At 43.8% G+C, this 288,358-nt stretch overlaps 6 protein-coding genes, 2 non-coding genes and 1 pseudogene across 12 annotated transcripts; 3 read left to right on the forward strand and 6 right to left on the reverse strand.

Moving 5' to 3' along the window:
- The first annotated feature begins 10,998 nt into the window (after positions 1-10,998).
- Positions 10,999-35,395, forward strand: ALAS2 (5'-aminolevulinate synthase 2). The gene is made up of 11 exons (XM_062183534.1): positions 10,999-11,021; positions 15,945-16,140; positions 16,773-16,895; positions 17,633-17,743; positions 20,008-20,230; positions 20,783-20,967; positions 25,826-26,005; positions 28,569-28,733; positions 29,299-29,567; positions 32,034-32,196; positions 35,151-35,395. Exons 2-11 carry the CDS (start codon positions 15,960-15,962, stop codon positions 35,312-35,314), a joined length of 1,764 nt encoding a protein of 587 aa, XP_062039518.1. The 5' UTR covers positions 10,999-11,021; positions 15,945-15,959; the 3' UTR covers positions 35,315-35,395.
- Positions 35,396-36,376: 981 nt separating this feature from the next.
- APEX2 (apurinic/apyrimidinic endodeoxyribonuclease 2) lies at positions 36,377-44,323 on the reverse strand. 2 transcript variants are annotated; one of them, XM_062183866.1, is made up of 6 exons: positions 44,091-44,323; positions 43,317-43,400; positions 42,194-42,374; positions 41,550-41,696; positions 40,804-40,873; positions 36,377-37,675 (listed from the first exon to the last, which is right to left on the reverse strand). In XM_062183866.1, exons 1-6 carry the CDS (start codon positions 44,245-44,247, stop codon positions 36,758-36,760), a joined length of 1,557 nt encoding a protein of 518 aa, XP_062039850.1. In that variant the 5' UTR covers positions 44,248-44,323; the 3' UTR covers positions 36,377-36,757. The 2 variants fall into 2 exon arrangements, with proteins under 2 accessions (XP_062039850.1, XP_062039851.1); XM_062183867.1 differs by lacking the exons at positions 42,194-42,374; positions 43,317-43,400 and having other exon boundaries at positions 44,091-44,178.
- An 8,466-nt stretch (positions 44,324-52,789) lies between these two features.
- On the forward strand, positions 52,790-115,962 carry PFKFB1 (6-phosphofructo-2-kinase/fructose-2,6-biphosphatase 1). 2 transcript variants are annotated; one of them, XM_062183892.1, is made up of 14 exons: positions 52,790-53,153; positions 78,490-78,615; positions 85,060-85,153; positions 85,993-86,059; positions 87,622-87,696; positions 88,162-88,218; positions 91,036-91,157; positions 92,852-93,059; positions 96,017-96,163; positions 101,167-101,271; positions 111,975-112,104; positions 114,201-114,263; positions 115,268-115,332; positions 115,672-115,962. In XM_062183892.1, exons 1-14 carry the CDS (start codon positions 53,057-53,059, stop codon positions 115,729-115,731), a joined length of 1,416 nt encoding a protein of 471 aa, XP_062039876.1. In that variant the 5' UTR covers positions 52,790-53,056; the 3' UTR covers positions 115,732-115,962. The 2 variants fall into 2 exon arrangements, with proteins under 2 accessions (XP_062039876.1, XP_062039877.1); XM_062183893.1 differs by lacking the exon at positions 111,975-112,104.
- Positions 115,963-117,344: 1,382 nt separating this feature from the next.
- Positions 117,345-128,338, reverse strand: TRO (trophinin). The gene is made up of 16 exons (XM_062183449.1): positions 128,303-128,338; positions 126,914-126,987; positions 125,454-126,635; positions 124,678-124,782; positions 124,499-124,562; positions 124,155-124,234; positions 123,567-123,658; positions 122,482-122,561; positions 122,347-122,389; positions 121,888-121,950; positions 121,210-121,324; positions 120,028-120,430; positions 119,313-119,937; positions 118,423-119,195; positions 117,672-118,362; positions 117,345-117,498 (listed from the first exon to the last, which is right to left on the reverse strand). The coding sequence occupies exons 2-15, from the start codon at positions 126,956-126,958 to the stop codon at positions 117,683-117,685; spliced, it is 4,350 nt and encodes a 1,449-aa protein (XP_062039433.1). The 5' UTR covers positions 126,959-126,987; positions 128,303-128,338; the 3' UTR covers positions 117,345-117,498; positions 117,672-117,682.
- LOC133753924 (small nucleolar RNA SNORA11) lies at positions 121,559-121,687 on the reverse strand. The gene has a single exon (XR_009865154.1). It is a non-coding gene; the product is annotated as a small nucleolar RNA SNORA11 (small nucleolar RNA).
- Positions 128,339-173,896: 45,558 nt separating the features above from the next.
- Positions 173,897-175,040, reverse strand: LOC133752788 (ribosome-recycling factor, mitochondrial-like; annotated as a pseudogene).
- A 44,363-nt stretch (positions 175,041-219,403) lies between these two features.
- Positions 219,404-227,670, reverse strand: MAGED2 (MAGE family member D2). Of its 3 annotated transcripts, none has more exons than XM_062183700.1 (13): positions 227,587-227,670; positions 226,018-226,091; positions 225,130-225,621; positions 224,222-224,530; positions 224,060-224,123; positions 223,712-223,791; positions 223,129-223,223; positions 222,365-222,444; positions 222,230-222,272; positions 221,850-221,912; positions 220,610-220,724; positions 219,756-220,216; positions 219,477-219,561 (listed from the first exon to the last, which is right to left on the reverse strand). In XM_062183700.1, the coding sequence occupies exons 2-12, from the start codon at positions 226,060-226,062 to the stop codon at positions 219,764-219,766; spliced, it is 1,839 nt and encodes a 612-aa protein (XP_062039684.1). In that variant the 5' UTR covers positions 226,063-226,091; positions 227,587-227,670; the 3' UTR covers positions 219,477-219,561; positions 219,756-219,763. The 3 variants fall into 3 exon arrangements, with proteins under 3 accessions (XP_062039685.1, XP_062039684.1, XP_062039683.1); XM_062183699.1 differs by lacking the exon at positions 227,587-227,670 and adding an exon at positions 226,970-227,056; XM_062183701.1 differs by lacking the exons at positions 219,756-220,216; positions 227,587-227,670 and having other exon boundaries at positions 219,404-219,561; positions 226,018-226,314.
- LOC133753923 (small nucleolar RNA SNORA11) lies at positions 220,900-221,028 on the reverse strand. The gene has a single exon (XR_009865153.1). It is a non-coding gene; the product is annotated as a small nucleolar RNA SNORA11 (small nucleolar RNA).
- An 8,378-nt stretch (positions 227,671-236,048) lies between the features above and the next one.
- Positions 236,049-266,458, forward strand: ITIH6 (inter-alpha-trypsin inhibitor heavy chain family member 6). The gene is made up of 13 exons (XM_062184304.1): positions 236,049-236,179; positions 237,162-237,316; positions 242,881-242,991; positions 243,832-244,079; positions 246,107-246,276; positions 251,194-251,310; positions 257,163-257,334; positions 258,208-260,238; positions 261,995-262,087; positions 263,770-263,805; positions 263,990-264,103; positions 264,969-265,346; positions 266,247-266,458. The coding sequence occupies exons 1-13, from the start codon at positions 236,078-236,080 to the stop codon at positions 266,456-266,458; spliced, it is 3,939 nt and encodes a 1,312-aa protein (XP_062040288.1). The 5' UTR covers positions 236,049-236,077.
- The last annotated feature ends 21,900 nt before the right edge of the window (positions 266,459-288,358 follow it).

Here is a 288,358-nt window from a genome sequence, read left to right on the forward strand (position 1 = left end):
GAAATATTAAGGAGGAATCAAAATGAAATGAAACAACTAGTAGAACATGAAACTGTGATAGTGAAAAAAAACCACAATGAAATGAAGAACTCAATAGATCAAATGACAAACACATTAGAGAGCCTTAAAAACAGAATGGGCAAAGCAGAAGAGAGAATATCAGACTTAGAAGACAGAGAACAGGAAAGGAAACAGGCAAACCAAAGAAAAGAAGAAGAAATTAGAAATCTAAAAAAGATTGTCGGGAATCTACAGGATACTATTAAAAAACCGAACATTCGGGTTCTAGGAGTTCCTGAAGGCATGGAGAGGGAGAAAGTATTAGAAGGCATTTTCAGTGAGATACTAGCAGAAAATTTCCCAGGTTTGGAGAAGGACAGAGGCATCTTAGTACAGGAAGCTTATAGAACCCCTAATAAACATGACCAAAAGAGATCCTCACCACGACATGTCGTAATCAAACTCACCACAGTGAAACATAAAGAAAAGATTCTAAAAGGTGCAAGAGAGAAACGTCAGATTACTCTCAGAGGATCTCCAATTAGACTCACAGCAGACTTCTCATCAGAAACCCTACAAGCTAGAAGGGAATGGCGAGATATAGCCCAGGTACTAAGAGAGAAAAACTGCCAGCCCAGAATATTATATCCTGCAAAGCTCTCATTTGTGAATGAAGGTGAAATTAAGACTTTTCATAGCAAACAGAAACTGAAAGAATTTGTTGCCACTCATCCTGCCCTGCAAAAGATGCTTAAAGATGTGTTACACACAGAAACACAGAAACATGGTCACCAATATGAAAGAAGGTAAAGGAAGGAAACCTCACAGCAAAAGATCACAGGAAGCTCAATTTCTCTTTGACATAGAATTAAACTCTGATGCTCTGTTAAAGCAATGTGTTAAAGTAATCTAAAAACAAAAAGCAATTCAAAGCAATTGGCAATCTACAAAAAGAGTTAAAGATTTTAAAAGCTATTATTAAAATTGCTATATTGGTCTATTATGCTATGTTATATGTGTGTACATATTGTATGTCCACATAGGAAATTTTATTAAGAGTTTTATTTTAAATGGCTTATAGATAAGATTGTCCATAAATTTAAGCTGCTAAAATCAATCAAAGATACATTTTAATTTGTGGGACCTGAATCTGTGTATCATATGTTTTAAACTTGTTGGTAGAAAGAAACTAAAAACATTTTATATGGTTGTGCTTAAGTTTACTGGTTAAACAACTACACCATGTTAGATATTTAAGAGGTGTTTCCAAATACATGATTCTTAAAATTTATAGAAGGCATTGGACCTTCTGGTAAATGTTTTCTTAAGTTGTTATCTAATGGTTGAAACGGTTTGCTAAGTATTCATGTGATATTGCTATTGTCAGCAAGTGATCTAGGACTTGCTCCCTCATTTCTCTATTCTAAGCCCAACTTGTTCTTTCATTTCTCTATTCTCTTCAAGGTAGGAAACTAATTCTATTATGAAGGAATCTGTAGGACGCACAATTTAATCTTTAGACCTTATAAAAGAGATGGCTAACATTTTTCTGCAATAGCATAGCCAAAATAAGAACTTAAATAATAATCTCATAGCTAGATTCACTTCGCCATCAGCGAAGTATACAGTAAGTAGAAAAAACCTCCCTTTCAGACAAAAGGGAAAGAAAGTTTTAAAGTGAGAATATAATTTTCCTCATGGGCATTGTCTGCCTCAACATAAACTACTACAGAACATACCTGTGACTATAGACTTGTAGTTCAGGCCACCGAAGATTAGAGATGGGACTTGGGCACTCCCTTGACTTGCATCCTCTGGTCTGCTTTAACACAAACCAGGAGGAAAAGAAAGCTAGGCATCAGAAGCAATGGATGGCAGGACTATTAATGGCTGATCTGTACAGTGATCCGCCCTCAAGGAGACCCAACAGGCCAGTCCACTGCAGTGGCTTTCAATGTGGTAAGCCTGGGCTTCAGCAGAAGTCAGCTTGTGAAGAGCCCTGGCAGCTCTGCCAAGAGTTGGATCACTGGAAATGGACCTGCCCTGGAGTCGAAGGATGCCCAGGTCAGAGCCACAGATCTTATTGGCTCTAAGCTGAAAAGCCCTTCACTCAGCCCAACTTCCAAAGTGACCACTGTAGCTGAGGGTATGGTCAAGTAGGGTCAGCAACATTGCAGGCAGAACTGCCCCCTGCCTTTACCTGGCCAGCTCTCCTCCCAGGCCAGCCAAGTAATGAAAGTCAACAGAGTGCCTTCCCCTAGGAGGTTCACACCTCCCTTAGGATATACCCCATGTGATGAGATAGATAGGTCTGGGCCTCTTAACTTACAAGGCCTAAAGCCCACCAGATTATTATCAAGCCCCTTCTGTCAGGTTCTATTTGCCTCTCAATCAGAAAACTTAATTGTAGCTTAGACAGCACCTTTCTTAGCTCCTCTAATAATGACTCTGTCCTTTGTTCTAGGCCCTGTCTAGCACACTTGGGCCTCATTCCTTTGTAATCATAACCTCTACTCTACCACCAATGGCTCTACTCCCAACCTGTGTGTACTGATGGTCCTCTTCCCCACTTAATGCTGTATAATTGTTCAAACCTGGTAAATGCCACTCTTAGGATCATTGGTTACTATCCTCACTCTGTCTTTTATGACCTTGTCTAAATATGATCAGAGTTGGCAAACTTGGAAGGCTTCCATAGCCTTGGCAACTCATGACGACAGCCTAGGGTGGTTACTGGTGCCATAAACTAGAGTGTCAATTTGTTGGGTCAACAACAAGAGCCACTGTGCACTTGCTCCTCATGTGGGATCTCTGTCCTTAATGTACTGTACATTTTAATTTAATGCTATAACTATTACTCAAACAGTATGTTTCACTTTGTGTTTCTATGTGGGTGCAAACTGTTGAAATCTTTATACTAAACTGATCTTCTGTATATAAAGAGAATTGAAAATGAATCTTGATGTGAATGGAAGGGGAGAGGGAGCGGGAGAGGGGAGGGTTTTGGGTAGGAGGGAAGTTATGGGAGGGGGAAGCCATTGTAATCCATAAGCTGTACACTGGAAATTTATATTCATTAAATAAAAGTTTAAAAAAATAAATAAAATAAAAGCAAAAAAAAGCAAGAAAAATAGGGAATAACAATCTTTTGGCTTAGTAAATGGAAAAACAATTGTTAACTATTTGAAAGAAAAATATCTCATATAAGATACCAAAATAACTATCTAGTGTACTCAGAGATTTAAAATATAAGGACATAGCTAAAAGAAAACATAACAAAATATATCTAACCAGGTAAGAATTCATTAAAAAGGAAACAAACCACAATGAAAATTATTGACCAATTTGATTTTGTAAGCAGAGATGAAGATGTGAAGCAACCAAAATCCTCATACAGTGCTGATGGGAGTGTAAATTAAATAGAGTGTATATTGAAAAGCTGCTTGGCAGTACTTACCAAAGTCGAGAATATATATATCAGATATAACTCAACGGTTCATCTCCCAGGTATGCACGCAACAAGTATGCACACATATGTTCATCAAGAGATGTGCACATGAATATTAAAGTGGCATAAATAGCTCTCAACTGGAAATTTCTCAAGTGTTTAGTAACAATAGAACAGATAAATAAAGAGGTATATTTACACACTGGAAAACTGTGAAATAAGTAGAATGAACATAATATTTAAGGATGGAATTTCCTTCATATGACAAAAGCCAGGAACAGATTCTTAGAAACATGTTATTGATATATTGAAGATGACACTAAAATTGTCTTTCAGTTTTGAGTCCATATTTAAACTTTAATCATATAGCAAAATTATCTATTTAGTATTAGAAATAGCTAGTTGACAGCTGATACTTTCCAAACTCAAGCTTTTATGTACAACACAGATTCAGTTTCTATATGTGAACTTACTGAGTATTTTTGTGTTGTTCCAAAAAAAGGCAATTTTTAATCAGTGACAAAACAATTTGAACTAATCTTTCAAGGTGGATATTTTAAACTTTAAAGCTGGAATCAAGCCAGCGCCGCTGCTCAATAGGCTAATCCTCCGCCTTGCGGCACCGGCACACCAAGTTCTAGTTCCGGTCGGGGCACCGATCCTGTCCCAGTTGCCCCTCTTCCAGGCCAGCTCTCTGCTGTGGCCAGGGAGTGCAGTGGAGGATGGCCCAAGTGCTTGGGCCCTGCACCCCATGGGAGACCAGGAGAAGCACCTGGCTCCTGCCATTGGATCAGCGCGGTGCGCCAGCCGCAGTGCACCTACCGTGGCGGCCATTGGAGGGTGAACCAACGGCAAAAAGGAAGACCTTTCTCTCTGTCTCTCTCTCTACTGTCCACTCTGCCTGTCAAAAAATAAATAAATAAATAAAGCTGGAATCAGCAGAAACCTTAGGAAAACCATATGGGAAGCCATGCTTTAAAAAAAATTGGGAGGCTGGTGCTGTGGTGCAGTGGGTTAAGCCACCTTCTGTAGTGCCAGCATCCCATATGGATGCTGGGGAGACCTAGAAAAAGCTCCTGGTTACTGGCTACTGGCTTCAGTTTGGCCTAGCCACAGACATTATGGCTATTTGGTGAGTGGACCAGTGGATGGACAATCTCCCTGTCTATCCTCTATCTCTGTAACTCTTTCAAAAATTTTTTTTAATTTTTATTTCCACTTTATTTGAAAGGCAGAGAGAAACACACATGAGAAAAAGAGAGAGAGAGAGAGTGATTGTCTATCCTCAGTTTCACTCCTCAAATGTCCACAACACCTGCTGCTTCCCAGGGTGCATATTAGCAGGAAGGTGGATTGGAAGTGGAGTAGCCAGAACTCAACTCAAGCACTCTGATAACAGATGTGAGTGTCTCAGGTGGGGTCCTAACTACTGCACCAAATGCCCACCCCAAATACAGACTTTAAAAAACTTGGGGCCAGTGTTGTGGTGCAGCAGGTTAAGCCACCAGCCATGTTGGCATCCATATGAACTCCCACTTCCTGCTAATTTGCCTAGGAAAGCAGCAGGGGGCCCTTGCCACTCTCGTGGGAGATCCGGATGAAGTTCCAGGCTCCAGGCTTTACCTTGGCCCATTTGGGGAGTGTATTAGTAGGTGAAGATTCATATTCATTCTCTCTCTCTTTCTCTCCCCTCTCTCTCCCTCCCTCCCTCTCTGTAATTCTTTCAAATAAATAAATAGATCATTTAAAAAAAATTTAAAAACTATTGAGGCAGGCATTTGGCCTAAGAGTTAAGACCCTTGTGAGACTCCTAGCCTCCAGCTTGTAGCATTTAAGACCTCGTCCCCAACTCCTGACTCCAGTTTCCTGAGTCAGCACTGAGGCAGTAATGATGGCTCAAGTATTTGAGTTCCGGCCACCCACATGGGAGACCTGCGATGAGTTCTCAGCTCCTGGCTTCAGCCTGGCCCAGACCTAGCTGCATGTGGAGGAGTGAACTAGCACTTGGAAGCCCTCTCTTTCTCTGTGAATCTTTGCTTCTGAAATAAAATTTTAAAAATTTAATAAAATAAAATAAATTGTAGCATTCTGTTGGAACTAGAATTAGAATACTTATTACTCATTCACAAACCACTGTTATGTATACATTCTTGTTGTTACTTTTGATAATAAGTTTACTTATTTTAGGCAAGCTTATATTGTGAGAACACATTTAGTAGTTGACACATTTGTTAATCCTATTCTTGTCCTTCAAATATCTTTCAAGTCTGTGAGGTTTGTTATTGAAAACTAAAAAAAAATTTTTTTAAATGCATTATTTTTACAAGATAAATTTATTGGAATGTGAAAAAGAAGTCAGGATAGAGGCAGGGTAATTAAAAATGGATATTGGAGAGATATGGGGATGATGGTCATGTTATATTATTTTATTTACATGCTGCTTCCACAAGTATGCTGATGTTGTGAAAATATATTGACCTATATACTTCTGACTTATGCACTTCTCTCTATATATGCTGTACCTAATAAAAAGCATTTTTAAAGAATATAAGCATATGAAAAATGCAAATGAGGACTTCAAATATATTGGCTACATTTTTGAAATACAAAAGACAAAAATAAAATTTTAAATGGCTACTAATAATCAATAAGTTTAAAAACATTTCAAAAGAAAAATGTGTAGATAGTATAAATCAGCAGTAAATTAATAAAGGAAGTAATTCAAATGATCAGTAAATTTGCAAAAATATTCAATTTACCCATTAACACAAAAACCTGAAAACAAAAACAAAGCATTACTTTTCCGGTAAATCGAGAAAAAGTTAAAAGTAACACAATTTTAATTATCAAGACTCTTTGTAACTATTTTTAAGTGATAATAAATTTTTCAGTTGGGTCCTAGAAAATATAAAGCTTAGTAAAAGAGAAAAACATAGTAAGGTATCATCTTCCCCAGTTAGAATAGCTATCATCAAAAAGTCAAAAAATAACAAATGCTGGTGAAGCTGCAGGGGAAAAAAATGGGACACTAATACAATGTTGGTGGGAATGCAGGTTAAGACAGCCATTATGGAAAATAGTATGGAGTTTCCTCAAAATATTAAAAATAAATCTACCATATGTCCACCTATCCCACTTCTGGAAAATATCCAAAGGAAATGAAATAAGCATATGACAGAGATACCTGCACTCTCATGTTTATTGTAGTCCAATTCACAACAGCAAAGATGTGGAGTCAACCTAGATGCCTATCAGTGGATGACTGAATAAAGAAAATGTAGTTTCGGAATTTTCTAGGTATGATGCTCCAAATGCATTTAGATTCAACATTACATATTTGGAATTCATATATTGAAAATGTTAAAATAGTTATTTTATGATTGGGAAATTTGTTGCAGTAGTTTAAGTATGAATTGATGGAATAGTGACATAATAATGAAGATGGTCAGAAGTGAATGGAATTGAGATATATTTTTAAAGTAATATCTGCAATATTTGTCAAAATAGCCAAAAGATGGAACAATCCAAGTATCTATTGAAGGATAAATGGATTTTTAAAATGTGGTATATACAGGCCGGCGCAGTGGCTCAATAGGCTAATCCTCCGCCTTGCGGCACCGGCACACCAGATTCTAGTCCCGGTCAGGGCACCGATCCTGTCCCGGTTGCCCCTCTTCCAGGCCAGCTCTCTGCTGTGGCCAGGGAGTGCAGTGGAGGATGGCCCAAGTGTTTGGGCTCTGCACCCCATGGGAGACCAGGAGAAGCACCTGGCTCCTGCCATTGGATCAGCGCGGTGCGCCGGCCACAGCGCACCTACCGTGGCGGCCATTGGAGGGTGAACCAACGGCAAAAAGGAAGACCTTTCTCTCTATCTCTCTCTCTCACTGTCCACTCTGCCTGTCAAAAAAAAATGTGGTACATACATACAACAGAACATTGTGGTACATACATACAACAGAACTTTCCTAAAGGAAAGGAATTCTGACACATGCAACAACATGGATGAACCTTAGAAACATGGTAAGTGAAATAAGCCAGCCACAAAAGGACGAACCACTGTGTGGTTCCACTTATATTAGTGTGGTACCTGGAGTAGTCTTATTTATAAAAATATAAAGTAGAGTACATGTCAAGGGTTGGGAGAAGGAGAGATGGAATCAATTGTTTAATAGGTACAGAGTTTCCATTTGGGAATATGAAAAAGTTCTGGAGATGGATGGTTATGATATTTTCACAACAATGTGATTGCACTTAATGCTCTTCAACTGTACATTCTAAAATGGCAAGCATGGTAAATTTTCTGTTACATATATTTTAACACAGCAAAAAATAAACAACAAAACCCAAGGTTTGTTGTGTTCTTCCCTCAAATATGAACTTGAAATCTGAACTTCAATAGTGTTTTAGCTAGCATTTAACTGCTTTTAATTTCTTCATTGAGAAATAGTATTCAGCATTACTAACCAATCAAGTTCACAGGACCTCTGGTGGAACTTAGTCTCCCATACAGTGTTGTACTCAAAGCTTTAGCTTTATTAGGCATCCAATTCTTGTTGGATTGTAAACACTATAATTATTGCCTTAATTTTATAATTTCTAATTTTGTTCAATAATAGATAATTTAGAAGGTCTTAAATTGGTCATTTCAATTAATCCTTTCCTCCTAGTCAGCTCTTCTTCTTGTGCTCATTATCTTAGTAAGTGGTACTGTTACCTACTCAGTCATCCAAGCAGGTGTATACAATTATAACATAATATGATAACTACTAAGATAGAAGTAAAGTGTAGGGTATACATACACAATGGAATATTACTCAGCCATACAAAGGATGAAATCCTGATATTTACAACAGAATGGATGGAACTAGAGATCATTATTCTAAGTGAACTAAGAAACAGAAAGAGAAATATACCTCAAAGACCCAGTCACTTTCCTCCATGAAAGCACTTCACATTCTTCTCTAGGTCAGGTAGGAGGTCTGCCAGCCTTAGTGGGTTTTGTAATCACAGTGCCTTTCCCGAGTATAGGCAGAACTGGGTGGGAGGATCAGAGAAAATGTAAATGAATTTAGCAATCATTTCTGGCATCTGCTGAGATTCCAGATCTCTATCCTCATTCCAGCTCAAAGTCTGATGGGGGACAAAGACATAAAACAAGGTACTGACAGTATAGTGTGATAAATTCTGGGAGGGAAGATGTGAGAGCTCAGAAAAGGGGACCAGATCCAGTATGGGAGTTAGGGAGGGCTTCCCAGAGGCGATGCCATCAGAGCTCAATTTCCAATGTGACAAATGGTGAGCTAGCTAAAGAATGGATATCGGGGTTACTGCAGCTTTATTTAAAATGCCTTCCAGAAGAGTGCAAGACAATCTTCAATTTTTAAAGATCGTATGTATACCATGATATATTCCTATTCTCCAATTCTATCCAGCTGTATCTCCAGCCACTTAGTACAGTACCTGGCACACTGTGAAACTTGATACATATTTGTAAAATTAATGAATGAATCCAGACAGAGTAATAAATATCACAGAAAAAGAGCTGATATCCATATTATTCAAAGGCTTTCTGCAACTCAAAAAGAAAATTATAAATACCAATTAACAATAGCTATACCTCATTCTCACAACCCTCCTATGGGGTACATTCTATAATTGTCCCATTTTACAGATGAAGAATCTGAAGCTTAGTAAACACCACAGCTACTAAGATAACTTGGATGAGTCTGACTCCAGAGCATATTCTTCTAGCCTTTTACTGCCAACCCACCCAAAAAATGAGCAAAAAGTGGATCAAATGATTCAGAGGAGAAATAGAAAAATGATCAAGAAACATATGAAAACATATTAAATCCCATTAATAATAAATGAATAGCAAATCAAAGGAACACTTTTTGTGCCTTTAAGATTAACAAAGATTCTAAAAATTGATAATAACAAATGGTAATGGCATGTTTGGGAGAAAACGGACACCAACAGCACTGCTGCAGATATACAACATATGTACAGGGCAAACTGTTAGCATCAAAACTTTAAATGTGTATATGCCTTTTGACCTACGAATTTTTTTAGGATGTCACCCTATAAAAGATACTGTCACATATGCCCAAAGTTATTTATTGCAACATTATTTATAATAGAGCAGGAAAGTCCCTGGGAATAACCTAAATTTCCAACAATAAGGTAATGTTTAAATAAATTATACTGCATTCAGATTTAGTAATATTATAACTGCACTACACAGAATGAATTAATATGGGAAGTCTTCTGTGGAATACTGGCATGTGGCTGAACAGAAAAAAAGGAAATTGTAGATCAATATGTAGCTTATAATGTCCTTTTTTTAAAGATTTATTTCATTTATTTGAAAGACAGAGTTATTAGAGAGAGGTAAAGACTGAGAGAGAGGGGTCTTACATCCTCTGGTTTACTCCACAGATGGCCGCAAAAGCACCTCCAAATGGCCACAAAGGCTGGAGCCGAGCTGATCCAAAGCCAGGGGCCAGGAGCTTCTTCCAGGTCTCTCTCACATGGGTGCAGGGGCCCAAGGACTTGGGCCATCCTCCGCTGCTTTCCCAGGCACATTAGCAGGGAATTGGATAGGAAGTAGAGTAGCCAGGATTCGAACTGCTGTCCATAAGGGATGCCAGAGCTGCTGGCCCAGTCTTTAACCTGCTGTACCACAGCTCCAGCCCCCAATATGTCCTTTTTGTAAATGCAATATTAATGATGATACTCTTTCTCCACAGATAAAATATAGTCTTGCTGCCTTAGAATTGAGGAGTGAAGCAGCAGAAGACAGTTAATAAAAGAGACAGGAAAAAGGTAATAGAAGACAGAGAACTTCAAACTTTAACTGCATATCCTGAAAGGGAAAGAAGTGGGTAAGTTTTGGCACCAGACTACATTAAGTTTATAGTCGGGTGCTATATTTTCTAGATAGATAATTATCAGTAAGTTGCTCCACCTTTCTGAGCCTCAATTTCTTCATGGGGATAACAGTGTCTATCTCTTAAGGTCTTTAGGAGGCTAAATTAATCCATGTAAAACACACAGAAAAGGCTCTTGTGCAGAGTAAGCACTGAGTTGAGTGTTTCCTACTAGTAATGCTATTGAATTGTTACAACAGCCTGGGATGTAAGTTCTGGGGAAGCAAACACTGTATTTTAGGGTCTGACTCCAGAGCCCTTCTCACTTGTGCTACAGTAGCTTCTGGGTTTTATTGCCCTCCTATTATGGTTGAGGAAATTTAGGGTCAGAGAGGTAGTTTTGCTCAAGGTCCCCTTGGTCTGTATGGAGGGTCCGATTCCGAAGCTCTGTTGAGCCCAGTTTACCACTCCAGAGGGAAAAGAGAAAGAAAATAGAGGGAAAAGCCATAGCTGAGGAAGGGGGAGGTGAAAGGGGACTCCTTTATGTTTTATCTCCAGCAGAGTCCTGAGATACCTTAGGGGCCAATGCAAGGTCTGGGCAACAGAAGGCAGGGTGGGTGGAGCTGAGGCAGGGAAGAGATAAATGCCAGATCCTAACCCACAACACCCACCCGTGTTCGTTCGTCCTCAGTGCAGGGCAACAGGTAAGAGCTCCTTTCAGCCTGGTGCCCTCTATCTGGTCTGTCTGCCCTGTTCAGGGATCCCTCACACTGAATCTCTGGTCTGACCAGATCTTTCCCTTTATTTCTTAACACTGGCCTCTTTGTCATTTTGGTGTTTGCTCCCCACCCCACCATCTCTCCCTGCCATTTCTTGTTTTCCAGCATTTTCTCTTTTCCCCTTTTCTGTCTTTTGTTAAGTTTTCAAAACCACTCACTTCATCACTAACACTCTCGCTTGCTCTATTTTTCCTTCTTCTGAGTTCTCTATCTTTGCTCCTAAATTTTTCTTTCTCTACGCCCCCTCTCTCCCTCCCTCCCTCCATCCCTCCCTCTCTCCCTCCTCTTTTCTCTTTCCTCAGTTCTGTGTCTCTAGTATTTCTTTCTCTCTCTCTTCTGCTTCTCAATTGAGAAAAGTGTCTTAATATGTCTTCCTGCAATTCTCCATCCCTCCTCCCTTTGACTCCTCTTTGTCCAGCTAGCAGCAGAGCTTAAAGGGTCAGAACCTAGGGACCAGAAAAGGAAGGGAAAACTAGGGAATGTAGCTAGGAAGGGAAAACTGAGGGGATGTAGGAGGCATGGGAATGAAGAATTGAGTCATGAAAGACTTGGGGAAGTCGAGAGATGAATAATTGACAAAAATAAGGGGGGAGGTGGAAGAGGAATGTTGTGTCATTATGCAAAAAAGGCAACAGATTTGTATTCTCACCCTAAGTTGCTGCAAAAACTTCAGCTTTTCATCCTCTGAAAAAGAGGGTTTGGTCTATGATTCCCACAACTTTTCTCATTTTTATTTTGTGGTCTTCCAAATTTTTCTGTTTCTCAGAACGCCTGATTCCAGGTATTTAAAAAAAAATCTGTATGTCTTTTTTTTGCATAACTTGGTCTTTCTTACCATCTGCCAAAAGATGGTAGGTTGAGGGTGCTAAGAAGGAAGTAAGACATGATGCTTATGACTCCTGAAGAGAAGTGACCATTTCCCCTCCAGACCTAATTGATTCATGCAAAGCAGGGCACAAAAGGGAGACAGAGGAGCAAGGAATGCTGTATCGAATAGTTTTTGGTTTTCTGCTGGGGTAGAGTTGAAGTTGGCTCTGGTACGGCAGATTAGTTGCTGACATAAGGAAGCATTTTAAAGGTGCAGGGCACTTCCTAAGACCTAAAATTTCACCATCATTTCTTTGGCTGAAAGCATTGTTTTAAACGGACCCCTGGCAAGGATTACCACACAGTGGGTAAATAAGTTGCTAAATGGGGGATGAATGAATGAATGGATGGATGTTCAATAGTACCTGACCTGTTCCTTTGGTAAAGGCATTGGTCACAAAAGGCAAATGTCCTGGAAATTGACCTAAGTTAATGAAGCACAAGGGATAAATATCTGGATCAGGTCTTTAATCAAGAAAATGTGCAGTAACATTTGAATCATGGATGCACAGTACTTAAATTAATGGTTTCTGGAACAAGACTGCCTAGGTTCAAACCCTTCTTTTTCTGATTCTTAGCTCTTTGACATGGATAAGTTACGTAATATTGGGGGTCCTCGATTTTCTCATAACAAGGTTGTCATGAGGATTAAATAAGTTGAAGAATGTGAAGCATTTACAACAGAGCCTGTCACAGTGAGGGATCTGTGAGTATTTGATTATCAGAACTGGATGGGATCTATGGAATTATCTAATCCCCTGTCTGCAGAGAAACTAAGACCCAGAGAGGGCAAGTACTATAAGTTAACACACCAAGTTGTAATAGGATTGAGACAGGAATCAGGTCTTCAGCTTTCTAGAACTGGCCTAGATGTGACTGACCTTGGCTGTACTTTATAGAAAGTGGAGAAAATAAAAACACTGGCTGATACTTGTTCAGTATTTATCCTGGGATAGGTACTCTTCTAAAAACACTTTCTATGGATTATATGACTGAATCCTCACACATCCCTGTAAAGTAGATAGTCCTTGTTATTATCTACAATTTACATAAATAAGATATAGGGCAGGGAAGTGACTTTTCTAAGGTCCCAAAGTTAGCGAGTGGTGGAGCAAGGCCTGATTCAAACCTAAGTAGTCTGGTTCCAGACTTTATGTTCTTAATACTCTAATTACCTAAAATGCTTCCTTGATTCAATTTTACTCACTCCAGTCTCATAGCAAGTAGTAGGATAGAATGAAATAGATTCCAAGGTACTTTGACTCAAGGTCATAATGAGGGCTATGCTAAGTGAGGCAGGACAAATTCCAGGAAAGGAATATCAGAACAAGAGAAATTGGAACTGCAGCTTGAAAGAACTTGAGAATACAACAAATTCCAAGAAGCAGTCTATATTCCCCAGGATCCTGAGCATATTATCATCACCAAAAGTCTCTTAGAGGTGGTGAGCATATTAAACTCTTATTATTTTTATATATGAAAGATGGGGCTTAATCTGCCACCATCCCAAGGCAGGATTGGACTTTGCCTCTAATCTTGGGATATTCCTCAATGTCGTTGTCATGTCAGTCTTGCTGTTGGGTGGAAGGAATGTACAGGATAATGGAAAATGGCCATCTGCCTTGCCTGTCTGTTCCTGGGTATCCAGCTGTTTTACCACCAATAGCCAGGGCCAGAGCCAGCCCCAGCCAGATGCTCAGACATGATTCCAGGAAGGGGCTCTTCTTCTCTCCCACACCCTAGTCTCAGCTTAGGGAGTGGTCAGACCCCAAAGATGATAAACTCTGGGAGCTTTATCTGTGGTTTGCAGGCTCATCTCCCAGCACTTCAGCCTTCACAGGCAGGCAGGGGTGGGAAACTCATAATTCTAGATATGAGGTAGGCACTGGATCCAATCCATTACCTATCATGTAAAGTAGGCATAATTACTTTTTATTTGACAACTGATGAAAGCCAAGACTCAGAGAGGGGAAGTAACTTCTTCAAGATCATCCAGTTAGGGGGTTGGAATTTAAATAAGAAAACCTAACATTTACATTTATTGAAAACTTACTCTGTGCCAGGCACTATCCTAAAGGCTTAACATGGGTTATTTCATGTATCCTTCCAACAACCTTTCTACCTCTGCCAATTTCAAGACCAACATGCCCCCAGTTTACATACCTACCCAGGCTGCTATGAAAAGCTGTGAGAGTTGGGGAGGGGGGTGGGAATGCTCTGGTATAGAACATGGGAAGGAGACTGCTTTGCGAGGCAGGGGAGAGGACTTACCCTATGAGATTAAGGAAAGAAGGAGGTTGCCATATGAGGACAAGGTCACAAGCTCCTCCTGCTCACCTGTCTCTCCCAACATAAGGCTCTATACACTGAGGGTGCTGTTAGCATCTACTCAGTAGCTTTCTTAGCTGTGCCAGGGTCTTAGTCTTCCCATGTGTTCCCATTATTCTATCCTTTATCTTGTTTCACCCTTTGATTCTGGCTCTCCAACTTGCCCTTTTTATTTAAATCTGTTTTTCTCTCTTGATTTCTCCAGTTGTCTTTCTCTTGGAAACTCTCAGCCCCCTCTCCTCCCAACCCTCATCCTTCCCTGTAGCCACCTCTCAGTCTCTATCCTTTGACCTTCTCATTTATTCTACTCCCTCTGCCCTTCTGTCTCTCTCTCCCTAACTTCTCTGCTTAGCCCACCCTAAGGCAGCATTTCTCCTTCATTTTTGTGTCTGACTGACTCTGTCCCTGCAGGATTCTTCTCTCCTGCTCTTGTTTTTATGACTCTTTGTATGAGCCTCCAGGCTCTTGGATCTTTCCTCATGTCCCTTTTGTGTCCTTCTGTCCCTGCTTCTCCTGCTGCACTGGCTAGTCTCCCATCCCTTTCCTCTTAAATAAGCCTCTTTCCCCATCCTTCTATATTTCTCATCATCCTCTTGTTCTTGGTTTGTGTCATTCCTCCTCTTCACATCTGTTTGCATCTCTATCCTGTGTCCTTTCCTTCTGTTTTGACCTCTTTCTCTCCTTCAATTTCTGTTTTTCTGACTCTACCACCACCACTACCACAACCATACCTTTGTTCCCTACACTTTCCTCCTTTTATTTTTTTGAAATTTTATTTCCTTCTGACTACTCTTGCACTACTCTCCTTTTTGTTCCTCCATCAGAGAACCTGTTCATTCATTTATTCACTCCCAAATTCAACAGGTATTTCTTGAGCACCTATATGCAATTTGGTTTCTCTTTTCTTAATCTCCTCTCTGTCCAGTTCCTCTCCTTTTCCTCTTTCAGAGACCCACAGAATATGTTTTCGTGTCTTGTCTTCCAGCTCCATTGGGCCCTGCTTTCACCTCCTCCTTTATCTGTGCTTATCCAAAAGCCAGAAGCAAATCCACAGGCAGAAAAATACCGTCTGGGGACAGAGAGTCTACAAGGCCTAAGACTTACCCTTTTTTCCTGTTCCCTGGACTTCCTGAAGCTGGTCCCTGTGGTCTCAAGCTCCTTCTCCATCTCTGGCTAAGTTTGATTAGGAAACACCCTGGATAAGCCTCAGGAGTTCTGGCCAATGGCATCTGTTTGCACTAGCAGGCTGAATCTTCACTTGGCCGAAGTCAATATTCTTAGACTCTTGGCTTCACGGGTTGGTGGGTTGTCAACTCTCATTCTGCCTTACACAAACTTTGGTGATCCTCACCATCACAGAAGGAGTGGGTAGCAGAGTCTGAGTCAGAACCCAGGCTTTCTGACCTCCAGTTCAAACTCTTTCCTTCACCAGTTTGCCTCATGGTCAGTTTCCTATTTCTTTCTCTCTGATACCCTAATGCTACATTTTAATATTGGGAAAGAAGTTCTTTCTTTGAAAGAATAGTAAAGGTATCTCTAAGGGCAGCAAGCTTTGGATGGGGAGCTAGAGACAAAGGGTCAAACACAAGAATGATCCTTTGCTTTTGGTCAGGCCATCATAATCCAATCTCATCTCCTCCATGTCTTCTGCAGGACTTCGGGCTCAAGATGGTGGCAGCAGCTATGTTGCTACGATGTTGCCCGGTGCTTGCCCGGAGTCCCATAGGCCTCCTGCATAAGGTGACTAAAGCTCATCAGTTCCTGTTTGGTATTGGACGCTGCCCCATCCTGGCTGCCCAAGGACCAGCATGCTCTCAAGTCCACCTTAAAGCAACCAAAGCTGGAGAAAGTAAGAAGAGGCCACTGTTACAAAGGGAAGAATATTTGGGCCCTCAAGACAAGGTTTCAAATCATACTGGCTATCAATGCGTAACAATTTGGAGGGTTCATGTGAAAAGTATCAAGGCAGAATAAAGTGGTCTAAATATTTACCCAGCATCTGTCTTCTCCCAGAATTTCTAGAAAGAGTTTCAATCCCATACCCCTCATATACTATACATTAGCCATGCTGAAACTACTTAAAAATGCCCGAATCAACCCTATAGTTTCAAGATTCTGTGCCTTTGCTCCTGCCAGACTATTCTCTCTAATACTCTATGCCAGAGTAACTCATATTTCTCATTCAACACAGAACTTGAACATCATCTCCTCTGTGATGCCCAAAAACTCCAGCTTGTCCCATTCTGATTCTGGGTCATGTCCCCTGCCTCTTCTAGACTTCTGTAGCCCCTGTCCTCTCTTACATCCCAACACTTTACACAACATGTCTTCAGTGTGTGCCATTCCCACCAGCTCAGGAGAACCCTCTAGCACAGAGACTAGACTCTATCTCTGTGTCTCCATTGTAAGTCTCAGTAATCATTGTTAAACTAAACTTGTGACTAGAAATGTATCCACAACTAATCTCTTATCTTTGCATAGACTCTTCATCTTGGGCCAAAGGCCACTGTCCCTTCATGTTGTCAGAACTCCAGGATGGGAAGAGCAAGATTGTGCAGAAAGCAGCCCCAGAAGTCCAGGAGGATGTGAAGGCTTTCAAGACAGGTTGGAGTCAAGTTCTACCTTATCCAATTTCTACTCCTAATGCATGAATCCACCTCATCATAGTCCTAAACTAGGTTAATCCAAGGACAGCCAGTGTGCATCCCATAATGGGAAGTCCAATTTTTTCCAGGTAGCATAGTAGGCAACACCTTAGACTGTGCACTGTATTATACCCTTCCAAACACACATACATAACTTTCGAACCCTCTAGAGTTTTGCCTCCTCTTTCCCAGATAGCTAAATGGATCCCAACAGGCTGAGCTTCCATATTTAAGCAATTTTATAACAATCTAAACTTGCATAAAAGAGCAAAGGTTAAGGGTAGATATAGCCCTTAGAACGGCAGAGAACCCTGAGTAAACTCAACTTAATCCCACTTGAGAGATGGGATATCATTAAGGACAAAAATTTCAACACTGAAATTTAACAATGTTCAGAAAAGAATAATAAGGTGCACTTCCCTGTATCTACCTCCCAAGTGCTAGACTCAGGATGGATGCCCATTACCTTACCTAAGGAAAAATCATAGTTGGGAGAAGTATGAAGTCACATTTCCTGACACTATAGGTCTTGCCAATTGGGGAGATGAGTAGGACCTCTTCTTTTCTCTGCAATAGGCTTTTCTACTTTATAAATCTGAATTTTCATACGTTGCATTGAGTTTAAACAGGACAATATATGTTTCTTTTTTTTTTCCCTGTCTCCTTATGGCCAATGAATTATACACTCCCTCTCAGACCTGCCCCATTCCTTGGCCTCAACCAGCCTGAGGAAGCCATTCTCCAGTCCCCAGGAGCCAGAGCAGATTTCAGGGAAGGTCACACACTTGATTCAAAACAATATGCCTGGTGAGTTTGCTATGGTTACAATAAAGGGGTTGGAATAGGGAAGGAGTGCTGAAAGGCATCTGGCACAGTAGAGGAAATGGTATGGAAGAGCTTTGGGTTTGAAGGGAATCTGAATTGAAGTTTTAATGCTGCACTTGCAGGATCTGTGTGCTTTGGCAAGTAAGTCATTTTTCTTCAGTGGGTTTTTAATACCTACCTCAAGAGGGTATCATGAGAAAATAAAATTATGTTTATGGAACTGTTTCAAGCTTGTTATGAGATGTCAACAAATATTAGGCTTATTCCCATTATTTCTTCTCCATGCTTCCCTCAAAAACTCACCCTTCAGAGAGCCTTTTCTCATTTCTTATATGTGTTCATATTCATTTGTCATAATAAAATCTGCTTTATTTTGTAAATATAAAACAAATACAAATTATTGTAAAATAGTTTTCAACAAGTACAGGAAAGCATAGAATAAAATTTAAAGCACTCAGAGTTCCACTATACAACATTAACTTTTTGTTCTTTTTGTTATATTTTCCCCCAAATATTTTACTATGGCTAAAATATACACAACCCCCCTCTGCTCTCATCATCACACATACGTGATCTTATTCTACTCAGAGTATGTTATGATATTTTGTTCACTTAATAATACATTGTGAACATCTTTCCATGTCTTAAACTTAAAGCTGCACAATGATTATTAGTGGTTGAACTATTTTCTATGGTAAGGATGCAACATCGGTAAGTTTATCAAGTATGTATAATTTACATTGTTGTCCTCAATTTTTGTATTATTTTAATTTAGATCATACATTGGTTTTATAAACACATAAACATAAACAATGAAAACACACAGTATTATCTTTCTTAGTTTTTTTAACCTTGAAATCTAACCATAATATACTACTCTGCAATCCTCTTTTTTCCTCACTGAACAATATTCCTTGGAGATCTCTCTCTCTCTCTCTCTGTCTCTCTCTCTCTCTCTCTGTCTCCCCCTCTCCCTTTCTCTATGTGTGTGTGTGTGTGTGTCTCACTTTTCAATACTTGCTTCCTAATATTTTTATTACAGATGTATTATCAAACTTTTAAGTCTATCAATATGATATGTGATTAAATATCTTTCTACATTTACTGAAATTCTTTGCCCATTTTTCTACGGGGCTGGAAATTTTCCTGATGTTTTCAGAAGGTTTTATTTTTTTTAAAGAAATAAGTTCTGGATATCAATATTTTTCTGTTAAATATGCTGCAAATAAATCTCTAGGTATGTCAGGACGTGCATTTTTAAAATTCTTGGTGCATAATTACAAACACCCCTACAGCAAGGATGTTACCAATTACTACCCCACTCCCCAAAATCCACATAAGTTGCTGTGCGTAACAATGATGTCTCATGTATAGAGCTCTAGAGCTTAATAAGCCCTTTGGAATATATTATTTCAATTTATCCTGAAAATAGAATTGACACATTTTGTAGTTATAGTAGGCTAAAGGAGTGAGCTCTGAGTCTCTTACTTGCTAGATATTTACCTGATGCATGACCTTGGTCAAGTTATCTGCTCTCTTTATGCCTCAGTTATCTCATTTGCAAAATGAGGATACTAATAGAACTTTCCGTATAGAGTTGTTGTGAAAAATAAATAAAAATAATATTGATAAAGTTCCTGAGAGAGACTCTTGCATGTATTAGAAACTCATTAAATGTTACCTATAATAATATAATTAAACATTAGCTCCTGTTATTATTACTCCTACTGCCAAGACTAAAATAGTAAAAATACAATTACTATGAGCCAGATGTTAGCTCAGGTACATTATGTGCTGTTTGTTATCAGATGCTCACAACTGTGCAAGGAAGGTATTAAGCCCCTTTCAACAGATGAAGACACTAAAACTAAGAGAGGACTCACTACTTGCTCAAAGTCACACAACTAACACAACTAGACCCAGAAATTAGAGCTATCAACATTGCTTCCACTGAAACTGAAAGTAGTAACTCTAGTCAGAATGCTTCCATACTAACCTGGGGAAGAGAGAGATGGCCATGCCAAGTATAGGAAGCCTGAGTGAATGTGTGAATGAATATTGAGCGAATGACTGAGTGAGTGATCGTTGAATGAAGTAGTACAGAGTTAACAGTAAATCAATGACAGAGTAAATAAATGAATACATGGAAAGAACATTATAGAACTCAAAACTTAACAGCATGGATACAATACAGATTAGTCAGAAAGAGATTTGAAATGAATTCTTTTCATCCTCATCTCCTACAGGAAACCAAGCCTTTGGTTATGACCAGTTTTTCAGGGACAAGATCATGGAAAAGAAACAGGACCACACCTATCGTGTGTTCAAGACTGTGAACCGCTGGGCTGATGCATACCCCTTTGCCCAACACTTCTCTGAGGTGTCTGTGGCCTCAAAGGATGTGTCTGTCTGGTGCAGTAATGACTACCTGGGCATGAGCCGACATCCTCGAGTCTTGCAGGCCACACAGTGAGTAATAGAGTCTGGGCCATGAGCTATGTGGGCACATCCAGAAAGGATCTGAAGCCACAGATGAAAGGAAAAGGCAGAGCTTTGGAATCCTGAGTTCCATTGTCACCCCTTCTGTCCAAGATCCTGCAGCTTATCTAATCCTCAGATATGAAATGAGACAGTTAACAAATGTTTTCTAAAGCCTTGCGTGTCCAGTGCTATGAAGGAGAAGGATGGGAAACCTAGCAGGTCCTACTCTGTGTGAGTTCTTAATCTAGCTGGAGAATTGGTATTGCTGAAGATGGTGTATAACTTCCTTTATGCCTTCCAAACTGCTCAAGTTCCACCCAGTTCTTCTTCCATTCTTGAATGCTTCCAGCCCTAAAAGGAAGGTTCATGTGTCCCTGTCCTTCCCATTCTTCCCTCTACTTTGTCACATAGGACACAATTGATAGAGGATCATTAGATCACATTGACCTTTACCAAGGAAGGGAAAAATACCTTGTTCCTCAGATACTAACAAGATTTTTTTTCTGCTTTTTCTCCTCTCTGTCTTTTTTTCCTGGCCAGGGACACCCTGAACCGTCATGGAGCTGGAGCTGGTGGCACCCGTAACATCTCAGGCACCAGTAAATTCCATGTGGAACTTGAGCAGGAGCTGGCTGAGCTGCACCAGAAGGATTCAGCACTGCTTTTCTCCTCCTGCTTTGTGGCCAATGATTCCACTCTTTTCACCTTGGCTAAGATCCTGCCAGGTAAGCCTGAGGCCTGATCTTTGTTCAGGGCTATATCTTGCAACAAAGCATCTAGTCTCATTGTCACCTTTGCTCCTCCCCTCTAATCTGAGTTTTTTGCTCCCATTGCTCTTCTTTCTTTCCCACTTTGCATATCCTCAACACTGGATAATTATATCCCTCTGCTTTCTGCCTTTGTGAGCCTAAGCTGAGGACCACTACTGGGCACCATAATATCACCCAACTTCAAAGAATGGTAACATAAATTCATCACCTCCCAAACTCGACTCAGCCCTTAACAGTTATTAAAAAGTCCTTTTATGTCTTCACGGAAGCTTTTTCGAAACTTCCCTCTTCTAAAATATCTGACAACCTCCTCCTTCACTCTTCGCAAATAACCTCATATTCTATTAAAGAAAGCAAAGCCACAAGAAAGGAACTTTATTCCCACCAATCCAATGAACTTATTTGATTATTCACTGGCATTTTCACATTCCCTCCTTCTACAATTGAAGGCATATCTTTCCTCCCTAAAGCCAACTCATTCATCTGCATATTGGATCCCACCTTCCCACTGTCCCATTCTCGAGCTAATAATGTCCTCACTGCAGGACATTATTATGTCATCCTTTCATCACAGTCCCAACCCCTAATGATAACTTCCCACTTTTCCTAGTCAATTTTGGACTCATGCAATTGCTCTGATAAAAGACAGCAAAGATTCACATTCCCCAGCTTCTTTTTTTTTTTCAGCTCCTTGTGTCTTTTTTTTTAATTAAACTTTTATTTAATGAATATAAATTTCCAAAGCACAGCCCATGGGTTACAATGGCTTCCCCCTTCCCAAAACTTCCCTCCCACCCACAACCCTCCCCACCTCCCGCTCCCTCTCCCCTTCCAATCACATCATGATTCATTTTCAATTCTCTTTATATACAGAAGATCAGTTTAGTATATATTAGGTAACGATTTCAACAGTTTGCCCCCGTATAGCAACACAAAGTGAAAAAAAAATACTGTTGGAGTACTAGTTATAGCATTAAATAAGAGTGTACAGCACATTAAAGACAGAGATCCTACATAATATTTTTTAATTAATTAATTTTCTATTCCATTTCCAATTTAACACCAGGGTTTTTTTTTTTTTTTTCATTTCCAATTCTCTTTATATACAGAAGATCGATTCCGCACATAATTAGTAAAGATCTCATCAGTTTGCACCCACACAGAAACACAAAATGCAAAAATACTGTTTCAGTACCAGTCATAGCATTACTGCATATTAGACAACACATTAAGGACAGACCCCACATGGGATGTAAGTACACAGTGACTTCTGTTGCTGACTTAACAATTTGACACTCCTGTTCATGGCGTCAGTAATCTCCCTAGGCTCTAGTCATGAGTTGTCAGGGCTATGGAAGCCTTTAGAGTTTGCTGACTTTGATCTTATTCCGATAGGGTCATAGTCAAAGTGGAAGTTCTCTCCTCCCTTCAGAGAAAGGGGCCTCCTTCTTCGATGGCCCTGTTCTTTCCCCTGGGATCTCACTTGCAGAGATCTTTCATTTAGGTCTTCTTTTTTTTTCTTTTCCATGGTATCTTGGCTTTCCATGCCTACAATACTCTCATGGGCTCTTCAGCCAGATCCGAATGCCTTAAGGGCTGATTCTGAGGCCAGAGTGTTGTTTAGGACGTCTGCCATTCTATGAGTCTGCTGTGTATCCCACTTCCCATGTTGGATCTTTCTCTCCCTTTTTGATTCTATCAGTTAGTATTAGCAGACACTTGTCTTGTTTGTGTGATCCCTTTGACTCTTAGACCTATCAGAGCCATCGGTTGTGAACTGAAATTGATCACTTGGACTAGTGAGATGGCATTGGTACATGCCACCTTGATGGGATTGTATTGGAATCCCCTGGCACATTTCTAACTCCATCATTTGGGGCAAGTCCGATTGAGCATGTCCCAAATTGTACATCTCCTCCCTCTCTTTTTCCACTCTTAAATTTAACAGGGATCACTTTTCAGTTAAAATTTAAACACCCAAGAATAACCGTGTGCCAATTACAGAGTTCAACCACTAGTACTAGAACAACAACAAGAACAAATACTAAAAAGGATAAAGTATTACACTGTACATCTAGAGTCAGGACAAGAGCTGATCAGGTCATTGTTTCTTATAGTGTCCATTTCACTTCAACAGGTTTCCCCTTTGGTGCTCAGTTGTCGCCAATCAGGGAAAACAAATGATATTTGTCTCTTTGGGACTGGCTTAATTCACTCAGCATGATGTTTTCCAGATTCCTCCATCTTGTTGCAAATGACTGGGTTTCATTGTTTCTTACTGCTGTATAGTATTCTATGGAGTACATGTCCCATAATTTCTTTATCCAGTCTACTGTTGATGGGCATTTGGGTTGGTTCCAGGTCTTAGCTATTGTGAATTGAGCTGCAATAAACATTAATGTGCAGATGGCTTTTTTATTAGCCAAATTAATTTCCTTTGGGTAAATTCCAAGGAGTGGGATGGCTGGGTTGTATGGTAGGGTTATGTTCAGGTTTCTGAGGAATCTCCAGACTGACTTCCATAGTGGCTTAACCAGTTTGCATTCCCACCAACAGTGGGTTAGTGTCCCTTTTCCCCCACATCCTCTCCACATTCCCCAGCTTCTACTGGGCCCTCTGTGCTTTCTGGCAATCTTGTTTCCTGGGTCAGCTCTCCAAGCCGCTGGGAAGTTTTGCCAAACTCCCATTCTCCTCAGCCTTCCTATACCTCCTCACTATCCCCCTCAACAGAAGACTTCACCTCATTCTGAAAATAGAAGATCCCAGACATCAATGTCCTCAACTCCTAGCTGCAAAGTACCTACAAACTCACAAGAACCCCCTCCTGTCCCCATTCCTTCTCTCCTGTTATAATGGAAGAGGTGCCCTTTTTCCACTGATGCTCAATGTCCCATTCCCCTCTTCCTCCTTAAGAACCTGATCTACCAGCTCTCTCCTTATCTTCAGCTTCTCCAAATCTTTAAATATGTTTTAATCTCTTGAATCTTAAAAAACACTTTTTCCAACCCCGTCACCTTTTATCTACTGCCCTATTTTTCTCTTCCTTATAACAAAGTGCTTGAGAGACATCGTCACATTTGTTACCTTATTCCTCACTTCCTGACTCTTCAGCGCATGAAAAATATCACCACTACTTCTTAGAAAACTTTTCCAAGGTCACCCAAAATCCTCAAGTAAACCCAACATCTTTGGCATGTTTTTATTCAGTCAATTCCCCCTCAGCCATTAAAATCTAATTTCTTTCCATCTCTGCTGATACCATCTTAGCCTAGACCAACATCATTTTCTTGATTTCACCTTTGCCTTCCTAGAATCTATTGTCCTCAGCAGTCAGAAGTATGTTTTTAAAAGGTAAAATCTGGCCAGCGCTGCAGCTCAATAAGCTAATCCTCCATCTTGTGGCGCCGGCACACCAGGGTCTAGTCCTGGTCAGGGTGCCAGATTCTGTCCCGGTTGCCCCTCTTCCAATCCAGCTCTCTGCTGTGGCCTGGGAGTGCAGTGGAGGATGGCCCAAGTGCTCGGGCCCTGTACCCCATGGGAGACCAGGAGAAGCACCTGGCTCCTGCCATCAGATCAGCGCAGTGCGCCGGCCACAGCGCGCCGGCTGCAGCGGCCATTAGAGGGTGAACCAACGGTAAAGCAAGACCTTTCTCTCTGTCTCTCTCTCTCTCTCACTGTCCACTCTGCCTGTCAAAAAATAAAAATAAAAATAAAATGTAAAATCTAACTTTGTCACTTCCCTGGTCAAAACCTTTTAATGCACCCGCATTGCCCACAGTACTAAATGCAAATTCCTTATCATGGCTTCTACAGCTCTCATAAACCTGGCTTCTGTATATCTCTCCAGCCTTATCTTTTGATAGCACTCTTCTCACTCATTCATGCAATAATGTATTCATTCATACACTGATTCACTCACACAAATCAAGTCACTTGTTTATTCAACCATGCATTCAAAAAATGCTTACTTTCCATCTACTGTGTACTTAGCCTTATTCTAGGTGCCAGAGACAGAGAGTCTAAAAAAGAATGTTTCTTCCTTCAGGAAGCCATGGCTCATTTTCTCAAGTAGATGCTATTCCTTACTCTCATGAAAGCCATAGTTCCTTGATGTCAGTGAAGTGTTGGGGGCCAGAAATCAACTGCATCCACCAATATACCACCTCCACCTGTCCTTCCAGCATTGCCTAGTAGAAAACCCTGCATTTCTCAGTTTCTAGAGAAAGGCCTTCTCTTCTCTGGACCTTAACTTTCTCACCTGAACAGCAAAGGGATTGGATCCCATGTTTACTAACTGCTCTTCCAGTTCTGACATGCCTCAATCCTAGGATTCCAAAACTGAATTCCCGGTAAGTATCCATATCTGTAACTATCAGCAGATGTATGCACCTGAAAGAGGTAGAATTTAATCTAGATCAAGAAGAATCTAGCATCAGTACAAATCAACAAGCACATCCTAGGAAAGATCCCTTTCCAAGTCTTGATCTTATGTGTCAGGGAGAAGGAACAAGGGCCCTATCCTCAAGAAATTCTAAAACATTCCTAGGAAATTAAATTTTCCCTCATTTCAAGATAGTCAAGAGACAATATCGGGATTAGAAATGACTGGAAGGTATAGAGGTCAGAATTTTATGGCTGAGGAATTTTTCCAAAGGAGGAAGAGTTGTCACAAAGGCTTCTACAAGAAAAAGGAGCACAGCAGAGTCTTAAAGGGAAGACAGGGCTGTCCCTTTTCCCCTTTCAGGTCATACTTGAAGGTTGAAGTGGGATCACTGAGACAGAAGTTTAAGGGATTATGCATCTGATTCTTCAGGTTGCGAGATTTATTCAGATGCAGGCAACCATGCTTCCATGATCCAAGGTATCCGCAACAGTGGAGCAGCCAAGTTTGTCTTCAGGCACAATGACCCTGACCATTTGAAGAAACTTCTAGAGAAATCCAATCCTAAGACACCTAAAATTGTGGCCTTTGAGACTGTTCACTCCATGGATGGTATGTATATGTGTGAGTGTATGCTTATTAATATTTGTCTCATAAAAACCATGCTGATAATGTAACAGCTAAAATTCATGGAGTACCTCTTATGTTCCATGCATAATTATTAGAATTTTAAACAGATTAATCTTCTTAATCTTCAATGAGTTAGGTGCCATGATTTTTTTTATGAGGAAACTAAGACATGAACAACTGGAATAACTTGCCCAAGTCCATACAGCTAGTAAATGCCAAGGGATAGAAGCAGCTATTACGCTTACCATATAGGCAAAGAAATTAAAGTTTACACAGAATCCAATTTGTCTTAGGTAGCTCAGCAAAGTGAGTGTTTGCACCATATGGCATATAACTCCAATTCCTTGCACTATACTCTGTCCAATAGAAATGATGTGCAAATCAATCACACTAGTATCTGGTTTCTACAAAGGAAAATTTCACAAAACATTGTCTAGGAGTTTTTCAAGGTCCAGTATGAAGCACTGGAACCAAAACAGGTTTTCAAGTCAGACCTTAATTCGAATCCAACCTTTGACATTTACTGCCTAGATGATCTTGGGTAACTGTTTAGTTCTCTCAGCTTCAATTTTCTCAAGGTAAAATATCAACTTGTAAGAACCAGACATGATGGAAACCATTCCATTTATTATGCTTCAGTAAAAATAAGTGAGTTTTCCTTTCCTATATCTTTTCTCCCAACTGAAATAATCCCAAAGCTTTCTGTTGCTGGCCCTATTGAGTAGAAGTCATGTGTTTTAGGCACTCCCTTCTCTGGATTTATTTAAGTGAAGAGCTGCTCATTTTATTTCAACTTTTCACTTTTGAAACTGAAAAAAAAAAGAGTTCATAGTCTTCCCTGTGTTAGCTAAAGTAAGTGCCATCGGAATCATACACAGGGCTATGACACCAGACTATCCAACTTCAGATCTCATCATGACAATGTACTAATTTGGTTAAGTTTCTTAATTTCTCTGTGTCTCAGTTGCCTTATTTGTAAAATGGAGGTAATAATTATAGAATAGCTGTAAAAGCTAGATGAGTTAATATATATACAGAACTTACTATCATGCCTACTTCTGTATTTGTACAACTAGTGATAAAGTAAAACCATCCCTTTCATATAGTTCTAAAACTTAGACTATTCAAATTAATTATTCTTCAATTGCAAACCACACTGGGGACATTCTACCTCCTTACATTTGGGAATAAATAATTCCTTATTTTTTAATAGAAATTCTACCTAAACTGTCAATACTAGAGGGTTGACTTCCTCCCATGGAAATGACGCTTGAACCATCTGTCTATTTTGACTCAGAACCGATTACCTGTATGTGGCTCCCCTCATGTTGTCCTATCAATTACTCACATTCTTTGTAATTGTCCTATCAATTACTCACAATCCTGTCCTGGTGCCCCTGATTCCACCTAAAGATATTTCATCAGCATTCCAACTCCCTGCACCTCAGCAGTTTCCAGGGAGCATAGAGTGATGAGGAATGGCTCAATGCCTGTGTTCTTGTATGCAGAGTGCTCACACGATCTATATATGAGATTCACAGCTATTTGATGATCTTATAAATGACTGTCAGTATGGACAAAGTATGGAAAATATGTTTGGAAAATGGAGGCATACATAGAAATTAGTTCTAATTTGCCTTCATTTGATATATTGAGACTGAGTCTGTAAGAGGGAGCCTTCAGGGAACTACATTGATACAGACAAGAGAAAAATACACTCCTCTAGAGACACAGAAAATATAGAGGCACAAGGAAATTCAGAAAGAGACACAATGGTACAGAGAAAGGCATTCAGGAGCAGAGAGATAATCATAGAGGCCAACACAAAAGGGTATAATGAGAGAGAAGGGGGAAGGGAAGGGAAAGGGAAGGAACAGGAAGAGAGAGGAGAGAAGTGGGGGAGGAAACTGAAAGACAGAGAAAGAAAAAGAAGAGAGAAAGGGGGGGAAGAAGGGGAAAGGAGAGGAAAAAAGCTAAAGACAGAAAAAATAGAGACATAGAAAAATATGGAAATGGCACAAAAAAAGAGAGTGACAGAAAACCAGAAAGACAGAAGGGGAGGCAGTGAAAATAAAGATATTGCTAGAACCTGGCCAAGGGAGTAAGGTCTACAATCAGGACTGAAATAGCTGGCACAAAAGGTGACTTTTTTCAATTTATTTAAACAAAGACATTATACAGGGTAGTGCCAACTCTATATGGAAATGCACAGACTTGCAAGGAAAAAATCAATATAAATGAGGCAGAGAGAGACCAGAAAAATAGCAAAAGAGGATAAACTTAGTCAGAATGAAGTAAAAATAGAAAGAGAACCAAGACTTGATCTCAGGCTGGGGAAAACACACACACGCAGTTTGGGCTGAAGTGGGTTCCGGCAGTTGATGTACACAAAAAGGTTTCTAATAGTAGCAAGTGAGGGGGCACATCCTCCTCCTCTCTACAACACCTTTGTCCAGTCCAAATCAGGCATGCATGGGAAATTCCGCCCAGGAGATGGATCTGGGGAAGGGCTATAACCTCCGACTTGTCCCCTGGCTTTGTTCAGGTGCCATCTGTCCTCTGGAGGAGTTGTGTGACGTGGCCCATCAGCACGGTGCCCTGACCTTTGTGGACGAAGTCCATGCTGTAGGACTGTATGGGTCCCGGGGCGCTGGCATTGGGGAGCGTGATGGAATTATGCACAAGATTGACATAATCTCTGGAACTCTTGGTGAGTGAATGCCTTGGACAACTCTTAGATACAATCCAGAGAGGAGGCCCCTGCAAGAACCTTTTGTTTCTCTTCCCCAAAGCTGCAGGAGCTGTTTGGGTAGAATTCACAGCCCCAAGTGACTCTTCTAGATTCCTTCCCTCTACTTCCTTCCCACTGCAGAGTTGCTGAGAAAGTCTGAGAGGGTGTTTTGAAAAGATCCCTGAGGCTGGGCCAAATAGCCAGGTTAGACCTAAGTAAGTGGAGACATAGTTCCAAACTCTTCCCCAATCCTAACTCCAAGCTTCATCTTAGTGCCACTCCTGGCCCTAACCAGCTAAAAGTCCCCGCCTAGCTCCTGCCTATCAAGTCACTGCACATGGCAGGACTCAAAAGTCCTATCACAAAGCAGCAGAATTATCAGCCCTGCCTGCTTCGTCATGGACAAGAGAGATGAAAAGAGGGCTGGGAAGGGAGACCAGAGTTCCAGCTTCTGGTGCAATTCCTTGTGTTACCTGGGGGCATGAACCTGTTCTTCTAAGGACTAATTATGGGTTCTGAACATATTGTTCTTTTCTGTCTCTAGGCAAGGCCTTTGGCTGTGTGGGTGGTTACATCGCCAGCACCCGTGACTTGGTGGACACAGTGCGTTCCTATGCTGCAGGCTTCATCTTCACCACCTCACTGCCCCCCATGGTGCTCTCCGGGGCACTGGAATCTGTGCGGCTGCTCAAGGGAGAGGAGGGCCAAGCCCTAAGACGAGCCCACCAGCGTAACGTCAAGCACATGCGCCAGCTACTAATGGATAGGGGCCTTCCTGTCATCCCCTGCCCCAGCCATATCATTCCCATCCGGGTGAGAGCCCCGCCTTGTCCACTGCACTCCCCACCTATCTCTTCTTGAAGCCTTCCCATGTCCAGCAAACTGATTGCTCCTGTCAACTCTTGGTTTTCCTATTAACCAGCTATTCTGGATTAACCAATCTTTTTTTTCTTTTTGTACAACCTATTACTTTGTGTTTATTACACTGTGCCCAGACCCTCTCTACACTGAGTAGGTATAGCCTATATTTCAGTTTTTTTTAAACTGTGGCTCACGATTATTAGTGGGCCATAAAATCAGTTTAGCAAGTTATGACTAGCATTAAAAAAAATAGGGCTCAGCATGTAGCCTAGCAGTTAAGATGCCCATATCCTATATCAGAATGCCTGGGTTCAATCACTGACTCAGGCTTCTTATTCCAGCTCCATGCTAATGCAGATCTTGGGAGGCAGTGGGGACCACTGAAGTAATCAGGTTTCTGAATTGCATTCCTAGGATTGCATTCCTAGCTCCTGACTTTGGCCCTACCCAGCCTCAGCCATTATGGACATTTGAGGAATGACTAGTGGATGGGAGATCTCTCTCTAATGCATTTTTAAAAAATAGAATAGAAAATGTTGGAGATTATCACAGATTGTAAGGGTATCATTTTGTGAGAAATTTTCAGTTTTACATCTATGTATATGTTGATATACATGTATATGTACAGTGATGGTATAAAATGCATTTCTTACTGAGAATTGAAGTAAAAAAGATAAAATTAAAAGCCACAAGCCTAGATGTTATTTTGGATCACCAACTATGTTTAACTATGTTTGGGTATTTACTGGCTTTAAAAATGAACTGCTCATGCTTTCATGAATAACATTTATTTGTGCTAATTAGTAAACAGGGTGTGGGAAAGACACTTTTGGTGACAATTTTATAGATGAGAAAGAAATATTGTCATCCCTCAGTATCCAAGGGATACCATGCTACAAGGATGATCAAGTCCCATACAAAAAATGCCATAGTATTTGTATATAATCTACACAATTCTCCCATGTACTTTAGATCATCTCTAGATTATTTATAATACCTAATACAATGTCAATGTTATGTAAATAGTTGCCTAATTATATTATTTAGGGAATATTCAGTACAGAGGCATTTTTAAAAATATTTTTGATCTGCAGTTGGTTGAATCCAGGGATGTAGAACCAGAGGACATGGATGGCTGACTATTTTGACTGATCCTCAGGCCAGCCCAATACCCCACCCCCTTTTTTAAAAAAAGATTTATTTATTTTACTTGAAAGTCAGAGTTACACAGAGAGAGAAGGCGAAGCAGAGAAAGAGTGAGAGAGGTCTTCCATCCACTGGTTCACTTCCCAGTTGGCCGCAATGGCCAGAGCTGTGCCAATCTGAAGCCAAGAGCCAGGAGCTTCTTCTGAGTCTCCCACATGGGTGCAGGAGCCCAAGGACTTGGACCATCTTCTACTGTTTTCCCAGGCCACAGCAGAGAACTGAATCGGAATTTAGAGCAGCCAAGACTCGAACCGGCGCCCATATGGGATGCAGGCAATGCAGGCAGCAGCTTTACCCACTACACCACCATACCGGGCCCCCAACATCCCCTTGAAAGACTGAATTTTAGGGCTGGCACTGTGGAGTAGTAGGTTAAGCCTCTACCTGCAGTGCCAGCATCCCATATGGGCACCTGTCTGAGTCCTGGCTGTTCCACTTCCAAACCAGCTCCCTATTAATGCACCTGGGAAAGAAGGGGAAGATGGCCCATATGCTTGGGCCCCAGACTGAATTTTAAAATACCCGTTATCTGAATCAAGCCAATGATGCACACAGAAGTAACTTGGGGAATTTGTCTTTTCACTTAGAACTACCCTCACATTAACCTACTAGCTAAGTAAAACTGGTGTGCTTGTTCTGAAATCAGCATCAAGATAAGGCTGCTGGCGCCACCTCCACCTCACTCCCTTCAAACCTAATTGTTAGCTCTGAGTTCCTCTGATAGAAATTCTGGAAATGCCACTAAGGGCCTTTTGAATGATATGTCCCCAAATTCAGTATTATTCCTCAATCTGGTTCCCTTTACCCACTTTTTTTTTTTGACAGGCAGAGTTAGACAGTGAGAGAGAGAGACAGAGAGAAAGGTCTTCCTTCTGTTGGTTCACCCCCCAAATGGCTGCTACAGCCGGTGCAATGCGCCGATCCAAAGCCGGGAGCCAGGTGCTTCCTCCTGGTCTCCCATGCGGGTGCAGGGCCCAAGCACTTGGGCCATCCTCCACTGCCTTCCCGGGCCATAGAAGAGAGCTGGAGTGGAAGAGGAGCAACCAGGACAGAATCCAGTGCCCTAACCGGGACTAGAACCCAGGGTACCGGCGCCACAGATGGAGGATTAGCCTAGTGAGCTGCAGTGCTGGCCCCCTTTACCAACTTAATGGAACTAGGGATCACAGGATGAGGGTGACAGGTTACTAACAGCCTTTCTCTTGAGCCCAGGTGGGTGATGCAGCACTCAACAGCAAGATCTGTGACCTCCTGCTCTCCAAGCATGGTATCTATGTGCAGGCCATCAACTACCCAACTGTCCCCCGGGGTGAGGAACTGCTGCGCCTGGCACCCTCCCCGCACCACAGCCCTCAGATGATGGAAGACTTTGTTGGTAAGTCCACAATATGGGTGCCTACAGTACTTCCCCAGCCCTCATCCAGTTGCTGAGAAAATTGAGAGGAAAGATGACACTCAATTAAAAAAATATATTTCTGGAACCCTACTGCATGCCAATCTGTATATTAGGGTCACAAATGAATGAGAAACAGATTCCTAAATTTATAAGAGCTCCATATAGTTGGGGAGACCATGGCAGGCACAAACAATAACAGGAAGCAGTTATCAAAACTAAACAAAGACAGCGCACTGGGGAGTTGTGGGAGCAGAGAGGAGGGGCCTGGCCCAGTCTACAGGATTCAAGATAGGCTTCCTACTTGACATGTTACCTGAGCTGAGTCTTGCAAGGTAAGCAGTATTGAGCCACAAAAAGAGGGTGTGGAAGAGGTATTCTTAGTAGAGTACACAGCATTATGAAAAGCAAGGAGTGGAGTTAAGAAGCAGCTTGAGGTATATTCAGGACAATAATCAGGTATTACTGGAATGCAGGATAGTCAGTATATAGTGGGGAGAGAAGTGTTAATCCATGAAGTCTGTAAAGACAATGAAAGACAGGGACTGGATTGAGAGGCTTGCGGAGCTGAGTAGTTCAAGTTTTACCCTGAAAGCTATCAATTTAGCCTTTCACCTAAAGTTTACTGAATTCTTGGGTGCAGTTTTCAGCCCAGGGCCAGGCATAGAGAAGCTTCTCATTACAGGCCCACAGATGAAAGACATATAGGCAGGCAATATTTAGCAGAGGGTACTGGTTCAGTGTGATACATTGTAGTGTTATAGTTACAGAGTGCTCATTTACAGCTAGAAAGGCTAAGAAGGCTGAAATTGGAGAGACACTGTGGGTGAGGAAGCCCTTGTACATGGATATGGTCAGTAACCTCCTTCCAGAATAAGGGAATGCCATGAGGAATGACCTATGGACAGGCGAGAAGGCCATGTTTACAACAGGGCCTCTCTCACCCCTTCCTTTGGCTCACTCCCCTTCAACTTCTCAACTTAACTCAGGCAGCCTTTCACTCATTATTTCAATAAATATTTATCAAGTACATGCTGTGTGCTAGACACTATTATAGGTGCTGGGGACCCAAGAGTAAACAAACAGTACACAAAATTGTTACCCACTGGAGCTTACATTCTAATGGAAATAGTCAAAAAGTTTTTTAAAAAATAAGCAAAGTAAATAATACATGAGTTTTTCATTGCTATAATGAAATACCTGAAACCAATTAATTTTAAAAATGAAAGAGATGTATTTGGCTCACAGTTCTAGATGCTGAAAATCCAAATGGCAAAGAGCAGCCTCTGGTCAGGGCTCCCTTTGACTGCATGACCTCATTGCAAATTGTAATGGTGGATTACAATGGGAGGAAATTATCACATCTCAAAACAGAAAATCAAAGAGGGCAAGAGAGAAAGAGAGAGAGAGACTGATTGATTCAAGGGTCAAGTTCAAGCTTAATAACTCATTCTTGTGAGCATTCACTTCAGGAAACCAGTATTTCTTTCCAAGGGGAGCATGCCTAATGACCTAAGCTCTCCCACTAGGCTCCACTCATAAGGGCTCCATCAGCTCCCACGTTGCCACATTGAAGCCCAAGCTCCCAACACATGAACATTAGCAGACACATCAAAAACTCAACCAAATAATAGCAAGTCACATATTACTTCTAAGCACAATGGAAAAAAATATAAAGCAGGATAAGGGGGACAGTAAGCACTGGAGGCAGGGGTTATGTTGGAAGAAGGTTATAGTATTACAGTGGCAAGGGTAGAGATCCATTGAGGTCACACTTAAGCAAAGATCTGAAGGAGGTAAAGGAGTTAGCTGGGCAGATATCTAAGTGAAGGGCATCCCAAGTAGTGGGAACAACCTAAGGCAGGGAAGACTCTGAATTCCTTTTATATTCGAGGAACAGCAAGATGAGTATGCATGGAGTGGTGTAAACAACTGAAAGAAAAATTGAGCAGAGAGAGGCAATGTGGGGCCAGATTATAGAAAGAACCTAAGTCATTGGAGATTGTGGCTTTTAGTGAAAGCCTTTGGAAGGATCTGAACAGAAGACTGACATATCTGACTCAGGTTTTAACAGAATTGTTCGCACTTCTATGTTGAGAACACAATGAAGGGAACAAAGGGAGCAAGAAGGGAAGCAGGCAAACACAACAAGGGGCTGCTGAAATATTTCAGCTCAGATTTGATCACAGCCATTGAGATGATAAGTGGCCCAATTTTGAAGGTAGAGCAAATGGTATTTGCTGATATATGGGGTAAGGAAGAGAGCAATACAGATGGCTCTAGCAGTTTTGGACTGAACTGGAATTGCCATCAACTGATATGGGGAGAGCTGAAAGTAAAGCAGGTTTAGAGGGTAGAGACATGAGTAGCTCAGTTGTGCTTGTGTTAAGCTAGAGCTACAGGAGGGCCACTTACAGACAAGTCAGGAAATCAAGCAAAAGGTCTGGGACAGAGATGAGAATTTCAGAATCATCAGTATATGATAGTGTTTAAAGCCATGAGACTAGATGAGATCACCAAGAGCATAAGCATAGAAAAGGCACTTTCTGCAGTGGGTCCTCTGAGTTCCCCTCCTCAAGTTCCCTTGTCATAGCACTGATGACACAGTATGATGACTATCTGTGTCATCTTCCTCACCAGGCTAGGAGTTTCCAAGGTGACAGGTTCACTTCATCCACAGTATCACCTGTACTGAGAGAGTGTGAGGTGCCAGGCAGGCCAGTATAGCTTCAAATTGTGTCAAGGAATCCTTCCCAGTCTTTTACACAGACCAGTACCCACAAATGGTAGCACTCAGAGCACACACTGGAGCAAAGAAATACTACTTTCAGTTTTGAGGTAACTCAAAAGGTTGAAGGATCAGTATCTTGGTACATCTGGGGATTTAGAAGACCTAATCAGTTTTTTCCCCTCCCTTTTCTTCCCACAACCTGCAGAGAAGCTACTGGTAGCCTGGAAGGAGGTGGGGCTGCCCCTTCAGGATGTGTCTGTGGCTGCCTGCAATTTCTGTCACCGTCCTGTGCACTTCGAGCTCATGAGTGAGTGGGAACGCTCCTACTTTGGGAACATGGGGCCACAATACGTCACCACTTACGCCTGAGAAGCCAGCTGCCTCATATTCTTCCTCCACCTGTAATTCACTTAAAGCTGGGCCTCCTCCTGTCCTCTGCTTTGCTGTGTGCCTCTAGCTGACTTGAGTCTGAAAATAAAGAGCAAACTGCAGCATCTGTAGCCTTTTCCTGGACAGGGGACAGACAACTACACCACATCTGACTCCCTCAAATAGTAGACTGTAACTCACTTTTTGGCCTGACCACCCCCACTTTACTGACAGAGAAGGGGAAGGGAATGACCATTGATTATACAATGAATTGCCCAAACAGCCAATACACTTGGCAGATTTACCTGAAATGGCTTTTTCCCATTGGTCCCAACAAAAATCCAGAGATTGACGCTACCTGGACACTTAGGTCCAAGGTAGGCCCTGAAGCCTGGAGACAGTCAGCCCTAAGCAAACTGCCTGGAGGGAAGGAGTGGCTCCCCAAAACTGAGGAGGTAATTTCCAGAAGGGGAACAAATATCTTCCTCATCTGTTGGCCTTCTTCCCACCCACAACATCTTATAGAATAGCTATTACCAGCCCAGTTTCCAAGATAAGACAAGAAGCGTGGCTCTAGCAAGCAACATGTTCAAAGCAATGTTCCCAAACTTTCCAGGTCACAGCACATGGGCAAAATTGACATGACGCACTTGGAAGAATTAATATTACTTGCCAAGGAGGCAATCTTCTGAGACGAGTGTGACTCCAGGCCTTGACTATCAACTCAGAGGGCTGAGAGACCCATTCCTTTCCACCTTATAACCTATTTGTGTCAGCTAAGGGACACCCTCACTGGGAACCTCTGGCTTGAGGCTACACAGCCCATTACACTTCTGCCACATTATGCCCACATCCCTTACTGATCCAACCTCAGTAGTACATGAAGCCCATACAATCCAAATCCAGTAGGGCCCTTTATGATGAACACCACTTGTCCCTCCTCCCCTCTCCCTAGGAGTTATATCATGAGGCTGCAGGCAGTTGGAAAACCAAGTATTGAGATAGCTTCTCTGACTCAATGTTATGGAGCACATTCAAAATGTCCACTCAATGCAGTGCACTGAAACAAAGACACAGACTTTATTTATTTAAATATATACAAATACATTTCCCAGCAAGGACAGGAGTTTCAAATCACAACTTTCTGGGGCAGCTGGCTCCTGTGTCCTTCTAATAGGATGGTGGGAAGTGGGGAGGGGGATTGGGTAACAGCATTAGGGCACAAGAAGCTCGCCAACAAGACAGAGTTAGGCAGGAGGAAGACGAAGAGAAAAACACTGGAGGAAGATGAGAGGGAGGAAGAAGAGAAAGATAAGGAGGCAGAGGAGAGGAAAGGAAGAAAGGGGGCCTTGGAGGAAGAGATATACCAGACACTCAGCAGAGCAGCTAACTTCAGATCCTATGAGGGGTGATGACATCACACATTCTTATGCTTCAGTTGGCTCAGCTGGGCCTGCTCCAGAGGAAAAAGTTACAGCGGGAAGAGGGGTCAGTGGGAGGACCCCGGGGCCTGGCACACATGTAGAAGCGGCGGCCCAGGTTAGGTCCTGGCTTCTTCACAGTACGCATGACACATGGCTCCCTGTGGCCCCCGCAGAGGGGCATGGGTGAGGGTCCCCCCAGCACAGACTTCCAGAACAAAGTCTGTACCTCCTTGTCATCTTTGACCTCTGAAGCCTTGGCCTGTCCCTCTACCACTTTGGTCATCACCTCCTGTTCTGGAGTCTTTGGCATCACAAGGATGTCCTTCAGCGGCAGGCGAGGCACCTCCAAGGCAGGAGAGGTTTGGGGATGGCTCGAGGAAGGCTGGAAGTAGCTCATCAGGTTCTTCTGGCCTCTGCTGGAACCAACCTGACTTGGCCGAGGCCTGGCTGAGCGGACACGGGCTTTGTTTTGGTGTGTCTGTACCCGAGTTTGACTGCTGAGCTGCAATGCTGACTCATCCAACACAGGACCTTGTTCACGGGGAACCAGGAAGCGAACAATCTTGAGTTGAGTGCCTGCAAATTCAGGAAGGAAGCGGGTGCACAGAGGCGGGCACTGTTTTGCAGGTACAGAGGACACATTCAACACTGCACCCACAGGGCAGTGGTCAGAGCCCATCACCTCAGGCAAGAGGAAGGAGCTCTGGAAATTGTCTATGACCAAGGTCCTATCCCCCAACACGTAGTCAAGCCGTGAACCATAGTTGAGATGACGGGCGCCGGTGACCAGTGACCAGCAGGTGAAAGCCCTTTCCTGCTTTGGCTGGAAGCAGCGGAAGCTATCAATAAAGGGCCCTGTGTGGGACCCTGCCTGACACCCCGGGTTACTGAGCAAGCCGTCCATCCATTTGCGACCTGGGTCCTCTTCAAAGCATTCCTGGGGGAAGAGACAGGCAGTAGATGCCTAAAACTGGAAGAAACCTAGACCGATTGTTTCATGTTACAAGCAAGAACAGCCTCTGGGACGGGTCTGTTAAAGAAGGGTACAATATACCTGCTATGGTCTGAATATGGTTTGTCCCCTCTGAAAGCCATTTTTAATCCTTGCTGGTAAACATTAAGAAGGTGGAAACTGGCCAGCGCCGTGGGTCAACAGGCTAATCCTCCGCCTGCGGCACTGGCACACCAAGTTCTAGTCCTGGTCAGGGCGCCAGATTCTGTCCCGGTTGCCCCTCTTCCAGTCCAACTCTCTGCTGTGGCCCGGGAGTGCAGTGGAGGATGGCCCAAGTCCTTGGGCCCTGCACCCGCAAGGGAGACCAGGAAAAGCACCTGGCTCCTGGCTTCAGATCAGCGTGGTGCACCAGTCGCAGCGCGCCAGCCACAGCGGCCATTGGGGGTTGAACCAACGGGAAAAAGGAAGACCTTTCTCTCTGTCTCTCTCTCTCACTGTCCACTCTGCCTGTCAAAAAAAAGGTGGAAACTGAATCCAACTATGGTGTTTACAGGAGGGACTTCTGAGGAGTAATCAGGATTAAATGAGGGCATCAAGGTAAAAACCCCAGGATTGAATCCTAGTGGTTTTAAAAGACACCAGATGATACACACACACACACACACAAGTTCACTCCCCTTCACTTACCATGGGGTGTCCTGTGTCACTTAGGGACCCTGCCAACAAAAGGACCATCACCAGATGCAGGCCCTCAACCTTGGATTTCTGGAACCAGGGGCCAAAATAAATCTTTTTTCTTTACAACTGACCCAATCTGTGATATTGTGTTACTACCAATAGAAAATGGGGCTAAGTCAGTACTCAAAAAACTTAAGGGGAAACCAGAATTGGGACTATAATATCAGCAGGAGGTGACTGACATAGTCCACGTAAGCAAGAGGTGACTGCAGCCTGGACCAGACTGGAGCCAGAGAAGCCAGAAAAATGAAATTAGGAGATGAGTTAGAACTAGAACCAATAGTACTCACTGACTAACTGAATGCAGGAAGCACGTTAAAGAAGGATAATATAAGAACCATTCCCAAGCATCTAGTTAGAGTAACAAAGGGGATGATGGTGCCAGCCAGAGATGAAAAGACTAGAAGAGCAGGTGTGCTGGGAAGTGAACATGTTCTGCTAGTCTGGAAATAGTATGTTTATTCTCTAAACTGCTATTATTACTTCTCTTTTCCTAGAAGGAAGAACAGAAGGAGGTGGAGTGTAGAGATCTAAGACAGCTTTGAACTAAGTAGAAAAAGCATAAAGGTACACAATGCTATCACAGAAACTCAAAAGAAACAGAGTGAGTGGGTGCCTGATGAGGAATGAGGCAGAGACCTATGGTTCACACTTTACAGTGTTTATCTCCACCATGACTGGATCACCATCACCATTTTTAAAAATATGCATTTATTTATTTGAAGGCAGAGTTACAGAGAAGAGAGGGAGACACACAGAGAGACCCTCCATCTGCTGGTACACTCCCCAAATGGCCACATCGGCTGGGGCTGGGTCAGGCTGAAGCCAGGAGCTTCCTCTGGGTCTCCTACATGGGAGTAGGGGCCCAAGGACTTGGATCATTTTCCATTGCTTTTCCAGGCACATTAGCAAAAAGCTGGTTCTGAAGTAGAGCAGTCGGGAGTGAACCAGCACCCATATGGGATGCCGGTGTCACAGGCAGCAGCTTAGCCTGCTGTACCACATGGCCAGCCCCACTATTTTTTCATTCTCTCATTTCTACTCATTGTCCCAGCTGGCAGCCATATCTATTTTATGTTATCCTTCAACGAACTAATCAAGGGGTCTTTCCACAGCCCCTTAACTGAGCCAAGCTCAGGGCTGAGTTGAATTGTGCCAGAAGTTACTGATATCCCCATCACAAGGCAAGCCAAGATGAGAAGTGACATATAGATTCTGGGGCAGCAGTTCTCATGGTTGGCTGCACAATAAAGTTACCCTGGGGGCTTTCAAAATATACTATTACTCCGGTCCCATCCCCCAAGAGAATTTGATTTCATTGGTTTGGAGTGTTACCTCCACTCCCATATTCACTGCTGCACTACAAGTAGCCAAGATAGGGAAATCAATCTACATGTGCACCGACAGATGAACAAATTAAAGAAAATGGGGTGTATCTCTACAAAATGGAGTATTAGTCAGCCACAAAAAAGAATGAAACCCTGTTATTTGCAGCAACATGGATTGAACAAGAGGACATTATGTTAAGTGAAATAAACCAAGCATAGAAAAACAAATTCCACACGTTATCACTCATATGTGGAAGCTAAAAAGTTGGTATCATAAAAGCAGAGAATAGAATCACCATTATCAGAGGTGGGCTGGGGGACACAGAAGGGCTGGTTTAACAGGAACAAAAATATAGTCAGATAGGAGGATTAGGTTCTAACATTCTATAGCACTGTAGGGTGACCACAGTTAACAATAATTTGTTGTGTATTCCAAAATAGCTAGAAGAGAAAATTTTAAATGCTCTCAACACAAAGACATGATGTTTAAGATGGACTTGAAAATTACCCTAATATGGGTCATAAATCATATATATTAAATCATATATTATTAATCATAAATTATAAACATGTATCAAAATATTACAACAAGGGGCAGGTATTTGGTACATCAGTCAAGACACTGGCATCTTATATTAGAGTGTCTGAGTTTTAGTCCCCGTTACACTCCAGCCTCCAGCTTCCTGCTAAGGCACACCCTAGGAGGCAGCAGGTGATGGCTCAAGTGGTTGGGTTCCTACCACTCACATAAGAGAACCTATTGAGTTCCTGGCTCCTGGCTTCTTCCTGGCTCAGAATTGGCTGTTTCAGGCATTTGGGGTGTGAACTTCCAACAGAAATATCTCTTTTTCTCTCAAATAAATGAAAAGCCATAATGGTTTTTGTAATTACAACTTACCACCATAAATATGTATAATTATGTGTCAGTTTAAACAAAAGAATAGCATTTAACACTAAGTTACTCCTGGGCCAAAAATCCAGCATTAGTTGGTTGAGTGAATAGAACCATAGTCAGCAGTGGGGCCAGAGCTCTCGAAGGAGACTTACTATGTTGATGGCATCACAGTGGTCAATGGGGCGGTGGGCTGTATTCAGGTCACCCAGAATGATAACATGGCTGAAAAAAAGTAGGATTGTCAAATGGATATTTAAGAAAGGGAAGCAGCAGTACTGGCCAACATAACTTTTTCTCAGGCCCATTAGCTCAGAGAGGCCACCTCCCACATTGTTGCTTTCTAACCAAAAGCCTATCCCATCAAACTTATCATAGCTGGCTGCCTTTCACACATGACCAACCTAACCTTGACATCCAAAGATGACACTGATCTCTCTTTGGCATGACTGCCTCACTTGTCCTTCAAAGCTAAGGTTAGATACTACTTCCTCCAGGAAGCACCCCTTGATAACTCCAACTCACCATCATTTTCCTATCCTTTCCTAGAATAAGAATTTCATTTGCTCCTTGCACTGTACCATCCTCATCTCATTTCACCCTTAAAACTACCCTGTGAGGTAGTGATGCATGCACTCATTTGACAAAAGTGAAACTAGAAGCAGCTCTAGCCTTGGGACTCCCAATAAGTGAAAGCAGGAGCTAGAACAGGTGTTCAAGAGTGTAAGACCCGTGTTTGTGTCACTTTATGTTGTTCTCACAGCTCTTAAGAGTAGGTCCTATTCAAGTGGATCTGCAACTAGGCTGTGAAGAAACTCAAAAACAAGATTCTATATGACTTCCAATGGAGTTTGACATAGGGCTGGGCAGACAAGAGAAGTTCGAGGAAACCTGGTGGTACCTGCCAGCAGCCAGGAGGGCTTCTGCTCGGATCTGCAGCAGGCGATAGAAGCGCATCTTAAAGGTCAGCCGTTCAGGCTTCCCAGGGTCCGCGTGGGGGCAGTACACGTTGATAATGGTCAAGGTCTTCTCATTTCCTTCCCGAGTACTGCAGACACGAGAAAGCCCCCAAAAGGAATCAGTTTCAAGACTCTTCTCCCCTCCCCATACCATGTGGTTTCCACTTCGTGGTGAGATGGAAGAGACAGAAGGAGATCTAGAGAGACAAATAAGCAGGCATGCATTGGACTTGGGGACTGACTACAGGTAAGGCAGAGATGGGGCATCTAGGATAACCAGATAAACCAGGTGATGATGCTACCATTCACAGATAGAATAGCCAGAAAGAGAGCACCTTGGGGCAAGAGTTCAGCACTAAGTTTAGAGGTGCATAAGACAGCTATAGAGATGAGAATTAAAGGCATAGAGGAGAACATGATTTGCCAGCATAAAACAGTGAGCAACCCAATCAGAATGAGAGTCCAGGAAAAGCAAGTATGGGAATTTTTGCGCAATTAATGCTCGTTTGTAAGGCAAGCCTTAGAGTCTCCACGTTCACAGGACAGAACTAGCAGTGTTCAGTGACAGGGGGATATGGGCCATTACCAGATCTTGTGTTGTGTGAGGAGAGCCCGGCCTTCACTATCCAGAGCCCGGAGCTCCTCTTGGGTGAACTCATCCATGTTTCCATAGCAACCCACGTCCCCATTCTGAGTGGCAAGTAGGCCACTCAGGCCTTCTTCAGCAGCCACGGGGGTAGCGCTGTCCTTACAGAAGGTGGCTACACCTGGAGACAGATAAGTTACTCTGAGCAGGTCTGGCAGCCAACAAGCCTGTTCCACTTCAATTATCCCCACTTAAGTCACCTGAGTCATCTTCATAAATTGTAGCTGCATATTTTTATGTATTGACAACTCTGCCAACTCAAAGGTCATGATGGCTCCCTAGAATCTGGAGCAAATCTACTCAGACCTCCCTACTCAAACCCTGAAGTCTCAATTCCCTCATCTGAAAGAACACAGAGGGGCCAGTGTGTGGTGCAGTGGGCAGACACCTGTAATGCTGGCATCACACCTGGGCCCCGGTTCATGTCCCAGCTGTTCCACTTCCAATGCAGCTCCCTGCTAATGTGACTGGGAAAGCAGTGGAGGATGGTCCAAGTCTTTGGGTCCCTGCACCCATGTGGGAGACCTGGAAAAAGCTCCTGGCTCCTGGCTTCAGATCGGCGCAGCTCTCGCCATTGCAGCCATTTGGGGAGTGAAGTAACGAAAGGAAGACCTTCTCTCTGTCTCTCTCTCTCACTGTCTGTAACTCTACCTCTCAAATAAAACAAAATAAAAAATATTTTTAAAAAGTTAAAAAAATTAAAAGACCACAGAATAATAACAACATGTAATATTCTAGTGGTTTTAGATTGATACATAAGAGCTTAAAAATTACCAGCTATTATTATCACATGCATTAATTCACTTATTCCATGTAACATGCTAGGAGGGAGGTATTATTTAATCCCAGGCAGTCTGGTTCCAGAGCTCACATAATTAACCCCCACATTCAGCGGTCCAATAGAATAATTTCATATATAAGAATTGTACTTCATATATTTTTAGCCCATAGCTCTATGGATTAAAAGCTTAAATTTCTTATTACCTTTTCATCAAATATTGGAAATTATTTCTCTCTACCTGCCTCCATCACGAATTTGAAGTTCCCAGAAAGCCCCATTTACCAGAATAGCCACTACGGTTTCTGCAGAAGCTGAAATAGGAGTTGTAGCCCTCGACAATAGCCAGGGGCTCTGTCAGCACATCCCCTGGAAAAAAATAAGATTAAGTCACAAGTAAAACTACTACCAAGGATGCACAAATGCTAGGAATCACAGTTGTAAATTAATTCCTTGCACAGACCCAGAGTTTAGAGTGAGAATAAAGTCTCTATGGTTAGAGGAGGAGCTAGGAAAGTAGGAAAAATCAGAAGGAATTGATATCTGAAATCGAAGGCAGAGGAGGGACAGACACTATGGAGTGGGAAGTAGAAAAACTAGTGGAAAGCAGGTCAAATCAGAGCTAAGCTTGGAAGTCTAGGTGACGGGAGAGGCTGGGGGTGGGAAATGGGAATATGGAAGAGGGAACTGGGAAGCTGAGCTGGGGGTGGGAAGTGAGAGGGAATTAGGGGATCTAAATTGAGAATGGAGGAATAGGGAAGGAATTGGGCGGTTTGAGAGCATGGCTGGAAATGGAGGGGGGGATCCGAACGGATATGGGGATTTCGAGAGGGAGATAAATGAAGTTCTGCTGAGGGCAGGAGACAGAGTGGGAATTAGAATTAGTGGGTTGGGAAATCGGAGTTTGGGGGTGGGGCGGAAAGGGATCGGGATCCTGAGCTGGGTCTAAGAGTAGCCTCTAAGGACAGGGAAACGGGAAAATTAAACAAGATATAGCTGCGAGGGAAAGTTAGCGGGACAGTAAAGTATGGTAGGGATTCTGGATTCTTGAGTGCTTACTCGTTACTTTTGTCTCCTGGAGACAGACGATATCGGCAGCCAGCTCACCCAAAATGCGTCCCATGGCCAGAGCGGCACAGTTGCCGGGTTCCTGGCATACCCCCCCTTGTATGGGGCTCCGGATCCCATTGATATTCCAGCTCACCACGCGCAACATATTAGAAAACCGGAAGGCCGGCCACTCGGCGCCTAGGCGCGGGCAACTTGGCGCTCGGAAACTAGACGTGCCCCGCCTCCTGTGCGTGTCTGCGTAGGTGTTCTCGTACGTGACGCGGTAGCGGGCAAACGCACGCAGGGTGGAGCTTCGAGCCCCTCCGTTCTTATTGGCGGGAGGAGGGACTGGGTGGAAACTGCAGGGGGCGCATCAGATACCTAGGAGAAATGAATTGTCAAAGGAAAATCTCTGGTTGGTTTCCTGCTCCTCTGGCCGCACAACTGGCCCAGACACCTGAGTCTGAATGGGTTTCTCTTCTGGTCAAAAGCCCCCCTGCTGTTTCCGGTTACTTACAAACGGGATTTCGCCAGTTTTTAAGCGGTTGAACGGTGTAGCATCTGAAGCCCCGCCCCCAGTGCAACAGGTCGGCAGGCTGCGGCGCTTGTGCCCCAGGGTTAGTGTATGCTAAGTGATCGATTGGAGTGAGACAAACCGAACTTCTTGGTTGGAGATGAGAACTGCTCTACTGGGCTGAAACTTAGGAGGAGAGCCTCAAGCTTTATTGGGGGAAGGGGCAGGAAGAGGCTGTCTCAAACGTGCCCCATAGCCATTATTTGTCTTGGACCTTATATAACATCCTGAAGGATGTTACTGGACACGTACGTGCTCTCAGCTCCATTTCTCAGAAGAGTAAAGTCGAGGCTGAGAGAATTTAAGCTCCAAAACAACATTGTCTCCCGATGCAGTTGGCTGTTCTGTATACATCATCTCATCTCATTCTCAGAAGAACACAGTAAGGAGCTAAATAAGAGAGGAGGAGTGAACTCGACTCAGTCTCACAGAAGTAGTAGAACCAAGATTCAAACCCTATATTAGTCAGTTAAAGGAAATTATTTCTTAGGTTTTCAGTGTCCACACACCTCACTACTTATGTCCCCCCCACAGTGGGTCCCTACAGCACTCTATGGTCCACTCTCCCACAGCACTTACCCCAATGCACATGTACATTTATGTCTATTTCTGTTAACAGTAGACTGCCAGCAACTTGAGAGCAATGACCATGTCTGATTCGTCTTCATAGGGGCAGGAGGCCCCTAATACTGGAAACAGTATTATATATTAGAGGCAATAAATATTCAACGGATGAATGTGCAAAAGGAAATAGCATATGAGCATCAGCAGGTCCACACCTTTTATGAGAGTACAAAAAATAAAAAATAATAGACATATCTAATGTCGACAGAAACACATAAGGTGGCATCCTTGGATTTCTTTTTTTTTTTTTTTTATTTGACAGGTAGAGTTATAGACAGTGAGAGAGAGAGACAGAGAGAAAGGTCTTCCTTCTGTTGGTTCACTCCCCAAATGGCCGCCACGGCTAGAGCTGTGCCAATCCGAAGCCAGGAGCCAGGTGCTTCTTCCTGCTCTCCCATGAGGGTGCAGGGTCCCAAGGACTTGGGCCATCCTCCACTGCCCTCCCGGGGCCACAGCAGAGAGCTGGACTGGAAGAGGAACAACCGGGACTAGAACCGGATCCCATATTGGATGCCGGCTCAGCAGGATTTCTTACCCGGAATTGCAACATAATTATTTTTCCCTACAGAATTCCACAGTCTTAGAACCCTCTTCCTCCATGACTTCAAAAAAAGAAAAAAGAAAAAACTGGTTGAGCTGCTTTTCCTCCTCCAGGACTTAAAAGTTATCTGCCAGTCGTTGTCATTGGAAAATAACTCTGTAATTAAAATTTTTTAAATCGTGCCTTGAGCTTTTTCATGCTTTTGAGGTTGTTGAGTAAGAAACAAGTCCCAAGAATGGGATAACTGGGACAAAGGAAAGGAACATGTTTGTTGCTCTTGCTTCATATTGCCTGATTGCTTTCCAGTAAGGGATTATGCCCATTTACAGTGAAAAGCAACCTGAAACTCAGCCCCAAGGAAATGCAGACCTTGCCTGTCTCCAGAGCTGCTTCTAATTTCCCCATTCTGCCGTGGCTTGTTAATATTAGTTCTGACCTTTGGCGTAACGTGAACACATGGTTGGACTGAAGAGAAAAGGCTCCAGTGGCTCAGGAACTTCTTTGGCAACTACAACTGCTGATATTTCAACAGAGCACACACACACACATACACACCCTTAACAAGGGTGCTTCCTCAGCCTTCCCAGGAACCAAAACGGAACGCCTCCAGGCTCCCTCTTTGATGCCACCCACTGGACCTGCTTTGGGGGTCAATAAATGCAAGACAACCAAGTGTTGGATTATTAGCGATGGAAGAAAAAACCTTAAGGAGAACAGGTAGGTGGGAAAGAAGAAAAAGTAGACAGGAATTTCAGAAATCCAAATCCGTTCTTTAGGTTCTCTTGGAAGCTTTCTTTGCATATGTGATCAGTTGAAGTGTGAATTAAAGGGTAAGGGGAGTTGGGAAAGGATGATCTCCACAACTACATCTAATCTATCTATCCATGTGATTTTTTCTATTCATTCTGATTTGCCTTTATAGGACACTGGCCCAAAGGGCAATTCTCTAGTACCTTTGAAAATCTCTCTAACTTGATCTATTTCAATTTCAAATGAAATGTGTACTAGAGATTAATCTCTTACCTCCACACTGGTGTATAAGGTAGAGTTAATTTGCGGTGACACACTGAACAAGATCTGTAGCTTCTCTGGGCATCAGTAGCTCCCTTAGTAAAATGAAAAACAAGGTTCCTAACTGTATTTCTTCAGAGCACTGTCTGAAGATAAATAAAGAGCAATGGGAGGACAAGTACCAAAGCCTTTTGGAGACATTTCCAGATCTCCATGCTCAGTCTGAGATTAGTGATCCTCCATTTTCTATAGCATCCGCTGGTAATACCACTCACAACCATCTGACTGTTCTTCCTGAATGACTACGATCTGTGGAGAGTTACTCCTAGGACTAGAATGCAATAAGGTTTAGGGCCCTGGGTGTGGGACTGAAAGTAGTTGGGGGATGGTGGGCCAGAGCGGTGGTTGGGAAGTAAGTGTACCCTATGTTACTACCACAATAACCAATATGCAGATACTTGGCCTTAAGCATATGGCTAGTCCGCCTAGAGGCTCCTAAAACAACTCCCTCCCATCCCCACACACAAATGCTTCACCCCTATATACTCTGAGAATTACCATTACAGAGACCTCATTTGTGATTTTATTAATCATCACTGTCTTGGTGGTGAGATTCACCCCATATCCCATACTTTAAGAGGGCATATTAGGATCTGAGGGCCTCAGGAAGTCACACAGTTTACTTTTCCTCCCTAGAGGTAGCCTCATTTTAGAATTTTCACCACAGTTATTGGTCTCGAGTGAAAATCTTATACTGAATGAGCCTTTTTACAGCAGTTCATTGGACCTTTTTCTAAGGAGACTTCATTCCCTTGTTTATTCTGTTCTGTCACATTTATGGTTGAGAAACCTTTCTAGAGGCTACCTTCTACCTCAGACCAAATTAGTTTCCCCATGCAATTCCCTCTATACCTCTCTGTTATAACATGTACCTCGTTGGACTGGGATTACTTGTGATCATGTTCATTTCATCCAAGGCAGAGATTTAGACTATGCATGCTTGTTGAGCAAGTATCCCCTCTGTACCCAGCTTGAGATGTACACTGGAAACACTGATCACCAGTCACTGAGATCAAGTCCACATGCTCAAGGATCTCACAGTCTAGCTGGGTAGCAGTTAGGAATATAGTTTTGGATACTTACTCAAATAGTTGGGAGCATATGTGCTATATCAGAAACAAAGACAAAGCCCATCCCAAACATACAGAGACAACTTCCTGGATAAGGGGAACATTGAACCAGGTCTTCAGGAGTGTGTCAGATTTCATTGAGAATAGGAAGGAAGAGAAGGCATTCCAGACTGAGCAAAGGCACAGCGACAGTATGTCTCAGGACCCAGTGAGTTAGCCAGTTCAGTTTAAGCATGGTATCTGAGAGGAGACATGACTAGATAGGTAGGCTGGGGGCTTGACTGAGATGTGCCCTCAATGCCAGACTGGGATATTTCCATGAAGTTTGTTTTGTTCTCCTTCTCCTTCTGTGATCAAAATTGGTAACACTGGTGAGGAATGTCATAGCTAGTTCCAGGCAGTTTTAAGTTGGGTTTTCAAGCCTGGAGTCCAGGTTTACTCTCACAGACCTTGTTAAAACCCCTCTAACTACCTGTCTCAGATTTCCTACTGCTAAAATTATCTTTATGCTTCTTGGCAGGGTCATGAGGACAAAATTGTAAACATAGAAGAGGCATTCATGTGACTGGCTAGATTACCTTAGACAAGCCACCCCCACACAAGACCTCAGTTTCTCTGTGAGGTCAGAGAGGATGTTTGTAAGCAGATAAGAGTACAGGATATGTTGTTGCTTTGTGAGCAATGGAAAACATACATGAAAAAAGTTATCGAGATTATTATCATTAACAGTTATACTAGTTAGGAGACTTAGGATTAAAAGGGTTGTATCTTCTACAGTCTAGTTCTGAGATTTTAGAGGTTTTGAAGTAATCTGGAAGAGAGGACCACACTCTTTTTTTAAAAAAAATTATCTTTAGTTGGCACATGATAATTGCACATATTTATAGGGGTACATGTGTGAGTACAATGTGTGATGACCAGTTCCATTGCTTCAAACATTTATCATTTCTTTGTGTTGGAAACATGCTGAATACTCTCTACAGGCTACTTGAAAATATGCAATCAGTTATTGTCAATCATAGTTAACCTACTGTGCTATAGAACCTTAGAAGTTTCTCCTATTTCAATTGCACCCCTGTCCCCATTAACCATCCTCTCTTACCCACAACCCTTCCCAGGCTTGGGAACCCATACTTTGCATCTATGAGATCAACTTTTTAAGCTTCTATATATAAGAACATGAGGTATTTTTCTTTCTGTGCCTGATTTAGTTCATTTAACATAATGTACAAGACCACATTCTTAAATTAGTCTAGCTTGATCAACCAACCAAAGAAAATTCCTGTACTGGGAGATATCAGGTTCCCAATGTTCTACTCCTGCTTTGACCACTGATTTGCTGTGTGACCTTAGGAAAATATTTCTCCTCTCTAGACTTCAGTTGTCTTACCTTAAAGCCTGAAATAAAATTATCTCCAAGGGATGTCTCAACTTAAACGTAAGTCCTTTCACAAAACCAGAAAAAGCAAAAATGAATTCATATGAGTGAGATGGTGAAGTATTTGGAATCATAGCAGCTCTTTATATTATAAATGTAAACTCTGCCATAATACTTGTTTCCATTACTGATAAAAGTTGCAAATTAGTCAAATAGTCAATTAAGCATTTATTTCACAAGGGGAGTTGTTACTTAATCCCATTTAGCATTTCCCAAGTTGTTTTACATGTATGAACACATTGAAATTTTTTTTTAAAAAAATGCAGAGTTACAGAGATGGGGCAGTGGAGGCAGGGGAGGGATTAATCTTCCATCCACTGGTTCACTCTCTAAATGGCTGCAATAGCCAGGTCTGGGCCAGGCCAAAGCCAGGAGCCAGGAACTCCATCTTTGTCTTCCATGTGGATGACTGGGGCTCAAATTCTTGGGCCATCTTCCACTACCTTCCCAGGTGCATTAGTAGGGAGCTGGATCAGAAGCAGAGTAGCTGGGATTTGAACTGGCACTCATATGAAATGCCTGTGTTGGAGGAGGTAGCTTAACCTGCTGAGCCACAACACCGGCCCAAACACAGTGAACTTTTTAATTTTAATTTGTAATTTGTTTTTAACAGATTCAGTATGATTTGTAGATAAAATTCTAAGAACATAATGACATTCCCTTCCTCCTTCCCTCCCCCTCGCTCCCTCCCACCCTTCTTCCCTCTCTCTTTCTTTTTTTAAGGTTTTGAGATAACATTTTAAATTTACATTATAGTAAACAGGCTTAGAAGTTTAACAAGGAAAAAGACCCTAGTTTAGTGGAAATATAAATAACGGCTATAAACAATAATTGGATGGAAAAATGACAATTTCACCCATATGCAGTAAATTTCAAAGTAATCACAGATCATTAACACCACAGTAGTACAACATTCTTAATCATTGGTGTGACAAAGCTATAAAAGCTTTACAAAACTTTATTTGCAGCCTAAAGCTGTACCTATGAAATTTGTATTCATTAAATAAAAGCTTTCTTAAAAAAAGCTATATTTGCAGCAATACTAATATACACATGCCAGACATTTTTCTTTTTTTCCTTCTTTTTGTTGTTTGCTTTTTAAGTTTTAAATCCCACAATAAGGGAGAACATGTGGTATTTGTCTTTCTGGGTCCAGCTTATTTCACTGAACAAGATGTCCTACAGTTGTGTCCATTTTGCTGCAAATAGTAGAATTTCATTCTTTTTTATCGCTGAATAATATTCCATTGTGTATATATACAACATTTTCTTTATCCAGTCATCTGATGATGGACACCTTGGTTGATTCCAAATTTTGGCTATTGTGAACATTGCTGATATGAACATGGTGGTGCAAGTACATCTTTGATACACTGTATTCAAGTTTTTGGGGTGTATGTCTGGTAGTGGGATTGCTGAGTCATATGGCAAGTCTATTTCTAGTTTTTAAAGAAATTTCTACACAGTTTTCCACAGTGACTGCACTAATTTACATTCCCATCAACAGTGTCAAAATATCCCTCTTTGTCCACATCCTCGCTAGCATTTGTTACTCTCTGGGATTTTAGCCATTCTGACGGGGTGAAGTGATGTCTAACTGTGTTTTTTTTTTTTTAAGATTTATTCATTTACTTGAAAGACAGAGTTACAGAGAGGCAGAGGCAGAGAAAGAGAGAGGTCTTCCATCCACTGGTTCTCTCCCCAAATGTCCACAACGGCTGCAGCTGGGCCTATCCCAAGCCAGGAGCAAGGAGCTTATTCTGATTCTCCCACGTGGGTGCAGAGGCCTGAGGACTTGGGCCATCTTTTACTGCTTTCCCAGGCCATAACAGAGAGTTGAATTAGAAGTGGAACAGTTGGGACTGGAATCCATGCCCATAGGGGATGCCAGCACTGCAGGAGGTGGCTTTACCTGCTACTGCCACAGTGCTGTTCCTTCTTATTGTGGTTTTGATTTGCATTTCCCTGATGGTTAGTAACAACACATTGAATTTTAAGCAATCCTAATCTCTCTCACGTTCCAAATTAAAAAAAAAAAAACCCTGAGACACTGAACTTTTCATTAAACCCATAGCCCACAAAGGACAGAGGTGGGATTCTACTCAGGTACTACGGCTCCAGAGCCCATTGCTCTTAACCACTGTGATTGCCTGCTTCAGTAGATTTATTTAGATATGTGGGCTTGGAATGTGTTGGAAGTCTGACATGATTTCTACACAGAAACTGGAGGGAATCTAACCTTTGTGTAGACTAGGGCTCTGAGAATATATTTTAGGGAACTTTTTTAAAGGAAAAGTGGAGCTGAGAACGTTTGAGGGCAGAGATTGGAAATTTCTATCCCTGAGAGATTACTCTTGTGTAGCCCAGCTCAGTGGAAGAAAGTTGAGCTTTCTCGTAGCCAATCACTGGAGGTTCATCAAGGGGTGGGGAGGTTGCAAAAGAATGAAGTAACAGCACACTTGGACATCTTCCAGGCAACAAGCTCTGCAGTTACATGAGTTCTACAGATAAATGCCTCAAAATTACTGGGAGTGGGAGAGGTAGAGGAGCACTGATGGATGAAGAGGAGGCTTCTGGGTAGGATGTCTCTGGCCAATAAACTTGTCCTCCTTTGAAGCTATTACTCCTTGCTCCCCACACCCTGCTATAGCCTCCAACCTCTTAAGGCTCCATCCCCAGACTTTGCATGAGGAACTTTAGGCAGGTTTTGGATCACATCACAGTGCCTTTCTCCCTGGGGCATATGATGGCAGCTGGCTGCCATGTGGGCAATATTTACCATCTCTCCCCCCAAGCAATGGCTGTACTCACCCCTCTCCCCAAGGTGTCAGATTTACTCTGATTTATTTAGCCTTGGCTGGAGATAGTGCAGGATCAGATAGTTCCCATCTCTCCAAGAGTGCCCTAAGCAGCAGATTTTAGGAGGGAGAGGACATGAAGGAGGGAAGGCAGCAGGATCCAGGGGAGAGCAACATTGCAATGTTATTTTGGGTGGGGGTAGCCATGAGGTAGTGAACTGTCTGTTTCCAGTTTGGGCCTTTAATTGCTAGCTCAAAACTTTGCATTTTTCAGTAGAGACTCTGTTTTTGTACTTGAGAATTTTGTACTTCGGGTGTGGATCTATTTCTGAGTTGAAGCTTGACTTTCTACTTGGCCCTTTTTTTTTAAATTTCAAAGCTGTGATAGCTGCTGAGACTTACCTCCAACACCTTTGCCTCTCCACCCCACGCAGGATGTGAGCACATGATCTTTGGTCTTCTATTTGCATATTCTACTAGTCCTGTCTTCATTGGAGGGAAGCGACTGGCCAGATCTGGGCTGTCTTGCTGGCTCCCTTCCTTGCTGGGCTCCAACTTATCTCCTATGTACACAGCCCTTGCAGTTCGGAGGCCTCTGCTGACCTCTGTTCAACCTCTCACTCTCTGCATCCAAGCCCCCACTGATACAGACAGGAGCAGAGACAGGCTAGGACTAGAGGAAAGAGGAGAGGGGGCTGGAGATAGGCTGTGAGAGGACTCAGAAGCCTAGTACGCCACCCCCTGTCCCAGTCCTGTACACCTGTTGCTGTGGCCACAACAACCGAAGGGGCAGCTAATAAGTTAGGAAGTGAGGCCAGGTATCTTGTGGGCAGTGGTGTCATTAGCTGCAACGCCTAAGATGTCTCAAGAGATGGGAGAACTCACTCAAACCAGGTTGCAGAAGATCTGGATTCCACACAGCAGCAGCAGCAGCGGGCTGCAACGGAGAAGGGGCTGTAAGTGGGGTTTGCTTCTGTGGGCTTCAATGTGGTGGCGGTGGTAGAATGGGTGTAGACAAGCCAAGGACTTCCCAATCTCCCATCAAGTCCTACCCCAACCTAGAGGTTGGAACACAGGAGCAGGTGGATGAAATCTCTGTGGGGATAACAGGAGGCTAATATCAGAATAGATGAGAAAAAATGAAGTGAAAGACAGATGGAAAGAAAGGGATGAAGACAAAGAGTGGGGGGTAGGTAAAGACCATCTTAGACACAGAGATCTTTGACTAGGAACTTTTCCTTTTGAATTTAGAGTTCTGGAAAACCTCTGGTTTGGAATTTAAGGTTTTCAGTTTAGGACTGTTCAGTGTTAGGCTAGAATGTTTCCTTTTGGTGATTTCTGTGTGAAGTCTGTGGAAATTGGTGTTGTCTGATTGTGCCGGGGTGAAATAAGGTGATGGGTTCTGGCACTGTGTCTCAGAGAACAGGTGCAGGGTACACAACAGCCTCATTTCACTGGTCAGTGGTCAGTATTGCTCTTCTACTTTCTCAAACCTCCTCTAATAATTCTTTACCTGCCTGGGCTGGGAAAGGCTGGGTGTCCTGGCTTCTGTACCACTTTTGTGGCACATAGGGACCCACTTATTATTCTGGAGATTTGAGAGAGAAGACAGTCTGTCAGGGCCATCTTGCCGGTGTAGTGTTCAGTTTGAAAATGTAAGAAAGAGCAGGGGCAAAGGAGAAACAAAAAAAAACACCTCTAAATGTTTAAAAAAAAAAAACCTGGAGAATACCATTTCCCATAGATAACGGGTCAGTTGTGGAACAAGGTGCTTCCAGCTCAAGGATTATGGCCTGCAGAGCCAGAAGGTGGGTGGAGATAAGAGCACTATGGACTGGGACCCAGACATCGAAAGGACCAGCTGGCCAAGCTTCCATGCTGCTCAGGCTACAGGAGGTCCAGGTTCAGGGCTTTTGAGGGGGAGCAGTAATTGCCTAGAGGATCCAGGAAGATGTAAGTTGTTAAACATTGTGTGTGGGATGTAGAATATGGCTTGAGGAAAAAGAAGAAAGAGCACAGGAACCAGCCTCCTGTATTCCTTCCTTCATCAGAAATTTCACTCGCAACTGGAGTTCTAGAAGCCTGGATGAAATTGAGCTACATCCCACCCCACCCATCAAGCCACTCTTTATTCTTTCCAGGGAGCTGTTGGGCTTACCTGACAAGCAGGCAAGGCGATCTCTGCAACCGTGGATCCTCCAGAATCAGATCCCTCACATTCCTGGGAACTATTTCAAGTTGGAGAGATAATATGCATAAAACTACCTAGTATTGTGTCTGTCACATAGAACGTGCAAAATAATTATGTGCTCATTTCATTCTGAGCCTCATTTTGCTGTGCTGTGCTGTGCTGTAAAGCGGGATTAATACCTACCTCCCAGTGTTGTTGAGCTGATTCACTGATTCAGAGGTTCTGGATCTAGACTGCCTAGGTTTCTGTCACAACTCTGCCACCTTCTGCCTCTGTGACCTTAAGACAAATCTCCCTGTGCTTCCCTTTCCTCACATGTAAAACGAGTAATAGTGTTACTGTGAACAGTAGGTGAGCAGAAACAGAGTGTCCAGCATATAGTACACACTCAATAATACCTAAATGTTTAGGTATTATTATTTAAACACAAAGGTGAATGTGTGATCCTCTTAATCATCATATCTACAGCATCAAGCACTGAGCCTGGCACATACACATGCTTAGTAAATGGTCACCCTGTGTGATGTCACTGTACCACTCACCATAACCAGGAATGGAACTCTGTATACACAAAAGTCATTCATTAGTGCTTGACTGAATTTCATCAAACCACAGATTAAAAACAAAACAAAACAATAATAAAAAAAAAACCCAGTGGTCACCAAGTCTTGCCCTGGAAAATATCTACCTCACCTCCTCCATGCTGGAGAGGCAAGGCTATTGACCCCAAGAAGATCTATGTTGCCTTTTGCTTGCAGCATCCTATTTAGAAGACACACAATCACTTAATCTTGTTTGAGAATTAAATGGATTAATGTATGTCAAGTACTTGAATATCCATATATATTCTTTTCTCATCCAACATTATGTTCAAGCACGACACTTATTGTGACAGGCAGTTGTGGCTTGTCTATTATTACTTGTTGTGAATATCCCACAGTTTATCCATCTTACTGTTGGTAAGCATTTAGGGTCACTTCTAGTTTTTGGTTACAAACAATAGTTTAATGGTCATTCTTTTACTTTCTTGAGGAATAAGTTCCTCCATCTTGTCCTTCTTGGACTGTCTTCACTGTGTTTGGCCCATCACTCTCCCCATAAATTTTGGAATAAGCTTTTCAAGGTAGACACACACACCAGATAAAACTTTTGGGATTTTGTTTAGAATTATGTTTGGTCTGTAAATCCATTTGAGGATAGTTAATAGCTTGGTGGTATTGACTTTTCCATAAACATAATATGTCTTTATATGCATTTAGACTTTTTTCATGCTATTTGAGTGTTGTTTTGTAATTATAAAGGGCTTGCACATCATTGGAAATTGGTTTTTGCTTACTTTCCTGTTGTTATAATGAACAGTAAGATTGTAGAAAATTACATTTTGTAATAGTTTGTTGCTAATGTGTACAAATGTTTTTGTACAATGAATTTATAACTAGTAAACCTACTAAACTTTCATAATAGTTTTTGATAAATTATATGTAAATGGAAGCTTTCATTTTTCCTTTCCAGTCCTTATGGTTTTCTTCTATTGTGTTACTGCACTGCTAAGATCTCCCATAGCTATCTCTCTTTCTGTCTCTCTGTTTCTCTTATACACACACATATGCACACACACAGTATGTGCAATACAATGCTGAATAGAAGTGTTAATATTGTGCATTTTTATGTTGATCCTGATTTTAAAAGCAATGCTTTGAAAGTTTAGCTATTGAGTAACTTCATGGCAGTCTTTTGGCAGATGTCATTACACAGGTTAAGGAAATTCCTGTTTATTCTGAGTTTGTCAAGATACTTTTTAAGATGAGTGACTGTTGAGTTTAATTATGTTTTCTGTGTTCACTGAAATGATATGCTTTTTTAAAAAAGTGATTTATTTATTTGAAAGGCAGAGTTACAGAGAGGGAGAGAGAGGGGGAGAGGGAGAGGGAGAGAGAGAGAGATCTTTCATCTGCTGGTTTATTCCTCAAATAGCCACAATGGTCGGAGCTGCGCTGATCCTAAGCCAGGATCCAGGAGTTTCTTCCAGGTCTCCCACACGGGTGCAGGGACCCAAGCACTTGGACCATCTTCTACTGCTTTTCCAGGCCATAGCAAAGAGCTGGATCAAAAGTGGAACAGCTGGGACTCGAACCGGCACCCATATGGGATGCCGGCACTGCACCCGTGGCTTTACCCTCTAGGCAATGGCACAGGCCCCAATATGCAGACTTTTTTATTTTAGCATGTTAATGTGGCACATCAGATTAGAGATTTTCTTCTGTTTAACTAATCTGGTAGTTCTTGGATAAATAAAACCTTCTAGATTGAATTCATTCATTCTTGTGTTTTGTTTAGGATTTTTAACATTTTGTTCAGGAATAAGATTGATCCGTCATTTTCCTAACCTCATGTTGTCCCTGTTGGAGTTTGGTATGGAGGTTATACTAACCATAAAATGAGCTGAGAACTATTTCCTTTCAGTGTGTTCTCTGGCAGAAGTTGTTCAAGGAACTATCTGTTCCTCAAATATTTGGCAGAACTTTCAGGTAAAACCATCTGGGCATGGTGTCTTCTTTAAAATTGTAACTGATACAGTTTCTTTAATAGTTACAGAGTCATTCCATTTTTCTATTTCTGCTTAAGTCAGCTTTGTTAAGTTATGGCTTTCTAGACATTATTCTACTTCACATCATTTTTCAAATTTATTTGTATGAAGTACTATTCCATGTCTTTTTAATCTCCGTTACATTTGCAACTATATCCTCTGTTTTGTTCAAATATTGTTTATTTGTTCCTTCCCTTTTTTCTTCTTCATTATTCTTACCAGAAATGTGTCACTTTTAAATTCTTCTAAGGGAATCAACTTTGATACTTTCTATTATATCTTTATTTTGTTTAATTATTTTTCTTTTCATTAATCAGTTTCTTGCACTTTCTTTGGATTTATTTTGTTCTGTTTTAACTTTTACAGTTGGATAATCAGCTCATTAATTTTTATACTTATTTTCTTTTTTTATTATTTTTAAATTTTTATTTATTTATTTTTTGACAGGCAGAGTGGACAGTGTGAGAGAGAGACAGAGAGAAAGGTCTTCCTTTCCCATTGGTTCACCCCTCAATGGCTGCTGTGGCTGGCGCACCGCGCTGATCCGAAGCCAGGAGCCAGGTGCTTCTCCTGGTCTCCCTTGCGGGTGCAGGGCCCTACACTTGGGCCATCCTCCACTGCACTCCCGGACCACAGCAGAGAGCTGGACTAGAAGAGAAGCAACCAGGACAGAATCCGGTGCCCCGACAGGGACTAGAACCCAGTGTGCTGGCGCCGCAGGCGGAGGATTAGCCTATTGAGCCGCTGCGCCGGCCTATACTTTCTTACTTTCTAATATAAGCATCAATACGATAATTGATCTACCAAATACAACTGACATTCTACAGGTTCATATTGAATAGCTATACAAAGTTTTTAAACACTTCCAGACAACCTGATAAATAGGTACTACCCCAGGCTGTCTCAGTCTTTCCAACACTTACTCATTTGTCCTGACAAACGCAGTTCCTTTCCCAGGACTGGTGTGATCTACTGATAATCAGCAGCTAAAGGGTTAATGCACAGCAAAAGATTTCCAGTACTTGGCACCATCCCTAAGTCAGACTTCTGTTTTGACAGATCAGTAACCTTACTATTTCCAGCTTAAATCCATTCTGGTTAAGGAACAAATTTTGCATTATTTCAGTTCTTTTAAATCTGTGGAGACCTGCTTTATCAACCAACATATGGTCAGTTTTGGTAAATATCCCATGAGCAATTGAAAAGAATGTGCATTCTACACTTGTGTTTAGTGCAGTATTGTTGTGGGGTGAAAAGTGCCCAAACAAACAAACCTGACTTAACTGTGGTTAAGTATTTTAGCCCACGTTCTTTGCCTCTGCATGAGATGAGAATTATAAGCAGAGACATACGTAAAATGCAAGAATGAAAGCATGATTTGTCTAAAGAAGTAGAGGAACAGGGCCGGCACTGTGGTATAGAGGGTAAAGCTGCTGCCTGTAGTGTCAGCATCCCATATGGGCGCTGGTTCGAGTTCTAGGTGATCCATTTTCAATCCAGCTCCCTGCTATGGCCTGGTAAAGGAGTGGAAGATGGCCCAAGTCCTTGGGCCCCTGCACCCACGTGGGAGACCCGGAGGAAGCTCCTGGCTCCTGGCTTTGGATAGGCCCAGCTCCAGCCGTTGCGGCCATTTGGGGAGTGAACCAGAGGATGGAAGACCTCTCCCTCTCACTTTTCCTGCCTCTGCCTCTCTGTAACTCTGCGTTTCAAATAAATAAATAAATCATAAAAAAAGAAGTAGAGAGACAGTACACATTCAGATGTGAATACAGTCAGCTCCATCGAAGAGATGTGCACCATGAGGAAAGAAATGCCCATGAGTATAAGAATGGGCCCTTGAGGAGAGAAAATTTGTCCATCCTCAGTTCAGTGTTCACGTTTATTGGGTAGGGGGTACTGCCCAAATGTAATATGCAAATAGAATGAAATTTGAGCTGAGTTCAGTGTGCCTGATGGCCTATGTGAAGGTTTCCACAGTGTTTCCACATGGAGCCAGTGTACACCTGTTCCTCATGACATCTTCTTCATGATGGAGAAGGCTTAGATGCATCATGGGAAAGTGGGTGTGCTGAATTGACAAGCAAGAAATGGAGTTACAGGGGCAGAGATACAAAATTATTGGAAATCACCCAGCTCCTTTGTTCACTGACTCCCTTCCTAACTCATATCAGTATATGGTATAAGTCTTATTTGTTTGTTTAAGATTTATTTATTTGAAAAGCAGAATTATGGGGAGGGAGGTGGGGTGAGGGAGGGAGGGAGAGATTGATATTCCCTCTGCTGATTCACTCCCCAAATGGCTACAGTGGCCAGGGTTGGACCAGGCTGAAGCCAGGAGCCAGGAACTCTATCTGGGTCTCCCATGTGGGTGGCAGGACTTGAGCCATTATCTGTTGCTTTCCCAGGCACATTAGCATGAAGCTGGATAGGAAGTGAAGCAGTCAGGACTCAAACATTCATTCTGATATAGAATGCCAGCATTGAAGATGGCAGCTTAACCCATTGCACCATGATGTAAGCCCCAAGTCATATTTGTTAATCTGGCTCAAGTGTTCTATATTCTTATTATGCTTTGGTTGCCTGTTGATATGGAAAACTTGTTAGTGTCTTCTTCTGATGGTGTCAATTTTGAAATTTTGTAGATAAAAATTTAAAATCCCTTTATGTCTCTAATGAATTAAGTATTTTATCAATGTTTATTTTTAAAGATTTATTTTATTTATTTGAAAGAGAGTTACAGAGAGAGGTAGAGAGACAGAGAGAGAGAGGTCTTCCACCCGCTGGTTCACTCCCTAGATGGCTGCAATGGCCAGAGCTGTGCCAATCTGAAGCCAGGAGCCAGGAGCTTCCTCCGGGTCTCCCACGTGGGTGCAGGGGCCCAAGGACTTGGACCATCTTGTACTGCTTTCCCAGGCCACAGCAGAGAGCTGGATCGGAAGAGGAGCAGCTGGGACTAGAACCGGCGCCCATGTGGGATGCGGCACTTCTGGCCAGGGCTTTAACCTGCTGTACCACAGCACCAGCCCCAATATTTTATCAATGTATAAGCAAATTATATCTGGTAATTATCTGGTAATCTGGTATCTCTGGCATATTTTCCCTAACCAATTTTTTTACTATTAATATCTAAATTTGCTTTATTTACCTTCATGCTTCCTGATATATGAGGGATCTTCATAAAGTTCATGGAAATGTGTATTAGGAGAAAACTATAAGGGTGGACATTTGGCCCAGTGGTTAAGATGTTACTTGGGATGCCTGCATCCCATATCAAAGTGCTTGGGTTCGAGTCCCAACTCTGTTCCTGATTTTAGCTTCCTAATAATGTGCACCCTGGAAGGCAGTGGGTGATGGCTCAAATAGTTAGGTCCCTGACACTGACATTGGAGACCTGGATTGAGTTCCCAGCTCCTGGATCTGGATGTTGTGGGCATTTGGGAAGTGAACTAGCAGATGGGAGATCTCTCCCTCTCTCTGTCTCTGTCTCCTGCTTTGTTTCTCTGCATTTCAAATAAATACAATAATTTTGTAAACTTTTGTATGGATTTCAATTTTTTTAAAGTTTTTTGTTTGTTTGTTTGATTTGTTTATTTTGTTTGTTTATTTGATAGGTAGAATTACAGACAGTGAGAGGGAGAGACAGAGAAAGGTCTCCATCTGTTGGTTCACTCCCCAAATGGCCACAACGGCTGGGGCTGCACCGATCTGAAGCCAGGAGCCAGGTGCTTCTTCCTGATCTCCCATGTGGGTGCAGGGGCCCAAGGACTTGGACCATCTTCTACTGCTTTTCCAGGCCACAGCAGAGAGCTAAATCAAAAGTGGAACAGCCAGGACTCAAACCAGCACCCATATGGGATGCAGGGGCCAAAGGCGGAGGATTAACCTACTGCGCCACAGCGTCGGCCCCGTATGGATTTCAAATTTTTTGCAACAAAATAAATTTATGCTGTCATTCCATTTTCCATGAACTTTTTGAAATATTCCCATATAGTTTCTTAGACTTCAAAAAATGTTTTTGAGAGAGATAGAGTTCACATGTGATAAAATTTGCCACTTTAAAGTAAATAAGGCAGTTATTTTGAGCATATCCACATGTTTTGGAACCATCACACTAATTCTAGGACATTTCAGTATGCCAGGAAGAAACTTCACACTCTTTAAAGTAAATTCTGATTCTCAGCCTCTGGCAACTGCTGATCCGCTCTCAGTCTCAATGAATTATTTTTTGTTCTAAACCTTTCGTATCAATGAAATTGTTCAACAGGGGGCCTTTGTATCTGCTTTCTTTTACTGGGTATAATTACTACAAGGTTAATTCATGTTGCAGTATGATTGGTACTTCATTCCTTTTTAAAAAATATTTATTTATTTATTTATTTGAAAGACAAAGAGTTAGAGAAAGAGAGGGGGGAGAGAGAGAGAGAGAGAGAGAGAGAGAGAGAGAGAGAGAGAGTCATATGTCTGCTGTCTGCTGGTTCACTCCCCAAAAGACTGCAGTGGCCAGAGCTGGGCAGATCTGAAGCCAGGAACCAAGAGCTTCTTCCAGGTCTCCCATGTGGGTGGAGGGGCCCAAGGACTTGGGCCATCTTCTACTGCTTTCCCAGGCCACAGCAGAGAGCTGGATCGGAAGTGGAGCAGCCGGAACTAGAACCGGTGCCCATATGGGATGCCGGCACTGCAGGCGGCCATTTTACCCACTACACCACAGTGCCGGCTCCCACTCATTGAATTTCTGTCTTTGTATATTGTACAGTGTGCCTATGTCTTGTGGCTGTGACCATTTCTCCCTTCTCTGGCTAAAGCATCCCTAGTCTGTTTCCTTAAAGCCCTTTCTCCTGTTGACTGTGGCTTCTGCCCTGCCCCACTTAGTTGAGACATGAAAGTTGGTGTAGGCTGGTGTGGGACAGATTTCTCTTCTTCTGGCTGTTGTAAAATTTCAAAATTGCACAGCACCTTCTTCTCAACCTCAGACCTTTGTTAGAGTGAAGAGCCTAGGAGGGGTTCCCAATTTTATTCTTGTCGTTCAGTTAATGATATCCCAAGGGAGCTTTTTTGTATTCTCTCTGTAAAAATTTTATAGGAGGGCCAGCATTGTGGTGTAGCAGGTAAAGCCACTGCCTACAGTGCCAGCATCCTATATGGGTACCAGTTTGAGTCCCAGATGCTCCACTTCTGATCCAGCTCCCTGCTAATGTCCTGGGAAAAGCAGCAGAAGATGGCCCACATGTTTGGGCCCCTGCCACCCAAGAGAGAGATCTAGAAGAAACTCCTGACTCCTGGCTTTGGCCTGGCTGAGCACTGGCCATTGCAGCTATCTGAAGAATGAACCAGTGGATGAAACATTCTCTTTCTCTCTCTCTCTCTCTCTCTCTCTCTCTCTCTCTCTCTCTCTCTCTCTCTCTCTTTCTGTGTGTGTGTATGTGTGTGTGTGTCTGTAACTCTGACTTTCAAAAATAAATAAATAGATCTTTAAAAAGTCTTATAGGGTCCCTGAAAAAAAGTCCTGTGAGAGTGTGGAGACTCCTAACACTGCAACCTCTGGGAGCTTCTCACTCATGTTAATCTACACTCAGCTTCTAGCAGTTTGTCAAAATTGCTGTTTATTCCTACTGGCTTCTAATATATATCACCTTTTGCTCCAGATAAGCAGATCTCAGATGCTATCTCTGAAAGTGCCTGTTTCTTCAGATTTCAGGGTGGAAATTTCCTCCATACTCTTAGTTTTCTAATGGATCCAAGAAAAATCACTGATTTTCAGTTTGACCAAATTTTTATTGTTGTAAAGGTGAAACCAACAACTTCAAAGCTCTTAGAAGTCAAACTGAAAACCCCTTGGTTTTTCTCTTCTTTTTTAAAGATTTATTTTATTTGTAAGGCAGAGTTTGGGAGAGAGAGAGAGAGAGAGAGAGAGAGAGAGAGAGAGAGAGAGAGAGAGAGAGATATCTTCCATCTGCTGGTTCACTCCCCCAAATGACTGTAATAACAGGGGCTTGGCAGCAGGTGGAAGCCAGGAACCTAGAACTCCATCCAGGTCTTCCACATGGGTGGCAGAGCTCCAAGCATTTGGTCCATCTTCCTTTGTTTCCCGAGACACATTAGCAGAAGGTGAATAGAAGTATAGGAACCAGGACTCATATAGGATGCTGGCATTGCAGGAGTCAGCTTAGCCTGTTATGCCACAAGGCCACCACCCCACCCCTGCAACCGCTTGCTGTTTTATAAGTCCACAAATTAGACATGTTTGTGTTTTTTTTAAAGTCTGTGTTGATTTAGCTTTACCCACATGTTTTATGTTTTATTTGATCACCATTCCTTCTTGATTCCTAGCCCTTCCATCTGGGACTGTTTTTCTTCTGCTTTAAGTACATCCCATAGAGCCCCTCTTATTGAGAATCTGTTGTTAATAAATTCCCTCTGAGTCATTTGCCTGAAAATATGTTTACTGCATACATGTTCTTGATGATAGCTTTTTTCAGAGTGCATAATTCTGAGTTAATAGTTATTTTCTCACAGCACTTTAATGATATTATTCCACCATCTGTGATTTTCATTATTGCTGTTCAAAAGTCAACTGCAAATCTAATTGTTTCTCTTGTAAGCAATCTCTTTTCTCCACGATTGATTTTAAGATCTGTTTGAATGTAGTGTTTTGGAATTTTATTATTTCCCTAAATGGTGCTTCTCTTCTTCCTCTTCTTCCTTTTCTTCTTTCTTTCCTACTCCACTTTCCTAACCTAAGGACTGGTTTTTTTCATCCACTGTAAAAAATTCTCTTACATATAATTTATTCAGATACTGCCTCTCTCACATTCTATCTTCTCTTTCTGGAAATGCAATTAGATCTGTAATAGACCTTATCATTAAGCTCTATTTCATATTTATTTATCTTCCTATTCCTATATAACATTCTATATAATTTTTCAAGATTCTTAGTTTCCTAATTATCTATTCATCTCTATTTAATTTGCTATTCAACTCATACATTGAAACTTTTGCTTCAATGCTTTCATTTTTAATTTCTAGAATTTTTATTTGATTCTTTAAAAAACTCATGTGATTTTGTTTTGATAGTCTCATGTTTCTCTGGCATAATTTTGATAGTTTTTCCCATCTCTCTGAACATATTGTTACAGGGTGTACAAGGTCTCCAACTGGATTTATTAAAAGTTCTTGTGTCAGCATTAGAGATATATTTAAAGCAGAGACATGGATAAAGTGCATGAATGGGAAGAGGATTTTTTTTAAATATTCTCATTTTCCAGATTCCTTTTTTAAAGATTCATTTTAAAATGTATTTCTTTGAAAGGCAAAGTTACACAGAGAGAGAGAGAGAGAGAGAGAGAGAGAGAGACTCTTCCATCCACTGATTCACTCACCAAATGGAAGTGCAGGGCTACTGGTAGAGGCCTCTTAGCTCTTTGTCCCTCACTAACTCCACTTAGCCCCATCACTATCACTCATGCTTATTTTGCACTAGGTAACAGAAAATTTCAGTTGTATTTTTTTTTCAATTCAGCTTCTTCAATTTGTTGTTCCTATTGATTTTTAGTAAACATCTCTCTCTCTCTCTCTCTTTCTCTCTATCTCTCTCTGTATGTATGTATGTGTGTGTGTGTGTGGGAGGGTGTCTGGATGTATATGGGTTGGCTTATGTTTTTTTTCCTTACACAGCTAATGTACATTTCAGCTCTAAACTTGCATGCATGCAAATCTAATTAGGAAATCTCAGAAGCCTCTATTTTGTCTTTTGTTTCCCTCCACCAAGCCAAAGTTGAGAGAGTCTTTCTCAGTCAAGGGCTTCTTCTTCAACCACTGATTATATCAAGTTTGTTGGGTCCTTACTTTAGGCAGGATCTGAGATCAACCTTCTACTTTGAGTGCATAGAGTTTTGTTTATTGTCCTGTGTGCATGCTGTCTCTAAAAATCCAAATTTTAAACCAGAATATCATCAGTCTTTTGATAGTGACCTACAGAAAAAACATTCACTTTGACATTCAATAAGCACAAACATATATGCGCATGTATGTTTAACCAAAAAATGCTTTTTTTGTCATCCACTATATTTTTCATTTATTGTTATATAGCAAATTACCCAAAAATGTAATGGCTTAACACATCAAACATCTATTATCTCACAGGTTCTATGAGATCAGTGAATATCTACCTCAGGATCTATAACTAAGCTACAAATCAAGGTATTTACTGGGGCTGCAGTCATTTCATGACTCTCTTGGTTGAGGAGGATGTACTTCCAAAGTCATTCACATTGTTGTTAGCAAGATTCAGTTCCTTGAAGCACGAGGTTTTTTGCTCAGTTTTTTCCTTGCCAAATACCATCTTCAGCTCCTTCTACATGGATCTTTCCACAGAGACGCTTACAACATAACAGCTGGCTTCCAGCAGAGAAAACTAGTGAGATAGCAGGAGAGGACTAACAATATGGAGGTCAGAGTCTTTGCACTAAAATCTCAAAAGCAGTATCCCATTACCTTTGCCCTATTCTGTGAATTAAAAGCAATTCACCTCCCTTCAGAGGAAGGTACCTCCTTCTTTGATGGCCCCATTCTTTCCACTGGGATTTCACTCGCAGAGACCTTTCATTTAGGTCTTTTTTTGAATGGAATGGGAGAGGGAGTGGGAGATGGGAGGGGTGCGAGTGGGAGAGAAATTAAGGGGGGGAAGCCATTGTATTCCATAAACTGTACTTTGGAAATTTATATTTACTAAATTAAAAAAAAAGGATTTAAAAGAAAAAAAAGTGATTCACTAGATTCAGCCCACATCCAATGAGACCACACAATGTGTATCTACACAATAACAAGAGCTAGAGATCAATAGGGATGATATTAAAACCTGCCTAATGTACCCAGTAAATTGTTTCCATGACTACTAAAGAATCATGATCCATAGTTTGTAAAACATTGCTCCAGGCTACCAGCATAACCATGGATTTTAATGTATGTTTATTGCTTTGATCTATACTTCTTGCCCCTCATTTCTGGCCTCTGAGGATTTTCATTATTTTCACACCAGCTCAACCATGTTTAATTGGTTTTGATTTCAGTATTTTTAGATATTTTGTACTGGGAAGGGTTCAAAATATCACCAGAAATAGAAATTTCTAATATATGCTTTTTACCACATACAATTTGCATAAGATACTATACTATTGGTATTAAGTAGAACGAAAGTAGAACAAAAAAAAACACTAAAAGGAATAAAATAGTAAGTTGTTCCTCGACAGTCAGGACAAGGGCTGATCAAATCACTGTTTCTCATAGTGTCCATTTCACTTCAACAGGTTTCCTTTTTGGTGCTCGGTTAGTTGTCACCAATCAGGGAGAACATATGATATTTGTCCTTTGGGACTGGCTTATTTCACTCAGCATGATGTTTTCCAGATTCCTCCATTTTGTTGCAAATGACCAGATTTCATTTTTTACTGCTGTATAGTATTCTATAGAGTACATAATTTCTTTTTTTTTTTTTTGCCAGGCAGAGTTAGACAGTGATAGAGAGAGACAGAGAGAGACTTATAGTCAGTGAGAGAGAGAGAGACAGAGAGAAAGGTCTTTCTTCCATCGGTTCACCCCCCCAAATGGCCGCTACAGCCGGCGTGCTGCCGATCCAAAGCCAGGAGCCAGGTGCTTCTTCCTGGTCTCCCATGCAGGTGCAGGGCCCAAGCACTTGGGCCATCCTCCACTGCCTTCCCAGGCCACAGCAGAGAGCTGGACTGGAAGAGGAGCAACCGGGACAGAATCCGGTGCCCTGACCAGGACTAGAACCCAGGGTGCTGGTGCCGCAGGCAGAGGATTAGCCTAGTGACCCATGGCACCAGCCATCCCATGATTTCTGTTGATGGGCATTTAGGTTGATTCCATGTCTTAGCTATTGTTAATTGAGCTGCAATAAACATTGAGATGCAGACAGCTCTTTTATTTGCCAATTTAATTTCCTTTGGGTAAATTCCAAAGGAGTGGGATGGCTGGGTTGTATGGTAGGGTTATATTCAGGTTTCTGAGCAATCTCCAGACTGACTTCCCTAGTGGCTTTACCAGTTTGCATTCCCACCAACAGTGGGTTAGTGTCCCTTTTCCCCCACTTCCTCGCCAGCATCTGTTGTTGGTAGATTTCTGTATGTAAGCTATTCTCTCCGGGGTGAGGTGAAACCTCATTGTCGTTTTTATTTGCATTTCCCTGATGGCTAGTGATCCTGAACATTTTTTCATGTGTCTGTTGGCCATTTGGATTTCCTCTTTTGAAAAATGTCTATTTAGGTCCTTGGCCCATCTGTTAAGTGGGTTGTTTTGTTGTTGTGGAGTTTCTTGATCTCTTTGTAGATTCTGGTTATTAATCCTTTATCGGCTGCATAATTTGCAAATATTTTTCCAATTCTGTCGGTTGCCTCTTCACTTTCCTGACTGTTTCTTTTGCAGTACAGAAACTTTTCAATTTGATGTAATCCCAATAGTTAATTTTGGCTTTGACTGCCTGTGCCTCTGCTGTCTTTCCAAGAAGTCTTTGCCTGTGCCTATATCTTGCAGGGTTTCTCCAATGTTCTCTAATAATTTGGTGGTGTTGAGTTGTAGATTTAGATCTTTAATCCATGTTGAGTGGATTTTTGTGTAAGGAGTAAGGTAGGGAAGACACATACTTCTGCATGTGGAGATCCAGTTTTCCCAGTACCATTTATTGAGTAGACTGTCCTTGCTCCAAGAATTGGTTTTGTTCTACTTAATACCATTGGTTGAACTCTTTAATTAACACACAACTATTCTTAGTCTTTTAAATTTAACTGAAAAGTGACCCCTGTTAAATATAAAAGTGGGAATAAGAGAGGGAGGAGATGTACAGTTCGGCACATGCTCACTCGGACTTACCCCTAATAGTAGAGCTAGAAAGGGGATTCCAATTCAATCCCATCAAGGTGGCATGTACCAATGCCATCCTACTTGTTAAAGTGATCAGTTTAAGTACATAATTGATCAAAAAGATAGGATTAAGTGTCAAATGGATTACATAAGACCAGTGTTTGCTAATAATATTTGATAGAATTAAAAAGGAGGGAACGATCCAACATGGGCAGTGGGATACACAGTAGACTCATAGAATGGCAGATGCCCCAAACAGCACTCTGGCCTCAGAATCAGCCCTTAAGGCATTCGGATCCGGCTAAAAAGCCCATGAGAGTCTCACAGGCATGGAAAGCCAAGACACTCTGGCAAAAAAAAAAAATGACCTAAATGAAAGATCTCTGTGAGTGAGATCCCAGTGGAAAGAACAGGCCATCAAAGAAGGAAGTACCTTTCTCTGAAGGGAGGAGAGAACTTCCACTTCGACTATAGCCTTGTCTAAATAAGATTGGAATTGGTGAACTCAAGAGGCTTCTATTGCCTTAGCATCATGACAAGAGCCTCGGGTGATTACTGAGGTCATAAATTAGAGTGTCAATTGTTAAATCAACAACAGAAGTCACAGTGCACTTACTCCCCATGTTGGACCTCTGCCCTTAATGTGTTGTACTATGAGAATTAATGGTAAAACTACTACTCAAACAGTACTCTATACTTTGTGTGTCTTTGTGGGTGCAGTCTGTTGAAATCTTTACTTAGTATATAATAAGTTGATCTTCTGTATATAAAGATAATTGAAAATGAATCATGATGAAGAATGGGATGGGCGAGGGAGTGAGAGATGGGATGGTTGTGGATGGGAGGGAGGTTATGGGGGGGAAAGCTGCTATAATTCAATAGTTGTACTTTGGAAATTTATATTTATTAAATAAAAGTTGGAAAGAAAAAGATACTATACTATTTAAAATTACCTAGAAGTATGCAAAAGAGCTTGGGAAAAATGGTAACTGGTTGTCATATGAACCTTTTCTAAAATCAAGATTTGGTGGTTAGAAGAATAAGATTTACCCACTTTAAGGTACTAGATAAAACGGAGAAAAATCTCAGAAAAGTAATGGCTGCCTAAGCCAGTCATGAGAGTAAACTTTTATTTGTTAACTTTTTATCCTGAAATAATTTTGATTTTACAGAAATAGTAAAAAGAAGTCTTGTGTAACCTTCACCCATCTTTCACTAATATTAGCACTTTATATAAACATAGTAGATTTGTCAAAACTAAGAAATTAATATCACCACATGACTATCGACGAAACTGGAGAATTTATCCAGATTTCTTCAGTTTTCCATTAATGTCCCTTTTATTCCAAGATCAAATCTAGCATTCCACCTTGGATTTAATTGCACATTTCCTTAGAATTCTCCAGTCTATGGTAGTTTTTCAGTCTTTTTTTTTATGTACTTGAAAATTTGGTTCAAGTGTATTTTGGAGTGGTCTTCAACTGGGGATTTTTTTTTTGGTATTTTCTCGTGTTTATACCAACGTTCTTCATGGGTTTTAGGGGGAACATGGTTTACTACTGATGATGTTACCCTTGAACGCTTTATTAAGTATTATTATTAAGTAAGATCTGTCTGGTTATCATTTTTCTTTTCCAAACTCTATTCTTTGAAAATTAATCAATTAAGTCCAGTCCACACTCAGGTGAAGGGGAATTAAATGCCACATCCTGGAGGGAGAACTATTAAATATTTTTGGAAAATATTGAAGCCACCATAATAATTTGGGTAAAGTTCTTAGAATCTATGCAAATATTCAAATTCTCCATCACAAATTTTAGCATTCATCAGTGGATTGCGCCTGCAACAATTACAGTGGTATTCTAATGGTGTTTGTCTGTTTCCCCCTTCCTTCTAATGTATATTATTCGGAATATCTCTGTAAAGAAGATTTTGCCCTTCTCCACTGTTTGTTTATTCAATTATTTATGTATAACAGTATGGGCTCATAAATATTTATCTTAATCTTTGAATGATAATTCCATAGTGTATTTATTTATTTTGTCGGTTAGCTTATTCCATCTTTTGCTGTTAGAAGCTCTCTTAAGTTGGCTTCTGTGTCTTATTCTAAAAACAGACCTTGGTCTTCAGAGCAGTTTTAGGTTTGTAGTAAAATTGAGCAGAAGATACCAAGATTTCTCATATACCACCTGCCCCCACACATATGTAGTCTCTCCCATTACCTATATCCTCCACCAAAGTGGTATTTTGTGCAATTGATGAACCTACTTTGACGCATCAGTTATCATTTAGTGTCCATAGTTTACACTAGTACACATTTACACTGGTACACATTCTATGGGTTTGAACAAATTTATCATACAGAATAGTTTTACTTTTCTAAAACTTCTCTGTGCTCTACCTATCTATATTACCCTCCTTCTTCCTTACTTTTTCACACAAGATCCCTCAGCCATTTCTCTAAGGATTTATGGTTCCTTTAATTGAAAAATGGTAATTAGAAGCCATGATCCAGGTGCCAGATGTGCTTGTTACTTCTAGAACATCACTGCTTCTCACTCTCAGAAGACAAAAATAATGTTTGTGTGCATTCTAACACATGTATATTTCTGTATGTATTTATTTATATTGAAAAACACAGTACTGAATTAGTACTGATATTTCTGACCCTACACCAGAATTACAGGGCATCATTCTAGATATTCTCTCATTACCTACAATTTGCTTATTAATGTGTTCAACCTTACTATACAGATAATTTCAGAATTGTTAACTCATACTCCTGTGAGAAAAAAATTATAAATTAGAATACAGCCCTACACAGTTATTTTTCTGTCATTTATCTGACAGTATCATTTATCTGACAATATCCAGTCAAAACACTGTTTTCCATAGTTATTTATTTCTAACTATCTCTACCCTGTTTTGTGAAGTTATGCTACACACTTATAACATAATTAGATCCATTCATTGCAAACTACATTCAATACCATGTTAGAGTTATTTTAGAATATTTTAGTTGATTTTTAAAAACTTGAGCACAATGAAATTTATTTCTGTTGGTTTTACAAATACTCATCTAAAAAGCCAGGCAGATATTTATTTCCTCAGTATCACACAGAATAACATGACTCCAAAAATTCTTTTGTATAGCCCTTTTATAGTTAAGCTGTCTGACCTCCCTCAGCCCCCAGCAATTACTAATCTTTTTTCTATTAGAATAATTTTGCCTTTCCATGATGTCATGTAAATGGAATTATATGTCAGCTTTTGGATCTGGCTTCTTTCTTTTTAGCATTTCAGATTCATCCTAGTTGTATGAATCAATTATTCGCTTAATTGCCGAATGGTATTCTGCTTTATGCTTGTACCACAGTTTGTTCATTCATCAGTTGAAGAACATTTTGGTTGTTTCTAGTTTTTAATGATTTTTGATAAGACGCTATAAAGACTCATATATATATATATATATATATATATATATATATATATAGTGTGTGTGTGTGTGTGTGTTTGGGTATGTGTGAAGTTAATTTTTCAATTCACTTGCTAAGAATGGAAGTGAGTTGCTATATCTAGGAGGGAAAATACTGGGTCACATGTCCAGTACATGTCAAATTTTAAATGTAACTGCCAAATGATTTTCCCAAATGTCTAAACCATTTTGCATCCCAACTGACAATGAATAAGTGTTTCTTTCATTTGGCATCCTTGTCAGCATTTGTTATTATCATAGATATATACATACTTAATTTTAAATCATTTTAATAGTTATGTCTTAAAGTGTATCTCATTGCACTTTTAACTTGCGTTTCCCATGATTGATGATGTTTGTCATCTGTGTATTTTGGTTGGTGAAATATTTGTTTATATCCTTTGCCAGTTGTTAAAATTAGGATTTGTCTTTTTTTTTTAAGAAGGTGGGATTTTTAAAAAAAACATTTTATTTATTTATTTGAGAGGGAGAGTTACAGAGAGAGGGAGAGACAAAGGTCTGCCATCCACTGGTTCACTCCCCAAATGGCCACAACAGCTGGAACTGAGCTGATCCTAGGTCAGGAACCAGGAGCTTCTTCCAGGTCTCCCATGCGAGTGCAGGGGCCCAAGCACTTGAACCATCTTCTACTGCTTGCCCAGGCCATAAGCAGAGAACTGGGTCAGAAGAGGAGCATCTGGGAAATGAACCGGCGCCAGAGGTGGAGGCTTAGCCCACTACTCCACAGCACCAACCCCTAGAATTTGTCTTTTTTGGTGAAGTTTTAAGAGTTAAATTCTGGTTATACCAGATATGTAATTTGCAAATATCTTCTCCCAAATGGTGGCTTTTCTTTTTATTCTTTAACAGTGTCATTTACAGATAAAGGTTTTCACATAGGAGTAAAAATTTAAATTTCTATAGATTAAAATTTATTACAGATAAAAAATTTAAAGTCCAACATAACCAATTTTTTTTCATTTATGGGTAGTACTTATTACCAAACCCAATATTATACAGATTTTCTCCTATATTCTCTTTTATAAATCTTATCGTTCTAGGTTTTATATTTAGGCCTGTGATCCATTTCAAGTTTTTGCATAAGGTTTAAGATATGTGTTGCAGTTCATTTTTTGCGTATGGACTTCCAATTATTCTAGCCTCATTTGTTGAAAAGCCTCTATTTCCTCCATTGAATTGTCTTTGCAACTTTATTCAAAATAAGTTGCCTGTATTTAAGTGGGATTATTTCGGGTTCTTTATTCTATTCCCTTGATCTATGAAGATGCCTCCCAAAGTTTATGGGAAATGGAATTAACAGATAAGTACCAAAATTTTTTGAATTCGCAGCTGGCATTGTGGTATAGCAGATTAAAATGCCACCTTCCAGCTTCTTGCTTCTCTGCATTCCATCCAGCCTCTGCTAAAGTTCCTGGGAAAGCAGCTGAAGATGGCCCAAGTACTTGGCCCCTGCTACCCACATGGGAGACTGAATGTATTTCCGGGCATTTGGCTTCTGCCTGGCCCAGTCCCGGCCTAGCCTTGGTTGTTGTAGCCATTCTGGGAGAGAACTGGCGATGGAAGGTCTCCCTCTCTTTCTTTCTATCCTTCCCTCTCCTTCGTCCTCTCTTTCTCTCTCTGTCACTCTGCCTTTCAAATAAAATACATCTTTAAAAATTTAAAAAAAAATTTTGAAGTCTGCACCTAGGTTTTTCATAATACACATTTTCTGTGAACTGTTGAATACTCCTCCTATATGGCTTTTTGCCAATAGCATACTATCTTTATAGTAAGTCTCAAAATCAGGCAATTTCCTCAAACATTGTTTTTATTTACAAATCATTTTAGCCATTCCAGTTCCTCTTCCCAAATAAATTTTAGAATTAGCTTTTCTATATCTAAAAATATCCTTATGGGATTTTTGATTGGTATTATGTTAAATACATGGATCACTTTGTAGAGAATGGACATCTTTACTACATTGAGTCTTCTAATCCATGACTACTATTTATCTTTCTACTTATTTAGTTCTTTGGTTTCTTTCAACAGCGTTTTGTTGTTTATGACATACACAATCTATGCATATTTTGTTAGTGTTCCACCTACACCTAAATATTTTCTCTTATTAGAACTATGGTAAACATGATTCTAAAATCTTTTTGTGTTTAATTGCTCATTGATTATATGGAAAAATGACTTTTATGTACTGACGTTGTATCCTCTTAACTTGATAAACTCACGTATGAGTTTTAGGAGTTTTTTATGGATTTCCTGGGATTTTTTCTACAAAAATCATGTTTTATTTCTTCCTTTATAATATGTATGCATTTTATTTTCTTTTTTTTTTGTCTTTTAGTGTTGACTAGGGGTCATCATTTGCTGCCCCACAATCATCTGCTGCCCTCCCACAAGATGCATTAGTAGGGGGCTAGAACAGATGTGTGGAGTAACTGGGTTTCAAACCAGCACTCCAATATGGCATGTCACTTCCTAAGTGGAGGCCTAACCCCCTACATTGCAATGCCTGCCCATTTTCACTGTAATGCTGGCCTCATGGAATATGTTGCTAAGTGTTTTCCTGTCTTCTAGTTTTCTGAAGAGATTGTATAGAATTGGTGCTTTTTTTTCTTTTAATGTATGCTAAAATTTCCCAGTGAAACAAATCTGGACCTGAGGATTTAGGCTGATTTTTTTTTTTTATTGAAAATTCAATTGTTATAGAAGAATTCATATTATCTATTTCATTTTGGGTGAGTTTTGGCATTTTGTGCTTTCTGAGAAACTTTACTGTTAAATTATGTGCTTGGAGTTGTTAATTGTATACTTTTATTATAATTTCAATATTTATGATTTTTATCTCATTCTAGATTCTTAAAATTTCAGTTACTGTATTTTCTGTTCAAAATATCCATTTGATTGTACTTGTTTGATGGTTTTTCTATTTTTAATAGCTGTTCCAAGATCATTTGTTATTACTCATTCAATTTTTAAATAGATAATTCTAAAGTATCATATCATCATTCATGTTTGTTGATTGTCTCTTTCCATGTCAGCTAAGATTTTCATGCTAGCTGATTTTAGCTTGTATCCTAGACATTGTGAGTATTGTTTTGAGATTCTCAATCCTTCTTATATTCTATGGAGAACGTTGATGTTTTTGCTTTATCTTCTGTGTATTGTGGTTTGATTTTCAAAGCTTTTGCAGTAGTACTATTAGGTCTGTCCTGTGTGTGCACCACCTAGTGGTCAATTTGGGATTTGGGTGGAGATCTACTTGCTGGTCGAGTTCCCAAATCTTTGATATAATAATTAGGATCAAAACATAAATTAGAGATGCAGTTAACTTTTCATTATTCTTCCCTCCCCATTATCTTTTTAGTAATTTCCAACTCCTTGGGCTCTTGTTTTCTGTACTGTGTTGAAAAACTACCTACTGTCATGGTTGTACAAATTCCAGAAACAGTTGTGTCTTCCTGACACTGTGGCTCCACCTACAGGAAGGGCTCCCATTCTGGGCCACTTGTCCTTCTGTGCCTTTGCTGTTGCTATGTCCACTGTGGAACTAAAGATGAAGTTCAAACAACAACAACAAAGAGTTCCCTCACTTTGAACCTTAGTTCTCTTTGCCATTCCTGAAGCCCAAACTCCAAGGCCTCTCTCCTGCATCTCATTGTGTCACTAAAACAATGCTCACTTCTGAGTTTCATGCCATATTGAATTCAGGCTCAGGATACTGAAGGGGAAAAATAATTTCGAACTTGCAGCTGTTTAGGTGGTACTTAAAATTGATATTCTTCCCTGATTCACCTATAAGAATTTACTTTTGCGCTTTCATATAGGAATCCATGCATTCTATGAAGGTTTTATATTTCAGTTAGAGTTAAAAGAAGGCCTCAGAATCAGACTCATTTATATGTGTTTTGTAGATACTATACTGTCAAGTCTTGCTTTCTTATCCAGTTTAACAATCTGTCTTTAATTGGTGTATTTAGGCAATTCAGATTTAAAGTTATTATTGACATTGCTGGTAAAATCTTGCCAACTATCTCTAGTCATTGCATTTGTTTTCCCCCTGTTTTTCTGTCTTTTCTTACTTTATTTTTTATGATCCTTTTACACTTATCATTTATATGTCTTTTTTCCCCTACTTTTTAAATGGTTCCCCTAGAGAAGGCTTGGGGAATCTTTTTTTCTGCCAAAGGCCATTTGGATATTTATAGCATTATTCACAGGCCATAATAAAAATCAACTTAAAAATGAGCCTGCTATAGATTTACTGAATTTTGAGTCCCATCTGAGGATGCCTTGGCAAGGCCAAATCAAATGATTTTGCCAGCCTTATGCAGCCTGAGGACTGGACATTACCCACCCCTGCTCTAGAGTTTACAACATACGTTTTTAGAAAATTTGAGTTCCCCTTCATATAACATTATACTGCTTCATGTGTAGTGTAAGTACCTTATAACATGTTCTTCCCAATTTCTTCCCCCTGTTCCTCATCTCATTGTTGTGTTTCATTTCATTCTTCTGTATGCTATAATCACACAATACATCATTACTATTATTACTCTAAACTTAGTTTTTTTTTAACTTTTATTTAATAAATATAAATTTCCAAAGTACAGCTTTTGAATTACAGTGGCTTTTTCCACCCCATAACTTCCCTCCCACCCGCAACCCTCCCATCTCCCACTCACTCTCCCATTCCATTCACATCAAGATTCATTTTCAATTAACTTTATATACAGATCAATTTAGTATATGTTAAGTAAAGATTTCAACAGTTTGCACCCACACAGAAACACAAAGTGTAAAGTACTGTTTGAGTACTAGTTATAGCATTAATTCACATAGTACAACATATTAAGGACAGAGATCCTACTTGGGGAGTAAGTGCACAGTGACTCCTGTTGTTGACTTAACAATTGACATTCTTGTTTATGGCGTCAGTAATCACCTTAGGCTCTTGTCATGAGTTGCCAAGGCTATGGAAGCCTTTTGAGTTCACTGACTCTGATCTTATTTAGACAAGGTCATAGTCAAAGTGGAAGTTCTCTCCTTCCTTCAGAGAAAGGTACCTCCTTCTTTGATGGCCCATCTAAACTTAGTTTATAGTTAGGTCATTTAAGAATATTAAAAATAAAATTATGTTTGCTTTCATTTATTCCCTTGTCAGAACTCTCCCTTTAATTTTGTAGACAGTTTTCTAACATATGTCATATTCCTCTTGCCTAAATAATTATCTTTGATATTTCTTATAAAGCAAGCCTAGTGATTATGAATTTCCTCAGCTTTTGTCTATAAAAGTATTTTGCCTTCATTTTTGAAGGATATTTTTGTAGGATTTATAATTCTAAATTGACTTTTTTTCTTTCAATACCTCAAAGTTTTCATTCTACTGTCTTTTTGCTTATGTGATTATGACAAGAAGTCAAGTGTAATTCTTCTTTTTGTTACTCTGTGGGTAAGGTGTTCTCCATTAAAGCTCCTCCTTCCTGGCTTCCTTTAAGTTTTTATTTTTGTCCCTATTTTCTGTGGTTTTTTTTTTTGTTGTTGTTGTTGTTTGGATTGGTTTGGTTTGGTTGATTGTTTTTGGTATTTACATGTTTGGTGTTCTCTGAGCTTCCTAGATCTACAGTTTGGTGTCAGTCACTAATTTTGAAAAATTTCAGCCATTATGAATGTGTTTTCAAAATTTTTTCTATTTCTTCTCTTTCTTCTCTTTGTTGTATTCTTAGAACACATACAATACACTGTTTGGTATTATCCTACAGTTCTTGAATATTTTGTTCTGTTTTCTCTTTTGCCTTCTTTTCTCTATGCTCTTCAGTTTGTATAATTCCTATGGACCTGTCTTCAAATTCAGTGATTCCTCCTTGCTGTGTCAAGTCCACTGATGAGCACATCAAAGATATTCTTCAGGTCTGTTACTGTGTTTTTTTCTCCCTTGTACTTGCATTTCCTTTTTATACTTTCCACCCCCTACTGAAATTACCTATCCAACTACCTTTTCCAACAGAGCCTTTAACATATTAACTATAGCTGTTTTAAATTACCTGTCTGGTAATTCCAACATCTGTGTCATAGCTGAGTCTAGTCATTGTGATCATTTAGTCTCTTTATACTGTTTTTTTCCTTACCTTCATTCTTCCCTTTGTGCTGCTCCCACAATCTTTTGCATGTCCTACACCTAAACCCACTATTATTTTTACTGATGTTTCTTAATTTTGGTAGTGGGAATAAGGGACTAGAAACATTTTGTTCTATTCTTGCTAGGTTTTAGTCTTAGAATTATCCTGAGTGTTGGAATTGTGACCCTAATGAGTACTCCTGTCCCTCCTCCAAATGTAATTGCCAGCCCAACACGTTTTCCTGCCCCACTTGGGTTAAAATCGTTCCCCCCCTATTTTTTCTCCCCCAGTTGTAGTGAGTTTGCACTCATCCCCCTCAGTTTCTGTTGACCTTTCTGCTGCAGATTAAGGCTTTTATTCTCTTTTGGGGGGATAACGGTAGATTGATGTAGACTTACCAATCAATGATGTCGGTAGTTTTGCTCTGCCAGCTGCAGTGAGTTTCCACAGTGCTCTCATGCTGCAGTTTTTATTGTCTTTCTTCCAGAGAATTTAACACTTTTGTTCCATAGAGAATAAAGAGAAAATGGTCTTGGCAAATTTTGATAATGGCTACCATTCTGTTCCCTTCCCCAAGTCAAAACTGTAAGATACCTTTCTTAGGAGTTTTCTCAATCTTTCCTGTCAGCACCTGGTGAAATTCCTGGAGGAAGATTCCACAAAAGTGTATTGAGATGCCTATGCATCAGTTCCCATGGGCTTCTCACACTAGCCCACAACCAGCTTTTAGCAATTCATTAATAATTTTTAGCTAAATCTTCTTATGAGTTTATATGTTGTGCAGTGGTATCTGCACCAGATAGGCAAATGGGCAGGTCCTGTTGCTCCCTGTAGATGCCTATTTCTACAGATTTGGGGTTAGCAGTTTGCAGCTTTAGCTATTTAATGAGGTCAAGAGATGATTTGCAGTTTTCCAGCACTCTTTTTTCTTGTTGTGATAGTGGGAAAGATGCTCTTTCCGGCTCTACATCTCAGAACTGATACCAGAAGATCATGTGAGTTGGAAAATAAGCTTTTGAGACTGTTTCTCTTCCAGCATCCGTACCCCAGTTTACCAATTCTCCCACAATGGTGATCATGGTGGGTTTACCAGCTCGAGGGAAGACATACATCTCCACAAAGCTCACACGATATCTCAACTGGATAGGAACACCAACTAAAGGTATGTCTCTGAAACCCTTTATTGTATAACCCTCCGTAGGCTTAGAACCAATGAAGGTAGCAGGTCAAACCCTCAGTACCAGAAATGCTTCATCACAATTACTACTACTACACACTACTACGATACTACTAACACTACTACTACATTTTTATAAGCTTTACAATTTCTTGAGCACATATTCTTTGTTCAACTCCATGCTGAGTGCTAGGCATAGAAAAACTATTAAGATTAAATATCTGTTCTCAAGGAGTTCTAGGGCCTCAAAATAACCCTATGAGTAGCATACTATTTTATTACCATTACTATTATTAGCATAGCAATATTAGTGTTTTATTAGCATTAGCATTCCTTCACCACTTCATAACTGAGGAAACTAAGACCCAAGAAGTTAAGTGCCTTGTCTATAAGCACATGACTGTAAGTAACAAAACTAGGGTATGAACCAGGTCTCTTTGACTCCAAGCCTGATACTTAGTGTCAGGTCTCTTATACATGATTCTACTGATGGGGTGTGGATGGGGGAGTGGACGGCCCTGTATTGTCCTTTTATCTATCTTGTTCTCCATTCTCTTCCCCATCCCAACATCCAATCTGTCCCCTTCCTTCCATCCATTCCTTCCTCTCTTGTTCCAACTCTCTCATCTTTCTCTCATTTCTTCATTCCCTTCATTTACTTTGTCTTTATCTAATTCACCAGTGAGGAGTTTCCCATGTGTCAAAACCCATGTTAAGCATTAAAGATAACAAAATGGATGAGACTCAAGCCTTGCCTTGAAGAGTTTTTCAGCCTGAGGAAGCATAAGAATACTTCATGTCCCCTAGAGAAGATTGTTGAGGAGGCTCACAGAAAGGATCACTAATAGGAAGACAACAGGTTCAAGCGAGGAGCAGCAAGATGGCGGAATAGGAAGGGAGCACATTGATAGTTCAGCAAGACACACAGGTTAATAAAAGTGGAGATACTGCAGGGTCAAGGAAGAGTAGGGGAAGAAACAGCAGAGGAAACTCTTCCGGAACTAGTGATTCACAGTGGACCTGCGTGGAGAGCGTGGGAGCCCAAGTTCGGGACACCAACGGCAGACTCAACACACCAGCGCTGGAACGCGAGGTGAGCCGAACCTCAATAGCCCGAGACACCAGCGGGCAAGCGGAAAGAGGAGACTAGAGGGAACGAGGCTTGAAACTCCATGGGGAAAAATTCACCAGGCTAACTAGAAGAGAGAGAGGAAAAAAAAAAAGTGACCGATACGGACACGAGTTTCTCTCTCTCCGCTCACCCCTCAAAGGCGAGCAAGACAAAGAGCAGGTGCCATTTTGGACATACGTCATAAGCAGGGCGACCTCAGGTCTGCACCGGCCCTGAGCCTAGCAGAAAAACCTGACTCTGGGGGGAGGGGTGAAATAACAGGAGATTAGCATCTAACTTGGCAACCCAGTGGGAGACTGCAGGAGAATTGGAGCCCACACCCAGGGCAGCAGAGATTCCCTGTGTGGTCCTTGGGAAAGAGCTTCAGATCTCTGGCTCCTGTGGGTATATCACTCGCCTGCTAACTACTTCCAATTACGTTCAGCTGTGTGGAATTAATTCCCTTTTGAATAAAAAAAAAAGAGAGATTTACCACGCCTAACCTGGGAGTGTCATCTTTGACACACCCTCAACCCTGAGGAACCAAACACAGCTCTCAGGCCACACTCATCTCAAGCCTCTAAGGCTCCACCGAAAGCAGACAGTCAACTTAATATAGAGCCATAGTGTAACAAGAAAAAACACCACAGTGAAGAAACCAAATATCTCCAACATGCCATACAACAAACGCAAAAACCGAGGTAACAAGAACAAGGAAGACACTATGACGCCCCCAAATGAAAAAGACACCCCAATTCAAGATTATGAAGACGATGAGATCGAAGAAATGCAAGAAGTGGATCTCAAAAAATTGATAAGAACATTCAGAAGTTCTCAAAAACAAATTCTTGAACTACAGAAATCCTTCATGGACAAGATAGAAAATCTCTCTCGTGAAAATTAAATATTAAGGAGGAATCAAAATGAAATGAAACAACTAGTAGAACATGAAACTATGATAGTGACAAGAAATCATAATGAAAGGAAGAATTCAATAGATCAAATGACAAACACATTAGAGAGCCTTAAAAACAGAATGGGTGAAGCAGAAGAGAGAATATCGGATTAGAAGACAGAGAACAGGAAAGGAAACAGGCAAACCAAAGAAAAGAAGAAGAAATTAGAAATCTAAAAAATATTGTCGGGAATCTACAGGATACTATTAAAAAACCTAATGTTCGGGTTCTAGGAGTTCCTGAAGGCATAGAGAGGAAGACAGGATTAGAAGGCATTTTCAGTGAGATACTAGCAGAAAATTTCCCAGGTTTGGAGAAGGACAGAGGCATCTTAGTACAGGAAGCTTATAGAACCCCTAATAAACATGACCAAAAGAGATCCTCACCACGACACATTGTAATCAAACACACCACAGTGAAACATAAAGAAAAGATTCTAAAAGGTGCAAGAGAGAAACGTCAGATTACTCTCAGAGGATCTCCAATTAGACTCACAGCAGACTTCTCATCAGAAACCCTACAAGCTAGAAGGGAATGGCGAGATATAGCCCAGGTACTAAGAGAGAAAAACTGCCAGCCCAGAATATTATATCCTGCAAAGCTCTCATTTGTGAATGAAGGTAAAATTAAGACTTTTCATAGCAAACAGAAACTGAAAGAATTTGTTGCCACTCATCCTGCCCTGCAAAACATGCTTAAAGATGTGTTACACACAGAAACACAGAAACATGGTCACCAATATGAAAGAAGGTAAAGGAAGGAAACCTCACAGCAAAAGATCACAGGAAGCTCAATTTCTCTTTGACATAGAATTAAACTCTGATGCTCTGTTAAAGCAATGTGTTAAAGTAATCTAAAAACAAAAATCAATTCAAAGCAATTGGCAATCTACAAAAAGAGTTAAAGATTTTAAAAGCTATTATTAAAATTGCTATATTGGTCTATTATGCTATGTTATATGTGTGTACATATTGTATGTCCACATAGGAAATTTTATTAAGAGTTTTATTTTAAATGGCTTATAGATAAGATTGTCCATAAATTTAAGCTGCGAAAATCAATCAAAGATACATTTCAATTTGTGTGACCTGAATCTGTGTATCATGTTTTAAACTTGTTGGTAGAAAGAAACTAAAAACATTTTAGATGGTTGTGCTTAAGTTTACTGGTTAAACAACTACTCCATGTTAGATATTTAAGAGGTGTTTCAAAATACATGATTCTTAAAATTTATAGAAGGCATTGGACCTTCTGGTAAATGTTTTCTTAAGTTGTTATCTAATGGTTGAAATGGTTTGCTAAGTATTCATGTGATATTGCTATTGTCAGCAAGCGATCTAGGACTTGCTCCCTCATTTCTCTATTCTAAGCCCAACTTGTTCTTTCATTTCTCTATTCTCTTCAAGGTAGGAAACTAATTCTATTATGAAGGAATCTGTAGGACGTACAATTTAATCTTTAGACCTTATAAAAGAGATGGCTAACATTTTTCTGTAATAGCATAGCCAAAATAAGAACTTAAATAATAATCTCATAGCTAGATTCACTTCGCCATCAGAGAAGTATACAGTAAGTAGAAAAAACCTCCCTTTCAGACCAAAGGGAAAGAAAGTTTTAAAGTGAGAATATAATTTTCCTCATGGGCATTGTCTACCTTAGAAAAACTACTATAGAACATGCCTGTGACTATAGACTTGTAGTTCAGGCCACCAAAGATTAGAGATGGGACATGGGCACTCCCTTGACTTGCATCCTCTGGTCTGCTTTAACACAAACCAGGAGGAAAAGAAAGCTAGGCATCAGAAGCAATGGGTGGCAGGCCTATTAATGGCTGATCTGTACAGTGATCTGCCCTCAAGGAGACCCAACAGGCCAGTCCACTGCAGTGGCTTTCAATGTAGTAAGCCTGGGCTTCAGCAGAAGTCAGCTTGTGAAGAGCCCTGGCAGCTCTGCCAAGAGTTGGATCACTGGAAATGGACCTGGCCTGGAGTCGAAGGATGCCCAGGTCAGAGCCACAGATCTTATTGGCTCTAAGCTGAAAAGCCCTTCACTCAGCCCAACTTCCAAAGTGACCACTGCAGCTGAGGGTATGGTCAAGTAGGGTTAGCAACATTGCAGGCAGAACTGTAAATTTCTTGTTAGAGATGCCCCCTGCCTTTACCTGGCCAGCTCTCCTCCCAGACCAGCCAAGTAATGAAAGTCAACAGAGTGTCTTCCCCTAGGAGGTTCACACCTCCCTTAGGATATACCCCATGTGAAGAGATAGATAGGTCTGGGCCTCTTAACTTACAAGGCCTAAAGCCCACCAGATTATTATCAAGCCCCTTCTATCAGGTTCTATTTGCCTCTCAATCAGAAAAATTACTTGTAGCTTAGACAGCACCTTTCTTAGCTCCTCTAATAATGACTCTGTCCTTTGTTCTAGACCCTGTCTAGCACACTTGGGCCTCATTCCTTTGTAATCATAACCTCTACTCTACCACCAATGGCTCTACTCCCAACCTGTGTGTACTGATGGTCCTCTTCCCCACTTAATGCTGTATAATTGTTCAAACCTGGTAAATGCCACTCTTAGGATCATTGGTTACTATCCTCACTCTGTCTTTTATGACCTTGTCTAAATATGATCAGAGTCAGCAAACTTGGAAGGCTTCCATAGCCTTGGCAACTCATGACGACAGCCTAGGGTGGTTACTGGCGCCATAAACTAGAGTGTCAATTTGTTGGGTCAACAACAGGAGCCACTGTGCACTTGCTCCTCATGTGGGATCTCTGTCCTTAATGTGCTGTACATTGTGATTTAATGCTATAACTAGTACTCAAACAGTATGTTTCACTTTGTGTTTCTATGTGGGTGCAAACTGTTGAAATCTTTATACTAAATTGATCTTCTGTATATAAAGAGAATTGAAAATGAATCTTGATGTGAATGGAAGGGGAGAGGGAGCGGGAGAGGGGAGGGTTGTGGGTGGGAGGGAAGTTATGGGAGGGGGAAGCCATTGTAATCCATAAGCTGTACACTGGAAATTTATATTCATTAAATAAAGTTAAAAAAATAGGAAGACAACAAAAGCTTCTCAGATAAGGTATAGTGATCTGGGTTCTATGGGTAGAGCAGGACGTTGGCAGAAAAGAAGTAAAAGAGCATCTCTTACAGGTGACTGCAAACTCTGAGGAGCTTCTGCTGTGAGTAGGGCCTCTGCCCTGGTCCCCTTGCTTCCTGTGTGCCTACATGCCACTCAATTCCCACAGAAGTCTCCAAACTCATATTTCAAAGCACAAAACTAATCATTCCTACAACCTTCAAGATTCACAATGACCTTCAGGTTTAAATCTAGGCTCTATAGCCTGTTGTTCAGTGCTCTCCACAGTTGGTTCCTTCCAGCCTCTCAAGCTTCAGACACCATTACCCAAGCATGTTCTAATTTATGCCAATGTCATACCTTTGTTTAAACTATTTCTCCACCTAGAATACCTTTGTGTCCTACCCTAACCCCATACCTTCCTGTAAGAATGCTTACCCTAAAAAAAAGCTGCTTCAAATTCTGCTTCCTTCAAGAAACCTCATGTCACCCCATGTAAAATTGGTCTTTTCTTGCCCTCATTCTTTTGCATGACTCCATATTGTCTTTGTCAGAGCAGTTTAATTGGCTGGGAACTCTGTTTACTGGTTTACTCAGTGCCCCATCTGCTGAATTGTAAACTTTCTGATGGTCCCATCATAAAGATCTGGTTAATCTCTGAAACCTCAAACTCATTTCCTGCCTGAATAAGTAGGCATCAAAAGTATTTTTGGATGAATGAATGAAATATTACCTCTTTGGGCGCTTATTCACTTTTTCCTCTTTTCCTTCCCACAACTGCAAGTGGGAAAGCATGACCTGGAGATTGGGATTTAGATTCTTCATGATACAAAAAAATAACATAACATGGCCTCACAGTCAGGGGGTCTAGTCTATATCTGTCACCACTTCTCTAACTGTTTGACTCTTAGTGACAGATTTTGCTACATGAATATCTTTCTTCATCTTTCCAAATTAATTGGGAATTTAAAGAGTTTGGACTTGATGATAAAGTAGAATAGTGGAGCCAAGAAGACTTGTGTTGGAATCTAGAACCCACATAGTAATGGTGAAAGTTATTTACTATCTCTGAATTTGTTTCCTCAGTTATAAAATGAGAAGGATAATGCCTACCTTGCAGAGTTGTGAAAATATATGAGCTGACAAACATAGTTTAAAGTTTTATAAGCATGTTTTATAGGTACATATTATACTTTCAATATCTAAGGTCCTTCCCAACAAGAAACTATTTTGGCCCTGGTATCTTCCCAATTTCTTCACTGGGGCTCCCTGCTTTCAGTGTTTAATTTAGGCCAATATCGAAGAGAAGCAGTGAGCTACAAGAACTATGAATTCTTTCTACCAGACAACATGGAAGCCTTACTTATCAGGAAGTAAGTACCAAATATTTTAGGGATCTGTGTTTACCCCCTGCAGTAGAGGGAGGCCTTTGGTCAGATATTGGGGGAGTGGGGCATAGTAACATAGACCAGGGAGTAGGCCCCCTAGACTCAAATGATAGTTGGGACAGCCTTTCCACCATCCTGCCCATAGCCTGATTCTGGTCATAACCATTCATGCTCAAGAGCCTTGAACAGTCTACTATTTCTGGTAGGAGATTATAGAAACTTCTCCGTCTAGTTATTGGCCCCACTTATCTCTCCAGTCTCATCGGTTCAATATCAGGGTCTATCTTCCTTACAAAACTCTGAACACTTCCAGAACTGAGCCTATGTCTCATTTATTGATCCATGCTTTCATCATAGAACCCAATAAAGAAGACTTTACTGAAAGCATAAATCTGGGGGAGCCTCCAAAATGTTCATGGAGAATGGACTTAAAAGATAATGTCTTTTCCAATGTCATGCCTTTGCAGTGTTACCCAAGCCAGAAAGGCTTTTTACTTAAGCTCTGTCTGGGTTCATAGGTCAGTTAGTCATTTTAAGCCCCATTAGCCCAAATGTTAGAACCCTTAATATTTTCTTCAGTCATTACTCACTTTTCCTGGGTATGTTACTGTATACCAGGCCCTAATCTATACACATAGAGCGACTTCAAATGTGTGATCCCTCTGCTTGGCATGATGTCTAGAACATCAAACACCCTATGTAGATGTTTAATAAATGAATAATTTAGTGTAAGATATAGGAAGGATGGTACAGAAAAATAGTGCAGAAAGAGGAAGAGGACCTCAATCTGGGATTGTTTCTGTTTTTTTCTTGGTGTTTTTCAGGCAGTGTGCCCTGGCAGCCCTCAAGGATGTCCATAACTATCTCAGCCATGAGGAAGGTCATGTTGCGGTAAAGAAATTTTCATTTTTCCCCTTCTTATCTGCTAGGATGGAGAATAGCTAATACATATTGAGCACTCACTATGTGCTATACATTTTTCTTATTACTTTGCATATATTGATAATTTAATTTCGTGTTCTCTTTGTGAGAAGGGTATTGTAATACTCCATTTTAGAACCCAGAAGAATGACTCACAAAGAGATTAAATAACTTCACAAGGCCATAGGTGGAATCCAAGTTCTGTAATCCCCACTCTTTTTATTTATTTTTTAACGTTTTATTTATTTATTTGAAAGGCAGAGTTACAGAGAGGCAGAGGCAGAGAGAGAGAGAGAGAGAGAGAGGTCTTCCATCCACTGGTTCACTCCCCAAATGGCTGTAGCTGCACAGATCTAAAGCCAGGAGTCAAGAGCTTCTTCTGTATTTCCCACACTGGTGTAGAAGCCCAAGGATTTGGGCCATCTTGTACTGCTTTTCCAGGCCATAGCAGAGAGCTGGATTGGAAGTGGAGCAGCCTGGACTCGAACCGGTACCCATAGGGGATGCCTGCACTGCAGGCAGTGGCTTTACCCTGTATGCCACCGAACCATTCTTAACCACTACACTCTGCCATCTACCCCCAAAATTCAGCAGGATTAAATATTAGAATTTAAGACTGCTGTACAAAGATTTTTAAGTTCCAGTGATTTACCTAAACATGGTGCCAATTTACTCTCACAAGCCCTTGGTGTAGGGTTTTCAAGTTCCAAGAAGGGAAGAGATCCTGAAATATGCAAATAAACCCATTAAAATGCTACGCATAGGGAGTTATTTCTTGTTCTTGAGAACGTCTAGATAGGAAGATGATAGGGAGGAAGAAGCCTCACCTAGGACCAGTTCTAGCTCTGTTCTGTCAGTAACTCCCAGTGACTATGATCAAGACAAGTGCTGAGCAGGCGCCGTGGCTCAATAGGCTAATCCTCCGCTTGCGGCGCCAGCACACCAGGTTCTAGTCCCGGTTGGGGCGCCAGATTCTGTCCCGGTTGCTCCTCTTCCAGTCCAGCTCTCTGCTGTGGCCTGGGAAGGCAGTGGAGGATGTCCCAAGTGCTTGGGCCCTGCACTTGCCTGGGAGACCAGGAGAAGCACCTGACTTCTGGCTTCAGATCAGTGCGGTGCGCCGGCCATAGCGCACTGGCCGCAGCGGCCATTGCGGGGGTGAACCAACGGAAAAGGAAGACCTTTCTCTCTGTCTCTCTCTCTCTCTCACTGTCCACTCTGCCTGTCAAAAAAAAAAAAAAAGACAAGTGTTGGGCTTCATTCAGTTACTTCACCTATAAAATGATCCTCATGAAAGCCTACACTTGTCCTTTTGCCTGAATGTACTCACAAGGTCTGGTACATTTCTAAGCAGACAGTAAAGGTTCAATGGGTGCTTGTAAAATTGGCATAAGCTGATTTCTTGCTGTATTTTAAGACTCTGTTCAAGTTCTACTTCCTGCATGAAACCATCCAGTTAGCACAGGGATAGACAAAAAGTAGGTGTTCTATCAGCACCGGATTCAGATTAAGCCAATGTCGTTACATGCCTCTAGGTGTTTGATGCTACCAATACTACCAGAGAACGGCGGACATTGATTCTGCAATTTGCTAAAGAACATGGTTACAAGGTACAGTAACACTCCCACTCTTATCTAGAGCATAGGGAGCACAAACCACCACAAATCCCAAAAAAAGGCAAACCAAGAGTCTCACAGCAGCTAAATCAAACAACACTGGCACCACATTTTAATGTGGTCGTCTGGATTTCCAGGATACTGTCAAAACTTGCAAAGCAGAACTAGAAAGGTTTGGTGCCACATTAAGCCATGGAATATGAGGAAGAAGTGGAGAACAAAAAGCATATATAAGTATAAGAACTGCAGTGAAAACACAAAGCAACAATCTGGGGCCATTCAAGTTTAAGCCAGTCTGCCTCAAAAAACTCAGAAGCCTGAAATCACCACTGTGTGAGAACATTATGTTGTCAGAGATGGCCCTGGGGATGACTTAGCCACTGAGAAGGAGCCAAACTATACTTGAATCCTACTAAACATAATTCCTTCCTAGAAATCTCTCTTCTGATTCTCTTGTAGGTATTTTTCATTGAATCTATTTGTAATGACCCTGGCGTAATTGCTGAAAATATCAAGGTAAGGAGCAGTTAACTTTTCTCCTTATTCTGCCATAGGTCTGGCTCATGCCTAAAAAGACCTCTAGGAGATTAAAGAAGGTATTCTTCCCTGAGCTTCTCCTTCCACTTCGTATGGAGGCATTCCCTGGCCATCCTGGCCCACAATGATCCTATGGAGTTCAGTGAAGCCAACATACATGAGGGCACTTCAAAAAGTTCACAGAAATTGAATTAAAAGATAAGTTTATTTTGGTGCAAAAAAAGTTTTTTTAAGATTTATTTATTTGAAAGACAGAGTTACAGAGAGGCAGAGGCACAGAGAAAGGGGGTCTTCCATCTGCTGGTTTACTCCCCAAATGGCCACAATGCACAATGGCCTAGCTGGAGCTGGGCTGATCCAAAGCCAGGAGCCAGGCAGGAGCTTCTTCCAGGTCTCCTACATGGGTTCAGGGGCCCAAGGACTTGGGCCATCTTCTGCTTTCCCAGGCCATAGCAGAGAGCTGGATCAGAAGTGGAGCAGCCAGGACTCAAATCAGCACCCATATGGGATGCCAGCACTGCAGACAGCAGCTTTACCCACTATGCCACAACACCAGCCCCACAAAAATTTTTGAAATCCATGCAGTTTGTTTTCTTAATACACATTTTCTATGACCTTTGTAAAGACCCCTTGTATGGAACCCTTAGTATGCACCAGGTACTAAGCCCATTAATTTTTCACAACAAATATATATGCTAGGGATCATCTCCATGTTGGAGAGAGGAAACTGAAGTTTCCAGAATAGAAATCAGCTGTCAGATATTCACACAGCCAGCAACAGATGAAAGTGAGACTGGACATCCATCTTGGCTGTCTGCCTCAATAGCCTGTGTTCTTTTTTCTTCCCCACAATTAAAACCAGAACCATCAGTGCTCTGAGATTCTAGGCATATGGTCTAGAACTAGATCATTCACCACATGTGATTGTTTGCTACTTCATCAAATTACTGGATCTCAGGGTCAGAAGAGACCTTAAAAGTCATCTCTTTCTTTTTTAAAAAACGATCTATTTTATTTGTTTGAAAGACAGAGTTACAGAGAGAGGTAGAGACAGAGAGGTCTTCCATTCGCTGGTTCACTCCCCAGATGGCCACAATGGCCAGAGCTGAGCCGATCCGAAGCCAGGAGCCAGGAGCTTCTTCTGGGTCTCCCACATGGGTATAGGGGCCCAAGGATTTGGGCCATCTTCTACTGCCTTCCCAGGCCATAGCAGAGAGCTGGATCGGAAGAGGAGCAGTCGGGACTAGAACCAGTGCCCATATGGGATGCCGGTGCTTCAAGGCCAGGGCTTTAACCTGCTGTGCTACAGTGCTGGCCCCCAAAAGTCATCTCTTTCAACCCTACATCAGATACTTAAAATGTCACCTAGATGTTTGTCTCAATTCTCTTCATACCTACAATGACAAAAGGCCATTGCTTCAACAAATGCAGCCTACTCAAGCTGAAATCTGCCTTCCTGTAATTCCACTAAGTGATCCTATTTTTACCTCTTAGAATGTACAGCATGTGAAATTCCTCTTCCTTATTCATCAATCCATCTATGCATCTATTCATTGATCCAAGAGAAATTGACTATATACCTGGAATGGGTCATTTGGAACATTGAAGACATAGGAATGGAAAGAGGATAATTCTTCCCTTGAACTCAGTCTAGTGAGGGAGACTGACAAGTATGTAGACAGTTCTCTGATATCAGTGCTGAGATGAGGGAATAGAGGAAACTATGGGAGAACAGGGGTGAAGACATAACCTTGCATTGGGGGAGTATGCCAAGGAAGTTTCCCAGAGTAATAACTGAACTGCATCTTGAAGAATGCATAAAAATTTAACAGCTGAAAAATGAGAATAAAAGAATAGAGTACACTAAGCATGGTATCTCCATGGAACTATAGGTAACTTAGATTGACTAAAGAAAAGTGTATGGAGGAATAGGGAAGGAGTGAGAGATGAGTATGAAGAGGTAATTTGGGACCCAGTCATGACAAGCTATAACCCACTTGCTAAAATCATTCACATTTTGACCTGAAAGATATGAGAAAATTGTAAAGGGCTTTAAGAAGGGGAATGCCATGGGTATATGTTTGTGTTATAAATATCCTCTGGCTTCCAATATGGCAAATAAATAAAAAGCAACAAGACTTTAGACAGAGTAATCAGTTACAAAGGTATTGTGAGCATAGGCAAGAGAATGGATATTTATAAAGAAAAGTAGAGCTGATTTGGTTTCTGCTAAGAGTTGATGGATGATAAAAGAAGATATCTGGGCTGACTCTCAGATTCTATTTAGGCTCATATGATTGGGTGAATGGTAATGACACTCCCCGAGCTAGATAACGTTGGTGGATAAGGTGAATATTGGGAGATTAGGCAACACAACCTCTTCAGAAATCCAGCGAAAATATGCCATAGTCTCCTGGCAAATACTCAATACATGTAAACCATTACCTGTGACCAAGATTTCTAGTTCCTCTTTTTCATTCATTTCTCACATTGCAATTTCTGGTTCTTTTATAAGTGTTCTTCTTAAGCAAAGTGTGGTCTGGGGCTAAATTTGATATAACAGGCTTTTGTTGGCCACGTAACGATTAGGAATAAGGAGTCACACAGTCTATCTTCTCCTGAATTGTCTAATTTTATAAACTTGGACAAGATTCTTTCCCCAAGTCTCAATTTCCTCACGGTTATAATGTGGGATGTTGAAGGCAGTGGTCTCTAAGAGGCCCTCCTAAGGACATTGTCAGAAACTCCATCTCCCAGTGTCTCCTTTGTTACCTCTGTCTTTCTCTCTGCTTCTAGCAAGTGAAACTCGGCAGCCCTGATTACATAGACTGTGACCGGGAAAAGGTTCTAGAAGACTTTCTAAAGAGAATCGAGTGCTATGAAGTCAACTACCAACCCTTGGATGAGGAACTGGACAGGTATAAGCCAAGAACCCCACAGTCAAGAGCTGGATTATTAGCCCAGTTTTATACCATGTAGAACCTAGGGAAATACCCTCTCTTACTGGATCTCAACGTCACTATCTATAATATCAGGCAGCTGGACATGATCTGTTTTCAAGGACCCCCCCCCCAACTCTAAACTTTCTATAAGACAGTAATTCTGTAATTGTGTAAGGTGTTCATCATATGACTGAAAGAGTAGTTTCTTGAGCAATATGGATAGATGTGACCCCTAATCTCTGGGAGAAAAAATACCTCCCTCCTGTGGGTGTTGCTGTTACTATTGCAAAAAGTATTCTTAGGTAACATTTCAATTTTTGCCTTCTTTGTTTTGTTGAATCTCCACAACATACCTGTAAAGGCAGCTGAGTTATGTCTTGTGGTCATAAATTTTCAAGAAAGAGAAATTGAGTCTCAGGGAGCTAAAACTACTTTCTCAAGCTCCATCCAGAAGTAAGGGGGGTATAGGTAGGATTCTAAGTATACATTCTGTTTCCTAGTCATGTGTCTTCTCCCAACACTCATAGACCTCTACAGTTAATAAGTATTGACTCCTTTGAGCTATGGTATAATGTAGAAAGTATAAATGGATTAAGAGAAGCAGTTTATATCCCCACGTAGCTTCCGTAGGCCATTGACATATGGAAAAAAATCCATGAAAAACAGGAAATTTTCTTTCATAATACCAGCTAAAGATAGGACACATGTTAGCTGGAAGTACAGAGCACATGTCAGGTTCAGATGTAAAGTGTTCCCAGAACCCTATTCTCTTTAAAATTGGTTGCAGATACTCATTCCCTTTGGGAGAAAAATGTGAAGTGTAAGGAGGCCTCAAACGATTGCAACCACACTCAGAAATTTAAATATCATCCTTCCAGCTTTACCCAACTCAAGTACCAAGAGCTGAGCATTGTTATTGCTCCACTCCTTAGGTGAGGAAACTGAGATTCAGCTATAGCAAAGGCACACCTTAGAGTCGGTGACTGTTTATAATGTTCAAGTGTTTCAAGTATATATTCCTGGTTTGTCTAAGAGATCTAAAAGGGTAGACATTGGGTCCCTGCTGCACATACAATGCCTGGAACAGAGGAGGGTTCTACCGGTTGTGAACCCCCTTTCTGAGTGAGGAAGTAGACATGCACACTCAGTCACAGGTGCACATGGATACAATTTGGTATTTACCTATAGGGTTATAGATAACAATATATCATTTGAGATGTTCAAAGAACAGCAGAAGAGGAGAGAAGAGCTTGGCTCAGGATCAGAAATGTGGAAGAGTGGACAAGGAAGAAGCTGTCAATGACATGTTTGGGACAGCCAGGGATACAAAGGATCACTGTTTGTCTTGGAGTATGATGAAGTGTGAATCACAGGGAAGAGAACCCCAGGTGCCTATAGGGTGATAGTGACAGCGAAAACACAGTGTGGCTCAAGTAGAGGCTGAGGAAGGAGACAGGTAGAGATGAGAGAGAATAATGAGCTCCTAGGGGTGGCCAGGAATCAAGTCTCTAGACAGGTACCCAGAGCACGGCAAGGCAGGGTATCTCCTTAAGTGAAAGCTGCATTGTGGAGGGGGATTGAAAATAGCATGTGTGGTGGGGATTTCTCTTGGGACCAACATCCCACCATCAGCCCTGAGCTGCCCTTGCTCCTGCTTGGATCTGGCCCAGCCACCTGTCCTACATCAAGATCTTCGACGTGGGCACACGCTACATGGTGAACCGAGTGCAGGACCACATCCAGAGCCGCACAGTCTACTACCTCATGAATATCCACGTCACACCCCGCTCCATCTACCTGTGCCGGCATGGCGAGAGCGAGCTCAACCTCAGGGGCCGCATCGGAGGAGACTCTGGCCTCTCAGCTCGGGGCAAGCAGGTAGGGAGAGCCCCGTGCACCCCCACGCGTTGGCTGAGCTGGCCCAGGTGTGGTTGGGGCAGAGCTGGACAAGCAGGGTGGTGCTGCCTGGGTCCTGAGGAGGGGCCCACACTAGAGCTGGGCCAGGAGCAGGTTCTGCCCACTCCCGCCTTCCTCCCCATCAGCCGCTCAGTGTGAACGCATCCTTGGTGGCTCCCAGGCGCCAGCGGCTTCTGCGGGTCTCCTAGCTGGAGCCTGGCCCTCCAGGCCCGCCCCAGGCTGGCTGCTCCATCACAGGACCCCGCTTCACCCCTGCCTGACAGCTCCCCTCATCTCCCTCACCACACTGTGCCTTTGCTTGTGCCCCGCCTTGCTGCCCACAGTCCCCTCTGGTCGCTGGTCACCCTCGCTGGCAGGCAGCTGCCTGGAGGGCCCGACGCTGAATCCCTTCTCTGTGGCTTGGGCTGCTGCCACCCTCCCCACCGCAGGGGTCACGCGGTCAGCAGCTGACCCCCTTCTGGCTGCGTCTCGCCTGCCCTCCCAGCTCCATGCCAGGCCCAGCTCCTGCTCCGTGGTTGGTCCAGGAAGCCCTCACAGTCAGGTGGACGAGCCCGGTCTCCATCTCTCCTGGGCTGGGCCATGTGCCCTGCACATTCTGGGAGGGGCTCACACAGGGCTCTGTCCCCTTCTGCCCCCATCTGGCCCTGGCCTTGTGGGCATAGGTGCTGTTCTTGCTGGAAGGATCATGTAGGGGTGGGGCCAGGGGGAGAGGAGGTGTGGGGGCAGCTATGTTGTCATGTATGGGACCCCTCTGCACAGCCACGGTCGTGCCTTCTGCTCCCGACGTGTGGCCTTGTTTGATGTCCACAACCGCTCTGTGGGGTGGGCAATACCCACACCCAGATATGGAGGACGGAGCTGAGGTCCAGAGAGGGGCAGAGAGTGACCGCAGGTCACACAGCCTGGGCCAGACAGAGCCAGGACTGAAAGCCAGGCTTTCCTGCCTTGCACCTCAGTACCTCCGCTGGAGAGGCAGGAGGGGTCCCAGACAAGGTGCTGTCACTTACAGCCCAGTCCTCATGGCTCCCTCCTTGTCACTCCCAGGCTGGCAGTCTGTGTACGCTGGCCTTTGGCTCATCTGTGGCTCCTCAGGGCAGAGTGAGAGGCCATGCAGGTGCGACCCTGCCCCATGGCACCACCTGCAGCTTGGGCGCTCTTGCTGAGGGGTGGCCATGGCCCTCTCATGCTGCTTAGAGCCCAGATGGACAGTGGCCAGCTCCACATGTGCTTCCTGCTCACTAGCGTGTGCATGCACCTGCACACACCTGGCCTAACCTTCCGTGTGCTGGGCACAGTACTCCATGCCCAGCTGGCAGTGCCCTCAGTGGTCACCCCCATCACCACAGCCCTCACTGTGCAGCACCCACTGTGCACCCGGGAGCAGTCTGGGTGCTGCTGACTCCCCAGGTAAAGTGACAAACACAGAGACCACAGGTGAGCGCGAGCTGCTCGCGTCTCTCAGGCAAGCTGTGAGGCCTGGGAGGGCAGGGACTCGGCCCTCAGCTCACAGGGACCATGTGAGGGGGTGGGGGCCTCACCCACGTCTCCTACCTCCCAGTCAAGTGCCCCTTCCGTCGGAGCGCACGGCCGCTGACTCAGGTCCATGATGAGATGCGTGCAGGAGAGGCGTGTGGCTGTGGCGCTCAACGAGCGCCTGGGTGTGTGCGTCTGTGCCGGTGTTCCCAGCACACTCCGTCTGGGATGGCTGACACACCTGTGCACAGCACGGCAGGTCGCCTGCTCCCTTGGGCTGCCACAGTGCTTGAGGGCCTCTCCATGCTGCCTTTGTTTTCTGCACGGGACTGGCCGTGTCTTGAGAACTGGGACTCCCGGCACCCAGCATGGGACAACATGCACTCAGTACATTGTGAATTCTCTTCAAAGCTGAGTACTAGCAACCTTGTTCCAATATTGAGAATTTATAATGTCAAAAAAACATGTCTCCAAAATCCCCTATCTCTCACTTCCAGGCCACACGCTGAGTACTCCAAACTTTGGTGTTCTTTGCTCTTATAGCTCAGAGTCTATTTCTAGTGACTCCATGGGCCTACCCCAGAGTCTATCCACTGTGGGCAGGTTGTGTCATAGGAGTGTTTACCCTCAGCCAAATAGTCACTGTTTGTGGAGCCCGGGAATCATTGGATGTAGGATGCTGATAGAATTTGGTCCTTGGCTGATTACCCACAAACACACACATCTAGAAATACAGGATGGAGCTAGAAATGGAAAGCAATGAGGTGTCTCTGAACTATTTTTCCTAAGCCTCACAAATGTTTGTGGTGAGCCTGTTAGCTTGAATGAATAACCAAGAGGGGGATTCAGTGAGCAAGCATCAGTGAACACATAAGCACATATATACATACACATGGGCACACATAAACACACATACTCTATATCTGCTTGACCTCTAATCACATGGGGAGAAAGTATGACTTTTGTTTGACAGGCAGAGTGGACAGTGAGAGAGAGAGACAGAGAGAAAGGTCTTCCTTTTTTTCTGTTGGTTCACCCCCCTCCCAATGGCCGCTGCAGCCAGTGTGCTGTGGCCGGCACATCGCGCTGATCCGATGGCAGGAGCCAGGTGCTTCTCCTGGTCTCCCATGCGGGTGCAGGGCCCAAGCACTTGGGACATCCTGCACTGCACTCCCGGGTCTCAATAGAGAGCTGGACTGGAAGAGGAGCAACCGGGACAGAATCTGGCGCCCCGACAGGGACTAGAACCCGGTGTGCTGGAGCTGCAGGCGGAGGATTAGCCTATTGAACCACGACACCAGCTGGAATGTATGACTTTTTATGAATTTGGAATATTTAAACATCCCTCCACCATTTATGGCAGATCTGAACTTTTTCTCATAGTTACACACTCCTCTCTCACCTCTCTTTTCCTCTCCTTTCTCCTTTGTACCTCCTCACCCTAGTATGCCTATGCCCTGGCCAACTTCATTCAGTCCCAGGGCATCAGCTCCCTGAAGGTGTGGACCAGCCATATGAAGAGGACAATCCAGACTGCTGAGGCTCTTGGTGTCCCCTATGAGCAGTGGAAGGCCTTGAATGAGATTGATGCGGTGAGATAAAGGGGCAGATCTGGTGGGTGGGAAGGCTGAAGCCCCCATGGTTCCCTTATGGGAAACCCAATTAAGTTTACAAACATTTTTTTTTACAGCCAGCCATGTGCCAGACACTATTTGTGTCTTTGAGATCCAGTGAAGGCCAGAACAGACAAGCTCTGTCTTCCTGGAGCTCAAAGGCAGACAATAAGTAGGACATTATATCTCAGTATGACAAAGGATTATGAGAGAAGTAAAAAGGGAGAATATAGAATCAGAATTTGAGGGTGATCCTGACTAGACTTGGTGGTGGGGGATTTATAAGGAAACTTGCTAGAGGAAGCTGGAGGTGAGATAAAAAGCATGCAGAATGGGGTAGGGCAGGAGCTGGGGAAATAATTTTAGTTCAGGGACAGGAAACATATCATGGGAAGGCCCAGAGGTGAGAAGAGAGCCTGGCATATTTAAGGAACTGAGTTTGAGAAAGAGTGGCAGAGAGGCTGGGAAAGTAGTGAGGGCTAGAGAGAAGGGACACGAGGCTGGAAAGGAGGCAAGATTGCAGTGCCTTATAGTCCGAGAGAATTGGATGCCTCCCTAAACACAACGGGAAGCCATTTTCATGGTCCAAGTTAAGGAGGATTAGTCTGAATGTAATTCTCATTTTTAATGTCTCCCTGTCTTGTGTGGAGAATAAGTGGGAAGAGGTCGAGAATGAGCACGTAAACCAGTTAGAAAATGGCTGCAGTATTTTGGCAAGATGTGACAGCCTGTGAACCAGAGTAATAACATTGGAACTAGAATTTTAAAAAGGACTTGGGGAATGTTTCAAAGGTGTAATCAACAGAGTTTGATGATGCCCTGGATATAAGAGGCGAGGAAGAGGGCAGGTGTGAAGAATCTAAACCTAGTGCCATGGCAGTCTCTCTTAGAGTCAGGTTTTTTCCATGAGCTCTTTGATAAAGAATTTGTTTCTTCTCCATTTTCTTACCTGCACTACATACAGGTAACTAGCAGCCCACAGGTTATGGTTGTTAGACCCCAACATAAAAATTTCACTACATGTATTGATAACTTGCAGATGGGTAGTATTAACTTGCTTGCCTGCCTGATATGCACCTATAAATGTATGTGTATGTGCAAGGAGACTTGAAAATGTGCAAAAATGTAATCTAAAGGTAAAGTATAAATATAAACTTTACTTCTCAACGTACACTCCATCAAGTTCATCTAAGAAACAATATCTGCCCTTTGGTCTATCCCTAAAAAACTGAAGGTCTTGGAAATTTAACCATGTCAATACAGTCTTTTTTTTACATTATTAACTGAAGAAAATGGTAAACTTTAAATATTTTTTTAAGATTAGGAAACATGAAGAAGTCATAAGCAACTAAATCAAGACTGTGGGGTAGATACCTAATGATTTCCCTTTGAAACTCCTCCAAAATTACCTTTTTGGTAAGAAGAATAAAGAGGAGCGTTGTTGTAGTGCAGCTTTCACAGGTGTTATTCTGATAGTGCTTCCATTAACCTTCTCAAAATTCTCTCTTAATAAGCACATGTGATTGGTTTTTTATATTATAGAAAGAATCAAAATGCCTCAACTATCCCAAAACACCCTTGCTGTTGTTCAGAACACTTTTACTTTAACTTGGTAGTCATTGCTTTGATTGTGCTTAGTCTTCAGGATCCTACTGATGAAGCCCCATTTCATCTCTTATTACAATTTTTTGAAGAAGTGTTTTAGGACCTCGAGCCTAATTGTTTAAAATTTCCATTGCAATCAGTTTTGACACCTGTCTAGCAGAAAGCTTGCTCCTGCTTTAACTTTGCAGTCAGAATTGTGTAAGCTAAGCCAATTGAGATATCTGTAAGTAGTTGTTGCTCCTGCTATTAATTGTCAATCCTCTTCAATTAGGGCATGGGCGTGATTAATTTTTCCTTGCAAATTGACATGAATGGTCTGCTACTCAGGCTTCATCTTCAACATCATCTCATCCCTTCTTAAAATGATTTATCCATTTCTAAACTATTGACTTTAAAAAAAGAAAACTGCTGATTTATTTGGGACATTGTCCCCATCAGCTTTTTGTAAAACATCAATTCTTTTTTTTTTTTTAAGATTTCTTTATTTACTTGAAAGTCAGAGTTACACAGAGAGAGAAGGAGATGCAGAAAGAGAGGGGTCATCCATCCGCTGGTTCACCCCCAAATGGCTGCAATGGCTGGAGCTGTGCTGATCCGAAGCCAGGAGCCTCTTCCAGGTCTCCCACATGGGTGCAGGGGCCTAAGGACTTGGACCATCTTCTACTGCTTTCCTAGGCCATAGCAGAGAGCTGGATCAGAAGTGAAGCAGCCAGGACTCGAACCGGCACCCATTATGGGATGCTGGCACTGTAGGCGGCAGCTTTACCCACTACGTCACAGTGCCGGCCCCAGCATCAATTCTTTCATCATTCTTCCACCCAAGCTTCACCATGAATTTGATGTTTGCTGTTGCTTCAATTTTAGCAGAATTGATGTTAGTCCCATAGGAGCTGTTTTCAAACTTAGGCCTATTCCTCTTAGTTCCTTAAACTAGATTCTGTTAAGATGTAACAAGTTAGTATGAGTTTACTTTAGTGCAAAAAATTTTGAAATCCATTCATACTTTTTCATCATATGCATTTTCATGAATGTTTTGAAGGCCTCTTGTACATTCATACCTATGTACATAAATACAGATGTAGAGATGTGCATATTTTAAAAAGGGCTTTGCAGCGTTGTTCTACACATTTTTTTTCTACACATTTGCTATAAGATGCATGCAAGCAAATATCTAAACTCTATAAAAAGAATTCAGTTGCTGCTTATTTCTGGCCACATGTGGTGTAAACATTCAGTGAACACCTACTTGTTTCACATTCTAGGGTGATGCCAGAGACAGAGGAGATTAATAGGACTCATTCTTGGCTTCACTGACTTTTTGGCTAAATAGAGTACACAGGGAAATACATAGAGGAATACAAAGCAGTTTGTGTGATACAGGCTCTGTTAGGCAAGACTGTGGGTGCACAGAAGTCAGAACAGGGTATCTGACGCTGTCAGGATCTGCCTGGGAAAAGTGATGACTAGCAGAAGTCTGAGTGCTGAGCAGCAGTGAACCCAGTAGAGAGGATCCAGAATGCTATTCCAAAGCAGAGAAGCCAGCATAAGCCAAAAGTATATGTGTGTGTGTGTGTATGTGTGTGTGAGAATGCTAAGATTGCTGCAGTGGAGTTGGAGTGAGAGGGAAAAGGAATAGATTAGAGAAAGACATAGGAAGTAGAATCTCAAGAATTGGCTATTGGGGGTGAGAAAGAAGGATGAATAAAGAATGATGCCTAAGTTTCTTACTTATTTTCTATGATTAGTAATAGTGGTACTTAATTCCATTGTTTGAGCCTTTCAAAGATGACTTGTACATCTTTTACATACATTCTCTATAATATTCAAAACACTTCTAGGAGGTAGTCATAATTCTTCTTATTTTACAGCTGAAGAAAACAAAATTCAAAGAGGTTAGGCAATTTTCTTAAAGTCAATGAGGAGTCAGTGGCTATTTTCCACAGGCAACAGGTTCCCAGCATGTCTCAGAATAGGAGGCTTAAGCCAATCTGGAAGGACTTTCGGTACCCAGTATGGTGCACCCTCTTCCATAGGCAGCATCAGTTGGAGAATTTTGACAATTTTGACACTTCAGAGTTGTTTGTGGTTTGGATTTGTGGTTCAGTTCCTCACCTCTGAGAGAAGCCTTGCAGATGGGCCCAAAAGTCAACAACCAGAGGCCACTGTCTTTCCTACCAGAAGGTTTAATTGGAATCCCATGTACACAGAAAGAATTCTTAGAAACCAAACATCACTTCCTCCATGCCACCAGCATTTAGCTCACCTCTGGAGGTTTCTCAGTAGATTTGCAAGCTTTAATAAGCTCGTGAAGAACTCATTGTCTGAGTCCTCAATTCCTTTATTGGGGTGGGAAGTGTATCTCACCAAACCTTACTGTGAAATCATTCAAATATACTAAATTTGCTCTCTGAGGTGTCTGGATATCTGTTTATTTGTCAGAGATCCCAAAGTAGAGGTCAGGGAAAAAGGGGTAAGAAATATTTTGCAAAATATGAACACTTCTTCATTTATGTACACACATGTACTCTTGTACATTCTGTCACAAGCATTCACCACAAGCATGTTTAGCCCACATACATGCACTTCACAGACACATAGGACCTCTCCTATCAATCACACCTTCACCATACATGAAGAAATGTACACATGCACAGATATGCACACATACATAAATATGTATACACTCATGGGCACACACATGCAGTATATATATACACACACACACACTCAAACATAACCACAAATTCACACAGACTGCAGACAGAAGTACACACATACTCACACATACACATCAGAGACATGAGGGATATATACATTCATGGATATGGATATACATGCCACAGACACACTGAGATATGTGATATGGAGAGATATACCACAGAGGTACTCTCAGGAGCATGTTCTCAGATGCTCAAATACCCTGTGCATGCTTGCACACACATACAGTCACACACACAACATATTCTGACACAAATACATGCACAAACAAGGCATAGTCTTAAACGTGCTACAAGTACACATCATAAGCATGTCGCATACACACTTGCATGATAGTCAGAAATCCTTAAACTCACATATTTATTATACAAATACATACTTATATGTATAACATATACCTACAGATTTATTGGGGAAATCATAAAATAACACCAGACACTCAGCCTGAACACTCATATTCACATACATTCACTCTCACGCCCATATAGCCACATACCTCATGGCTCATGCACACATACGTACTAACAGGCACAGCCCCAGAGTTGTGTTCAGAGAGACCCAGGGGGCCACATGATACTGTTGAACAAATTTTGACCTCAGAAGTATGGCAAAGCCTATTTCACCACATGAATACTTCCATCTGAAAATACTTTTTCCAGGGTGTCTGTGAAGAGATGACCTATGAGGAAATCCAGGAACACTACCCTGAAGAATTTGCACTACGAGACCAGGATAAATACCGTTATCGTTATCCCAAAGGAGAGGTAAGATTTGGAAGAGTGGCCTAACTTCTAGGACTCCTCTCCAGTATTTCCCTTTCATCTTCCAGGATTCCACAATTTCCTAGACAGCTTTAAAACAGAGAAAAGCTTATTTTGTAGCAGCTACCATCCCACAAAGCACATCAGATTCTTGGCTTTAGACAACAGATTCTTCTTCTTATTTATTTATTTATTTATTTTTGTTATTTATTTGAAAAGCAGAGAAACAGAGAGAGGCAGAGAGAAACAAAAGTAGATCCACTATCCACTAGTTCACTCACCAAATGCCTGAAGTAACCAGGCCTGACCCAGGCCAAAGCCAGAAACTCCATCCAACTCTCCCTTGTGGGTGGCCCAAAGGTGCACATTAGCAGGAGGCTAGAATTTGGAGTAAAGCTGGTACTGAAACCCAGGCATGCCAATATGGGTTGCAGGTGTCCCAAGAGATGTCTTAACTGCTGTGCCAAATGTCCACCCCAGGTTATTCTCTTTAAAAACTACATATTCATCTGCTTATTCTCTCCCTGCTTTCAGGAGGGCCTATTTTAGTCTAGATCTTGTCTTTAGTATCCCCTCACCGGAGACACTTGAAGTGGTTCAACATATTATCTGTGTTTTGTTACCAAGTTGCCTAAAGCTGCAGCCTGTCTAGGCAATTAGCATCATCCCAAGGGAGAATGGCTGGTAGTTTAATCAACTTCGTTGACACCACAAGAACCAGACCATTAGTTCCCTATCTCCATATGACATGAATGTTCTTTGCTTTCAATGCAATCATCACTTTAGATAGATCTATATTTTAGAACATTTTTTAGTCATACTCCATTTGTGATACAAATTCCTGGGAACATTACCAGAAAAGCAGGACATCTGAGTAGATACCTGTTCTGTTTGATTACAAAGTACTTTCACAGTTTTATCCCCATCCTCAGATATGATATTATAAAGTCAGTCTTAATATTATAAAATCAGTCTTAATTTTCCCTTATATACTTTGAAGCTCTGTTATTAGAGGTATACAAATTTAAAGCAATTATATTTTCTCATTGAATGGCACTTTTTTATTACATAGAAGGGAAGTGTCTTTTGTTCTTATAATGCTTTTAGCTGAGAAGTATATTTTACCTAATATAGTTTTACAATATTTCTTCTCATTTTCTTTTTTTAAAGATTTATTTATGTTTTATTTGAAAGGCAAACTTACAGAGAGGCAGAGGCAAAGGCAGAGAGAGAGAGAGAGAGAGAGAGAGAACACGAGAGAGAGACAGAGATCTTCCATCCATCCACTGGTTCACTCCCCAAATGGCTGAAAAGGCCAGAGCTGGGCCCATCCAAAGCCAGAAGCCAAGAGCTTCTTCAGGTCCCTCATGTGGGTGCAAGGGCCCAAGGACTTGGGCCATCTTCCACTGCTTTCCCAGGCCATAGCAGAGATCAGAAGAGCAGCTGAGGCTTGAACCGGCACCCATATGGGATGCTGGCACTGCAGGCGGCTGCTTTACCCACTATGCTAGAGCGCCGGGCCCTTTTTTCTTATTTTCTTAGTTCAACTTTATTCATTTGCTTTCTTTTCAATTTTTATTTTATTAAATAAAAAGAACAGATTTCATAGATATAGTCTAAGATGATAACCATATTTTCCTTCCTTCCTCGCTCAATCCCTTTCCTTCCTTCCTTTCTTTTTTCCCTTTGATTTTTGCAATAACATACTTTATTTGCTTTATAATCATGGTCTCAGTGCACCACTAACCATAGCGTTCAATGAGTAAAAAGTCAAAAGACCACTGTACTATAGGAATATAGACAAGAGCTATAAACAATAATCAAATCATTTACTTTGAACTTCTCTGTGTATTTTTTTTATTTTGTGTCTTTTATAAACAGTTTATAGTTGGGTTTTGTTGTTCTTAGTCCATGAAAACATGTCATTTGAATGGTGAGTTTTACTTTTATAGCAATTGCTGATTTTTAAAGTTTATTTCTATTATCTTGTCCTGAGGTCTCCATGCTTAGTTTACTTTTTCTCCTTTCCTGCCTTATTTAGGATTGATAACATTTTGAAATTCATATTTAAGTTATATAATCTGTTAATGTTCTTTTAGAGGTTATCCTTAATGCTTTTTAAAGATTTATTTATGTATTTTAAAGTCAGTACAGAGATAGAGAATGAGAGAGAGAGAGAGAGATCTTGTATCCACTGCTTCACTCCCCAGATGGCCAGGACTGGGGCAGGCTGAAGCCAGAAGCCAGGAGCTTCATCCAAGTCTTCTACATGTGTGTCATGGGTCCAAACACCTGGGCCATCCTCTTCAGCTTTCCCAGGTCACCAGCCAGGAACTAGATCAGAAGTGGAGCAGCTGGGACACAAACCAGTGCCCATATAGGATGCCAGCACTGCAGGTGGTAGCTTTACCGACTATCTCACAATGCAGGCTCCATACTCATAATATTTTGAAAAACAATTTAATCATAATCAATTGTATTCTTTTTTAAAAGATTTATTTATTTATTTGAAAGAGCTACAGAGAGGCAGAGAGAGAGAGAGAGAGAGAGAGAGAGAGAGAGAGGTCTTCCATCTGCTGGTTCACTCCCCAGATGGTCACAATGGCCAGAGATGAGCCTCCCCTGGGTCTCCCATGTGGATGCAGGAGCCCAAAAACTTGGGCCATCCTCCCCTGCTCTCCCAGGCCACAGCAGAGAGCTGGATCAGAAGTGGAGCAGCCAGGACTTGAACCGGCGCCCATTTGGGATACCAGCACTGCAGACGGTGGCTCTACCCACTATGCCACAGCACAGGCCCCATTAATTGTATTCTTATTAGATATCCTACTAAGGGAGAAAGATACAAAATTGTGTTTAAAAAAACCACTGGAAGTATTTTTGTTGTTGTTGTACAACTAATTGGAACTCTTAACATTTTCATGTGTATGCTTAACAAAATCTAAAATCACTATCTCCACCTTCCCCTTAAGTAATAGAAGAACTTTAAAATTCTGGTCTCTTGGCTGGCACTGCGGCTCAATAGGCTAATCCTCCGCCTGTGGCACCAGCACACCGGGTTCTAGTCCTCGTCGGGGTGCTGGATTCTGTCCCAGTTGCTCCTCTTCCAGTCCAGCTCTCTGCTGTGGCCCAGGAGTGCAGTGGAGGATGGTCCAAGTGCTTGGGCCCTGCACCCGCATGGGAGACCAGGAGTAAGGACCTGGCTCCTGGCTTTGGATTAGCGTGGTGCGCAGGCCGCAGCGCGCCAGCCACAGCAGCCATTGGGGGGTGAACCAACGGAAAAGGAAGACCTTTCTCTCTGTCTCTCTCCCTCACTGTCCACTCTGCCTGTCCAAAAAAAAAAAAAAAAAAATTCTTGTCTCTGTTTTTCCTAATTTGCATGTTAATTGTTTTGTATTATAATTTAATACTAACCCCCAAATGAATTACCATTATTATTATTATTGTTACATAAGTCAATGCTTATTTATATTTAACCATTTGTTTACCAAGTCCTTTGATCATTCTTGATCTTTGAATCTCAAGTCTTTTTCCTGGGTTCATTTTCCACCTTCCTTTAGAAGATTCTTGTTTGTTTATGTTTCAGTTTGAAAGGCAGAATGAGAGAGCAAGACACACACACACAGACACACACACAAATCTTCCATCCAACTGGTTCACTCCTCAAATGGCCACAATGCCGGGACTGGGCTAGATAGAAGCCCAGGAACCCAGAATTCCGTCTGGGTCTCCCACATAGGTAGCAGGAGCCTAAATACTTGGACCATCTTTCACTGCCTTAGGAACATTAGCTGGATTGGAAGCAGAGCAGCCAGGACTCCAACATGGGATACCAATGATGTAGCAGCCAAGAGCTGCACCACAATACCAGCCCCTAGAAGATTCTTTAGTGAGAATTTGTTGATAGTAAACTCGCCATTGTTTTGGCATAGAAATAACCTTGGGGTGGGAGTAGGTCCTCAATCCTAGATCATATTTTGGCTGAGTATAAAATTCTAATTGACTTGTTTATTTTAAGCACTTTTAAGATATTATGTTTACTGTCTTCTAGCTTCTATTGTGGCTAAGAAATTTACTCTTGTTCTAATTGTTGTTTCTTTTCTCTCCAGCTATTTTTAGTCATCTTTGTTCCCTTTATGTTTCACTCTCATATGTCTAGATATTAGTTTCTTTTTATTTATCTTGCTTGGAATTGGCTGGAGATTAGGATTCTTTATCAATTTTGAAAAACTCTTAGATTTTTTTTAAAGTGATATTTATCCTTTTGGGTCTAGCTTTTTTTTAGATTTATTTATTTATTTGAAAGTCAGAGTACACAGATAAAGGAGAAGCAGAGAGAGAGAGAGAGAGAGAAGTCTTCCATCTGATGGTTCACTCCCCAATTGGCCGCAATGGCTGGAGCTATGCCAATCCGAAGCCAGGAGCCAGGAGCGTCTTCCTGGTCTCCCACGTGGGCGCAGGGGCCCAAGGACTTGGGCCATCTTCTACTGCTTTCCCAGGCCATAGCAGAGAGCTGGATCAGAAGAGATACAGCCAAGACTAGAATCAGCGCCCATATGGGATTCCGGTGCTTCAGGCCAGGGCGTTAACCCATTGCGCCACAGCACCGGCCCCTCAGATATTTTATTTTTAAAAATTCTCCTCTTATATTCTCTCCATAATCTCCTTCTGAAAATATAATTAGATGTGTTTTAATCTTGCCACCTCCTTCATGTCTTCTTTTACTTCTTTATTTTTCTATTTTTATCTCCTTGCTGTGTTCTAAGTAATTTCTTCAGCTTTATCTTCCAAATTTCTATTATTCCTTAAATCACGTCTAATATATGTTTACCCCATGCATTGAATTATCCACCTTTGTTTAGTTACATATTTATGTAAGGAGATCACACACATGCATGTGATATAAAACACAAAACTTGCTAAAGCAATACAGGAAAAAGTAATTCTTTTCATCCCTGTTATTCAATTCTCCAATTCTCTTCTATACAAGTATCTATTCATATTATGCTATCATAAGTCTTTTCAGAAATAGCTGATAACTCTATGACTGTGAACAAGTTACTTTACTACTCTTTTGTTTTTCCTAAGCTATAAAATAAATTAAGATTACTATATCTCAAGATATGTAGATTTCACCTCACTTTTATTTTTATCCAAAGAATAGTATGTTCTAATCATTATACTATAACTTGATTTTTCAAAATATTTCTTAATAGCTTATTCCTTATCAGTTATATTTAAAATTGTCTCTGTCCTTTTAAAGACTTCTGAGTATTCCATCATATGGATATAAGACAGTACTTCAAAAAGTTCATGAAAAAATGGAATTAAAAGATAAGTTCATTTTGGTACAGAAAATTTTGAAATCCATGCATAGTCTTTTTTTTAATAATACACATTTCCACAAGCTTTTTGAAGACTCCACATATACATGGATTTCAAAATTTGTTGTACCAAAGTTTATCTTTACAGGCAACATTGTCACTTTTCAATACAAGAATATAATCTTTATTCATTAAATAAGGGCAATCTGTATTTCCCCTTCTTTAACATTGCTTTATTATTGCAAGCTTGGAGCTTCTTTCTTCTCTTAGTTCATAAAATAGTACTAAGTTACTTTTACCTGTAGTCTCCCACTATGCTGAGTTATACTAGGAACTTATTCCTTTGATCTAACTCTCATTTAGTACCCATTATCCAAATTCCCTCTATCTCCCACTACCACTCCCAGCCTCTAGTAATCACTACTCTGTGTTCAGTCTGAGGCTTTTTTACCTCCCAAATATGAGAAAGTACATGCAATGTTTGTCTTTCTGTGTTTTGCTTATTTCACTTAACATTATATCCTCCAGTTCCATCCATTTTGCTGCAAATGACAGGATTTCAGTATTTTTATGGCCTAATAATATTCTATTGTGTATATACATACCACTTTTCTGTATCTATTCATCTGATGATCAACACTTTAGCTGATTGCATATCCTGGCTGTTGTGAATAGTGCTGCAATAGACATGAAGGAGCAGGTATCTCTTTCATTCAATGATTTCATGTATTTTGGGTATATACCCAATAATGGGATTGTTAGATTATTTGGTAGTTCTATTTCTAGATTTTTTAAGAAATCTACATACTGTTTTCCATTGTGGCTATACCAATTTCCATTTCCATCGACAGTGTATAATAGTTTCCCTTTGGGTATGGCATTGTGGTGCAGCAGGTTAAGTCCCCACCTGTGGTGCCAGCATCCCATTTTAGAGCACTAGTTCTATTCCTGGCTGCTCCACTTGCAATCTATCTCCCTGCTAATGTACCTGGGAAAGCAATAGAGAATGGCCCAAGTATGTGGGCCCCTACCACTTGCATGGGAGACTGGATGGAGTTTCAGGCTCCCAGCTTCAACCTGGTCCAGCCCCAGCTGTAATGGCCATTTGGAGAGTAAACCTGAAGATGTAAGATCTCTTTCTCTGTATTTTCCTCTGTTTCTCTGTTGCTCTTTCAAATAAATAAATAAATTGTTTTTAAAAAAGAATTTCCCTTTCTCCACACCCTTTCCAGCATTTGTTACTCTCTCTTTTGTATAATAGCCATGTGACAGCGGTAATGTGATATCTCATAGTTTTGATTTGGTGGCTAGTGATGTCGAGCATTTTTTTCATACATTTTTTGGTCATTGTATTTCTTCTTTTGAGATTTGTCTATTTAAGTTCTTTGCCTATTTCTTAACCAGATTGGTTGTTTTTGTTGAGCTTGTTGTTTCTGATATATTCTAGATATTAATCTTTTGTCAGATTATATATATTGCAAATCTTTTCTCTCATTCTATTGGATGTTTCTTCAGCCTGTTGATTGTTCCCTTTGCTTGGCTGAAGCTTCTGAGTTTGATAAAATCCCATTTGTCTAGTTGCACTTTTGTTGCCTACACTTTTGGGATCTTATCTAAAAAATCATTACCTACATCAATGTCTTGGAGTGTTTCCCCTGTGTTTTCTTCCAGCAATTTCATAGTTTCATGTATTATCTTTAGATCTTTGGTCCATCTTGAGTTGGTTGTTCTACATGGTGAAAAGTATGGATCTAATTTCATTCATCTATATATGTATACCCAGTTTTGCCATCACTATTAATGAAAAAGACTATCCTTTCCCCAGTGTATGTCCTTGGCACCTTTGACAAATATGTTGGCTATATGTGCATGGATTAATTTTTGAATTCTCTATTCTGTTCCATTGATCTATGTGTTTTTGTGCCAATACCCTGTTACTTTTTAGCTGTGTAATATGTTTTCAAATTGGGTATTATAATGCGTCCAGCTTTGATTCTTGGTAAGCACAGAAGTATATCCAATGCCAACAGTGTCTATGAGCACCACAGTTGTCTAGTCTGCAGCAGTTCATGGAGGTAATATTATGGCTTAGAAGTGGGCATGAGCTTCCAAAAATTTGTATCTTCATGCTTTAGGGAGTTGGTTATCAATACTTTGGAGTTTGTGATAACAGTAGCCACATTACCGATGCTATGAGACAGAGTGGGTAATCCCTTGTCCCACTAGGAAAGCCTTGTGGCACCAATAACTGTTGCCCTAGAACTGTGTGATGCATATGGGTCCTTTATTAGGTCCTGCTGCATGGGTATGGGTGATACTGGAGCTTAAAATATCAAAAGCCCCAGTCCCAAAACTGGACAATGTGAAAGGGACCTTGCTCAGGTCCCATGGAATGAATACAGATTATACCGTGGATTGTGCATTGGCAGATGTAGGCCTAGAGTAGTGGAATGCAAGAAGTTTTTCCACTACAGTAGGTCCTGCCAGGTGGATTCAGATGACTCTGAGAATATGGTACTAATAGTTACAGTCCTGGAGCTGCAGGATAGGAAGGATACCTTGCCCAGGTCCCACAGGAAAAGTATATATTATGCTGGGGATTGTCCCCTGGCAGCTGTGAATTTGAAGCAGTGGAATGGAGATGGGCCTTCTCCAGGTCCCACAGGGCAAGTGCAGGTGTTTCTGGCATTTGTAGAGCCCACAATCACGGTGCCAGAGTTGTAGGATGCAGTGAAAACTTTACCCCAGTCCACATTTTACACACAGGTTATGCTAGAGATTGCACCCTGGTGGGTACAAGTGTATAACAGTAGAATGCAGGTATTGCCCCCCCCCAGGTCCCACAAGGTACACTCAGATAGCTTGTGGAATATAACTCCAATAATCCCTGTCCTAGAGCTGCTAGACTCAGAGGATACCTTACCCAGACCATATGAGGTGAACACAGTTTATGCTGGGGATTAAGCACTAGTGGGTACAAACCTGGATTGACAGGATGCAGATAGGGCTTTCCCCTAGCCCCACAGGGTGAACACTAGTATCCCTGGGACATTTAGAATCAGCATAGTCCCAGTGCTGCTGGACTTGGAAGGTAACTTACCCAGATCCCACAGGATTGTGGTAGGTTATACTGCAGACTGTGCACGAGCAAGTGCAAGCTTGGAGCAGAGGAATATAGATAGGGCTTCCTGAGGCTCCATGAGGGTGCATAGGTGTCCTTGGGACTTACAGAATCATTAGTCACAGTTCCAGAGCTTAAGGATGTGGTGGAGGTCCTTACCCAAGTCTTATGGAAGTGTATGTTATAGCTTAAGGATGTGGTAGGGTCCTTCTCATGGAAATGCATGTTATGCCAAGGGTTGTGGATTGGCAGCAGCCAGCCTGAAGCAAAGAAATGAAGATAGGCCCCTCCAGGTCCCACCAGTGAGTGTGAGCATAGCACCAATACCCATAGTCCCATAGCTGCAAGGACACAGAAATGACTACCCTGAGAACCCGCAGGGCACACAGGGGTGATGCTAGGGCTTGTTTTGTGGTCACCCAACACCCTGTATTGAGAGCTGCAAAAGGGGCTTTGCTCAGATCTTGTTCTCTGGGCTTGTGTATTGGCTACTACTGGTGCCGAGACCCAAGAAGCAAAGGGGGAACATCCCTAGATCTCAGAGTAATCATGGCTCTGGGGCTTGTGACCAGCAGTTCTGCAGCTTCAGGATGCAGAGAGACCTGCTCTTTGTCCTGTGAAGTGCCCCGGCTCTGCCTCTGGGGGTTTCTGGTAGTGACTGGGCTGCTTGCTGACCCTAATATAGAACAGTGTTTATGAGCAGCTGTACTGCAGATGCTCAGGTTTGGGAGCTTTGGATGGGAGGCAGTGTGGGTTCCTTTTTAGGAACAAAGCAGTTGCTTGGATGCCAATCAGCTTTCTAAAGTCGATTTAAAGCCTATGAGAACTGTGGAATTCTCCTGTAGTTGGACCTGCCCGTCTATAGCTACCGTGGGGATTGTAGGCCTGTCCAGTTACTATTTCCCAGCAAGGAGCTGTGGTGTGCTTTATTCTTCTCTCTGCTGGGTTTCTGAGTCTCTGTGCTGTTTAGAGTTCCCATGACTTCTTTACTAAAGCTTTCCCTCAGCCAATCTCTGGGAAACTCAGCCCTTCCTTTATTGTTGTGGTTCTCTATGGTGGAGGCTAGTGTAGGTGTGTCTCTATTCAGCCATCTTGGATCACACTTAAATTTATCTCCGGGTTATCAATTTAATGATTATATTTTTCTGAAATTCTGTTTAGCTTTTTCTTCAAATCTACATTACATAATTGATAGTGCCTAGTTTCTTCCTAACATTTTTATCCTTTTATTTCTTCAAAGATTTCAAACATACTTACTATATATTGTATATCCTTTATCTTGAGTTTTTAGGGTTTTCTACTTGATACTTCTCCTTATTCTCTCTCATGGTAACTTATTTCCTTATGTGTTATGTGAGTTGGAGTTGGGCAAGAATTTATCTCTTGGGAACCTCTACAACAAGAATTGAGAACTTCTATTTGCTTCTCCAAGGCATTCCTTGGAGCTAATGACTTGGGACTACTTTTTATTAAACCCCCAGGATGACATTTTTCAAACCACATGGGTAATGTAATTCTGAATCACTAACCCACCTGAGAGAAGGTTTGTGGTTATAAATTCTTATAGGAGGCTTTTCCTAATATTTCTATCAAGAGCCACAGAGAGACAGAAACATTCTCTTGTTCCTTCCCTTTGCCTGTAGAGGGACATTTTCTAGTTTGCACTTATATTGAGGGTGTAAATATTTGTCCTTGGAGCATCTCAGATTTATCTGAGAGTCTGTACCAACACCCTACTCTTTTTGCACATCTAAGGCATTGTTTCCTGTATCTACAAGGTTTTTAAAACTCAAACCAACGGCAAAAGGAAGACCTTTCTCTCTGTCTCTCTCTCTCACTGTCCACTCTGCCTGTAAAAAATAAAAAATAAAAAAAAAATAAAAAAAAACTCAAACCTCTTTGTTACTGATTGGGAAATATCCTCCAGTGAAGCCGGGCTTCTATGCCCACTTATCACTCACTCTTTTTTTCAAGGATTTCTTTGTTTTGGAGTCCTATATTCAATACAGTGAAGAAGACATTTTGTAGTAGGGAGTTGTTTTGTTGTTATTGTTACTTATTCTACAGTACTGATTGCTCTCCAGTTAACAGATGAGAGACTGAAATCCTAGGAAAAGAAGAGAGTTGCCTGAGTTCATACTACTGGGTCAACAATTGAACTGACCCCAGAACCAAGTTTCCCTGATTCCTAGTCTGTATTTCTTCCTCTCAGAGAAAATGTCCCTTATCTCCCTTTTTTTTCCAAATTTTTCCCTCACCTTTAGTCCTATGAGGATCTGGTTCAGCGTCTGGAGCCAGTTATAATGGAGCTAGAGCGGCAAGAGAACGTACTGGTGATCTGCCACCAGGCTGTCATGCGGTGCCTCTTGGCCTACTTCTTGGATAAAAGTTCAGGTACCACATTCTCTCGGTTCTTAGTATGGGGATCTGGATATGATTTGAGACTCTAACATTGGCAATTGGGGGTTTTATATATCAGTGGTTAAACTTTAGTAAATAAACTTTATCTAGAACAAATATGCCTGGGTCCAGATTCTTCCTCTAACACATACTATCTTTGGTAAATTACCTTAACTTCTCTGGCCTCAATTTCTGCATCTGTAACATGGGGAAGATGATGATGAAGTTTAGTTAAATAATAAATACAAAGAGCTTAGAACAAATAGTTCATGACACAGTTATGAGCTATTTATATAAGTGTTAGCTGCTATTGTTAGTATTAGTATTATTCTGAGCTCATGTTTTGAATGTTTTCAAAGCTAGCATTAAGTCTGCTTCCACCTGAAAAAGCTGAGCTAGTATTTCTCTGAAACATGCTGTATCAGGAAGTGGCAGTGCCTTTTGTGGCTTCATGATCTTGGCCATACATTTCTGTCTTTACTGTAGGAATGGTTTCCACAAGATAGTGATATTTTCATTTTTTTCCCAAATAGTAATTTATTTTTTTAAAGATCTAGACATTGTATTTACAACATCTCTACACCCTGACTACATACACTGTTCTGGAAACAAGGACAGGTGGTCTGGGAAGAGACTGTTGTATCACTTGTAAGTGTGAGAGTACATTTCTCATGTGGGTATGAAGTGTTAGCATTTCCATGACATTTTGAGGATGTTTGAAGACCCTGCAAAATTATATTTGCTGCCTTCAATGCTCTGTAGTCTTGTATCTTTTCTCCTATGTTAGTTTCAAAATAAAGAGTATTTGACATATGGAGTCTTCCAGAATCAGAACCCAGGGAACTTGAGAACTTGTCATTGGACAAGCCATTTCCTCTGCCTGGGCCTCAGTTTCCTCATTGGAAATGGGTGGCGGAATGTGTGATGGGGTTCCTTGTGCTGATAGATTTCTGATCTGTTCATATCTGTATTGTTTTCAGGGCAATTTTTTGAGACCCTGAGGCAGGCATTACAAACTACCTTGTCCATATGAGGAAATGGAGACTCAGAGAGGTGAAGTGACTTGCCCAAGATCATGGAGTTCAGAGTGTCAGGGATAGGAGTTCATCCCAGGTGCATGCCAGAGGCCCTCTCCTGTCAGATATTCATATACTGAGTGGGGGACACAGGCAGCTCCCACTTTTTTCTGCTTCCTACCTGCTTTCCACATAGGCCATGCCATCTGGCAGCCAGACAGGGCATGGCTAGGCAGATGTTCTTACCCCTCATTGCTCAAGCAAGTAATGAAATGAGGCCCAAAGATGTGATGTGACTGGAAATGCAAACCCACAGATCCTCAGAGCTAGGGTACCCTCAGATTACATCTAATCCAATCCTGGCCTGTGAGATGGGGACACTGAGGATTAGGGAAAGAAGGGACTGGACCAAGGTCTCCAGCTGAGGCAGTGGTGCGGTTGGATCACAGACCCCAGGCATATTGCTTCCCTTCTCTGAGTCTGTTCCTCACATGGACAAGGGAGATTGTGTGCCAAGAGCCCTCGCCCAGGGTCGAGGACAATGAGGACCAAGTGGGGGAGGAGCAGGATGGAGGCCCAACCTGGTGTCCCAGGAGGCTGGGCTGGGGGACAGGCTGGAAAGCTCAGGATGATCCTCAGGGGCGGGGAAGCAGCCTGCGGTGCTGTTCAGGGTCAGTGAAGGGAGGTGGGGCCCTGAGCCTGCATTCTGACCAGGGAGCCTCCTGGGGTCTGGTCCCCATGCAGCCACTTCCTGCTGTGTGACTTCAGGGCGGGGGGGGTCTCCACCCTGGACGCAGCTGCAGTCTCCTGATCCGTGGGACAGGCAGCCCAGGGCCCGCCTCCCTCCCCACCCCCAATCTGCACCCTTCCTCAGAGTCCCTTTGCTCCTGCTCTCCCCTCCCCACTCCAGCAGCTCTCAGCTCTCCCACCTGCAGACTGTAGGGGATAGGCCCCTTGTACAATCCAGCTTGGGAAGGGAAAGTGGCAGGGGGAGCACTCAACAACCCTGGAGCCTGGGGAGGGTGTGCCTGCCCCACACCCTGTCTCTGATGGCTGCTTCCTCTTCATTTCCAGATGAGCTTCCCTATCTCAAGTGCCCTCTGCACACGGTGCTCAAACTCACACCTGTGGCTTATGGTGAGTGTCCCCCGCCCTCATCCCAGAAAAGGCATTTAGAGGCAATAAGCATATCCCTAGAGCCTATCATTTTCCCAGGAGAGTTCTGGGGGAGTTTACCTGGGTATGTGGTGGATGTCCTGGTACAGGTGGGACTCATGGTCCTAAGTAACAGGAAAGTACTCTGATGGCTTCTAAGTCTGAAGCATAGTTCCAACTTTCTCTGTCCCTGCAAGAGCACTAAGCATAGAACTCCAACCCATTGAAGGAGGGATTCCCAAAGGGGACCAGAGGCAAATTGTATGCTGGGGCCATATTGAAGAAAAAGCTGATAGACCAACCAGAGCAATTTATCTCCCAATCCCTCTTGACATAAGTGAGAAGTGAAGGGACAGAATCAGATCTGTTATGGGGTGTGAATGGAGCAGAATGGCATACAGAAGCCTGAAGTAAAGTGACTTCCCCGGGGTTGGAGCTAAATGGGCCTTGGACCTCTTCTGGAAGCCCCAAGCCCTAGCGATGCACCTTCCTACTTCAGGTTCCCTCATATTCCCTTGTAACCTTCCACACTTCTGGAGTTCTGGTAACACACCATCCTCTAAATAACCTGCCTTGGATTGATCACCCAAGGCAATGACCCCAGGGCTCTCCCACCTCTTCAGCACCAACATGGCTTGGATGATCCACAGAGCTCCATAATATCATAGGTTAGATTGCTGGCTCCTAGTCCGTGTGAGTCGGGGGAAGCCACACAGATCATATTCTCTCATCTGTATCCCCACCTACAGATGAGCAACTGAAGTTCAAAGAATTCTGAGACAGAGGCAGAGCTGGGAGGGGGCCCCCACCCCATTAGTGCCTCTTAGGCCTGGCGTCTGTCCCACATACCACACAGCTCATCTTAACTCCCTTCCCTGCAGGGCAGTCACAATCTGACAGTATGGGGCTGAGGGGTGGGGGATGCCTCAGGGAAGACCTGTGCTTACCTTGGGAGCTTACCGACAGATGGGTTGTTCTTTTCTGAGGCTGCAAAGTGGAGTCCATCTACCTGAATGTAGAGGCTGTGAACACACACCGGGAGAAGCCTGAGGTAGGTGAGGGATTCCATCCCAAGCTGGCTATGGACACAGCACATGGTGCAAATATCCATTTTCCAAAGAAAGGTCACCCCAGCTCCTCAGAGCCAGAGTGTTTCCCACTATCAGATGGAACAACCAGCACCCAGAAATGCAGCAACCACAGTCCAGACCTGAGACACCATATCGATGTAGTACTAGGGCGACCACTGCCAAAATGGCTTAAGACTGAGACTCCCCTCAGGCCTGCCTCAGATGGGAACCTGGCTGTGAAGACAAGGAGGGTAGGGCTGGTGGACTGGGGTGCCAAACTGTTGACTCCTTCCTATTAATTCTGCTTTCTCTCTTCTCAGAATGTGGATGTCACCCGGGAACCTCAGGAAGCCCTGGACACTGTCCCTGCCCACTACTGAGCCCTTTCCAGGAGACCAAAACGCCTCTGCCCTTTCAACTTCTATCCTTGCTCTTCTTCTCCAGCACGAGAAGACTCTGCCTTGGCCTCACTAAGAGAGCTCTGCTTCCAGTGAAGAAGTCCTCGGGAGCTCCAAAATAGGTCTCAATTCCTGGCCACACTCACGGAGCTGTCTAGCTCTGGATGGAGCTCTTCCTTTCTTAATTCCTATTCTGTAATCAATAAAGACTTCTCTTACTGCCTACAGAAAGAAATGAAGCAGTCATGGCTCCCTTGTTTTCAAGAACCTTATCTTGATCTTTATCTAATTCCTTTGCTCAGTCTATGAGGATGTCCTCAAGTAGCACCTGCAAAAATGAGCTCCCTGTGAATATCTGTGGGCCTTGTTCCTTGGTGGAAAGGGTAGCTGAGGAAATGCCACCTTCATCCTGAAGTTTAGAGCATCTGGCACTTGTGGTAAGTTCTCCTTTCTTCAACATTTGCTGCCATTCTGAGTGATTTCATGGTCCATGTGAATGACCCAACAAATATCTTGGCCTCCCAATCCCCTAATCCCCTTAACTCCAACCATCTCCCACTCAGCCACCAACTTCATGGACCTTGGTATAATCTCCCTGGTCTGACTTCTTGAATACATGCATCCCATTATCTGACCACTGCCCATTTACTAGGCATGCATGTGGCATCTGAATGAACAATATTTATTCTTGTACTGCATCAAGAGTATATCCTTCGATTATTCTATTGTCTCCCAATCTATCAGTCCTTTCCCTCTAGAGTATTCTTCCATCTCTAACCAACTTGGATCCCATAGTCCATCTCCTCAGCCACCCTACATGCATCTAAAATGGCCCAGGAATCAGAAACCCAGCTGGTAAAGAGAGATTAATATACTCATTGCCTTTATTCTCTGTCCTTCCATCACAACCACCCAGCAAGGCCCAAACCCTGTATAATCTATATCCCTTTTTTGGATCTATTACAGGACTGCTGATTGCTGCTTAAGGCATGTTTGTTTTCATCTGCTTTGACAGATACCATTCATTCCTGTTCAAAGACACAGCCTCCCTCTATTTTCTGGAACCCTATCCCATCCCACCTTCTTACAGATGGGCTACAATAAATTCCCAACTCTTCCAATATGTATCTTTTGTCCCTGTCTATGGCTCTGGCCCCAGTCTATACAAAATGCTCAATTTTTTTCCTGTACCAAAAAGACTTTCCCTTGTTCCTGTGTCCAATTCCAGTTACCCCCATCCCTCTGTTCTTATGTAAATGATTCAAAATGATCTCTACTTACCATTCAAAACCCTCTTCCTTTGCATCTGTTCCAGCAGTTCCCCTTCCATATTTTTGCTCTAATCATTATGCACTGGCCTTACATGCTTTCCCCAAGCCTCTCTACCACTGAAGAAATGTTTGCCTTCTAGCTGCAGCCCCATGCTTCTTCGAGGGCTATGCTGATCTTTTTAGCTCTTCTGTAAACCCAAAGAGTTACTCACAACCATGTAAGTACAATTAAACAACAGAATGAACTCAAATTAATTTTGCAAATTTAATGTCACTCTGATACCAAAATATGACAGCACACAGAAAGCGAACAATAAAGCGGGAACAGCAAATAGGTTTTTCATAGTGTGTCACCCTCAGCTGATTGGTAATAGCTGTTTAGACTGCTGTGTGAACAAAGATTCCAAAGCTATTACTTAGCTCCATGGAAAGGACTGCTGTAGTTCATGAGCGGTTTCTGTAAACATCGGGAATAAACCTAAAAACAAAACACCAAACAAACACATTTTTAGCATCTCATATACTGTTTACTTACACTTCCTTCACTGCCCCATATTCCCACTCTGTTTTTCCAACTCAAAGTTTCTTACAACATCTTTCAGCCCTTATACCCATCCCTGTGGGCCCTAGCCATGGAAATATTGCAATTACCTGAAATCTCACTAGCCATAGGAGAAGCCACAGGCACCAAGGCTGGTGGCTCCACCACCAAAGCCAGCATCGGTGCTTGGTCCACCGCCGAATCCAGGACCAGTGCTTGGTCCGCTGCCGAAGCCAGCACTATTCGGTCCACTGCCAAAACCAGCTCCGGTGCTCAGTCCGCTGAAGCCAGCTCTGGTGCTCGGTCCACCGCCAAAACCACTGGTGCCTTGTCCACTGCAGAAGCCAGCACCAGTGCCTGGTCCACCGCTGAAGCCAATAATAGAACTGGGTCCACTACTGAAGCCGGCACTCGTGCTGGGTTCGCCAGTAAAGCCAGTGCTGGTGTTGGAACCACTGCCAAAGCCAATGATGGTACTCAGTCCTCTGTCGAAGCTGGCATTAGGCCCACCGCCAAAGCCATCGCTGGTGCTGAGGCCACCACTAAAGCCAGCACTGGTGCCAAGTGTGCTGCCAAAACCAGCATTGGTGCCTAGTCCACCACCAAAGCCATCGCTGGTGACCAGTCCGCCACCAAAGCCAGCACTGGTGCCTAGTCCGCCACTGAAGCCAGCGCTGGTGCCTAGTCCGCCACCGAAGCCAGCACTGGTGCCTAGTCCGCCACCGAAGCCAGTGCTGGTGCCTAGTCCGCCACTGAAGCCAGAGCTGGTGCTTAGTCCACCACTGAAGCCAGCAGCAGTGCCTAGGCTACCATCGAAGCCAGTACTGGTGCCTAAGCCACCACTAAAGCCAGCACTGGTACCCAGGCTGCCACCAAAGCCAGCACTGGTGCTCAGTCCACCAAATCCAGCACTGGTGCTTAGCCCACTGCCAAAGCTGAAACCAGCACTGTTGCTGGGTCCATCACTAAAACTGGCACTGGTAACACCACTAAAGCAGGCACTGGTGCTAGGAGGGCCACCAAAGCATAGATTGGTATTAGATGCGCTGCCAAAGCAGAGGCTGGTGCTGGGAGCACCAAAACAGAGGCTAGTGCTATGAGCACCGCCAAAGCTGATGCTGGTGCTGGGAGCACCGCCAAAGCCAATACTGTTGCTGGGACTACCACCAAAGTCAGTAGTGGTACTAAGTGCCCCACTGAATCCAGCACTGGTGCTGAATGCACTGCCAAAGCCGGGATTGGTGCTGGGTGTACCACTGAAGCTAGCACTGGTACTGATGGCACTGCCAAAACCGGCACTGGTATTGAGTGCACCACCAAAGCCGGCACTGGTACTTACGGCACCACCAAAACCAGCACTCGTGTTGAGTGCATTGCCAAAGCCAGCACTGTTGAGTGTACCACCAAAGCCGGCACTGGTACTTACGGCACCAACAAAACCAGCACTGTTGTTGAGTGCACTGCCAAAGCCAGCATTGGTGTTGAGTGTGCCACCAAAGCTGGCACTGGTGCTGACAGCACCACCAAAACTGGCACTCGTGTTGAGTGCACCATCAAAGCCAGTAGTGCTGTTGAGTACTCCACCAAAACTGGTATTTGGGTTGAGTGCACTGCCAAAGCTTGCACTGGTGCTGACGGTACCACCAAAACTGGCACTTGTGTTGAGTGCACCATCACAGCTGGCACTGCTGTTGAGTGCACCGCCAAAGCTTGCACTGCTGAGTGCACCACCAAAGCTCACATTGGTGCCAGGAGAGCCACCAAAGCAGACACTTGTGCTTAATGTACCGCCAAAGTCAGCACTGGTGCTGGAACAGCCACCAAAGGAGACACTGGTGCTGAGTGTACCACCAAAACCAGTGCTAGCGGTAGGAGAGCCACCAAAGCAGATACTAGTACTGAGTGTGCCACCAAAGCTGGCACCAGAACTGGGAGAACCACCAAAGCACACACTGGTGCTGAGTGTACCTCCAAAACCAGTGCTGGTGGTAAGTGCCTCACTGAAGACCGTGCTCGTGGCAGGCACACTGCTGAAGCTGGTGCTGGTGGTAAGTGCACCACCAAAGCCAGTGGTGGTACTGAGTGTGCTTCCAAAGCCAGAACTGGCTCCGCTATTGAAGCTGGCACTGGTACAAGGTGTACCACCAAAACTAATGCTGGCTCCACCACTGAAACTAGTACTAGTGCTGGGTGCACCACCAAAGCTAATGCTGGCTGTGCTGCTAAAACTAGTGCTAGTGCTGGGTGCCCCACCAAAGCTAATACTGGCTCCGCCACTGAAACTAGTGACAGTACTGGGTACACCACCAAAGCTAATGCTGGCTGCACTGCTGAAACTGGCACTGGTGCTGGGTGCACCACCAAAGCTAATACTGGCTCCACCAGTGAAAGTACTGCTAGTGCTGGGTATGCTACCAAAGCTAAAGCTGGCTGCACCGCTGAAGCTGGCACTGGTGCAGGGTGCACCACCGAAGGTAATGCCAGCTCCGCCACTGAAACCACCATTGGGACTGGGTGCACCACTGAAGCTAACACCAGCACCATCACTGAAACTAGACCTGGTGCTAGCTCCTCTGCTGAAGTCGATGTTGGTGTTGGCATCTGTATTTTCTTGGGATCTGGCCTCAATTTCAAATGAAAATCTGCTCCAGGCCTGAGCATCATCGCCTAACTCTTCCCTGGTTAGGCAGTCAATATCCATGTCATCCCAATTCCAGGGCCCAGCCACAGCTTCCTCTCCAATCCCCATTTGCGCTCTTGCCTCAGCCCTGGCCTCAGCCTCAGCCACAGCCACCGCTGCAGCTTGGACTTCCATCTCTACCGCCTCCCGATACTGAGCAGCCCAGTCCTTGGGATCTTTCTTCTGTACCTGAAATGGGAATGATAATAATTTTAAGAAAAATATCCCTTGTTTGTATAATACCAGTAGCAAAGAAATTTAATGAGTTTTTATTTATTGAGACTCTATCATGGATCAGTCCTGAGATCTAATTTCTGCTCTGGTAACTTAGGTGTTATAAGATCTTGGACAGGTTACTTAACCTCAGTGAGCCTAAGTGTCTTCATCTATAATGTGGGAAATGATGCATTGAATATTTGTGCCTCCCCAAAATTCATCTGTTGAATCCTCAACCTCTAGTGTGATTGTAATTGTAGGTAAGTCCTTTATGGAAGTAACGGCAATTAGATGAGGTTACAAGGGTGGCACCCTGATCCAACAGAAATTAATATCCTTATAAAAAATAAACTAGGGAGCTTGCATTGTCTCTCTAACATGTGAGCACATAGTGAGTGAGAAGGTAGCCATCTGCAAGCGAGGAAAAGAGCCTAGGTCAGAAACCTACCCTGCCTGATCTTGATCTGGGATTCTCAGCCACCAAAACTGTGAGAAAATAAATTTGTTTTTAATCCACCTGGTCTATGGTATTTGTTATGACAGCCTGAGCTGACTAATACAAGGTATGAAGAACAAATCAGACTATGTAAAGTGTATATAATCTAGCAGCATTCTGGGACACAAATGAGGTTTCATATGTTTATATATGAACCATAGGTTGTCCTATACCTGCTTATTCCTGCACATGGTATGTCCCAGCCAATGGCATCCCATTCCCTTAATATGCCAAGCTCAGGCAGCTCTCCTATTACCTTGCATGCAAACTTGAGGACTTTCATCTTGCTGGTCTCATGGTAGGACCGCAAACCCCAGAAGAACTCATACTCAGGTGGTCTGCTGTTGGGGACTCTCTTGTACTCCAGGTACCTTTGAAAAAGGAAATGAAACTTTGCTTCTAAGCAAAACAAAACAAAACCCTAATTTTCTGAACACTAGGCCCCGGAGCAATCTCCTCCAAGCAAATACTGAACAGCCCCTGGAGAAGAACTTCTAAGATCTTCTAACCCAGAATCACCCACACAGTTTATGATCTTGGCCTCCATACTTAACCATTTCCCATTGGCCCTGTGCAAATGTCACTTGAGATGCTGCAAGAAAGGCATGTATAGGGTATTGAGTCACAGGAAGGCCCAAGTATTCTGCCACCTGTGAGGAATAAACCCAGATTTCTGTTGGGTGTGTTGTAAACAGAGGAGCCATTCTTCAGGCCTCCTGCTCTGAGCACACCCCATCCCAAGGGTCTTGTGTTTGGTCTGGTCCAGTCCAGGAAACGTCCACTATAGAAATTTTAGATAGGGCAAAATTCTAGGACACAGGATGTCCATCTCTCTAAAGCTAGTATAAGAAGAGCACTGACTGAACACTTTCTGAACCAGACCAGTATCCCCAGAACACTTCAGGGCCAGACAAAGGCCTCAAACACCACTTACTTCTGCTTCACAAACTCGTCTGTGATGAGCTTCCTCACTTCCCCAAAAAGCGAATGCCTCACCCTGACAATGGGAAAAATAATCTATGAACACAGATCAGAACTGCCCAGATGAGGGCAGAGGCATTTCCCAGCATGGAACAGGCCTCTCTAGAACATGGGACAGTCTTAGTGAAGCAAAGAAAGTAGTGAGCATATGTCCACTAGAAGCAAGCAGCAGAGGCCAGATGGTTCTTTGTCAGGGGTTCCCTGAAGGTCTTATATCTCAGCTTATAACAGAAGAAAGAGGGGAGGAAGGGAGCAGAGAGTTCAGAATCATTTTCCCATCCACCGAGGTCAGAACTCTGGCCCAGCACCCTCCGCCCGCGCCACCAGACCACCAGGCGGTTGCAATCCTGGGACCGTCCTCTCTTGCCAAAGGACAACACGGACAGCAAGCGCTGAGAGAGCCCAATCATACCCAGGGCGCAGCCCCAACTTGCGCAGCACCTCCCAGATGACAGCTGCAGGGGGAGGCAAGAGGAGACAGGGCCGAAAATGAACACACGGAATTCAGACCCCGGCCACCCATTCAGCTGCGTGCCCCGCCACTCACCCTCACTGGCCTTGTTGCCATTCATAAAAATGACACTCAGAATCACCATAAGAAGACCCAGCTTAGGTGTATCCTTGGTCCTAAGGGAACAGGGCACAGAGAAGATTTATGTCCAGTAACCATCTTCAAAAGACACACCAGCCAGCTGACTAGGCTCACTCTCCCAGATTCCTCAGATAGGGGAAGATTCTGCCCAATCTGCTTCAAGGAATTCAGCTTCGTAAACTTTGGGTCTCCTATTCAGTAAAGTGGGGAAATCACATCATTCCTCCCCAGATTGCCAAGAAGATGGACGAATGTACCTTTCAGCCTTGCACAACATATGCACGCAGACTGAGCCCTCTTTTTCTCTTTCAGATCTGTTTCTAGGCAGAGCCCCACTGATGACACAACCCATAACTTAGGGAAAGTTCCCTGCTCCCTGCAGGGTTTAGTTTCCCTATCTATGCAGTAAGGAGGCAAGGTCAGGGCAGGATCTCTTTCATATGTGTCTATGGTGATTTTGTCATCTGACTTTACATCAAAGCCATGATTCCATTCTTGGTCATTCCTTGAATGGACTAGTTATCGTCTAGAAATGAGTCTAGCCTTCATATTTAGACTAGGTACTCTTTGAAGGCAGGGCCAACATTTTTTCCCCTTACAGCTCACCATACAAGGGAGTAAGCATCACACAGAGATGTATAAAGAAGCACATCCAACCTTTTCTTGCCTTTCCAGCATCATGATCTACCCACATCAGGAAGCCCTCCCTTAAGAGCAATTCTACCAAGGCCAGACCAAGTACTCAGCAGGAAGACACAAAAAGTAACAGGCTGCTTTCTTGGAAGCTTCTGGAGAGAAAGCAAACCTGAAAGTGAAAATGCTCTATCCCGGGCTCCTACATCATCCTTCAGTCAATCACAACCAAGCACCACTACCACAAGTAGAACTCCAACTATGTGCAGGAGCTGCAACAGTGGCTTATTCCACCCTATATTTCCCAACTCTCTTAAGAGGATGTGGGGAGAAGAGGACAGGGAAGGGATGGTACCACCACCAAAATTAAAAGTCTCCCTTTCCATCCCAACCCTGTCCCAACTTACGTTCCCAATATGCCTGCAGATGATTCCTGAGTGCTGATGAGAATATACAAGCTACTTTGCTTATCAATTTCCTTCAGATTGACTCGAAACATCTGCCAAGTAAAAGAACAGCTTGTGAAATCACAAATTTCAGCTTCTTTGGCATCCCACAACTCCCTGTGTACCTAAGGGTTGTGTATGTGAAATCAGTAAAATAATGCAAGTGAAGCACATAGCCAAGTGCTCCAAACACATTAAATACACAACAAGCATACTAACAATATCAACATCATCTTTGTCACTAATGGGAATATAGGGAGATAAGAGGTAAGCATCTGAAATACAACAGGATGCGCCCAGCAGCAGACTGAAGCCAGGAGTAAGTTGGGTAGCTTAGGTCTCAGCTGTGCTTTCAGAACTTTCTGTGTGATCTGTAGCTCATCCATGCCCCCTCCCTAAACCACCGCACAGTCTTGGGGCTGCACCATCTGCACAGTCATGGGGCTGGATTAGCAGGTATCTGCCTGGTCCCCCCTAGATGGTACACACGCACTTTTGTTTGAGTCAAAGCTTCTGCACTGTGCCCATCCCCCAGGGCTACCCCTTCACCTTCTCCAGAGCGTAGCTTGCCCGTTCAATGATCTCTGGGAAATATTCATCATATTCTTGGATGACATCCTTCAGCATGTCTGCAGGAAGGGAGAGGTGGCTGCAGCTGGGCTGAGCAGGGACCACAGACCAGTAGCCCTTTTTGCCAGCCCTCAGGGGTCAGTGCAGACAAAGCCCTGAACTGCATTCATGGGAAATGGCAGCTATGATGGAGTGTGAGGAGGGCAAGGGTAGAGATATGAAAGAACAAGAAGACCATAAAAGTAAACAGTTACACCCTCCACAGGCTATAGGGTATCAAGAGAGTGGAGTGAGCTCTGGAAGGAGGGTTGGTGGGACACTACCTGAGCGCTTTATGGGGATCTTCGTCTGGTCTTTAACCAATAGGTATTTCACCAACTTATTTGCCTGGAAGAAGAGGAATAGATGCAGAGATTTCAATGTTTCCAGAAAACTTGGAAGCATGGTAAAGCAGAGGACTGATAAGGAAGAAAAAAGAAATTGGGCAGCATTGCATTCTTACCCTTTCTTGCAAGATGGCCACATCTCTGGGAGGTGAAGGCCTCCGGCCCCATGGGATCCGCCTGTAATTACTGCTACTTCTCTCATCTCCATTTGGATGCTTGAACTTCATCATCAGAAAGAAGGAAGGTCTCAAATCACCAGGTGCAAGAGATGGCTTTGTCTCCTCACTCTGCCTCCTGCAGAAAGTCCCCCTAGCCCCACCCCTATAGTGAGGACTGACCCTGCCATTGGCCACCCTGAGTCCTGGGCTTGTCTTTCACTGTCTTCCAGGCAGGAGTGTCATCCCTCCTGCAGGCCAGGAGCAACCCAAGGGCAGGGCCTGGGGCTCCTCCTCTTCCATTAGCCAACACTGGATTCCACTTCACTTCAAGTCACTTCACTTCTTTGGGACTCAGTTTGCTTATCTGTAAAACTGGGACCTTTGATCCCCAGTTAGTAAGAGTTACCTTGAAGACATAAAGATATTACCTGTGTAAATGTACCCAGTACAAAACCTGGCACAAGGTAACTACTATGTAAATACAAGATAAATTATATACAAATTTCAGCTATGTGTATAGATGGATACCTTTCCTCCCCAGCAATCTCTGAACTGCCAGTGAGCAGACACTATATTCTTCTCAGCATCTCCCACAGCTTACCTGAACACAGGGACTGATTTAAAGTAAAAAAAAAAAGGCTCAGTAAACATTTAAATAGAAGAAGTGAACAAACTAGAAGGATAAGAACAGAAAAGCAGCACAAGGTTAAGGATAGTGATATCAGAGATCTCACCTTTCGATTCCTCTTGCCTCGGGTCCTGGCTGTGGGCTCCAGACTCAACTGAGCCAGGTAGTCATCTGCCAGGGCCTGGACAGCAGCAGCAATCTGAGTCTCAAGGGCACTCATGCTGGTCTGAGAGGTGGCTGTCTTGGCTTGGGTCCCTTGGTCAGCAATCGGAGTTTGGCTTTCAAGTGCCCGACCCTTAGCAGCTGCCTTCCGAGTCCTAGACCCTCTCTTGACTCGAAGGGTGGCTGCTAAGGTTTGGTTTGTGACCATATGAGTAGTAGGCTGGACCTCAGAGATCTCACCAGCAGAATTTAAGCCCTTATTGGCAGCCTTCTTGCTTTTGGCTTTTTTGGGCCGGATAGCTGCGACTGAGGTCTCAGTCTGCCTGGTTGCTGCCTCAGTGATATGTGGAGCCTCCACATGCTCAAGTTCAGTATTTGTGGCCTTTGAAGTTGTCTTCTTAGCTTTGGGGGCTTTCTTGGCTCGGATGGAGGTTGCTGTGGCATGGATATTAGTTGTCTCACTGATAATCTGGCCTTGGGTGGTAGCAGTATGGGTGGCAGTTAGAGCCTGTGAGATCTCAGTGGCACTAGTCATGGCCTTGTTGGCAGCCTTTTTAGCTTTGGATGCTTTCTTAGGCTTGGTAGAAGCTATCAAGTTCAGGGAATTGGCTGACTCACTGGCTACTGGAGCCTGGATACTTTGTGAGACAACTGGTAGACTTAGGGCCTGTATGGGTGACTTGAGCTGTGTGGTCACAGTCTCACTGCCAACTGAAGACTGAGAACTTTGGGCTGCCTTGACAGTAACTCTATTTGTCTTGTTGGCTTTCTTAGGTTGAGCACTGACTAAAGGACCCTGAATATTGGCTGCTTCAGTGGTAGCTGAAGCCTGGCTGATCTGGGTGATGATTGGCAGGTTTAAAGCCTGCAAAGTTATTTTTGGTTTGTGGGTGGCAATCTCACTGGCAGATGGGACTGGAGGTGTGACCTTAGTAACAACTTTAATAGGGGTCTTCTTGGTCTTGCTTTTCTTAGGTCGGTTGGCAACTGGTGAGTCCATAGCCAGGGGGTCCTTGGTTGCCGCCAACAAAGTATGCATCAGTAAGACACTGTCCTCTTCTGTGGTCTCAGTCTGTACATCTGGAGGAAAGGGAAGCCCCAGGCTCCCAGGGGGAGGCAGAGGGCCCTACACACTTAGGATTACAATCCTCTGGGCCATCTGCCCTCCCTCCTGCCCACTATTTCCCACAAAGGCTTCCCCTTCCTCTGAGCAGTGAATGACTGAAAGGGGTGGGGAAAGGGGAGGGGGGGAGGGGACAGAGTCAGGCAGGTTTCCTCTCCTCCCCCTTCACCGTGCAGAATGGAGAGGTGAGACAGATTAGGCAGGGAATTATGCAAATACAGAGTGGTAGGGGGCTCAAAAGCACTCAGTGAACTCAGGACAAAGCAAATGAGATGCCTCACCTGGAATGGGGACATTCTATAACCATACTCATTTCTCCTATCCATCTTTTCGGGAGACCGAATAACAGCTGAGCCTGAGTTAGGAGAGAAAGAGGGAGAGGGAGACTCATCAGATGTGCTACTCTCTCCTAAAGGGTGAAGGAATCTCATCTACCCTTGCACCCCAAACCTTTCAATTCTCGAGTTCTCATACCTAGAAACCCAGACCATCTGTTTCGAAGCCCTACTTCCTTTTGCCTCCAAGATGGCAAGTCCATTTGAGGATCCCGCCTCTTTACCTTACACACACCCCCTACTGCAAACTGATAGTGCGCATGCGCAACGACGAGAGGCCCCCCAGCTCGGGCCCACCACTTTCCGAAAGAACCCGTTCGTCAAGATACTCAGCACGCATGCGCCTTGGGGAACCGGACAGTCTAACCAGCTCCTTCCCACATACGCCCCCGCTCTCAGAGCCACGGAACATCTCGGCCCTGACCTCTGACCCACTCTTTATAACTGCATCACATCTCGTTCCATCCCTTCCCCCAACACCGGCCCCCTCCCTACGCTCTGCAGTACTGCTTCGCACCGCCCCTTCCCCAACACCGCCCACCTCTCCTCTGCAGTACAGCCACGCACCGCCTCTTCCCGATACGCCCCCCTCCCTCCGCTCTGCAGTACTACTCCGAACCTCCTCTTCCCTTAATAAGCCCCCTCCCTCTGCTCTGCAGTACGTCTCTGTACCGCCCCTTCCCTAACACCGCTTCCCCGCCTTCCACGTCTGCAAGCGCCCGGCCCCGCCCTTTCTGCAACATGGATACCCCACCCCCAAATCCAACGACATTAACCTGTGTATTCCTTGTTCTCGAACCCTACCAAGTGCCGTCTCTTCCCTTTGCAAACCACAATCAACCGGGTCCTAGCACCTCTTCTCCTTCCTGAGCCTGGCCCTTTTAGCTGCTCCACAAGGATATTGTCCCCTCCTTTCTCTGGGTCCCGATCTTCTTTCTGCAGCGCAAACCAGGTCCTGCCCCCTTTCTCCAGCATGGACGAAGTCCTACCACCTCCTATCTCGCTCCCGAACTGGGACCCCTCCCTTCTTGCTACCGCCTGAACATTTTCTCGATCCTTCCTTTCTGCGGTCCCAACTGGGTCTGCGTCCCTTCTTTCTACACCCGAAACGAGTTCACATCTCTCCTTTCCATGTCCGTAAGTGATTATGCTCCCTCCGCTCTTCCATGCCAGCCAGGTTCAGACACCTCCATAAATAACCACTTCGATGTGGTTAGGTCCCAGGTTCCCAGTAGGTTTTCTCTAAACCTTAAGGGCGTATAGAGTTAAGCACGTCGAAGCCGCAGCCTGGAGGCCCCCACGGGGTCTTCACTAACGCCGGCCACCTCAGCTCACCTCGTTCTCCTGAGTCCAGAAGGCGTCCGTTCTCTCCAAGCCTCTCCGGAGGTCTGAGCCTGTCCCCCCCTCCCACCCCCGGCCGGAAGTGGTCCTGCCTCTTTCCGCCTCCAGAGGGGGTCTCTGTCCCTGCCGGTCTGCGCCCCCCCCCCCAACTTTCCATTTTGCTATACATAGCTCCTTCTCTTCTGTTTACTACCCCCTATTTAGCAATCATTTCCTCCTGTTTTCCATTTGATTTTTCTATTCCCCATTCTATATCCCCGTCAGTATTTGATTCTCCAGGTCCCTCTAGGAGGAATGTATTTATATGAGTTTCCACACCAATACTCCCTACAGCCCCTTCTTTCTCAGTGCTACTTACATACAGTATTGTTATACTACGTGTCTAAGTCTCTCTCCCAGGACGGGTAGGGGACTAGCTCATATTCACTGCTGTCTCAAATATGACCAAAGTAAAGCATTTACAGGCTGTAAACACCAAAAGGTAAGGTACACTGACATCATATGTATTCAGAATAAAAACGTAAGAAAGTCTATGAAAGGTTTTTGTTTATTCTATAATGACTATCTTGATTTTTTTAAAAAATCAACTTATTTGAAAAATATTGGCTCCGTGTTTATCCTTTATTGGTGCACTAAGCAGGTACTGGTCTCTGTCTTGTGATATACTGCACTGCTCCCCAGTGCAGAAAACAACTTGCAGCCTTTATTTATTCGTTCAATCATCCTCCCCCAAAGCAGAGGTAGCTTTACTTGTGTCAGATAACATATACCGTAAGAAAACAACCTAAGGGCAAAGTTAGAAGGAAATAAATTATAAAGACCAAAGTAGAAATAAATGAAATAGAGACTGATAAAACAATACAAAAGAACAGTGAAACTGAGAGTTGAGTTTTTAAAAAATAAACTACCAAATCCTTAGCTAGAGCAACTAAGAAAAATGAAAGAATATTTAAAATCAGAAATGAAAGAGAAAACATTGATATCAGAGAAACATAAAGGATCATAAGAGACTGCTAAAAATAATTCTAAGCAAAGAAAGTGGGAACCTAAAAATTGATAAATTTCTAAACATGTACAATAACCAAGGTTAAATCATGAAGAAATAGAAACTCTAAGAAATCAATAATGAGGAAGGTGATTGAATCAATAAAGAAGTTCTCCATCAAAGAAAACCCCAGTTAAATGGTAGAGTAGGAAAATTGGGATCATGTTAGTCAGACACCGAATTTCAGTTAGATATGAAGAAATAGGTTTATTTATTTATTTATTTATTTTGTCCCCACCTGGTAACTGAATGCCAATCTAATCGTCAAGTTTTTTTTTTTCCCCCCTTTGAAATTGTACTTAAAGCTGACTGCCACAAATCCCCTTTGGGTTTTCTTCTCTTGGAGACCCCCTCCACACCGCTCTGGCTGGAGGTCCTTGATTCTAATAAGTACTTTTAAATCTCAAAAAAAAAAAAAGATTTGAAGAAATACAAATTTTATGGCTGTTTGTATTTCCATGAGTACATATTTACTGGCTTTCATTCTGGCCAGTTCAGACAGCTTTATTTCTTCCTCATAGAATCTTTGTTGAGGACCCCTAGTAGTAACCAACACATTCTTATACTCTATACTTTTCTAACAGTGTGCTCTGCTGTAATCTTAGTAAGCATAGGTGCTGCATCCCTATATACAGGAAGTTCAGTTAAAGTAACCTCTCTGTTTTTGTTACAGGGATTGACAGCTGTGAGGGGTCCTGGTCATATCAATCTTGATGCGATTAATTTTCATGGTTATCTTTTTATTAGACAAGTAACACTTTTATATATTTATGGTGTATAATATATATAATAAAATATATATATAGAATGTATATCTCTATAGTAAAATGACTATAGATACATATATGTAGTAGAATGACTAAATAAAGCTACTGTATGCATTACATACCTATCATTTATTTTATGATGAGAGTACTTAGCATCTACTATCATAGTTATTTTCAAGTATACAACATATTGCTATAAAGTATAGTCACCACAAAGATGATAGATATCTTGTACCCATTCTTCATATACCATGGTCTCATCACAAAGTAAATGATAAGCGCATAAAGTAATGCATGCACAAAGTAGCTCTATTTAGTGATTTTACTATACACACATGTACACATGTTATCAAGATTGATATGACCAAGAATGAAAGCCAATAAATATGTAATTATGGAAATACAAATTGAAATAAAAAGATCTATTATTTTTACCTGTTAAAATGGTAAAAACTAAAAAGCTTTAAAATATAATTTCTTTTAAGAAGATTGATAATGCATAGTGTTGAAGAAAGTATCAGCATATAGATATACATTCATGGAGCAATATGTTTGTACAACTATATTTCCTAGTAGAATAAGATAAATATAATAAACAATCCCAAATCTCATTATTAGATAGCACTCCAGAGAAACACATCTCTATGAATCCATTAAAATGAATGGTTTTTATAATATTATTTGTAGAACAAAATGTAAAAGCTACACAAAAATTAAAAGAAATGGACAATGTGTGTCATATTCATTCAGTGAGACACTATACAATGGTTAAAAAAATATGTGTCAAACCAGATGTTTACTGCCTGAGATATGATACCATTTATATGAGTTTTGGAAACATGCAAAGCTGCCATACATCATTTATGGATACATACACATATTATAATGGTATAATAATATAGAGAAGGAGGAAAGATGAAATGGGATTTGGAAGGGGGTATACAGGTATCTTTAACACTAAAATATTCCATTTATTTATTTATTTATTTATTTATTTATTTATTTGAAAAGCAGAATTACACAGAGAAAGAAATCTTCCAACCACTGGTTCACTTCCAAATGGCCTCAATGGCCCGGGCTGGGCCAGACCGAAGCCAGAAGCTAGGAGCTTCATCTGGGTCTCTCACGTGGGTGCAGGGGCCCAAGGACTTGGGCCATCTTCCGCTGATTTCCCAGGCACATTAGCAGGGAGCTGGATTGGAAGTAGAACAGCCAGGTCTCAAACTGGTGCCCATATGTCATGCCAGCATTGCAGGTAGCAGCTTAACTCATTATGCCACAACACTGGCCCCCATACCTGTTCTTAAACAAACCTGGAAACAAAGCTTATAAAATATTATGATTTCATAGATATGGATAATTTGTTCACATGTATTTTATAATATATACTTTAATGAATCTTAAATATTTCACAATAAAACTTAATTATATGAAAAAACATAAAAGATGACCTGAGTACACACGGAGATGCATATTACATTTATGAGTAGGATGATTTAACTATAAAAATGTCAATATCTCTGAAATTTATACATAAATTTATACCATCCCAGCTAAAACCCCAGGAAAGATTTTCTGACAGCACAATCAGACAAACTAAGACTAAGGTATTGTAGAAGGATAATGAAACATAGGTAAGATAATTTTGTAAAAGAAAACTGGTGGACAGTCCCTACCAGATATAAAAATAGGACAAATATACAAATACATATTGCTTTCCTTAACGTATACTAAAACATAGTAGCAAACCAATAATATAGTGAAAACAGAATAGATAATCCAGGAACAATTTCATGCCATATTGATATTAAACATGGTAGAGATAAATCATTGAAAGACTCATAGAATATGTGGGAAAGAGTGCTGGGAATATTGATATATATATATGTATATTTGTATAATACATATTTTGCATATATATGTTTTATATATAAAAAATATTTTAGCTCACCTCTCATGTATAAATTGTTTAACTTTTGAACTTTTGTGTGAGAAAATAAAAAGTAGAATGCTAGTAGAGAGTATTATTAATCAAGCAGGACTAAGCTCAAACTCATGCAGATGTTGACACCCCAAAGTTTTATGTTAACAGTTAATGAATTAATGCTAATGATTGCTGGATAAGAATGGAGAGTTGATTTAATTATGATGACTGAGTGATAGGTCTGGTAGGAAGTCTTTAGGTCAGCGGAGGTTTGCCTTGACAAGCCAGTTCTCAATAGAGAGTTGGTTGTACAGAGTGCTTCCTGTCTCTTTGTCCCTCTCCCTCTCTTCTTGCTAGCTCACCATGTGATCATCCTTCCATACCTGCTCCACCATGGCTTTCCATAACCAGATGATCCTGAACTATGAACCTCCAAACTATAAGGTGAAATAAACCTTTTCCTTCAAAAGAAGCTCCTCTCAGGTATTTTAGTTAAGATAGTGAAAGGATAATACAGAAAATTGGTTCTGAGAAGTGGGGTTGTTACTATTAACTATACTTGAAGATGTGGAGGAGTCTTTGGAATTGGTTTATGAGGAAAGATTGGAGGGATAGGCTAGAATGCCTAGAAAGCTATATGCAGAATGTTATAGGCAATTCTGGTGAGGGCTCAGAAGACCAGCGTGCTGGTGGATATGTGGACATTATGGCCATGCTGGTGAGGTTTAAGATGTAAATGAAATTTCCATTAGGAATTGAACTAAAGGTAATCCTTGCTACACTGTGGCGAAGAACCTGGTTGTCTTGTCTCCCTGCCCTGAGACTTTGTGGCAGGCTGAATTTAAAGGTGCTTGTTTGGCGGAGGAGGAGTTTCCAAGGTAGTAAAGTGTTCATGTTACCAGAAATGGTTGGAACATAAGTTTTTGTTTTCCCATAAAAAAAAAGAATTCCAGATGTCCGACAGAGATCAACAATAAGCATGCTATCCAAGGTTTGTTTTTTTTTTAAGATTTTATTTATTTATTTATTTATTTGAGAGACAGAGTCAGAGAGAGCCAGAGAGCGAGAGCGAGAGCGAGAGAGAGAGAGAGAGAGATAGAAAGGTCTTCCATCCACTAGTTCACTCCCCAAATGGCTGTAATGGCATGAGCTGGACTGATCCGAAGTCTTCATCAAACTTGAATAGGGGCCACAGCTGCCTGCACCAGTTTGTGTCCCGGCTGCTCCACTTCTAATCCAGCTCTCTGCTATGGCCTGGGAAGGCAGGAGAAGATGGCCCAAGTCATTGGGCTCCTGCACCCTCATGGGAGACCCAGAAGAAGCTCCTGAATGCTCGCTTTGGAGAAGCCCAGCTCCACCCGTTGCAGCCATTTGGGGAGTGAACCAGCACATGGAAGAATGGAAGAGCTTTCTCTCTCTCTCTCTAACTCTACCTCTGAAAGAAAAAGAGAAAGAAAAAGAGAAAGAGAAAGAGAAAGAGAAAGAGGAAGAGGAAGAGGAAGAGGAAGAGAAAGAGAAAGAGAGAAAGAGAAAGAGAAAGAGAAAGAGAAAGAGAAAGAGAAAGAGAAAGAGAAAGAGAAAGAAGCAAGCTTTCTAAACCTAAAAATGAGCACCTAGGAAAAATCTACAGCTAACTTCATACTTATTGGCAAAAGACTGCATTACCATAAGTAAGACAGGATTCCTGCTTTTAACACTTCTGTTCACATTCTTCTGGAGATACAAATCAATGCAATAAGGAAAGAGAAATGAATAAAAGGCATAAATATCATAAAGGAAGAAATGAAAGTGTTCCTATTTGGCACAAGCAACAAAAAATAGATACACTAGACCCCATAAAAGTTAAAAACTTTTGTGTATCAAAGGATGCTGTCAACAAAGTGAAAAGGCAATCCACTGAATGGAAGAGAATATTTGTACATTATGCTGTCAATAAAGAATTGATGGCCAGCACCGCGGCTCTATAGGCTAATCCTCTGCCTTGCGGCGCCGGCACACCAGGTTCTAGTCCCGGTCAGGGCGCTGGATTCTGTCCCAGTTGCTCCTCTTCCAGTCCAGCTCTCTGCTGTGGCCTGGGAGTGCAGTGGAGGATGGCCCCAGTGCTTGGGCCCTGCACCCGCATGGGAGACCAGGAGAGGCACCTGGCTCCTGGCTTCGGATCAGCGTGGTGCGCAGGCCACAGCAGCCATTGAGGGGTGAACCAATGGGAAAGGAAGACCTTTCTCTCTGTCTCTCTCTCTCTCTCTCACTGTCCACTCTGCCTGTCAAAAATTTAAAAAAAAATAAAGAATTGATACCCAGAATATATATAGAACTGCTAGAACTCAACAAAAAGAAAACAAGCAATCCAATTCAAAAATGCGCAAACAACTTGAATGAACATTTCTCCAAAGAAGACACTTGAATGTTCAATATGCATGTGAAAAGATGGTCAATATCACAAATCCCTGGGTAACTGCAAATCGAAATCATGATGTGATATACCACCTCACACCCATTAGAATAGCTACTCTCCAAAAAAACACAAAACAAAGAGGTGGATGTTTGGCCTAGTGGCTCAGTTGCTGATTTAAGAGGCTGGAGTACCTGAGTTCTGGCTCCACTCTTCCTTCTAAATTCTTCCTAATGGGGACTCTGGAAGAGAGCAATCAGATTGCCAAAGTAGTTGGGGCCCTGCCATCCACATGGGAAACCTGGATTGACTTCCCAGATCTTGGCTTGGGCCTGTCCAGTCCTAGAGCTGTTGCAGTCATCTGGGAAGTGAATCAGCAGATGGAACTTATATCTTTCTCTATCCCTCGTCTCTCTACCTCTCAAATAAATATTTTAAGCATTTTGAGTCTTTTTTAAGGATTTACTTATTTATTTGAAAGATAGAATGACAGAGAGAGAGAGAGAGGGAGAGAGACAGAGAAAGAGATCTTTCTGGTTCACTCCCCAAATGGCTGCAACATTAAAATCTGGGCCAAGCTGAAGCCACAAGCCAAGAATTCCATCCTGGGCTCTCACATGGGTGGCAAGGGTGCTGGGCCATCTTCTGCTGCTTTTCCAGGTTCATTAGCAGGGATGAGAAATTGAGCAGCTGGGACTCAAACCAATGTAGTGTCTTAACCCACTATGCCACAATGCTGGCCCTTAAAAATTTTTAAAAAGCAGGAAAGAACAAGTGTTAGTGAGGACACAGTGAAATCAAAAGTGTTGATGAGGATATAAAATGATATAGTTGTTGTGGAACACAATATGGTGGTTCCTCAAAAAATTATAAATAGAATAACATGTTATCCAGCAATTCCACTTCTAAAATTACCCAAAATAATGGAAAAAAGATCCCAAAAAGTTATTTGTACACCCATGTTCATAACAGCATTATTCACATAGTTAAAATGTGGCAGTAACACAAGTGTCCAACAATAAATGAGTGGATAGACAAAATATGATATATACAAACAGTGGAATATTTTTAAGCTTTGGAAAGAAAGAAAATTCAGACACCAACCACAACATGGATATATCTTGAACATATTATACTAAATTAAATAAACCAATCACAAAAGAATACTATATGATTCTGCTTATTTGAGATACCTAAAGCAGTCCAATCCATAGACAGAAAGTAGAATTGGTGGGTGCCAGGGGCTAAGGGAGTGAGGAATAAGAAGTTTTTGTTTAATGAATAAATTATTTCAGTTTGCAAAAATGAAAGTTTTGGAGACAGATGGTTGTGATGGCTGTACAATGACATCAATTTATTTAACACCATAAACTGTATGCAAAAAAATACTTAGTCTGGGGGCTGGCATTGTGGCACAGTGGGTCATGTTGCTGCATGCAAAGTTGGTATCCCATATGGGTACCAGTTCAAGTCCCAGCTGCTCCACTTCCAATCCAGCTCCCTACTAATGCATTTGAGAACACAGTAGAAGATAGCCTAAATGCGGGGGACCCTGTACCCCCATGAGAGACCCAGAAGAAGCTCCTGGTTCCTGGCTTCAGCCTGGCCCAGCCCTGGTCATTGTGGCCATTTAGGGAGTGAATCAGCAGATGGAAAATCTCTGTTTCTCCCTCTCTCTCTCTTTATACCTCTACCTTTCAAATAAATAAAATAAATCTTTCAAAACATACTTAATCTGGTAAATTTTATGTTATGTGTGTTTTATGACAACAAAAAATGGAAAATCCTCCATTTGAAAATGTGTTTATATAGCTTCAATAAACATTAATGTGCAGATGGCTTTTTTATTAGCCAAATTAATTTCCTTTGGGTAAATTCCAAGGAGTGGGATGGCTGGGTTGTATGGTAGGGTTATGTTCAGGTTTCTGAGGAATCTCCAGACTGACTTCCATAGTGGCTTAACCAGTTTGCATTCCCACCAACAGTGGGTTAGTGTCCCTTTTTCCCCACATCCTCTCCAGCATCTATTGTTGGTAGATTTCTGAATGTGAGCCATTCTCACCGGGGTGAGGTGAAACCTCATTGTGGTTTTGATTTGCATTTCTCTGATTGCTAGTGATCTTGAACATTTTTTCATGTGCCTGTTGGCCATTTGGATTTCCTCTTTCGAAAAATGTCTATTGAGGTCCTTGGCCCATCTCTTAAGTGGGTTGTTTGTTCTGTTGTTGTGGAGTTTCTTGATTTCTTTGTAGATTCTGGTTATCAACCCTTTATCTGTAGTATAATTTGCAAATAATTTTTCCCATTCTGTCGGTTGCCTCTTCACTTTCCTGACTGTTTCTTTTGAAGTACAGAAACTTCTCAATTTGATGCAATCCCAAATGTTAATTTTGGTTTTGACTGCCTGTGCTCCTGGGGTCTTTTCCAAGAAGTCTTTGCCTGTACCTATATCTTGCAGGGTTTCTCCAATGCTCTCTAATAATTTGATGGTTTCGGGTCGTAGACTGGATAAAGAAATTATGGGACATGTACTCCATAGAATACTATACAGCAGTCAAAAACAATGACACCCAGGCATTTGCAACAAGATGGAGGAATCTGGAAAACATCATGCTGAGTGAATTAAGCCAGTCCCAAAGAGACAAATATCATTTGTTTTCCTTGATCGGCAACAACTGAGCACCAAAGGGGAAACCTGTTGAAGTGAAATGGACACTATAAGAAACAGTGACCTGATCAGCTCTTGTCCTGACTCTAGATGTACAATGTAATACTTTATCCTTTTTAGTATTTGTTGTTGTTGTTGTTGTTGTTCTAGTACTAGTGGTTGAACTCTCTAATTAACACACAATTATCCTTAGGTGTTTAAATTTTAACTGAAAAGTGATCCCTGTTAAATTTAAGAGTGGAAAAAGAGAGGGAGGAGATGTACAATTTGGGACATGCTCAATCAGACTTGCCCCAAATGATGGAGTTAGAAATGTGCCAGGGGATTCCAATACAATCCCATCAAGGTGGCGTGTACCAATGCCATCTCACTAGTCCAAGTGATCAATTTCAGTTCACAATTGATGGCTCTGATAGGTCTAAGAGTCAAAGGGATCACACAAACAAGACAAGTGTCTGCTAATACTAACTGATAGAATCAAAAAGGGAGAGAAAGATCCAACATGGGAAGTGGGATACACAGCAGACTCATAGAATGGCAGACATCCTAAACAACACTCTGGCCTCAGAATCAACCCTTAAGGCATTCGGATCTGGCTGAAGAGCCCATGAGAGTATTGTAGGCATGGAAAGCCAAGATACCATGGAAAAGAAAAAAAAAGAAGAAGACCTAAATGAAAGATCTCTGTGAGTGAGATCCCAGTGGAAAGAACGGGGCCATCAAAGAAGGAGGTACCTTTCTCTGAAGGGAGGAGAGAACTTCCACTTTGACTATGACCCTATCGGAATAAGATCAAAGTCAGCGAACTCTAAAGGCTTCCATAGCCCTGGCAACTCATGAATAGAGCCTAGGGAGATTACTGACGCCATGAACAGGAGTGTCAAATTGTTAAGCCAGCAACAGGAGTCACTGTGTACTTACACCCCATGTGGGATCTGTCCTTAATGTGTTGTCTAATGTGAAGTGATGCTATAACTAGTACTGAAACAGTATTTTTACACTTTGTGTTTCTGCGTGGGTACAAACTGATGAGATCTTTACTAATTATATACTGAATTGATCTTCTGTATATCAAGATAATTGGAAATGAAAAAAAAAACCTGGTGTTAAATTGGAAATGGCATAGAAAATTAATTAATTAAAAATATTATGTAGGATCTCTGTCTTTAATGTGGTGTACACTCTTATTTAATGCTATAACTAGTACTCCAACAGTATTTTTTTTTCACTTTGTGTTACTATATGGGGGCAAACTGTTGAAATCTTTACCTAATATATACTAAACTGATCTTCTGTATATAAAGAGAATTGAAAATGAAAAAAAAAAGAAAATGTGTTTATATAGAAAGCCCCAATATACGACAAAACTACTGCAACTAATGAGTGGATTTAGCAAGATCCTATAATAAAATGTTTATATTAAAATTAATTTTAATTTTATATTCTAGTATCAAACAATTGAAAATTGAACATTTTTACATCTGTTAACAGTAACATCAAAAAGTATAAAATAATAGGAATAAATATAAAAATTAACAACAAATATCTCTACATTATAAGCTACTAAATTATTCTTTTTTAATTTTTATTTGACAAGTAGAGATATAGACAGTGAGAGAGAGAGAGACAGAGAGAAATGTCTTCCTTCCGTTGGTTCACCCCCCAAATAGCCACTACAGCCAGCGCTGTGCCGATCCGAAGCCAGGAGCCAGGTGCTTCTTCCTGGTCTCCCATGCCGGGTGCAGGGCCCAAGCACTTGGGCCATCCTCCACTGCCTTCCCGGGCCACAGCAAAGAGCTGGACTGGAAGAGGAGCAGCCAGGACTAGAACCTGGAGCCCAAATGGGATGCCGTTGCCGCAGGTAGAGGATTAACCAAGTGAGCCACGGTGCCAGCCCCAAGCTACTAAATTATTCTAAGCATAAGTTACGATCCTAAGTAAATGGAGAGATAAAAATTCTCTATCAGGGCCAGTGCTGTGGCAAAGCAAGTAAAGCCACCTCCTGTGGTGCCAGCATCCCATATGGGTGCCAGTTCAATACTCAGTTACTTCACTTCCGGTCCAGCTCCTTGCTGTGCCTGGGAAAAGAACAGAGTGTGACCCAAGTGCTTGGGCACATGCACCCAAGAAAGAGACCCAGAGAAAGCTCCTAACTCCTGGCTCTAGATCAGCCCAGCTCTAGCAGTTATAGCCATTTGGGGAGTGAGTTCATGGATGGAAGAATTTTGTCTCTCTCTTTCTTTCTCTGTAACTCTGACTTTCAAATAAACAAATAAATCTTTTTAAAAAACTCTGTCAATTTAATGTAACTCAACAAAAGAAAAATACTGCAACAGAAAAAATTTTAAACTGCTTCATGTGGACTCAATGACAAAGGGGGATATGACAAAGGACAGACTAAATTCACTTGAGGACACATCACTGGAATCTATTTAATCAGAACAACAACAAAGAGAAAACAGACTGGAAAAAAATGAACCTAGTCTCAGGGACATGTGGGACAATAATAAAAGAATTACATTCATATCAATATACCCTCAGAAGAAGAGGGGAAAGAGAGAGGATTTACAAAGTACTCAGAAAAAAAAATAATGGTTGAAAACTTTCTAATTCTGAAAAAAAGACATAAATCTACAGATTCATGAATCCAAGTGAACACAAAATAGGGAAAAAAATTATGCCAAGATACATGATAATTACATTTCTGAAAACTACAGAAGGAAATAACAATGAAAGTAGCAAGGGAGGAAGAATATTACTTATAGGAGATACCAATTCAAACTACTGTGAATTTCATGGAGAACAGAAGTGACATATTTGTCAAGTTCAAAACAAATGAATTGTGAACTAAAATTATTTGAATCCATAAAAAATAACTCAAAAACCAGTGAGAAAAAAGCACCTTCTCAGTTGAAGGAGAATTTGTCCCAGAAAATTTACCCCTTACAAGTGACTAATGGAAGTTCCTTAAACTAAAAAATACTAACAGAGGAAGGCCAGGTACTTCATAAAGGAAAGAACATCAGAATGGGTGAAAATAGAGGTAAATATAATAGACTACACTATCTATGAGTTTTTAAATTATGCTCACTGGTTAAAGCAAAAATTACAGTATAAAGAAGAAATATTTTATTCATATTTTAAAGGTATGTAACCTAAATGGATCTATGTAAAATTAAGGAAGTAACATTGAAATGGTAAAATATTGACACTAGTAGATACCGTGATAATTTATGTTTGTATAGTGTAATACATAGAGCAATGACAAAAAAAATAAAGTATACAAAGCAACATACTCAAAACACTATAAATAAATCAATGATATTCTTTATAAAAAAAAAAGTTCCTGTGATTCATAGGAAAGCAAGGAAAGAGAAACAGAAAGCCAAAAACCCAAAAAGTGGCAGGCTTAAGGCCTAGCACATCAATAATTACCTTACATGTAAATGGTCTAAATACAGCAATGAAATGTGAATGTAAGAGGGATATTTAAAAATGAAAAAGAGAGGGGCTGACACTGTGGCATAGTGGGCTAAGCCTCTGCCTGTGGCGCCAGCATCCCATATGGGCCCCAGTTCAAGTCCCAGCTGCTTGACTTCTGATCCAGCTCTCTGCTTATGGCCTGGGAAAGTAGAGGGAGAAGGCCCAAGTATTTGGGTGATTCCAGATGGTTCTCCGTTTGCAGACAAGCTATGCTTGCTGGTTTTAGACAATTAATGAGTACTTATGATAATTATCATAAAAATGAGTGACAATCCCTAAAGTGGTCTTCCCCTTATGGCTCATGTAGTAGAGGGTAGAACTATTATACGAATGTGTAAATACTATAAAGAAAAGACTGCCGAGCCACATAAGGACAAGATAACATAGCATGTGTAAGGAAAGGAGGATTAGAAAAACAATGGAGTGATCACTGCAGGGACTGATGATGTGGCTTTTTGGAAGAGAAAAACAACCCTGCAAGAGTTGGGGTGGGGGTGGGGGACACCTACCTTCTCTCTCTCTCTCCCTCCTCCCTCATTCCCTCCCAGTTCTTGTCCACAAGGCATCTAGCCAATTTACCCCCTGACTTTTTCCATCACCCATAACTTAATTTTTGATCAAGAAAAAAAAATCTCAATCTGAAAATTCTCAGAAATTTCACAACATCCACTAAATCCAGAAAGGACAGCCTTCACTTGAAACAACAGAACAAGATTAACTTCATGGACCCTGATATGATTCTCTTTAGCCTTATCTTATTCATTTCTCACAAAATATTGGTTGTTCTAAACTCTCCGTAATGCTTGGTAATAGACAATTGCAGTGCTCAAGGCTTCCTGCTGGCTGATCAAGGTGAGGTAGGTGCAATTTCCAACACTTCTTGTTGCATTTAGATGACACATTTAATGTGCTTGGCTTTGGAGGGGGTGCCTGGCCATATGTAGACTATCTTCCAAGTATGTCTGAGCATCCTACTGGGGTTCTAATCTTGTTCACCTCTGTTCCATAAGTCATTTACAGTTTGGGATGAGAATAAACCAATAAATATAATACACATTTTCTATCTTTGAGCTTATAATTGATGTCTTCTACAGTTTTCAAATGAATATAAATGTTTGCTGCCTATTAGCTTTTGTAAAAACATTTCTTATTTTTTTAAAAGATTTTATTTATTTATTTGAGAGGTAAAGTCAGACAGTGAGAGGGAGACAGAGAGAAAAGTCTTCCATTTGCTGGTTCACTCCCCAAATGGTCACAACGGCAGATCCGAAGCCAGGAGCCAAGAGCTTCTTCCAGGTCTTCCATGTAGGTACAGGGGCCCATGTGTTTGGACCATCTTCCACTGCTTTCCCAGGCCATTGCAGAAAGTTGGATCAGAAGGGGAACAGCCAGGACTAGACCAGTGCCCATATGGGATGCCAGTGCCTCAGGCGGAGGATTAACCTACTGTGACACAATGCCAGCCCCATAACATTTACTTATTTATTTGAGAGTTACAGACAGAGAGTGGGAGAGACAGAGTGACAGGTTTTCCATCCACTGGTTTAATCCCCAGATGGCTGCAACACCTGGAGCTAGGCCAATCCAAAGCCAGTAACCAGGAGCTTCTTCCAAGTCTCCCACGTGGGTACAGGGGCCTGTGTGCTTGGGTTGTCTTCCACTGTTTTCCCAAGAAATTAACAGGAACCAGATCAGAAGTGGAGCAGCCAGCACTGCAACTGGCGCCCATATGAGATGTCAACACTACAAGTGTTGGCTTAACCTGTTACTCCACAGGGCTGCTCCCTGCCTATTAGCCTTGTGATTAAAACTGTAGGCCTTGGGGCCAGTGCTGTGGCACAGTGGGTTAATGCCCTGGCCTGAAATGCCAGCATCCCATATGGGCACTGGTTCTAGTCCCGGCTGCTTCTCTTCCAATCCAGCTCTCTGCTATGGCCTAGGATAGCAGCAGAAGATGGTCCAAGTCTTTGGGCCCCTGCACCCGCATGGGAGACCCAGAAGAAGCTCCTGGCTCCTGGCTTTGGATAGGCGCAGCTCCAGCCATTGTGGCCATCTGGGGAGTGAACCAGCAGATGGAAGACCTCTCTCTGTTTTTACCTCTCTCTGTAACTCTGTCTTTCAAATAAATGAAATAAATCTTTAAAAAAAATTGTAGGCCCAGGAGTCAGGCACCATAGATTTAAATGTTGGGCCTTCTGTTTGCTGGATATGTAACCTTGAGTATATATATAACTTAACCTCATATTCACAAACCTCTGTTATAAGATATATGAATGAGAGTATAGCAGGTATGGAAAGCCAAGATACCATGGAAAAAAAAAGACCTAAATGAAAGATCTCTGTGAGTGAGATCCCAGTGGAAAGAACGGGGCCATCAAAGAAGGAGGTACCTTTCTCTGAAGGGAGGAGAGAACTTCCACTTTGACTATGACCCTATCGGAATAAGATCAAAGTCAGCGAACTCTAAAGGCTTCCATAGCCCTGACAACTCATGAATAGAGCCTAGGGAGATTACTGACGCCATGAACAGGAGTGTCAAATTGTTAAGCCAGCAACAGGAGTCACTGTGTACTTACACCCCATGTGGGATCTGTCCTTAATGTGTTGTCTAATGTGAAGTGATGCTATAACTAGTACTGAAACAGTATTTTTATACTTTGTGTTTCTGTGTGGGTACAAACTGATGAGATCTTTACTAATTATATACTGAATTGATCTTCTGTATATAAAGATAATTGGAAATGAAAAAAACAACCTGGTGTTAAATTGGAAATGGAATAGAAAATTAATTAATTTTTAAAAAATATTATATAGGATCTCTGTCTTTAATGTGGTGTACACTCTTATTTAATGCTATAACTAGTACTCCAACGGTAGTTTTTTTACTTTGTGTTGCTATATGGGGGCAAACTGTTGAAATCTTTACCTAATATGTATAAACTGATCTTCTGTATATAAAGAGAATTGAAAATGAATCTTGATGTGAACGGAAGGGGAGAGGGAGTGGGAAAGGGGAGGGTTGCGGGCGGGAGGGAAGTTATGGGAGGGGGGAAGCCATTGTAACCATAAGCTGTACTTTGGAAATTTATACTCATTAAATAAAAGTTTAATAAATGAAAAAAAAAGATATATGAATGCATTAATCTCACTCTTTAGCACAAAATAAACTATCAATACATTTTAGTTACTCATAATTTTTCTTAGTCACAAGTTTGAATTAGTTATGCTGACAAAGGCTAGTTTTTTAGGCCATTCTACGTTGGTTAGGAGTGAAAAGTTCTAGTGCTCTATGCCATATTAGGGTGAATAGAATTAAAAACACATATATCTAAAAATAGTTAGAAGAGAGAACTTTGGCATGTACTCACCATAAAGAAATGATAAAGGTTTTTATTTACCCTGAGCTGATCATTAACCAATATTTATTTAAATCAAAACATCAGATTGTACCTCATAAATATGTACAAATATTATGTGTTGATCAAAATAAAAACTTAAAGGTAACATTATGATACTTAATATTTAGACTCCATCACAAAAAGGAAAAAAAGAGTGAGTAAAGCCATCTGCCTGCTGGGGTGACCAATTCATCTCATTTTGCTAGGGACTTACCAGTTTCACTGCAGAAAGCCCTACATCCTAGGAACTGTCCTTATATCTGGGCAGATATAAGATTACCAACCAAAATGATTGGTAACCCTATCCAGGATCCACATCACCAACCTAGATTTGTGGTTCTCTAATCTGCTTTCCACTTTATGGAATGATTCTTGAATTAAGACCATTAATTTTAAAAACTATTTTGGGGCTGGCATTGTGGCATAGGGAGTAAAGCCACCACCTGAGCTAGTTTGTGTTCTAGCTGCTCCACTTCTGATCCAGTTCTCTGCTAATGGCCTGGGACAAGCAGCAGAAGATGGTCTCAAGTGCTTGGTCTGCTGTTACCCATATGGGAAACCCAAAAGGACCTCCTGGCTCCTCGTTTTGGCCTGGCCATCTGGGGAATGAACCAGTGGATGGAAGATCTTTCGCTCTCTCTCCCTCTCTCTCTCTCTCTCTCGCTCTCGCTCTCACTTTCACTGTCTGAAATTCAAATAAATGAATGAATCTTAAAAAACGTAAAATAGTTCAATAAGTTTCATTCATCAATGTAAAAGTTTAATTTTTCAGTTCTGGATTAAGAGAAGTAAAGTGTGTGTTTGTCCTCACTCCTCTTGACAAATCTAATTCTTTTTTTTAAAAAAAAGGATTCATAGGGGCCGATGCTGTGGCACAGCAGGTTAAAGCCCTGGCCTGAGGTACCTGCATCCCATATGGGCACCCGTTCTAGTCCCTGCTGCTCCTCTTCTGATCCAGCTCTCTGCTATGGCCTGGAATAGCAGCAGAAGATGGTCCAAGTCCTTGGGCCCCTGCACCCACGTGGAAGACCCAGAAGAAGCTCCTGGCTCCTGGCTTTGGACTGGCGCAGCTCCGGCCATTGCGGCCATCTGGGGAGTGAACCAGTGGATGGAAGACCTCTCTCTCTGTCTCTACTTCTCTCTGTAACTCTTTCAAATAAATAAATCTTTTTAAAAAAGTATTTATAGCTAAGGCTGCGCCAGGAAGAAGCCAGGAGTCACGAGCTTCTTCTGGGTTTCCCACGTGGTGCAAGGACCCAAGCACCTGGGCCATCTTCCGCTGCTTTCCCAAGTGCATTAGCAAGAAGCTGGATTGAAAGTGGGACAGCTGGGGGGCCGGCGCTGTGGCTCACTTGGCTAATCCTCCGCCTGCGGCCCTGGCATCCCATATGGGCACTGGGTTCTAGTCCCGGTTACTCCTCTTCCAGTCCAGCTCTCTGCTGTGGCCCGGGAAGGCAGTGGAGGATGGCCCAAGTGCTTGGGCCCTGCACCCGCATAGGAGACCAGGAGAAGCACCTGGCTCCTGGCTTCGGATCGGTGCAGTGTCGGTCGTAGCGGCCATTTGGGGGGGTGAGCCAACGGAAGGAAGACCTTTCTCTCTGTCTCTCTCACTGTCTATAACTCTACCTGTCAAATAAAAAAAAATAGTGGGACAGCTGGAACTTGAACTGGTACACATATGGGATGCCAGTATTGCAAGTGGCAGCTTAACCCACTATGCCACAATGCCAGCCCAGATAAATTTAATTCTGAGAATATTGCATGTATACACAGAAACCACATAAGCAAAGCTAATTCTTGGTTGAATACTTTGATCCTCTTAGAATGAAAGATGAAAGATGATGGGAAATCTGTAAGACAATATCAGAAGGCCATGTACTGTTCATCTCTCGCTTTCTCCAGAGAGAATGTCATGAGGGTTTCTCATCACTTTCCAGCTTCTGAAAAGGTGTGAATCTTTCTGCTTTGTCCCTATAAGAATAGAGCTGTGGAATTAAACCACTTAGCTGCACTTGGCTCCTCAGCACTGCCATATCCCACAATTAACTGTTGCCATCATCTGGACCCCCTTTTGTGGCATCTTCCTTTTTGGAATGTGGGGCATGGTATATGAGGAGCTGCACCTTTGGCTACTGTTCCTTTTACTGTTCATAGAAGTAATACATTGTGTGGACCTAGAAGTACCTCATTCTATCTACTGACCAAATCAGGCCTTTGCCTTAAATTTGTCTTGTCTTGTATGTGCTTGACGAGAGATTTTAAGGGGTCTCTGTTTCTTGGTCACAGTACCAAAATATTAGGGCCCCTATAAAGATTGGCAGTTGGTTCTTTATCACCTTATATCCAACCATCATTTCCTACAGATACTTCTGGCTTTTCTATGATCTGCTGCTGCACTTCTAGAACTTATGTTTATATCCTACTGAGAAAGGTCTTCAGCCTTACAATCCCTGGAAATTTCAATTTGAGATTTCCAAGCAAGTTTGGGAGCAACTGATCTAGGCCATTCACAGCAGCTGAGAAGTGAAGCTGTGGGATCTGGAGGTTGCACACAGTAGGGGAGAAACCTCACGGGAATTGTGAGGCTGTATTCAGTGATTGCAAAATATTTGGTACAAAATAACAACAAAATGATAATAAGAAATACTTGCATACCTTAAGCAATTCAGTTCTTAATTTCACACATGTGTGAGAGCATATTAAATCCTTGTAATTTCTATAGTTGTATTAAAAACAACCTTGAAAAAACTTTTTCATTTTTTAAAAAGAAGTTAACAAAGATATAAAAATTGTACGTGTTTATAGGGCACCGTGTGATGTTTTAATAGCATGTGTACACAGTGTAATGTCTAATCAGGGTAAATATATCTATATCCTCAAAGATATAACACACTCCAAATCTTCTTTTCTACTTTGTTTTTACTTTGGTATAATTTTAGACTTACAAAAAGGTTGTGAAGATAGTACAGAAAATTATTGTAGACCCATCATCAAGTTACCTCTAATGCTACTGTCCTCTATTATCTTGGTATATTTGTGAAAACCGGGAAATCAGCATGGGTACATAACTCTTAACTAAACTACAGACTTTCACATGTTTGTCCATTAGTATGTACTTTTGCTGTTGTAGGATCCAATCCAGGATACCATAACATTATTTTCAGTTGGCATGTCTCCCAGTCTCCTTTGGTCTGTGTAAATTTTTTCTTGTTTCTCATGACCTTGACAGTTTCAAGGAATACTGGTCAGTTGTTTGACAAACTGTCCCTCAATTTGGGTTGTCTTATTTTTGTTTACTAGATTAGATAAGGGTTATGAGGTTTGTATCCTATCAGGGAGCACAATATTCACATGGCATTACTAACAATGTTAAATTTGGTCACATTTTTCTACACTATAAAGTTACTATTTTTCCCTTTCCATCCTCTTCTTTTTGAGATTTTTTTATTAATTTATTTTAAAGGCAGAGTTACAGAGACAGACAGAGAAAGAGAGAGAAAAAAAGATCTTCCATCCATTGGTTAACTCCCCAGATGGCTGCAACAGCTAGGACTGAGCCAGGTCAAAGACAGGAGCCTAGAACTCTGTCTGGGTCTCCCAAGTGGGTGCAAGGGCTGTCTTCCACTGCTTTCCCAGGCACATTAGCAGGGAGCTGGATCAGAAGTGGAGTAGTTGGGACTTGAACAAGCACTCGTATGGTACGCCAGTGTCGTAGGCATGTGGCTTAATCTGCTCTTTTCTTCAGTACTAAGTTACCAAGTTTAATTCATATCAAACAGGGAAATGTTAAGCTCGATCTCCTGCAGAGGGAAGAATCTACATATATTATTTTCAATTATTCTCTACAAAGGTTTGTGTCTTTTTCTGCATTTATTTGTTTTCATTTAATCATTCATTGTTTAACAATATAGACACATGTATATATTTCGAATTGTACTTTATTATTTGTAGTATTTTATAATCCAACACTATGTAATTGATTTTTCTTGCTCAATTTATTCCAGCTTAGGCCATTGGAAGCTCTTTCAGATAGACTGTAATGTTCCTTTGATACATCCCATTTTTTTCCTAAAATAGTTTAATTAAAATATAATTCACACATCAGATAATCCATCCATTTAAAGAGTACAATCTGAAAAATAAAATAAAAGGTGTGGTACTGTGGCGCAGAGGGTTAAGTTGCTGCTTGAACTACTGACATCCCATATGGGTGCCAGTATGAGTCCCAGCTGTTCCACTTCCAATCCTGCTCCCTGCTAATACACCTGGGAAAGCAGAGGAAGATGGTCCAAGTGCTTGAGTCCCTGCCACCCAAGTAGGAGACCCACATGACTTATAGATAGATAGATAGATATAGATATAGATATAGATATAGATATAGATATAGATATAGATATAGATATATAGTTGGATAGATATAACTCTGCCTTTCAAATATATAAATAAATCTTTTTGTTAAAGACGTGTACAATCAGGTAGTTTTTCGTACATTTGCAGATGTGTGCAAGCATCACCGCAATCAATTTTACAAAATTTTCATTATCCAAGAGTGAAATTCCATGACCATTAGCACTCATTCTCAATGTCTCCCCCCATTCTCTTATTCCCATCCTATATAATTGTTACTATATACCTTTTGACCAATATCTCCTCATATTCCTAATCCCTAAACACCTAAGCCTCTAGGAACCATTATTCTACTCTCTCCATACATGAGATCAGCTTTTTGAGATTCTACATCTGACTGAGATCATGTGATGTTTGTCTTCCTCTGCCTGAATTATTTCTTTTAACATAATGTTCTCTGGGTTGATCCATTTGTTGCAAATGACAAGACTTTCTTATTTTTTAATGCTGGATAGCATTCCATTTGTGAGTGTGTGTGTGTGTGTGTATGACATTTTCTTTGTCCACTCATTTATTTTTTTAAAGATTTGTTTTATTTATTTGAAAGAGTTACAGAGAAAGGTAGAGACAGAGAGAGAGGTCTTCCATCCACTGGTTCACTCCCCAGATGGCCGCAATGGCTGGAACTGCAAAAGTTCAAAGCCAGGAGCCAGAAGCCAGGAGCTTCTTCTGGGTCTCCCATGTGGGTGCAGGGGCCTAAGGACTTGGACCATCTTCTGCTGCTATCCCAGGCCATAGCAGAGAGCTGGATCAGAAGAGGAGCAGCAGGGATTAGAACTGGCGCCCATATGGGATGCCAGCACTTCAGGCTAGGGTGTGAACCTGCTGCGCCACAGCGCCAGCCCCCATTCATTTATTGATGGACACTTAGGTTGCTTCCATGTCTTGGCTATTGTGAACAAGGCTGCAATCAACATGTGTGTGCAGATATCTCTATGATACACTGATTTCATATTTGTATATATATTCAGTAGCAGGGTTGCTAGTAACTAATTTTTTTATTTAAGTGCTGAGGAACATTCATACTGTTTTTCATGACTATTTTTAAGTGCCCACCAACAGCACATAAAGGTATGCTTTCTACATGTGCTCTCCAATACTTGTTATGTTTTGTCTTTTTCATAATAGCCATTCTAACAGCTGTGAGGCATTATTTCATTGTGATTTTGATTTGCATTTCCCTGGTTATTAGTATTGTTGAGCATTTTTCTCATGTACCTGTTGGTCATTTGCATGTCTTCTTTAGATAAATGTCTATTCAGATTCACTGGCCGTTTTTTTAAATGTCATTTGTTTTATTGCTATAAAGTTCTTTAAATTTCAACCCCTGGGGCCGGTGCCATGGCTCACTTGGTTAATCCTCCGCCTGAGGCCCTGGCATCCCATATGGGAGCCGGGTTCTAGTCCTGGTTGCGCCTCTTCCAGTCCAGCTCTCTGCTGTGGCCGGGGAGGGCAGTGGAGGATGGCCCAAGTTCTTGGGCCCCTGCACTGGCATGAGAGACTGGGAGGAGGCACCTGGCTCCTGGCTTCGGATCAGCGTAGTTCTGGCCATGGCGGCCATTTTGAGGGTGAACCAACAGAAGGAAGACCTTTCTGTCTGTCTCTCTCTCTCACTGTCTAGAAGAAGAAGACCTAAATGAAGGATCTCAGCGAGTGTGATCCCAGTGGAAAGAACGGGGCCATCAAAGTAGGAGGTACCTTTCTCTGAAGGGAGGAGAGAACTTCCACTTTGACTATGGCCTTGTTGGAATAGGATCGAAGTCGGCGAACCCTAAAGGCTTCCATAGCCTCGGCAACTCATGGCTAGAGCCTAGGGAGATTACTGATGCCATAAACAAGAGTGTTAAACTGTTAAATCAACATCAGGAGTCACTGTGTACTTACGTCCCATGTGGGATCTGTCCTTAATAGGTTGTCGAATGTGAAGTAATGATATAGCTAGTACTGAAACAGTATTCTTACACTTTGTGGTTATGTGTGGGTGCAAACTGATGAAATCTTTACTTAGTATATACTGAAGCGATCTTCTGTATATAAAGATAATTGAAAATGAAAAAAAAACCCTTGGTTTTAAATTGGAAATTACATAGAAAAATAATCTTGCAGAATCTCGGTCATTAATGTGAGGTACACTGTTATTTAATGCTATAACTAGTACTCCAACAGTATTTTTTCACTTTGTGTTGCTATGTGAGGGCAAACTGTTGAAATCTATATATATACTAAACTGATTTTCTATATATAAAGAGAATTGAAAATGAATCTTGATGGGAATGGACGGGGAGAGCAAGTGGGAAAGGGGAGGGTTGCGGGTGGGGGAGAAGTTGTGTGGGGGGGAAGCCTTTGTAATCCATAAGCTGTACTTTGGAAATTTATATTCACTAAATAAAAAATAAATAAATAAATAAAAATAATAAAAAAATTTCAACCCCTTACTTGATGTATAATATAAAAATTTTTCACCCATTCCATAGGTTGTCTCTCTACTCTGTTGTTTCTTTTGTTGTGTAGAATCTTTTCCGTTTTATTGGTTAACTCTTGTTTATTTTCCCTTTTGTTGCTTTTGCTTTTGAGGGCATACCCAAGGGTAAATGTCAGAGATTTTGCTCTAATAATTTCATAGTGTGGGTCTTCCATTTAAATCTTTAATCTATTTTGAGTTGACTTTTGAATATGATGAAAGATGAGGGTCTAATTTCATTCTTATTCATGTGGATATCAAGTTTTCCAAATATCATTTATAAAAGAAACTTCTTTCCTCTTTGAATGTTCTTGGCACCTTTGTCAAAAATCAATTGGCAATAAATGCAATAATTTATTTTTGGGCTCAATTTCATTGTGATTTTGACTTGCATTTCCCTGAGGATTGGTGATATTGAGCATTTTTGCATGTATCTATTCATCATTTGTATGTCTTCTTTGGAAAAATTTCTATACAAGTCTTTAGCTCATGTTTAAATAAGGTTATAGGAGTTACAGGAATTCATAATATATACAGTAATATTTCAAAAAGTTCATGGAAAATTGAATTAAAGATAAGTTTATTTTTTATAATACATATTTTCCATGAACTTTTTGAAGTATTCTTGTATTGGAGATTAACCTCTTATCAGATTTATAGCATATGAATATTTTCTCCCATTGTACAGGTCGCCTTTTCCCCTTTGTTGATTGCTACCCTTGCTTTTCAAAGGCTATTTAGTTTGATGCAATCCTAGTTCTTTATATTTGTTTTGTTGTCTGTGCTTTTAATGTCATATCCATGAAATCATTGACGAGACCAATGCCATGAGGCATTTCCCTTATGATTTCTTCTAGGATTTCTACATTTTTTGGTGTTACATTTAAGTATTTAATCCATTTTGAGTTGATTTTGCCTATAGTGAAAGATAATAGTCTAATTTCCTTCTTTCTCATGTGGATATTCAGTTTTCCCAATTGCATTTATTGAAAAGACTGTACTTTCCCCATTGTGTGTTCTTGGAAACTTTGTCAAAAATAAACTAGCTGTGAATATGTAGATTTATTTAGAGGGCCTCTACTCTGTTCCACTTGTCGATGTGCTTCTTTTTAAGCCAGTACCATGTTTATTTGATTACTATAATTTTATAGTATATTTGGAAATCAGGTAGTGTGATATCTGCAGCTTTGTTTTCTTTGCTCAAGATTATTTTAATTAGTTAAGATGATATAGTTACATGCAAATTTTAGAGGTTTTTCCCCTGGGGATATTAGCATTGATATTTTGATACAAATTGCATTGTATCTATATTTTTGGGTAGTAAGGACATTTTAGTAATATTGATTCTCCAATCCTTGGATATAGGATATCTTTGTATTTATTTGTGTTGTTTTCAATTTCTTTCTTTTTTTAAGATTTTATTTATTTATTTATTTGAAAGTCAGTTACACAGAGCAAGGAGAGGCAGACACAGAAAGAGGTCTTCCATCTGATGGTTCACTCCCCAATTGGCCTCAACAGCCGGAGCTGCGCCAATCCGAAGCCAGGAGCCAGGAGCTTCTTCCAGGTCTCCCACTTGGAAGGGGGCCCAAGGACTTGGGCCATCTTCTACTGCTTTCCCAGGCCATAGCAGAGAGCTGGATCAGAAGTGGAACAGCCAGGTATCAAACTGGCGCCCATATAGGATGCCAGCACTTCAGGCCAGGGCGTTAACCTGCTACACCACAGCTCCAGCCCCTCAATTTCTTTCATAAATGTCTACAAGTTTTCAGTGAGGAGCTATTTCACCTTTTTGATTAAATTTATTCTAAACTATTTTAATGATTTTGTAACTATTGTGAATGAGATTTTTTAATCTGATGTTTTTCTTCAGATAGCTTGCTTGGTGCGCAAAGATGTTACTGACTTTTGTGTGTTGATTTTTTTAAAAGATTTATTTATTTATTTGAAAGTCATAGTTACAGAGAAGGTGAGACAGAAGCAGGGAGGGAGGGAGGGAGAGGTCTTTCATCTGATGGTTCACTCCCCACATGGCTGCAACAACCAAGGCTGAGCCAGGCCAAAACTAGGAGCCAGGAGCTTCATCCAGGTCTCCTATGTGGGTGTAGCCATCTTCCACTGCTTTCCCAGGTGCATTTGCAGAGAGCTGGATCAGAAGTGGAGCAGCTGGGACACAAATCGGGTCCCATATTGGATGCTGGCACTGCAGGTGGCAGCTTTACCTGCTATACCATAGTGCTGGCCCCTTTGTGTTGATATTACAACCAGTAAGTGTACTAAATTTTTTTATTTGATCTAGTAGTTGTTTGTTTGTTTGTTTGTTTGTTTTTTTGTGGAGTCTTTAGGGCTTTCAGTGTATATAAAGCCATCTGAAAACAGGGACATTTTACTTCTTCCTTTACAGTTTGAATGTCTGATACAAGTGGCAAAAGTGGACATCCTTTTTCTTACTCCAGACCTTAGAGGAAAAGCTTTCAGTTTCTCCCCATTCAGTAGGTTATCTGTGGATTTGTCATATACAACATTTATTATGTTAAAGTACATTATTTCTATACCTAATGTGTTGAGAGCTTTTATCATAAAAGGGATGTTGAATTTTATTACATATTTCTTATGCATCTATTGAAAGTATTATCTAGTTTTCATTTTCAATTCACTTTGGATTTTTGTGAAAGGTGTAAGATAGAGGTCCAATTTCATCCTTTTGCAAATGGATATCCAGTTTTCCCAGCACCATCTGTTGAAGGAACTATCTATTTTCCATTGTTTACTCTTGTGAAAGATCAGTTGACTGTATATGGGTATATATATATGGGTATATGTATATGTATGGGTATATATTTTTCTGGGCTCTATGATCTGTTCTATTGGGTAATATTTCTGTTCTTATGCTTGTACCATATTGTTTGGATTACTGTAGCTTAGTATTATATTTTGCTTTGTTTTATTTAAAAAGCATTACCACATGTTTAGAGTCTTATTTATTTATATATTTTTATTTATTCATTTATTTGAAAGACAGAGACAGTCAGTCAGACACTCAGACACACACACACACACACAGATCGTCTTTCTGCTAGTTGACTCTGCAAATGTCCACAATAGCTGGGGCTGGGCAAAGCTGAAGCCAGGAACCAAGAACTCAATGCAAGTTTTCTACGTGGATGAAAGGAACTCTCAACCTCTTGAGCCAACACCTGCTGCCTCCCAAGGTACACAGTAGTAAGAAGCTGGAATTGGAGGCAGCGCCAGACACTCTGATATGGGATACAAGCATCCCAAGTAATGTCTTCACCATTGTGTCAAATGCCCAACCCATTTTTTTAACTTTTATTTAATAAATATAAATTTCCAAAGTACAGCTTTTGGAATACAGTGGCTTTTTCCCCCCATAACTTCCCTCCCACCCACAACCCTCCCATCTCCCATTCCCTCTCCCATTCCATTCACATCAAGATTCATTTTCAATTCCCTATATATACAGAAGATCAATTTAGTATATATTAAGCAGTTTTCACCCACACAGAAACACAAAGTGTAAAGTACTGTTTGAGTACTAGTTATAGCATTAATTCACATTGTACAACACATTAAGGACAGAGATCCTACATGAGGAGTAAGTGCACAGTGACTCCTGTTGTTGATTTAACAAATTGACACTCTGGTTTATGGCGTCAGTAATCACCCTAGGCTCTTGTCATGAGTTGCCAAGGCTATGGAAGCCTTTTGAGTTCACCGACTCTGATCTTATTTAGACAAAGTCATAGTCAAAGTGGACGTTCTCTCCTTCCTTCAGAGTAAGGTACCTCCTTCTTTGATGGCCCATTCTTTCCACTGGGATCTCACTCAGAGATCTTTCATTTAGGTCTTTTTTTTTTTTTTTTTGCCAGAGTGTCTTGGCTTTCCATGCCTAAAATACTTTCATGGGCTCTTAATGCCCAACCCATTTAAAAATATTTTGAAACCAGGAAGTATTATGCCTCCAGCTTTGTTCTTTCTTTTTTTGATTTGGTTACTTGTGGTCGTTTCTTCTTCCACATAAGTTTTAGATTTTTTTCTATTTGCGCAAAAAATGTCATTGGGATTTTGATAAGGGATTACCTTGAATCTTCAGATTATTTTAGGTATTATAGACATTTTATAATATTAAGTCTTCCAATCCATGAATATGTGATTTTTTTTTCCATTTTATCTGTCTTGTTTAATTTCTTTCATTAAAGCTTTGCAGTATGCAGTATATAGGTCTTTCATTTCCTTAGTACAGTTTATTCTGAAGTACTTTATTTTTCCAGGTACTATTGTAAATGAAATCATTTCCCCAATTTTCTTTTCAGATAGTTTACTGTTAGTGTGCAGAAATTCATCTGAGTATCATATGTTAACTTTGTATCTTTTTCCTGCAACTTTTCTAAATTTGCTTATTAGTTCCAACATCATGTTCTCCATTATAAACCCAGGATGAAGTTACAGTGGCAAAAGAGACTATATGTCCAAGTCATTGCAATAATGTTTTTAACGTTTATGTATTTACTTGAAAATCAGAGTTACAAAGAGAGAGAAGGAGAGGCAGAGAGAGAGGGAAAGAGAAAGAGAGAGGTTCTCCATCCGCTGGTTCACTCCCCAGTTGGCTGGAATGGCCGGAGCTGCGCCAATCTGAAGCCAGGAGCCAGGAGCTTCTTCCGGGTCTCCCACATGGGTGCAGGGGCCCCAGGACTTGGGCCATCTTCTACTGCTTTCCCAGGCCATAGCAGAGAGCTGGATCGGAAGAGGAGAAGCTGGGACTCAAACCGGCGCCCACATGAGATGCCGGCACTGCAGGCAGCAGCCTCAGCACCGGCCACACCACAGCACCAGCCCCAAGGTCACTGCAAAATTGAGGAGAGAATTTATGGTTCCTTGAGGATGTAGAACAAGGACTACAGCTGGCAATTCAATATCTGCTTCTTTAATCGCAGATCCTTGTCTCATGAGCTAGTTAGCCACTGGACTATTGAATATAGATTTTTATAGACTTCACTCTCCCAGACCTTTTTATCCTGTCCTGTAAGATATTACAGTCATGAATACACAGAAATCACCTCATAGATCCTTATCCACAAGGATATTAAGTTTTGGTAGCTAACAGTATATGTTTTCCTTCCTCTAGAGAATGAGCCGGGGGGCCCGCTCACTGCTGCCAGGGGCTGGGAGCCTGCAGGGCCTCTCTCCTGGAACCTCCTTTCTGCTGTTGCTGGGCAGAGCAGGGAGGGGAGGAGGCAGCAGAAGCTGAGCAAGCTGTTTGTTCAGAGGGGATTGGTTACACCAGGTACAGATGCCTTGGGCTGCCCTGGATGTGATTGGCCGCTGACCCCCCCTTCCCCCACGCACCTCATCTCTGGCTGTGCAGAGCCTGGGAGCTCTGGCAGCTGCGGGGAGGGGGAGGCTGGGAGAGACCCTCGCACCACTGTCAGCTCAGCTCAGGGGTGCAGGCGCCTGGCTCTGCCCAGGGATGCAAGGTTAGCTTCCCCTCTGCCCTGCAGGCACTCCCAGACCACAAGGTTGGACACTGCCTCTTCCTGTCTCATGGGTAAAGAGGAGGTAGAAGGATAATAGGGGGAAAATCTCTGTCATGGCAAACTTGTTTGTATACACGTTGGAGATGTAGGTAAGGCCTTCATCTATGGTTAATCTGAGTATTGGTTGAATGCCTTGTGATCTTGACAGAACTGGAGATGACAGGAGGCCTGTGAGGAACTGTTAAAAGATCATCTCCCACTTGCTTCCACATTTACTCTAAGAGGTTGTTATGACCCAAGTCCGTTCATTCCTGGGTTTTGATGAAGTATAGCATTTCATGCTTTGTCGCCTTCAGAATATAGCTGCAGAATATAAAACCACTTAGATAAAGCTTATCCTTGGCTCCTCAGCACCAGGGTATCTCACAATTCATGTTTTTATCAGAGCCTCAGCTAGCCACCTCAGATCTTCTAGTAAAAGAGCTTCTGGTAAAATCACTCACTTGCCCAGAATGACTTTAATGGGCATTCAGACACACCTCACAGACAAGCCTATGTTCACCAGCCTCTCACAGTCCCCTCAGCATTTATTCCAAACCCTCATTCCTCCCCATCCACCCCTTTTTTGTCTCATCCAATACATATCCTATTAAGATATACCTCTATTTAGAAGGCATCTTTCCTTCATTTTTTCTGTAGCAGGAAGTCAAAGACGAAGTATGAAAATACGAAAATCAATTCTTTGATTTTGACTTTGAAAAGCATTTATCTGGCTATAAGGTAAACTATTGCAGAAGCATAAATGAACAGAGTCTGTTTTTTTTTCCTTAAGGTTAAATTAAATTTCCCCAACATAAGAAGGGGGAGCAGTCTCTTAGATAAAGCAAATAAAGTTTGGGTGCCACTGTGGGCTCTGCCGAGGGAAAGTTAGCCTGCTAATAACTAGGCTTTATTTACAGAACTCATAATTTGATCTGAATATCAGAAAGGGGAATGAAATCCTCTCCCTGGTATAGAGGATAGGTCCTCTGATGCATCACTGTTTGTAAGAATAAAAGGAAATGTCTAGGTAGTATCCAAACACATTAACCTACCCCTAATTTCCTGTAGTCCAGAGAAGTACAGAAACAATTAAATGTTTCCTACACAAGAAAACTGAAGTGGTTCTGCGATCAGAACAGGGAGGATGTATCAGTGATTAGCATAGACAAAGGTCACACTAGAAGAACATATGTTACTGATGTCACCACATAAGAAGACAGAGTACCTTAATTAACAGTACAAGGTTAGTGGGGGAAAGGTTCCAAATAGACGAAATGAAGTTTCCACCATGCAATGTGTTAGAGATGGTAAAAGAAAAGTGTTACAAAGAAAGGGAAGTAACATTTCTTATACCCTTAAATTAATGGGTTTGATTGGGAGACTATTTTTTCCGGATAATGTTTGTTTTAATATTAACTAAACTACTTCCAAAGATCATAGTATCATTTGCAACACTAAGTTAAAATTTTTAACATCCTTAACCTTATATGGAAAATTAAATGTTGGTGTTTTTTAGTTTTCTTATTTTTTACTTTTTTATTTATATTAGGAGAACAAATTTCATGCATTTCATGTATACATTTTAAGAAATGGTTACAAGTGGAAAAGCTGACAGATTCTGACTAACCATACCTATCCGTCAAAACACGAGAATAAGGCTCCTCCTGCCACCTGGTGGCAGTATACTCTGTATACTCAGCATACCCAACGCCTTGCTCCCCCTGAGTGGATAAAATGTTTTCTCTTCATATGCCATACTGTTTGATGGCCCCTCTATATACTTTTGTACATAGTAGCCCAACTGATTAGAACCATCCTTCTGGACCTTGTCCATCTGATGAAGGTGAGATCCTGTTTATGTTTTATCTCAAGCATACAGTTCTGTGTAAAGACTTTTCTGTCTCCCCATTCTGATTCCTCATCTTCAGCACAGGTAGAAATAATCTTTTCCTTTCTTTGTGTCCCAATAAGTTAATACAGATGTCTACATGTCACCTAGACCAATTTATTACTGTTAGTTGTTCACATATTTGACTTCTCATAGAAGTCTGATGCTCATCAAAGGCATGAATCTAGGTCTGACTAATCTTGAGGTCTCCAAATTACAAAGCAGAGGGCACACATAGATTATGAAAACTCAGGGATTGTTTGACGATGTTTTATGAATCAATAGAAATCCATATCTTCTAATTGAAGTATACATATTTTGTAAATATTTTACTCTTTTTTTAGTAGTTATATGCTATTTTGAAATAAGAGAATTGAAATAACTACTACAGGGGCGCATTGGGTTAAAGCCCTGGCTTTATGGGCGCCGGTTCTAGTCCTGGCTGCTCCTCTTCCGATCCAGCTCTCTGCTATGGCCTGGGATAGCAGCAGAAGATGGTCCAAGTCCTTGGGCCCCTGCCCCCGTGTGGGAGACCCAGAAGAAGCTCCTGGCTCCTGGCTTCAGATTGGGCAGCTCCAGCCATTGCGGCCATCTGGGGAGTGAACCAGCAGATGGAAGACCTCTCTCTCTGTTTCTACCTCTCTCTGTAACTCTGTCTTTCAAATAAATAAAATAAATCTTCAAAAAAAAAGAAAGAAAGAAATATTGGAGCCGGCGCTGTGGCGAAGCGGGTTAAAGCCCTGGCCTGAAGTCCGGAATTCCATATGGGCACCGGTTCTAGTCCTGGCTGCTCCACTTTCAATCCAGCTCTCTGCTGTGGCATGGGAAAGCAGTAGAAGATGGCTCAAGTTCTTGGGCCCCTGCACTCGCGTAGGAGACCCGGAGGAAGCTCCTGGCTCCTGGCTTCAGATCAGTGCAGCTCCGGCCATTGCAGCCAATTGGGGAGTGAAGCATCAGATGAAAGTCCTCTCTCTCACCTTGTCTCTCTCTCTCTCTCTGCCTCTCTCTTGCTCGCTGCCTCTCTTCTGTGTATAACTCTGACTTTCAAATAAATAAACAAATCTTTAAAAAAACAAATGCTACCAAAAAAAAAAAAAGAAAGAAATATCTATTGCAAATGTATGTTTCTGATTCCCATTCTAATAGTTTTGGTGGTAGGTTTTTAGCTCTCATGTTGTCATAAATCCTTCATAAAATATGATTTGTATAATTACTGATGACACTCTTTGTCCTATTTAGCGAATTTAAACCTAAATTGGGCTTTGTCTAATACTAATGTACGTATATCTCCTTTATTTTCATGTTATGTTGTGCAAGCAATTGTGATTAGATTCTCTAGAGATCGTAAGAGATCAGAATTTGGCTACACTTACAGAGCTAGGGATAGAACAACAAATGACAACACAAGTCCTTCTGCATCCGTGGGCCCCCTCACCTGCACGTCTCCCAGGACGTCCTCCATGAGCAAGTCGTACCGCACCACGAAGTCGGCCATGATGCCTGAGCCAGAGAAGGCAGCCTGGTCTCGCAAAGTCGGGCAGAAGGTGACTCGTGCGCAGGTCTCTCCCCTCTCGATCCTCGTCGATGGCGGCGAGTCAGCCTGTCCTATGTGGGGTTGTGGCGGGGAGGGCTCAGCAGACAGAGAAGCCCGGGAAGGCACAGCAAAGGGGCAGCATCAGGGCAGGCTGACAGGCTGAACCCCCGCCCACCCGCCTGCCCCAATGCCTTGCTCCTCTCCACGTCCTGCAGCCAGCTCCTGCTCTGCCTCCTGCATCAAGCCCAGCCTGGCAGAGCCGCCTCACGCTCAGCTCCCAGCCCCTGGCAGCCTGACCCCGTTCCTCTCCCCGTCATCTCCCCTCCCTGCAACCCCGCACCAGGACCCGCTGCCTGGCCCTGGGCTCTCCCACACAGGCAGCGTGCTCTGTGCTGTGTGCTGGGCACAGGGACAGACACGCAGACTGGACCCGGGTCTCCTCCCACCCCCACAGCTGTGGGAAACAGCAGCCCGGCCAGGTTCTCCTCTGCACAGAATTTCACCCCTTGTCTCCCCTGCCTCCTGGCTCTCAGGATCACGTGTGTGAATAGGCCTTTCAGCGTCTCGTCTCGTGAAATCACTGCTGAATTCCTGGTCCCGGATGTTTGCTGAGCCGGCCACAAGATCAACTGCTCTGGAATCTGAGTCCAAGACAAATGTCCATTTACAACTGTCTCTGCGCCTCCTTTTTTCCAGAAAGGGGAAACTTGGGAACTCTGCTCCCCCCTTCCTGCTCCAGCTGTCAGGAAGCTGAGGGGCAAACAACTCCCATACATCTAAGGCACCTGCTGACATATATCTCTGAGTTTCCTTCCTTTCAGAACTCTTTGTTCTGTTTTCCCCTTCAGGATTGGTTTTACCCTTTGTTCTAACTATTTAGGAGAAAGGAGCAGAGCAGTTACCATTTATAACTTAGGGGTTAATATTAGGGGTGCAGTAAGATACAACAGTTAAGACACCACTTGGGACACCTGCATCCCATATCAGAGTGTTTGGGTTCAATCCCTGGTTCACTTCCAATCGCAGCTTCCTGTTAATGCACACCGAGGGAGGCAGCAGGCAATGGTTCAAGTGTTGGGTCCCTGCCAATCACAAAGGAGATCCAGATTGAGTTCCTTGATCTGAGCTTTACATGGCACAGCCCAAGCTATTGGCAGCATTTAGGGGGGAAAAACTAGCAGATATGAGATTCTCTCTCTCTCAATAAATATAAATAAATAAATAACTTTTAAAAGGACTACATGGCCATGATTACTCCTTTGGGAAAAGATGGAGAAACGAGAACTCAATTTAGCTTCTCAACTGAAAGAAACTGAAAAATAAGGTCAAAATTTATGGAACAAGCAGTTTGAAGATGCTAGACATCAGATATCAAAGGGCATTAATAAAAAAAAAAAAGGTCATTGATCCCTGAAAATTGAGAAACAAATGAGAGAAACTCTACAGTTGCTCAATTCTCTGTGTAGAGGAACAGGTAGTTAAAACTCAAGGAGAGTCCACAGGACTCTTAGAGATGAGAAGATGGAGCTAAGATTCGGGGACACCAAAACAGATAGAGCTCACAGGACAGAGTAAGGAGAAAGCATTGCTGCAGAATAGCAACTCCAGAAAGGCGGCTGCTGCTGTGGCATAGTGAATAAGACTTATTTTATTTATTTGAAAGGCAGAATGACAGAGACTGGGAGGGACAGATACAGAGAGAGATCTTTCATCTGCTGGTTCACTCCCCATATGGCCGGAACTGCCAGGACTGGGCCAGGCCCAAACCAGGAGCCAGAAGCTTCATCTAGGTCTCCTATGGGGGGGCAGGGGCACAACGAATTGGGCCATCCTCTGCTGCTTTCCCAGGCAAGTTATCAGGGAGCTGGACAGGAAACAGAACAGCCATGACTGGCACCCATATGGGATGCAGGCATTGTCCATGGCAGCTAATCCATTATGCCACACGCCAGCCCAATAAATAAGTCTTTAAAAAAAAGAAATTCTTAAAATATGCTACAAAGCTATAGTAATTGGAACAACGTGGGAAGGGGAAAAGCCAAAATGGCAGCTGAGTAAGAAGCTCCTCCTTGCAGATACACTGGTGCAAACACACACACAAGTCACTTTCACAAAAGCTGTGGAAGCCAAGTGAAATACCATAGTACTTAGACTTGTAACAATCATGAAAAGTTGCATGGAAGATGGCAAGAAGGAAAGAGTTGTGTTACCTCTCTCCCCGTTCCAAGGAGCGCCATGTGGAGAGATCCCTTTGCTTGGGCAGGGGAAAGCAAATTGCAACCCAGTTCCAGGTCCACTGCAAAAAGTTCAGTCTGGTTGAACCTGCTGGTGCCTACTCCCAGACTTTTACCCACAGAGTGAATATATGGAGCTTCTATAGCCCTGCACCCTCTGCCATTCCTCCCCCACCCACAGGCAGAAAATGAAACTCCAGCCATGTAAAGAGATTGGGAGAGAGAGCCTAGGATCTGGCCTTGAAACTCAAAGTCTGGGCTCTTGTGCATGAAACTCATTTTGGTGAGTGTTGCTGCCAGCCTTGGGTAGGCCTGGAGGGCACCCCCAGAGCTTTGTGGAGCCTAGGAACTATGGAACCCAAGTGTGACCAGCCTGGGACAATCTGGATGGCAAGGGGGCTGCCTTTATCACCCTCCACCAACACAGAGTGGGTAGCAAGGGACCATGGGATTGTGTCTTAGAAATCAGTGCTGGGCTGCTAAAGCCCAATAGTGGGTGGATCAAAATGGTTTCCATCCTTAGGACAGTACCTGTGGATGGAGTCTTTGGATATACCCCAACAATCAGATGGAGACCTGTGCCCTGGTGAGACAGACTTATTTTGGTGTGTAGAATCACAAACTTCTTGTGGGCCTGGTGTGCATCTCTAAAATTTCGCAGGGCCTGGTGACTGTGAGACCCAGGTGTGACTCACCTAGAGCCATTCTGAGTAACCAAGGAGCTGCCTCTTATTACTCCTTCTACAAACTTGGGAAGACAACAAGGAATCATAAAATCACCTTGGAACTCAGCGCTAGGATAATGAAACCCAGTATTGAGCAGATTCTAACTGGCACTGTCTCCAGTCCAGTCCCTACAGACAGAGCCTCTAGAACTGCTTCAGTGTCTGGTGGAGTTCGATGGTCCTGGTTGAGCAGTCTCATACACTAGCCAGCATCACCAGGGGCTGATAGGTGTAGTATTGGGTAGTGAGCCCATCTCAGCTGCAGACGAACTACATTCTAAGAAAGTCACAAAGGAAGTCAGATTACAAAGCCTAATCCTTTAATGAGCAGACAACGCTGCACTCCAACATCAAGAACTTCCAGGGGTCGGCGCTGTGGTGTAGCAGATAAAGCCACCGCCTGCAGTGCTGGCATACGGAATGCTGGGCCAGCATCCCATATAGGCACCGGTTCAAGACCTGGCTGCTCCACTTCTGATCCAGCTCTCTACTATGGCCTGGGAAAGCAGTAGAAAATGGCCCAAGTGCTTGGGCTCCTGTACCCATGTGGGAAACCTGGAGGAAGCACCTGGCTCCTGGCTTCTGGCTTCGGGGAGTGAACCAGGGGATGGAATATTCTCTCTCTCTCTGCCTCTGCCTCTCTGTAACTCTGCCTTTCAAATAAATAAATAAATAAATCTTTAAAAATAAGAATTTCCAGGGAATTTTGAACTCACCCAAATAACAAAATATGGTGTCAGAAACCAACCATTTAGGAATTAAAACTTCCAGACTCAGATAAAGATATTCAAAATAGTGGAGCTGGTGATTTGGCGCAGTGGGTTAAGCTACTGCTTGCAATACCGGCATCCCATGAGTGCCGGTTTGAGTCCAGGCTGCTGCACTTCAGATCCAGCTCCCCTGCTAATGCACTTGGGAGAGCAGTAGAAGATGGCCCAAGTTCTTGAGCCCTTGTCTCCCATGTAGAAGACCCAGCTAGAGTTCCAGGCTCCTGGTTTTGGCCTGGCCCATCTGTTATAGCCATGTAGGGAGTGATCCTCTGGATGGAAGATCTCTCTCTCTCTCTCTCTCTCTATCTATCTATCTCTATCTCTTTCTCCCTTTATCTCTGTAATCCTGCTTTTTAAATAAATAAATCAATAAATCTTTTTAAGAAACATTTCAAAATAGATGTTTCAAGGAAACAATTCTATAGGAGAGGGAGGAGGAAGAAGAGTGGGTATGTGGGTAGGAGGGATGGTACTGTGGGAAGAATCACTGTTCCTAAAGCTGTATTGATGATATGCATGAAATTTGTATTCCTTAAATAAAAGGTTCCTGGGGGAGGGGGAGGAAACAATTCTAACAGAGAAGTTTGATAGAAAGATGGAAGCAATTGAACAAAATCAAGCAGAAGCCCTTCAATGAAAAATACACTGAGTAAAATTAAATAGATGATAGAAGGCATTAGTAACAGAATATATCAAACATAAGAAAGAATCAGTGAGCTTGAAGACAGCTATTTGAAAACACACAGTTGGAGGGGAAAAAAAGAAAAAAACAATTGAAGAATGGAGAAAGCTTAATGAGAAATATGAGATGACATTAAAAAAGCAAATACAGGGCCAGCGCTGTGGTGCTGCGGGCTAAAGCCCTGTCCTGAAGCTCCAGCATCCCATATGGGCACCGGTTCTGGTCCCGGCTGCTCCTCTTCCGATCCAGCTCTCTGCTATGGCCTGGGAAAGCAGTAGAATATGGCCCAAGTCCTTTGGCCCCTGCCAAAGGGAGGGAGACCCGTGGGAGACCCGGAAGAAGCTCCTGGCTCCTGGCTTCTGATGGGCACAGCTCTGGCTGTTACAGCCGACTGGAGAGTGAACCAATGGATGGAAGACCTCTCTCTCTCTCTCTCTCTCTCTCTCTCTGCCTCTCCTTCTCTCTCCGTGTAACTGACTTTCAAATAAATAAATAGACAAAACTTCCTAAATCTATGGAAAGATACAATTATCTATGTACAATAAGGTCAAAGGTCACCAGTCAAATTCAACTCAGCAAAGTCTACCCCAAGACATATTATCATCAACCTCTTCAAGATTAAGGATAAAGAGAGGATTCTCAAAGTTGTGACAGAAAAAAAGCAAACACAAAAACACATAAAGGAGTCCCAATTTGCCTGACTGCACACTTCTCAACAGAAAACTTACAGGCCAAGAGGGAGTGGGAAGATACTTTTACAGTGATGAGGGGGAAAAATGACAGTCAAGAATAGTACATCCAGCAAAGCTAGCCATCAGGTATAATGCAGACATGAAGACATTCCCAGACAAACAAAAGGATTTGTCTGACCTGTGTTACAGGTAAATGAGTTCTTCAAATCAAAAGAAATACTAACAAGTAAGAATATACCAGAAAGTAGAGGACTCATTAATATGAATAGCTATATCAACAAATTGATATATTTTATAATATATCAGAATTCATATACCTACATCATATTGTATTCACATATATAATATATCATGCATATTCATAAATATACAGTGTATATTCATATTATATACATAAATATTCATATATACAGTATAATCCATATGTATACAATATATCAATATTCATATATATGCTATATATATTAGAATTCTTTAATGTTGTAAACCTGGTGTGTAAGCCATTTATATCTTTACTGTGAAAACTAAAAAAATTCACTATTGCTACAGTAAAATGTAACATCAGAATTTCAAAATAGGGGAAAATTTTTTAATGAATATGGAAGCACCATTTACCAAATGTTATCGTATATAACAAAAATAGCACTAAGAGGGAAGTTTATAGCAATCAATTCCTGCATTAAAAAAAAAAACCAGAAAGATCTCAAGTAAACAACTTATCACTGAACCTAAGGAACTAGAAAAACAAGAACAAATCAAACCTAAAATTAGTAGAAGAAAACAAATAAACTCAGAACATAAATAAATGACATACAGAATTTTAAAAATATCAGTGAAATGAAGTTCTTCGAAAACATAAACAAAATTGATAACCCTTAGATAAACTAACCAAGAAAAAAGAGAACAGTTTGACCAAGTTTTTTTTTTAGGAAGAACTAATGCTAACTTTTATCGAACTATTCCAAAGTATTGAAAGGGGAGAAACCAAGGCCAGCTCTGTGGCATAGTGAGTAAAGCCACTGCCTGTGGTGCGCTGGCTTCCTATACGAGTGCCAGTTCAAGTCCCGGCTGCTCCACTTCCAATCCAGCTCCCTGCTAATGCACCTGGGAAAGCAGAGGAAGATGATCCAAGTATTTGGGTCTCTGCAACCCACTTGGGAGACCCAAATGGAGTTCCAGGCTCCTGGCCCAGCTCCAGCTGCTGCAGCTCTTTGGGGAATAAACCAGTATATGGAAGATCTCTCCCCAAACCCTAACTCTGCCTTTCAAATAAATAAATCTTTAAAATAAAAGAAAGAGAAGAAATCTTTCTAAACTCATTCTATGAGGCTGGCATAGCCAGACAAGGGTACAACAACAACAACAAAAAAGAAAACAATATATCACTATCTCCGATGAACATAGATGCAAAAACAAAATACTAGTAAATCAAATCAAATGCACAATAAAAGTATGACAATTACCCTGATCATTACACATCATATATACATATTGATATGCCACACCACACCCCATAAATATATACAATTACTACGTGTCAATTACAACATACATATTTTTAAAATAAAAATAAATTATGTATAAATGAAATGTATGTACTTGCAATGGAATACACATAGCTTTTTAAAAAGAAGGAAACTGGGGCCAGTGCTGTGGTGTAGTGGGTAAGGCCACCACCTGCAGTGCTGGCATCCCATATGGAAGCCGGTTTGAGTTCCAGCTGCTCCACTTCCGATCCAGCTCTCTGCTATGGCCTGAGAAAGCAGTAGAAGATGGCCTGAGTCCTTTGGTCCCTGCACCCACATGGGAGACTCGGAAAAAGCTCCTGGCTCTTGGCTTCAGATCAACAGAGCTCCAGCTCTTGCAGCCAATTGGGGAGTGGACCAGTGGATGGAAGACCTCTCTCTCTCTCTCTCTCTCTCTCTCTCTCTCTCTCCCTCTGCCTCTCTGTTGTTCTGCTTTCAAATAAATACATAAATAAATAAATCTTTTTTAAAAAAAAAGAAGGAAATTTTGCACGTGCAACAACATAGGTGAACATTATGCTAAGCAAGTGAAATAAGCCAGTCACAAAAAGACAAAATACTGCATAATTACACTTAGGAGGGTACTTCAAAAGGTTTTTGGTAAAATGGAATATGTTTATTTGGTGCAAAATTAATTTTAAATCTATGAATAATTTTTAATAATATACATTTTCTTTGAACTTTTTAAAAAAGATTTATTTATTTATTTGAGAGGCAGAGTTATAGAGAGAGGGAAAGACAGAAAAAGAGGTCTTCCATCCACTGGTTCACTCACCAAATGGCCGAAACTGAAGCTGAGCCAATCCAAATCTAGGAGCCAAGTGCTTCTTCTGGGTCTCCCATGTGGGTGCAGGGGTTCAAGCTCTTGGGCCATCTTCCACTGCTTTCTCAGGCCATAAGCAGAGAGCTGGATTGGAAAAGAAGCAGCTGAGACACGAACCAATGCCCACATGGGATGCTGGCGCAACAGGCAGAAGTTTAACCTACTATACCACAATGCCTGTACCTCCTTGAACTTTTTGAACTTGCCTAGTGTATGTGCTATCTAAAATTATCAAATCTATAGGATCAAAGAGTGAAACAGTGATTTATAGGAACTGGTAGGAGGGTAAAATGGGACATTATTAATCAATGGGCATAAAGTTTCTGTAAACAAGATAAATAAATTATAGAGATCTATGCAACGTTGCACCTTTTGTTACCAATACTGTATCCTACACTTAAAAAATGTGTTTTGAGTGTGTATCTTATGCTATGTGTTTATCATAACAAGATAAAATAAATCATTAAGGGTAATAGAACAAATGGATATCCTGGTGCAAAAAAATTGTGGGTACCTCCCTCACACCACATAAAATAATTAACTCAAAATGGATATAAACATAAATATAAGATATAAAACTTTGGAAGTGAAACCCAAGAGTATTTGTGAGCTGTGTTAAGCTTTGATTTCTTAGATATGACATTAAAAGACACAAGTGATAAAGGAAAATGATAAGCTGACTCAGCAAACTTTTGTGCTTCAAACAATATTATCAAGAAAGGGAAAAGGCAGCCCACAGACCATGAGAAAATATTTGCAAATCATATATCTGATAAGGAACTTGTATCCCAAATACAAAAAGAACACTTATGACTTAGGACAAATAATTTGATTACAAAACAAAGATCTTGAATGGACATTTCTTTAAATAATATATAAAATTATTAACAAGTACATGAAAGTATTCTCAACATTACTAGTCACTAGGAAAATGAAAATTATAATCACAGCAATATATCACTACACACCTACTAGAATGGCAAACTTGAAAAGTGTGACCAATACCAAGTATTTACAAGGGTGGGAAATAATCAGAACTTTCATGCACTATTGATTAGAATGTAAAATAGCACTGACCCTGGTGATCAGTTTTCTGTTATATTTTTGGCAGGATTATAATCTTCTGTTATTCAAACATTAATATAGGTCTTTCTGTGAAGGTATTTTGTAGCTGCATTAAAATATAGAATAAGTTTAAGTAAGAAAACCAACTCAAAATAGTTCTCTGACTTTTCTAAATTCAGTATATTCTCTTTCCATTACATCAGACTCTCTGGTACTAATGTGTAGATAGCCTGAATGCCAAAAGGTTATAATTATGGCAACATAATTTCTATGATGCACTCATATTGTCTTTCTTTTTTTAAGGTTTTTATTTATTTATTTGAAAGTAAGAGTTACACAGAGAGAGAAGGAGAGACAGAGAGAGAGAGAGAGAGAGAGAGCGAGCTTCTCCATCTGCTGGTTCACTCCTCAATTGGCCACAACGACCAGAGCTGTGCCGGTCCGAAGCTAGGAGCCAGGAGCTTCCTCCAGGTCTCCGACCCGGGTGCAGAGGCCCAAGGACTTGGCATCTTTAACTGCTTTCCCAGGCCATAGCAGAAAACTGGATCAGAAGTGGAGCAGCCAGGACTTGAACCAGTACCCATATGGGATGCCGGCACTGCAGGTGGCAGCTTTACCCGCTAAGCCACAGCGCCGGCCCCATATTATCTCTCAAAACACAGATAAACTAAATCAGCTGCTCTGATCTCAGAGTGGCATAAATTTTACCTGAATACTTGGTTTACAATAAAGATTTCCTAAAGTAAATCATTAACAGAGTGAAGAGAAAACTCACAGATAGAAGGAAATGTTTGCAGACTATTCATCTGACAAAAGATTAATATCCAGAATACATAAGGAACACCAAGAAACCCCAAAGAATCCAAGAAGTGAGCAAAGGCACTGGCATTGTGGCACGGCGATTAAATCCACTGGCTGCAACACAAGCATCTCATATGGGTGCCAGTTTGAGCCCCAGCTGCTCCATTTCTGATCCAGCTCCCTGCTAATGCACCTGGGAAGGCAACAGAAGATAGCCCAAGTACTTGGACCCCTGTCACCCATGTGGGAGACCCAGATAGAAAACCAAGCTCTTGGTTTCAGCCTGGTCTAGCCCTGATCTTTATAGCCATTTGGAGGGTGAACCAGTGGATGGAAGAGGATCTACCCCACCCTTTCAAATAAGTAAATCTTAATTTTTTTAAAAAAAAGAAGTGGGCAAAGAATCTGACTAGACATTCTCAAAAGATGGAATACAAACGGTCAACAGATACATGAAAAAATGCTCAGAGGCAGATATCATGGAACAACAGGTTATGCTGCTACTTGGGATGGCTGCTTCCCATACCAGAGTGCCTAGGATCAAGTTCCACCTTGGTTTCTGACCCAACTTATTGCTACATGCACCATTGGAGGCAGCAAATGGTGGCTTGAGTACTTAGGTACCTGCCACCCATGTGAGAAATCCAGATGGAGTTCTTGACTCCTAACTTCAGCTATTGCAGTCATTTGAGGAATGATCCAACAGATCTAAGATTAGTGTGTGTGTGTGTGTGTGTGTTACCTTTCAAATAAACTCAAATCAATAAATAAACTTTTAAAAGTTAAAAAAGGAAAAAAATATTCAATGTCACTTGTCATCAGGGAAATGCAAATCAAACCCACAATGAGGTGTCATCTCACTCCAGCTAGAATAGCTATTCTCAAGAAAGACATAAAAATAACTAATTACAGCTGTTATGGAAAACAGTACAGTAGTTCCTCTAAACACTAAAAATAGATCTACTATATGATGCAGCTATCCTACTTTAGATGTCTGAAAGAAATTAAGTCAGCATATGAAAGATATCTGTACTCCCATGTAATGAAATCAGCATATGAAAGAGATACCTGGCATTCCCATACTCATCGCAGCACTATTCACGATAGCCAAGGCATGGAATCAACTTAGGTGTCCATTGATGAATGAATCAATAAAGAAAATGTATTGTATATACACAGTGGACCATCACTCAGCCATACAAAAAGAATGAAATTCTTACATTTTAGAGCAAAATAGACTGAAATGGAGATCATTATGTTTAGCAAAATAAGCCCTATACAGAAAGACAAATAGTACATATTGTCTCTCGCTTGTGAAGGATAAAAATATATAATATGTAATGTGAACTTAGGATAGTGATTACCAGAGACTAGGAAGGGTGGAGAAGGGGGCATGCAGGCAGGTTGGATAATGGGTACCAAAATACAGTCAGATAGAAGTAACAAGTTCTAGTGTTCCACAGCGCAGTGAATATCACTCACAATAATGGATTATACACTTGAAAGAACTGGAGGAGAGGAGCTGGTAGGCTCCAAATACAAAGAAAAAATAAGGAAATGGAAAAGTTAGTTGCCTGATCAATTTACTCTGTGTATATGTGTTAAAATATTGCACTGTCCCTTTAAAAAGTAAAAATATTACATGCTAATCAAAAATTTTCAAAAAAAAGTTTTAAAATGAAAAATGTCTGAATGCACTTCATCCACATACTTGTAGCAATCTAATCATGCTTGTGCCCTATGTAAATGTTGAATTATGAATCCTGACTTCCCAAGAGACAATCCAAAAAAATTACTTTTCTTGTTTAACCTGTCTGAGAAAATCTTTCAAATACTGATGTTATAGCCTGAACATTTGTACCCTCCCAACATTCACATGTTGAAATCCTTATCCTCAAGTTGATGCTATTAGGAGGCAGGGCTTTTGAGAAGGTGTTTAGGTCATACAAAGGATTGTGCCCTTATAAGAGACCCCCTTATAAGAGGACTCCCTTGATTTTTTACTTTATGATTGTTTGAAAATAATATTCAGTAGAAACTGTACTTAAAACTTTGAATTTTGATATTGTCCAAAGCAAGTCATATGCAGCAAGATAGTTTCTCTACATGCTGGGCAGTCTCAGCAAGCTACACACCTCAGTCAGCCATGCAATCACGAGGGGAAAAAAACTGATACTGTAAAGTGTAGTGTTGCAGGGGCTGTACTGTGACGTAGCAGGTAAAGCTGCCACCTGCAGTGCCAGCATCCCATTTGGGTGCCAGTTCAAGTCCTGGCTGCTCCTCTTCCGATGAAGCTCTCTGCTATGGCCTGGGAAAGCAGTAGAGGATGGCTCAAGTCCTTGGGCCCCTATAGCCACGAGGGAGACCCAGGGGAAGCTCCAGACTCCTGGCTTCGGATGGGCCCAGGTATAGCCATTGTGGCCATTGGGGAGTGAGCCAACAGATGGAAGCTCGCTCGCTATCTCTCTCTCTCTCTCTTTCCCTCTCTTTCTCTCTCTCTCTCTCTCTCTCTCTCTCTCTCTGCCTCTGACTCTCGGTAACTCTGCCTTTCAAATAAATAAATAAATCTTCTAAAAAATAAAGTGTAATGTTGCTAAGCTAGAACATTTTATAAGCTACATGTATTAAATGAATTTTCAACCTATGATGTGCTTATTGGCATATAACCTTATTGTAAGCTGAGGAGCACCTGTATGCTTGTATATATTTTATAATATTTATTTATTTATTTTAGAGGCAGAGTTACAGACAGAGAGAGGCAGAGGCAGAGAGAAAGATCTTCCATCCACTGGTTCAATCGTCAAAAGCCACAACAGCCAGAACTGGGCCAATCCGAAGCCAGAAACCAGGAGCTTCTTCCAAGGTTCCCCACTTGGGTCCAGGGGCCCAAGCACTTGGACCATCCTCCACTGCTTTCTCAGGACATATCAAAGAGCTGGATCAGAAGAGGAGCAGCTGAGACACGAACCAGCGCCACAGGTGGAGGCTCAGCCCACTATGCCACAGCACTGGCCCCTATACTTTTATATTTTATGCAATCCCAATACAAACAACAAAAAGTTTTTTTATGGAGCTAGACAGATTGATGCTACAATTCATAAGGAGAAATAACACACAAAAATAGCTAGAAAGATATTGAAAAAGAAAATCCATAAATCCTGTGAGAGATTTTAAACTACTATAAAACCTCTAAGATTGAAATAATATGTTCTAGGCTCATGAGTAGACAAAAAGACAAAATGAACAGAATAGAAAGTCCAGGAAAAGAACCAAGTATCTATAGAAATTTAGTATCTGATAAAGATGGCATCTCAAATCATTGGAGAAAAACAGTGGGTTGGGGGGTGTTTTTTAGTAAATGATACTTAGAATAAAAAGTAACTTGGAAAACAAAGAAAGAAACTAGATCCATACCTCACACCATAAAGAAGTATAAACTCTAAATGAATCAGGGATTTAAAAGTAAAAATGGAAATGTGTCTTAGTCTAGTAGGGCGACCATAACAAAACGCCACAAACTTGGTAGCTTACACAGCAAAAATTTGTTTCTCACACTTCTGGTAGGTTTCATTCTGAGGCCTCTTCTCTTGGTTTGTAGGCAGCTATTGTCTAAATGAATACTCATATGTCTTCTTGTTTGTGCATGTGTTAAAGAGAAAGGGAGAGAGAGAGAGAAACAAAGAGATAGAGAGATAGTTCTCTAGTATCTCTTCTTGTAAGGACAGTAATCCTTTTATATCAGGACCCCATTCGTATAACCTCAACTAACCTTAATGACTCCTCAAAAGTTCCATTTCCAAATACAGCCATACTTGAGGAACTGGAGTTTCAACATGTGAATTTAAATTTGGGAGTGTGGGAGGAAACATAAGCAATTTTCATTTGAGTAAAATTTTCTTGCAATTCAATTCAAGTTATTCATTTTTTAAGTAGCTACTACTTAAAATTTATTCACAGCACAAGCATGAATGCCTACTGTGTTCCAAGTATTTATGCTAAGTTCTGAGAAGGTACAGACTAATTAGCAAGCAGAATAATTAGGGTTCAGACAAAACAATACACTGCGCCATGAGAGCCAAAGATGGAGGTGCTGGATTAGGAGGAAAAGAAGACTTCCCAGAGGGTGGGATATCCAGATGAACAGGACTGGCCAGTGATGGGGGCAAGAACGACACAGGCAGAGGGCAGTCTCATGTGAACGTGACCCAGAGGCAAACATCTGTTCTGGATGCTTTACATGCAGGTCCTTATGGGCCATCCAGCAGACCAACTCTACACTTCCCTCTGTGGCTGTCATTCATTCCAGTTGATGTAGATGATATTGTTTGATGAGAATGCACCTCTAGAAAAGATATCTGGTCACAGGTGAAGGCCCACATCAGCCCTGGCAGAGTTTCAAATAGGGACAGGAACTGACTGGAAAGGAGGCTCCTAAGATGAGCACCAGGCACTGTGAAGACTGCTTGTGGTCCCAGTCCTCAGCAACATCACAGTCATGGCGAATGTCCTGAGGACAGAACCTCTGCCAGCAGCAGATATGCCCCAAGGGGTGCCCCTGCCAGAAGGCCCAGAGCAGAATGAGGTGGGAAGGAAGTAGGGGGGAGATTAGGAACAAGTCTGAGTGTCCTACTGGAAGCCTGGGCCTCATATGGATGGGCAGTACAGGGAGAGCCTTCCATGTGCATGTGGGGTGGATGTAGCAATCTGACGCCCACAGGAGTGACCAGGAACTGGGCGCTGGACTGTAACTGGCCCTTGATGGACTTTCATCCAAAGAGTTCTTTGGTTTTCACTGCCACATACCTGTCCAGCTCTGCAATTGTGTCATTGGCCATTTGGCTGATCTGCTTCTCTATGAGCTTAATGGTGTCTTCTGAGGCCTTGTCCATGGATTTCTCCACCTTATTAATTGTGTTGGTGTGAACTCTCGTTAAAGAGTTTTTGGCATGTTGGTGTTCTGTTTGGCCAGTTTCACCAGCATTTCTCTGTGCTCCCAGGTTATTTTTGGAATGGGCACTCAAATTAGTGTTCTCTTTGACTTCCAGGTTCAGATTCATTCCACTTTCTCTTATCACCTTGATAGTTGCAGCTGTACTCTCTGGGAAGCTGGCCACACTCTCAAAAATTGACTGTGGTGACTTCATGGAAATCTGGCTAATTTGGTTTAAAGCAAGCTTCCCATCAGCAGTCACCACAGTAATCTGATCAAGAATCCTGGTGAGGTCCTTATGAGAGTCTTATTGAAATTATCTTTGAGTGTTTCCATCACAGACCTCATTTCTTCATCCACATCTTCCACGTTGATTATAATCTCAACAAAGGCCATGTTAATATTTACTCTGGGGCCAGCACTGTGGTGTAGCAGGTTAAGCCACCGGCTGCAACTCTGGCATATCATATGGGTGCTGGTTCTAGTCCCAGCTGCTCCACTTTCAATCCAGCTCCCTGCTAATGCACCAGGGAAACTAGTAGAAGATGCTCCAAGTGCTTGGGCCCCTGCACCCATGTGGGAAAACCACAGGGAGCTTCTGGCTCCTGGCTTCAGTCTGGCCCAGCTCCAGCTGTTATGGCCATTTGGGGGTTGAACCAGCAGATGGAAGATCTCTCTTTGTGTATCTCCCTCTCTCTCTGTAACTCTTCTTTTCAAATAAAATATATTAATCTTTAAAAAAAAACCACATTTACTCTGGTTTGGTATTGTCCTTTCCCTTTGGCTTTGGTTTTGGCTTTCTTGATAGCAAAATGGAGGACTGGTACAGATGGAGAAGCTATGCATTGCCTATAGTCATGTTGTCTTCCACTCACTGTCTTCAGTGTCATTCCTGAAACAGATCTGTTCAAGGCTACAAGGTAATTGTGAAAGGCATGGTGGACCAGGCAGAAGCACTTTAACTACAAGGCCATGACTGAAGACAGTCCTTATGGACTTCCACAGATATCATCCAGGTTATTAGGAAAAGACTCACGTGATGGTAGTGATGGTGGCCAAGTTATTCATTTTTTTTATTTTTATTTACTTATTTGACAGTGAGAGAGAGAGAGAGAAAGGTCTTCCTTCCATTGGTTCACTCCCCAAATGGCTGCAAAAGCCAGAGCTACGCCGATCTGAAGCCAGGAGCCAGGAGTTTTTTCCTGGTCTCCCACGTGGGTGCAGAGGCCCAAGGACTTGGGCCATCCTCCACTGCTTTCCCAGGCCACAGCAGAGAGCTGGACTGGAAGAGGAGCAACCAGGACTAGAACCTGGTGCCCATATTATGGGATGCAGGTGCCACAGGCAGAGGATTAACCTAGTGCACCACGGCGCCTGCCCCAAGTTATTAATTTTTGACAAGAATATTACAGAAGGAATGTTATGTCCTCAGTGCATCATATCAGGGTGCAAATAGACATTACTTGCACTCTGATCTTAAATTTTATCACTTTATTCAGGTGGTATCTGTCAGATTACTCCACTTTAAAGTTACAAGTTTTACCTCTCTAATTAATAAGCATCTTGTACAGAATTATTTGGGGATTATATTAATATCCTGATTTGTGGTGGAATGAGAAGGCCGTGCCAAGATGGCTACTGGCAACGGAAACTGCCTGGTAACAGGCTGTTATTGGATGGCTTCAGAAACCACGTGGCAACGGAGCCTTCTTGGCAACAGGCTATGATTGGATGGCTTCAGAAACTGCCTGGCAACAGGCTGTGATTGGTTAGGGCATAGACTGCCCCTTGACTGGATTGGTTGCCTTGGCTATTTAAGCTACTGTACCAACCGAAATAAATGAGTCTGCAGGCTGCTCGCCTCAGGCCCTCTTTCACCCGGCTCCTGGGGTCTGTGTGGTGACTCTGTGCCTCTTGCCCCCACCACGCTCCTCCTCTCAGAATGAATCCATCTCAACACTGATTCTCATCATATTTTCACATACTTACTTTTAGCACCCATCGATGGTCTGGATAAACCTGATGTACTTATTACTGTGGTGGTTGTAAAATGGTGACTTTTAATTTCATCATTATTTCTACATTTATTTTATTAGTTCACATTTTACTATAAGGAAGAAGTTTCCTTTATCCTCTATTCATTTATTAATTCATTTAATTTACCAGTATAGACTCATGGATTTTTATTTTATTCAGTGTGTTATAAGCAATGATGATTACAATTTTGATGCTCAAATTACTCCAGATTTGGCCATTAAGAGAACCTTTATGATTGACATAGATTCCTTTTAATATGTTCTCCATAATTATTTGAACATTTCTTTACTTTGTTGTACAGAAAGATATTCTACATTCATCTGTATTTCCTAGTCCTACCCATGGAATAAACCATCTCTTCAAGGAGTCACAGTTTCTTTTGGAGGGACCCGATAATTACAAATTGAGATCTGACCACTAGGTATGCAAATGCTCCTAGATCATCTCAACAGACAGAACTAGGAAATAAACACTCAGATCTACATACCCATTTACATCCCCTCATTCCTCAGTCTCTCATATGTATTTATGTATATGTATATCTATCTATAGCTCTGGAGAACCTGAGTTTATAACAGTATTTTGTTATAAACTGTTTGTGTCCTCCCCCCCAAAAAAATTTATGTGCTGAAATCCTAACCCCCAGTATGATGATATTATGAGGTGAGTCCTTTTGGAGGTGATTAGGTCAAGAGGGTGGAACCTTCATGAATGAAATTATTTTCCTTATAAAAGAGAACTTAGAGGGGCCGGTGCTGTGGCATAGCAGGTATAGCCGCTGCCTGCAGTGCCAGTATCCCACATGGGTGCCGGTTCAAATCCCGGCTGCTCCATTTCCTATCTAGCTCTCTGCTATGACCTTGGAAAGCAGTAGAAGTTGGATTGAGTTCTCGGGCCCCTGCACCCACATGGGAGACCCAGAGGAGGCTCCTGGCTCCTGGCTTCAGATCTACGCAACTCCGGCCATTGTGGCCATTTGGAGAGTGAGCCAGCAGATGGAAAACCTCTTTTTCTCTGCCTCTGCCTCTCTGTAACTCTGGCTTTCAAATAAATAAATAAATCTTAAAAAAAAAAAAAAGAAAGAGACCCTACAGAGTTGCCATGTGAGGATGCCATGAGAAGACATCTATTTACAAACCAGGAAATGGACCAAATCTGCCAGCACCTTGCAGTTGGACTTTCCAACCTCTAGAACAGTAAAAACTAAAGTTCTGTTGCTTATAAATTTTATAACATTTTATCATCATCTCAAAGAAATCTTGACATTGTGAATTCCTTCATGTCTAATATAATAATATCACAGCCTCACTACTAATGCCAGAACATCTTCTTAATGTCAGGGCCTGCCTTTTCTTCCTCTCTGGAGTGTCCCTTTGGTCAAGGGCAGATGAATTCAGGCCATAGGACATTAATCCATGATATCCAGATGTCTCCCACTGCCATTGAAGGGTGTTGACTAACTGTAGTCTGTAGATGAACCAGGTTAGTCTCTCCTCCTGTTATAGGATGATTTGCTGGGTATTGATGTGACAATGGGAGTGCAGTAGCATTTAAGACTTTGGACAGGATACATCATCCAACTGTGGTAAAGTTAATTAATTACCAGAAACAAAACTGTTAATCCTTGTAATAAATCTATAAACCAAGAAGAAATTATGGGTTTAGGTATCTGGAAATCTCTAATAAGTATTCTGAATACACATAAGTTAATGCACATGGACAAGTATATCCTAAAACTCACATAGAAATTGTAGCCTAGTGGTGCATAGATTGCATAGGGTGGAAACATTTATTATTATAGGAGTGAGCCATCTAGATATACAGACGCCTTGAGTAGAATTAAATAGTTCCTGTAAAATAGGCTGAAGTGTCTCTCAAAACAACAAGGAAGAGTAGCTCAATTTTAATGCTTATTCCTCTTGATTTGGCCTTGCTGATAATATTGTAATGATAAGCATTTTGTTGACATGAAGCCAAGACCTGCTATTTATAAGACTGAAAGTTGAAATTAGTGATGTGGGGAAAAATTGTCAGAAAGGAACCGCTAAAGGAAACTTCCCTTCTAAAATATTTCTAGGAACAACTATTAAATTTTTGTTGGCAGGGTCAGGTAAGGAGCAACAGATCCATCAATCTACTAGATTCTGATCAGTGCTTGTGGTCTGGGAAATGTAGTTTTGTTTTTTGTTACTTTGTAGAATGAGAATAGCAGGGACCAGAAATAATAGGGTGGAGATAAAACAACTAAATTTGTGGGGGGTTTTAAATTATTATTTGAGAAGGGCACTGATCTGCTATTTCACTCCCCAGATGCCTACAATGGCTGGCCCTGGGCTGGGCCAAAGCTAAGAGCCAGTAACTCAATCCACTTGGAGGGTATTAATGTGGAATAACAGGTAAGATAAGTAGGAGAGCAGAGTGACATAGAGGAGGCAGAAGAATCAGAAAAATCATCTTTTTCTATCACCTTGAGCTAAAATTGTCTACTTCCTAAGTCACTATTTGTTCCGTCATCTTAGACAGAAGTTGCCTACTTCTGAAACTGGCAGATTCTGGAGGATTCCTAAGAATCCTCAATTTAATGTCTCCAGATGGGATGGATGATCAATACCTTGGAGTTTTACCACTTAGTCAGTTAACAGTATTCAACAGTTTTCTTTACAACAAGGCTTAAGGAGATTTGTTTCCAGTTCTTTCCTAATCCAGCTCTCTGCTGTGGCCTGGGAAAGCAGTAGAAGATGGCCCAAGTACTTGGATCCCTGTACCCACATGGGAGACCCAGAAGAAGCTCCTGGCTCCTGGCTCCTGGCTCCTGGCTTCGGACAGGCGCAGCTCCGGCCATTGCGTCCACCTGGGGAGTGAATCAACGAATGGAAGACCTCTCGCTCTGTCTCTCCCTCTCACTGTCTGTAACTCTACCTGTCAAATAAATAAAATAAAATCTTAAAAAAACCTGACTTCTCATGGATCAGTCACACATATATTTACCAAAAAAAAGATTTTATTTGTTTATTTGAGAGAGAGAGTTACATAGAGATGGGGAGGCAGAAAGAGAGGTCTTCTATCTGCTGTTTCACTCCCCAAATGGCCACAATGGCCAGAGCTGAGCTGATCCAAAGCCAGGAGCCAGAAGCTTCTTTCAGGTCTCCCTTGCAGATACAGGGGCACAAGCAGTTGAGCTATCTTTCACTGCTTTCCCAAGCCATTAGCAGAGAGCTGGATCACAGGAGGAGCATCAGGGACATGAACCAGTGCCCTTATGGGATGCTGACACCGCAGGCAGAGGCTTAGCCTACTACACCACAGCACTGACCCCAATAATACCCTTTTTAAAATTCCTCTAAAGTCTACTTTTTCTGTATGACTTTAGGAGAAATTACTTTGGTTAATATTGCCTTTTTAATATAGTGGACAGTTAAAGCTCTGCCCTGAGATTCTGGGTCTTTTGCTTTGAATAATCTTCCACTTTTATTATAGTTCTTTTAGGTAATAGCAAAGCATCTGAATTCATCTAAATGCCATCCATTTTTATAGGGTTTGTTGTTGAAATAAGAAAACCTCTGTTTCCAAAGCTTTCCAAAGTTGTAGACTACCCTAAATACATATCTACTATCAGTATAAATATTTGTGTTTTTATTCTCTGCCAGTTGGCAAGCTTCTGTGAGAGCAGTTAATTCAGTCATTTGAGCTGACTTGATTTTTGGTATATACTCAAAAGGTGCATTCAGGTTTGTGACAGAGTAACCTGCTTGAAAATTTTCAGTTTTTATTTTCAAATGGGAAACATTCATAAATAAAATTAGAATCACTAACAAATCTGTACAGGGCATTGATAAACTCTCCAACAAAGGCTAAACAAGTATAAGATTCTCCTTCAGACAAAGAAAAGAATATAATAGGATTTTGAATATTGAAGTGTTAGGTAGTGATAGTTTAAAAGTAAAGAAAAATATTTCATAGGTTATCAGGCCACTATATAATAAATGACACCATCAATAAAGAAGTCTGTGAAACATAAGGGACTTAGTGGACACTCTAGCACCAAGTCAGTTGAGGCCTCCACAAACTTTGCTGCTGTTGCCATTGCTCTCAGATAAATGGTCTCAGATGCTTACCCTGTTACTGAGCTGAGCATCTTACTGGATAACCTTGGCTACCAGAGCTAATGAAAAATCAAAATAAGCAATAGGTCTCTGATGATTCTTATGCAACAAAGCCTAGTGCTTTTTTATAGATTTTGTGACTAAAATGGTAAAAGTATTTGTGAATCTAGAATGCTAAAAAAAGCAGTCTTTCAGTAGGTAATTATTATGACAGTATTCACACTTAAACTTGAGCATGCCTTTTTTTTTAACCTGAAAAGTGTACAATCATCAAAATGTATTTCCATGTACCTGATTCTCATATAATTGAGTCAAAACTCCCAGTACTTGCACAGATCATTTACGAAGAAAAAGAAAAGAAGGTTTATTTCAGCTAGGCAACTACAGCATTTGGAGTTATTATAGAGATTGACTAACACAGAATCAATCCCAGAGATCTTTTTCACCTTTTGAACATAGTAAAGTATCATCATTTGGACATACAAATAAGAAGGAAATCACATATAAATCCCAATAAGGAATTTGAAGGACATAAGAAAGGGCTTCATTAAACTCCTGGACCACTATAGTCTAGGTATATAATTGATTTTCCCTTAAGAAGTCCAATAAATTTGAACTATTTGCATCTATTGGGAAGCTAAAAAGGCAGAACATAAGTCTGTTAAAATGAAGTGCAAAGTTTTAGGTGGTATTGGCAACAATATAATATTTGTAATAAGGACTGACTCCTGGAAAACAAAGAATCACAATCTTGGTTTTTGGATCTAAGGATTTATATAAGTCAGTATCCATACCCGTGAGTCTTAGTAACAGGCAACATTTGGAATAGTGCAAGAAATAATGAGTTAACCACTTTATAAAATGTTCCACAGTGGGCCTAAATCCATCCTTAGTTTTGGGTTTAAAAGGTTTTGAGAAGCTTAGGTAAGGATTTAAGGAAGCCACTTTCTAGTTTAATGGTTTAATAGCTGCTATATCAGTAGAATTGTTAGACTAGATAAAATCATAGATCTCACATAAATCCTCAAACTGAGATTTGGCCAAACTTAAAAGGATAGGCAAATTGACATCTAATTGCATTATTAAACGGTCATTCACAGGATAATATTCAGGTATTTTGAGAAATTGTCTGGGAATTAATTGATTTAGCAATCATTTTCATAAATGATCTCTCAATAAATTATTGACAGGTGTCGCAGAGAAAAAAATACTTGTTGACTAGTGAGTGGGTGAAGTTACAGTCACAAGTTAGGATGATGGGAATAGTTTGAGAATTGTTTAAAAAAATTTTGTAATTCCAAAGAAAATTAGTAGTAATTGTGATAGGATTTATAGTTGATAGAGTAGTGTTCATATCTATTATAGATGATAGAGTAGTGCTTTGATCCTATTATTGATATTTCTCCTTAGGATTTAAGGAAATCCTCCTCAAAGTGCCCCATAATTCTTTGGGAAGAAGAGGAGCATTAGTTCATTTTTCCTTTAGTTAAGATAGCACAGTTGTTTTTCCAGTGTCCCTTTTATTTATAGTAATCAGCAAGTGTATTTGTTAAAGGGAAAGTGTTGATTTTCCTTGTGAGAGATAAATATCTACTTTGATATTTAATTGTAAGTCCATGTGGTTAGTTTGGAGTTTCATTTTGATTTTGGTAGCTAAAACCACTTCAAAATGTTCAGCCAAATGCTGAAGTTCATCCAGTGATAAGATTTGCCAGCCAATTTTTTATTTACATACCATATCTGCAATTTCTGGCTTTAATTCATCAACAAAAAGGTGGAAAGGGCATTAGAAATGTCAACATTGGAAGCCAACACTTAATATTGTCTAACGGATACTGATTTCCCTATCTGGGTACTTTACAGATTTACTCTTCTACTAGTTGCAAGTCAGAATCAAAGTTTGGTTTATTTTACCAGGAAAGACCTGTGGTATGTTTTTAAAATCTGGCCTTTTAAGGTGTCCCAATTGAGTAAAATACACTTCCCTGTTTTTAAAGTCATTCTCTGAATATGTCCAATTAGCCTTTTCCAGCCAAGTTTTTACACTTCCTGGTCCCATCAAAAAGTTGATTTCTTGGAAGAGGCAAGGAGGCCTTAGTTGTATGTGCCAAAAATAAATCTGAATTGTTTACTGAATTGTTCTCTATTTTGGAATAAAACTCATAAATGGGGATCTGAATGTGACCATGACTGAAAATGTATACACCAATAATTTCAAGGATCTCTCTTCTGTTGGGGAGTTGAAATTTTAAGGGACAGGGGCTGGCACTGTGGTGTAGTAAGCTAAGCTTCTGCCTGCGGTGCCAGCACCCCAAATGGGCACCAGTTCAAGACCCTGTTGCTCCTCTTCCATTCCAGCTCTCTGCTATGGCCTGGGAAAGCAGCAGAAGATGGCCCAAGTCCTTGGGCCCCTGCACCCACGTGGGAGACCCCAACAAAGCTCTTGGCTCCTGGCTTCAGATCGGTCCAGCTCTTGCTGTTGTGGCCATTTGGGGAGTGAACAAGCTTTCTATCTGTCTTTCCTTCTCTCTGTAACTCTATCTCTCAAATAAATAAATAAAATCTTTTTAAAAAAGGAATTTTAAGTGACAATGAGGAAAAAGAACTGTAACTTATTTAAAAGGAGAAGGTGAAGGTAAGGATTCCATGTAAAAATAAAACAGCTAAGGAGAGAACAGGGTACAAATGGGAAGAATTGGAATGAATTTTTGGTGGATTCACAAGTTGCTTTTGCTTGTATTTTGCCTTAACTTTACCTAAATAATCTTTTGAGGAGGCAATATTTTGGTCCAAATTTCATTTATATGCTCTTCACAGCAATTAAAGAAAGTAGATCACTCTGCTATGGCCTAAGGAAGCAGTAGAAGATGGCCCAAGCCTTAGGCCCCTGCACTCCTGTGGGAGACCTAGAGGAAGCTCCTGGCTCCTGACTTCAGATTGGCGCAGCTCCAGCAGTTGCAGCCAACTAGGGAGTGAACCAGCATATGGAAGACCTCCCCCCACCCCCCGCCTCTCCTTCTCTCTCTGTGTAACTTTGACTTTCAAATAAATAAACAAATATTTTTAAAAGAAAAGAAAGTAGATCATTGGACAGTACTGTTTTAAAGATTTGTTTATTTTGAAAGTTAGAGATGCAGAGAGAGAGGAAGAGGGAGAGAGCGAGGCAGAGGAAGAGGGAGAGGGAGGGAGGGAGAGAGAAAGAGAGAAATATTCCATCTGCTGGTTTACTCCACAGATGGCAGCAGTAGCAAGGGCTGGCCCAGGAACATGGAACTCCATCCTGGTCTCGCACATGCGTACAGGGGCCCAAGCTCTTGAGCCATCTTCTGCTGCTTTTGCAGGCACATTAGCAGGGAGCTGGATTAGAAGTGGAGTATCCCTTGGGGGCGGCGCCGTGGCTCACTTGATTAATCCTCCGCCTGCGGCGCCAGCATCCCATATGGGCGCTGGGTTCTAGTCCCGGTTGCTCCTCGTCCAGTCCAGCTCTCTGCTGTGGCCCAGGAGGGCAGTGGAGGATGGCAGAAGTGCTTGGGTTCCCGCACCCTCATGGGAGACCAGGAAGAAGCACCTGGCTCCTGGCTTCAGATCTGCACAGCGCCGGCTATAGCAGCCATTTGGGGAGTGAACCAACGGAAGAAGACCTTTCTCTCTGTCTCTCTCTCTCACTGTCTATATCTCTACTTGTCAAATAAAAAAAAGTGGAGTATCCGGGACTTGAACTGGCATCCATTTGGGATTCCAGCACTATGCCACAATGCCAGCCCCAGGACAGTATTTTGTCTCTTTTTTATTGTAAAATATCTCTCAAATCAGTGTTTATCCATGTAAAAGGATTCCCAAGTAGGGGATTCCTACTTGGATTCCCTAAGGATTTCTACTGTATTCCAAACAGAAATTGTGCCAGTTAGAAAGGTATGCACAAGGGCCGGAGTGTGGAGTAACCAGTAAAACTGTCACCAGCGATGCCGGTATCCCATATGGACAACCATTTGAGTCCCACCTACTCCACTTCTGATCCAGCTCCCTGCTAATGGCCTGGGAAAGCAGCAAAAGATGCCCTAAGTGGGAGACCTTCGGCCTGGCCCAGCCCTGGCCATTGCAGCCATCTGGGGAGTGAACCAGCAGATAGAAGATCTCTGTCTCTCCCCCTTCTCTTTCTGTAAATCTAACTTTCAAATAAATAAAATAATTTTTAAAAATGAAATTAATTCACAGGAGATATAGTTGAAGTGAGAAAATAATAAAGGAAATAGATGTCCAGTCTGGGGAAGATAAAATTTTAGACTGAAAATTGCCTATGATAACTGCAAGCTGTTTGTTAGAATGGTGCTTGTGTTACCTTGTATAGCTAGATCTTGGTTGAAGACCAATTACAATTGATCAGGAGCCAGAAAATTCTGATTCCATGCTGAGGAAATTAAAGCAAAAGCAATTCACAAGGATGCAAAAATAAGAATGAGAAAAATGTTATTACATGATGTGAAATGCTGACCAGTGGAAAGTTTTTCCAAAAAATACCAGCCTATAAAGAAATATGAACTTCTTAGGCCGGCGCCTCGGCTCACTAGGCTAATCCTCCGCCTTGCGGCGCTGGCACACCGGGTTCTAGTCCCGGTCGGGGCACCGGTCCTGTCCCGGATGCCCCTCTTCCAGGCCAGCTCTCTGCTGTGGCCAGGGAGTGCAGTGGAGGATGGCCCAAGTCCTTGGGCCCTGCACCCCATGGGAGACCAGGATAAGCACCTGGCTCCTGCCATCGGATCAGCGCGGTGCGCCGGCCGCAGCGCGCCAACTGCAGCGGCCATTGGGGGGTGAACCAACGGCAAAGGAAGACCTTTCTCTCTATCTCTCTCTCACTGTCCACTCTGCCTGTCAAAAAATTTAAAAAAATACAAAGAAATATGAACTTCTTAGTCCGCAATGTTAGCTTGAGTATAAACTTATCAAGTCTCTGTCCATCCTCTCCCAAAGTACTTTTCCTCTTATAGACAAACAACATTAAAAACATTGGATAAGCAGTCTGACAGACAATGCATTAGACAAGGAGGTGTTCGATGCTTATGGCTTCAACCTGGCCCTGTCTCAATCACTGAAGGCGTTTGGGGAGTGAATCAACAGGCCAGAGCATTCTCTCTCTCTCTCTCTCTCTCTCTCTCTCTCTCATAAAAAATTTAGGGAGGTCATGGAAATGGATATCCACATGCAGAAGAATGAAATTAGTGACCCCCCCCCAACAGTTTCTCATTATGTACAAAAATCATCACAAAATGGACTACAAATCTCTAAATGTACGACCTGAAACTTTGAAATAATAAGAAAACACACAGGATATATGCTTTGGGACATTAGAATAGGCATGGACTTTTTGTATCAGATCCCAAAAGCATAAAAAACAAAAGCAAAAATAGACAAGTGGGACTTCATCAAACAAAGAATTTCTGCACAGCAAAGGAAATTATCAACAGAATGAAAAGACAATATACAGAATAGGAGAGAATATTTACAAGTTATGCGTATGATAAGAGGTTAATAAACATAATATATAAGGAACTCAGGAACTCAATACCAAAAAGTCAAACAATCCAATTTGAAAATAGACAGTAGACGTAAACAGACATTTATCAAAGGAAGAGACACAAATGGCCAATAGGTGCATGAGAAAATGCTCAGCATCCACTAATCATCAGGGAAATGCAAATCAAAACCACAATGAGATTTCATCTCACTCCTGTTAGATTGACTACTATCAAAAAGATACATTCTAACAAGTGATGAATGTGATAAAAGGAATCCTTGCACACTATTGGTGGGAATGTAAATTAGTACAGCCACTTTGGAAAACAGTATGGAGGTTTCTGAAAAATAGAACTGTCATATGGTCAAGCAATCCTGCTACTGGGTATATATACAAGGGAAGTAAAATCAGTCTGCCAAAGAGGATATCTGCATTCACTTGTTTATTGCAGCACTATTTGCAAGAGTCAAGAAAGGAAAACAACCCAAGTGTCTAATCCACTGTTGAGTGTGTAAAGAAAAAGTGGAGTGAACACATAATGGAACACTATTAAGCCACAAAGAGGATAAAATTTTGTCATTTTCAACAACATTGATGGGACTGGATGTCATCATGTTAGTTAAATAAATTAAGCACTGAAGGAAACTGGGAGGTGAACCAGTGGTGATAGCATTCTCTCTTCCTCTCTCCCTCACTGCCTTTCAAGTAGATGAAAACAAACATAAAATTAAAGAAGACTAAGATTACTAGAATGAATTACTAAAATGAAAAATGGAGGTGACATTATTACAATCTTACTGAAATAAAAAAGGAATATAAAGAAATACAATGAAGTATTGTTTTCCAATAAGTTAAATAACTTAGATGAAATGATAAGTTCCTAAAAAGATATCAACTACCAAAACTTATTCAAGAAGAAATAGACAATCTTAAAACAACTAAAACAAGTTAAGAAATTGGTTTAATCATAAAAAAAATCTATCTATTAAAAAACTCCAAGCCCAGACAACTTCACAGCTGAAGTAAACACAGTGGAAAGAACACTACCTCACTAATTCTACGATGCCAGTATTATTCTGATATTAAAACCAGAGAAAAATATCACAAGAAAACTATATCCTGATATATCTTGTGAGCATCAATGTAATATTCTTCAATAAAATGCTAGCAAACCAAATCCAGCATATATAAAAAGATTTATACACCATGACAAGTTGGGATTTTCCGCAAAATGCAAAGTTGGTTTAACATCTGAAAATCAATTAATGTAATACATCACACACAATAGAATAAAAAGCAAAAACACGTGATTATCTCAATAAAACAGAAAGCATTTAAAAAAATTCAGCACTCTTCAATGATTAAAAACATTTACTCAAAAAACTAAGAATGGAAGGAATTTCTTCAATATGAAAATCAGCATCTATAGGAATTCCATAACTATCATCACACTTGATAGTGAAAGACTGGATCCTTATCCTTTTCCCCTAGTATCAGGAACAAGACAAGGATATCCACTCTCACCATATCTATTCAATATTTTAGTGGAAGTTATAGCAACAGCAATTAATTAAGAAAAAGAAATAAAGGAGATCCATATTTAAAAGTACAACTATCTATCTTTAGCGAAACTGGAGAACACATTGAGGGCTGCATAAACGCTGTGTATGGTCCCAGGGGTAGATCAAAGGAATACTCACAGAGGCTAGATTTCAACTACCCTCAACCCCACTCCCAACTAAGTCAAAACAAAAAAAAAAAGAGAGAGAGAGAGAGCGTCCCAGCAAGGAGCAAATAATCTGGGAGAGTCGCTCTTTACACAGCCTTAAACCTCAAGAAACAAGCATAGCCCTCTGACCACACCCATCACAGCCCCTAAGGCTCCAACAAAACAGACAGCTCACTTAGAGGCATAGTATAACCAGAGAAAAAAAAACAAAAACAAAAACACCACAAATTATCTCTAACATGCCAAGCAAGAAACATAGAAGCGGAGCTACCAAGAACAAGGAAGGCACTATGACGCCCCCAAGTGAACAAGACATGCCAATGCAAGATTATGAAGATGAAGAGATAGAGCAAATGCAAGAAGCAGATTTCAAAAAATTCACAAGAACATTAAGAAGTTCTCAAAAACAAATTCTTGAACTACAGAAATCCTTAATGGACAAGATAGAAAATCTCTCCCGTGAAAATGAAATATTAAGGAGGAATCAAAATGAAATGAAACAACTAGTGGAACAGGAAATTGCGATAGTGAAAAAAAACCTCAATGAAATGAAGAACTCAATAGATCAAATGGCAAACACATTAGAGAGCCTTAAAAACAGAATGGATGAAGCAGAGGAGAGAATATCGGAATTAGAAGACAGAGAACAGGAAAGGAAACAGTCAAATCAAAGAAAAGAAGAAGAAATCAGAAATCTAAAAAATACTGTCAGGAATCTACAGGATACTATCAAAAAACCCAACATTCGGGTTCTAGGAGTTCCTGAAGGCATGGAAAGGGAGAAAGGATTAGAAGGCCTTTTTAGTGAGATACTAGCAGAAAATTTCCCAAGTTTGGAGAAGGACAGAGACATCCTAGTACAGGAAGCTCAGAGAACCCCTAATAAACATGATCAAAAGAGATCCTCACCACGACACGTCGTAATCAAACTCACCACAGTGAAACACAAAGAAAAGATCCTAAAATGTGCAATAGAGAAACGACAGATTACTCTCAGAGGATCTCCAATTAGACTTACAGCTGATTTCTCATCAGAAACCCTACAAGCCAGGAGAGAATGGCGAGATATAGCCCAGGTACTAAGAGAGAAAAACTGCCAGCCCAGAATATTATATCCTGCAAAGCTCTCATTTGTGAATGAAGGTGAAATTAAGACCTTTCACAGCAAACAGAAATTGAAAGAATTTGTCGCCACTCGTCCAGCCCTGCAAAAAATGCTTAAAGACGTGTTACATACAGAAACACAGAAACACGGTCACCAATATGAAAGAAGGTAAAGGAAGGAAACCTCAGAGCAAAAGATCACAGGAATCTCAAACCAGATATTAGAAAATATCTTTGGCAAATGGCAGGGCAAAGTTACTCCTTCTCAATAGTCACATTGAATGTTAATGGCTTGAATTGTCCAGTTAAAAGACACCGATTGGCTGATTGGATTAAGGAACAAAACCCATCCTTTTGCTGCTTACAAGAAACCCATCTATCCAACAATGATCCATACAAGCTGAGAGTGAAAGGCTGGAAAAAGATATACCACGCCAACAGAAATGAAAAGAGAGCGGGCGTAGCCATCTTAATATCGGACAACATAAACTTTACTACAAAAACTGTTAGGAGAGACAAAGAGGGGCACTATATAATGATTAAGGGATCCATTCAACAAGAAGATATAACGATTATCAACGTATATGCACCTAATTACAGGGCACCAGCTTATTTAAAAGACTTGTTAAGGGACTTAAAGGGAGACTTAGACCCCAATACAATAGTACTGGGGGACTTCAATACTCCACTCTCAGAGATAGACAGATCAACAGGACAGAAGATCAACAAGGAGACAGTAGATTTAAATGACACTATAGCCCAAATGGATCTAACAGACATCTACAGAACATTTCATCCTACATCTAAGGACTTTACATTCTTCTCAGCAGTACATGGAACCCTCTCTAGGATTGACCACATACTAGGCCATAAAGCAAGTCTCAGCAAATTCACAAGAATTAGAATCATACCATGCAGCTTCTCAGACCACAAAGGAATGAAATTGGAAATTGGCAACTCAGGAATCCCTAGAGCACGTGTAAACACATGGAGATTGAACAATATGCTCCTGAATGAACAACGGGTCATAGAAGAAATTAAAAGAGAAATCAAAAATTTTCTGGAAGTAAATGAGGATAACAGCACAACATACCAAAACCTATGGGATACAACAAAAGCAGTGTTAAGAGGAAAGTTTATATCAATAGGTGCCTACATCAAGAAATTGGAAAGGCACCAAATAGACGAGCTTTCAAGTCATCTCAAGGATCTAGAAAATCTGCAGCAAACCAAACCCAAACCCAGTAGGAGAAGAGAAATAATTAAAATCAGAGAAGAAATCAACAGGATTGAATCCAAAAAAACATTACAAAAAATCAGCCAAACGAGGAGCTGGTTTTTTGAAAAAATAAACAAAATTGACACCCCATTGGCCCAACTAACTAAAAAAAGAAGAGAAAAGACCCAAATCAATAGGATCAGAGATGAAATGGGAAACGTAACAACAGACGCCACAGAAATAAAAAGAATCATCAGAAATTACTACAAGGACTTGTATGCCAGCAAACAGGGAAATCTATCAGAAATGGACAGATTCTTGGACACATACAACCTCCCTAAATTGAGCCAGGAAGACATAGAAAACCTAAACAGACCAATAACTGACACAGAAATTGAAACAGTAATAAAGGCCCTCCCAACAAAGAAAAGCCCAGGACCAGATGGATTCACTGCTGAGTTCTACCAGACATTTAGAGAAGAACTAACTCCAATTCTTCTCAAACTATTCAGAGCAATCGAAAAAGAGGGAATCCTCCCAAATTCCTTCTATGAAGCCACCATCACCTTAATTCCTAAGCCAGAAAGAGACGCAACATTGAAAGAGAATTACAGACCAATATCCCTGATGAACATAGATGCAAAAATCCTAAATAAAATTCTGGCCAATAGAATGCAACAACATATCAGAAAGATCATCCACCCAGACCAAGTGGGATTCATCCCCGGTATGCAGGGATGGTTCAACATTCGCAAAACAATCAACGTAATACACTACATTAACAGACTGCAGAAGAAAAACCATATGATTCTCTCAATAGACGCAGAGAAAGCATTTGATAAAATACAACACCCTTTCATGATGAAAACTCTAAGCAAACTGGGTATGGAAGGAACATTCCTTAATACAATCAAAGCAATATATGAAAAACCCACGGCCAACATCCTATTGAATGGGGAAAAGTTGGAAGCATTTCCACTGAAATCTGGTACCAGACAGGGATGCCCTCTCTCACCACTGCTATTCAATATAGTTCTGGAAGTTTTGGCCAGAGCTATTAGGCAAGAAAAAGAAATTAAAGGGATACAAATCGGGAAGGACGAACTCAAACTATCCCTCTTTGCAGATGATATGATTCTTTATTTAGGGGACCCAAAGAACTCTACTAAGAGTCTGCTGGAACTCATCGAAGAGTTTGGCAAAGTAGCAGGATATAAAATCAATCCACAAAAATCAACAGCCTTTGTATACACAGGCAATGCCACGGCTGAGGAAGAACTTCTAAAATCAATCCCATTCACAATAGCTTCAAAAACAATCAAATACCTTGGAATAAACTTAACCAAAGACGTTAAAGATCTCTACGATGAAAACTACAAAACCTTAAAGAAAGAAATAGAAGAGGATACCAAAAAATGGAGAAATCTTCCATGCTCATGGATTGGAAGAATCAATATCATCAAAATGTCTATCCTCCCAAAAGCAATTTATACATTCAATGCAATACCCATCAAGATCCCGAAGACCTTCTTCTCAGATATAGAAAAAATGATGCTGAAATTCATATGGAGACACAGAAGACCTCGAATAGCCAAAGCAATCCTGTACAACAAAAACAAAGCCGGAGGAATCACAATACCTGACTTTAGGACATACTACAGGGCAGTTGTTATCAAAACAGCATGGTACTGGTACAGAAACAGATGGATAGACCAATGGAACAGAATAGAAACACCAGAAATCAATCCAAACACCTACAGCCAACTTATATTTGACCAAAGATCCAAATCTAATCCCTGGAATAAGGACAGTCTATTCAATAAATGGTGCTGGGAAAATTGGATTTCCACATGCAGAAGCTTGAAGCAAGACCCATACCTATCACCTTACACAAAAATTCACTCAACATGGATTAAAGACTTAAATCTACGACCCGAAACCATCAAATTATTAGAGAGCATTGGAGAAACCCTGCAAGATATAGGCACAGGCAAAGACTTCTTGGAAAAGACCCCAGCAGCACAGGCAGTCAAAGCCAAAATTAACATTTGGGATTGCATCAAATTGAGAAGTTTCTGTACTTCAAAAGAAACAGTCAGGAAAGTGAAGAGGCAACCAACAGAATGGGAAAAAATATTCGCAAACTATACTACAGATAAAGGATAGATAACCAGAATCTACAAAGAAATCAAGAAAATCCACAACAACAAAACAAACAACCCACTTAAGAAATGGGCCAAGGACCTCAATAGACATTTTTCGAAAGAGGAAACCCAAATGGCCAACAGACACATGAAAAAATGTTCAAGATCACTAGCAATCAGAGAAATGCAAATCAAAACCACAATGAGGTTCCATCTCACCCCGGTGAGAATAGCTCACATTCAGAAATCTACCAACAACAGATGCTGGAGAGGATGTGGGGAAAAAGGGACACTAACCCACTGTTGGTGGGAATGCAAACTGGTTAAGCCACTATGGAAGTCTGTCTGGAGATTCCTCAGAAACCTGAACATAACCCTACCATACAACCCAGCCATCCCACTCCTTGGAATTTACCCAAAGGAATTTAATTTGACAAATAAAAAAGCCATCTGCACATTAATGTTTATTGCAGCTCAATTCACAATAGCTAAGACCTGGAACCAACCCAAATGCCCATCAACAGTAGACTGGATAAAGAAATTATGGGACATGTACTCCATAGAATACTATACAGCAGTAAGAAACAACAAAACCCAGTCATTTGCAACAAGATGGAGCAATCTGGAAAACATCATGCTGAGTGAATTAAGCCAGTCCCAAAGAGAAAAATATCATTTGTTTTCCCTGATCGATGACAACTGAGCGCCAAAGAGGAAACCTGTTAAGTGAAATGGACACTATAAGCAACAATGAACTGATCAGCTCCTGTCCTGACTTTAGATGTACAATGTAATACTTTATCCTTTTTAGTATTTGTTGTTGTTGTTGTTGTTCTAGTACTATTGGTTGAACTCAGTAATTAACACACAATTATTCTCAGGTGTTTAAATTTTAACTGAAAAGTGATCCATGTTAAATCTAAGAGTGGAAAAAGAGAGGGAGGAGATGAACAATTTGGAACATGCTCAATCGGACTGGCCGCAAATGGTGGAGTTAGAAATGTGCAGGGGATTCCAACACAATTCCATCAAGATGGCATGTACCAATGCCATCGCACTAGTCCAAGTGATCAATTTCAGCTCACAATTGATAGCTCTGATAGGTCTAAGAGTCAAAGAGATCACACAAACAAGACAAGTATCTGCTAATACTAACTGATAGAATCAGAAAGGGAGAGAAAGATCCAACATGGGAAGTGGGATACACAGCAGACTCATAGGATGGCAGATGTCCTAAACAACACTCCGGCCTCAGAATCAGCCCTCAAGGCATTCAGATCTGGCTGAAGAGCCCATGAGAGTATAGCAGGCATGGAAAGCCAAGATATCATGGGAAAAAAAAAAAAAGACCTAAATGAATGATCTCTGTGAGTGAGATCCCAGTGGAAAGAACGGGGCCATCAAAGAAGGAGATACCCTTCTCCGAAGGGAGGAGAGAACCTCCACTTTGACTATGACCCTATCGGAATAAGACCAAAGTCAGCGAACTCTAAAGGCTTCCATAGCCCTGGCAACTCATGACTAGAGCCTAGGGAGATTACTGACGCCATGAACAGGAGTGTCAAATTGTTAAGTCAGCAACAGGAGTCACTGTGTACTTACACCCCATGCGGGATCTGTCCCTAATGTGTCGTCTAAAGCCAAGTGATGCTATGACTGGTACTGAAACAGTATTTTTATACTTTGCGTTTCTGTGTGGGCGCAGACTGATGAGGTCTTTGCTAATTATATACTGAAGTGATCTTCTGTATATAAAGAGAATTGGAAATGAAAAAAAAAAACAACCTGGTGTTAAAATGGAAATGGCATAGAAAATTAATTATTTTGAAAAAAAAAATTATGTAGGATCTCTGTCTTTAATGTGCTGTACATTGCTATTTAATGCTATAATTAGTAATCCAATGGTAGTTTTTTCACTCGATGTTGCTATATGGGCAAAATGTTGAAACCTTTACCTAATATATACTAAATTGATCTTCTGTATACAAAGAGAATTGAAAATGAATCTTTACATGAATGGAAGGGGAAAGGGAGGGGGAGGGAGGAGGGTTGCGGGCGGGAGGGAAGTTATGGGAGGGGGGAAGCCATTGTAACCCACAAGCTATACTTTGGAAATTTATATTCATTAAATAAAAGTTTAATAAAAAAAAAAAGTACAACTATCTCTATGCACAGATGACATGATCTTGCATATATAAAATCTTAGACCCCACTAAAATTTATTAAAATGAATAAACATTTTCAGCAAGTTTGTAAGCACAGGACCAATATTCAAAATTCAGCTATGTTTTTCTACTTGCAAAAGAAAATCTGAAAAAAAAATTAAGAAAACAATTCCATTTAAAATAACTCAGAAAATAAGTTTAACAAAACAAGTGTAGAACTTGTATTCTGAAAACTACAAAGCATTGTGGAAAGAAATTAAAGATCCAAATAAGTGAGAACATATCCCATGACTTAATATTGTTAAGATGGCCATATTCCTTGCATTAATCAGCATTTGAATCTCAAATAGTTAGAAAATAATAGATTTGGGGGACCGGCGCTGTGGCGTAGTGGATAAAGCTGCCACCTGCAGTGCTGGCATCCCATATGCCACTTCAGATCCAGCTCTCTGCTATGGCCTGGGAAAGCAGTAGAAGATGGCCCAAATCCTTGGGCCCCTGCACCCACGTGGGAGACTCGGAAGAAGCTCCTGGATCCTGGCTCTGGATCTGCCCAGCTCCAGCCATTGCAGCCAATCGGGGAGTGAACCAGCGGATGGAAGACCTCTCTCTCTCTCCTCTTTCTCTCTCTCTCTTTCTCTCTCTCTCTCTGCCTCTCCTTCTCTCTCTGTGTAACTCTGACTTTCAAATAAATAAATAAATCTTTAAAAATATAAAAAAGAAAATAATAGATTTTGATCAAAACATACCAACAGTTACATTAAACCTAAGTGGTCTAAGCATATCAATAGGAAGATAGATTTTGTTAGTGTGGATTTTTAAAGACCACTACATATATGTGCACAAAAAATCATTTTAAACATAAAGAGAACTAACACAAAAATAAAATGATAAAAAGATATAACATGGAAAAAACCAGTCAGAGAATGCTAGAGTAGCTTTGTTATTATGTAAAACAATATCACCAGAGATAAAGATAAATATTACATAATAATGAAAATCTTCCAAGGAGACCTAACAATACTGTATTATATGCACCTAACAACAGAACTTCCAATAGAGCAACAGTGATATAACTAAAAGAAATCCACAATTATAGTTAGAGACCTACACATCCTTCCTTCATTAATTCATAGAACAAATAGACAGACATGAAAGTAAGGATATGAAAAAACTAAACAACACTGTCAACTAACTAAATCTAAATGACATTTACAGACCTCTAAAAACCAACAGCAAAATATACAATATTTTCATGAGCACAAAGAATATGCACCAAATTGAGTCAAACTCTCATCCATAAAATAAACCTTAAAATTATAAATCAATTGTTATTATGCAAAGTATATTCTCAGACTACAATAGAATTAGGCTAGAGAGCAATGACTTGAAATATTTGGAAAATAGCCAAATATTTTGTGGCCAGCATTGTGGCTCAGCTGATAAAGCCACTGCCTATGTTGTTGGCATCCCATATGGGCACCAGTTGGAGTCCCAGCTGATACACTTCCTATCCAGCTTCTTGCTAATGTGTCTGGGAAAGCAGCAGAAGATTCCCCATGTTCTTGGACCCCTGCATCCACATGAGAGACTCGGATAAACCTCCTGGCCCCTGGCTTCTGGCTTCAGCCTGGCCCAGCCTCGGTTGTTGTGGCCATTGAGGGGATGAACCAACAGATGGAAGATCACTCCCTTTTTCTCTGTCTCTCCTCCTCTCTCTGTAACTATGACTTTCAAATAAAATAAATAATTTTTTTTAAAAATAATATAATCAAATATTTGGTAATCAATATGTAAACGTGAAATTCTTTTTGTTGTTGTTATTTATTTGACAGGTAGCGTTATAGACAGTGAGAGAGAGAGAGAGTTCTTCCTTCTGTTGGTTCACTCCCCAAATGGCCACAAAGGCCGGTACACTACCTCAATCCAAAGCCAGGAGCCAGGTACTTCTTCCTGGTCTCCCATGCAGGTACAGGGGCCCCAGAACTTGGGCCATCCTCCACTGCCCTCCCGGGCCACAGCAGAGAGCTGGACTGGAAGAGGAGCAACCAGGACTAGAACCCGGTGCCCATATGGGATGCCAGCACCGCAGGCAGCAGATTAACCAAGTGAGCCATGGTGCCAGCCCCAAAGAGGAATTCTTAAGAGAACATAAAGCTGGCGCCGTGGCTCAATAGGCTAATCTTCCGCCTTGCGGCGCCGGCACACCGGGTTCTAGTCCCGGTCAGGGTGCCGGATTCTGTCCCGGTTGCCCCTCTTCCAGGCCAGCTCTCTGCTATGGCCAGGGAGTGCAGTGGAGGATGGCCCAAGTCCTTGGGACCTGCACCCCATGGGAGACCAGGATAAGCACCTGGCTCCTGCCATCGGATCAGCACGGTGCACTGTTGCAGCGCGCCAGCCGTGGTGGCCATTGGAGGGTGAACCAACAGCAAAGGAAGACCTTTCTCTCTGTCTCTCTCTCTCTCACTGTCCACTCTGCCTGTCAAAAAAAAAAGAGAACATAAAAACATTTTCAATTGGTTTAACTTTTTCAATGTATCAATGTTTAACTTTTTCAATGTAGCAGGATTCAGCTAAAGGAAGTTTTCAATCAATTATCTGCATGTTCATTTAAAAAAAAAGATTCATTATGTATTTTAAAGGCGAAGTGACAGAGAGAGGAAGACACACAAACACACACACACACACAGAGAGAGAGAGAGATCTTCCATGCACTGGTTCATTCCACAAATGGCCACAACAGTCATGGCTGGGCAAGACCAAAGCCAGGAGCCTGGAACTCCATCTGGATCTCCCATCTGGATGTCAGGGAGTTGGATCAGAAGCAGAGTAGCTGGGACTTGAACCAGAGTTCTGATATGGGATGTTGGCGCTTGCAAGTGGGGCTTAACCCACTGCGCCACAATATGGTGCCCTATTTTATCTTAAAAAGGGGTTGGAGGATAAGGGCAAATTAAATGGGAAGCAAAATAGAGAAAGGAAATTACAATGATATCAGAAAGTAATAAAAGAATTGATAAACAAACAAGCATAAAAAATCAATGAAACAAAAAATTGATTCCTTGAAAAAAAATCAGTAAATGTTATAAACACCTAGAGAGATTGGGACATAATTTAAAAAATTCAAATCTGCTAACAAGCATGGAAAAGGGAACTTTACTTCATAAACCATACACATTAAATGATGAGGAAATATCATGAACAATTTTGTCTAAGAACATCAACAACTTAGACAAAATTCACAAATTATTTTTACTCATTCAAAAAGAAATAGATAATCTGAATTTATTTATTTATTATTTGAAAGTCACTGTTACACAGAGAGAGAAGGAGAGGCAGAGAGAGAGAATCTTTCATCTGATGGTTCACTCCCCAATTGGCCACAACAGCCGGAGCTGTGCTGATCCGAAGCCAGGAGCCAGGAGCTTCTTCCGGGTCAAAGATAAGTTTGTTGTAGATGTGTGGGTTAATTTCTGGAGTTTCTGTTCTGCTCCATTGGCCTACATGTCTATTTTTATGCCAGTAGCAGTAGATTATAACTGCCCTGCAGTATGTCTTGAGGTCTGGTATTGTGATGCCTCCAGCTTTGTTTTTATTGTTTAAGATTGTTTTAGCTATTCAGGGTCTTCTGTGTTTCCATATGAATTTTAGCATCATTTTCTCTATATCTGAAAGGAATGTTGTTAGTATTTTGATTTGGATTGCATTGAATCTATAAATTGCTTTCAGTAGTATGGACATTTTGATGATATTGATTTTTCCAATCCATGAACGTGGAAGATTTTTCCACTTTTTTATGTCTTCTTCTATTTTTTATTGAATGTTTTGTAATTTTCATCAGAGATTTTTGACATCCTTGTTTAAATTTATTCCAAGTTATTTAAAATTTTTTGTGGCTATCGTGAATGGAATTGATCTTAGAAGTTCTTTCTCGGCTGGCGCCGTGGCTCAATAGGCTAATCTTCTGCCTGCGGCGCCAGCACACCGGGTTCTAGTCCTGGTCGGGGCGCCGGTTCTGTCCCGGTTGCCCCTCTTCCAGTCCAGCTCTCTGCTGTGGCCCGGGAGTGCAGTGGAGGATGGCCCAAGTGCTTGGGCCCTGCACCTGCATGGTAGACCAGGAGAAGCACCTGGCTCCTGCCTTCGGATCAGCGCAGTGCGCCGGCCGCAGCACACCGGCTGCAGCTGCCATTGGAGGGTGAACCAACGGAAAAAGGAAGACCTTTCTCTCTGTCTCTCTGTCTCTCTCACTGTCCACTCTGCCTGTCAAAAAAAAAAAAGAAGAAGAAGAAGAAGTTCTTTCTCAGCCATGGCATTGTCTGTGTATACAAAGGCTGTTGATTTTTGTGTGCTGATTTTATATCCTGATACCTTACCAAACTCTTTTATGAGTTCCAACTGTCTCTTTTTTGGAGTCTTTTGGGTTCCATATATGGAACCCAAACATGTCAACAGCAAATAGGGATAGTTTGACTTCTTCCTTATGTATTTATATCCCTTGATTTCTTTTTCTTGACTGTTGGCTCTGGCTAAAACTTCCAGGACTATATTAAATAGCAGTGGTGAGAGTGGACATCATTGTCTGGTTCCAGATCTTAATGGGGATGCCTCCAATTTTTCCCATTCAGTAGGGGAATGCAGCTAAGAAGACTCAGGTTACTTGTGCCCCTGCCACCTATGTGGGATATCAGGATGTAGTTCCTGGCTCTTGGTTTCAGCCTGGGCCAGACCTGACTGTTGTAGCATTTTGGGGAATGATACAGAGGATAGAAGATATATTTCTCTCTCTGTCTGTCTCTCTGTCTCTCTCTCTCTCTCTAGCTCTGAGAAAGAAAGAGAGAGAGAGAGAGAGAGAGAGAGAGAGAGAGAGAGAGAAAGAAGGGAGGGAGGGAAGGAAGGAAGGAAGGAAGGAAGGAAGGAAGGAAGGAAGGAAGGAAGGAAGGAAGGAAGGAAGGAAATTCTGCCCAAAAAGATAAAAAGAGCTTGGATGTGGACTTTTCTCCAGGGCATCCAGATGAGAACTGAGCTGGCTAACAGTTTGATTTCAGTGTTGTAAGATTGTGAGTAGAGAACCCAACTGCAATGTGCTAGACTTCTGGCCTACAGAACTTTAAACTACTAAACAAGTGCTTTCGTTATGCTATGATGATGGTAATTGCGTTAGTACCCTTTTGTTATTTTAACTAAAATAACAAAAAGAGCTTCTTGGGAAATAAAAGATTTATTTCAGCTTATGGTTTGGAGATAACAGTTCAGAATCCAGTGGCCTCATAGTCCAGAATCTGTGGAGGTTGATCATGGCAGGTGTGGATGAATTACACATGATGAGCCAGGAAGGAGAGAGAGAACAGCTAGGTAGAACTTGACCTCAAATAATCAACTCTGTTGTGAGAACCACCCTCTGAGGGCACATCAAGTCTCCACCTTTAATCCATCAACCATTAACATTAAGCTATCAGAGTTTAAACATCTGCATAAGTTTTGGGGAGACAAGTCCTGCTTAATCCATAACATTCTGGCTCCCCAAAATGTATGTGCTTCTCATATGCAACATATAATCAATGCCATTGTGGGTATTTGGGGAGTCAACAAGCAGATGGGAGCTGTGTGTGATGCTTGCAAGGATGTGAAGAAAGGAGATCTGTTAGACACAGTCGGTGGGGATGTAAATTACTACAGCCACTATAGAAAACAATGTGGAGATTCCTTAAGGAAATAGAAATGGAACTGCCATGTGATCCAGCAATCAAACTACTGGGTGCATAAATCCAGAAGACAGGAAATCATTGTTTCAATGCAATACTTCTTCACTAAGTTTGTTGCAGCACTATTCACAATAGCCTATGTATAGAACCAATCAATATGCTCATCACCAGATGAATGGATAAAGAAAATGCATACACAATGGAATATTATTCAGACATAAAAATAATATAATCTTGTCATTTGCAACAAAATAATTGGAACTGAGGGACATTATGTTAACTGAAATAAGACAGACAAAGAAAGGAAAATATTTCATGATTCCCCTGTTACATAGAAGGTAAGTCTTGCAGGTTAAGCTGTTGCCTGTAGCACCAGCATCCCATATGGGTGCCGGTTTGAGTCCAGGCTGCTCCACTATGATCCAGCTCCATGCTAACGCACCTGGGAAAGCAGCAGATGATGGCCCAAGTGCTTGGACCCTGCACCCACATGGGAGACCAGGATGGAGTTTCACACTCCTGGCTTTGGCCTGGGCCAGCACTGTCTGTTGTGGCCATTTGGGGAGTGAACCAACAGATGGAAGATTTCTCTCTCTGCCTCTGTCTCTTCCTCTTAGTAACTCCACCTTTCAAATAAGTAAAAAAAAAAAACTTTTAAAAAAAACTTAGTCTGAACACTGAATGGTGATTACTAGAGGCTGTGAGATGTGTGAGAGAGATAAAGGAAGTTTGCATAATGGGCATCAAATCCCAGTTAGGTCAACAGAATACATTCTCACTGTTAAACAGCATAGTGGGGTGATTATATTTCATGATAACCGAGAGTAGATTGTATAAACAAATAGAAAGAAGCTCCAAGTCTCTACTCATAAAGCAATGTCTAGGAAGGGGAAACACTGATTACCCTGTTTTGATCAGTACATACTATGAATCTGTATTGAATATTATCACACTGAAGCCCATAAATATGTACAGCTATTGTTAATTTTTTTAAAGATTGATTTTATTTATTTGAAACACAGAGTTATAGAGAGAGGTAGAGACAGAGAGAGAGGTCTTCCATCAGCTGGTTCACTCCCCAGATGGCCACAATGGCTGGAGCTGTGCCGATCCGAAGCCAGGAGCCAGGAGCTTCTTCTGAGTCTCCCACATGGGTGAAGGGGCCCAAGTCCTTGGGCCATCTTCTACTGCTTTCCCAGGCCATAGCAGAGAGCTGGATCAGAAGAGGAGCAGCTGGGACTAGAACTGGCGCCCATATGAGATGCCGGTGTTTCAGGCCAGGGCTTTAACCCACTGTGCCACAGTGCCGGCCACCAGTTATTGTTAATTTTAAAAATAAAAAGAAAGAAATCATACTGCACTCAATAAACAGGTACATATTATGTGTTGATGAAGAAGAAAATATAACTTACAAAGAAGAAAAGAATGTAAATTCTGTTCAATGTAATTTATGGCAAACTATTAAATATCCTTGTTCAAATGGCCTACATCCTTATATATTAACAAATTCTTTCACTGGTTACTGAAAGAATTGTGGTGAAATCTCTTGTTGTGATTATGGATTTATTCGTGTATCCTTTTATTTCCATCAATTTATGTATGCTTTCCAACTGAATTGACCCCTTTATCATTATAAGACATTATTCCTTATCTTTTAGTAATATCTCTTGATTCAAAGTCTATTTGGCCTGGCATTAATACAAACACACTATCCATTGCACTATGAATCTGTCATCTATTAGAGCCTTTCTTAACTTGGTAGTTTTACCACTTCCCAAATAATAAAAAATCATAAAATATTTTCTTTTACCTGACCTCCTTATTACACAATTGTTTTAATACCTTTTGGTTCTACAAACTATAAATTTCAGGGCAAACAATATTGTTGCCTCATTCGGAATCCTTCCATTTTTAACCATACATGTGTGATTTCCAAGATATCTACATTTCTTCCTACAGTTAGGTTTATCCATCTAGGTAAATTGTACTATAACCTAAAGAACCTCTATTAATACTTCTAGTTTGAGTTTACAGCAATAAACTCTCTTAGTATTTGTTCCTCTGAAAAGGTCATTACTTTACTATATTTTGAGAAACATTTTGCTAAACACATGGGTCTCTTTTTCCCTCAAAATGTAATTATGTTGCCATCTAGTTTTCATAATTTTTCTGGAACATTCAATTATAAGAGTTATTATGTTGCCATAAGATAATAGTTTTTCTTTGGAAGCTCTTGAGATGATTTTATTTCTCTTTAATTTTCAACAATAATTAATAATTAACTTGCTCTGATCTACATTGTAATTAATATACTTAACACTAGATTTATTCTTATTTGTGGTAGCATATCGTTATTTTTCCTGTCCTTTTTAGTCTATCTCTGCATTTAAAGTTGGATTCTTATAAGCAATAGAGTTGTTGTTTAACTACCCATGCTTAAGAGCCTCTATTTTTTACTTGGTGTGCTTAAAACATTGTCATCAAAAGTGATTGGTGGGGCCAGTGCTGTGGCTCACTTCGTTAATCCTCCACCTGTGGTGCCGGCATCACATATGGGAGCCAGGTTCTAGTCCTGGTTGCTCCTCTTCCAGGCCAGCTCTCTGCTGTGACCTGGTAGGCCAGTGGAGGATGACCCAAGTGCTTGGGCCCCTGCACCTGAATGAGAGACCAGGAGGAAGCACCTGGTTCCTGGATCAGTGCAGCACAGGCCTTTGCAGCCATTTGGGGAGTGAACCAACAGAAGGAAGACCTTTCTCTCTCTCTCTCTCTCTCTTTCTCTCTCTCTCTCTCTCTCTCTGTCTATAACTCTACCTGTCAAATAATTTTTTTTAAAAAGTGATTGGTGATATACTATGATTTGTATTTACCATATTTTAATTGTTCTATTTGTTCCCCTCTTTGTTTTATACTTTTCTGTTGCCATCCACACAATTTTAAAAATTCTGATTATAATTAAAAATTTTACATTATCTTATGTCATCTCTTAGTATATGCATAATACTTAAAGAAAAAAATGTAGTGATTGCTCAGGAGTTTGCTTCATGCATATAAAACTAATCCAAATACACTTTGAAATATCATTACACAGTTTTACAAGTAGTTCAACCACCTTGTAACAGTTTTTACAGGATTTCACATTCACCAATTAAAAATTGTAATTAATTTTATTTATCTATCATTTGAATTAATAGAATATATTGCTGTTGTTATAATTTTGAACAACTTGCCACCCGTAAGATCACCAAATAAGAAAAATAAAATATTTTACCTTGTCATTAATTATTTATTCTAACACCCTTCTTATTAAGTAGCTCCAAGTATCTGAGATATAACATTTTCCCAGTCTCTGAAGATTGAGCATTTATTGCAAAGAGGTCTATGGGTGGCAGTTCCTCAAATTCTGTTGGTCTGCCCAGTGTAAAGAAGTGGACATCAAAGAAGGATGCATTTTTGTCTGAAGGGAGGAGAGAACTTCCACTTTGCTTATGGCCTTGCCTAAACACTGTCAGAGATTGTGGAATTAAAAGATTTCCATAACCTTGGCAGCTCATGTCAAGAGCATCAGGTGCGGCCAGCGCTGAGGCTCTACGGGCTAATCCTCCACCTAGCGGCGCTGGCACACCGGGTTCTAGTCCCGGTCAGGGCGCTGGATTCTGTCCCGGTAAGCCTCTCTTCCAGGCCAGCTCTCTGCTATGGCCCTGGAGTGCAGTGGAGGATGGCCCAAGTGCTTGGGCCCTGTACCCCATGGGAGACCAGGAGAAGCACCTGGCTCCTGCCTTCGGATCAGCGCGGTGCGCCGGCCACAGCGCACCGGCCACGGCGGCCACTGGAGGGTGAACCAACAGAAAAAGGAAGACCTTTCTCTCTGTCTCTCTCTTTCACTATCCACTCTGCCTGTTAAAAAAAAAAAAAAAAAAAAAAAAAAGAGCATCCGGTGCCGGGTGGCCAATGACGTCATACATAAGAGTGTTAATTGTTAAATTAACAACAAGCGTCACTGTGCACTAACTCCCCATGCAGGACCTCTGTCCTCAAAGAGAAGTATTATGAGAATTAACTGTAAAAATTTGTTCAAACTTTCTAATATTTTGTGTGTGCAAATTGCTGAAAATTTACTTGGTATAGAGTTAGTCTTCTGTGAATAAAGAAAATTGCAAAAATATTAATGGAGAATGGGACAGGGAATGGGAGAAGAAGGAGGAGATAGGGTGACAGCATGGGTGCGCAGGTGGATATGGTGGGAGGAATCACCATTTTCCTAAAGTAGTACTAATGAAATTTGTATTCAATAAAAAAAAAGGTTTATAAAAAATTCTGTTGGTCTGAGAAATCTTTATTTCTCATTCCCTTTGGAGGGATGATTTTCTTAGAGACACACAGATTTCTAAGCTAGTGGGGATTTTTTCCTTCTCCACTTGCAATATTTGACTCCAATCTTGCTGCATCCTTTGGTTCTGAAGAGAAGTCTGCTGCAACTCTGATCCCCGTTCTTCCATAGGTGAGGTGCTGTGTCCTCTGCCCTGTTTAGAAGACCATCTCCTTGATGGTCTGCAGCTTGGAAACATCGCACCAGGAAGTAGGTTTTACTGTATTTATCCTAACTCTGTATTAATCCTGTTCTCTGCACCTCCTGGACTTGTGGTTTGGTGTCCATCATTTCTCTTGGAAAATTTATATCTGTTGTTACTTCAAGTGCGCTTTCTTCCTCCTGCTCCTCTTAGTCCACTTATACGTAGGACACACTTTGCCATTCACCACAGACGCTCTTAGGGTGTGTGGCCACCTTCTACCTTTGCTTTGTTTTCAGTTTGGGAAGTTTCGAGTGACATGTTTTCAAAATTCTTGCTGATCCTTTCCTCAGCCATGTCCAGGCTACGGAAGAGCTCACAAGGGCATGCCTCACTGCTGTCACAGTGTTCGTGAGGTCAGCATTTCTTTAGATTTCCCTGGGGCTTCATCATCTGCCCGCATTACCCATATTGTCCTCTGTTCCCACTAGAGTACTTGCCATACCAGTCATGTTCCAAACAAGTCCTGGTCCGGGGGATAATTCCTGGCCATACGGGAGCCAGTTTGTGTCCCAGTTGCTCCACTTCTTATCCAGCTCCCTCATAATGGCCTGGGGAAAGCAGCAGAGGATGGTCCAAGCGCTTGGGCCCTTCACTTGCGAGGGAGACCCAGATGGAGATCCAAGCTGCTAGCTTTGCCCTGGCCCAAAACTGGCTGTTGGGGCCATCTGGGAGTGAACCAGTGGATGGAGGATCTCTCTCTCTCTCTCTCTCTCTCTCTCTCTCTCTCTCTCTCTCTCTCTCTCTGTAATTCTGACTTTGAAAATAAATGAACAAGTCTTTTTTAAAAAAAAGTTCATTAAAGAAAACTTCAACATCTTTGACATATCTGAGTCTGGTCCTGATGTTGGTTTTCCCTCCTTAGCCCTGGCTCTTTCCTTGTAGTGTGCCTCCTACTTTCAAGTGGGAAGCAGACATGATGCACGGGGAGAGGCAATGGAAGTACAGAGGCTGCTCGTGAGAGGTTTTAGGTTTCTCAGGCCAGGAGCAGGGCTGCCTTTGTTGTTTGCAGTACTTGCAAGCGCCAGAAGCTAAAATTTCTTGTGGATGCCATGTTGTTGTCTCCTTGGGGTCACTGGCCTTTGCTTGAGCAATTTTCCTAAGTAGCATCGAAGGCTTTTCATGTGTTCGGCTCTAACGTCAGTTAGCGCATGGCGCCGAGAAGATAAGGTAGTGATGTGTGTGCTGAGAGAAAGCACTCTGAACACTATAATTAGGTCTCGGGCCTAGGGACACGGTGACCCACCCGGTCGGTGAACTTCCCTGGGCTCCTCAGCGTATCCCCACCTCGGGGCGCCGGGGAGGATGGAAAGGCTCCAGTTGGGTGTGTGTCTTCCCTACACTGCAGGCCAAGGGGTAGGACGAGCAGCTATGATCCGCCCCAGGTGGGTGCCTCTGGCAAACAGGACTCAGGCAGCCTTGGGTTGCCAGGGGTGGGGGCCAGGAGGCTGGAAGGCAGGCAGGTGACAGTGGATATTCTCTGTTGAGAAGCCCAGTCTCGCAGTCTGAACTGCTGCTCCAGGGGTTCAGGTTCTAAGAGCAGAGTCTCCCTGGTGTGCCACGGGTGCCCTGTCCTGATTTGATGGAGGCTTGGAGACAGTGCTTGAAGAAGGAAAACATATGGCCTCGGAACCGCGTTTCTAACCCCATGATGCTAGGCACCCTGTAAAGGCACGCTGTTCCAGAGACAAACAACAGCCTAAGGACAAACAACCTCTGGTCTCTGATAAGATCTGTGTCTCTGGGACCTAACCCTGGGCTGTTTTTGGATTCTGAGAGCTTGCCACACCCTAGCATGAGGGCTCTCTGCCCTAAGCACTTTCTGTGCCCTGGATTGGAGAGGCAGGGTCTCAGGGAGGTAATGCGCTGCACACCATCGATTCCATGCTCTTAATGTTGCGGGTCTCCGGGTCAACCGGTACCCATTAGTTGGGTGCCAGGCCCCAGGAAGAGCCAGGCCATCAGATACAAGGGTGGTGCGGTGGGGGGACCTATGGCCCCAGGGTTCCACTGTCCCACACTCCAGCCATCCGTCGGGCCTGCTCATGCCAGCACCAGTAAGGTCCCGGGGTCCTTGTTACCTGCTGCATCTTGGTACCAAACATGGAGCCGCTCACGTCAATCACAAACACCACGTTCTTCTCCACAGGCGGGAGGCCTCGGGGCGCAAAGTAATGGATAAAATAGCCGTCGTAGATCTGCACAAACAGAGGGAAACCGAGCACTGAGCACCCCCATCCCGTCCTGCTCTTCTCTGCTCGGCTCCTCCCTGGTTCCAGCTAAGCGGGCTTGCCAAGCCCCTGCTTCTCTGCTCCCTGTCTGTCTGCTGAAGCACCGCCGAGCCCCTGCTGTGCAGACCTTCCTCCCTGGGCAGGCCCGGAGCTGGGGAGTGAGGGAGACTGGCTGGTGGCCCGGGCCTCCACGGATCAGGATCTCTGGAATATGGGAGTTCCTTTCTGTGAGCGAGCTGGGCTCGCACAGTCCTGAGGGTCCCTGGGGACGCTGTGCCTGGGCTCCAGGAACTCTAAGTATTGTTTTAACCTCCCTCACTGGAGTGAAACGGGGGCCCCGCTCACTGCTGCCAGGGGCTGGGAGCCTGCAGGGCCTCTCTCCTGGAACCTCCTTTCTGCTGTTGCTGGGCAGAGCAGGGAGGGGAGGAGGCGGCAGAAGCTGAGCAAGCTGTTTGTTCAGAGGGGATTGGTTACACCAGGTACAGATGCCTTGGGCTGCCCTGGATGTGATTGGCCGCTGACCCCCCCTTCCCCCACGCACCTCATCTCTGGCTGTGCAGAGCCTGGGAGCTCTGGCAGCTGCGGGGAGGGGGAGGCTGGGAGAGCCCCTCGCACCACTGTCAGCTCAGCTCAGGGGTGCGGGCGCCTGCAAGGGGCTGTGCCCCCTGCAGCCTGAGGCAGGTCTGCCCAGGGATAGATGCAAGGTTAGCTTCCCCTCTGCCCTGCAGGCACTCCCAGACCACCAGGCTGCAGGAGATGGGAGGACACTGTGCGCCTTCCCCCAGGCCAGACACTGATTTAATGCAGACCCACAGGTGCAGAGCCCATCTCCACTGAAGCGGCAACGGACACCCTTTCCCAAAGACCTGCGTCACGGCCCCTGCATCTGGCTGAGCCAAGGGCAGAAGGCAGTGGGCCTCCTGGGGGCCTCCCGTGCCTGGCAGGCCGGTCTCCTGGGAGAGTCCGGTCAGCTGCCCCTGATGCCACATTCGGTGCCTCCCCCCACCTCGATGCTTCCCATGGCCACAATGCAGGACTCGTCCATATACCTCTCCCGGGACTATCCCCAGTCACCCCACACACCCCTGAGCTCCCAAAGAATATAAGGCTGCCTGGTGACAAGCACCTGGAATGTATACCCCTCCCTGGCACAAGATCATATCCCATGTGCCGCCTCCTCCGCTGAGAGCACACAGAGAGAGCCTGGGCCCCGACTCCCAGCACTGCCTCCCCTCCCCTCTCCAGCACCCGTACCCACAGCCTGCACCCTGCTTTATCTGCCATAAGATGTCAAACTCTCCAGTCTTCCGCCACCCAGATAAGCGGTTGGTGCCGATTCCACTGAGCCGGCTCAGCAGCAGCCCCCCAAGCCTGGGCCCGGGGCATGTGTGCTGAGGCTCACCCCCAGCTCATGGCTGCCCATCCCAAACAGCAGAGCACCCAGCCCACCCTAATGGAACTTCCTGGACGTCACCAAGTCTCCCAGCTCCACGGATCGACTTTGACGCTCACTGGACTCGACCCTTTGATACATTTCACAGTTGACAGGCACTTCTGCTTTCTTCCAAACTCCTTTTCGCTGGCATTCGCAGACAGGCACGGGGCTTCCTACCTGGCCGCCACTCAGCCAAGGCCCCCAGGACTTCCACACGCCTCGCCCCTTGTCTCCCTGTCCCAGTGCTGCTGTGCTTGTGGATGGTGCTCAGGTCTACACACACAGAGAGATCGTGCTCCTGTAGCTCCACGGAGGGAACTGGGGCACTTGTGTGCTGCCTGGCAGCAAGTGGTGGAGGGGTCGCCGGAGGGCTGGGAGCAGCCCTGGCTGTGGGGTCTGGCACTGGCCTCTCAGCTCTTTCGCCAGGAAACTCAGGTTCAGACCACACACCATCTGCCTGGGTGACACACTTGCTCCCTGGGATTCCAACCCTGCTGGCCAGTTGGGGCCACACATCTCCTTCTCGTTCTGTGCAGTGCCCACTTTGCAATGTGCCGTGCATGGGTGAGGGACCTCCACCGTCATCGTCCCCACCGTGCGACCCTCATCTTGCCCCAGGCTTCCAATGTGTGCCTTCTCTTCATGGGGCACCATCATGCACAGAGACACCTCTGTTTCATTTCGCAGTGTCACCTGCACACGCCCTCCACGCTCTTCCCCACGCCGGGCACACCTGCTGCTTTCTCGTGCTGGTGGATCCTTCTCATCTTGTCTGTAGGCTTCTGTGGTGTGCCTTTCTCTTCATGGGGCACCATCATGCACAGAGACACCTCTGATTCACTTCGCAGTGAGTGTCACCTGCACACGCCCTCACGCCCTTCCCCACGCCAGGCACACGACGTCCCTGCTGCTTTCAGTTGCTCCTGGATCCTTCTCAGGGCCAGCACCAGTCGCACCACAAACGACCCAGTCCCTGCGCAGGCCTCATGGCAGGCAGGTGCGCTGCTGCACCTAGTGTGGGGCCTGCGGAGCCTGGTGCTCAGCTGCGGCTGGGTCTCATCAGCACGACCCCGCGGTGTCATTCCCCTCCTGGCTCCCCGGACACCTCCGGACAGACTCAGCCTCGCCGTCGGGCTGCTGCAGGGCTCGCCAGCCTCCAGGCTCAGCTGCCCTGCCGATTTCCCCCTGCCGCCTCTGCTGTCGAGGGCGCTGGGCAGGCCCACACACTCCAGGGCAGGCATAGCCCAGCCTGTGCTGCTCTGCTGTGCGCCCCCACGGCACTGGGATGCCTTCCCCTCCTCTCGAGCCCCGCACATGGATCAGTCTTCGCACTGAGGCCCAGGCCCGCCTTGCCCTTCCCGTGAGAGACGGCCTTGCCTGCCGAGAGCCTTCCTTCTTTCTTCTGTCATCCCTTGTGCTGTCCCCTGAGAGGGCACTTGTCACCTGTGTCAGTGCTGTCTCTCTTGCACCACAGACAGTGGGCGGGGTCCTGGGTGTGAAGTCCTGCCGAGCCCCCGGCACCACCAGAGCGGGGAGTGACACCCATTGGGGCAGAACCTGTCCCCACTCAGTAATCAGTGGGTGATTGTGCTCGGCCTGCAAACGTGGGCACAATGCAATCGGTAATGGGGAGTGAACTGAGACTTCCCTCTGGGGTGACGAAGGACTCACGGAGAGTGGGTACCTGGGCTGTGCACTCCCACTCCTGGCAATGCTGGAGAAGGTAGAGTGAACCAGGAGTCCAAGGCCTCCCTGGAGCAATCACCCTCACCCGAGGGACACCCGCTCACGGCCCCTGCTGCCACCTGCTGACAAGGTACCCCCATGTCTTGGTCTGAGGTTGCGGGAAATTGCTTCCATTCCTCTTCACCACGGGCTGTCCCATGCCTCTGTGCACCCGCAGCTGCTGTTCCCTCTCTCCGCATGCCTTGCCCTTCACTGGGTCAGCCGAGCAGGCCGTGTGTCCTATTCACTTCCTCCGTAGCATCTCAGATGTCAGCTCTTGGACCAGGAATTCCTGGGACTGCCCTGCAGAGCTACAGCGGACCACTGCCGGCTTTTACCCAGCAACTGAGCTCTTGAGGATGTGCAGAGCTGCGTGTGCCCACGTGCCTCAGGAGTAGGCGAGTCCAGAGGGGGCCGAGAGCCTGCGTTGCTCTTCCTGGGCCCCTGAGCCCACGAGGGCAGGACTGGGCCAGAGCAGCTCTGCCCGCTGGGGAATGTGCACGGCAGGGTGAGCGAGCCCTACCTGAGGGCAGGTGGAGCACAGCACATGTGAGCCCCCGAGGGAGACAGGAGTCCTGGGGAGCCAGGGCTCACCAGGGGGAGAAGGTGGAGCGGCCTTGGAGCAAGAGGAGGTGCTGACAGGTGGACAGAGGGTGGAGTCCCTACGTGGAAGGTGAATGTGGTCACCCAGGGCGGCATGGGGATGAGCAATGCCCACAAGCAGATAGTGAGCATGCTCCACGTGTCTTCCCAGAGAGCCTGCGGTGTGTGGTCTGAGCTGCAGAAGGTGTCTCGCATGCTGGCAGCTGGACAAATGGGGGCTGGAGCGTCCCTGCCATCCTCGTCTTCAGCTCACAGTCAGGGTCTGCTCTCAGCTGCTCTGCTGGGCCATGGGTGCTCCTCGTGGACTTGGCGAGCTGGTTAAAGCTCATGGAAGGGCTCCCTGTGTCCACGTCAGGCTCATCTGAAGCCCAGGGAGACTCTCCCACCTGAGGGTCGGCAAGGAATGCCCAGAGAACGTGAGTCTGTGAACGCCAGCCGGCCCGAGAGCTCGGGGGTGTGAGGGAGTGAGTGGTGGCCGGTGCTTCCCTCTGCAGCAGGTCTGCTTCCGAGTGAGCTACGCGTGGATCGCATCCAGTGCAGGTTGACCGAGGCAGGATCGGCTCTGCAGTTGCAGGTCTGCAGGCCTTCTGTGGAGTCCCCGCACCTCCCCAGCTGTGGAACCTGTGTTTTATGCTATGGTGCCCATGTCTTCATGCTGCGCCTCTCCTGGACAGCCGGCTTCCCGCAACCCCAGCGAGACCCAGAGGGACAACTTGTCCAAGCAGAGCATTGCTCGGGCCATCACTGCAGAGCCCACGGCCCTCCCGCATCCGTGGGCCCCCTCACCTGCACGTCTCCCAGGACGTCCTCCATGAGCACGTCGTACCGCACCACGAAGTCGGCCATGATGCCTGAGCCAGAGAAGGCAGCCTGGTCTCGCAAAGTCGGGCAGAAGGTGACTCGTGCGCAGGTCTCTCCCTTCTCGATCCTCGTCGATGGCGGCGAGTCAGCCTGTCCTATGTGGGGTTGTGGCGGGGAGGGCTCAGCAGACAGAGAAGCCCGGGAAGGCACAGCAAAGGGGCAGCATCAGGGCAGGCTGACAGGCCGAACCCCCGCCCACCCGCCTGCCCCAATGCCTTGCTCCTCTCCACGTCCTGCAGCCAGCTCCTGCTCTGCCTCCTGCATCAAGCCCAGCCTGGCAGAGCCGCCTCACGCTCAGCTCCCAGCCCCTGGCAGCCTGACCCCGTTCCTCTCCCCGTCATCTCCCTTCCCTGCAACCCCGCACCAGGACCCGCTGCCTGGCCCTGGGCTCTCCCACACAGGCCGCGTGCTCTGTGCTGTGTGCTGGGCACAGGGACAGACACGCAGACTGGACCCGGGTCTCCTCCCACGCCCACAGCTGTGGGAAACAGCAGCCCGGCCAGGTTCTCCTCTGCACAGAATTTCACCCCTTGTCTCCCCTGCCTCCTGGCTCTCAGGATCACGTGTGTGAATAGGCCTTTCAGCGTCTCGTCTCGTGAAATCACTGCTGAATTCCTGGTCCCGGATGTTTGCTGAGCCGGCCACAAGATCAACTGCTCTGGAATCTGAGTCCAAGACAAATGTCCATTTACAACTGTCTCTGCGCCTCCTTTTTTCCAGAAAGGGGAAACTTGGGAACTCTGCTCCCCCCTTCCTGCTCCAGCTGCCAGGAAGCTGAGGGGCAAGCCGAGCCCCCCGACTCTCGGAGGCGCCTGCTCACATACGTTCCCTGGGCTTCCTTCCTCTCCCAGCTCTTTGTTCTGCCTTATCCCCACAGGATTGGTCCTACCCTCTGCTGTAACCTTTAAGGAGAAGGGGGAGGGCGCTGCCATTTATAGCTTAGGGCTCCAGAGTGCAGGCTGCAGGGCCTCCGACGGCCCGTGGGCCCAGGTCCCCGCGGCCGCCGAGGGGCCGTGCCCCAGTCACTGCCTCCCTCTCAGCCCCGTCTCCCCATCCTTAGCCCGGATGCCCGTGGCTCCTGGTGACACCCAGTGCGTGTGGGGGTGACAGGAGGACGTTTAGGTCTAGCACGGGGGACCCCACCCGGGGTGCTGTGAGTGCTCCCCGACGCCAGCCAGCACCCTGTCTTCCAGTCTCCCTTCCACGACACCCAGGCATCTGCGGGGTGTGCCCAGCACGGTCCTGAACGATGGGTGCCCCCTCCCTACCCCATTCTTAGACGGGGACAGTGATGCAGAGCTATGGAGTCTCGCTCATCAGCGGGAGTTACAGCTGGGAAGGGAAGGCAGTCCGTGTGTCTGTCTCTCTGCAGTATGTCCGCCCCGCTGCCCTCTGCATCTACCAGACAGGCCTCCATTGCTATAGGGCTTTGCAAGGGCCTCGGGACCTGGAGATTTCTCCGTGCCTGTCCATCGCTGCTCTGAGGAAGTGCAGGGGCCAGCTCCCTGGTTCCGCACCCTGGCTGCAGGTACAGTTCCCTCAGCTGGTCACAGATGCCGATTCCTGGGCCCTCTGCAAGCTGAGCAATTGGGCTCCCCAAGGTGGGCTCAGCCATCTGCATCGCTCCCGGCTCAGGGAGTGATGCCGGTGTCGCCAGCCCAGCCTTCGAAAGTCCCAGATGTGATGGTATTGGCTGCCTCTGTGTCCTGCACCCCCAAGCAGGGGCCCCGGGCTGCCCGTACTTCCCTGGCGTCTGTGGGCTCGGCAGAGGCAAGCCCAGGAGCAGGCTCCATGTGCTGGTGTGGCTTCCTCAGCCCCGGGGGGCCGGGGGAGGGGACGTTTCCCACACCCGCTGGCTCGGTCCTCTGCTGGGTCACTCTCCTCCCCCCAACCACTCAGGACACCCCACCCGGCCCTCCTGTCACTCACAGGTCCACGCGCTCTGTGTCGCGCTCACGTTGCCTCTCTCTGGCAGACATACCCTCCAAGGGGCAACCGAAGATAATTCTGAGGAGGTAAGGAACAGAGCTGGGCGGCATGGAGGGTCCCACGGGGCGTGGTCAGACTGCGTGGCGCCGTCAGGAAAAGCCCTGGGCGGCCCAGAACTGCAGCGTGAAGGAGCAGTGAGCTATGGCCCCACGGTGAGAGCCGCATCCCAGATTTGGAGCGGCACCCAGGAGCACATGGCTGCGGTTGGGGGACTTCACCAGGGGGAGGCAGGGCCCAGCAGACAGAGCGTGGGATTAAATGTCCCAGACTCTCACTCCCACCACCGTCAGCCTCGGGCCACTGCCTCTTATTGGCCAATAAGGAACCCAGGTGGGGCAATCAGCAGGGGTCAGTAGCGGGGTCAGGGTGGGGCAGAGAAGGACCGGCAGGGGTGCAGCATGGATGGCGGGGAGAACCTAGGTGGGGGAGTAGCCAAGAGCCCCCGGCATCAGCCCTGAGCTGCCCTTGCTCCTGCTTGGGTCTGGCCCAGCCACCTGTCCTACATCAAGATCTTCGACGTGGGCACACGCTACATGGTGAACCGAATGCAGGACCACATCCAGAGCCGCACAGTCTACTACCTCATGAATATCCACGTCACACCCCGCTCCATCTACCTGTGCCGGCATGGCGAGAGCGAGCTCAACCTCAGGGGCCGCATCGGAGGAGACTCTGGCCTCTCAGCTCAGGGCAAGCAGGTAGGGAGAGCCCCGTGCACCCCCACGCGTTGGCTGAGCTGGCCCAGGTGTGGTTGGGACAGAGCTGGACAGGCAGGGTGGTGCTGCCTGGGTCCTGAGCAGGGGCCCACACTAGAGCTGGGCCAGGAGCAGGTTCTGCCCACTCCCGCCTTCCTCCCCATCAGCCGCTCAGTGTGGACGCATCCTTGGTGGCTCCCAGGTGCCAGCGGCTTCTGCGGGTCTCCTAGCTGGAGCCTGGCCCTCCAGGCCCGCCCCAGGCTGGCTGCTCCATCACAGGACCCCGCTTCACCCCTGCCTGACAGCTCCCCTCATCTCTCTCACCACACTGTGCCTTTGCTTGTGCCCCGCCTTGCTGCCCACAGTCCCCTCTGGTCGCTGGTCACCCTCGCTGGCAGGCAGCTGCCTGGAGGGCCCGACGCTGAATCCCTTCTCTGCGGCTTGGGCTGCTGCCACCCTCCCCACCGCAGGGGTCACGCGGTCAGCAGCTGACCCCCTTCTGGCTGCGTCTCGCCTGCCCTCCCAGCTCCATGCCAGGCCCAGCTCCTGCTCCGTGGTTGGTCCAGGAAGCCCTCACAGTCAGGTGGCCGAGCCCGGTCTCCATCTCTCCTGGGCTGGGCCATGTGCCCTGCACATTCTGGGAGGGGCTCACACAGGGCTCTGTCCCCTTCTGCCCCCATCTGGCCCTGGCCTTGTGGGCATAGGTGCTGTTCTTGCTGGAAGGATCATGTGGGGGTGGGGCCAGGGGGAGAGGAGGTGTGGGGGCAGCTATGTTGTCATGTATGGGACCCCTCTGCACAGCCACGGTCGTGCCTTCTGCTCCCGATGTGTGGCCTCGTTTGATGTCCACAACCGCTCTGTGGGGTGGGCAATACCCACACCCAGATATGGAGGACGGAGCTGAGGTCCAGAGAGGGGCAGAGAGTGACCGCAGGTCACACAGCCTGGGCCAGACAGAGCCAGGACTGAAAGCCAGGCTTTCCTGCCTTGCACCTCAGTACCTCCGCTGGAGAGGCAGGAGGGGTCCCAGACAAGGTGCTGTCACTTACAGCCCAGTCCTCATGGCTCCCTCCCTGTCACTCCCAGGCTGGCAGTCTGTGTACGCTGGCCTTTGGCTCATCTGTGGCTCCTCAGGGCAGAGTGAGAGGCCATGCAGGTGCGACCCTGCCCCATGGCACCACCTGCAGCTTGGGCGCTCTTGCTGAGGGGTGGCCATGGCCCTCTCATGCTGCTTAGAGCCCAGATGGACAGTGGCCAGCTCCACATGTGCTTCCTGCTCACTAGCGTGTGCATGCACCTGCACACACCTGGCCTAACCTTCCGTGTGCTGGGCACAGTACTCCATGCCCAGCTGGCAGTGCCCTCAGTGGTCACCCCCATCACCACAGCCCTCACTGTGCAGCACCCACTGTGCACCCGGGAGCAGTCTGGGTGCTGCTGACTCCCCAGGTGAAGTGACAAACACAGAGACCACAGGTGAGCGCGAGCTGCTCGCGTCTCTCAGGCAAGCTGTGAGGCCTGGGAGGGCAGGGACTCGGCCCTCAGCTCACAGGGACCGTGTGAGGGGGTGGGGGCCTCACCCACGTCTCCTACCTCCCAGTCAAGTGCCCCTTCCGTCGGAGCGCACGGCCGCTGACTCAGGTCCATGATGAGATGCGTGCAGGAGAGGCGTGTGGCTGAGGCGCTCAACGAGCGCCTGGGTGTGTGCGTCTGTGCCGGTGTTCCCAGCACACTCCGTCTGGGATGGCTGACACACCTGTGCACAGCACGGCAGGTCGCCTGCTCCCTTGGGCTGCCACAGCCCTTGAGGCCTCTCCATGCTGCCTTTGTTTCCTGCACGGGACTGGCCGTGTCTTGAGAACTGGGACTCCCGGCACCCAGCACTGGGCCATGGGCACCCGAGTCAGTAACCTGCGTTGGCTTAGTGAACAGCTCAGTGTCTGAGTGAGGGGGTGCCTGACGGGCTCGATGCTGTAGAGCCCTGGCCAAGCCCCACCTGGAGAACCCAGGCCCCAGCTTCTGCCGCCTTGGGGCAAAGGCCGGGCTCTCCTCAAGTCATTCTTCCCCTCCTGAGAAACTGCCCCTGGCGTGTGACGACTAACTCAAGGAAGTTCGATGGCTGCGTCCTGGTCCAGCCTGAACATCTAGCCACGGGACCCCAAGTGAGCACGCACCGACTGCAGCCCTCCCTGGGCTGTGCCATCTGCTCCACCGAACCCTGAGGTTGGGTGAGCAACAGCAACAGCCCATCACCAAAGGCAGTGGTCGGTGCCAGATCAGGCGGGCACGGGGCTAAAGGCCCAGATGAGTTAGCAGAGGCCACCCCTCTGCACAACATCACTCGCTGTGCCTCAGCTCCTGCCGTGAGCCTTGCAGGTGGCTCCCAAAGAAGAAAAAGTCCTGGGAGCACAGTGTGCTGGTGGTAACAGGAAGTAGCCGGAAGTCTAGGTGTGGTGCAGCTGCACGCTGGGGTGACCCTGATGGGAACTAAGCAAGGGAAATTCTCCTACTGGGGCCATGCAATCTGGCTGTGGCACTGGTCCAAACTGAGTAAATCTGGCCAGGACAGTCACTGCAGCACACCTGGTTAAGACATGGCTTGGGATGTCCACATTCCATATCAGAGTGCCAATGCAATCCCCAGCTCCTCTGCTTCTGATCTGACTTCCTGCTGATTCACCAGGGAGACAGAAGAAGATGCTGGATTTCTGACACCCATGTAGGGAACCTGGATGGAGTTCCTGGCTCCTGGATTCTGCTTGGCCCAACACCAGTTGTTAGAGGCATTTTGGTGAATGAATCAGTGGATGGAAAATGTTTCTCTCTCTCTCATCAATAAATACAAATAAATACAATCTGGCAACATGGTCAGAGACTGGGAAGGAACAAGACTGGAGAACAGATAGTAATAACAATGTGATAAAACACAAAGAGAGCACAGTTCTAATTTCTTTGCCTATATGTATATGAGGGGTAAGTGAACAGATCTGTCACAATCGGTTATGTGGAAATACTTGTGTTCCATGTAAATGCTCACCCATAGGAACATTCCAGTCTTTGGAATCTTGTCAACCTCCTTCTTCAGATACCCCATTGCTTATTCAATGAGCCAATGAGCAAAATGGCCAGAGTAGAAGGGCTGGAGGTTATGTGTGGATTCAATATGGATTCACCTTCACACTTAACTTTGAATGTAAATATTTTACCTGCCCATTGTTAATCTTGTATTGAATAAGGAAAGATTTATACTTTTATGTATAAAGCATGAATACACATAGCTAGCAAATAGATATACAATATATTTGTGGAAATCAAATTTCATAGGTGGGCAACAATTAGGACCAAAAATGTCTAAAAAGGCTTCTTAGGGGTGATAATAGAACCAGGTACAGAAACAGGTCCAGGGCTCAATCTCTAGCCAAGAGGAATATGTATGCTACAATCTAGAATTATTTGGAATTTAGTCAATGATGTACTGAGGATTGTAGGAATTCATCCATTACAATAATCACTTTCAGTCTGACAAAGGTGGTAGTACCAGACAAGTCTGTCCTCATTTCTCCTGCTACTCTCTCTTCCCTGCTCCCAGTACAGTCTTAGCTGCCTGGGACCAGACTTGTCTTCCTCCCTGCCCTACCTGCCTTCATTCTTGTCACTTGCATAGTAAGGAGTGAGGAAGAACCAATCTCCTGTTCTTTCACATTCTATGTCTTGTGAGAGGGAAGAAGAGGTGGGGAGCCTGGCAAGCCAGTGGTGTGAGGGAGTAAGTCAGTGGGGAGGGCAGAGTTCTTCATGACTGTGATTCATCCTTAACACTATCAAGCACCCTGAACTCGAACTTTTTATCAGAATCACAGTCCTTGCCACCCTTCTGTATCCCCCATTCCCTACATTTTCAGATGGACTTAGCCTAAGGGGCCTGGACACAATACCCACTAGAGCCCTTCCTGAGGCCAAAGCTGCCTCTGACCTTGTCTACCTGTCCCTGGTATTACCCAGTCCCCAAGGAGACCATGGTCTAGTCCCTAATGTAAGAATCTGCTTTCATTGACGACCACCATAGCAGTGAACACACACTTCAATTCAATAACTTTCCCACTTTTCAATCCTATTGCCTAAGCAATAAAATGCTCTGCCCTTACTACAGAGGGAAGAGGTGACCATTACAAAGGCCTCATTGTCCATAAAACTGCCCCAGTGATTGCAAGCCTGGAAATACAAGGATCAGAGATGGTGAAAGCTTCATGGGGAAAGGTCCAGGGCAGTACCCACCTCCAATCAGGGCACTAGATCTCTGAGAGCATGGGGTCAGTCCTCTCTTAGTGGGCAGTGTAACTGGGAGAATACCTTCAACCACACAAAAGGACTTTGGTACCTTGTTCATAATATCCCCACCTCCACCACCATTTAGGTGATTTTACTGTCCCCAAGGATAACTTAACCAGTACCCTGACCTATGCCATTGATCTCACATCTGCAGAACTATCATCTCTCACCTTCCATCACCTGTCTTTGGACTTCACCATCACCTACAGCTCTGCTGTATTCTTCAGTAGAATCATCCAACTGTCTGTCTAACTAGCCCTCCTATTTGTCCTGTCAACAACCCTTCCTAAATCCTTGGAATACTGCCAGACATGCAACAGGTGTTCAGGCACCTAACCTTCTGTCCCCATTCATGGTCTTCACTGAGACTCCTATCCATATACACCTGCATAGTTCCTCAATCTATCACTCTCTTCATGTCTCCTCATAAGCCCACCTGTGGTCCATCTCTTCCACCATCTCACGTGTCTATGTGTCAGAAACTGCGGAGTCAGTAATGAAGATCGAGACTCATACATTGCCATTGCTGCCATTGGGCCTGTGTCTTTATTCTGATCCAAACACCAAAACTCAAAACTGGGAATAAGCTGACACTGCTCTGCTTCTCAGTCCCTGCACCAAGATTACAGAGCATCTTGCTATGTTCCCCCAAAATCATGGGCACCATGTCCTAAGGGTGCCTCCCCATTGTTCAACATCCTTCCATAGTTCCCTGTCAGAGTCCTGTCTGGACAGTGCCCTTTCCCAGGCCCCATCCCCATCCCAGAACCCATTCAACTTCTTCCTCTCCACTGGCTCTTGCTCTGCTCATTTCTCCTTCCCCAAGAAAATGCTCCCTTGTTCTTTTATCTCCTTTTGTCTACCTGCCTCTTTCTCTCCTGTCTCACCCAGATTTCTCAAAAGGAGAGTCAACATGTCATTTCCAGTCTCTTCTCCCTCTGCTTCCTGCTCCAGACTTGCCCGTCCCAAACCTCTTTTTCAAATTGTATCCTTGGTGCCTCCAATCCACCTGACTGCACCCCCACTGAAATCCCATCTGCCCTATTGGCAAGAGATGGGGTTCAACCTAGCCCAGAGAAACAGGCTAATCTCACTCCTGGAGATCCAACAGTATTATCAAAATAAACATAGATTGAGGTGGAAACATCCCGCATTCCTTTTTAAATGTGATGCCAAACTGACAGCCCATCAAAAAAAAAAAAAAAAAAAGCAAGAAACTCAGAAATGGCAAATAGATTTAATGCAGAGTGTCAACTTCAATTGATTGATAGTGGCTGCCAAGAGTGCTATCTTGAGTAAGTTTCTGAGGATGCACCCTGGCTTGAGGAGAAAGACTGCTGGGATTAACAATATCTGAAAACACAAGTAAAAGAAAATCAAAAAAGTCAGGTAATATCCACCAAACACAAAGGAATAAAATGCCAATGCCAACAGTGTCTTTGCACACCCTCCACTGCCTTCTCCAACCCAGGCCTTCCAACAGCAGCCCAGCTCCACACCCCATCCCTGTGGGACCCAGCTAGCCCCACCACAACCAAGGCAGATACCTGAAATCTCACTTGTAGGAGAAACCACAGGCACCAGAGCTGCCACTGGTGCTGGCACCAGCACCGCCAAGGCCAGCAAAGAGCCCAAACGTGAGAGTGGCAGTCAGGCTGGCACTGGCACTGAAGCCACTGCTTGCACTGGCACTGGCACTGGCACCAGTACTGGTACTGGCACTGGTACTGGTACTGGCACTGGCACTGGCACTGGCACCACCACTCTCTTGGGCTTTGGCTTTAGCTTCAGCTCCTGCCTGGATCCGGGCTTTGGCCCAGGGTCCAATATCAGCTTCATCCCAGTTGCAGGGCCCAGCAGCATTCTCAGAGCCAAGCCCAATGCCCATTCGAGCTCTAATCTCAGCCCTCGCCTTGGCTTCAGCTGCAGCCTCAGCTGCAGCCTTCAAATCTGCTTCCATTGCCTCTCGGTACTGAGCTGCCCATTCCTTGGGATCCTTCTTTTGTACCTGAAACAACAGCCACAAGAAGGATCATACTTAGAGAGCACCTAAATAAGGCACCATGCTATAGGCTGTATTTAATATTATGAATACAGTTAAGTACTTCTACCAATTATGTACCTAATAATCCATCCTTGTTCTATACTTATTAGCTTTATGACCTTGAACATGTCACCTACTAACCTCTTTGAGTCTCAGTTTCTCATCTGCAACACAGCAATGACATACTACTTGTACAGGTTAAATAATTCAGATAAAAGTGCCCGGCATGGTGTTTGGCAATTAACAGATGCTTCTGAATGCTGAGATATGAACTACAGGCTGCTCTGCACATAGCTAGCCCCATCCAAGGGCACCCCATGCTCTCAATATGCCAAGTCTAGGCAGCTCTCCAATTACCTTGCAGGCAAACTTGAGGACTTTCATCTTGCTGGTCTCATAGTAGGAGCGCAGTCCCCAAAAGAACTCATACTCAGGGGGATTGCTATTGGGGACTCTGGCATAGTCCAGGTACCTTGAAAAGAGAAGTTGAAAACCTTTATTTCTAAGACAACCCAGGGCCCACCAAGTCAAAGACTAGAGAGACGTTACGTGGTGATGTGCTCCACTGAACACTCCAACTTTTCTTCCAACATTGAGCCTCGTGCCACTGGTCTTGCCTGGTAGCCACACAAAGGCACACAGGGCACATGTGTAGGGCATTTGTTTGTAAAGAGGCCACAAGTTTTATGCACCTCATCACAATGACCCAAGATTCCTGTTGGGTGTGTTGTAAACAGAGGAGCCATTCTTCAGGCCCCTTGCTCTGAGCACACCCCACCCTAAGGGTTCTTATCTGCAATCTGGCTAAACCCTGAAAAACCACCACAGAAAAAGATGGTAAATGAAGAGATAGCCATGATCAGAATGCTGCAGGCATAGTCCTAAATTCCTGACCCTGTGTGTGAGTGTGCCTGTGTTCCTGTGTGCTCAGGTGGTTCTGAGTGCCTATGTGTGTGCTTGCACATTCTTCAAAGGCCAGTGACAAGGCAGGTTCTCGCCAGAAAGTCAGGAGGACTGCTCTCCAGGCCCAAACAAGCCCCTTAGCAGCTGTGGGCCATACTTAGAATTCCCCTCTTGGAGTCCCACGTTCTGCAAATACAAAACAGGGATGGAATAACCACACCTGTTTTGCAAGGGAGTAAGAAAATGAAAGGAGATATACAAGTCACATCCCTAGCCTGGTACCTGGCTACGTAAAGGCACCATTTTATGGCATTTCTTTATGGGAATTAATGTCTAAGGTGCCCTGGATAGCACAGTGAAATGAAGCAAGCCTGTGGAGCCAAGTCCGAAACACCATTCTTTCATCTGCTACCTGTGTAACCCTGAGCAAATGGCATTGCCCCTCTGAGAATCTGTTTCTGCCTATGGACAATGCTAGTGATGATAATCTCTCCCTTGGAGAGACAAATGTGAGAGTACACAGAGTAATAGATTAGGAAATGCGTGTTACTCCTGTTCTATGTCACTGCTCCAGAAATAACCCACCATCTGCATGCACGCACGCATGCACACACTGACACACACCATGGTTGTGTTACTCAGTTCTGAAACAGATAAAATGCATGGACCACACCAACAGCAGAAAGACACTTACTTCTGCTTCACAAACTCATCAGTAATGAGCTTTTTCACATCCCCAAAGAGTGAGTGATGTATCCTGAGAACAGAAAAATGAAAATAAATAAATAAAGACAGTGAGGGCTGTGGCACTTCCCAGATGTGGTCAGAGGTGTTTCCAATATGAAGAAGATTTTCAGCACAGAGGGAAGCTCCATAGAAGCTAAAGAGAGAGTGAGAGGGAGCAAACAGTTCACGGCCACTTACCCAACCACCCGGGTCAGAACCCAGGACCCTCTACCCAGCCCAGCACCCCCCGCCCGCGCCACCAGACCACCAGGCGGTTGCAATCCTGGGACCGTCCTCTCTTGCCAAAGGACAACACGGACAGCAAGCGCTGAGAGAGCCCAATCATACCCAGGGCGCAGCCCCAACTTGCGCAGCACCTCCCAGATGACAGCTGCAGGGGGAGGCAAGAGGAGACAGGGCCGAAAATGAACACACGGAATTCAGACCCCGGCCACCCATTCAGCTGCGTGCCCCGCCACTCACCCTCACTGGATCGATTTCCATTCATGAAGATGATGCTAAGAAGCACCATGAGAAGGCCCAGCTTGGGTGAGTCCTTGGTCCTAAGGGAATAATGGACAGAGAAAAGTTTATGTGCAGGAGCCATCTGCAAGTCACATCAGGTGAGCCTCTCACAGCTTCCTTGGATATGGCAGAATTCTGCCCTGTCCGGGCTTCAAGCTCTATGTGACCCTGGGCAAGGTACTTAAGATTCATGGACCTCAGACTTCAATACAGTGAAATGAGAAAATCACACCCTCTCCTCCCCAGGTTACCAAGAAGATGGGTGAATGCCTGTCAGCCTGGTACAGCACAGACACGCAGTCAATTGTGGCTCCTTTTCTCTCTCCCTCAGCCTTCAGAGATTTCTAGGCAGAGCCCCACTGACACTAACGGCCTTCGAGCATCGTGATCCATTCACACCAAGGAGCCCTCCTTTTATAGTCATTCTACCATGGCCAGGCCAGTTACTCAGTAGGAAGTAGGAAGTGACGGGCCTCCTTTCCTGGAAGCTTCTGGAAAAACAGCACACCTGGCAGCAACAATGCCCCCACCTCAGGCTCCTACACTCTTCAATCATAATCCTGTACCACTATTGCACGTGGAGCTTGAACTACATGCGGGAGCTGTGACAGGGGCTTTCCCGGCTCTCTAAGAGAATGTGGGGAGAGATGACAGGGAAGGAAGGGGTGGTGCCACAGACAAAAGCAGAACCCCGCTCCCACCCGAGCCCTGTCCCAGCTTACGTTCCCAGTATGCCTGCATCGGTGGGCTCTAAGGTGCTGAGAAGAATGTACAAGTGGTCATTCTTATCAATTTCCTTCAACTGAATCCCAAATACCTGTGGATGGGGAGAACAGCCTGTGAGATCACAAAATTCAGCTTCCTGGGCATCCTGCAGCTCCCTGGGTACCTAAGGGTTGTGTGTGTGTGAGAAATCAGTGAGATAACGCACATAAAGCATACAGCTAAGTGCCTGGCACACATTAAACATGCAAGAAAATGTACTGCCATCTCCACCATCATCTTTCTAATTATCGGGAAGCTAGGGAAACAGAGATAAGCATCTGAAATACGTGACAGGATGCATCCAGCAGCCGACCAAAGCCAGGACTAAGTTGCGTGGCTTGAGTCCTAGCTGTGCTTTCACCACTGACTTCTGTGTGACCTGTGGCTGGTCTACACTCTTCCCTAGGCCACTATCTGCTTATCTGCACAGTGACAGGACTGGATTAGTAGGTCTCTGTGGTTCTCCCTAGAAGGGACATATACGCCTTTGTTCCATGCAAGCCTTCCCACTGTGCCCATCCCCCAGGGCTGCCCCTTTACCTTCTCCAAGGAATAGCCTGCTCGCTCGATGATTTCCGGGTACACATCAGTGTATTCTTTGATGACGTCCTTCAGCATGTCTGCAACAGGAGAGTGTTGCAAGCACCTGGGCTTAACAAGACGCCAGATACACACACCCCCAATGTCCAAGCCATAAAACTTTTTCCAACCATGCCATGAGTGGCGTAGCCAGCTTGTGAGCTTATCAATAGAGATGCTAGCACTGCCAAGTGAGAACTTTGGGAAGACAGAGATAAGGACATAAGAGCAAGGAGTACCCCAGTTATATGAGGGAGAGGGTAATGGAGGGTAAAGCTCAAGGCAGGTGGGGTATCAGTAGGACTCTACCTGAGCGTTTGATTGGAATCTTTGTCTGGTCTTTAGCCAACAGGTACTTCACCAAATCATTTGCCTGGGAGAGAAGGACAAAAAAGGAATGTGAGAAGATGGCAGAGAAGAGGACAAGGCAAGGCAGCGGACAAGGCAGAGTGCAAAGGACAGAATTCTTACCCTGCCTTGCAAAAGGGCCACATCCCGAGGTGGCGGCGCTTCAGGCTCTTGGGATGACTGGAGCTTGGCAGCTCTACGGCGAGCCTTGCCCCTACGGGCTTTAGGGGACCTCAGGGAGAGCAAGGCTCTCCGGGCCCAAGCAGCCAGCCGAGTCCGTGATGCCCTACGGGCCCAAAAGGCTATTGGCCCCCTTGAAGCCCTGCGGGCCATTGAGGCCATCAGAGCCTTTGAGACTCTTCGGCCAGCTGTGGTTCCAGAAGCCTGACTCTGATCACTGTTGCCATCCTCTTCTCCATCGAGATGTTTCACCTGCATCAACACAGAGGCAGTTCAATGTCACCACAGGAAGCAGGTGGTCATTTTTTTCTTCACCCTATCTCTTGCAGGAAGCACCCCTTATTCCCATTCCCATAGTCCCAGCCTCACTCACTGGTCATGCTGAGTCCTGGGTTTGTTTTTTCCTGACTATCAAGCAGGAGTTTCATCTCCCCAGCAGCCAGGAGCAACCCAAAGGTGTGGCCTGAGGATTCCTCTTCTGTGTGAACCACTGTCTCGGCTTGTAGTACCCTAGACAAGTTACCTCTCAGGGATTCGGCTTCCTTCTCTAGAAAACTGGGGTTCTAAGTGTGCGTTCAACATTTAATGACATGCCCTGAGTGAATGTGCCAACAGTTGGCACCTACTGTATAAACACAAACTGTGTTCCATTCAGACTGCAGCCATGTATATTCCTGTCTCATTGCCCCACCACCAGCAAGTTCACTAAAGACACCAATCACATCACATTCTTCTCCATGTCCCCCGACAGCCTTGATGAGCAGAGGAAGTTCCGAAATGTTTACAGAACGAGTGAACCCCATGAGAGAAGAGGAACGGAAAAGCAAGAGTGGTGACTGCAGAGTTCTTACCTTTCGGGCTTTCTTGGCCTTAACCTTGGGCCGAGTGTCCTGGTTCTCCTGAGTTGGAGCAGCTGCACCCTCAGGCTCCCGTTCTTCTGCTGGAGCCTGAGAAGCAGGAGTCTCAGTCTCCGAGGCCTTTGCCTTGACCTTCTTCTCAGCCACACAGCTGACCTTTTTGGTCTCAGCGGCAGGCATTGTCACAGCCTGCGGGTCAGCATTCTGTGTCTTGGTGTCAGCTGCTGGACTCTTGTTTTCAGCTGCCACAACCTGTGTATCCGTCAGCTGAGCAGTCGATGAGCCCTGGGTGGCAGCTGCCTCCTGAGCCTCTGGGGCCTTTGAGACCTCCGTGGCCTTTGAGACCCCTGGGGCTTTTGAGACCTTCACAACCTCTGAGACCTTTGGTGCTTTTGAGGCCTTTGGTGTATCTGAGACCTCCAAGTTCTGGGTCACTGTCAACAGGGTCTGCATCATTGAGCCACTGTCCTTTTCTGAAGCTTCAGCCTGCAAAGAGGAAACAGCGAAGTTCACAGACCTTCTCCACATCCCCAACTAGACAAAAGGTTCCAAATTTCCAAGGCCATACTTCTCTGACCTGCACTGTGTACTGACTCCTACCCACAATGCGCTCCAACCACCTCTGCCTAACAAGACCCCCCTTTCCTCTGAGCCAAGAACTGATGGCAGAAGAGGGGGCCTATGCCCTCCTGCCTGCCAGCACCCCACCCCCCGCCCCAGCCAGCTTCTCTTCCTCTCTCCCTCCACTGAGAGAGGGAGCGCTCAGGCAGGGAAAGTGGGTGGAGAAGGGCAAGGATGGGAGGGGAAGTGCCAAGGGACTTGGAGCAGCAGTAGGGACTGGAAAGGAAAAACAGCTGGGGAGAGGACAGAAAGAGACCTTACCTGGAAGCGAGTTAGACCCGAACCACTCTCGCTTGTGTCAGACATGTCTCAAGCTGGCCTGGCAAAAGCTGAGCCTGAAGGGGAAAAGGTCTAGGTCAAGTGGAGAGCCCACTGAACGTCCTCTCCCCCGATCTGCCTAGAGGCTGAGCCTCGCCTTCCCTAGAGCCCTAATCCCAAGCCCTCCCCCAACTCCAACAACTCCGTTCTCAGATACAGGAATCCAGAGCGTCTAGCTCTCAATTCTCTGCAGCCGCACCCTCCCCTTCTCCAGGAAGATGTGCCAGCGCGGCAGCTCTGAGGACCCCGCCCCTTTTCCCAGTGCACCCCCCCCAGCCGCAGGCCGACAGTGCGCATGCGCGCCTGCTGCAGGGCCCATCTCAGCCCCGCCCTCTTTCCCAGCACAAGCCCTTTCTTTGATGTCCACCGTGCACATGCGCATTCGGCAGCGAGCCCCGTTGAGCGCTGGCCCTGCTCAACACGCCCCTTTCTAGCGATACTCAGTGCGCATGCGTAATGGTCACCGTCTCAGTCCAGCACCCTACCCCAACACACGCCCCTCTCCAGGTCCGCAGTGCCATTGGGTCCCACCCCCTCCCCAACAAACCTCCCTCTCAAACTGTCGCAGTATCTGGTGGTCCCGGTCCCTCCCCTACTCACACCCACCTCAGAAAGTCCACAGTGCCTCCTGGTCCCGCCCTTTTTCCTAACACGCCCCCCTCCAAACAGGGGCAAAACGCATCTTGGTTCCGCCCCTTCCCTATTACACCCCTTCCTCAAATCTGTATTGAACTAGTGTTCCATCTTGGGCCCGGACAAACTGGGTTCAGTCCCCTCCCTTCCCAGCCGGATGGATCCGGTACGATCCGGTCCTTTCGGCAGGTTTTCTCCAGATCCCAGAGGGTGGGGCCGACCCCTAGCGGGCCCTCATCCAAACCTGGGCCCCGCTGCTCACCTAGTCCTTCTCCAATTCCTGAGCGCGTCCAGTCGCTCCAAGCCCCTCCGAAACTCGGAGACTGCCCTCCCCCCTCCAGGCCGGAAGTGGTCCCGCCCCTTTCCGCCTCCCTAGGGGGCCTCCGTCCCAGCCTGTCTGCCCCTCCCCCACTCCTGCTCCTCATTCCTTATCCCCCCCCTCCGTATTCCCGCTGCCTCACTCCCTACTCCCCAGTCCCCCATCGCATTTCCTATTTACCCCGCAGAATTCCCTATGCCCGCTCCTTACATCCTCCTCCGTGTCACCTTTGCACAACCTCCCCTCCGTATTCCTTAACCCTCCTCTGCATCCCCTATTCTCTTCTCTGGATCTCCACTCCCCTTAGCAGTCCTCGTCCCCCACCCAGCATGCCGGGTCCCCCGTTTCTCTCCTCTCCTCCTCCTTCTCTAGTCTCTGCTCTCCAGTCCTTACAGCTTACTACTTTCTCAGTCGTCCTCATTGCCTACACCCTGCTTCGGGTCACCTCTGCTCCAGCTGCAGTGGTGCAGTAAGAATTGTCCACCTGCCTGGCTATGGGTTCGAGTGGGCTAGAACCACTGTCTGACAGCCAGGCAAACTCCAATCTCGACGCTCCTCACCTTGTCCTCGAGCGAGTCCGGGATGCGTCTGCCCTCTCTCAGTCCCTCTCGAAGTCTCAGCCTCCTGGACTAGGAGCTGCAGACAGCCCAGCCCAGCCCAGCCCCTTTCCGCAGCCCCCTGCCACCCCCCCTCGCCTTCCTCGGGGGTGGGGCAATGGGGCCCCGCTCAGGGCTGTCTGACGCCAAAGCCCATGTTTATGCCACTGTACCAGGCTCAGTCTGAAGCTATTCCAACCCAAACCACCCCCTGAAAGCGATTCATTCATTGAACTTATTTATTTTTATACTTTATTTTTTCTTATTACAGAGATAATGTGTTGTTGCTGTGAATATTTAAATAATGCAGAAGTATGCAACATACCAATGAAAGGCCACCCTTATCTCATTCCCCAGAAATAACTGCTGTTACATTTTTATATACATTCTTCCAGATTTCTTTCTATTCATATACTAATTATTTGGGTTTTCTTTCCATAAATGGTGCACTATTCCTACTGTTTTGTAGCCTGTTCTTTTTTTCTTTCACTTCTACATTTAAACATCTTTTCAGCAGTGCACGTTTTTCTTAACAGCTGCATAACCTTTTCTTGTATAGATGTCCCATAATTTTTTAACGAGTCCAGCACACATAGACATTAGCATTGTTTCCGTGGGTATTTTTTACTGTTACAAAAAAATGCTACAAGGAACATACTGGCATCTGTATTGGGCTCGTTTGTTTGATTTTGGTTTTTTTTTTTTTTATGGTACTTTTTGCTAACTTTGGTGCAACAAAATATGTTCCATTTTCACACAGATTTGTCAATTTACTCTCAAAAAAATGCATTGGATAATATTCCCACCAAAGATGTCTCCCAGATGTTTACATGTCACACTATACAAATCATTTTTCATGACTTATGATGCTTTTTGCGATACAAAAATTATTATGCATTTAATTATTATACATATAGTCAAATACATCGTTTTTTCCTTTTTCACAACTGGATTTTGCTTCTTGTTTAGGATGCTTTCCACACTCCAGTTTAAGCACTTTTATTGCTTTATTATTTGCATTCAAATGTTGAATCATTCCAAAATTTGTTTTGTGTAAAGATTCAGCTTGTTTTTTTCCTCCAAAATCATAGTCTCTTATCCCTAAACTATGCACAAACTAATCCATCTACTCACTGTGTTGAAATGTCACCTCTATCATAAAATAAATTCACCTAAGTATTCAGTTCTATTGAGGAAAGCACAATAAGAGGTAAACATAACAGAAACTAGACAAAAGCATTATTAATTATGGAGTGTATTAATGCAGACCTTCAAAACCTAAGAGAAAAGTTGACAGAAACCATAATAGAATTCAGCACAGCAGTCGGTAGCTGAGATAATATTTGAAATCTTCTCCATATCCAAAGTCTGCTTTGTGAGATCATCTCTTCCTTAACTTAACAAATAAAGTAGTGTTAATTCCTATGTTCTCTGGATAATTAGAGATATGCAACATACATTTCCCACATTTTCAAGGTGGCTTTCTATTCTCTTGTCTTTTCTCTTTGTCTCTCCATGATGCCCCAAATTCCATGACCTTTGTCATCATCCAGGTAAGCACTGATTGTGGTTTGGACTAGAGTGGTAGCAGTGGACATAATGAGAAGTGATTGAATTCGTGAGACAGTAAAGAAACAAAAAGCAATAGGATTCAGTGAGTAACTAACCAGATCCGGGGGAGAAGAGTGAGAAGCGGGAAGTGTCAAAGGGAACACTTCGGGAGCTGCTGTGACTCCTTTCACCGAGGTATGAAATATTGAAGGAGGAATGGGTTTGAGGGAGCCTGAACGTTGATTTAGAGGCACCTGTGGAACATCCGGGTAGAAGTGTCCCACCAGCATTTGAACATACGTGTCTGAACCTCAGGAAAGAGGTCTGAACTGAGATGACAGATCTAGAAGTCATCAGCCCTGGCCCAGGCCCAACCATTGAGAGCATTTGGGAAGTGAATCAGCAGATAGGAGTGCACTCTATCTCTATCACTATCTCTGTCTCTGTCTCTGTCTCTGGCATGTGTGTGTGCCTCTGTCTCTTTGCCCCTCAAATAAACACAATAATGAAAAATTAAGCAGCTGGCATTATGGTACAGCAGGTTAAGCTGCCACTTGTGATGCCCAAGTGGCATTTCAGAGTGCTGATTTGAGTCTTCACTGCCCTGCTTCCAATCCAGTTTCCTGTGAATGTGCCTGGGAAGACAGAAAATGATGGCCTAATTGATTGGGCCCCTGCCACCTATGTGGGAGACCAGGATGAAGTTCACGGTTCCTGGCTTCAGCCTGGTCCAGCCCTGGCTGTTGTAAGCATTAGGGCGGTGAACCAGTGAGTGGGATGGAGTCTCCCTCTGTCTCTCTCTCTCTCGGGCACTCTGCCTTTCAAGTAAATAAAGAAATCTTTAAAAAGAAAAATAATAAAAATGAAATTTCCAAAAAGTTCATGAAAATGGGTGCTCAGAAAGAACTGTATGTGAAATTCAAAACAATTTTATATCAAAATAAATTTATATATACTTCAATTTTTCATGAACTTTTTGAGTTATGTTCATATATAGTTGTCAATATTCCATCTAAACAGAATACTTCGCTCTTCCCAGATGTGCCTTGATTTCCTTTTGCTTAGGACCCTTTGCTCACGGAATTTCTTCCCCTTAGAATGCCCTCTGTTACATCTATGCCCACATGATGTCTACCTTCCAACATTTTAAGTTCTAGCATGCTTTAAGTCCCAGTTGTGGCCTTTAAAATCCTGGGTGAAGTAACAGAGTACCTTAGGCGATATTGTTGGATTCAAAGGACTGAGGCACAATATCTGCCCACATCCGTCAAAAGAAGCATTCCCAAAGATTTTCAAACCCACCCTTTCCCAGCCCCCTTCTCATTCCACCACCTGCATAACCCAACGTCCTAAACACCCTTATCTTACGCCCTGGGGGTCAGGGAAGAGGCAGCAACCTTATCAGGGAGAAGACAAATGAGTCTCAGTCCCCAGTCATCACCCTCTGATCAGAGAGATTTACTCCTACTTTCTCCTTGTGAACTGTTAGCATTTTCAGATCTGCAGTATCCACGCATAAAGTCTGTGGAACCTAAGTCACTGGAGCCTAGACCCATTTCCGTTGTCCACAGATCAGGAGACAAATACCTGAGATTATGTAAATCCTGCTTGTCAACTAAGGGGAACTATGAAACGCTCAGTTATCACCAGGCATCTCTGTCCAGGATAAGGAAAGGCAAACTAAAGATTGCTTAGTACACAATGTGGGGATGAAACTTCCTAATCCCAGAGCACCCGAGAGAGTTCAGACCACAGAAGCTCAAATGACAAGCTCAGGATACCACCATCACCAAATCTGTCCTGGCACATTTCCCTTTCTCCAAACTACACAGAATCAGTGTCTCTGAATTTTGCAGAGTTTGGAGGTAAGGCTGGGGGAGGGTGGTAAAGATTTCCCTTCAAGTTTACCTAGCATTTCTTTAGTCATCTAAGTGATACAGCACAGCACACTAATCAACTTGAAATTGGACACCAGACTTTCTTCAAATTTTCACAGCCATTCCCCACTTCAGAAAAAGGCCAACTAACTGTGCCTTCTGCACTCCACTGCTCTCAGGCCCATTGGGCCCTTTCTAGTCCCCAGCATACTGGCAGCATTCATGCCTTTCCATTTCCAGGCTCTCTATGTCCTCTCTTTTGAGCTTCTAGTGGAGTCTCAGAATCTTTATATATGTAAGAAAATTTCACTCACTTTGTGTCCATCTCAGCCCCAGGACTATCTTTCCATGATTTCCGTAGGTGGGGAAATCTGCTACCCACTTCTGGACTAGCATTCCTTCTCCCCTGCTCTTTGTATCCCCTGCTCTGTGCTGTATCACTTAGTCCTTCCTCAGCACAAGCCTGGGAGGCAGGATTGGGCCAATTCCATGGCATGTGCACCACCCTCATTTCACAGAGGACAGCACTGGGAGTGGGAACAGTAACTTGCCCCAAAGGAACTAATGAGTGACCCAAAGATAACTTGCATCCAGGTCATAAGTTAGCAAATACCGGAGCCTTAAGAACTACAGATTTCTTCCAGTGATCAACGTCCCAGAATATTCTTTGCAACCCTCTCTATAAACATATGGTAGGCATATTACAGTATAATTTTCATCTGTGGAGGCAAATCTAACTGGATACCCAGATGTTCACTTAAATATTGTCACAAAGTGTCACAGGCTATATAACTATTTCATTACTGTGATGTGAACACAAAGTTTTTAACATTTGATTTTTATTAAATTCATACTGCTACATGGTAACAAATCACACAATATAGAAGAGCATATGATAAAAACTAATGCCCTGCTTCGAACCTCCCTTCTCCATCCCACCTCCGCAAAGGCACTTTTCAACATGTTTGGTTTTAGTTCTACCAGTGATTCCCTTTGTAACTCTAGAAAATATGTATACTGTTTCTTTACTTGTAAAATCTATATAGGATGCCTCACTTTTCCTACTTCCTGCAGTGCTTAGCATTGATATTCCTTCTTTCTTAGTTAATTTTGTAGCTTAAAAATATACTCATATGTCTATTTCTTATTCCATCCATATTTAGCAAATAACTTCTCCTGCTCACTTTTTATGACAAGTGGGTTAGGGCCAATAACTTCCCTTCACTCAATCAATATCCCACATCGTCATTTTCAGTTTCCTATCCTATTATTCAGGTGATTCACATTTCTATTCTATTCTGCAACTACAACCAGGTCTTCCCTGCTCTGTCTCCCCAAGTTGACTCTAAAACCTGAAAACCAATAAACAACATTTACATTATCATGATTAGGTAAATATTTTTCAAAATCCAGTGAGCCAGGAATATACTTCCTTCTCTACAAGTTCAATGTCACAGTCTTTGGACCTCTCCAAGGAGAAGGCTTCTAACATCAAGGTCAAATGGAGTCTCTCATACTCCATCAGCTGCTTATAATCATAGATTTTATTTTGCTTTATATTTAAACCATAGCTTTCTTGAATAATTATAGGGGGAGAAAGAGAAAGAGATAGGGGAAGACAGAGAGAGAGAGAGAGAGAGAGAGAGAGAGAGAGAGAGAGAGAAGGATTAATTTTAATATCTTTTCTTTTTTTCCTTGAATTATATGTCTTTGTTATATTCCTTCACTCAACAAATATTTATTAAGTGTTTGTTTATGTGCCAGGCACTATTCTAAAAGCTAAAGATATAGCAGCAAAAAAGATAAATAGTAATCCTTGTCCCACAGAGAGCTGATTCTAGTGAGGGAGAAAGATAAAATTATCAGATAAATAAGTAAAATACATAACAAGTTAAAAATGTGTGATAAGTGCTATGGAGAAAAATTAAGCTAGGCAAAAGGGATGCAGACTGCTAAAGAGGGTGGTAGCTTATTTTGGTTTGAAATAGGTTGGTCAAGGAAAGACTCACTAAGCAGGTAACATGTAAGCGAAGAGTTGCATGAGGTGAGAGAGGTAGCCAAGTGGGTACTTGGGGAATGAACATTCCAAGCAGCAAAAACAGTCAGTGCAAAGGCCCTGGGGCAGGTCCATACCTGACACTTTTTTCATGCCTGGCATTTTTAAAGAACACAAAGGTCAGGGTTGACAGAGAGGTGGAGGAAGGCAGCAAGGAAAGTAATAGGAAATGAGGTTAGATGGGCCCTGTGAGTCACAGTGGGATCTATAGGAGAATTGCGAGGAGAGAGGAGAGAGGATCTTACTTGGTTTTCAAAGGGTCTCCCTGACTTTTGTGAAAACATGCTGGGGCAAGGGAGAAGGGCGAGGAAAGGGAAGAAAAAAAATCAAAAGCTGGAGGACCAGCGTGGGAGCTGCTGCAAGAATTACTTGGGTTGGATGCGCTATTTTCTTTCTTTTTTTTTTTTAAAGATTTTATTTATTTATTTGAGAGGTAGAGTTACAGACAGTGTGAGAGAGAGACAGACAGACAGAAAGGTCTTCCTTCCATTGGTTCACTCCCCAAATGGCCAGCTTCCTCCCGGCTTCCCGCATGGGCGCAGGGGTCCAAGGACTTGGGCCATCTTCCACTGCTTTCCCAGGCCATAGCAGAGAGCTGGATCTGAAGGGGGAGCAGCCGGGACTCGAACTGGTGCCCATATGGGATACCAGCACTGCAGGCAGAGGATTAACCTACTGAGCCAGAGCACTGGCCCTGCACTATTTTCTGAATTCACTATTCTGGACTCCTGTTCCAGAAAGCTGTAGAAAATCAGCTTCTCATAGTGTTTTTGACAGTTTCCTTCATTGTTTCTGTTCCCTTGGTCTGAAACACCAATTCCTATTATTCAAAAGTGGACTCTATTGGACTGATTTATGTATCTTAAAATGTTCTCTAATATTAAAAAGAAAAAAAGGCCGGCACCGCGGCTCAATGGGCTAATCCTCCACCTGCAGTGCTGGCACCCCGGGTTCTAGTCCTGGTCGGGGCGCCGGTTCTGTCCCGGTCGCTCCTCTTCCAGTCCAGCTCTCTGCTGTGGCCTGGGAAGGCAGTGGAGGATGGTCCAAGTGCTTGGGCCCTGCACCCGCATGGGAGACCAGGAGAAGCACCTGGCTCCTGGCTTCGGATCAGGGTGGTGTGCCGGCCGCAGCACACCGGCTGCAGCGGCCATTGGGGGGTGAACCAATGGAAAAGGAAGACCTTTCTCCCTGTCTCTCTCTCTCTCACTGTCCACTCTGCCTGTCAAAAAAAATGCTCTCTAATATTTTCTGTTTCTTCCTCCTCCCTGTACCCTCCCCCCAGACACACATATTCTAGGCAATTTCTTCAATGTTATTTACCATTTCTTCCATTGATTTCTTTTTCATTTCAGCAACTTATTTTCAATTTCTAAGGAATTTTTCTTTTTTCTGAATGTTCCTATTTTGTGGCATCTAGTTGTTGTTTTATGTGCGTTATATCTTCTTGAATCTTGTTGAGAATATTACTAGTTGTTGTTTTTTTTCCCCTGAAGAAACAAAAGTTTCTCAGATTGCTCCTGGGTTCAGTTGTTGTAATTGTTTGTCTCATTCTTTTGCTCTCATGCTGCAGGCTTCCTTCGTTTGCCTGGGAATCTTTGGTTATCTGTTTATATTCAAGAGAAAAGGACTAGGTGGCTGACGTAGGTTTTCTCTGTCCTGGATAAGCAGAGCATTGTCTAGCTAGAGCTCTAACCTTCATGAGGAAATTCCTTCAGGAAGCTTTGTGTGGACTTGGGCGAGGTGGCAATTGACAGGCTTTGGGACCTCCAAGTGCCGGGAAGGAGAAGACTCTGCTGTGTGCTACTACATGGCACAGGACAAGCCTGAGCGTCCTGGGGGCAGTTTGTAAACTGGGCATCAAAGATTTCCCTCCTGCAGGTCAAGGGCTAGAACTGCATGCGTTCTGTTTGAGCGGAAAAGAGAGAGAGAAGGAAGAAGGATCCTCAGTGATGCCGATGCCCCCACCCCAACCCACACCCCCAACCCCATCCACACGGGGCGAACCCTGCCACTCACTCCCATCCTGCACAGGACCTGCAGACGCTGTTTCTAGAGCACCCCATCTTGGCACCCCCTCCCTGCCACACCACTCCAGGTCTGCAAAGACACGGAGAACCTCTCATACTTTCCCATCTCTGTCGGACCTCACCCTACTCTTGTCCTAGCAGCCACTCGCTGAACGCTTACCACGTGTGGAGCGTACAAGCTCACTTAATCTTTACAAAAAGCTAACGCAGTAGGTTCTGTTAGGATCCCCATTTTATAGATGAGGAAGGTGAGGCTCCGGGGGAGGTGAGTTGACTTACGCAGGATCACTGAGTCAGCGAACTGAGATTCCAGCTCAGTCTGAGCCCAGAGGCAGCATTTGTGAACCATTGCATTATTTCCTTTTGCAGTCCTGCTGCAGCCTGTCTTGGCCTCGGACTCTTCTAGGGATTTAAGTCCCGTGTGTGTGGAACCCCTGGATTGCTATGGCACCTTGAGGAACGCCCTCCCATCTTGAGGCTTAAAGGCAGTACCAGGAAGGATCAGGCCTACTGTGCTTACCTTGCCAATCCCTTTCTCGTCTCTGCTACCTTTTTAAGATGACTGGTGCTAAGTGACCTTCCTCTGGCCCCAGTTACTGGGCTCTGGTGGATGTTTATAGGAAAGAAAAACCCCACCCTGAGCCAACATAGCAAACAGACAGACCCAGCACTCTGGTATGTTTAGTTTCCATTCATCTTACAGCTGGATGAGGGAAAAAGAGAGGCATGGAACTGGCCCTTCTCCAGGCAAGATGCCAGCCCCAGCTCTTGGACAATCCTGGCTTGTGTGGGCCTCAATGCCACATTCAGAGCCTTCCCCACCCTTCAGGATAGTCCCTCCCTCTCGAGAGAAGGGATACCTGGAGGTTTAAAAGAGCAAGGGTTTGGAGATCGGCCTCAGACCTTCTGGACGTCAACACGAGAGCAAGGCCCGAGGTGGCATCATGTCTGGGTGGAGGTGTCTCAGCTGTGGCAGCTTTCTCCTGAGCATTCTCCTTGAACTGACAAACCAGGGACCTCCTGGCCCCCTCTCATCAAGCACGAAGGTCAGTTCTGGGATGAGGGAACTAGGCTCTGGGATTTGTGAGAAAACTAGCTCCTTGGAGGCAAACAGGAGAAAGTAATTCAGGCTGTTTCTTCAGTGCCATGGCTAGAGAAAAGAGTCACTCTTTTTTGCGGAGAACACATCATGTGCTACACCAGGGCTCTTGCAAGAATCGTCGTTTTAGTTCTCGCAGCTTCTTTGGGAGCCAGGCTCTATTATGAGCCCCATTATAGAGGGGGAGAAAACTGAGGCGCAGAGGTTAAGACCCAGTTAGGAAGTGACAGAAGCAGCATTGAAACCCAGGCCCATCTGATTCAGGATGGGCCTTATTTCCCGCCACTCCACACTGCAAACAAACTAATTGTATATGAAGTGTGGTTAGACGGAGGGATCATGACTTCAGGAAAGGCATGACCTCAATCTCGAGGCCTTGGGGAACACATCTGTAAAATGTAGACCACAATGGTATGTAGTTCATAGGCCTGACAAAAGGATTAAATAAGATCATGCCATTCTTTCCACCTAAGATCCGAAAGATGGAAAAACAACAAGAAAAATTGATCAGAGTAGGGCTCAACGAGTGGTAACCACCCCGTCACATTCTAAAGTCTAATCCACGGGCCAGCAATTTCAGCACTCCTTAGGACTTTGCTAAAAGGGTGGAATTTCAGGTCTCACTCGAGACTCACTGAATCAGAATCTGCATTTCTAACAAGATTCTAGGAGCGGCATGTGCATGTTAGAGTTGGAGAAGCACTTGTCCAGATGTCCCTTGATTAGTGAACTCCCGTGAGTCTTTCATTTTGAGACCTCATAAAGGTCACTGCTACAACAGACATGACAAACACTGTTTTCCCTCTCTGGGCCTCAGTTTCTCCACTTGTACCCAGATACCTGTTCAGGAATCTTGGGTTCCCAAGTATCAACCCACCTAGGTCAAGGACAGAGTCTACCTGTAACTTACCTCTTGTCTCCTCTGGCAGCTTCTGATGACGAGCTATTCTGTGCGCTCCACTGTGGTATCTCGTTATGCCCACACTTTGATCACGTCTGACCTGTTCAATCCACATGCTGAGACACATGAAGCCATCTTTGAGCTGGATTTGCCTTGCCTCGCCTTCATCTCCAATTTCACTATGTAAGTCTGCTTCTGAACTCATTACTTCATTCATTTGTGCACGCATTCACTCATTTTTTTATTTCTTCTTTCAAAAGAACATAGTAATGAAGGGATTATACTCTGAGATCAGACTTGTTGAATTGGAATCCTTGGTTCTGTCACCTATGGGACTGGGGGAAAGTTACCTCACTTTTGAGAGTTTAATTTTACACATCTATGAAGTCAGAATAAAATTAGAACCTGCCTGTAATAATTCAGTGAATTAACATGTACAGAAATATATGCTAAAATCAGCCAGTTTATTGTGAGTATCTGATAATATTAGCTTTATTATTTTTTAAAATTTTTAATAAAACTTTTTTAAAGATTTATTTATGTATTTGAAAGGCAGAGTTACAGAGAGGAAGAGTCAGAGAGAGAGAGGGGTCTTCCATCTGCTGGTTCACTCCCCAGATGGCTGCAATGGGCAGAGCTGTGCCATTCCGAAGGCAGGAGCCAGGAGCTTCCTCCGGGTCTCCCACGCAGGTGCAGGGGCCCAAGGACTTGGGCCATCTTCTACTGCTTTCCCAGGCCATAGCAGAAAGCTGGATCAGAAGTAGAGCAGCCGGACTCGAACTGGCGCCCATATTGGATGTCAGCACTGGAAACAGTGGCTTTACCCGCTATGCCACAGCACCGGCCCCATAGCTTTATTATTTTTAATAGACATTTCCTGATGCTGACTCTGTGTGGCTTACATAGTCTAGTGGTGGGGAGGGGGCATGAAAAAAGAAAGCAGTTGAGTTCAACAAAATATATTGTGAGGAAAGAGAGGTCTGAATATGGAATGGATCAGAGGACGCTGGTCAGTCTCCTACCCCAAGGCAGTTGGACAAAGTAGCACAGAGATGACATGTAAACTGAGATTTGAACTATGAGATATTCATCAGACAAGCAGAATGAGGTGGAGGAGGGAATCCAGGCCAAAAGGTAAAGGTACAAATGTTCCCTCACTGAAGAACTACATGGATTTCCATGTCAGTGCAGTACAGGGGACAGGCAAGGGGTAGAAGAGTGATCAGAAATGAGACTTGTGATATAGGAAAAGATTAGGCCATAGAAGGCTTCCAACACTAGAACAAGTACTTGAATCTCACTTTATGGTCTGGAAACCATCTTATGGGTTTCCCCACGTATCAAGAAAAACTACTAAAGGATGTTGATTTACTAATGTATAAATTATACATGTATATATATATATTAATGGGAAATATATTAGCTACATTATGAAGCAAGCATACTTGTGTGAACATAAATCATGCAAGAAAACTCTATAAATAGAGTGTTAATATTCTTTTCCCACTCCTGCTTTGTCTCGAGAATTCCTTGGAGCTTGTGCACCCCACCATAGTCCATAATGAGGCTATATCATAAGGCTGTGAGCAAACAGTGATGATAGTGAAATGGTAGTGGGAAAGGGAAAGGTAGAACTGAGAAGCCCAGAGTTCAGGTAAGGAAATGGGGACAGAGCCCATGTGAAGGCTGCAGACGACTGTAGTAGGATAACGGTGGCGGGATTTGAGAGATCACTAGAGGAAGAACCGAGCTGACTGTGTGTAGGAAGTAAATAAATACGATGCTGCCTACCATTTTGTGGCTTGTCCAGCCTGCTAGATGACAGTAGAGGTGATGAACAAAATTGGGGGGGGGGCTCTCATTAGCCTGTATAACACCTTAGTGTGAATTAGGAAAAGGCCCCTGGCTTTGGATAGGACTCAGACTTAGCTGGTTAGTGAGTCCAGCACAGGCAAGGCTTCTGCCCTCACTCAGCTCCCTTCCCCCCATTCATGGGGAGGAGGTTCTTGTGCTGTAAACAACATGTGCAGCCTGGAAGAGCAGCCCTGGAGCCTCCGCCTGCTATGAAGAGCCTTCTGGCATTGTCTTGAAGAGTGGCTAGGTTGGAGGAGGTGATTGGTGTGGAATGAGGGCAGGCAGTTTATGAGAGTGGTGCTGAGGTAGTCAAGGAGGGCTTCCTGGAAGCAGGATTTCCAGATGGGTAAGATTTGAAGGAACCAAGATCATCACACTCAGGGGACCCAGGGAGAACAGACAAAAACAAGCAGGCATGCGTCTGGAGTATGGGGGCTAACCAGAGAGGTGGGCGGTCAAAGGATGCAAGGGCCAAGTAGTTCAACAGAATTTAGATTCTTGCTTCCATAGAAAAAACACCAAAAGAATTTTTTAAAAAAATTAAGAAAAGCAGGCTGGAGGAAATGTTCTTGGGCAGACTCTGTGGAAAGTATGCTGGCTGGAGGCAGCACACACACAGAGGCCCCAGTGTGTTGTTGCCAGAGCAGCTCCACCCTCCCCCCCCCCCCCCCCCGTCAACACCCCCCAGGAGACCTTGGGGCCGTGCCAGCTCGGCCCACCCCCACACTAGCCCAGGCCGGCAATGCTGCTTCAGCTGCCTAGAAACACTTCTCGCCTGAGTGGTCTCTTCTGCACACTTCAGTTCCTTCCTTGGTGTTCCTGGAAGTTGGTCAAGTAATTTTCTTGGTATTTGTGCCTCAGTTACTCCATCTGTAAAATGGAGACTGTTGTACTTGCCTCCTACAGGGCTGCATCAACGTTCTCTAGGACACCAAACTCTTCCTTCCCAGAGACAGCTCTGACCCGTCCCTCCCCTTTTCAAGATTTATCCGTAACTCCACATTCTCCAAGGCCAAAGTCCTCACTGCCATGTGTGAGCTCACTGAGTCTTATGTTCAAAGCCCCTTGTTGTCCTCTCCTACTAAACTGCTCCCCATACGTCTTGTTGCTGCCCCTCTCTTCTGTTCCTTGAAACACACTCTGGGTTTTCCTGCTGTCTGTCTGGGATGTCTATTCCATAAATAACTACTGAGTGCCTACTGTGAGTCAGACCATATTCGAAGTATTAGGGGTACAGCAGGAAATAAAACAAAATACCTGTCCTCAAGGAACTCACAGTCCAGTAAAAGAAGACAGTCATGAGAAAAAATAAACACATAAATACATGTTAGTTTATGGATGAGAAATGCTACAGACAAGGGCTAAGCGTTGTGGTGTAGCAAGTAAAGCTGCCGCTTGCTACACCGGCATCCAATATGGGCACTGGTTTGAGTCCTGACTGCTCCACTTCCAATCCAGCTCCCTGCTAATGGCCTTAGAAAGGCAACAGAGGATGGCCCAAATGTCTGGCACCTGCCATCCATGTGGGAGACCCACATGAAGCTCCTGGCTGCTGCCTTTGGCTTGGCCCAGCCCTGGTTGTTGCAGCCATACGGGGAGTGAACCAGTGGATGGAATCTCTCTCTCTCTCTCTCTCTCTCCCTGTAACTCTGACATTCAAATAAATAAATCAATATTTTTTAAAAAAAAGAAGTGCTAAAGACAAAGAGGAAAATAGAATCAGGGAAATAGTAAATGAGTGTGTGTGTTGGGCAGAGAAGTGCTATTTTAGAGTGATCAAGGATGAATCTCTGAGGAAGTAGCATTTGAAAAGGCTTGAAAGGGGAGGACAGGCCAGCGCCGTGGCTTAACAGGCTGGTCCTCCGCCTTGCGGCATCGGCACACCAGGTTCTAGTCCCGGTTGGGGCGCCGGATTCTATCCCGGTTGCCCCTCTTCCAGGCCAGTTCTCTGCTATGGCTCGGGAAGGCAGTGGAGGATGGCCCAAGTCCTTGGGCCCTGCACCCGCATGGGAGACCGGGAGAGGCACCTGGCTACTGGCTTCGGATCAGCGAGATGCGCCGGCAGCAGCGGCCATTGGAGGGTGAACCAACGGCCAAAAGGAAGACCTTTCTCTCTGTCTCTCTCTCTCTATCCACTCCGCCTGTGGGAAAAAAAAAAGAAAGAAAAAAGAAAAGAAAAGAAAGAAAGGGGAGGACAGCCAGAGTGAGGACCTGCAAAGATCTGGAGGAAGAAGCTTCCAGATAAAATGAACAGCCATTGCAAAGCCTCTGAGACAGGAAGTGGCAAGGAGGCCAGTGTGGCTGGACCAGAGTGAGTGACAGGAAGCCTAGGAGGGGGTGGAGTTAGAGAGGTGACAGTGAGCCAGATTGTGCAGGGTCGTGGGGAGCCTGATGAACACTTCGGCTTTTACTCTAAGTCAAGACGGGAGCTACAGAGAGTTTTGAGCTGAAGTTTTGAGCTGAAGAGTTACGTGGCCTAATTTAAGGCTAGCAGGATATCTCTGCCTGCTGCAGGAACACACTCTAAGGAAGCAGAGGCTTAAAAAGGAGGCCAATTAGTAGATTATTGCATTTATTCAAGCAAGAAAAGTTGGTAGTTTATACCAGGGTAGTAATTGTAGGAGTGGTGAGAAGTGGTCAGATTGTGGATGTATTCTAAAGATAGAGCCAAAAATCCCTGATGGATTAGATGTGGAGTGTGAGAGAAAGACGGGAGTCAAGCATGACTTAAGATTTTTAGCCAAACAACTATTTCCTGAGATAAGGAAGGCTGGGGAGGAGCAGCTCAAGATGGGGAGATACTATGGGTATGTGAAGCTTGATGTGCCTGACGAACATTCTAGTGCAGATGTCAAGTAATCAATTGGACATACAGGTCTGGAGTTCAGAGGACAAATACACACTGGAGATACAGATTTGAGACTCATCTGTTTGTACATGGTATTTCAGGCCATGGGGCTAAATGACATCAACTAGAGAGTGAATGCAGAAAGAACAGAAGAGGGGAGGGAGGACCAGGGAGGGGAGGAAAGGTTAAGAACAGATTCTTGGAGTGTTCCAAAGATTTAGAAGTCAGGAAGAGAAGGGGCCAACAGAGGAGACTGAGAAGGCCTGGCCAGTGAGGATTATTTATCCATATCCTCCCTTTCAGGCCCAGCTCCAAGGCCACCTCCTCTAGTATCCTTTCTTAAACACAGGCAAAAATTTTCTCTCTCTTCCTTGAACTCCTTTCTACTTGATTATCTTCCTTACAGAAATGAAGAAAAGGAGAGTAAGCAAGTCTGTTTGTAATCCATCAGCTGCTGAGATCCCTGAGGACAAGGCCCCCTCCTTAGCCAGGCCCAGAAGACTTTGCAGCAACTTGCACAATAGTTTCACAATTTTTACTGTCTATACCACCCACTATATTATTTATATAATCTATTATATATATATGTGTGTGTGTGTGTATACACACTTGATAAGATTATCTCAGACTTACCCTAAGTAAACAGTATCTGTGACTTCATGAGTTCAACGTACTAGCTATATTTTTAAATAAACATTACAGTAACAATCAAAAATATTGTATGTGCCCAAAGGTGAAATTCACTCAACACTTTGAGAAATGTAAAATGTGAACACGAGCTCCACCATATGCTGTGTGGTCTCTATTTCCCTACCTGACCATTGGAGAGATACTCATTCACCCTGCTTTATTTCTCTCTCCTCTCTTCCTTTCTTGCTCATACACTGTTTTGTTCATTCTCTTACCTCACTCCCACCCTCCTCCTCTTCCTTCCTTATTTTTTTTTCTTTGTGTATTCCCATCCTTCTTCTTTCTCTATGTCTCTGACCATTTCTGTATTTTTCTTTCCCTGGTGCTGCCATCTCCCCTCTGCCTCCCCCATCAGGACCATCAACGATAAAGTATACATTGCGGAAGTCAAAGAGAAGCACCAAGCAAAGAAAATCTATGAGGAAGCCCATCAGCAGGGAAAGACAGCTGCTCACATAGGCATCAGGTATGTCCTCATCCAGTCTGAAACATGACTGAATCATCATAACTGAGTGATTAGGGCAGATATACGTTCACTCTGGTCTGTCCACCTATGAACAGATACAATGATCTCTCCTTCATAGGATAATATGCAGATGATGTGAGTTAATGAGTGCCGAAGCCTATAACAGACTAGGTGTTCAATAAATGGGTGTTTACGGCCCATTTCCACCTTTCTCCTGCTAGCAGGGTGTGGCTTCTTTAAGAACTGGCACCTTCTGGGAAGGTTGTGTGCAAGTGAGATTTTTCTAAATTGAATCCTGTTTGCTAACTGAGTTCGCTTCAGCTGGCAGAAATGTGTTGTCTCCTTTCAGTGTTCTCCTAGCTTCCAAGAACGTTTCATCAAGTAGGGAAAGTTTAGATTTGGCGACTGCAACCTGAAGAGTTACTGCCATCAAAACAAACTTGCTCCAGCACATGGGGGAGGGCTGGGTGTGAGGGGCTATTTGAAGGGGAAGAGGCACTGTACACAAATTGAAAACTTTTTCTATCAAACAAATCATTGGCCCTTATTTGTTCTGCGCAAGACTCAGTTTTCACAGACTGGCTTTCCTTAAGGGTGAGCTGCCCGTGATAACTTCTCAGGCAGAGTATTTGGAAGAGTGGATGAGGGAGGGACAGAGATTGATGAGGCAATGAAGCAGTGACTAACTCCAGGCCAGAGACTTAGTTGATCCACACTGTTCAGGTCTGTGGAGGCTAGGGTGGGGGTGGGAGGGTCTGTTGAACCAGGACACGAGGCAATAACTGTCCAACTCCTCAGGAGATCCCATACCTAAACCATCTGCCTCCTTGACTTGTGTAGGGACCGGGAATCAGAGAAGTTCCGCATCTCAACTAGCCTGGCAGCAGGCACAGCGATGACTTTTGCCTTGGCCTATGAGGAGCTCTTGCAGCGGCAACAAGGCCAGTACCAGCTGGTGGTAAGCCTGAAGCCCGGTCAGTTGGTAACCAGAATGAGTGTAGAAGTCACAGTGTCTGAAAGGACAGGCATTGCCTTTGTGCACGTACCGCCGCTGAGGACGAGCCGCCTGCGCACCAAGGACAACACAAGTATGTGCACAACACTACCCGTCAACCACCAGAGAGGAGTTCCCTAAACGCGAGCCTACCCTTTCCAATGGGCTTCCTTGCAGTGCTGCTTCTGCCCTGTGCTCCCTTACCGGGTCTTTCCCGACTCAGTGAGAGAAGGCACACTGGGAGGTAAAGAATACCTGGGGTAAAGCTTTCACTTGGTCTTTGCAGGCAGTTGAAACTGGACATGAAACACACTCCCCAGAGTCTTGATGAGTCCTATTAATAAAAATCAATACTGCAGAAGCAGGAGTTGGAAGGGTATATGAAATCATGGGTTAACAGTAAGGAGTATTGAAGAAGAAACATTGGCCCTGAACTTGCCTTTGCTGGAGCCCACAGATGCTAGGGGACAAGAAGTACGGGCAGCCCGGGGCCCCTGCTTGGGGGTGCAGGACACAGAGGCAGCCAATACCATCACATCTGGGACTTTCGAAGGCTGGGCTGGCGACACCAGCATCACTCCCTGAGCCGGGAGCGATGCAGGTGGCTGAGTCCACCTTGGGGAGCCCAGTAGCTCGGCTTGCAGAGGGCCCAGGAATCAGCATCTGTGACCAGCTGAGGGAACTGTACCTGCAGCCAGGGTGCGGAACCAGGGCGCTGGCCCCTGCACTTCCTCAGAGCAGCGATGGACAGGCACGGAGAAATCTCCGGGTCCCGAGGCCCTTGCAAAGCCCTATAGCAATGGAGGCCTGTCTGGTAGATGCAGAGGGCAGCGGGGCGGACATACTGCAGAGAGACAGACACACGGACTGCCTTCCCTTCCCAGCTGTAACTCCCGCTGATGAGCGAGGCTCCATAGCTCTGCATCACTGTCCCCATCTAAGAATGGGGTAAGGAGGGGGCACCCATCGTTCAGGACCGTGCTGGGCACACCCTGCAGACGCCTGGGGGTCGCAGAAGGGAGACTGGAAGACAGGGTGCTGGCTGGCGTCGGGGAGCACTCACAGCACCCCGGGTGGGGTCCCCCGTGCTAGACCTAAACGTCCTCCTGTCACCCCCACACGCACTGGGTGTCACCAGGAGCCACGGGCATCCGGGCTAAGGATGGGGAGACGGGGCTGAGAGGGAGGCAGTGACTGGGGCACGGCCCCTCGGCGGCCGCGGGGACCTGGGCCCACGGGCCGTCGGAGGCCCTGCAGCCTGCACTCTGGAGCCCTAAGCTATAAATGGCAGCGCCCTCCCCCTTCTCCTTAAAGGTTACAGCAGAGGGTAGGACCAATCCTGTGGGGATAAGGCAGAACAAAGAGCTGGGAGAGGAAGGAAGCCCAGGGAACGTATGTGAGCAGGCGCCTCCGAGAGTCGGGGGGCTCGGTTTGCCCCTCAGCTTCCTGGCAGCTGGAGCAGGAAGGGGGGAGCAGAGTTCCCAAGTTTCCCCTTTCTGGAAAAAAGGAGGCGCAGAGACAGTTGTAAATGGACATTTGTCTTGGACTCAGATTCCAGAGCAGTTGATCTTGTGGCCGGCTCAGCAAACATCCGGGACCAGGAATTCAGCAGTGATTTCACGAGACGAGACGCTGAAAGGCCTATTCACACACGTGATCCTGAGAGCCAGGAGGCAGGGGAGACAAGGGGTGAAATTCTGTGCAGAGGAGAACCTGGCCGGGCTGCTGTTTCCCACAGCTGTGGGCGTGGGAGGAGACCCGGGTCCAGTCTGCGTGTCTGTCCCTGTGCCCAGCACACAGCACAGAGCACGCGGCCTGTGTGGGAGAGCCCAGGGCCAGGCAGCGGGTCCTGGTGCGGGGTTGCAGGGAAGGGAGATGACGGGGAGAGGAACGGGGTCAGGCTGCCAGGGGCTGGGAGCTGAGCGTGAGGCGGCTCTGCCAGGCTGGGCTTGATGCAGGAGGCAGAGCAGGAGCTGGCTGCAGGACGTGGAGAGGAGCAAGGCATTGGGGCAGGCGGGTGGGCGGGGGTTCGGCCTGTCAGCCTGCCCTGATGCTGCCCCTTTGCTGTGCCTTCCCGGGCTTCTCTGTCTGCTGAGCCCTCCCCGCCACAACCCCACATAGGACAGGCTGACTCGCCGCCATCGACGAGGATCGAGAGGGGAGAGACCTGCGCACGAGTCACCTTCTGCCCGACTTTGCGAGACCAGGCTGCCTTCTCTGGCTCAGGCATCATGGCCGACTTCGTGGTGCGGTACGACGTGCTCATGGAGGACGTCCTGGGAGACGTGCAGGTGAGGGGGCCCACGGATGCGGGAGGGCCGTGGGCTCTGCAGTGATGGCCCGAGCAATGCTCTGCTTGGACAAGTTGTCCCTCTGGGTCTCGCTGGGGTTGCGGGAAGCCGGCTGTCCAGGAGAGGCGCAGCATGAAGACATGGGCACCATAGCATAAAACACAGGTTCCACAGCTGGGGAGGTGCGGGGACTCCACAGAAGGCCTGCAGACCTGCAACTGCAGAGCCGATCCTGCCTCGGTCAACCTGCACTGGATGCGATCCACGCGTAGCTCACTCAGAAGCAGACCTGCTGCAGAGGGAAGCACCGGCCACCACTCACTCCCTCACACCCCCGAGCTCTCGGGCCGGCTGGCGTTCACAGACTCACGTTCTCTGGGCATTCCTTGCCGACCCTCAGGTGGGAGAGTCTCCCTGGGCTTCAGATGAGCCTGACGTGGACACAGGGAGCCCTTCCATGAGCTTTAACCAGCTCGCCAAGTCCACGAGGAGCACCCATGGCCCAGCAGAGCAGCTGAGAGCAGACCCTGACTGTGAGCTGAAGACGAGGATGGCAGGGACGCTCCAGCCCCCATTTGTCCAGCTGCCAGCATGCGAGACACCTTCTGCAGCTCAGACCACACACCGCAGGCTCTCTGGGAAGACACGTGGAGCATGCTCACTATCTGCTTGTGGGCATTGCTCATCCCCATGCCGCCCTGGGTGACCACATTCACCTTCCACGTAGGGACTCCACCCTCTGTCCACCTGTCAGCACCTCCTCTTGCTCCAAGGCCGCTCCACCTTCTCCCCCTGGTGAGCCCTGGCTCCCCAGGACTCCTGTCTCCCTCGGGGGCTCACATGTGCTGTGCTCCACCTGCCCTCAGGTAGGGCTCGCTCACCCTGCCGTGCACATTCCCCAGCGGGCAGAGCTGCTCTGGCCCAGTCCTGCCCTCGTGGGCTCAGGGGCCCAGGAAGAGCAACGCAGGCTCTCGGCCCCCTCTGGACTCGCCTACTCCTGAGGCACGTGGGCACACGCAGCTCTGCACATCCTCAAGAGCTCAGTTGCTGGGTAAAAGCCGGCAGTGGTCCGCTGTAGCTCTGCAGGGCAGTCCCAGGAATTCCTGGTCCAAGAGCTGACATCTGAGATGCTACGGAGGAAGTGAATAGGACACACGGCCTGCTCGGCTGACCCAGTGAAGGGCAAGGCATGCGCAGAGAGGGAACAGCAGCTGCGGGTGCACAGAGGCATGGGACAGCCCGTGGTGAAGAGGAATGGAAGCAATTTCCCGCAACCTCAGACCAAGACATGGGGGTACCTTGTCAGCAGGTGGCAGCAGGGGCCGTGAGCGGGTGTCCCTCGGGTGAGGGTGATTGCTCCAGGGAGGCCTTGGACTCCTGGTTCACTCTACCTTCTCCAGCATTGCCAGGAGTGGGAGTGCACAGCCCAGGTACCCACTCTCCGTGAGTCCTTCGTCACCCCAGAGGGAAGTCTCAGTTCACTCCCCATTACCGATTGCATTGTGCCCACGTTTGCAGGCCGAGCACAATCACCCACTGATTACTGAGTGGGGACAGGTTCTGCCCCAATGCGTGTCACTCCCCGCTCTGGTGGTGCTGGGGGCTCGGCAGGACTTCACACCCAGGACCCCGCCCACTGTCTGTGGTGCAAGAGAGACAGCACTGACACAGGTGACAAGTGCCCTCTCAGGGGACAGCACAAGGGATGACAGAAGAAAGAAGGAAGGCTCTCGGCAGGCAAGGCCGTCTCTCACGGGAAGGGCAAGGCGGGCCTGGGCCTCAGTGCAAAGACTGATCCATGTGCGGGGCTCGAGAGGAGGGGAAGGCATCCCAGTGCCGTGGGGGCGCACAGCAGAGCAGCACAGGCTGGGCTATGCCTGCCCTGGAGTGTGTGGGCCTGCCCAGCGCCCTCGACAGCAGAGGCGGCAGGGGGAAATCGGCAGGGCAGCTGAGCCTGGAGGCTGGCGAGCCCTGCAGCAGCCCGACGGCGAGGCTGAGTCTGTCCGGAGGTGTCCGGGGAGCCAGGAGGGGAATGACACCGCGGGGTCGTGCTGATGAGACCCAGCCGCAGCTGAGCACCAGGCTCCGCAGGCCCCACACTAGGTGCAGCAGTGCACCTGCCTGCCATGAGGCCTGCGCAGGGACTGGGTCGTTTGTGGTGCGACTGGTGCTGGCCCTGAGAAGGATCCAGGAGCAACTGAAAGCAGCAGGGACGTCGTGTGCCCGGCGTGGGGAAGGGCGTGGAGGGCGTGTGCAGGTGACACTCACTGCGAAGTGAATCAGAGGTGTCTCTGTGCATGATGGTGCCCCATGAAGAGAAAGGCACACCACAGAAGCCTACAGACAAGATGAGAAGGATCCACCAGCACGAGAAAGCAGCAGGTGTGCCCGGTGTGGGGAAGGGCGTGAGGGCGTGTGCAGGTGACACTCACTGCGAAGTGAATCAGAGGTGTCTCTGTGCATGATGGTGCCCCATGAAGAGAAAGGCACACCACAGAAGCCTACAGACAAGATGAGAAGGATCCACCAGCACGAGAAAGCAGCAGGTGTGCCCGGTGTGGGGAAGAGCGTGGAGGGCATGTGCAGGTGACACTCACTGCGAAGTGAATCAGAGGTGTCTCTGTGCATGATGGTGCCCCATGAAGAGAAAGGCACACCACAGAAGCCTACAGACAAGATGAGAAGGATCCACCAGCACGAGAAAGCAGCAGGTGTGCCCGGCGTGGGGAAGAGCGTGGAGGGCGTGTGCAGGTGACACTGCAAAATGAAACAGAGGTGTCTCTGTGCATGATGGTGCCCCATGAAGAGAAGGCACACACTGGAAGCCTGGGGCAAGATGAGGGTCGCACTGTGGGGACGATGACGCTGGAGGTCCCTCACCCGTGCACGGCACATTGCAAAGTGGGCACTGCACAGAACGAGAAGGAGATGTGTGGCCCCAACTGGCCAGCAGGGTTGGAATCCCAGGGAGCAAGTGTGTCACCCAGGCAGATGGTGTGTGGTCTGAGCCTGAGTTTCCTGGCGAAAGAGCTGAGAGGCCAGTGCCAGACCCCACAGCCAGGGCTGCTCCCAGCCCTCCGGCGACCCCTCCACCACTTGCTGCCAGGCAGCACACAAGTGCCCCAGTTCCCTCCGTGGAGCTACAGGAGCACGATCTCTCTGTGTGTGTAGACCTGAGCACCATCCACAAGCACAGCAGCACTGGGACAGGGAGACAAGGGGCGAGGCGTGTGGAAGTCCTGGGGGCTTTGGCGGAGTGGCGGCCAGGTAGGAAGCCCCGTGCCTGTCTGCGAATCCCAGTGAAAAGGAGTTTGGAAGAAAGCAGAAGTGCCTGTCAACTGTGAAATGTATCAAAGGGTCGAGTCCAGTGAGAGTCAAAGTCGATCCGTCGAGCTGGGAGACTTGGTGACGTCCAGGAAGTTCCATTAGGGTGGGCTGGGTGCTCTGCTGTGTGGGGTGGGCAGCCATGAGCTGGGGGTGAGCCTCAGCACACATGCCCCGGGCCCAGGCTTGGGGGCTGCTGCTGAGCCGGCTCAGTGGAATCGGCACCAACCGCTTATCTGGGTGGCGGAAGACTGGAGAGTTTGACATCTTATGGCAGATAAAGCGGGGTGCAGGCTGTGGGTACGGGTGCTGGAGAGGGGAGGGGAGGCAGTGCTGGGAGTCGGGGCCCAGGCTCTCTCTGTGTGCTCTCAGCGGAGGAGGCGGCACATGGGATATGATCTTGTGCCAGGGAGGGGTATGCATTCCAGGTGCTTGTCACCAGGCAGCCTTATATTCTTTGGGAGCTCAGGGGTGTGTGGGGTGACTGGGGATAGTCCCGGGAGAGGTATATGGACGAGTCCTGCATTGTGGCCATGGGAAGCATCGAGGTGGGGGGGAGGCACCGAACGTGGCATCAGGGGCAGCTGACCGGACTCTCCCAGGAGACCGGCCTGCCAGGCACGGGAGGCCCCCAGGAGGCCCACTGCCTTCTGCCCTTGGCTCAGCCAGATGCAGGGGCCGTGACGCAGGTCTTTGGGAAAGGGTGTCCGTTGCCGCTTCAGTGGAGATGGGCTCTGCACCTGTGGGTCTGCATTAAATCAGTGTCTGGCCTGGGGGAAGGCGCACAGTGTCCTCCCATCTCCTGCAGCCTGGTGGTCTGGGAGTGCCTGCAGGGCAGAGGGGAAGCTAACCTTGCATCCATCCCTGGGCAGACCTGCCTCAGGCTGCAGGGGGCACAGCCCCTTGCAGGCGCCCGCACCCCTGAGCTGAGCTGAGCTGACAGTGGTGCGAGGGGCTCTCCCAGCCTCCCCCTCCCCGCAGCTGCCAGAGCTCCCAGGCTCTGCACAGCCAGAGATGAGGTGCGTGGGGGAAGGGGGGGTCAGCGGCCAATCACATCCAGGGCAGCCCAAGGCATCTGTACCTGGTGTAACCAATCCCCTCTGAACAAACAGCTTGCTCAGCTTCTGCCGCCTCCTCCCCTCCCTGCTCTGCCCAGCAACAGCAGAAAGGAGGTTCCAGGAGAGAGGCCCTGCAGGCTCCCAGCCCCTGGCAGCAGTGAGCGGGGCCCCCGTTTCACTCCAGTGAGGGAGGTTAAAACAATACTTAGAGTTCCTGGAGCCCAGGCACAGCGTCCCCAGGGACCCTCAGGACTGTGCGAGCCCAGCTCGCTCACAGACAGGAACTCCCATATTCCAGAGATCCTGATCCGTGGAGGCCCGGGCCACCAGCCAGTCTCCCTCACTCCCCAGCTCTGGGCCTGCCCAGGGAGGAAGGTCTGCACAGCAGGGGCTCGGCGGTGCTTCAGCAGACAGACAGGGAGCAGAGCAGCAGGGGCTTGGCAAGCCCGCTTAGCTGGAACCAGGGAGGAGCCGAGCAGAGAAGAGCAGGACGGGATGGGGGTGCTCAGTGCTCGGTTTCCCTCTGTTTGTACAGATCTACGACGGCTATTTTATCCATTACTTTGCGCCCCGAGGCCTCCCGCCTGTGGAGAAGAACGTGGTGTTTGTGATTGACGTGAGCGGCTCCATGTTTGGTACCAAGATGCAGCAGGTAACAAGGACCCCGGGACCTTACTGGTGCTGGCATGAGCAGGCCCGACGGATGGCTGGAGTGTGGGACAGTGGAACCCTGGGGCGATAGGTCCCCCCACCGCACCACCCTTGTATCTGATGGCCTGGCTCTTCCTGGGGCCTGGCACCCAACTAATGGGTACCGGTTGACCCGGAGACCCGCAACATAAAGCGCGTGGAATCGATGGTGTGCAACGCATTACCTCCCCGAGACCCTGCCTCTCCAATCCAGGGCACAGAAAGTGCTTAGGGCAGAGAGCCCTCATGCTAGGGTGTGGCAAGCTCTCAGAATCCAAAAACAGCCCAGGGTTAGGTCCCAGAGACACAGATCTTATCAGAGACCAGAGGTTGTTTGTCCTTAGGCTGTTGTTTGTCTCTGGAACAGCGTGCCTTTACAGGGTGCCTAGCATCAGGGGGTTAGAAACGCGGTTCCGAGGCCATATGTTTTCCTTCTTCAAGCACTGTCTCCAAGCCTCCATCAAATCAGGACAGGGCACCCGTGGCACACCAGGGAGACTCTGCTCTTAGAACCTGAACCCCTGGAGCAGCAGTTCAGACTGCGAGACTGGGCTTCTCAACAGAGAATATCCACTGTCACCTGCCTGCCTTCCAGCCTCCTGGCCCCCACCCCTGGCAACCCAAGGCTGCCTGAGTCCTGTTTGCCAGAGGCACCCACCTGGGGCGGATCATATCTGCTCGTCCTACCCCTTGGCCTGCAGTGTAGGGAAGACACACACCCAACTGGAGCCTTTCCATCCTCCCCGGCGCCCCGAGGTGGGGATACGCTGAGGAGCCCAGGGAAGTTCACCGACCGGGTGGGTCACCGTGTCCCTAGGCCCGAGACCTAATTATAGTGTTCAGAGTGCTTTCTCTCAGCACACACATCACTACCTTATCTGCTCGGCGCCATGCGCTAACTGACGTTAGAGCCGAACACATGAAAAGCCTTCGATGCTACTTAGGAAAATTGCTCAAGCAAAGGCCAGTGACCCCAAGGAGACAACAACATGGCATCCACAAGAAATTTTAGCTTCTGGCGCTTGCAAGTACTGCAAACAACAAAGGCAGCCCTGCTCCTGGCCTGAGAAACCTAAAACCTCTCACGAGCAGCCTCTGTACTTCCATTGCCTCTACCCGTGCATCATGTCTGCTTCCCACTTGAAAGTAGGAGGCACACTACAAGGAAAGAGCCAGGGCTAAGGAGGGAAAACCAACATCAGGACCAGACTCAGATATGTCAAAGATGTTGAAGTTTTCTTTAATGAATTTTTTTTAAAAAAAGACTTGTTCATTTATTTTCAAAGTCAGAATTAGAGAGAGAGAGAGAGAGAGAGAGAGAGAGAAAGAAAGAGAAAGAGAGAGATCCTCCATCCACTGGTTCACTCCCAGATGGCCCCAACAGCCAGTTTTGGGCCAGGGCAAAGCTAGCAGCTTGGATCTCCATCTGGGTCTCCCTCGCAAGTGAAGGGCCCAAGCGCTTGGACCATCCTCTGCTGCTTTCCCCAGGCCATTATGAGGGAGCTGGATAAGAAGTGGAGCAACTGGGACACAAACTGGCTCCCGTATGGCCAGGAATTATCCCCCGGACCAGGACTTGTTTGGAACATGACTGGTATGGCAAGTACTCTAGTGGGAACAGAGGACAATATGGGTAATGCGGGCAGATGATGAAGCCCCAGGGAAATCTAAAGAAATGCTGACCTCACGAACACTGTGACAGCAATGAGGCATGCCCTTGTGAGCTCTTCCGTAGCCTGGACATGGCTGAGGAAAGGATCAGCAAGAATTTTGAAAACACGTCACTCGAAACTTCCCAAACTGAAAACAAAGCAAAGGTAGAAGGTGGCCACACACCCTAAGAGCGTCTGTGGTGAATGGCAAAGTGTGTCCTACGTATAAGTGGACTAAGAGGAGCAGGAGGAAGAAAGCGCACTTGAAGTAACAACAGATATAAATTTTCCAAGAGAAATGATGGACACCAAACCACAAGTCCAGGAGGTGCAGAGAACAGGATTAATACAGAGTTAGGATAAATACAGTAAAACCTACTTCCTGGTGCGATGTTTCCAAGCTGCAGACCATCAAGGAGATGGTCTTCTAAACAGGGCAGAGGACACAGCACCTCACCTATGGAGGAACGGGGATCAGAGTTGCAGCAGACTTCTCTTCAGAACCAAAGGATGCAGCAAGATTGGAGTCAAATATTGCAAGTGGAGAAGGAAAAAATCCCCACTAGCTTAGAAATCTGTGTGTCTCTAAGAAAATCATCCCTCCAAAGGGAATGAGAAATAAAGGTTTCTCAGACCAACAGAATTTGAGGAACTGCCACCCATAGGCCTCTTTGCAATAAATGTTCAATCTTCAGAGACTGGGAAAATGTTATATCTCAGATAATTGGAGCTACTTGAGGCTAGGAAGGGTGTTAGAGAGAATAAATAATTGATAAGTTAAAATATTTTATTTGTTTTCATTCTTGGTGATCTAATAGATAATAATTTGTTTAAAATCATAATTGTAACAACATATTCAGTGAATTTATTTTATGGATAAATGAAATTAATAATGGCAGTTATATGAAGGATTGGAGATGAATTCTGGAGAACTTTTCTCCAAGATACCTGTACTATGAGTGAGATTGCTTAGGGCTATTTGAATACAGACTTTACTAGTTTTAATTGCATACTACAAACTCTAAGCAAGCATTTAAAGTTTTTCTCTAAACATAATGGATATACTAATAAGAGAAAATGGAATCATATAAAATGCTCAATTAAAAGTATAGAAGGCATTGGGACTGGTGCTGTCGTGTAGCAGGTAAAGCTGCCACCTCCAGTCCTGGAATCCCATATGGGTGCCCTTTCGAGTCCCAGCTACTCCACTTCCAATTTAGCTCTCTGCTATGGCCTGAGAAAGCAGTGGAAGATGGCCCAAGTCCTTCAGTCACTGCACCTGCGTGGGATACCTGGAGGAATCTCCTGTCTCCTGGCTTCAAATTGGCACAACTCTGGCTGTTGTGACCATTTAGGGAGTGAACCAGCAAGTGGAAGACCTCTCTCTCCCTATCTGCCTCTACTCTCTCTGTGTAACCCTGACTTTCAAATAAATAAATATTTTTAAAAAGTAAAGAAGGCAGAAAATGAATGGATAAAAAAGTAAAAATAGAATGGGGCAATGAATGGGAAAAAATGACACATTTAGCAAATATTAATCCAATTTTATCAGTGATCACTATGAAGGTAAATGATTTAAATACACTAGTTAAGAGACTGTCAATGTTGAAAAGAAACAAAGAGAATGTTGTTTATAAGAAATATACTTTAAATACAATGATGGGGATTGATTAAAAGAAAGGGATAAAGATATATCATTCTAACACAAGTGAAAAGAAGGTTGGAATAGTTATTATAATTCAAACAAAAAAGACTTTAGAGAAAGGCAATTTTCAGGGATAAACAGGTGCATTATCTGATTACAAAGGGGTGAATTCTCCATGACAAAAGAGTTCTTAACATGTATGCACCTAATACTAGAGCACCAAAATACATGAGGTGAAAATTGACAGAACTCAAAGGAGAAGTATGTGAATCTACTGTTATAGTTGGAGACTTCACTACCCCTCTATCAGTGTTTGGTAGATACCACAGGCAGAAAAACTATAGGGACATAGTTGAACTGAATAGCACTAGTATTGTCAATCAACTGTATCTAATTCACATTTCTAGAGTACTTCATCCAACAACAGCAGAATGCACATTCTTCTCAAGCTCACATGGAACATTTACAAAGATAGATCACATTATGGGCACACAGTAAACACACCTTAACAGATCTGAAGGAATGTCAATCATAAAAAGTATTCTTTCTGACCAAACAGAATTAAACTAGAGAGCAGTAACAGAAAGGTGGCTCAGAAATCTCAAAATAATGGAAGACTAAACAACACGTGTCTAAAAAAATGTCCCTGTTTGGCAAGAGGTTCTGGCTTCCAGGCTTCCTCCTCTTTCCTTGACTGTTACTTTTTTACTTCTATTCTCAGGAAAGGTCATCTTCTTAAGCCTCGCCCTTCCCCGTGAAAACAAGAATGTGGTACTAGCTCCCTATCCCAGGATATGTGACCTATCCCCTGAATTCTCATTTTGGTAGAAAAGACTCTGATCCACTTACAAGCATTCAAGAAATCACCTATCATTTTTTAATGATTTTATTTATTTATTTGAGAGGTAGAGTTACAGACAGTGAGAGGGAGAGACAGAGAGAAAGGTCTTCCATCCACTGGTTCAGTCCCTAAATGACCACAACAGCCAGAGTTGTGTTAATCTGAAGCCAGAAGCCAGGAGCCAGGAGATTCTTCTGAGTCTCCCACATGGCTGCAGGGGCCCAAGAACTTGCGCCATCTTCTACTGCTTTCCCAGACCATAGCAGAGAGCTGGATTGGAAGAGGAGCAGCCGGGACTAGAACCAGCGCCCATATGGGATGCCAGCTCTGCAGGCAGAGGATTAACCTACTGTACCACTGCACTGGCCCTGAAATCACCTATCATTTTAAGGGGTACAGAAAGTGAGTCTCAAGTATCTTTTCTGTGGTCTCTGAAGAAGTGAAAGTATAAGATTGTGTTTAGGATCACCAGACTTAACATATCCCAAACATGGAGTTGACTCTGATCCATCAATGAGTGGCTCTGAGCCTCATCAATGATCTCTCTGTGAGGTTCACTGTCAGCACCTAGAAAATGGGGCTAGTACTAATACCATCTTCACTGTATTGCTGTGAGGATTAGAGGAGCTGATGCAGCTAAATATTCAGCACAGTGCCTAAAATACTATCCTATAAATGGTACCTAATACTTGAACCCACATACCCTATTCCCTGAACCTCCTGTGTACCTAGCCCAATGCTAAGTATTGTCATGAAGAAAGAAGATAAGAAGCAGCAGAGAATTCTAAGGCCTGTTCTCAGAAGGGCTTGATAGCAACATGGAGAGTGAAAGAGTCAGCAAGCAGTCTGGAACAGGAATATCTGGATGAGAGGGATGTGGGTAGGCAGCTCAAGGAACAGCTTTCAAGAGAAGGACCAACTGAAAGAACAAAAAAGATGTACATAAATAAAGGGGAAGTGGGACACTATGCTGTCAATACTGCACAATTAAAGCAAAGTTATGGAGGTGAAATGGGATCTGGGTTACCTAGGGGCTGGTGAGAAGATGAGCCTGGAGGAAATAGAGGGTGAGGCAGAAGGGCAAAATAGAGCAGTCATTGAAACGAAGCTATAAAAACTTGAACTCATAATGCTCTTAAATTTTAGGGTCCTGAAATAATTGACTCCCTTAATCATAGGATCCAGGAATCACAGAACACACAGATTCTAAACCTCTGAAAATATAGAGCTTGAACCTTGTAGACCACTACTGACCAACAGAACTTCCGTGATGATGGAACTATTCTAAAATTTCATGCTGTCTAATGTAGTAAACACTGGCTACATGTGCTCATTAAACACTTGAAGTGTGGCTACTGCAAGTGGACAATGACTTTATATTCTTTAATTTTAATTAATAATTTTTTAAAATTTTTAATCTTAACTAAATAGATAAAAACGGATTAAATTTACATAGTTACATGTGGCTAGCAGCTCCCATATTGAACAGCCCAATTTTAGGTCCCAAGGCCTACCCTTAGAGCTCATAAAGAATTTTCTCAGATGTGAGAATTATAGACAGATTGCTGGAGTCAGAGAGTCTTAACACCATATAACACTTAGACATTAGGGCTCTGCATGCGAAAAGCTCTTCATTCTCATAGAACTAAATTCTTCTCTTCATCCATATCCCACAGACTAAAAAGGCCATGAATGTGATCCTCAGTGACCTGCAAGTCAACGACTACTTCAACATCATCTCCTTTTCTGACACAGTTAGTGTCTGGAAAGCTGGAGGCTCAATCCAGGCCACCAGCCAGAATGTCCACAGTGCCAAGAACTACCTGGATCACATGGAAGCTGCTGGCTGTAAGTGTTAGACCTACCCACCCAAATGGACAGGCTAGGGTGATACGGGAAGTTCCTGAAGCCCTTTCTTCATTCTCTCATCCTCCTCACCTCTTCTGCTGCCTGAAATATCACTATTACATCTTACAGAAATATGAGGGGCCATCAAAATGTCCATGGAACATGAGAATTATTGAAAGAGTTCTGCATGGATTTCAGAAAATTTTGCACCAGAATATATTTATCTTTTAATTCCACTTTCCATAAACCTTTTCAAGTAGGTTGTTATGTCCCTTCATTGTCTGTGTTCCTCTCCTACCTCCTTTTGCTGATGGAAAGGGTATGGATAATTCTCAGTGTATCTTAGGGGAGAATTCTCTTTGGGATGAGTTTCTCCTCTCTGAAGCAAACACGTAGAAGCATTGGCTAACACTTTTTTTTTTTAAAATCAGTAATCTAGATATTTATTTCCAAGCATTTGCACATACTGCTCCCCTGATTCTGGCTTTTGATCAGTCCTTTCTCAGACAATTACTGAAGTCTCCTCCACCCACTGACTCCTGTCAACTCAGCCCTTTCTTCCTCTGTAGCGAGAAGGTGGGGAATGCTATCCTTGGCTAGCTGCCAACCGGACTAGGAATGAGACATCCCCCCAGGAAACAAGCAAAGAACACTCTGAGACAGGGAGTGATAAAAACCAAGGACATGTGGGCCCCACTGTCAGATCACAGGGAGTCTGGGTGGGGGCAGGGCAGTTGGGAAGATATACAACAGAAGCAGCCTGAGCAGAGGTGACATGTGCTTATAGCTGGGAGGTTGGTGAGGGGCCCAGTATGTCTAAAGTGGGGCTAAATGGGCCAGAGAAGATGAGCTCACAGTCTGCTCTCCAATTAGGGACTGACATCAATGCAGCTCTGCTAGAAGCTGCTTCTGTGCTGAACCATAGCAACCAGGAACCTGGGAGGAGCCCCGGTGTGGGCAGGACCCCTCTTATCATCTTCCTGACAGATGGGGAGCCCACAGCTGGTGTGACAACACCCAGTGTGATCCTCTCCAACGTCCGCCAGGCGCTGGGCCACAGAGTATCCCTTTTCAGTTTGGCCTTTGGAGATGATGCGGACTTCCCCCTGCTGCGTCGCCTGTCCCTGGAGAACCGGGGAGTCGCCCGGCGTATATACGAGGACACTGATGCAGCCCTACAGCTGGAGGGTCTCTACGAGGAGATTTCCATGCCTCTGCTGGCAGATGTGCGTCTGGACTACCTAGGTGGCTTGGTTGGGGCTTCCCCTTGGGCACTTTTCCCCAACTACTTTGGAGGCTCGGAGCTGGTGGTGGCAGGCCAAGTGCAGCCAGGCAAACAGGAACTGGGCATCCACCTGGCAGCTCGTGGCCACAAAGGTCAGCTTCTTGTGGCCCGCCACAGTGAAGAGGTCACCAACAGCAGCCAGAAGACCTTTGGTTGTCCAGGGGAACTAGCCCCCAATGTGGCCCACTTCATCCGCCGCCTCTGGGCCTATGTCACCATTCGAGAGTTGTTGGAGGCACGCTTCCAAGCCCGTGACACCACTACTCGCCATCTGCTAGCTGCCAAAGTCCTCAACCTATCTCTTGAATACAACTTTGTCACACCTCTGACTTCACTGGTCATGGTGCAGCCCAAGGAGGACAGTGAGGCCAAGAGACAGACTTCTACCACAGCTGGTCCAAGCACCATCCTGCCCTCATCCAGCATCAGGAACAGCCTAGGGACAAGCACAATTCAATCAGGCTTGATGTCCAAGGTATCTTCCATATCAAGGTCTGCAAAGCCAACCTCAACTATGACCGCTTTTGCAAAGAAGATACCCACTGTCAAAGAGTTGGAGCCACTGAGTCGCAGCCCTAGTACCTTATCAACCCCCACCCACTCAAAGCCCAAAACTCCAGCACAACAGGATTCTGGCACTTTAGCCCAGCCAACTGTCAGGATGAAAACTGCTGTCCCTGTGCCTTCAAATTCTGGTGTTTTACTGCCTCGGAAGCCCAGCACTCCAGCACACCAGAATCCTGCTACTGTATTACCCATGAATTCCAAGAAGCAAGTCCCACCTCTGAATCCTAACACTCCATCCCAGCCCAAAGCTGGCACTAAGAAGCATATACCTCCATTGCATTCCCAACCTGGTGTTCCATCACAACCGAGACTCAAAGTCCCATCATACCCCCAGCCTGGAGTTCTCACACCACCCTCTCCTAAAAGCCTGCCACAACCCACACCAGGGGCTTCCACACTTCAGATCCCCAAACATCCATCACATATCAGACCAGCTTCTGCTCTCAAGAATCCAAATGATCTGCCACATCCCAAGACCCCCCAAATTACATCACTTTTTAAGCCTAGTGCCCCACCTCACCAAAGTTCCACAAGCTTATTGCTTTCAAAACCTAGGACCCTAACCCCCCATACACCCAAAACCCCACTGCCCTCTAGATCTGCCAGGCCCAGGACCCCACGTCTCCAGAACCTAAGCACACTCCCAACCACAGTCTCAAGTCCCACAGTTCCTAGCACTACTGTGACCAGCACTGGCTTTGGAGAACCCCTCCCCACTCCCTTTACCCCTACCGTCCCCTCTCTGTTACCCACTGGAAGACTCTGGCATCAGCATAACCTGCTGCTGGGGTCCCAGAGCACCAGGAAAGTTCTGGGACCATCTGTGGCAGGAGTCCCAACAATGAGTCTACCTAACAGCTCCAGGCCTACGCCAGAAGGCAGCCCTCCAAACTTTCCAGTCTTGCTGCCTTCCAGCACCCTCCCTGAGGCCATCAGTCTGCTCCTTCTCCCTGAGGAGCTAAAGCTGCTGTCTGAGTCCATGGTGGAGGCCAAGTTTGTGGAGTCCCTGGACCCACCAGCTTTCTATACCTTCCTCACTCCTGATGAAGATGGTAAGGGCTACCTGCAAGAGGTTAAGCCATGGTGGTGGGTGCAGGGGTGGCGGAGCTTTAAATGTAGAGTACACAGGATCTGGGGGTGGACAAGGCTTGCACAGATTCTAGTGACAGTGCAACTTCTTGCTTGCTTTGGGGCTTTGGACTAGTTCCTTAATTTCTCTGGGCCTCAGCACATAAGCTCAGAGTTAGAGACCTTGGAAGATAAGACTGGAAAGGCTGAACAGATACAAAGTGACGAAACTGTAGCTTTGACCATTGCTTTGTTGAGTGAGAATTGCTGATGATTCCCAAGCAGGGTAGGTCTGTGAGAGAAGTTGGAGCATCACTGGTCAAGGCAGGTCAGATTGGGTTTTCTTTTAGGCTCTGTGAGCAGCTCTATTTAACTAAAGGAACATAAAAATTTGGGAGGATGGTGACAATTATCTTAAATTTTTCAGAGACTTTGAAATAACAATATTTTTGAGTTATTCCTATGTGGAGCTACTGCTTTATGTACTGTGCTTGTCTCTCATTTAATCCTCACAAGAAAGTATGAATATCCACGTTTTGCTTGTGGAGAAACGGAAGCACACAGAAGAGCAGCCACTTGTTTGATGTCACACAGCTCGTAAGAGATTTGAACCCATACAATCTGGTCCCTAACTCAAAGTGCTTCACCACTCTACTTTCATGCTATCCTTAGAAGGATTTATATTCCGTGGGTGACCTTGTAGCAGAGGATTAGAACCAATTTAGGGTGTAAACTTGGGCATAATGTCCTCTCTCTCACCACCTTTCTCTTCCAATACCTTATCTATCCTTATTTCCTCTCATTGTTGCCTCCAATATATTTCCTAAATCCATCCACTTCTGAGCACTCCAAATGCCACTTTCATGTAGCATTTGTGGTGTCACCTAGAACATTGTTCCAGACTCTATGCCAGTCTGCCTGATTCCTTTTCTATCCAGATCTCCCAATAACTAAAGGAACCTTTTAAAGACAAAATTTGATTCATGGTTTTTCCACACTTAATCCCCAAAAGGGCTTCCCATCACATTAAGAATGAAGTCCAAAGTCCCTTCATGGCTTACAAGCACATATCTCTCTGCCCTCACTGTCCCTTACTCTCCCATACTCTCTGAACTCCAGTCCCACTGATCTCCTTTCTGCTCCTCCCAGGAATTCTTATCCCTGCCTCCACTCAGAGTTCTTTCACGCTATTCCCTTTGCTTGATAATTGTCTTGTCTACTTTGCCCTGTTCCCTCCCTGGTACCACCCTCATCATTTCCATTGTCCCTCAAACTCCAACTCATGTCTTCCATTTCAGCTCAGATCTGCTTACTCACTCTCGCCCCACAAGCTACTTAGGGTCTCTGTAATCCCTTCAGTCACTCTTTTGTTTTTTCATATAGCATTTATCAACACTTGTGGTTATGATTTCATTCATGTCTGCCTCCCCTGCTAAACTATGAACTTCACCAAGTCAGAAATCATGTCTGTCTTTTTCACCACAGTATATCTCTGATGCTTAAGCAATGCATGAATGCATGAATGAATGAATGAATGCTGTGAGGAAGAACGCTGGACATGTCTAAACTTGAAAGACTAAGAGGTTGTGGCAAGTTTAAGGTCCCAGTCCTGAAGAGAGACTGTTGGTTTGGGAAGCAAGTGAGGGCTAATTTGATCAGAAGGAAGGTATGCCCATTGGTGGGCTCAGGACACCTTTGCTCTGGAAGTGTGAACTATTTCTCTTCTTTTGTGCTTGGCAGGAAGTCCACACTGGGCTGACAAATCTGAGGAGATCCTGGGAGGAGCTGGAGGCAGCGTGAAATCTCAGAGAAGTTCTGTGGGGCTAGCAAAAGGTTCTATTATAATTCTCATTGACATTGTGAGTGCCCAGAGGAGGGGCAGTGTACTCATTTTCTAATGATGCATAACAAACCACCACAAATATAGCAGCTTAAAACCACACCTACTACTTATCTCACAGCTCTGAAGATCAGAAGTCTACGTGCAGGGTAACCAGATTCTCTGCTGAGAGTCTTAGAAGATTGAAATCAAAGTATCTGTCAGACTGTTCTCATCTTCTTCCACATTCATTCCTATTGGTGGCAGAACTCAATCCTTTGTAGGACTGAAGTCTCTATTTCCTTGCTGCTGGTTGGCTGAGGAGGGGATGACTCTTGCTTTCTAGAGGTCATCTAAGGTCACTCTCAGGACTCAGAGGTCTCCTACATTTCTTGCCACCTGGCTACCTCTATTTTTTTTTTTTGACAGGCAGAGTGGACAGTGAGAGAGAGACAGAGAGAAAGGTCTTCCTTTTGCCGTTGGTTCACCCTCCAATGGCCGCCGCGGTAGCGCGCTGCGGCCGGCGCACCGCGCTGTTCCGATGGCAGGAGCCAGGTGCTTCTCCTGGTCTCCCATGGGGTGCAGAGCCCAAGCACTTGGGCCATCCTCCACTGCACTCTCTGGCCACAGCAGAGAGCTGGCCTGGAAGAGGGGCAACCGGGACAGGATCCGGTGCCCCGACCGGGACTAGAACCCGGTGTGCCGGCGCCGCAAGGCAGAGGATTAGCCTGTTGAGCCACGGCGCCGGCCTGGCTACCTCTATTTTCAAGGACAGCCATGAAGAATGGACCTCACAACAAATCCTCCTCACATTTCATTTTTCTCTGATTTCTCTGTCTCTGACCTCTAGACCGAAATTTAAAGGGGCCATGTGATTAGATCAAGGCCACCTGGATAATCTCCAGCTTTTAAGGTTGACAGGGCCACATGGCCTAATCCGTTTAATGGAGTGACAGCTCATCCTGTTCATAGTTTGTTGAGTTTTTCGAGGTGTGTACATCAAGGGATCTCAGGCGCTGTATTAGAATTCCACTTACCATAGGCATACAACAAGAGAAAATAGCATTTGAGTTGGCCTTGAATGATAATTAGAAATTGATCCTTGGGATTTAAGAGGAAAGAAAATATTCCAGGAGGCAAGAAAAACAAATACAAAAGGTCACTAACAGGAGAAGACAGGGCATTCATAAGGGTAACCCATTGGGTTGGGCTGGAGTGTGAAGAAAAGCCTAGAAAGGTAGACATGTGCTAGGTCCTAGAAAAGCCTTAAATGCTGAACCCAGGAATTTGGGCCATATCTGGGAGGAGGTAACACAGAGGCCAGGGGGTCCCCGAGTGTATTAGTACATTTCGTGTTGCTCCAACAAAGTGAGCTGGGTAACTTACAAAGAAGGTTAGTTGGCTCACAGTTCTGGTGGCTGGACAGCCCTCACAGCAGGGGGAGACCTAATCTAGTCTTAAGAGACCTGAGGCAGCATTAATCCATCCCCGAGAATGAAGCCCAATGAGCTAATCACCTCACAGGAGGCCTCCACCTCTTAAAGCTTCCACCACCTCAACACTGCCACACTGAACGCCAAACTTCAAGTATGTGCACCCTGTTCTGCAGAACAGATCGTGTAAAAATCACAACACAGAGTTCCCAGGAATGTGACGGATCAACCTCTCACCAACACAGTCCTTCTCTCCTTTGCAGACATGTTGCCGAGCATCTTCACATTCTCATCCTCAGGTAAGCCAGCCCTGCAGCCCTCAGCCTTGAGTAGAGGATGGTGTATGCACTGGGACCAGAGCTGAGTGCTCTCTTGCTGTCAGGGGAAGTGGAAATGGCCTCTTTCCTGCCTGTCTTCTCTCTACGCTTTTCTCTCTCCTATTCCTTCCTACGAACCTTCCGAGTTGCATCTCTTACCTCACAGTGGATGGTGACCCCCACTTTGTGGTCCGTATCCCACACTCAGAAGAGAGGATCTGTTTCACACTGGATGGACGCCCAGGAGACGTGCTGCAGCTCATAGAGGATCCAAAAGCAGGTAAGAGCCCCAAGGACTCCATACCCATACAACAGCATAGCCACATCTACTCATGTCAGTATCTCCAGTCATTTGTGGACTTAAAATGCCTCCTACACAACAGTGAACACACAGTAACATACAAAAACACATGGGCACACATGAAAACACACACAAATACACTCAGATAGACAACAAAACACTCACAGATATACACACACACCAGGGTATACAGGAAACTTCCACAAATAAGCACCTAGACACACTTGTTCACATCCACAAATATACATCCAGACATACAGTGACATATGACACATGCCAAGATATACACAATGACACACACATCAACATACAACCATTTATACCCTCAGATTCATCTCAATTACCAGGATTCAACACATACAGGTAACACACATACTCTGCTACCCTAGACATATGAAACACATTGATGCATGGAAATGCCCACCAAGGCACAGACTTAAACATACCCAGACGTATGCATGCTGACACCTCAGATACTTATCAGGGCATACCATCATACAACCAGACACCAACATATCCAGAGGCACACATAAGCACACTACCAAAAAATACTCACTCTTAACATGCCATCTTCTTCAAACATTCAGATGCACTGACATGCCTGGAGATACTCTTCTAAACATAAGCAAGCACATACACTTAGAAATTCAGAGACACACACATATAATTCATATGGAAACAACTGCAATGTGGTGAGCATGTGCATACATACTACAAGAAGGAGCAGGTGTGTGGGCTGTGGTAGAAGTACATGGACCCCTGACACTTCACCCCTGCCCTGCTGTGGATGACCATGTGATGGTGACAAGGCCTGAGCTCCAGGCCCACACTCCCTTCCCTCCAGGGCTGCACGTGAGTGGGAGGCTTCTTGGGGCACCACCAAGACCAGGGCATGAGAACCAGCCTCGCACCTACTTCCACATCATCACAGTGACTACCGACAAACCCTGGGCTTACACTATCACCATCAGTCGCAGTTCCATATCTGTAAGAGGAGAGGGTGCCCTGCATCTGTCTTGGGATCAACCTGCCGTGCTGAAGAGGCCACAGCTGGAGCTCCATGTGGCTGCTGGAGCCCGCCTCACCCTCCGCCTTGGGCCCTACCTTGAGTTCCTAGTCCTCCGACACCGCTACAGACACCCAAGCCCCCTGCAACTGCCACATCTGGGGTTCTACGTGGCCAATGGCTCAGGCCTTAGCTCCTCAGCTCGTGGCCTGATGGGTAAGTGCTGCTCAGGCTTAGAAGGGCCAGGGTGCACCAGTTCCAGAGAGACCCTTCCAAGATGAAAGACCAGTGGGCCCCCCAGTATCTCAACCACAAAAAAGAAGCAGAGCCATGCTCTACTGTTGGGAGGTCCTGGTGTTGAGAGAGAAAAGAACCAGGGAGAGATCAGCACTGGACAGAAAACAGACCAGGGAGCTAGAAGAACCCACAGTGGAGGGAGGGGAGTTTCTTTCCCAGATTCAGAGTTCAGGAAATACCTCCTGGAGGAGGGAGACCCACCCACAGTTGAGTCTGAAAGACCAAGCAAGAATATGGAGGAAAGGAAGGGAGCTTGGACAAGCTGGAGTTGGAGCTGGAGTGGTCAGAGCTGAATGCCCAGATGAGAAATTTGGCTTTATCCTGAAGGCAGTGGGGAATCATAAAGCAGAAGGAAGACACAGTCAGAATGTGAGTATTACAAAGATCTACACTTGGATGTTTCTGTGAAGGAAAGTTTCAGGAAGCCAGACTGTAGTTTACAAGACAGTGGCAGAACCTGAGGCAGCAGCCCACACCAAACAGTTGGGGCAGCAGTGGTCAGTTGAGCATAGTTTTACCTCCTCTGGGATTCCTGCCTCCTCTCATCTCCTTCCTGTGAATCCTCCCTGCCTCCTCCAAGGCTGGCTGTCCCCTTTCCTCTGCCACTCATCCACTTTGCCTCCCTACTCATACTATACTCCCATCCTACCTAGCTCTGTCACATTTCCCATAATGCCCAACCTCTTGTCTCCCCCAGGCCTTTGCTGTCCCATCTTTCTCTCACTTTTCCCTCTGGATTTCCTCCTTTGCGATCATCTCAGAGCTCTGAACAGGGACTTAGGTCATAGCCCTGATTAGTGCTACATCTCTCTCCTTCAGGGCAGTTCCAGCACTCAGACATTCGACTGGTGACAGGGCCTTCAGGGCCATGCCTGCAGAGGCAACATGACCCAGACGTGCCTGTGGTTCTAGGCAAAAAGCTGCTGAAGGATTCACCAAGGCTTCGACCCCGCTGGACTTCCTGCTGGCTGGTGAAGCGCTCTCATGTAGAGAGGCTGCTGGGCCAGCCCTTCCTCACCTATGTCTTGTGATGGTTCCTGAACTCCACCTAAACTTGGGAGATCTGGAGGCCAAGGCATGGGATGAGCCAAGGACAAAGATCTGGGGATATAGAGGTATTCACAGGGACACACACTCATGCACAAGTAGAGAAAAGCATACACAAAGCACACAGACATGAAGACTTCACAGTACTTCCTGGCTCCAGTCTGTACTCCCTCCAAACCCATTCCCCAAACCAGCCTTAGAAGTGGCTTTCTTAAAGCAAAAACTGACTGAGTCACCAGTCCTACTTACAACTTTCCCTGGCTTCCATGGTAGATCTAAGGCTCTCGGAGTTTCTGGAACCAACTCTCTCCCACTGCTGGATCCTTAAATGTACTTCTCCTTCTGTAAGGGATACATTTCACTTTCTGTCAGTAAATTTAATTCACCCTTCAAGGTTTAGTTGTTGCTTCTTCTAGGAAGCCTTCCTTTACCCCTCCACTACACTGAGTTTGATCTCCTCCCTGTTCCCATATCCCATCCCTATCCCCTCCAAGATCACATAGAGATCTTATCATACTGTGTAGTAATCATCTATTTTCTTCTCTGGATCCCTGACTTAGAGTGTGAGCTCTTTGAGGGCAAGGACCTCTACTGAATCATCTATGTATCCTCAGTGCCTAGAACACAGTAGGTGCTTAGTCAATATTTCCTAAATGAATAAACGGAAAAGGATATCATGAAACAGCATTAGACACATCTATCTACATATACACAAAGGCATGGGATCATATAGAGAAAGACAGGAATAAGGACATAGGCATGAATAGGGAATAGAGGGAAAAAGATTTATGGAAACACAAGACACAGGGATCTCAAAAGAAAGAAACACAGAAACAAGAACCAATAGATGTACAAAGAGGGGACAGTAAGCCAGAGTGACAGCATCATGGACATAAACCGAGAGAAACAGAAACAGATGTTCTCTTGCTGGGCATCTGTGTCCCCATGATTTTGAGTTACTTTCCGTGTTACAAAGAGGCAAGGTGATAAAAAATAAAAACAAGGTCACTTGGGTAGAGGCAAGGAAACATAGCTACATACAACATACAAACTAAAAGCTAGATGCACATGGAATTCCAGACATAGGAGCAGAGGAATTGAGACATAGAAACAGAGGTAACCATAGAGACACTAATCAGGAGCACAGTCTGAGATACCAAGGACAGAGAGACAGAAGCACTGTTGTAGGGGGTTGGGGGTGGCGGTGAGAGAACATAAAGGCTTATGACCAGAGACCTACAAGGACTGATAAACAGAGATGTTACACAGACCCGGACTTAGTGACAATGACTCAGGAACATACACATATGTAGAGGAGTGAGAAAAGAGCACAGATTCATATATTTAGGAATCCAGGGATACACTCAAAGAATGACAAACACCAGCAAAATGATGAGGATCAGGAAAGGTAACTGAGTCATAAGACTAGGCAAGGTGTAGTCCAGTATAATGGGGACATTATGACATGGTGACAGGGACACAAGAATTCAAAGACAAGAACCCTAGAACAAATACATAAGGAGATGTGAACTCACAAATAGAGTCACATGGACACAGGGACAGACACATGAACACATCTGGAAATACAGAGACAGGAACAAAGAAATGTACAGACATAAAAATAGACACACAGGCTATAAGCAAATTGGAAGACAGTGACAAGGAAATCTACCCAGAGAGGCAGGGACACAAAGACACAGATCAAGACACACCTGAGCACACTAGAAGTAGTGAAACACAAACAGGTGACAAAGACCACATATGAAGGGACAGACAGTGAATCAGACCCAGGGGTACAGAGATAGTGGCTCAAAGAAAAAGACATAGTTCCAGACACCAGACACAGAGAGGCAGGGACACGGAGATGGTGGGTCTGATCAAAACATAACCAGGGACAGAGTAAGAGAGAGAGAAACAGATGCAGAGAGGCACTCTAACAAACAAATCCTCAGAAACAAGAACACAGTCATGGGGACCCAGACAAAAAGTCCCAGAGACTGAGAAAGAGAATGGCATCAAATTACAGAAGCCACAGTAACATAAAGAAATAATAACATAGAGACATTGACAAAAGCTAGGGGAAAATATTTGAAGAGGAGGATAAAAACCAAAAGCCAGATGAAGACACGGACACAAAGAGCAAAATTCCAAAAATGCACAGACCCAGGAACCCACCAACATGGGTCACATGGAAGGAGGCACATTCAGACTCTTGAGCATGCAGACACAGGAGGCCAGATGCTCAGAGACACTCAGACATAAGAATACAAAGACATAGGGATACATTACATTTGTACTGGATCACAGAGGCTCAGGGAAGTACAAAGACCTGGGGATGAACAGACAGGAACACACAAACCCTAGAACACAGAAGCTCTTGGTACCCAGACACAGAGGTGCACAGACACTAAATCACATACAAAAACTCAGGGACATGCAGACTCAAGGAGAAACACAGATTCAAGGGCACAGAAATATTCAGCAATATGCAAAGATTCAAGGACATGTAAAATATCAGGAATACACGAAAAGACAGCAATGCACAGAAAAATGGACACAAAAGCACTCAAATACAGAGGCTTATTGGATGTTCAGGCATTGAGACATAGATATCCATGGGCACACAAAGACAGGAAGACAAGACACTAGAAGCAAGGCTCAGGATGTTTAAAAAAAAAGCCTCAAGTACATTCCAGGCCAAGGATGTGTAGGCACTAAAACACAAGAAGTCAAGGACACACAGAGAGAAGAACAAAAATAAGGGAACAGAGACTCAGTGACACCCAGAGATGGGAGATATACAGACACTGAAAAATAGACTAATAGAATGTGTGACATAGGAATGCATAACAAATGGGACACAAAAACTCACAGACTTGCAAGGAACCAAGTGCATAACAAATACTTGGCCACAATATACAATGGAAACCACAGACAACAGAACATGGAGACATTGGGATGCATAAACCTTGAGAAAATAAAATAATGTAAGCACTGGAACACAGCCAAATACTTGCCATACAGATATCAAGATGCACACAGCTCTTGGGAAACATAGGCAACCACTAGAACACACAGAGACACTGGCATGAACAAACACTTAGCACATTTAGACACTAGAACAGATGTCAGGACATACAGGTATAGTGGCACCCAGAAACTGTATGACTAGACACTGATACACAGGTATTGTTATACACAGACACTAGGAGACACAGTTACACAGACACATACACTGAGAATCATCTGCCAATGACACACAAAGAAACTGTGGTACAGAGAATGAAACAAAAAGTGAAGTTCCACAGACACAGCAACATGTTGGCACTGGGACACAGATACAGGACATAAAAAACACTGAGACACAGACACTGGGACTCACAGACAGTGGAGGAAGCAAACACTAGGATATGCATAGAGGGGGAACACTGGCACTGGCACACTCAGAAACTGGGACACGCACACACTGTGGGGCACACAGTCATTGAGGCATACGCAGTCAGTGGCACATGTCGACATGGAACTATACATAACTCGGCTGTATAAGCATTGTGAAACAGGCACTAGGCCACAAATATGGAAGGACACCGAAACACTGGAACTAACAGACACAAGGCAAATGCCAATAGTCATTGGGGTATGCAAACACTGGAAAATAGAAACCGAGGAACAAAGATACAGGGACATTCACAGACACCAAGACACACAGACACTGGAACATTCAGTCATCGGGATATGAACAAACACTGGGACACCCAGGCATTAGAGTTCAGAGACACTGAAAAATACACAGAAATGATGCTACACTGTCATTAGGAGACACGGAGCCAACGCTGAGACCCAGAGACACTGGTGCACAGTCAGGGGTAAAGACAAAAACTGTCGAGTATGGACACTGAGATACAGATGCTAACATACAGAAACATTGAGACACATCAACACTCAGATGTATAGAGACAGTGGAAGATGCAGTCACCAGGACACTCAGACACTGGGAATCAAAGACGGCACACAAATGTTGAGACAACCAACCACATGTTGATTGCAAACATGCAAGAGCATGCAGACACTGAGACACTGACTGACACATAAGGACACTGCAGGACACAAATATCAGAACACACAAGTGATGGTGTGCACAGAAACTAAGACATACAGACATTAGAAAATATTCAGACACCGCAACGCACAGGCATAGGACATACAGACATTGGGCTACACAGACACAAACACACTGAAACTGAGGTATAGAAACAAAGGGTCACAAAAATACTGAAACACATAGATGCACTGTAACACTCTTACTCTGGAAAATACAGTCACTGGAACACACAAGCACAGAGATCAATAGAAACTGAAGTAAACAGGAAATGGGATTTGCGTAGTGAAACACTGAGATACACAGACATTGGCACTCCAGACACTAAGAAACACAGACAGTAGGGTACTCACTAGAATGCACAGACCTTGGAACACACAGACAATTGGACATAGACACACCTGTACAAACATACCACTGATACTGGCACATAGAGACACAGGGATACAGACACTGGAACACACAGAATTACTGTGACTAGAGACACCATACAACATGCTACCATATTGCAAACAAAAGGCACAGAGAGTAGGACACATCCAGTCTGGGACTTAAGAGACCCTCTACAGCATAGAAACTGGAGTACACTGACACTAACATAGACAGACAATGGGACACAAAGACACTAGGTCACACAGACTCTTAGCAACATTGACACCAAGACATGCAGAAACACTGGGACACAGAGACATGGGGATATATAGTCATTGGGATGTTCACAGACATTAGGGTGCACAGACACTGGCACTTAAAGAGATGGGATGGGGCCTGTGCTGTGGTACAGCAGGTAAAGCCATTGCCTGCAGTGGCAGTATCCCATATGGGTGCCAGTTCGAATCCTGGCTGCTCCACTTCAATCCAGCTCTCTGCTATGGCCTGGGAAAGCAGTGAAGGATGGCCCAGGTCCTTGGGCCCCTGCACCCGTGTGGAAGACCCAGGAAAGCTCTTGGCTCCTGGTTTTGGATCAGCTCAGCTCCGGCTGTTGCAGACAACTGGGGAGTGAACCAGCAGATTGAGGACCTCTCTTTCTGCCTCTCCTTCTCTCTATGTGTGATTATGACTTTCAAATAAATAAATAAATTTTAAAAAAAGAAATGGGGTTAAATCAACATTGGGAGACATACATCTTGGGACACAGAGACCTTGGGATATACTGATATTCAGATACATAGATGTGGAGAGACACAGATCTAGGATACAGACAAGGAGGCACATGAATACTGGAACTGAGAGACACAGTGCAACAAACCACCTGCCGCTGGGGCAAACTGATAATATAAGACCCAGAGACAAACAGGCTCAGAGACACATAGACTCAGGTATAAATAGTCACTGAGAAATACACAGATCATAGCCAATGGGGCACCCAGACACTGGGACACATAAACGTGAGGCCACATACACTAATATACATAAATAGGCACTGAGACACACAGAATCTGTGGAACACAGACACTTTCACATAAACACACCAAGAGATGTAGAAACAGGGGTATATATTTATTGAGGCATGTATTCTGGGGCATAAATACACTCTCACATACACATATCTGGATACACAGACTATCAGGCATAAAGATACTAGGACACACACACTAGAAAACACAGCTATTGGGATGCACAAATACTGGGATGCACAGACGCTGAGGTAAACAGGCATTGGCACAAGACATACACATATGAACTTAAAGGGACATGAAGACACACAGACACTGACAGAGTTACCAGGAAATACACAACACTGGGGCATACAGACAATAGAATAGGCAGACAATGGTAAACAGGCACTAGGATATATAGACAATGTAATGCATTAGGACACACACAGCTACTGTAACGCACACAAACACTGGGACACACAGCCACTGGAAAACATAGACACTGTTACACACAAACTAGGATAAATAGTCACTGGAATATGCCCTGACCTTCTGACATACATAGGGAACATAGATGTTGAGTTGCAAAGCCACTGGAACATAATAAAACTGGAAAAACAAAGACACAGATACACATAGGCCTTGAAACATACAAACACTGTCCAATACAGTCACTGGGGCATGCAGAGACAATGGAATGTAGAGAGACTGGCACCAATTAGGGGTAAATAACACCAAGAAATACAGATATTGGGATATACAGACATTGACTATAAGACACATAGACAGTTGGGCATAGGGAAAAGCTAAAACAGTCACTAGGGCACTGGTATGCTGGAATACAAAGACACTAGGACATAAAGATACTAGCAGGGCCGTCACTGTGGATCACTTGGTTAATCCTCCGCCTTCGGTGCCGGCATCCCATATGGGCTCCAAGTTCTAGTCCCGGTTGCTCCTCTTCCAGTCTGGCTCTCTGCTGTGGCCCGGGAAGGCAGTGGATGGCCCAAGTGCTTGGGCCCCTGCTCTCACATGGGAGACCAGGAAGGAGCACCTGGTTCCTGGCTTCCGATCAGTATAGCTCTGGCCGTAGTGGCCATTTGGGGAGTGAACCAATGGAAGGAAGACCTTTCTCTCTGTCTCTCTCACTGTCTATAACTCTACCTGTCAAATAAATAAATAAATAAATAAAAATCTAAAAAAAAGATACTAGCTAATATTTCATTATTTTTTTTCATTTGCATTTCCCTGATGATTAGCAAAGTTGAGCATTTTTTTTCATGTACCTGTTGGCCATTTTTTTTTTTTGCTATTGAGTTTTTTATGCTCCTTATATATTCTGGTTATTAACGCCTTGTCTCCTAGTTTGTAGATTATCTCTGCACATTGTTAACCCTTTGCTGTACAGAAACCTTTCAGTTTGAATACATCCAGTTTGTCTGTTTTCGCTTTTGTTTCCTATGCTTTGGGGTCTGATCCAACAAATTATTGCTCATTACGATGTCTTAATGTATTTTCCTCTAGTAGTTTCTAAGTTTTGTGTCTTGCATTTAGGTCTTTAATTTATTTTGAGTTGATTTTTGTATGTGGTGAGAGATGGAGGGGGAGAATCTAGTTTCATTCTTCTGAATGAATATCCAGTTTCCCAGCACCCTTTACTGAAAAGGGTGTCCTTTCTCCAATGTCTGTTCTTAGCACCTTTGTCAAAGATCATCTGGCTATAGATGTACAGGTTTACTTCTAGGGTCTCTATTCTGTTCTTTGGTCCATGTATCTGTTCTTATGACGATACTATATTGTTTTAATTACTGTAGCTCTCTAACATATTTAAAAGTCAGGTCAGTTTTGTTCTTCTCATTCAAGATTGCTTTGGCTATTAGGGGCTGTTGTGGTTCCATACAAATTTTAGTAGTGTTTTCTCTAGCTCTGTGAAAAATATCATTTGTAGTTTGATATGAATTGCATTGAATTTGTAAATTTTATGGACATTTTGGTGAGAAATACATGATGTCTTTCTTTTTCTTATGTACTCTTCAATTTCTTTCATGGAGAGATTTATAGCTTTCACGGTGGAAATTTTTCACCCTTTGGCTAAATTTATTCGTATGTATCTCATTATTTTTGTATCTCTTGGAAATGAGATTGCTTTCTCTATCTCTTTCTCCAAAAATTTGTTATTGATATATAATGATGCTACTGATTTTTTGTATGTTGGCTTTGTGTCCTGCAATTTTGCTGAATTTATTTATTCTAATGGCTTTTTGGTGGAGCATTTGGAGTTTTCGATATATAAGATAATGTTATCTTCAAAAAATGACAATTTGTCTTCTTTCTTTCCAATTTATATGCCCTTTATTTCTTTGTCTTTCTAACTGCTCCTGCTAGAATTTCCGATACTATGTTGAATAAAAGTGGTGAACGTGGGCATCTGTGTCTTGTTTCAGATCATAGAGAGATAGCCTCAGCTTTCCCTCATTTAATATGATGTTAGCTGTTGACTTGTGACATATGGTCTTTATGACAAAAGATAACAAATGTTGGCAAGGCTGTGGAGAAAAGGGAACCCTAGGACACTGTTGGTAGGAATGTAAATTAGTACAGCTATTGTGGAAAACAGTATGGAGATTCCTCACACAACAAAAAACTACCATATGATTGAGGAATCCCACTACTGGACATATATATATATATATATATATATATATATATATATATATACATATATCTCCAAAGGAAATGAAATCACTCTGTCAAAGAGACATCTGCACTCCTATATTTATTGCAGCACTATTCACAATAGTCAAGAAATGAAAACAACCTAAGTGTCCATCTAATGAGGAATATATAAAGAAAGTGTGATATATATATACACAATGGAATATTACTCTTCCATAAAATAGGATGAGATCTTGTCATTTGCAGCCACATGGATGGAACTGGAGGTCATTATGTTATGTGAAATGACCCAAGTACAGAAAGATAAGTACTACATGATCTTGCTCACGCATGGAGTCCAATAAAAAGGTGATTTCATAGAAGTTAAAAGCATAATGGTGGTTACCACAGGCTGGGGAGGAAGAGAAGAGGAAAGAGAAGAAGGGAGAGAGGAATGAGAAAAGGTTGATTAGTGGGTACTAAGCTATGCTTAGGTAGGAGTAAGTTCTGGGGATCTGTTGCACAGTAGGGTGACTATAGATAATGTACTGTACATTTCTGCATAAAAAACCTAGAAAATAGGATTTTGAAAGTTTTCACCATAAAGACATGTTAAATGTTTGAGAGTACACATATATTTATGCAGATTGAACATTGTACAGTGTATACATATATTGAAAGATCACATGGTACCCTTAAAATATGCATCATTTTATGTGTCTTACCATTTTTAACTAAAAATTTTTAAAATAGATTATAAACTTTAAAAAATTCTAATATTAAAGTTAAATCACTTAATACAATTTATATGCTATTACACTTACCTCATTTTATTTATTTATCAGAGAGAGGGAGAGACATAAGGGTCTTCAACCTGCTGGTTCACTCCCCAAATGACCACAACATCTAGAGCTGAGCCTATCCGAAACTGGCAGCCATGAGCTTCTTCTGGGTCTCCCACAGGGGTGCAGGGGTCCAAGCACTTGAGCCATCATCTACTGAATTTCCTGGGCCGTAGCAGAGAGCCAGATTGGAAGAGTAGAAGCCAGGACTCAAACAGGTGCTCATATGGGATGTTCGCACCACAGGCAGAGACTTAGCCTACTATGCCACAGTGGCCAGCGCCCTACACTTACATCATATTAAAGACCAAATTTAGATGTATATTATATGAAATAAATGCTGGCATGCATAAAAAAGACATTAGCTGACGCATATTGACACTTTGATACAGTCACTGTGATAGTCTGACATTGGAATACAGTGATACTGGGATACGCAGACAGTAGGGAACATGGAGAATGAAGCATAAAGAACCTGAAGTGCTCTTCTTTTTTTAAAGATTTATTTTATTTATTTGAAAGACAGAGTCAGAGAGGTAGAACCAGAGAGAGAGAGAGAAAGAGAGAGAGAGGTCTTCCATCCGCTGGTTCACTCCCCAGATGACCACAATGGCCAGAGCTGAGCTGATACAAAGCCAGGAGCTTCCTCCAGGTCTGCCACATGAGTGCAGAGGCCCAAGGACTTGGGCCATCTTCCACTGCTTTCCCAGGCCATAGCAGAGAGCTGGATGGGAAGTGGAGCAGCTGGGACTTGAACCGGTGTGCATATGGGATGCTGGCGCTGCAGGCTGAGGCTTTAACCCACTGCACCACAGCACCGGCCCCCTGATGTGCTCCTGATGCTAGGCCCTGCCGTACCAAAGTGTTTTACCATTGGCAAAGAGGAGGAAAAGAGAGAACAGGGGAGAAAGGGACCTCCTTCTGAATCTTCAGTCAGGATCAGGGCATGAGAGTGCTCTGTGTGACGACAGTGCTGGCTGGAGAGGAAGATGGATGGCTGGGAAAAACAAGAGGAAGAAGGGAGTGTGCACAAGAAGTGTATGTTTTCTCCTCGGTCCAGTAGAACTTGTGCAGCATGGGACAAGGGGCAGAGATGGTTAGAGACAGACTTGAAGGAGAAGAGAGGTAAGGGGAGAGGAACAGGCTTTGCTGAGTTGTTAGTGAGTAAAAACAAACACAAAGACTCCATCCTTGGCTCATATGCACACCCTTCATTCATTCATTCAACAAACTTTCATCAAAGCTTCTTCTGTGTCCAACCCTGTGCTGAACCCTAAGGATAAAACAAGCACCGTGATCTAGGCCTGGATTGCCATGATGAATGAGCCCACTTGGGGATTCAGATTTGAAGCAGACAAGAATGACACAATGTGGTCAATGCTAGGAAAGAAGTGAGCACAGGGGTCCATGGGAGCCCCATGTTCTTAGGGAGTCAGAGTTTGCTTTCTAGAGGAGGCAATTCCCAGGCCGAGACTCTAAGAACAAAGAAGAATTAGTCAAAGAGGAGACAGTGACAGAGAGGGACACTTCAGACATAGGGATTATCTTTAGCAAAGGCTGAAAAAGTAGATATTTCATCCATTTATGAATTTCACTAATGTTAACGAGTGCCTGATATGTCCCAGGTACTGTGCTAAATGCTGACTGAACAGTTGAACAAGATCCTTGCACTCATAGGGCTTACTTTCTGCAAGGGAATACATGGAATTGCTACATTTTGTTCAGAACACAGTTCAACGTGGCAGGAAAACAGAGATAAAGAGTGGCAAAGGAAGATGAGAAGAGTTGCAATAGGGGCCAAGACCAGATTACAGACATTCTTATTGATTATGGTATTTAGACTAGGACAGAAGCAATGGGTTGAAGAGGTGAACGCAGGCTGCAGAAATAATAAAGAGGTAGAAAGCAGATGTCATGATGAGTGATTTTATTGGAGATGAGGGAGAAAAAGGAGTCTTGTAAGACTACAGTGTTTATTTCTAGCTTTACAGGTAGCTAAATGTTGGAGATATTTCCTGAGATGGGGGAGTATGGGAGAAAAAGCAGGTTTGGGTGGGGTGCACACAATGTTATCTGTGGGACTGTCCAAACACTTATTCCTTAATTAATCTCACCCTTTTCTATAAACGCCCTGAGATTTCACAGATCTCTTTGTTAGGTTGTTTTTGGTTGCAAGTAACAGACAATCTAACTGAAACTTAATTAATAAAAGGAACTTATTAGCTTGTGTAAAAAAGAACCATAAATATAGTGGGTGTTTTTAAATTCTGAACCAGCCCAGCTGCCTAATGTCACCAAGGATACAATTTCTTTCCATCTCCACATTCTGCCTTCTTTTTAAAACAAAAGATTTTTAAAAATTTATTCAGATGGCAAAATGACAGAGAGGAAGATACATACACAGCGTGCGCACACACACACACACACACTGAGGGAGGAGAGAGAGAGAGAGAGAGAGAGAGAGAGAGAGAAAGAGAGAGACTATCTGTTGGTTCACTTCCCCAATGGTCACAATGGCCTAGACCAGGCCAACCTGAAAACCGAGGACTTCATCCAGGTCTTCCACTTTGGTGCAGGGATCCAAATACGTGGGCCATCTTTTACTGCTTTCCCAAGCGCATTATCAGGGAGCTGGGTCGAAAGTAGAGTAGTTGAGACTCGAACCAGTGCTCACATGGGATGCCAGCATGGGAAGCAGTGGCTTAACCTGCTGCACCACAACGCCAGCCCCATCCATTCTGCCTTCTACAGAGCCACTCTATCTGAGCTTGGCTCCCCAGATCACAGGGTGACTGCCATCAATAACAACCACTGAACAAGAGTCCTGAGCTTCACTCCAACTTAAGTATTTGTCCACCTCAGAACCAATCATTGCAAACTGATATCTGGGATTGTGGTAACTGGCTTAGACCAAATTTGATCCCATTCTTGGATTTAAGGGTTAAGTCAAACACACCAAAATAAATGGCTGATAAATATTGGTTGAAGGGTGAAACGGAAGCTGAATAGACTTCCGAGCCTGCCACTACATTAGAACAGATAGTTTAGCTACAATGAACACCATAAATTAGGTCAAAGGAATGAGTATCTGGTAATGATAGTGTAGTAACTGTACCAGATAATCCAGAATCCAAGCAAGATAATTCTATTGCAATGCAGCCAAAAACTTAAGCTTCCTAGAGGCATGACATAAAATGACAACAACGTGATGAGCTCTAAAGGTGATACTCCTGTGGCTGTTTCTTTGATCCGTGACTAACATCATAGCAGTCCACATCCCCTCTCTCATTTATTCAGATTGAATCTGTGATTTGGAAACCCTGCTATTAACACAGGATAAAAGTAAATCCAAGAGAGCATGCATGACTTACTTTGGTGAACAAAGCAAGTCAATGGCATATTCAGGATTAGATTCCCCAATATGTCAGTTCTTAGCTGTAAGCAATAGAAATAAATCCTGGCTGGTTTATGAGGAAGGACATTTTCTCAACAGGTATTAGATAACTCACAGAATCTGGGAGGGATAGAGAACCATGTACAGAGGCAGCATAACCAGAATTAATGCTCCAAATATCACCTCAGAAGTTTCCCAGAGAAGGCACTGCTTATGACACCCATAGAAACTGGAGGCTACCATTTGCAGTGTCCATGCTTTTAACACTGGACATTTCTGTTGCCTTTGGAAACCAGATGTAGTTTCTGTAGCTGCTTCACCAATCACCAGAATAGATTATATGCAGTCCCTGTTTCCGTAAGTATTAACTCCTGATTCCAAGGGACAACTTTATCTAATAGATGGAGCCTAGTTGTGTGTCCAAGCCCTAGTCTCAAAGGAGGCTATACAAGGAAGTAGGTGACCTTTCAAGTTTCTGTAGGGGCGGGTGGGCTCTACTTCAGAAGATAGCAGATTACCATGCACAAGAAAATATTTGGTAACCAAAAATAGTAAATGTCCACTGTAACTGGCTTACTGTCACCCTGCCCAGGATTTCAACAATAGAACCACCTGCTCTGCAACCAGTTACTCAATAAGCATTTCCCAAGTATGGTAAGCTAGCATCAATGGTGTGGGAGGGGGATGTAGGGGGATGGGAGCGAGATAGCCTTCCAGTCCTCCCAGGCAAGCTGGCATGCTTCATCTACACATGGGCTCTTTGGAAAATAGCTCCAAATACTCTAGCACAAAGTCTAAGACTGAGAAAACTTCCAGAGGAAATGAAGCTTCATCTAGACCTTGGAAGACTGCAGAAACAAAAGTCCTAGGACTAGAATTCAAGGGTCCCAGTACTAGAGCTCATTCTGGGGCCAACAGTAAACAAATAATGATGCAAAGCAGATTGTCCAATAATGGATTCCTCACCATCACCCATTCAAATGGGTATACACACACATACCATTTCCTTCTCCCATGCTGTATGACCTCAGCCTCCAAGTCTGTTTCTATTTTTAAAATGGTGAGTTGTGAGGATGAAATATGTGAATTCACTTGCATGTATAGTGCCAATTTAAGCTCTCACACCTAAATGACATTGTATGGAGGCCAGTGTTGTGGCATGTGTGTTAAGCCACAACCTGCGATGCTTGCATCCCATGTGAGCACCAGAAGATGACCTGATTGCTTGTGCTCCTGCCAGCCTAGCCCAGCCCAGCCATTGTAGCCATTTGGGAAGTGAATCAAAGGATGGAAGATGTCTTTCTTTCTCTGTCTCTCCTCTCTCTGTAACTCTGCCTTTCAAATGAAGTGCTGCCATCCCATAATGGACGCCAGTTTGTGTCCTGGCTCCTCCACTTCCCATCCAGCTCCCTGCTAATGCACCACAGAAAGCAGAGGAAGATGGTCTAAGTGCTTGGGCCCATACATCCACTTGGGAGATCCAAATGAATCTCGACTCCTGGCTCCTGGCTCATGATTCCTGGCTCCTGGCTTCAGTCTGGCCCAGACCTGGCTGTTGTGGCCATTTGTGGAACAAACCAGCAGATGGAAGACTTCTCTCTCTGTGTCTCTGTCTCTTGGATGGAGTTCCAGGTTCCTGACTTTGGACTGTCTCAGCCCCAGCTGTTGCAGTAATTTTGGGAATGATCCAGTTGATGAACCAGTCTCTCTCTCTCTCTCTCTCTCTCTCTCTCTCTCAAATAAATAAATAAATAAATAAATTTAAAAAAAAAAGATCTAGAACTCATTCTTTCCAAGTCTTTTTCCCAAGCTATTTTTCACCCTGTCTAGCTGAGTCATATTGGGACAATCCACACTGTCGGAGTATAGTCAGCAGATCATTCCTCCAGTGAGTATTGGCCTATGTTCCCCAGTTGATGGATTCACTCATCTAACATTTACAGAAGATTTCAATTCTGGGCTATCACTGCACAAGTTTGGGGACCAGAGAGCACTCAGACTTCATCTGTAGTCCTGAAATATTACAAGACCCAAGAGGCAATGCATGTAAACACAGACAATTCCAAACACAAAATAGATTATGTATGCACCAGGTAGAAAGCAGGCTAACGGTGGCTTTGGAGAATATTTACCTCCTCCAATTTAAACTCCATCAGTCCTTCCACACCACCCTTACAAAAACATAATGGCAATGATATTCTTTGATATGGATATGGATAACCAAAGTTTCTCAATCTTAAATCCAATGTGACAAAAAATAATCCTGAAAGATTTACAACTATGGTTGATTGAGGATATTGTGAGCAAATTCTCCCACTAAGAAGTAACTGCAAATCTGGACAAAATTGATAATTAAAACAATTTTCAGAGTCCAGAAGCATAGAGCCATCTAAGAAATGTTTATACTTCGAAAACTGCTGAACTTGGAATAAAAACAGAAGAAATCTACAGCATTCTGGTCTTGGCTTGCTCCTATTCCCACCCCTCAGCTAGATAAGTAAGAAGGTTCTTCCAGAACCATGCAGGCCAGGAGCACCAGCAGTTTCTCTATCACTGTCAAAGAGGGAGCTCACTTGTTTTGGAGCAGTTAACATTTTGCCTATGACCAGCACCATCATCAGTGGAAATAACTGCCTAAGAGTGGTCAAGTGGGTGAGAACCTAACAGCTCAGCCTCAGTTATCCTGAGATTGAAGTCATGGTTGGAACAAGCATATTTCTGTGTGGAGCCTGAGAGGCCGCAAGCTTCCTATCCCAACTTGAGGCTGTGTACATGCACCTAGGTGACTGAAAATAATGAAGTAAAATCTGCAGCAGATTAAGAAGAGTATGAACTTTGAACTCACTTCCCTATGAATACAAAGATCCACTGTCAGATGATGGAAGTCTTGCTGGTCCAAGGTGACTTAGCACAACCTCTGTCCAATCAACCACTGACCAAAATATCACTGAACAACAAGCTATGCAGAAACGGGAAACCACTGGGAAGCTGTTTTTTTTTTTTTCAAATCAATATATAAAAAGTCAACATAGACATCAGCAGTTGCATGCTATATACTGAGCAAATAAATAACAGTGATAAAAATAATCTTCAAGGAAAGCTATCATGACCCAGAATTAGTACAAAATAATTTTTGAAAGAACCAAATGGAAGCTCTAGAGAATAAGAACACAACTTCAGTTAAAAATTCAAACAGGGGTTCAACAGCAGATTCAAGATAGCAGAATAAAGAATCAGTGTAGATGAATAGAAATCCAACTTGAAGAACAGAGAGAATAAAAGATGAAAAAAAGGAACAGATCCTCAGAAACCTGTGGTTCAAAATGCATAATAAGAGTTCTAGAGGAGGGGTCGGCGCTGTGGCACAGTGGGATAATGCCCTGGCCTGAAGCGCCGGCATCCCAGATGGGCACCAGTTCTAGTCCAGGCTGCTCCTCTTCTGATCTAGCTCTCTGCTATGGCCTGGGATAGCAGCAGAAGATGGCCCAAGTCTTTGGGCCCCTGCACCCGCATGGGAGACCCAGAGGAAGCTCTTGGCTCCTGGCTTCAGATTGGCTCATATCTAGCCATTTTGGCCATTTGTGGAGTGAACCAGTGGAAGGAAGACCTCTTTCTCTCTGTCTCTATTTCTCCCCATAGCTCTGTCTTTCAAATAAATAATATATATATATATATATATTTATTTATTTATATTTAAAAAGTAGCAGTAAAAAATGAAATAGATTCACAAGGGAATCAATGTTAATAGTTGACTTCTCATAAACAATGAAGGTCAGAAGGCAATAGAATAACATATTCAAGTGCTGAAATTAAAAAAGAATGATAAAAATTATGGTGAAATAAAAATACCCCCAGGTAGACAAAGACTGAGAGAATTTGTGACTAGCCAAATCTGCCTGAGCAAAAATAATAAAGGACATGCTTCAGGTTGAAAGGAATGATGCTAGATAACAACTGAAACCCATCAGAAGAACTGATCAGGTCATCCCTTATGGGGGCCGGTTAGAGTCCCGGCAGCTCCACTTCCTATCCAGCTCTTTTGCTTCGGCCTGAGATAGAAGTAGAAGATGGCCCGAGTCCTTGGGCCCATGCACCCACATGGGAGACCCGGAAGAAGCTCCTGGCTCCTGGCTTCGGATCAGCACAGCTCCGGCTGTTGCAGCCAATTGGAGAGTGAACCAGCAGAAGGAAGACTTCTCTCTCTCTCTCTCTCTCTCTCTCTCTCCCTCTCCCTCTCCCTCTCCTTCTCTCTGTATGTAACTTCTACTTTCAAATAAATAAATCTTAAATCTTAGAAAAAGAAAAAGAACTGATCCATATGTAGACAATTATATAAGACTTTGTAACTGTCTGAGTCCATTGTGTGTTACTATCATGAAATACCTGAGGCTGGGTAACTTTATAAAGAAGAGGTTCATTTAACTCAGAGTTCTGGAGGTTAAAGGCTTACAGGTGGTGATGGCTTTCTGAGTCCTGAGGTGGCACAGGGCATCAGATAGCATGAGATAAGGAACACAAACGTATGTCTATATATTCTCTCTCTCTCTCTCTCTCTCTCTCTCTCTCTCTCTCTCTCTCTCTCTCTTCTTAGTCCACCTATATTTAATCACGGAGGTCCCACACATTGATGACCATATCTAATCATAATCACCTCCCAAAGGCCCCCTATCTAAACACTAGAGTTGGATTAGGTTTACACCCTCTCACAATGAGGGTTACATTTCAACAGATGACACTAAAACCAGATGGAAACCTTAAAATTAATATGATTTTGGCTCATTTCTTTTATTAACTTCTTTAAAAGTTATGAAAATGCATATTATGGAAAATTATGTGTGAATTAAAAACTTTTAATATCAAAATAAATGTATCTTTTCATTCCATTTTTTTAACTTTGAGAGGCAGAGACAGAAAGACAGAAAGAGCTCCTATCCACTAGTTCACTCCTCCAAATGTCCACAACAGCTGGAACTTGAACCGGAACTCAACACAAGTTTTCCATATAGTGGAAGGGCCCAGTCACTTGAGTCACCCCTGCTGCCTCCCAGGGTCTGCATTAGCAGACAGTTGTAATCAGGAGCTGGATCTAGGCACCCTGATGTGGAATGCAGGCATCTTAAGTGGCATCTTCACAACTAGACTAAATGCCCCCCATCTTTTTTTTTAAGATTTATTTTATTTATTTGAAAGAGCTACAGAGAGACGTAGGGACAGAGAGAGAGTTCTTCCATCTGCTGGTTCACTCCCCAGATGGCCACAATGGCTGGAGCTGCACCAATCCAAAGCCAGGAACCAGGAGCTTCTTCCAGGTCTCCCATGTGGGTGCAGGGGCCAAACACTTGGGCCATCTTCTACTGCTATCCATAGCAGAGAGCTGGATCGGAAGAAGAGCAGCCGGGACTAGAACCGGTGCCCATATGGGATCCTGGTGCTTCAAGCCAGGGCTTTAACCAGCGGTGCCACAGCGCTGACCCCGCCCCCCATCTTTTAATTCTATTTTCCTACAAACTTTCTGCAATAGCCTCATATAGATGCAAGAAACTCCTAGCACCTCCCACCTCTCCCAACTAGATTGTTGTTCATAACCCATATTGTTCTCTCCAGTTTTGAGGAAGTGGGAATTTCCCCAGTGCCCAAGAGAAGGACATCCAAGACAAAGAAAACAGCATGAGTGAAGGTATGTGGGCTTTGAAAATCCTGGAGCTTTGGGGAGCTATATTTAGTTCAGAATGTCTGAAGGTTCAAGTAGGAGAACGGAGCAAGATATAAGCTGTAGAGTGTCCATACCCACAGTTCCTGGGGCATGTCGAACACTGGGCTGAGAGTCTTTGACAGGGACAGTAGGGTGACTATGAAGATTTCAAGCAGAAGATTAACATCATCAGATTTGCAGATCATGAAGAGTTCTCTAGAGGCTTCTATAGAACATGGTTTGGAGGGTACTAGCTGGGAGCTGCTGTTATGTTGTAGGCACTGTGCTAGCCTCCAAGGACAGGGTAGTATGAGACAAAAGTCCTCGTTATCATGGAGCAAACTGGATGAGTTTCAGGCAAGAGTTAAGTCCTGATTGCTTGCCGTGCATCAGATACTGTTCTGTGTGTTAGAGATACAGCAGTAATAAGACAGAAGAAAAATACTGACTTGATAGAGCTTATGTTATAGTAGGGGACACTGAAATAAACAGAGCTGAGATGGGGAATTAAAGCAGTAGAAGGCACCATAGACTGTAGAGAAAGTAGTGGTTGTTTAGGGGCGGCTTCACTGAGAAGTAGACAATCAAACAACTGCAGTCATAAACCCCCTGGCTTTCCCTGTACTGTCCTGGGTTTAGCACTGAAAATTCCACATCTTGGGAAACTCTTCTGTTCTAGGTAAACCAGGGCAGTTAGTCACCTTAAGAGTGGAAGGAGGTAAAGAAGGGAGCCAAGCAATTATCTGGGAGAAAAAAGAGACTCCAAAAACAGAGGAAACTTACCATGTCTAGGTTAAACAGGTGCCTCTTGATCACCTCCTGATCACCTCCTGACCTGGTATCCTTCTGCATTCTCCTCCTGTAAGTCAATCTCCATCTTGGAAAGGGATTTGGGAAACCCATTCACAAGGAGACTGACAATTCTTAGTGGAGTTATGTCCCTGGGAAATGAGTCTCTTAACAATCCTTACCCCAAGGGAATTACTTCTCAGGAATGGTGATATTTCAGGCAACAGACAAAAAGGACTGCATGACAGATTTTCTTTTTGGTTGGGAGGAGTGGCAAACTTCTTGCCAAATCATTTAAATTAATTCTAAACTTTCTCAAGTTGACATAGAAGTCTTAGTCAGCTTCTAGAATGACTTTGCCATCTGTGGAACTGTTCAAAGTGTGGATTATTCCTTGATAGGCATTGCAGTGGAGAGTGGACGGTAGTCTTTGGGTGGATAGTTGCTTTCAGATAAATTCCAAGATTTTTCTCAGTCCTGAGATGCTGAGCTAATTATGTTACCAATGAGTCTTTCCTCTTGCCAGGCTCCAAAAACTCAGAAGCTCTACCCTTGGTCTTTTTTTTTTTTACAAAAAGATTTATTTATTTATTTATTTATTTATTTATTGAAAGTCAGAGTTACACAGAGAGAGGAGAGGCAGAGAGAGAGAGGTCTTCCATCTGATGGTTTACTCTCCAATTGGCCCCAACAGCTGGAACCGCGCCAATCCAAAGCCAGAAGCCAGTAGCTTCTTCCAGGTCTCCCACGTGGGTGCAGGGGCCCAAGGACCTGGGCCATCTTCTACTGCTTTCTCAGTCCATAGCAGAGTGGATCAGCCGGGTCTCGAACCGGCGCCCACATGGGATGCCGGTGCTTCAGGCCAGGGCATTAACCCGCTACACCACAGTGCCGGCCTTTACTCTTGGTCTTGATGGAGGTCTGTTAACCTACTAGAGCTTGCTCTAATTTTGAATGGTTACTCCCTCTTGGCTATACTCTACCTGGGTCCTGGAATCATCTTACTAAACCATCTGTTACCCTTCTAACCACTGGGACTGCTCATCTGCCTTGAAGAGAGCCAGGAGCAAGAGAAGGGATTGCAACTGTCCAACTGCTAGATACCCAAAAGACCCTTTATGATGCATGACTGAGGTACTGGAGCTGGGAAGAGGCAGCTCAGGAAGTGGGCCATTGATATATTTTGCAGCCTGCTCTCCCTGGCACCTAAGTTGGAAATGTCTTTAAAAACTAATTAAATAGTTTCATCATCTCCATTCAAGAAACAGAACCACCTGGGCTCCAAAGAAATGATGGCATATATAGTCAAGGAAGCTCTGCATACTAAAAATTGGAAAATTATTCTCAGCTATAAAAGGTAAAGTTAATACTAATTATACATAATGCACAATGCACTATACCAAAAACCTAAAAAATTAAAGACTCCAACAAACTGATTAAATTTAATCATAGGATTGATAGGTACTCCAGTGTCATACACCCACTCAGAGTTAATACATTTAGATGCGTATACACTTATTCAGCTCTGTCTACCTTCACCCCCATCTCTCTCTCTCTCTCTCTCTCTCTCTCTCTCTCACACACACACACACACACACACACATACATGTTTGCATGTTATTCACACTCACTTATTCAGATGTCACAGGTATCCATTCAGATTTAGTCATGTGTAAGCAGAGAGAGAGAAACTCATGTCCATATTGGTCACTTTTTTTTCCTCTCTCTCTCTTCTAGTTAGCCTGGTGAACTTTTCCCCACGGAGTTTCAAACCTCGTTCCCTCTAGTCTCCTCTTTCCGCTTTCCCGCTGGTGTCTCGGGCTATTGAGGTTTGGCTCACCTTGCGTTCCAGCGCTGGTTTGTTGAGTCTGCTGCTGGTGTCCAAAACTTGGGCTCCCACGCTCTCCACGCAGGTCCACTGTGAATCACTAGTTCCGGAAGAGTTTCCTCTGCTGTTTCTTCCCCTACTCTTCCTTGAACCTGTGAAGGACCCTTATGGGGGAGAGGGACAAGAAACTAGGCCTGGGCAAATATCAGGGGCTTCTTAAGAGGTTAGATGTTCCCCAGAGTCCAGCGGGCAGGACGTTCTCTGGGCAGGAAAAGTCAATCCCCTTCAGAGAACCTCTAGGCATGCCCAGAGCAGAGCTGCCACTCCCCTTCGGAGAGTCCCTCAGCACTCTCGTCAGCACTCTCCTCAGCACTCTCCTCAGCACTCTCCTCAGCACGTTCCCTCAGCACTCTCCTCAGCACTCTCCGGTATGCTAATTGTCCCTCCGAACCAGCCAATCCCGTGCCACCTCTGCATTCCATATGCTAATGGTCCCTCTGAACTGACCAATCCTATGCATGCGCATTAGGAATATGCTAATTCGTTGCCTATATAACCTGTGTGAAACTGCCGCTCAGGGCTCCTCACCGCCTGAGGTGGGGGCCCGTTTGCGCAAACGTTCAATAAAAACCTTGTGCTTTTTGCATCAACTGGTCTGGAGTCTGGATCTTTGGGCGTCCTCCCGAGCAAGTGGGCATCTCTGCAACTGAGAGGTCCAACACCTGCAGTATCTCCACTTTTATTAAACTGTCTCTCCCCGGACTATCAGTGTGCTCCCTTCCTATTCCACCATCTTGCGCCTATTCCTCCACTTACCTCTCAAAGGCAAGCAAGACAAAGAGCAGGTGCCATTTTGGACATACGTCATAAGCAGGGCAACCTCAGGTCTGCACCGGCCCTCAGCCTAGCAGAAAAACCTGACGCTGGGGGGGGGGGTGTGTGTGTGAAATAACAGGAGATTAGGACCTAGTGAATGTGTGGTGCTAATGAACTGAGACTGTGAAAAAAGAGACAGTGGGGGAGAGAACTCACGGAATTCACGTGAGTACTCTCCAGAGACGCTACAATTCGGTAACCGTGGCAACCCAGTGGGAGACTGCAGGAGAATTGGAGCCCACACTGAGGGCAGCAGAGATTCCCTGTGTGGTCCTTGGGAAAGAGCTTCCGATCTCTGGCTCCTGTGGGTATATCATTCACCTGCTAACT

This window comes from Lepus europaeus, chromosome X (genome assembly GCF_033115175.1).
Source record: "Lepus europaeus isolate LE1 chromosome X, mLepTim1.pri, whole genome shotgun sequence".
In the NCBI taxonomy this organism is placed as follows: Eukaryota; Metazoa; Chordata; class Mammalia; order Lagomorpha; family Leporidae; genus Lepus; species Lepus europaeus.

What these genes read in the sequence shown, in the direction of transcription:
- ALAS2 (XM_062183534.1), top strand. Translation starts at nt 15,960, where the DNA reads ATGGTGGCAGCAGCTATGTTGCTACGATGTTGCCCGGTGCTTGCCCGG. An exon ending in CTTGGCTAAGATCCTGCCAG is followed by an intron (nt 20,968 to 25,825) that starts GTAAGCCTGAGG and finishes CTGATTCTTCAG; the next exon opens with GTTGCGAGATTTATTCAGAT. An exon ending in CATAATCTCTGGAACTCTTG is followed by an intron (nt 28,734 to 29,298) that starts GTGAGTGAATGC and finishes TTCTGTCTCTAG; the next exon opens with GCAAGGCCTTTGGCTGTGTG.
- APEX2 (XM_062183866.1), bottom strand. Translation starts at nt 44,247, where the DNA reads ATGTTGCGCGTGGTGAGCTGGAATATCAATGGGATCCGGAGCCCCATA. An exon ending in AAACCGTAGTGGCTATTCTG is followed by an intron (nt 42,375 to 43,316) that starts GTAAATGGGGCT and finishes ATCTGTCTCCAG; the next exon opens with GTGTAGCCACCTTCTGTAAG. An exon ending in GCCCTCCTGGCTGCTGGCAG is followed by an intron (nt 40,874 to 41,549) that starts GTACCACCAGGT and finishes ACTTTTTTTCAG; the next exon opens with CCATGTTATCATTCTGGGTG.
- PFKFB1 (XM_062183892.1), top strand. Translation starts at nt 53,057, where the DNA reads ATGTCTCAAGAGATGGGAGAACTCACTCAAACCAGGTTGCAGAAGATC. An exon ending in GCTGCAACGGAGAAGGGGCT is followed by an intron (nt 53,154 to 78,489) that starts GTAAGTGGGGTT and finishes TTTCTCTTCCAG; the next exon opens with CATCCGTACCCCAGTTTACC. An exon ending in ATGAGGAAGGTCATGTTGCG is followed by an intron (nt 86,060 to 87,621) that starts GTAAAGAAATTT and finishes ACATGCCTCTAG; the next exon opens with GTGTTTGATGCTACCAATAC.
- TRO (XM_062183449.1), bottom strand. Translation starts at nt 126,958, where the DNA reads ATGGATAGGAGAAATGAGTATGGTTATAGAATGTCCCCATTCCAG. An exon ending in TGGCCATCTTGCAAGAAAGG is followed by an intron (nt 124,563 to 124,677) that starts GTAAGAATGCAA and finishes CTCTTCTTCCAG; the next exon opens with GCAAATAAGTTGGTGAAATA. An exon ending in AAGTTGGGGCTGCGCCCTGG is followed by an intron (nt 121,951 to 122,346) that starts GTATGATTGGGC and finishes TCCCATTGTCAG; the next exon opens with GGTGAGGCATTCGCTTTTTG.
- MAGED2 (XM_062183700.1), bottom strand. Translation starts at nt 226,062, where the DNA reads ATGTCTGACACAAGCGAGAGTGGTTCGGGTCTAACTCGCTTCCAG. An exon ending in TGGCCCTTTTGCAAGGCAGG is followed by an intron (nt 224,124 to 224,221) that starts GTAAGAATTCTG and finishes CTTCTCTCCCAG; the next exon opens with GCAAATGATTTGGTGAAGTA. An exon ending in TGGAAATCGATCCAGTGAGG is followed by an intron (nt 222,273 to 222,364) that starts GTGAGTGGCGGG and finishes CTCCCCCTGCAG; the next exon opens with CTGTCATCTGGGAGGTGCTG.
- ITIH6 (XM_062184304.1), top strand. Translation starts at nt 236,078, where the DNA reads ATGTCTGGGTGGAGGTGTCTCAGCTGTGGCAGCTTTCTCCTGAGCATT. An exon ending in CCCTCTCATCAAGCACGAAG is followed by an intron (nt 236,180 to 237,161) that starts GTCAGTTCTGGG and finishes CTCCTCTGGCAG; the next exon opens with CTTCTGATGACGAGCTATTC. An exon ending in TTGGTACCAAGATGCAGCAG is followed by an intron (nt 251,311 to 257,162) that starts GTAACAAGGACC and finishes CATATCCCACAG; the next exon opens with ACTAAAAAGGCCATGAATGT.